This window comes from Vulpes lagopus, chromosome 3, assembly GCF_018345385.1.
Source record: "Vulpes lagopus strain Blue_001 chromosome 3, ASM1834538v1, whole genome shotgun sequence".
NCBI classification, from domain to species: domain Eukaryota; kingdom Metazoa; phylum Chordata; class Mammalia; order Carnivora; family Canidae; genus Vulpes; species Vulpes lagopus.
The window spans coordinates 35,458,419-35,742,622 of record NC_054826.1 but is presented as its reverse complement, the minus strand read 5'-3'; the positions used below and the strand labels follow the sequence as shown (position 1 = coordinate 35,742,622).

General features: G+C 44.4%; 4 protein-coding genes across 7 annotated transcripts; 2 read left to right on the top strand and 2 right to left on the bottom strand.

The window, feature by feature from the left end:
- Nucleotides 1-34,009: 34,009 nt before the first annotated feature.
- Nucleotides 34,010-117,770, top strand: ADAM19 (ADAM metallopeptidase domain 19). Its single transcript, XM_041749179.1, has 23 exons — nt 34,010-34,199; nt 37,099-37,184; nt 41,529-41,599; nt 66,464-66,542; nt 72,310-72,386; nt 80,937-81,129; nt 81,780-81,845; nt 86,780-86,851; nt 91,367-91,533; nt 93,456-93,540; nt 94,239-94,378; nt 96,097-96,274; nt 99,390-99,479; nt 102,134-102,329; nt 103,634-103,742; nt 105,018-105,222; nt 105,828-105,905; nt 106,018-106,126; nt 107,270-107,414; nt 107,848-107,932; nt 108,214-108,438; nt 113,308-113,460; nt 114,265-117,770. The coding sequence occupies exons 1-23, from the start codon at nt 34,133-34,135 to the stop codon at nt 114,316-114,318; spliced, it is 2,730 nt and encodes a 909-aa protein (XP_041605113.1). The 5' UTR covers nt 34,010-34,132; the 3' UTR covers nt 114,319-117,770.
- A 1,823-nt stretch (nt 117,771-119,593) lies between these two features.
- On the bottom strand, nt 119,594-132,440 carry NIPAL4 (NIPA like domain containing 4). The gene is made up of 6 exons (XM_041747312.1): nt 132,310-132,440; nt 129,031-129,270; nt 126,127-126,183; nt 124,856-124,946; nt 122,741-122,901; nt 119,594-121,913 (listed from the first exon to the last, which is right to left on the bottom strand). The coding sequence occupies exons 1-6, from the start codon at nt 132,344-132,346 to the stop codon at nt 121,285-121,287; spliced, it is 1,215 nt and encodes a 404-aa protein (XP_041603246.1). The 5' UTR covers nt 132,347-132,440; the 3' UTR covers nt 119,594-121,284.
- A 21,651-nt stretch (nt 132,441-154,091) lies between these two features.
- On the bottom strand, nt 154,092-278,651 carry CYFIP2 (cytoplasmic FMR1 interacting protein 2). Of its 4 annotated transcripts, none has more exons than XM_041749174.1 (32): nt 278,504-278,651; nt 260,054-260,193; nt 258,445-258,534; nt 253,204-253,281; nt 251,599-251,700; nt 247,637-247,818; nt 245,694-245,790; nt 244,055-244,183; nt 241,540-241,644; nt 239,354-239,445; nt 237,417-237,534; nt 234,757-234,876; nt 234,093-234,218; nt 230,266-230,432; nt 229,419-229,566; nt 227,118-227,192; nt 226,057-226,210; nt 224,875-225,031; nt 224,238-224,334; nt 220,944-221,020; nt 218,041-218,149; nt 215,887-216,006; nt 209,985-210,184; nt 208,092-208,179; nt 192,790-192,933; nt 191,388-191,478; nt 190,170-190,300; nt 166,907-166,979; nt 166,342-166,436; nt 160,703-160,941; nt 159,258-159,405; nt 154,092-156,881 (listed from the first exon to the last, which is right to left on the bottom strand). In XM_041749174.1, the coding sequence occupies exons 1-32, from the start codon at nt 278,544-278,546 to the stop codon at nt 156,714-156,716; spliced, it is 3,903 nt and encodes a 1,300-aa protein (XP_041605108.1). In that variant the 5' UTR covers nt 278,547-278,651; the 3' UTR covers nt 154,092-156,713. The 4 variants fall into 4 exon arrangements, with proteins under 4 accessions (XP_041605108.1, XP_041605110.1, XP_041605109.1 ...); XM_041749176.1 differs by lacking the exon at nt 278,504-278,651 and adding an exon at nt 278,149-278,265 and having other exon boundaries at nt 260,054-260,188; XM_041749175.1 differs by lacking the exon at nt 278,504-278,651 and adding an exon at nt 278,149-278,260.
- Nucleotides 201,492-207,956, top strand: FNDC9 (fibronectin type III domain containing 9). Its single transcript, XM_041749178.1, has 2 exons — nt 201,492-203,318; nt 205,354-207,956. Exon 2 carries the CDS (start codon nt 205,361-205,363, stop codon nt 206,072-206,074), a length of 714 nt encoding a protein of 237 aa, XP_041605112.1. The 5' UTR covers nt 201,492-203,318; nt 205,354-205,360; the 3' UTR covers nt 206,075-207,956.
- Nucleotides 278,652-284,204: the final 5,553 nt, after the last annotated feature.

Sequence of the window (284,204 nt, the reverse complement as noted above, 5' to 3'; positions counted from 1 at the left end):
ACATTTTCATCTTTTTTGGATTTCTTTTTCCACTTGGTATGCATTGTTCTACTTTTGTTATAATTAAATAAACATAGATAAAATTGTTTTTGTTGGATGTTTTCTGTTTGGGGGATAGAAATAAGCAAAACGAGAACTGTTCAAATAAAGATAGTTTCCATTCGACGGGCAGATATTTATTTTTACTTAATAGTCTCCAGAATTGCATAGATCCTATTAGTTTACATGAGACTTAAAATTGTATCAAAAAAAAATTGTATCAACAAAGATGTTGTGCACATATTCTGATGCTGTTTCCAAACTCTTTACACATGTTGTACATGTGACTTAAGCACTCCCTCAAATGGAAGAGCTCTTCCAGATTTGGTTCAAGCAGCTGTCTCTAAAACCACGGAGTTCACATAAGAGCACGTGGAATTTATTTCATTCACAATGAGCAATAAAAATCCTTCTTGTGGGCAGCCTGGGTGGCTCAGCGGTTTAGTGCTGCCTTCCGCCCCTGGTGTGATCCTGGAGTCCCAGGATGGAGTCCCACGTCCGGCTCCCTGCATGGAGCCTGCTTCTCCCTCTGCCTGTGTCTCTGCCTCTCTCTCTCTCTCTCTCTCTCTCTCTCTGTGTGTGTGTGTGTCTCATGAGTAAATAAAATCTTAAAAAAAAATTCTCTTCTGCTCTCCTTTAAAAAAAAAAATCCTTCTTATGATGTGTCCTCATGGTAAGTGTCCACTATGGATGGAGAGAACCTGTTTAGAATAGGATCAGGACCACCAGAATTGAGATCGTGATAGAAGAGATCTACACAGCACCTGAACTGAGGATCAGAAATAGCTACAAACCAGTACACTTTTCCCTCAATGATCTGTATAATTTATGCAAATTGAGAATTGGTTACTTAAAACTGCTTAGAAATTTTCTCTGGAAACCTAAGCTTCCAACTTCCTCCTTTACTAAGTCTGTATTTGTTCCTTTAAAAAAGGTTATTCATACATTTCATCAGCCGTATACTTAATTGTATGTAATATTTCCTCTTCCCAATAAAAATTTTATTTTCATCTTTTATATTCTTTTATTACTCCGTGCAATGTCATTTCAATGTGGTTAAAGAGCAATATTTGAATTTCTTTATGGAGAGAGCAAACGTGTAACCTCATGTTGGAACTAAAGCAACATCTGGTTGTCTTCACAATTGATGTTTACATCATGAAGAAAAAATGTGTGTGGCAGTTTGACCCATTTTATCCCATCTCATTTTAATAACACCATGGTGATTAAACTAGGTTTTGAGGACAGACTTTATTCTTACAGACAAATTGGTTGGGAAAATCCCGTTGTAAGGCAGCACAACGTTACAGAGCATAGTTTAGTGTTTCCTAACTACCTATCTTCAGGCTAGCCCTGCACCACCAACCAATTCCTTCCTTCCTTCTACTTAATGCTGTTGAGGATGGGCAACAGTGCTGGGATCACAAGTCAAGAGTTTCAGATTCTATACAGATCCACAGTATAATTTGGGCTGGAAAATATGGGTAGCTCTTAGGTAGAAAAGAAACCCAATTGCAAATAAGCATGCCTAGCTACAAATGCCCATATCTGCTCATTTATAGCTCTTTAAATCACAGTTGGCTTTAACTAGAAATCTACAGACTAAACAAAGCCCTGCCCCCTTGGCATTAATTCATCTGCCTCTCCAAGTCATCAGAGTAAAATTCTCTGAGCTTGAAGTCACAAGAACTTTCTAATAGGTTTCATTACCTTGTTTGTTCTTCTTGTAAATCAGAGGTAATATTTGTAATAAGAGTAGCCTTCTTTAAAAGTGTATGGAATTGTCAATATGTTTTAAATGTCAAACTTTTCTATGCTTTGAACAAAGCTTCTCTAATTACAAATTAAGAAAAACTGTTTTCAGTGAAAATAAAACAAAAATAAATTTAATCCCAGTTTTCAAGGAGTTTAGTTATCAAATTTAGAAAGGCAAGAGCACTGTTTCTCTAAATATGTTAGTTGGAACTCAAACATTTTAGATATTCTGACAATATTTAAGTTTGGGAAACACATGCTATTCCCCCTCCCTCGTGGAGTGTGAATGCCCATTATCATTGTAAAGGTTCTCAAAAGTCTTACAGTAAAGAATCATGTTTAACAATTATCTCAGTGCTACCCAAACGTACTGGCTTGAGACTCCCTTTTTTTCCTTTTAACAATGTCTACTAATATCTCACAGAATCCACTTTGGAAAATGCTACAATTATAGCTGGTAGCTTTGGTTTTGAGTTGTTGACTTCATGTATGGTTTCCTGCACAGATCACCTTAAATCCTTTATTGAAAGAAGGCAGTGGCTAAATAAACTTTTTTTTTTTTTTGCCCTAAGTATCTGATAATTTAAAAGAGTGAAGACCTGAAACTTTTAGTTGTAAGTTGCTTTTCTCTACTAAACTGGCTTTTTAATGGAAGTTGATATCGTATCCAAGAATTCAAGTGGGCAAATGTGCTAAATTCCCATACAAGTATATTTTCCACAGTGTAAACCAGCTGTCAGTAGGATTGGATTATTCCTGAGCCAAGAGTGAAAGTTGTAGTTTGGAAGTGAAGTTGAAATGAAATTCTGGGGATTCTATGAACTACTTGCAATATTTCAAAATAGTATAATTTTGATGTGGGCAGGGTAATTCTGAAAAATTTCTGGTCTACATTTTAGAACAGACTGCTAAGGCACATCATATTTTTAGCTTTCTGAATCATTTAAACTTTTTGAATTTTAGAAAAATTCCAAAGGCATGGTAATAAAATCAGCTTCCTAAAAACAAGTGTATAAGGAGTTACATTCTATCTAATTCTACTTGATGAAAAATTCCACATCCTCTAAACAGATATGTACCCTTTGTCTCTACAGTCTGCATTCTGACTACTTGACTCAACCTTACCTGTCTCCCTTCTGATGAGTTTAACATACACAAATCTTAGTAAACTTTTCACTAGTTGGGTGATAAATGCTTATAGGGAGGTTCTATTTGCTAGGTTCTATTTGCTAGAGTTCTATTTGCTAGACCCTTATATCTCTGGCTCCTTTCCTGAAACCACTTCAGAGAAATGTTTTATTTCTAAAAATAATGAACAGCATCTTACATGTCTTCTTTTTCAAAGGAATATCTTCAAAAAAGCTAAGTGTTTGCCTGTGTTCCCTGAGACACTGTCTGTGGAGGCTGACAAACCCAGCCTGGAGAATGTCTTTTCAGCTATACCTAATTATATAGGTCATAGGCAATGGAAAGGTTAAGGTGATGAACAGTCCCAGTTTGTCTAGTATTGTGGGGTTGGGAGACCCAGAACTTGGGATTTTCAATGCTAAAACCAAAAATGTCCTAAGACCAAAAAAAATCCTGGGATTTTCAATGCTAAAACCAAAAATGTCACCCAATTGAATAAAATGAGTATAGAATCATCCAGAGGGCTGGCTTATGCAGACTGTCCTATTCTAATCTAGAGTTTGAAATTCTGACGCTTCTCTCACAAAGGCAGAGCATAGTCCAACTTCTGTCAGATTTAATAGAAAGGTGTGGGGAGAGGGTAAATTCCAGGATGTGTAGGGACTGTAAGAGAAACTGGAGATGTGTACCTATTAATACCTGTGTTGTTTTAATCAGACACCTTCACATTTACTTGGAAGACTAAAAGAGAAGCAACCAATGCTGTACTTTTTAGTGATGTCTCATTTTATAATCCAGATAGGGAAAGAATTTTTGTTAATATGGATGGGGTCTTTGTTTTAAGCTTTCTTCGTTTTTTAAAAGATTTTATTTATTCAAGAGAGGCAGAGACATAGGCAGAGGCAGAAGCAGGCTCCGTGCAGTAACGATGTGGGACTCAATGCCCCCACTCCGGAATCATGCCCTGAGCAGAAGGCAGATGCTCAACCACTGAGCCACTCAGGCTTCCCTATTTTAAACTTTCTTGATGTTTTCCCCAGCAAAGGTAGAGGAATATTGGCCATAGTCTTTAGCCCAACACAAAACATGAGCTACTTTGGCACAGATAATATCTCAACTGTCTTTTTTTTTTTTTTTTTTTTTTAGGTATCTCTGAAACACTAGCTAGGACAGTGTTTTTTTCAAATGTGGTCAGTGTGCCACTTCCTGCAAAATGATCTAGGATGCTTGTTTAAAATGCAGCCATTCCTCAGAAGTATAGAATCACAGTCTCTCTGGCTAGAATCCAGAAATCTGCACTTTTAATAAGCTCCTCAGATAATTCTTAAGCACACCTACCTATGACAGCAAGTAAAGCTTGTGAGACTTATTTCAAATTGTATCTGCTATAAAAGTAATATAACTACACTGGTTTTCAGAAAAGAAAAACCTTTCATCTGCCCAATAATTGTTTTGTTTTATGATATTCTTTCTAATATTTGTCCACATACACATTTTTTTTCACATAATTATAATCACAATGCATGCACTCACTATTGTGCACTTGCTCAATATTTTATCATGAGCTGTTTTTCATGCTCTATGACTTTATAATTGATTATCTTTCATGTTTGCACAATATTGCTTCAGGCAGATGTGCCATAATTAACCACATGAAAGAGTTAGGATTGTAGTTTTTTCTAAATTGGTTTCAGTAATTTGTCCTAGTAATTTCAATGATGCAATTTCAAAGTGAGCTCTCTTACAAACCAGAAGGAGTGGGGGTACCTTTGAGCAGCCATTATTTCAGTGACATGAGGGTTAGTGACATTTTAGAGGTCATTTTAGAACTGAGCACTGAATGGCCAGGATAGGTAGGCTCATTCAAGGTGGACTTCGGGTAACAGTATGAAGGATGACGAACAGAGCATGTGGAAAGAAAAGTGTGGCATGGTGTCCCATGCTGCTGAAGGAGACACACCAGTCCCCTTTTCTTGTCTGCTTTGTAACTTACCCTGCCTAATGGCTAATCATTCTTCATATCTCAGCTTAGAGATCTTTCAGTGGTAACCCAGTGCTTTCCTTTTCTTTTCTGGTAATAGAACTCTCTATTTTTAGCTATGTTTCATTTCTTGAAGCAAGGCGTGGTCAAGTACCTAAGTTCTGGACTATAAGATGTCAAAGGAATTTTCATGTGCAATTTGAGGGTATGCAGAACATACCCTTAAATGGAGAGGTTATGCTCTCCTTTGCTCTCTTGTCCTTCTTGCTGGTTGGAATACAGAAATGAGGACTGGAATCTGAGCAATCATCTTAGACCCTATAGGTCTCATGCTGACAATGATAGCAAGAGAGGAATCTAAGACGCCATGCCAGCACAGGGTTACTTTCCTCAAGATCTTTATATGACAGAAAAATACATTTCAATCTAGTTTAATCCACTATAATTTTGTGTTTTCTGTCATGTGCAGTTGCACCAAATTCTAACTTACCCAGGATTCTTCCCTTCCATAAAGTTTTCCCTAACCCTCAAAGACTAAATTGTTCCTGCTTTATATTCTATCCCACAGCACCTTTGTTCATATCTCCTGCTAGATTCTAAACTCCTTGAGAACCAATGGGGGCAAATATCCTAGAAACTAGAAACACAAACATATGGTAGCCAGCAGAGTAACAGACGCAGCCTCAGTGACTAGTGGAATTCATAGACTGGATGGCAAGGGTGCTTCACATCTTGCCATCAGGCAGACAGCAGGATTGCTCATAAAAATCTTTATAAAAAAAAAAAAAAGAAGAAGAACTTAAAAGAAAACATCCTAGACACCTCCGGAATTTGAACATTTGAAGATGGCAACTGGGAACTGTATCTTTTAAAGTCCTCCCCCGCCCCCAGGTGATTCCAAAGCCTACCAGGCAATGGTGTTGACAAAGAGGCATTTGGATATCCTGTAGGACAGTACCAGGATTTTCCTCCCACCAACAGTCTGTTTCCTTTCTTCTTCATGTCACTTAAGAGCCAATAGCTTAATGTCTTTCCAAGCTCAAGCTTACTATAAATGCTGAATTCTCTTTGAGAATGGCTCCCAACTCATGGATAAAAGGCTGGAGATTGAACAGGAGAGTTTTTATATCAATAATAAATATAAGCATGGAAACAATTTTATTTTTTTCCAAAGCAATTATCACCATCTGCAACTATCTTGTTTGTTTTCTTGTTCATTTTTCTCTTCGCGGGCCCCTGCTGTGAGAAGCTTCAGGCAAATAGAAACATTGTCTTTCTTTCTTGATTTATGATCTCTGATGCCCAGCACTCTGCCTTGCAATGTATTACATTCTCAGAAAGTATTTGTTGAATTAATTAAATATTATCTACACTTTGTTGAGCACCTTCTGTGTGCCACTGTATCTGGTATCTTTTTTAAAAATTTTTATTTATTTATGATAGTCATCACACACAGGGAGAGAGAGAGAGAGAGAGAGAGGGGCAGAGACATAGGCAGAGGGAGAAGCAGGCTCCATGCTCCGGGAGCCCGACGTGGGATTCGATCCCGGGTCTCCAGGATTGCGCTCTGGGCCAAAGGCAGGCGCCACACCGCTGCGCCACCCAGGGATCCCCTGTATCTGGTATCTTATATGATTATCTCACTTAATCCTCATGAGAAGCTTGTAGATAGGTGTTATTATCTTTATTTAATCAGTGAAGAATCTGGAAACTTAGAGTAGTGAAGTGACTTATCCAAGGCAACCCAACAAGTTAGCAAAAGAGTTGACAGTTGAACTCAAGTCTCTCTGCCTTTAAACTCAGCACTCTGACTGCTTCACCATGTTGCCCTTGCTGACAAACAATTCCGCAGTAGAATCTACTTCAACTGGAAATTGCAGATGGATGGAATTTTCTTCCACCAGATATAGAAGGCTGAGCTAGCTTAGGGTAAAAAAAAAAAAAAAAAAAAAAAAACGTGAAAGGAAACTGCAAGATTAAAGAGGTCATCTACTCATCCCTAATTTTGTCACTACCTTCCAGAGCACAATGAGGGCCTTCCACATTTTCCCTCTTGAGAATACCACTCCCTACCTATTCTTTTGGGGACCGTTTGCAGCCATGTGTCTGCAATCACAGTAGTGCATTGGAGGCAATATTGGGTTCTGGGTCTGTTGTGCTATTCAGCAGGACAGTCAAGGATTTTTCCTTGGACACAGTGGTACAACTGTGCTTCCCCCATCAAAAATGATTCTCTAAGAAGTGACTTTGGAGCTGCCCGTGGCCATGCTTTCTCTCTCTGGGGTAAGGCTCATCTCTGGTAAGAGCAAATGACACCAACACAGAAGGAGAGTCAGGAAGACAGAGAATCCAGACACTGAGTCTTTGGTTCCATTCACCACAGAGCCAGTTAGCTAATTCAAGCATATTTCTCCCTACGGAGGTAGGTTTTTACTTCTTGCATCTTTTCTGGACAAACACAAGGGCATACCAAAAAGGCCCCTTCATGTGGTACAAGAAACCAGTCAACATCTTGAAACTCAGTGAATACTCTTCACAATGTACTTTTTTTTTTTTTTTTTTAACCTCTAGTGATGCTGTATAGAATAGTGTTTAAGACTCACTATCAGTTTTGGAATCAGACGTAATGAGAAAAGAGTCCTGCTCCTTCACCCTGGAACTGTGTGATGTTGGGCAAGTAACTTTACCTCTCTGAACCTGTTTTCTGAACAATGAGAACAATAATTATACATACCTCATGGAATTTTTTGGAGGACTGATGATTATACACAATGTTGTGGGCATATTGTGAGCAGTAGTTGTGTCCTGATGTTTCCCTGTTGTGTTTTTAGCTTGTGTTTTTATTTTTTATTTATTTATTTATTTTTAAAGATTTTATTTATTTATTCATGAGAATACACAAAGCGGAGGAGAGAGGCAGAGACACAGGCAGAGGGAGAAGCAGGCTCCATGCAGGGAGCCCGATATGGGATTCGTTCCTGGGTCTCCAGGATCAGGCCCTGGGCTATAGGCGGCGCTAAACCACTGAGCCACCAGGGCTGCCCTAGCTTGTGTTTTTAACACACAGCATCGCCCTCCCCACTTTTTATAGTGTCACTGAGACGCCTCCACATTGCTAGAACAAGACCAATCCTGAGAAAATGATTGGGAGGGAAATAAGTTTGTCTTACTCCAGTGTCTACCTGTACCAGTGTTGAAAGACACAAGGTGAAAAAACAGACCCAGAGAACAGCCATTGACTTGTCTCAGATCAAGCAGTGCCTCTTTGTTGGAAAAGCAGAATTGATGTCTGCCAGGGACTTTGTACAGGCAGAGACATAGAATTGTACAGACATAGAATTATAAACTGTTAATTATGAAGTATTCAGACATTTTCTTAAAATGCCTTATTATAAAGTCAAAGTTTCTTTGTTCTAAATTTCTTTTCACAATAAATTTTACTCTTCGCATGAATTAGGAAAACACAGAAAAGCCCCAAATTCTGTCTTTGCAGAAGCATTATCCTTCCATAACTTTTTCTGTGAAAATTTGGTTATGCATATATTTTTCTCTAATTGTAAATAGATTTATTGTTATTTTCTGTTTAGAAGAGTAATAATGATTATTAGAAAAATCCATAGTAGTGAACACCATAAAAAGGCATAAATTACTGTAATCCAGTCACTCATAATTAATCATAGGTCATTAATCATTTTGGTTCATATATTTCTGCATATTTTTTCATGTGTATACCCACACAGTTACAAAAACCAGATCATCATGGAACTTAAGATATAAGCCCCTTGTAGACTCTTTCTTTTTATGTAATATGTCATAAACACTTTTCTGTGACACTAGATTTTCCTCTACATGATGCTTTCTAAAACTTTTTATTATAACTTCAAACTGTACAAAAATAGCATAGACATTATAATAAACTTCCTGTACCTATTATGCACATTCAACAATTACCAATTGTATACTCCATACTCCTTTTACGCAACGGATTTTTTAAAAAGCAAATTGCAAAAATTATTTTATCCACAAATATTTCAGTATATATATCTAAAAGATTAGGACTCTTTTTTTTTTTAAGATTTATTTGAAAGAGAGAGAGAGAGCATGAGTGGAAGGGGCAGGAGGGAGAGAATCTGAAGCAGACTTCTCGCTGAGCGCAGAGCCCAACGTGGGGGTTCATCTCAGAACCCTGAGATCACAACCTGAGCCAAAACCAAGATGGACGCTCAACCAACTGTGCTACCCAGAAGTGGGTAGAAATGCTTAATATGAATAGAGTTGATAGGAGGCCACTGATTCTGGAAACTGACCTCTGCCTCCCTGAGAGGAACACTAAAGTCAGCCTTTGTAACAGTCCTGCCTTGTTTAGCTTATCAAATCTGGATGGAGCAAAAGCCCCAGCATTCTACCCACTTCATCAGAAACAAGTCTGAACAAGCCAGGCACTGTCCATCAGATATTCAGGCATTCTGACAGTTCAGTTCTGACCACAAGCCAAATGTAAATCGAGAATGCCAAGTCATCCATCATGCGTTAGCCACGTGTGAGGTTAATGCCCCATCTTTTAGAAGCACACAAAGGGCCATTTGAGAAGGAAAGTCCCACCAGCTCCAACTGAAACACATAGCCCACATTTGGATCATCTTTCTGAACAGCATCTTGGTTTGGAAGGCACAGCTGTTGCTGAGATCCCTCAATATAGCCTGCTGTTCTCTGTGGAAGCTAGGGTAGATTAGTGTGATTAACTTGAGATGTAGTAAAGTCCTCCAGCCTGCCCTCTCCTCTAAATAGCCAATCTGCTGGCAGCCAAATGCTGATGTTTGCCAAATTATCCATGTCTGCCTGCTAGTGGGAAAAGCTGGGTGGTGGTTGAACTCATCGTATGCCTTTAGGAACATCAGCACCCCTCTCAGGAGCTTGGTTCCACTAAATCAGGGCAGGAACAGGCTCTATTTCATACTGGAAAGTCCCCTCAGGAACGAGCACTTCTGATCCCAGGAGGGTGGATGATTGACAGAAGTGGCCTTCTCTGACTCAACTCCCAGAGGTGTGGCTCTTAGAGAATTTGATGAAAAATGAGATGTGGACTAAGGACAAAGCCAGAGTCAGGTTTATGCCTCTAACAGCTGTGGCTTTCAAATTGCTTCAGATTGAAGAAGTTGAAACAACAGCTGCAGATTCATTCCTTGTTCTTGGGATAGGAGGTGATGGGTGCAAAATACAGTGGAGACACAAAGGCCATGACAACTTTTATCTTCAGTAAACACCAAACTATGTCTTGGGCTCTGTAAAATAAGATGGAAAATGAATACACGGCATTAGATAGACCCCACCCCTGTGACTGTCCAAATTCAGATTAATATTTTTACTGGAAGATGCCCTAGGCTCATAGAATTCTAAGAAAACTTCGCGTTTTCTAGTCCACATATAGGAACTGCGTGGCCCTCCTGTCATTCCTCATGCTTATGTCCATGACAGACATTGTTAGGCACAGAGCTCTCGCCTGCTTTCAAACATTCATTCTCATCACAGATGTGGTCCAAGCTCTCTCTAGCAGTTAAAGCAGAGCTGACACTCACGATAAAGATCATTTGCCATCCCTGATCTAGCCCAACTCATACATTTTATACATGGAAAACTGATGGCCAGAGAGGGGCAGAAGCTACCCAAAGTCACACAGTCTATCAGTGTTATTTGTAGAAAGCTAACTAAAGGGCCTAGAATTCTTTGAAACGTCAAGCAAAAAATAGGCCACTGCTTACTTAACTATTGTGCTATATTTGTTCTCTCTCTTTTCTAGATTCATCAAAATGTTTCTCTAAATTTTGAGGGCTTTTTTTTTCTAATAGAAAAGCAATATATCTCTATAAAAATACAAATAAACAAAACCAAAAAACCCACTCAAAAGCAGCACCCATACATAAAACTATTGTGTAAAGTCATAGTCTATAGACCTTTTTTTACAGGTATGTTTACATTTACCCACTTATCTATATTTTTATACGAGAGTAAATTAAGTTTTATTTTTTAGAGGGCCTGGTCACAAGAAATTCCTAATGAAAGCAATGCTTCAGGTCATACCCTCGATTGGACCTATATTGTACACACTGTTTTGTGACCTGATTTGAGTAAATGTTCATCAATTTTGATGAACTTCTGTTGTTAGACATTTAGACTCTCACCAGTTTCTTACTACTCTATTATGTACTCTAAATCTTTGCTCACAAGTTTAATTGTTTTCTTAAGGGCAAACAAATTTTAAAGGCTTTTGACACACATGGATAAATTGCTCTCCAATAAACCTGGAAGCAAGAGGCCAGCAGTGTCTCTGAAGTACCTGCTTTTTTTTTCAGCAGTTTCACCAACACAAGATGTCATTACTATTTTTCTTTTATTCTCTCATCAGCATGCTTTGTATATCAAGAAAGAGTGTAGAATGTCCAAAGGTAAGGCCATACTTTTGCAGATGCCAGAATGAGAGGCATGACTAAACAATAACAATGAACTCACATTTATTGCAAATTTACCAAGTGTCAGGCATCAGGCATTAACTTAGAGGGTTGACAACAACCCATCTTGTGGAGGTGTTCAGGAGGGTTAAGCAACTTGCCCAATGTTCCATGAGACAAAGCTTGGTTAAGTCTGACCTGCGTACCACCAACCCCTCAGCCATGCCGCCTCCACAGGGTCACTACAAGTAAATATTTGTACGGTAGTTGATTGTTTTCCTCTGGTAGGGCAGACCTGAGCACTCCAGAAGGGAGCAGCCATAAAAATAGGCTAAAAATGCAATCTTAGTTCTCCTAGTCAGTCCTGACCAGAATAGCCCCAATGGACTTCAGCAATGTTTCAACTGGGTTTGAGGGTACGACCTGAGGTAGTATTTTTGTTAAGGATTTCTTATGACTGAGAACTCTAAGAAGGAAACTTGAATTATCCCATATAAAAATACAGCCACCCAAGATTACCAGTGGCATTTCCTTTTTATAGTGTTTGGTGCTAATAATAGCCTCATACTGCTCAATCCAACTTTCCAGCTTTTTAAAAGAACAGTACTTACAAGAATGTCTGAATACTTGTGACTGGTGGGGTTTATTCCATCCAATGTTTCCTGTGTTTTTTCTGGAGAAAGCAAAGGGCTTGGGAGTTGGTGGCTGTGTACAGTCTCTGTGCTGCCACAGGGATCTGGTGAGGGAACCTTGGTCACCAAGCAAGAGCCGGAGAGAGAGGCTCGTAAGGAAGCAAGGCAGGGATGAAAGGTTAGAAGAGGACAGAGGTATGAGGGTTTTTATGGAGAACTCAGAACAAGTCAGATTATCTGTCTTAGGTTCCAGGGAGCTTTTCCCAGTAGGAAAAATGGGCTGCTTTTTCCATGTTGTTGTTCACTGGACAGTCTTGTTCCTGTCCTGCCAGCACTTGGTGTCTGATAGGACCCGAAAAGGGTTGCAATCCCTCTAAGAGCATGGAAGGTCTTGGCAAAGCAGAGAGTGACTTTATGAACCAAAATATTCTCTGAAGGTTTCCAGCTCTTGTTTACTTCAGTCTTCCACAGCATGTCTACAGGTGGAGGCCCTCTCCCTTCCACAGCACCTGCAGAACAAGTCACTGTGTTTCAAGGCTCTCTCTTTTTGAAAAAATTATTTTTTGGAGGTATAATTTACATCTAATAATATACACTCATTTTATTTATTTTTTTTAATTTTTTATTTATTTATGATAGTCACAGAGAGAGAGAGAGAGAGAGAGGCAGAGACATAGGCAGAGGGAGAAGCAGGCTCCATGCACCGGGAGCCTGATGTGGGATTCGATCCCGGTTCTCCAGGATCACGCCCTGGGCCAAAGGCAGGCGCCAAACCGCTGCGCCACCCAGGGATCCCTATACACTCATTTTAAGGGCACATACATCTCAATAAATTTTGATGGATGTGGTCACCTGTACAACCACCACCACAATCAAGATAAAACACTCTTATCACCTCAAAAACATTCTTATCTGCTCCTCCCAGCCAGTGCCCCGCCTCCACCCCCACTCTAAGCTACCATGGGTCCACTTTCCATCACTGCAACTTAGTTTTGCCATTTCCAGAATTTCACATAAATTGAGTCAGAGAATATGTACTATCTTGGTCACGACTTCCTTCAGTAGGCATAAAATGTTTGAGATTCATCAGTGTTATTGCATGTATCAACAGTTCTTTTGCAATGGTGAGTAATATACTATTGCATGGATATACCTCAATCTGTCTAGCCATTTGAGTTTGCTTCTTTTGATTATCATGAATGAAGGTGCTATACACATTCACGTAAAAATTTTTCTGTGGGTATGTACATTCATTTCTCTTGGGCAAATATCTAGGAGTAGAATTTCTGGGTCGTGGGATAAGTATTTGTTTAACTTAATAAAAACTTGCCAAACTGTTTTCCAAAATGGAATATCTAAAAGTTCCAGTTGCTTCACACCCTCATCAATGTTTGATATTGTCAGTCTCTTTAAGTTTAGTCATTCTCAGTGGTATCAAATAGCATTTCATAGTGGTTTCATTTGCATTTCCCTTCTAACTCATCATGTTGAATATCTTTTCATGTGCTTGTTGGCCATTTGTATATCACCTTTTTCAAAGGGTCTATTCAAATCTTCTGTCCGTTTTTCTTTAATTGAATCACCTTCTCTATTGACTTTTCAAAGTTCTTTTTATATTCTGGTTACAAGGCCATTATTGGATATTTGCTTTGCAAATATTTTCTCCCACATTGTGGCGTGCCACTTGAGTATCTTAATAGTGTCTTTCAAAGTGCAGAGTGTTTTGTATGGTGAAGTCTAATTTATCAGTTTTTCCTTATATGGTTTAAATAAATTTAAACCATATATGGTTTAAATTTAAACCATATATGGTTTTCTTTAAAAAATTATTTATTTATTTTAAAGACTTTATTTAATTGAAAGAGAGAGAGTACATCCACAGGGTGAGGGGCAGAGGGAGAAGCAGACTCTCCACTAAGCAGAGACCCCCATGTGGGGCTCAATTCTAGGCTCTAGGATCATGACCTGAGCCAAAGGCAGACGCTTAACTGACTGAGCTACCCAGGTGCCCCATGGTTTAAACTTTTGTGTCCTGTCCATAAAGTCTTTGCCCACCTCCTTACACTTCGTTTGTACTCAGTATAAGTTGTAGGAGGAACTGTGCTTTCCTAAGGGGCAGAGATTGTGTTTGCTCTTCTTTGCATTCTCCCCTGTACCTAGATTGTACTGGCTACACACACTAGGTATGTAGCTCAATGGTAATGTGATTTCATTTAGTGGGACAAGAATTTATCTAAGTTTTTCTTGTAATCAGTCATGTTTCCAGTCTTTTATCTCTCTCTCCACAGAGATCTCATGGGTTCTGAACCACCTTTGATGACCAATCCATGACTTCCACATCCTCCCCTCTGCCTGGCTTGCCTCAATCCACCTGTTTCCAGCATCTTCACCCTCAAAAATTTTTAAATCACTTTTATTGGTGGTATCCTAATCAAAAGTCTTTGGGTTGCAGATGCATAAACTCAGTCAAGTTAATTCAAGTAGAAAACAGTGTTTGTTGAAAGGCTACGGGGCAATCACACAAGTGAGGGGTGCGGGAAACAGGTGAGCTTGGAGGATAGCTTGCTTGACTTGAGTGACCAAGGAGAGCCCCATAAGCATTTGAAATCAAGTCTGCCTATGTTTGAAAAGGTTAACATGGTGTGAGAAGTCTTCCTGTAAATGAAACAGTGCGCATAAAGGCAGAAAGATAGAAATGTGCTAGTTATTCTCAAATACTCCTTGGCACTATGGTTATTTGGGAGTCCAATTCATCTTCCCAACTGAATTCTGAATATGAACTTGATATTATATTTCTTCATATTACTTTAGAACAAAATAATAATAGAGTTTACCATCACCACCACCATCACCATCATCATCATCACCACCACGAGAACTATTGATTTAACAATTATGTGCTAGGTACTGTATTAAATGCTTTTCCATATTTTTTTTTCTAATCCTCAAATTGCCTTTGGAATTTTATAGCTGAGGAATTTGAGGCTCGGGGAAGGAGTGTTCTTTAACTTGACCAGAGTGATTACTTAAAAGACACAGACAAGGGAAAGACACATCCAGCCAGATTTGCCTGTTCTCAAAGTCCCTTAATCTTGAAGCTTAAGGCCTCTTAAGAATATGGTTTCAACTCTTGACTTGCTTGTTGAATGAAAAAGGCTGCCTGTGATCAGTGTTGGAAATCCTCCCCCCACCCAACCCCCTCCCAGGCGTCTACAACTATTAAGGTGTTAGTGCAGCCCAGAACTAAAGATCTTTAATGATGACTTTGTCCATCAGGAAGGTTTCTGTCTCTTTGAAAAAGACAGAAAATCATTATTTCTTCTGACAAGCCCTTCTTCAAATGGAATCTTAATCCTCAAGCCTGCAGGAATCTTGACACTAGGAGGAAGTCATTGCTTAGCCACAGTTGGCACTGCTAATCTTTGGGCAAACTGATTCTTTTAAAGTTGTTTCCTTGACTTGGGTTTCTATGTAGAGAACTTGGTTACAGAGAACACATAGGAAGGGCTTTGCAACTGATACTGATCAATAAGCTTCAAGAGGCAGGGAGGAAATGATGGGCATAAGTGGCCCCTGGTGACCCTCCTTGAAGCAGATACACTTTTAAGATATCTATAAGAGTGGCTTTTTAAACCCAGGCCCCTATTCAGAGAAAAAGATTATCTTGTGCATGTGTTGCTCTCTCTTTGAAATGGAATCGTTGGGCCAGCAAAGGAAACCCTCTCATCTCCATTCTCTGAATCATAATCCCTATATACTATTGAAATTAGTCACAGTCTGTAAAACAGGAAGTGGAGCTATAGAGAAGGACCCTGGCCCAGGAAGTAGTATGAATCACTCCAGTGTGGTGCACTGGGTACCACCCATTGTTGGCATTAAATCCCAACTCTGCCCTGCTCTCAGCATCTCCACCCGCTGCCTGCTCTGGTGATTTGTCTAACACACAGTCTAATAAACATAGCTCTGAGTTTGTTGCTAAGACCAGCTGTTTGCATCCATGTAACTTTTTGTATAGTTACAAATTATAATGCAAGGCATTTTGATTTATCAATCTGCCTATCCATTCATTCAGTGAAAATGAACTTGGTAATAATAGTAATTTATGCACCCACCACGGGACATGACATTGTGGCATTGTGCTAGACATAGAAGCTATGATGCTTGCAATCATGGTCACTGCCATCATGGAATTGGTAGTCCAGAGCAGTGGTGTTTTGTTTTGTTTAAACAATTCAGTGAAATTCAATTGAATTGTAATATAAAAGGTATTTCTTACTGAAGATTATAGTTGAAAACATTGAGACAAACTGGTTTAGTGGAGGTTATTGTCAAAGATTCCTCTGACTATCCTCCTCACAGTCACTGGAGAGTTGATGGGGTCTCATGAAGGAGACAGAAAATATTATTACTATTGTTGCTTGTAATAGTATCCGTCAGGCATTGTATCTTGCAGGGAAAACAAAGGTTATCAAATACATCTGTCCTTGCCTTCATCAAATACATCTGTCCTTGCCTTCAATCGTTTTGGGGATTACCCTCAGGATGGAGGCACTCAACATCTTTGTTTGGTACACCAGCCACTTCTGGATGATCTGGTTTCTATCTCTCAGTTTCCCTTTACATCATTTATACCACTTCCCGCCATCCTTCTCAAATTCCCTCCTGACCCCAGCTGCCTGAAAATACCTCCTCACTTTTGAACACTCAGCTTAATGTGTCACTCTGTGCCTTTGCTTCTTGTTTCGTCTTTCACAGTCACATCTCCTTTTTTCTTCTGGTTATGGCATCCTCTTTCCTTTGGGAAGTCCTCCCTCTCCCCCACCACCACCGCTACCACACTGGATGTGGCGCTGGTGATAGGCAGGGCTCCTAGGGTGGGCTCATGATCCAGACCTAGAACTCCATGTTCTGGATACTGCAATTGGTCCAAGGATGGTATACAACCCAAGCAAGGCCAGTCACAGTTTGTGAACCTTTTATCTTAAGATAGTTCAGGTTGGGTCTCCAAATGGTCATGACTATACAATGTCTAACTTTATAGCATCCTTATTTGTCTACAGCACATCTCCTACCATACTGTAAATTCCCTCAAGGCAGGGACTGTTCTTTGATTTTAAAAATATGCATGTGCATGAATTTGTATGTGTATAAAAGTAGTATATTCTCTTTGTAGGAAAGTGGTGGGCAATTTGCTGTAGAAAAACTTTTAAATACACAAAAAGGTTGTTAAGCACTTGTAATCTTCCCTCTCCCAAAGATATATTTTTAAGGATTATTTATTTCTTTATTTTAGAGAGAGAGAGAGAGAACACATAAGCAGGGAGGGACAGCGAGGAGGGTGAGGGAGAAAGAATCTGAAGCAGACTCTGTACAGAGTGTGGAGCCCGATGTGGAGCTTGATCCATGACCCTGATATCATGACTTTTTAAAATATTTTATTTATTTATTCATGAGAGGCACAGAGAGAGATGCATAGACATAGGCAGAGGGAGAAGCAGGCTCCTTGCAGGGACCCTGATGTGGGACTTGATACCTGGACCCGGGACCATGCCCTGAGCCAAAGGCAGATGCTCAACCGCTGAGCCACCCAGGCATCCCTGATATCATGACTTGAACCGAAACCAAGAGTCAGATGCTTAACTGATTGAGCTACTCAGGGGCCCCTCCAAAAGACATTTTAACAGTCTTTTTATAATGCAGATACACACAAAACTCACATTTTACACAAGTAGAATATAATTGAACATATGACTATAACTTTTCACATAAGTGATATATTGTGAAAACTTTCCCATGTAATTAGCTATTTTTCCTTATGATTTTTCTTGGCTATCAATTATTCTAGATGGAAAATTTATCATGGCCTATTCATCAAAACTCTTTTTGGAAATTTAGGTGGTTTCTACTTCCCATTACTATAAAAAATTCAGTGTCTGGTTTACACCAAAGATGATACTGTGAAGAATGGTCTTTTCATTGAAAGATCCTGGTCAATGAGATATCCATTTGACCAGTGTACAGGTTATCTATTGCTTTAACAATATTACCACAAACTTGCACTTTAATACAATGTAATATGTTATCTCAAAGTTTCTGTAGACAAGGGTTCAGGCATGGCATAACCAGTATCTCACCAAGCTGCAATCGAGGTGTTAGGGTTGCAGTATTGTTGGAGGTTCAACTGGTGAAGGATCTGCAATCAAATTCATATGGTTATTGGCAGAATGCAATTCCTTGCAGGTTGCCAAAATGAGAGCTTTGTTTTGTTTTGTTTTTTTAAGATTTATTTATTTATTTTAGAGTGTGGTGGGGGGAGGTTTAGAAGGGGAGAGAGAACCTCAGGCAGACTCCCCACTGAGTGTGGAGCCTAAAGCAGGTCTTAATCCCATGACCCTGAGATCATGACCAGGGCCAAAATCAAGAGTTGGATGCTTAACCAACTGACCCACCCAGACTCCTGGAGACCCTCAGTGATCTGCTGACTCTTGGCTTGAGGCTACCCTCAACCTCTTTGTTGCATGCCTCTTTCCATGGAGTAGCTCAGAGAGAGACTCCTGGTCTAGTTGGGTGTTACACTTATAAGTACCGTAATTATGTACATGTAACCACATACAGCCTGTCACCTTTTCTAAATTTTATGAGTTAGAAACAACTCACAGGTCCTACCTACACTCAGGGGAAGGGATCACACAAGAACATAAGCACCAGTGTGGGAATCATAGAGACTGCCCTAGACTCTGCCTCAGTGAGTTTCTCAGACTTTCTTGATACCTGGCACCTATAATGTCTTGGTAACATTTTTTCATGGCACCTCTAGCCCAGAAGAAACACCTAACAATTTTTTTTTAGTAAGTAGTTATATCCAATTTCATAAATATTTATATCCTAACAATTTAGTAATCATTTGAAAAAATAGTACATATAATTTGAAAGAAAAAATAGTACTTTATTTTATTTTTAAGCAACCACAATATTTACTAATGGATTTATACTTCTGTCGGGCACTGTAGGGCTTATTGGGTCTTCGAATCTTATTGAGTGCCATTATTCACACCTCCTGATTTCAAAGAGTATTTACTTTTGACACAGCAACTTCAAAAAACCCAGCTTTGCAAAAATATCATGTCATTGAAGAGAATGTAGTACAATTTAATGTTGGAACTGTGAACTACTCCAAATTAATAGTTTGTGTAGTATCCAACAGATGTCACTGTGCTTCTCTCAAAAAATGTAAAAATAATCTCATGACACCCTGTGAATTTACTATGGCTACCAAGGGTGACTTGGTACATAGTTTGGGAACCATGGCCATATGGAAAAAATTTTTTTGACCTTGACTTCATACCATAAACAATATCAATTTCTGATAGATTGAAGATCTAAAGGTAAAATGAAAATAGTAAAGCTTTCAGAGGAAGAATGTTTTTTCTTATCCTGGAGTGGTATACAATCTCTTGAATAGGATTCAAAAAGTACTAAACATAAAAAATTGATAAATTCAACAATATTAATATAAGAATTTATTTTCAAAAGTGAGTGAAAAGGCACCTTATAAAGGGGAAGAAGGTGTTTGCATACATATATCTGACCAATGGCTTACAGCCAGGATGTTTAAAGAACTGCAAACTGAGAAGAAAAAGACTACTCAGTAGAAAGATGGGAAATAGACATGAACAGACTCCAGAAAAGAGGTTATACATTGGCCAGTAATTGTAGGAAGAAGTTTTAGTCATTAATCATCAAGAAATAAAAATTGAAACCATACCTCAATACCAACACACCCACCAGATGGCTAAAAAATTTTTAAAGTTTTATAAAGGACGTGAAGAAACCAGAACTCTTTTACAAAGTTGGTCGGGGTATAAACAGGTGCAGTCATTTTGTTAAACTGTGTAGTACTATCTACTAAAGTGGATCATATACAATGACCCAGCATTGTCACTCCTGGGTATATACCCCAAAGAAATGCAGATGTATCTTAACCAAAATTTGTACACAACAACCCAGTTTATAACAGTCTTAGTCTGGAAACTACCCAAATGTCCATAAATAGCAGAAGAGATGAATAACTTGTGGTAAATTCCAATAATGGACTACTATACAGAATAAGCAACTTATCACTGCATAAACAACATGATGGCATCTCACAAACATAGTGTTAAGCAAAAGAAGCCAGGACATCCCAATCTTCTTTCTTCTCCCCCACTCCCCACAATGTAAACTGCTTAACTGTGTGATTCCATTGATATAAAGTGCAAAAAGAGTAAAATTAATCTATATTGTTAAAAGTCAGGCTAATAGTTCCTCTTTGTGGGAAGGGGATCTGTGAGTAGAAATTGGGCTTCTGGAGTGCTGGTCATGTCTTCTTTCTGGATCTAGGTACCAATCACATGGCTGTATTTAGGTTGTGAAAATAGTTGAGTGGTATACGTGTGCTCAATACATGCATGTATGTTGTACATCAATACAAAGTTGAAAAAAATGTTGCTGTGAATATCCTTATAGCTATATTTTTACAGATATACCTGTTTTTTCTCTTTTGACTAAATTCCTAGAAGTGGGACTGCTAAATCAAATGGTTTGGACATTTTTTACAACTTACAATATATGTTGCCAACTTGTCAGGGCTGCTTTTATTTATCTTTGTCTCCCTGTGCCTAGCATCATGTCACTGACTGACATTTGAATAGGTGAACAGACGAATAAATGAGGGCCTTCCTTCAATTCCTTGAATGAGTCAGGCCTAAGACCAGGTCCTGTTTGTTCTGCCCGGAAATCTCATCCCCCTGTACTTAATACTGCTGACTCTCAGCTTTAAAAAAACTCAACTGAGAGCCTTTCTCAACCATGCTGTCTGAAGTATTCCTCCTCTTATTCTGTCTTATCTCCTCTTGTTTACAAATCCCAACGCAAAATTATTATATTTGATTTATTTGTGTAGTTGCTTGCTTATTACCATCCTCCCACTGGACTCTAAGTACCACAAAGATAGGAATGACATATATCTTGCCCACTATTTTATCCCAGCATCTACCTAGCACAATGCCTAGGAAGGAGAAGGCTTTTATGTTAATGAGACATTTTCAGCCGCAAGGGTGGCTCAGATGGACTCAGACTTAAACAAAAAAATTGTTTTGGCTCATTTAATTGAGAAATTCAAGGAGTAGGTTTTCTTCAGATATGCCTGGATCCACAGGTTCAAATAATATTATTAGAAACTTTGTCTCTTTCTATTTCTCACCACTATTTGACCTCATTTTTAGGCAGGTTCTTTCCTGATACAGTAGCAAGAGAACTACCCACACAGCCCCCAGGTTACATTGCTATCTCAGAAAAAAGGAAGCAACTTTTTGATAGAGCTGTCAAGAGTCTTGGGGTGGATGCTCATTGTTCCAGCTAAGGGCCATAATCAGTACTGAGCCAAGCATAGTGAGTATGGGGATGGAGCTCTACACCCAGTTTCCTTGACTGTCTCTGAATGGGTGGATGGGTGGGAGAGGAGGCTCTACCCCATCCAAACCAGAAATGCAGATGTGGCCAGGTACAAGACCACCTGGCACTAACTTACTTGCCTAACTCCCAGTCCTACTTACCACTTGATCAGCTGCAAGGATTCAGCTCTCTCCCTGGGTGTATGCAGCCGTTAACCTAAACCAAGCAGCTGAGACGTACAAGTAATTGAGCTATTTTCCAGCTAAATGGGGCCAGCTAAAATTAAGTGCTTCCCTGAACCTTGATTGCCATTTTTATTCAGGCAATATATTGGCATTCTCTGAATACCTTTGCCCTTTACAATTTACTTGGGAGTTAGGTAGAGGTCTGCTCTTTGTAAATAGGGGTGGAGTTCATATATAACTTTTTCCTCCTTCCCAGTCCTTATCCTAAACTAAGTCTTCATATATAGTTTTCTTGATCTGTTTAAATCTCATGTCCCCACCCCTCTGTTTTATCCACCTCCTTCACCCACTTCAATCAGATCAACCTAAAGTTGACTGAACTAAGTGACAAATAGGAATTTTCTCATTGGTATGCAGAGGTACATCAGATACATAAACTCACTGGCAGCCTTAGTATTCATTGCCTTGCAGACTCATCACTTTAGACTTCCAATTTGGCTCCTTTTTCAGGGTTTGTCCATGACCTTGAGGAAGTCAATTCCCTCTTTCTGGACCTTGGTAGCTCTAGCTATAAAATGAAATAATTACCTTGTCTACTGAATAAGATGGTTTCTGAAGTGCCCTCTCAGATCTCTGATCCCAGAATTACCTTTCTCCCTCCTTAGCAACCTGGAGATGAGAAGGTTAACATTAAATGTGAGTTGGCTGTGGGACCAGCCACATGATTTGTGGATTCCCATACACAATGTCCAAAAATTATTAAGGATTTCAAGATAGTAACAGCAAAGTATTAAGTCAAGTATGGGGCTCTTCTGAGAGCAGGGTCCTGTGCAACTGCCTGGGTCCCACTTCTGTGAAGCTAGTATGGATCCCTGAATTAATTAGATAGGATTAACCAGCTATGCTGATGCCCTTCCTCAAAATTTTGCATTTAACCTCCACCATCTTTTGCAGGGATAGTAAAATCAAATATCTGTAGAATAAATGAGTGATGTGGCCTGGTGATGGTGGTGACTGACAAAATGGAGAACAAATATTATCTCTAAAAGGAGCAGCTAATATTGTCTGCCAATGTGAGGCTATAATACTGTCACCATGTGAGGATTTAGTCTTACTATTGTCCAAACTTTTAATGTTTCTTTTTTTTAATTTTATTTATGATAGTCACAAAAAGAGAGAGAGAGAGAGAGAGAGAGGCAGAGACACAGGCAGAGGGAGAAGCAGGCTCCATGCACCGGGAGCCCGATGTGGGATTCGATCCCGGGTCTCTAGGATCGTGCCCTGGGCCAAAGGCAGGCGCCAAACCACTGCACCACCCAGGGATCCCAAACTTTTAATGTTTCAAAAGAAATCAGGATTAGAATTAAAAAAGAAAAACTTCTGAGTTTGTTTTTAAACATTGTAACTGTTGAGAAAAATTATCTAAAATTTGTCAATGAGGCAAAAGGATAATGGCTATTCCTTTTAATGGCATCCAAGAGCAGTGGTTCTCAAAGTGTGCTTTCTAATCAACAGTATCAGCATCACCTGAGAATAAAGCATTAGCATATAAATACTTATATATAAGTAATATGAATAAAAGCAATGATACAAGGGACAGAAGGAGTAATTGAGATTATTTTGTTATTATAAGGTACTCACACTACCTCTGATGTAGTACAGTATTGAGAGTGGACTTGTATTAACTGTAAATGAATCCTGCAAAATATAGAGTAACCACTAAAAAGGTTTTAAAAAAAAGACGTATAATCAGTATACTAAGAAAATGGAGTCATAATAAGATGTTCAAAAAACCCCACAAAAGGCAGCAAAAGAGTGGAAGGCAAAAATAAGAACAAAGAACAAGGACAACAAATAGAAAACAAGAACAAATATGATAGATATCAATCCAGCTATATCAATAAGCTCCTGGAATATCATAGTCTAAATGAACCAACTAAAAAAAGATAGATTGTCAGAGTGAATTAAAAGACTTAATTATGTGTTGTATACAAGAAACCTGCTTTAAATATAAAGACATGTATAACTTAAAAGTTAATGGATGCAGAAAAATATACCATGCCAAACACACTTCAAATGAAAATCGGAGCAGCTATATTAAGTTCAGAGAGAGCAGATATCAAAGCAAAGAAAGTTATCAGGGATAAAGTAGAGCATTACATAATGATGAAGGGGTCAATGTTCCAAGAAGACATAACAATTCTTAACGTGTCTATGCCTAACAATAGAGCATCAAACTATGTGGGGCAAAAATTAATAGAATTTCAAAGAGAAATAGATGAACCACTATCATAGTTGGAGACTTCACCACCCCTCTATCACAAATGGACAGTCTGCAGACGGAAAATCAGTAAGGATAGTTTAACTCAACAATACTATCAATCAAGTGGATATAATTGACATCTATAGATTAGTTCATCCAGCAATAGCAGAATACATATTTTCCTCAAGATCACATAGAACATTCTTCCTTATAGACCACATTCAGAGCCATAAAACATACTTTAACAGATTAAAAAGAATAGAAATCATACTATATCAATTCTCAGACCACAGTGGAATTAAACTAGAAAGCAATAACAAAAGGATAAATGGAAAATTTCCAAATACATGGAGATTAAACAGTACATTTCTAAATAACACATGGGTCAAAGAAGAAGTCTCAAAAAAAATTTAAGACTATTTTGGGTTAAATGAAAATGAAAAACAGCTCATCAAATTTGTGAGATACAGTGAACATAGTGCTTAAATGGAAATTTATTGAACATGTATATTAAAGGAAAAAGATCTTAAAAATATTTTAATTAAGGATTATTTATCATTAATTAATAACTTATTAATTAAGGATTTATTATTAAATTAGGATTATAATTATGAAACTATAAAAAGAAGAGCAAATTAAATCTAAAGTAAGCTCAAGAAAATAAATAATAAAACTGGAGCAGAAGTCGATTAAATTGAAAACAAGACATCAATATAGAGAATCAATTAAACCAAAAGCTGGTTCTTTGAAAAGATCAATAAATTGATAAGCATCTATCCAGGTTAACTATGAAAAGAAGACAGAAGACAGATTACTAATATCAGAAATGAAAGAGGGGACATCAGTACAGATCCTATTTATATTAAAAAGATAACAAAGGAATACTACGAACAACTCTACACCCATGCATTTGGTAACCTAGATGAAATGGAACAGTTCCTTGAAAGACCCAATTTGCCAAAACTGTCTTGATTAGTGTTTTGCACCTTATCCTTTGTAACATCATACTAGAAGTTCTAGCTAATGCAATAAGAAAAGAAAATAAAAGATGTACAGATTGGCAAGGAAGAAATAAAATTGTTTTCATTTGGAGATAATATAATCATCTATGTAAAAGATCTGAAAGATTGACCAAAAAAAAGCTTCCGGAACCAATAGGTAATTTTTACAAGATTGCAAGATATACAAGGTTAATATACAAAGTCAATCACTTTCCTATATACTAGCAATGAACAAGTGGAATTTGAAATTAAAAATGCAACATCCTCTTATTAGCACCCTCCAAAATGAAATACTTAGGCATAAGTTTAACAAAACATGTACAAGATCCATATAAGGAAAACTATAACTTTGGTGAATGCAATCAAAGAAGAACTAAATAAATGGAGAGACATTCCATATTCATGGGTAGGAAGATTCACTATTGTTGAGATATCAGTTCTTCCCAACTTAATCTATAGATTCAGTGCAATTCTTATCAAAATCTCAGCTTGTTATGGATATTAACAAAGTCATTCTAAAGTTTACATAAGGAGGCAAAAAAACCAGAATAGCCAACACAATATTGAAGGAGAACAACACTGGACCCTACTCAACTTCAAGACTTACTTTAAAGCGACACTAATCAAGACAATGTGGTATTGGCAACAGAATAGACAAATAGACCAATGGAGCAGAATAAAGTTCCCAGAATAAAGTTCCCAGAAATAGACCCACATAAATATAGTCAACTATTCTTTGACAAAGGAGCGAAGTGCAATACAATGGAGTAAAGATTTTTCCTTTCCACAAGTGACACTGGAACAACTGGACAACCACATACAAAAAAAAAAAAAAAAAAAAAAGGAATTTAGATAAAGTCCCTACATTCTTCACAAAAATTAGCTAAAAATGGATATGTAAACACAAAACTATAAAATTCCTGGAGGATAATATAGGAGGAAACATAAAAGACCTTGGGTATACCATGACTTTTTAGATATAACACCAAAGGCACAATCTATGAAAAAAGATAATTGGTAAACTGGACCTCATTGAAATGAGAAACTTCTGCTCTGTGAAAAATAGTGTCATTAGAATGGAAAGATAAGCAACAGACTGGGAGAAAATATTTGCGAAAGATATTTGGTAAAGCACTGTTATCCAAAGTATGCAAAAAAACACTTAAAATTCAACAATAAGATAATAAACAGCTTGATTTAAAAATGGGCCAAAAATTTTAACTGACACCTCATCAAAGAAGATATACAGATGGCTAATGAAAATACTTTTGATATCGTATTTTGTTAGGAGATTGCAAATTAAAATGAGATACCACTACATGTGTATTAGAATGGCTGAAATCCAAAACACTGACAACAGTGTGGAGCAACAGGAACTCTCATTCATTACTGGGGAGAATGCAAAATGGTACAGCCACTTTAAAAGACAGTTTGACAGTATCTTACAAAACTAACATACTCTTATTTTTTTATTTATTTTTATTTTTAAAAGTAAACACACTCAACATACAACTTAACAATCATACTCCTGGGTATTAACTCAAATGAATTGAAAATTTATGTCCACATAAAAACCTGCACATGATATATATAGCATATTTATTCATAATTGCCCAAGCTGGGAAGCAACCAAGATCTCCTCCAGGTAAATAAACTGTGGTATATTAAAACAATGGAATATTATTCAGCGATAAAAAGAAAGAAGCTATCAAGCTATGAAAAGACATGGAGGAACCTTAACTAGATAGTGCCAAGTTAAAGAAGCCAGTCTGAAAAGGCCACACATTCCACCTATTTGACACTCCAGAAAAGGAAAAACTAGGGAAACAGTAAAAAGATCAGTAACTTGCAGTTTGGGGTTTAGGAAGAGAGATGAATGATTTTTAAGGCAATAAAACTACTCTGTGTGACATATATAATGGTGGATACACATCATTACCCATTTGCCAAAACCCAAGGAGTGTATAACACCAAAGTGGACCCTAATGTAAACTATGTACTTTGGGTGATGATGATGTATCAGTGTAGGCTCATTACATCAATCATAACAAATCTACTACTCTGTGGGTGGGGGATGTCAATAGTGGTGTAGGTTGTGCATATGTGGGGAAGCAGAGTAGAATGAATTCTTTATACTTTGTTCAATTTTGTTGTGAACCTAAAACATCTCTAAAAAAATAAAATTAATTTGAAAAATATATTTCCTGTAGGGTCCTGTGGAAGCAAACAAGTATCAAAGCCTGTTTCCTGGCTGCTCTGCCAGCTGTGGAGGCACCACCCTGTGCTTCTGATAATGGCCTGAATTCAGCCCAATTTCCAGAGTGACAAGGAGAAGAGGAGAAAAAAGGCAATTTGGCCAGGAGTCTGAAGCTGGGGTTCCCTGTAAACTTGGCATGAGAGATCCCACAGACATCCCAGGCAACTTCCCCTCCTCAAGCATCAGTGTGCTCATCTGTAATAATACCAGAATAGCATAGTGGTTTCAGACCATAGTGGCTTCAGTGGCTCTGAAGCTCCTCATATTTCAGTCTGAATTTGGGCTTTGTCTCCAACCTAGCAGGTGCATGAACATGCACGCATTGCCACCTAACTCTAGCCTCAAAGTAGGAATATCAGTAGTACCTATGGTGGAGAGTTGTCCTAAGGATAAAATGTGATAATGCACTGGGCTCATTGTAAGCCTTATGCAATCAATTATAACTATTATTATTAGGTGGGCCTTATGCAATCAATTATAGCTATTATTATTAGGTGGACATATCACATTGCCAAAGTTGGACCCTTTCTGACCTATAAAATCAACAATTCCATATGGTTTGACCTTCTATCTCTTATGGGACTGTTATGGGCACTAAATGAGATAATATAGGCACTGGGCTTGCTACCATTTGAAGTGTTCAATACATGATATAGTGATTTTTTTTTAAGATTTTATTTATTCGAGAGAGAGAGAGCACACGTGTAGGGTGGGGGAAGGAGAGGTAGAGGGAAAGGGAGAAACAGACTCAGGGCTTGATCCCAGGACCCCCAGATCATGACCTGAGCCAAAGGCAGACACTTAACAAACTGAGCCACCCAGGTGCCCCAATAGTTATTATTATTCTTATTATCCACAATCCTGGGGATGGTACCACCAGGTGAGAAATCAAAGGACCCAAGACACACATCAAGAAACTTGATCATCCTCTGTAACTGTCCTTTCATTTATTTTTCAGTTGCTACTCCCATCTCTCTTTTCCCTCACCTTCTCCTCCCCTAATTATTATAGTGGAGACCTTGTCTTAGAAATCTTTGTATTTGTAGATTCTAGCAAATGCTAGGTACATAGTAAGTGTTCAAGAAATGCTGTTGAATGAGTGATTCCAAGAGCTTTATGGGTTCCACAGGGGTTGGGGGATTTGCTTCTCCTATGGATTAGTGGGCCCAAAAAATAGATTGAAGACTAGAATCTTGAACATAACCAAGAGACCTGAGTAAAAGACCTCTTTAGGCTTTAGTTTTTTCTGTCAGAACGGGTCCAATAATCCTGACCTTGCTCCATCATAGAGTATTTGAGTTACAAGAGTGTTGCTGGGAAACTCCACATCTATTAGAGTGGCTAAAATGAAAAGAACTGATGATGATACCAAGTTCTGATGAGGATGCAGAACAACTGAAACTCTCATATATTGCTGGTGGGAATGCAAAACTGCACAACCACTTTAAAAAATACTTTTTGTAGCTTCTCATGAAGTGAAACATACATTTGACCACAAGACCTACAGCAAGCTCACTCCTAATTATTTATCCCAGAGAAATGAAAACTCATGTTCACACAAAACTTGAATATTTATAGTGACTTTACTCATAATCATCAAAAACTGGAAACATCCAAAATCCTTCCACTGGTGAATGGATAAAATCACTATGGTACATCCACACAATGGAATGCTACTGAATAATAAAAACGTGATACCTACTGATACATGCAACAACATGGACTAATCTTAAATACATTTTATTGAATGAAAGAAGTCAGACTCAAAAAAAAAAAAAGAAAAGAAAGAAAGAAAGAAGCCAGACTCGAGCTGAAATCTGTATGGTTCCATTTATATAACATTCTGGAAAAAGCAGTGCTATAGGGACATAAAGCAGATCAGAGTTTGCTAATGGTTGGGAGTGACAGGAAACAGGAGGGAAGTGTTTGGGGTGATATTGATTGTGGAAGTGGTTATTTGTTAAAACTCATAGTCGTGTAAACTTAAAAAATGGAGAACGTTAATGTATGTAAATTATAGTCAAATAAACCAGACTTAACAAAAGAATTAGTTGCTGGGAAAATGGTTTTATTTATTTATTTATTTATTTATTTATTTATTTATTTATTTATATTGGAGTTCGATTTGCCAACATATAGCATAATACCCAGTGCTCATCCTGTCAAGTGCCCCTCTCAGTGCCTGTCACCCAGTCACCCCATCCCCCTGCCCAACTCCCCTTCCACTACCCTTTGTTCGTTTCCCAGAGTTAGGAGTCTCTCATGGTTTGTCACCCTCTCTGATATGGGAAAATGGTTTATAAAGCACAGTTACCACTGGGCCAACATTATTACCATTGTAAGGGCCAATGAGGACAATTCTCCTCAGAGCAATTTGGGAGTGCACTGAGCCAGAATGAAGTAATAATTATCAATTATTTAATTTATACTTTAATTAAACATTTATTGTGCCTTCCAAATGCTGGGGGGATGAGAGAAGAGTCACGTGCACCTCCTATTCACAAAAGGCTCACAATGTAGTGGGAGTGGGGTAAGAAAAAGAAAATTAGGGATCCCTGGGTGGCGCAGCGGTTTAGCGCCTGCCTTTGGCCCAGGGCGCGATCCTGGAGACCCAGGATCGAATCCCACGTCGGGCTCCCGGTGCATGGAGCCTGCTTCTCCCTCTGCCTATGTCTCTGCCTCTCTCTCTCTCTCTGTGACTATCATAAATAAATAAAAAAAAAATTAAAAGAAAATTATAGTATAACATGATCATTACCTTTGATAATAACTGAAGAATCAGTATATAATTAGACTCTTCACACATTACACAATTAAAAGGACAAGCTAAGCATTATGAATACACTCCTCACCCCTTACTTAATAGCAGTGGGATGAGGATAATAAAAGCTAGCGTTTATTGACTGCTTACTTTGTTTTATTCTAAGCACCCATTTAAGCCTTACAAAAACCCTGAGTTAGGAGCCATCATAGGTGAGTTTATTTGCCCATGGTCTCTCAGCCGAAAGGATAGCAAATGGATTTAAACCTTGGTATGACGGCCACCTCCTAACCATGACAGTATACTGTAGCTAGAGAGGAAGAGCGACCTGGACCACCTAGACTACCAAAATTGAAAATTGGCAACCGGTTGTTCTAACTCTGCCTTAGTTTGCCTAACATCAGAGGACAGAGTCAAGCACGCAAAAATCTCTGTGTAAGACACCAAGTTAAACCATTATTCCTCTTATGATCCTTTTCTGTACTTACATTTACCCACCCACCCCTATTACTAAAGTAATATGTAATTATTATAAAAAAAATGGAAGAGGCAAAAAAAAAAAAAAAAGACAAACAAAACCCAAGAAATCAAATTAAACAAAAAAAATCTTTATCCATCCATAGTCTCACCACCCAGCGGTAAATACTGCTAGTATTTTGGCACATTTCCTTCTAGTCTTTTAAAAAAAAATGTCTTTTATTTATATAGCTGAGATCAGACCAATTTTGGACTTTTTTTTTTTTTTTTTTTTGCTTAACATCAGAGCATGAACTCTTCATAAACATTATTTTAAGTGGATGCATAATAATCCATCACATAGATATTCTACAATTAATTAACTGTTCCTTCACTGTTGGATATTTAGGTCATTTCCAATATTTTCACTATTATAAATAAAACTATTATTAACATTCTAGTTCATAAATCTTACAGATTATTTTTTTAGGATAGTTTCCCAGAAATGTAATTACTAGGCTAAATGTCAAGAATATTTTAAAGATTACATAGAGATGTAGTATTCTTTAAAAACAACAAACACATTCTTTACAAACAAATGGAAAGGTTTCTAAGGGGTCAAAAGTTGTTTGTATGTTTGTTTCTGCGTATAAGTATGGAGGGGGGCGGATGAGAGAACTGGGAACTTTCTCACTACTCGGTCAGTGTGGCTAACCTGACTTCTTCTCTTGTGAGCTACTGCCCAATTTTCAGGGGCACATGCTGATTAAATATTGATCACTGAGTGCGACCAAATGGAAGCAAATTTCGTGTATGGAGTTTGTATTCCTTTTGCAAGTATATTGTCCACAGAATCAGAAAGACTCAACACTTGCGTTTTTCACAGGCAGAGAGCCCTTTCACTGCCATTATCTCAACAGCTTTTCATAGCTCCTGAGTGAAATGGGTTGGGACAGCCATTAACATTCCCAGGTCATTGGTTAGAAACTCAGACCCAGGAAGAAGTGACTTACCCAAAGTCACAGAGCTAGTTGGAGAGAGCTGGGACTAGAGTTTTAGTCTCATGGCTCTAAGGCAAAAGTTCCTGTTATGGACTGAATTATGTCTTCCTCCCATTTGTAGCACCCCCCCCCCATCCATATGTTGAAGAAGCCCTAACCTGCAGTGTCACTATATTTGAAGACGGCTTATAAGGAGGTAAAAAAGATTAAATTAAGTACTAGGATGGGGCCTTGCTCTGATAGGATTAGTGTCCTTACAAGAAGAAGAAGACCAGAGCGCTCTCCCTGCACATACACAGAGAACAGACCACAGGAAGACGCAGCAGAAGGCAGCTATCTACAAGCCAGGAAGAGAGGCCTCACCAGAAATCGACCCTGCCAACGCCATGAGCTTAGACAGCCTCCAGAACTGTGAGAAAATAAATTTCTGTCATTTAAGTCACCCCGTTTGTGTTATTGTGTTATGGCAGCCCTAGCAGACTAATATAGATTTTGGTACTAAGAAGTTGGGGAGGGGGGAGCTATTGCTATAACAAATGCCTAAAAATGTGGAAGTGTCTTTGGAACTGGGTAATAGTTAGAAGCTGGATAAGCTTTGGGGTACATGCTAGAAGAAACACCTAGGTTGCCTTGAAGGGATTGTTGATAGGAATCATATGTTCTGGTGAGGGCTGAGGAATAAAAGAAGAGCTGTTAAAGGAAGAATCTATTATTAGGGTGCCTGGGTGGCACAGTTGGTTAAGTATCTGACTCTTGGTTTCAGCTCAGGGTGTGATCTCAGCATTCTGGGATCAAGCCCCACATCGGGCTCTACACCCTACAGAGAGTCTGCTTGAAATTCTCTCTCCCCCCTCCACCCCCAGGCCTCCTCATGCTGTCTCTCTCTCTCTCTCTCTCTCTCTCTCAGATAAGTCAATGAAATTTATTTTTAAAGAAAGCATCTATTATTTTAGAGAAGACACACATCATCATGGACAGAATGTTGGTAGAACTATGAAGTTTAAGGTGATTCTGATGAGGCCTCACCCAGAGCATGGAAATGGAAACTGGCAGAAAGGTGATCCTAGTCGTAAAGTGGCAAAGAACTTGTCTGTTTTGTGGAAAGTAGAAATTGCAAGTGATGAACTTGGATATTTAGCTAAAGAGATTTCTAAGCAAAGTGTTTAAGGTGTGGCCTTGTTTCTCTTTGTGGTTTATAACAAAACATGAGATGAGAGGGATAAATGGAGGGGAGTGCCAAGCAAAAAGGAACCAGAGTTTGAAGATTTGGAAAATTCTCAGCCCATCCATGTTGCAAAAACCAAAAATATGTGTTCTAGGGAGGGCGCCAAGGGTATGCCTGGCCAACTACTCTATAAGGAGGTCACCCATGCAGTTCATCAACCATCTCAGCAGAAACTAGGAATAGAGATGGGTTGTATCAGCAGGGACACTTTCAGTTTGGACCAAAGGGAACAGAGAAGGGGTAAAATAAAGGAAAGCTGTTGGACTTCTGGGATTCTACAGGACAGGACACTCAAGCTATTGGTGTCTTGTGCTTCCCAATACGCAGTATTTTGTTGAGTTGTGCAAACTTGGGTTTGATGATGCTCAGTGAGAGGAACAGATGACAAGACATCTGAGGCTTGGTTTCTAGAGCCAGCCTTGGCTTTGCCAAAACTTGCTAAGGGATCTTAGGCAAGCCACTTCTCCCTGATTATCAGTTATCCATCTGCAAAATAAGGTGTGCTGCATCAGGCTCTGGAGTTAGACAGATGTGGGCTTGAATCTAGACTGACATTAGTTGCATGACCTTGCACAAACTACTTAGCCCCTTAGGTTTGGTTTTCTCGTGCATTACTGGGCTAATTAAGAGATGATGTATGCAGAGTCCCCGGCACATTTTAAAGGACAATAAAGTAGTTCATTTCCTAGACTGATTGATTGATTATGTTAATGTATGCAAAGCACAGAGGCCAGTTTCTGGCACTTAGTAAGGGCTGTATTGGTCTTAGTTACCATTTTTTTTTCTTATTCTAACAGATAGTAAGTCCTCAGTAAGTGAGCTCCTTATTATTGCTTTCAGGCCTCAGTGGCCCTCATTTCCCTCCAAAGCCCTAAATCCCACCTATACCTAATTCCGTCCCCGCCCCGCACCCTCCGCTCCCAGGATAGCCGGGGTCTTTCCCGTCCTAGTACTTTCGTCTACTCGGTTTCTGGGCCTGGTGCTCCATTTCTCTTCCTCCGGAGCTCAGATGTCTTCCCCACTGGGAATCCTCTCTCCACCGCCCTCCTCCTCCCCGTCAGAGGGTCAGAGGACCGGCTCCTTGATTTGTGTCCTGCTAAGAAAACAACTCCACGCAGCGGGCGCTCAGTTCTTTGTGCCTCCGAGAGCAGCGCCTCCGGGGCACGGTGCGGGGCGGGTCGCCTCTGGGTGTCACCCCGGGCGCCTAGCGCGGTGCGGGGCACGGGAAACAGCCCCGCCCCCGCCCCGAGCGGTCCGCGGCAGCCCCCGGCGGCCCCCGGAGGCCCCGGGAGCCCGCGCCCCGGCCCCCCAGGCCCGCCCACCGCGAAGCCGGCCCCGCGGCGGGCGCGCTCTCCGCTCGCGGCTCCCCGGGGTCCCGGCCCCTCCCGCGCTCCTCCCCCCGCGGCGGGCCCTGCGGAGCCGAGCGAGGGCGGAGCGTCGCGGTAGATGGCCGGGAGCCGGGCGGGGAGGCGCTGGGCGGGCAGCGGGCTCCAGACGCGCCGCCGCGGGGCCGGGGGCTGGCATGGCCGCGTGCTAGGGGCGGCGGAGCGCGCGAGGGGCCGCGGCCACCATGCCCCGGGGCGCGGGCGCCGTCCGGCTCTGCCTGCTGGCGCTCGCCCTGCCCGCGTGGACCACAAGTAAGTGGCGGGGCGCGGCGGGGCGCGGGGGGCGCGGCGGGGGGATGCGGCGGGGGGCGCGGCGGGGCGCGGGGGGCGCGGCGGGGGGATGCGGCGGGGGGCGCGGCGGGGCGCGGGGGGCGCGGCGGGGGGATGCGGCGGGGGGCGCGGCGGGGGGCGCGGCGGGGGATGCGGCGGGGGGTGCGGCGGGGGGATGCGGCGGGGGGCGCGGCGGGGGGCGCGGCGGGGGATGCGGCGGGGGGTGCGGCGGGGGGATGCGGGGGGGCGCGGGGGGCGCGGCGGGGGGCGCGGCGGGGGGTGCGGCCCGGGGACCTGGGAGGCGCCCCCGCCCCCCGGCGGAGCTGCCTCCCCGCGGGCCCCCCGCCCGGGAGCCGCGGCTTTGTCCCCACGGGGTGCGCCCCGGAGACCCGGAGACCCCGAGCAGGCCCCTCCCTGGCTCGCCCCCCTCTCCTGTCTCTTTCTCTAGTTTTCCTGCCTTTTTTTTTTTGGCTTCTTTTCCCGCTGCTTTCCCGGTCTCTCCTCTTTTCTTAGTCTTTGTGTGTGTGTGTTCCTATAAATACGGTGATAAAATCGGAACCAGACCGTACGTACAGCTGTGCGCCTCGCATTCTCCGCTTGGCGCGAGGAGCCCACATCGTTGCATTCCCCCAAAAGACACGGTTTAATGACTGTGGATCACAGCAAGAGATCGCAGAAGTGTGATCTTCAAAAAGTTAAAGACATGACTCCCATGGATATAGGATGAATGGGTGGCAAAGATTCCTTCAATTCATTAATGAGGCGGTGAGGAGGATGGTGAAGCCGGTTCAAAGCACCGGAGGAAGGGGTGGTACAGGCATCAGAGAAAACGTTGAAGCCATGTGCTGGGACAGATACACAAGCGGTCAGTGCCCCCTTGGGTCAACCAACCATCATTCTTAGTCCTCTTTCCGCCATACTCAAGTCATTTGCATCTCTACCAGTCAAAGATCTACAGCTGACATATAACTTCACAGACTATGGTCTTTTAATTCGTTGTGAATTAAAGTCAAACCAAGGTGCATTCCCCTAGAAAAATTTGATGATCTATGGGAGGGCCTCTTAAACAATGCTTCAGTATGACATTGAAAGGACATCCTGCTTGCTTTTTGCCTCATTTGCAAGTTTTGAACAATTTTTCTTAAGCTGTACTGTCTTCCTCTACTCTTTAGCCTCGCTTTTAGTATTTTTTTTGTGCGATCATAAAGATAATTTCATTCTTTAAACATTCCATGAACCATCATATAATTCTTTTTCGTTGCCAAAAATCTAGACTTATCAGAGCCACCAGAGTAGGGATATGCTTCCCTTGGTTTCCCCATGAATAGCAAGCACCTAGTACTTGGTAGATAGTTAAGCATTCAGAAAACACGTTACAAATAAATGAATGCATTGCTTCCGGTTTTTACCAGTATGATGAAACTAATGCTTGTCTAATGAGATCATTTTTTTCAGATACATTTTGATTGAGAATACATTATATCAGTAATCTGAAAGGAACATCAATCACCCATAATCCTGCCACTCTACCAGAACAACTGGGGCCATCTTTCATACCACTCATTGTATTCTATATGATCGATGTGGTTGGTTTGGAAAGAATAGATTTTGGAGTCCTCACTCGCACCCTAGGAGTCCTATGGACTTGGCCTATTCTTGTGGAGACTAATTTATCTAGGTCTTGGGGAATTACCATTTTATTAAGGTTACCTGCAAGAAAGTGCTTATAGTCTGCAGTGCCTAGAACAAGTCTTACCTCAAACAGGTTTCAGTTCACCTTTCTTGAAAAATAGAAATCCTGCTACTTGTCTTGTTTTGAGGATAAAGGGAAACCAAGCGGTGGTAAGTGATTTGTAAAGTAGGAAGTGATCTACAAATGGAAACTTGCCATTAGGCATCTTGAGGTAATGTGATGATGCTCTGTGGATCTGGGAGCAGTTTCATGGTGACTCTCCGTAGTACTGCTGTGAGATAAGCAGGCAGGTATCATTGTCTTCATATTACAGATGAACAAACTGAAGCTCTGTGGGAGTAACCCATGGGCCTGACTTCCAGAACATACCCAGAATCCGACCACTTCATTCCTCTCTACTGAGCTCATTTCAGTCTGAGCCACCATCATCTCTCACCAGGTCCCCAGCCTCGCCTTCTTGCTTCTATTCTCACTTGCACTCCCTCCTCCACTGTACCCCCCTCCTCCACCATCTCCACCCAGCTGGCAGAATGATCTTTTAAAAACTGAATACAGCTCATATTGCTCTGTGTCTAAACCCTCCAGTGCCTCCCAAGTCTATTTATAATAAAATCCAGACACTTTCCATGGCCTCTGTGATATCAGATGTATGGCTGTCTTGCTGACCACATCTCCTACCAGCTTCCCTGCTCATTTACTAGATTCTCGTTACCTCTTCCTTCTGCTTGTTCCTTAAATGGGCCAAGTCCACTTGTGCTCAGGCAGGACGATTGCACTTGCTAGTCCTTCTCCCTGGGGCATTCTTCCCCCAGACCTTTTCACGACTGCCTTCTGGTCTCTCAGGTCTCAAATGCCATCGTTGCTAATCATCCTGTCTAAAATAGGCACCTCCTCTTCTTGGTTTCTTTATTCCATGACCCTACTGGACTGTTTGAGAATATTTGTGTATTGGGCATCTCCCATCTGTAGAAAGTAAACTGTGAGGAGGACAGAGACTTTGTTATCCTTGTTTTCCAGTATGGCCAACAACTAGCAGAGTGCCTGACCCATAGTAAGTGCCAAGAGCCTGGCATCCAGCAGGTTTTCTGATGACCCAATAGGGGTTTTTCTCCATTTGACAGTGGATGCCTAGCTTAGCTAGGGTGCAGAGCTCTGGAATTCCAATGGTTGTGCATCCTGTATTGGCAGGAGGAAATGGGGAAGGCAGCCCGCTGCTCCAGCATGAACGAATAATACCTCAGTGGAAGACTGCAGAAAGCCCCACGAAAGAAAAGGTAAGACACAAAATATCTCATTTTCGGAGGCAGGAGCCAACAAGCTCATTCTGGGAGGTGTGGGGCCACCTTCTCTACTTTCCTGGAAGCCCAGGAAAGTTCTGGTAGTTCTGTTTCTGGCCTACTCTATCCTCTCTGTGCATTGGTTTTGAAAATCCCAGATGGGATTTTCCTTCATCATGTGACAAACTTTTAGAAAACTTCCAGATGCTATTAGTTGAGGAAATGAAAATTATTAATGCTGACACAAGCTAAGTGCAAATGTGTGTCACAAAAATCACTAGCTCTCAAATGGAATTGATTAAATATTGTCACTGTTATTTTTGCTCTATATAATACATGCTTCACTTTATTGATGAAATAATGTACTTGGAGAGAAAAATAATAATAATTCAAGCTATTTTTAAGAGGCAGGGAGGGATCTAGTACCAAGGAATATATCTTATAATGCAATAGGCTTCTTGGGCCATGACACCAGCAAAATGCACGGGTTTTAATCAAGGGGAGGGAACAAGACAGAAAGTATTATCCTGTCATGCAAAGAGGACCTGTACAACTAGGATATTCTTTGTGGTTCTGGTCTTTATAGTTCAAGTGAGTCGTGAAAGAGCTAGAAAGGAAGACATGATTGCTGTGTGCCAGCTATGGGACCTTCTACTTTCTGAAGTTCAGATTCCTTATTTATAAAATAGAGCTTAGAGAGGATAGGAAGAAAGAGGACTGGGGAGAGGGGATAGTTAATAAGGTCCTTTGGGGCTCAAAGGGTCCATGATTTATTGGGCAGCATATAAAAGCAAGATTATAGTAGGAGAGAGTGGAGAAAGAGCTGTGTCAGGAAAGATTTCAGACTCTGTGGCTTATGATTTTGGAAAGGAGGGAGACATGCCTGGAATCCTTGAGGTTATGGCTAGAGTAGTACAGATATGTCCAAAAATGCTTCAATTTGAATTTCTTAAGGGAACTTCCAGCAAAAAATTTAGGAGAAATGAAAGTAACATTTTATCCTAAAGACAACAAGAGCACAGAATTCATTTCATCAAAAAGTAGGAAGGCTGAAAATAGCTTCAGGAAAAATCTAGACAGATTGATGGATGGCCATCCTAGAGCAGGTTATTTTTAAAAAAATTAGGGTCTTGGATAGTCCAACATATCCATTATTACTCAAGGAATGGATCCGATAGTTTCTGTAGAGGTTCTTTGTTCTTTCCAGATGTGGGATGCCCGGCATCCTCAGGAAGGGCTGAGAAACAAAGTGGAGCTCCAATTCCTGTCTTTATTCCTAGCCGTGGTCTGCCCAGAATCTGGGTCATTGTAGTCGGTAGGAATACTGAGCACACTGCCTAGTGCCGTAAGTATCTGTTGAATGAACGAACGAATGAATGTCAGAGAGAGATAGTAGAAGTTAGGTTTCACGCAGGCCTCTTATTCTCATTTATGTAATTAATCTATTTATCAAACATTAATTGAATGCTCACCGTATACTAAATATTATACTAGATCTTAAGGGGGATGCACATACGCGGGACAGATTTCTGATACCCTGTGGAGCTGGTAACCTATCTAATCTACCCCAAACCTTGCCCTGTGGGATGTATAAACAGCGGGTCAGGCCGCTGCCTTCTTAGGAGAAGTGATGTTGCCCCTTCCTAGCACAGAGTGGAGCTGCAAGGGAAAGCTGAGTAAGGCTGGACAGGGAAGTGCCTAGATCTTGGTAGAGCTGTTTCATTGTTGTGCTTGAAGTGTCCTGGAAACAGGGAGCAGCATATTTTAAGTATCAGGGTCTGAGCATCTTCCACACCAGAGAGAAATATTTTTAGATTACCCACTTATAAATATTTGTACTCATGTTGCAGCTTGTGTCTTTCTGGAGGAGAGGTGGCAGTGCTTTGGTGTGTGTCAACTTTCCTTTCTTGTGTGGGCTGTCACGTTGCCATCCACTCCTTGAATGAGGGAATTGCTCTGTCACTGTGTGCTTTTCCTCAAATGCCCACTTGGGACTATGTCCCTGGGCAGGGTCCTTGCTCTGGAACATCCCAGAGTAAAGTAGCAAGGGTTCAGCAACCATGGTAGGTGTTATCAGAGCTGAATCAGGACATCAGAAACAGACATGTGGATCCCTTAGTGAAAGTTATTGGGCAAACAACCACCTAACTTCCTCTCCTCATGGTTTTGAAATGTCCCTTTTTAAGAGAAGTCAGTAGGATGAATTAGTACAAAAAATAGTGAAGAACACAGTTGCCCAAGCTTCCTGGATCAAAACGTTCAGATCTCATTGGAGCCCTTGGTAGCCTGAATGTCTCAGGGATGCCCAGTGCCCAGGACCCTAATGGGAAGTGTATCTGGAGCCAAATAAAAGGATTGCGCTTGGAAGAGGAAGGCCCCCAACCAGAGGTGGCAAAGCAGTGGGCCCACTTTCTCCAATGCAGTAACTAAGCTTCGGAGTCAATCTTAAAGGGATAGATGCCCCACTGTAGTGAGAGCTTCTGTGGACTGAAAAAGACTTAAAGAGTTTATCAGTTCCTTGGTTCCACGTTAGAGAACATGGATCTAAAACACACTATTGATCCTGTTTTTAATATGTTTAAATATGCAAACATCTCATTTCAAATAAATAATTTTTCCCTTCGAAATAAGTTCAACCATCTTAAGTTGAATTGTTGAAGCATGGAAGTAAGTTTATTATGACTTGGATTTTTAATTTCTTTGAAATTTCGCTCAATAATAAGATAAAAAGAGATGAAAAGTCCATTACTTAGAATATAAAGGCAATTCTAAAAACATGGAAAAATACACAAAGAAAAGAAAATTAACCCAGCATCTTACTGCTGAGAGGTCACTAGGGTAACGTTTGGATTTATTTTTTTCCATGAAAGTTTTTAAATAAAACATACGGTGTTGTTTTGAGCCTTTGTGTGGTGAATAATTATCATGTATACTTTCTTGACAGATTAAAAATTATTTGAAGTCATCATTTTTAATGATGGTTGAATATTTTGTCACATGATTGATCATCATTTATTTAACTATTCTCATATTTTTGGACATTCAAGTTGTATTTCACTAGTCATTATTACAAGTAATGAGCATCCCTATGTATAAACCTTTGCCCATGCTTCCATTTGTTCTCTTTAGATAGAGTTTTATATTACTGAGTCAGAGGGTCTACGCATTTAAAAACTCTTAGTCCATCTGTCAACTTATTTTCTAGTGCTTTGATAGCAATTTAAATTTTTACTGGTAGGATATGAGAGTGCCTATTTTTCAGTATTGCTCTACTGCATTGTGGTTTATGGGTTTTAAAAAATATTTGTCACTGTAAAAGTTATCTTTAAAAAATTTTGTTTTCTTGGTGGGGAGCAGGTACCAGTGATGTTGAACATGTTTTTCATGTGTATTGATCATCGTATGATATCTTAAGTGATCTCTTCTGGGTGTATTGCTCATTTGGTCATCTGTAAGCTTTTCTTATATGTAAAATGTATCTTCTTTTGGACCTTTAAAACTTTATTTATTTTTTTAAGTTTATTTTTTTATTTGAAAGAGAGAAAGAGAGAGAGGGAGAGCATGAGCCAGGAAGAGGGGAGGAGGCAGAGGGGGACACAGACTCCCCGTCGAGCAGGGAGCCCCATGCGAGGTTCAATCCCAGGACCCCAGGATCATGACCTGAGCCAAAGGCACACACTTAACCCACTGAGCCAGCCAGGTGCCCCAGACCTATGAAACTTTAGTTAGAGGTTCTTCTAGGTGTCTCCTCTGAAATGGTTGGGGATATCCAAACTGGGAGCCAAAATGAAATAAAATAAGAACTTACTATGAAGAGGGTTCTCCTGGTATCTTAGATAACAGCCAACATGCAACAGGAGTTTTCTGTGTGCAGGAACTATGACAAATCACTGACATTTACTGTGTCACTTTATCCCTACAAGATTCCCATAAAGCTGACTGTTACTATCTCTATTTTATAAATGAGCAAATTGAGCTGTAGGAAGGTTCAGTAACATGTGCAGGCTCACACAGCCACAGACAGCACTTGAGTCCAGAACTGACCACACAGAAAATTTATTGTTGAAGATCTTGTTGTCGAGTGTTTGCCAGACCTACAAGAAAGCACTTATATCACATTTTAGCTTCTTTTCTCTGTGTTTGAGGACAAGGCAGATGGGGGAGGGGAACTGGGTCCTTTGGGGATTGAAGTCATTTCATGTTTGGGCTGGAAATGCAATTGACCCTTTCTCGTTCACTTCCTGTGGATCAATGTCAGAGCACTGTGCTATATCCTATGCCTGTCCCTGGAGCCTCGTCCCCTGCTTTAAGGAACTGACATTCTTTTGTTGTTGCTTCTAGCATCCACTCAAAGCTGAACTCAGGATAACAGCCGAAGGGCAAGAGCTGATCCTGGACTTGGAAAAGAATGAGTAAGTGGACTCCTCCTTTGTCTCCAATGAAACAATTCACTTCCCTGTCAATGCAGGATGCAGGTGCCACTGTTTTGGAAGGACACAGTTTGTAAAGTGACCCAAGCTCTTAATCTGTGCTTCCTTTGCGGGGAGAGTCTTGCAAAGACAGCATATCCACAGTCTCTTGACTTGCTGTGAAATTTCTGGACCATTTAACGTCTTTCTTGAATTTCCTCTGGCTGTATTTCCGGGGCCTCCACTAGTTCACTGCAGGCAAACAGGGGTGTGTGTGTGTGTGTGTGTGTGTGTGTGTGTGTGGTGTGATGAAGGGAGGGGCGGACTGGGGGACTTTGGCAGCTGACTTACTAGCTCCAGCAAGGCGCATGGCAGGAAGTGAAGGAGATTAGAGGAAAATAGCAGAAAGCAGAGGGGCAGGGTGGAGTGTTGTGGGATTTAGCGCCTCAAAAGCGGGCTGCTCCATCTGTTCCGGGTCAGCTAAGTCTCAGATTCAGCCAATAAGGGCATGGTCAGGAGTCCCCCGGCTGCATCAGGCTGATTCTTCCATCTTCTTAACCTCATTCATCCTGGGTGGCTGCCTGGCTCAGGAATACTTCCACATTGATTTGCCATCAAGCACAGTTGTATCTTGATTCATGTTATTGAGCAGGTGAATAGACATAATGCATGGCCGCTCCTCACGATCTGCTTGGCCGTGGGAGAGCTCTCCTTACTTGGCTGGGGGATGCTGAGGCCTCTGGTATTTTCCCACTAACTGGTTCTGCCTCACTACCCTCGCAGATAAGGCTGCATGGTTCAGAAACTGCATGCCTCCTCTTGGCAGCCTCTAGAGTCCCCTGGAAGCAGATGAGTAATCAGACGCATCACTGCCAAGAAAGGGATGGATAGGGACCTTCCCGTATCTGGAAGGATGGGAATGGCTGCTAAGCTTGGGTGGAAAGCAAGAATATAAATTTTTCCAAATTTGGGCTTTTGGATACTTGCAAAGAAGTTTTGGAAGTGTGGTCAAAGTATGTCTTAAGCAGCATGGACCATAAAGGGCTTCATCTGCATCTCTCCAGGAGAGATGCCTCCAGTATATGGTAGCCTCCAGGAAGCTGGAAAGATGGGCATCTCAATCATTTTTGCTACTTTCCTCCTAACAGTGAAACCACCCCAAGAATGGGATCCTTTTGTCCCATTTCCCTGGGACAGACTTGGCTGGCTATGTCCCCAGAGGGGTTAGACCCTACCTGCTTGGGATTTCTCCTTGTGTTGTAAAATTCCTCTGGTCCTGCAGAGACCCTTAGAGGGTTTCTTCTTATTGGTCTCTCAGGAACCTGTTTTAGTTTCCCATGGCCCCAGCCTTGTAGCTCCGATCTGAATGTGCCATCACCACCTGAGCTGAATCCATCCTATTTGGTCTCAGGTGGTCCATTTGACCCTTAAGCTTCCTCTGGGTGCTCCAAGTGATGGGTGGGTGGGTGGGTGGCTGAGGGGTGTCATGGGTAAATGGGATCCCAGGACTCATCCTTCCCTCATGTTTTGGAACCTGTGCAAGAGGCCATAGGAAGTTAGAACAGGAAGCTGTCTTAGAAAACACTAGGTATGACAATCTTCTGTGTGGTTGTAGAAACTGAATCAGAGAGAGTTAGGCAGGCAGCTATCTAAGATCACACAGCCAGTAAACAAGAGATGTGAGAGACTAGGATCATTTATGTTCTTGGCTTGGGTCTGGAGGCACAGAAATTCAGGATCAGCTCACTAGCTGTGTAATCTGGGGCACATTGCTGCAAATTGTGGAAGCTCAGCATCCTCATCTATAAAATGAGAATAGTACTAATTTCATAGGGTGGTCGTGTGCGAGGCAGCGTGCACAGGTGCTTACAGCGCGTATAGTGAGTGATCCACTACCGTGGTGACTTTGATTGTCCCACCTGAGAGCTTCCAGAGGAGAGCCCTCGTGCAGTTCTCTTGTCTGCTGCTCCAGGCAGCTCTTTCGTCTCCCAGTGAGCTGCGGGATGCTGGATGTGGTTCCTGGCTTCCTTGAGTTGGCAGAAGGCAGGAGACTTGACAAAAATGGAAGCAGCAGAGCCAAGCAATATGACCTCATCAGGTATCCCTGGGGGACGGCTTCCTGCTATTTTCGTCCAAACTGGGCTTTTTGTTTTTGAACACGTGTTAGCAAGCGGAACTTGAACTGCACACGACTTCCTATTGTGTTTATTTCCCAAAACCTTCTCATTCATGGTGCTTGTGAGTCCGGATTCAAATCTGCTCGGGGGATGGGGGGGGGGGGAAGGGGAGGGATGCTTTTCTGATTTTTCAAATTGCCGTTGTTAAAGTTTTTGTAATCCCATGTTATTTCAAGGGAAGCTAGGCCCTGTGCCAGGTGCCTTCTCAAGCTCTGGTTCTTAATTTCCTCAACGGATTTATACATCGTTATTCATCTGTTATGCATCTGTAGCATTGTTGGCAGCAGTGTCACTACTGGGGACATGGCTGTGACTAGAACAGTTCTGCCCTTATGGAGCTTATATTCTCATGGCAGGAACAGTAGACGGATAAGCAAGTGAACTGTCGAACGTCCAGAGACAAGCACTGTGGAGGAAACCAAGTAGGGGGCAAAGGGAGGGGTCTGAAGGGAGGTGCTTTTCAGAATGGTGGTCAGGAAAGGCCTTGGTGGTGAATTGATACTGGAGTCAAGACCTGAAGGAGGTGAGGAAGTGAGCCACGTGGATGGCTAAGAGACGGCAACTCCAAGGAGAAGAAACAGCAAGTGCAAAGCTCCTGATAGGTTATGAAGTTTGCCTTTCCTCGCTGCCCTTCCCCTACCCCCCACCACATTTCCCCATATATGGGATTCTCAGGCCTCTCAGGGCAAGGGTTTCTGGGACTGTGAGGGAAGGGAGAGAACATTTCTAATTTACTTTTCATCATCCCGAGGTGTCTGGCCTTCTCCCATCAAGTCAAAGCCCACGTGCTAATGCATGGCCCAAAATAGCAGTGAGCAGGCATTTAATGGAATTCGCACATAGAGAGATTGCCAAGAATGGTGAGGATGGAAGAGCAGGAGGATGGGCCAGGAGAACGGGCATGTAGTAAATGGGCCTTCAGCTCAGGAGGCAGACACCCCAGGTTATCTTAATTCAATAGTGTGACAGCTGGCAGCCTTTTCCTGCTGTGAAGCAACTCAGAATAAATGGATGGCATTCCCATGGGAGACGCATGCCCTTCATTGAGTGCAGGTGAAAAGGAGTGGTATTGTGGGGCTCATCTCAATGTGGCTTTCATGTGTGACAGTCCTAGGTTCAGATCCTGGCTCTGCCACTTACTAGCTGTATGTTCTCTTAAGTCTTGGTTTTCCTTATCTGGAATATAACGATAGCCCATACCATGAGCCATGCGGAGGATGAAGTGAGATGGCATGTGGAAAGCCAGCACGCTGCCTGGGTTATATTCCATACTCAGTAACTGGCAGCTACTGTTATGTCTTGTTCACGATTTTTTAACTGCAAAAGTAATACATGCTCATTGTAAAACATGTAGCAATACCAAAATATGATAAGTAAAAGAGTGAAAGTCTCCTCCCTTCAAGGAGAATCCATTGTCAACAGTTTGGTGGGCATACTCTGGACCTCTTCTACGTGTGTGAGAACACACACATAGATACTCATAGACACAATTGACAGAAGCTCATGTACGTGACTCTTGTAGGGGAGGGAGGAGCAAAAGTGAGATTATACTATATATATTGTTCCATACTTGTTTTTTAAGACTCAACTGTATGTCTGAAGGTAGTATCTTACTCTGATAAAAGTGTTTATTATGTTGCTGTACATTTAGTCACACACATACACGTAATTTGCAAATGTAGGTGCACAGCTGTTATTAGGACGGCCTTATTTGTGATTGAGGCAGTGTGGTATGTGGAGAAAGTACTGAGCTCAGAGACAGGTGATATAGAAGTGATCAACAAGCTAACCTGGGTTTCCTGGGTCTCAACTTTCTCATCTATAAAATTGGGATTTTGTCCCCATTGGGCTCTAAGAGCTTTTTCTTGCACTGCCTATCTAAAGGATGTGGTGTAAGTAGAAAAATGGAAAAGAACTCCCTACCTCAGGAAGTTTGCTCTCCAGTTATAGAGACCTCCTTGAAAATAAGGCACTGGGATAAAGGCAAGTGCCTCAAAACCATAGACCTTGAAGTTGAGGATGAACTGCTAGCTCAGGACTCACCATTTAGGCAACATAAACACGGGAAGGGAAATGACAGGGAAGAAATTATAGGCTGCTATTTCCACAGCCCACAAATTTGAGGCATAAATCCATAATATTTTTTTAGCATGTAATTTTCCCCATGCCCTGAGGACTGCCTCATCAACCCAAAAGCTACACTGGACAAAAATTTGTTTGCTGAAATCAAATGGAATCTTCCTTAGCTGTAAAGCATCTAGAGAGATGAACACCTCCAGGAAATGTAGGGTCTGGCTCACTCCCTTCTCGTTTCTGTACTTTTTCCCAAGGAGGGCCCATTGAACTGTTCAATCAGCCTGCTGGGTGCTCATTGGGCTACATTACTTGAGGACAAGATCACTAGGTTACAAGGTCACATTCAAAGGCACACAAGCAGCTCAACCAGTGGGCACTCTGCCCAGAGGACCTTTGGCCATGCACTTTTCTCTGCTGGTCTCTTGAGCACATTCTGGAACTCTTAATTTCCTCGGCATTCTGTCCTTCCTTGAGTCCAAATGATGATAAGATTCAGATTTTGGCTTGGGAAAGAGAGAGCTATCGTTCAGTCTCACCCGATTTGTTGTGCTCCAGCCCAGCTAGCTAAAGGGAGATCCTGTTTGCATGTGTCTAACTAATAAGAGTGGACATTTGTTTTCTTGTGTGTGTATGCCTACCTCCAGGACTCATAGACAACAGAGTTTGGTCCTTTAGAGGCTCAGTGATTGTCGTGACCACCATTACTTTTGACGTTAATCTCTCCTCCTCTCTAATTTCTTATTAGTCCTTCAGAGAGGTCCCTGAGAAGGAGACTGCTCTTGTTGTCCTGGAAATCAGGCGACAACCTGGAAAATCAACAGTCATTCAATGCTAATGGAGTGATCTAGTGCCCTAATTTTCTCCTTTTTCCCTCAACTCTTTGAATTGTATAGTACTGGAGGACTGGAGAAGGAGAGAATTAGCAGGCAGGAAAGGAGTTTTTTTCTAGCAAGAGACAGGCTGGGTTAGTTACCACCTCCTAGTGCTGCACTTTCCCAGGAAGCCTGGTAGAAATATGTAGCTGATCCAGAGCATAATCCTGAATACACCCAAGCCATGGCGCTCTCTGCCACCTCCACCTTCCCAGCTTCCTCTTGAGTTGGGAGTAGACTTTACATCTTATCTAGGATAAGGACAGCTCTGTTTGACCCTCTCTTGTCAGGAGCTTCATTTGTTGTTAGCAAAATTCAATTTCCTGGATCAAAGAGAGGCTTAAGAAAGGCTTAGATGCTATCCCAATGCTCTTGGTAAACCATGCTTCACTGAGTTGCATTTAAATGAGTCAACAGACATATGGGTTACATTTCACTTAAAATACACATGGCTTAAGAAATTAGAGGATATCATTCTTTAACCAAGTATTTGGCAGACCTAAAGTATTCAAAATGTTTTTCCAAACTCGGCACGCAGCTGGGCTCCCCATTCCCTGCAGCAGAGATAGTATAACCCAAGGAGCCGGTGCCGAGGAAATGGTTGAGTGGATGGGTGGGGACACCAGAATTTGATGAGAGCCACCTGTGGGTGTCCGAAATTTTCTTCAAAGACTTTCTCAAGCATCAGGAACTGAATTAACCCTGCCATGTTGACTCTGAGGCAGCAAATGCATAAGCGGTTACAAATTCCAAGCACTGTGCTAGACACCTTGCCCCAGAGACACCTCATGGTCCTGTCTGAGATGTAGTTTCCAATGTAGCCTTGTAGACCGAGATTGATTTCATCTACTGTTTCCACGTTGTCCAGAAACCCTGGAGTTGCAGACCAAATGGACTGCCAGCCAATCTGATGTGATCTTTTTGCAAGCCAAATTCTTGCATAAGTAGGGTCTTTATTATTTCTAAATCACTGGAGATGTGATATTTCTATCATAGGAGCCCTTGCATAAGTTGAGTTTCAGTAATTAAGAGTGCTGATCTGAAGGGATGCACCTATACAGTGGACAGAAGAGAGTATCAGGGAGTGTCTGAAATTGAAATAACCTAGATGTGTTGATTTTGAAGGCCGTGAGCACATAAACTCGAAGCACCATTATCCATAGAGTAGAACAGGCTCAGGCTTTGGTGCCAGAGCCTCAGTTCCAGGCACTGACACTTCCTGGTTAGGTGGCCTTTGGGAAGTCACTGGCCTTCTGAATATTTCTTCCATCTGTATTCATAATAACACTTGTTCCTTAGTGAGCATGTACTGAGAGCCAGTTACTATGCAGAGGCACTTTGCATACTGTTTTATGTAATCCTCATGGCAACCCTTGGAAGGAGGTATTACCGTTATTCACATTTTGTAAATGAGGAAACTCAAGTGTAAGGAGTTTAAGTAATTAACCCAATGTCGGACAGAGCCAGGAGTCAAACTCAGATCTGTTTCTTACTATATTCTCCACATGCATAGAAAATAAATAGTAATACCTTCATTGCAGGGTGGGCTGGGTTGAAAACTGAGACATGGGAATATGCTACCTTATATGGCAAAAGAAGAGTTTTGTAAGTATGATTAAGTTAAGGATCTTGAGGAGGGAAGATTATCCTGAGTTATCTAGGTGGTTCCTCAGTTAAATCACAAATATATGTTAAAAGGGAGGCAGTGTGACTTGATCATAGACAGGAGAAGGCAGTATGACCATGGAGGCAGAGACCGGAGTGATGTGACCACAAGCCATGGAATGCAGGCAGCTGTTGGGAGCGGGAGGCAAGGAATGGCATCTCTCAGCAGGAGTGCAGTCCTGCTAACACCTTGATTTTGGCTTAGTAAAATTGTCATTCTTCTGGCCTCCAGAACCGAGAGAGACTAATTTCCTGTTGTTTAAAGCCATAGGTTTATGGTAATAAATAGCAATCACAGGGAACAAAAACAGAGGGCTCTGAGGTTTTGTGGTAATGTATTAGGAGGTGCTCAGTACAATGCCCAGCATATAACAATAGATTTCAATACACACTAACTTTTATTAATGCAAAATCAAGAACAAATGTTTTCTGAAGGGTCTTGGTAATCCATAGCATTGCATGTGACCCCTGTGACTGTCTTTAAGCATGAAGTAACAAGAGAAAAACATAGTGAGAAACAGTGTGTGGTTGTTGCTTATCAGGGTTTCCTTTTCTTTCTTTTTTTTTTTTTTTTAAGATTTTATTTATTTATTCATGAGAGAGAGAGAGAGAGGCAGAGAACACAGGCAGAGGGAGAAGCAGGCTCCATGCAGGGAGCCTGATGTGGGACTCGATCCCGGGACTCCAGGATCATGCCCTCTGCCAAAGGCAGGCGCTAAACCGCTGTGCCACCCAGGGATCCCCTTATCAGGGTTTCCTAAGTTCTGGTCATGTTCTCTGGTGCTCAGTCTGCCTTCAGATGACATTGTTCTGAGGAATGATGGTCAGATATTAATAATGATATCAACAATCATGTTAATTATAGCTATTACCATGTAGAAGATGCCTACAGAGCAGACACTGTTCTGAGGTCTCTAGGTGGTTCATCTAAGTGAATCCTCACAACTCTGAGGTGGAGGTACCTGTATTGGCCTTATTCAGCAGACATGGACCGTGAGCAATGTGAGTTGCTCAAGGGCCTCTGGGTGGGAAGAGAAGAGCCAGGATGTGGAGCTAGATCTGTTTGACTCCAAAACCCAGGTTCTGTATGTGGCTTCTCAGATGCCTTTTCCTTGCTCAGTATACTCTGTCTTTGTTAGAACTAGCATTATCCCCAGTCTACCCTCCCTCTTTCCTTTCCTTCTAACTCTCCTAGGACCTGATTAGGATCTGGATTTCAGTTTACAGTAGTAGTGTCATCCAGGTGGATCTGGATTCAGAATCTGGCTCCTCGCACCCACTGGGGATGTAACCTTTGGCAAGTTTCTTCACCTTTGTGAATCTGCTTCCTCATACACTTGATAGGGCTAATAATAGTGGCCACCCTGCTGGGTGTTGTGTGAACTCGATAACGTAATGCTCCTAAAGAACGTACACTGTGCCTGGTGCACCACAAAGTGCAATAAATAGTCACTATTATTTGTGTTTTGCAGGATCGGAAAAACAGTTAAGAATGAAGTAAGAGGGAATTCCCCTGTGTTGGTTTCCAAATGTAATTTGGAAGGGTTGATCTTAAAACCCATTGCCACTGAGAGGAAATTCACTCCTACTCTCCAGCCATGGCACGTTTGACCTCACTGTATCTCCCAAATACAGCTTTGCAGGGTTCTCCAGCCAGCCAGACTGTACCTCTTTTCTGTGCCGGGCCGCTCCCTTGGCAAGGCCCTGAACTGTCCGATAAGGAGGTCAGGATTCCGGCTCTATCTCCTTCCAGGGATCCACAGCCAGGGCTGCGTATGTAGCCAGGAAGGATGTCCACGGTTTTCTTTTGTCTCAAGCTTATTTCTCCTGGCGGCCCTTCAGCAGGAGCACGGGGTAAAATGAATGGGAGGAAGCTGTCAGTTGGCCTTAGACGGACCCTTGTCAGAGCAAAGGGAAGCAGCGCACTTGGAGGAAGTCAGGGGTTGATTCTTGAACTTGAGGATCCCTTCACCATCAGGTTGTTTACCTTAAGATAATGATAGCCGGCATCCAGTGTGTGAGCATTTACCCTGAACCTACTATTTTATATAGGTTTGGGTTTTTTTTAACTCTGTAAATTTCCATGTAAACTTACTCAAATGGGGTTATACTATATCCTCAGTTTTATGCATGTTTTTTCACGTGGAGATATAGCATGGACAAGCATCACATTGTTTTCAAAATTTTACATGAGAAATGTTTGGAGTGTTTGAAAAATTTGTTAATAAGATTCTAGAAAAAATTACACAAGTATAAGAGTTTCATAGTAAACGAGATTATACTTTATATGCTACTCTGTAATTTGCTTTTTTATTATTTATCTTCAATATCTTTCCACGTTAGCATATTTATGGGTCTGTCTCATTCTTTTTAATGGTCACATAGGATTCCACTAAATGGATGGATCAAAATTTAGTAATTTCCCTATTAGTGGAGAATTAAGTTTCCAGTTTCTTGCTATTACAAATCCTGCTGCAGTAATCAGCTGACACATTATCTTTAAGAACATTTGCAAGCATTTCTGTGGGCTTGATACTTACAGATAAAGTTGCAAGGTCACTTAGCATATATGTTTAAAACGGTTTCAGTTTTTATCAGCTGTACCTCTTACTCCACAGCTTCTGCCCCCAAGGGCTGTACCATTTTACAGTCATACAGCAGAATGTGAGAGCATATGATAGACACATTTCCATGTAAATTGATCAGGTGATTTTTTTTATGTGACAATTTTTAATGGCTGTATGATATTACATTTTATGTGCATGCTGTAATTAACTTGGAAAATTTCCTATAATGAAAAATTATCAAATGCATGCAGAGGTAGAATAAAATAATGAATCCCTATATACCCATCATCCAGATTCAGTAATAATAAAGATGCCATGATTAATGTAATTACTCCATATTGATGGACATTCAAGGTATTTCTTTTCCTCCTCCTCCTCCTCCTCCTCCTCCTCCTCCTCCTCCTCCTCCTCCTCCTCCTCCTCTTCTTCTTCTTCTTCTTCTTCTTCTTCTTCTTCTTCTTCTTCTCATTTTTAACAGTGTTGAAGTGAACACTCATATTCTTTGGAAGGTACTTCTAGAGGATCACCTTCTAGGTTTCAATCACTGCATCAGGGTACTTCATGTGGAACACACGGATAAAGGTGCTTTGCCTTTGGCTTTTTTCTAAGTTACATCCTCAAGCCTTTGTGGAGCGAACTTGTTTTCACACACTGATGGGTTGATATTTTTAAAAAAGATTTTATTTATTTATTCATGAGAGACACAGAGAGAAAGACAGAGACACAGGCAGTCCTCGCAGGGAGCCTGATGTGGGACTCGATCCCCATCCCGGGATCACGCCCTGAGCCAAAGGCAGATGCTCAACTGGTAAGCCACCCAGGTGTCCTGATGGGTTGATTTTTGAGCTTGGATACACACTCTTGAAGCCCAACTTTCCTGCCATTTTTAAAAACAGCTTTATTGATCTATAACTCATATACCATAAAGTTTATCCACTTAAAATATTCAATTGAATGTTTTATAGAGTTGTGTAACCCCACATGTTCTAGTTTTTGAATATTTCATCACTCCAAAAAAGAAACCATTAGCAGTTTTATGGATTGAATGTGTCCTCCAAATTCATATGTGAAGTTCTAACCCCCAGGATCTCAGAATGACCTTATCTGAAAATAGAATCATTGTGAATTTAATCAGTTAAGATGAGATCATACTGGATTAAGGTGGGCCCCTAATCCAACATGACTGGTGTTCTTATAAAAAGGGGAAATTTGGCCACAGACATGCACATAGTGAGAACATTGTGTGAAGATTAGATCATGCTGCCAAAAGCCAAGGAATACCAGAAGCTGGAAGAGAGGCCTGGAGCAGATCCTTCCCTGGTATTTTCAGAGGAAGCATGGCTCAGCCAACCCCTTGATCTTAAACTTCTAGCCTCTAGAACTGTGAGATAACAAATCTGTTTTTTAAACTATTCAGTTTGTGATACTTTGTGAATGCAGGCCTAGCAAACTAATGTGAGTAGGCACACCTCATTCTCCCACACCCCCATCGGCAATAAGCAACCACTAATCTACTTCTGTTTCTACAGATTTGCCTATTTTAGATATTTCATATAAAAGAGATTATACAACATTTGTTTGTGTGGGTGTGTGTCTTCTTCATTTAGCTTAATGTTTGTGAGTTGTATCCATATTGAATAGCAGGGATTAGTACTTCTTTCCTTATTGTTATATTATCGTTACGTTGTAGGGATATACCACATTTTGTTTCTTCATTCATCAGTTGATGGATCTCCTGCCTTCTAAACTAGAGCTAACTTGTCTCCATTCCACAAGGTTGATTTCAGCAAATGTTGATTGAGCACGCGTTTGTAAAATCTTAAACTATGTGTGGTAGGGAGTAGATGCAAACACACCATCCTTGCCCTCTGGCAGTCTGCTGTCTCTGAGAGAGAAAACATAAAGCAGCATAGTTCAAGGCAGATTACAAATGTAATAATAGAGTTGAAAGTAAGGTGCTGAGAAGGCAGGTGCAAATAGAGACTTTCTGACTGGGGAGGTAGAGAAAGCTTCCCTAAGGACAGTTACTTGGAACTCTGTCTTACAGAAGCAAAGAGGGGAGGTTATTATTTTTTTTTGTCTTTCTTATTGAAGTATAATTGCCATACAATATCCTATTAGTTTCAAGGGTACATGATTTGATATTTTTATACATTACAAAATGATCCCCATGCTATTACAATATTGTTGACTATATTCCCTATGTTGTGCATGACATCCCCATGACTTATTTATTTTATAATTGGAAGTTTATACCTCTTAATCTCCTTCACCTATTCCAAGCTTCCCCTCCTCCAATAACCAACAATTTGTTTCCATTTTTCATTTGTTTTCATTTTTAGATTCGACATATAAGTGAAGTCACAAGGAATCTGTCTTTCTGTGTTTGACTTATTTCACTTAGCATTTTACCTTCTAGGTTCATCCAAAAGAGGGGAGGCTTTGGATGAGGGAGGGAGGAGAGGTGAGTGGAAGAATGAGAAAGGAATGCAAACTGAGAAATTAATATGTAAATATTTGGTCTGGATCAAGAGGAACCAAAGCTGTACTGCTAATAATCTCTTAGGAATTCAGTATTCCAACTAGCCAAATCATTTTAATTCAGCAGGGTGTTATGTAGGGAATAGGGAAGGGGCTTATTTTCCTTCCACATCTTGTTACCCAAGATTTCAGTGCCTTAAGCTCAATTTTTTAGTTTCTTATTTTTGACTTTGAGTTGGGCTCTCTCCCCTCAGGTAAAACCATATGATCAAGGAGGTAGGTGGGGTACTTCTAGGAAAGATACTTGAGGTACACTCTAGAGCTAGACTGTATTTTTTTTACACATCAAATGAGAAGAAGCTCTTTCCTCCTACCTCCCCATTGAAGGAAATTCGGGCTGAGTCCAGTAGATAGAGGATACCTAGTGGATGGAGCCATGGACTGCAAGAGGCTGAGCATAAGGCAAAAGCAGCTTCTTCACAATTTAGGGGTGGGGGGTAGGGGGGGAAGCCTCCTGAGAAGTGGGGCGTGGCGGGTGGGCTGCAGATGGATGGATGGATGGATATATTTTTAGACTTGGGAGATGTGTGGAAATCCTACCTTCAAGACTTCTGTTTTCTCCCTAGCTTCCAGGATGTGTCTAGGCCCTTCCTCTAGACTCTCTAGAGGTTGGAGGATGTTTCTACTCCTCAACCTTTGTGCTTAGGCAATGGAGCATGATTATCCCAAGAAAAATCTAAGAGAGGAGGAGGTCAATACTAGAGCCTCTGGACTGGTTCTATCCTGAGAATGAAACTGCATTAAAAAACAACAACAACAACAACAAAAAAAAAAACCCACCTGCATTTATGTTTCACCCAGGAAATATTTTGATTTTAAGAAAATGAGCTTCCTCTTTCTCTGTGTAGAACTTAGTGGTATACACAGACCTTTAGCTGACACCTTGAATACTAAATAAATAGGCCTTTGGGCACAATGGGGCAAGTTGTAGGTCTTGCTCAAACTAAGCTGAGGGCAGACATTGGGTCAGAATCCTTGGCTTTTTCTTTTTTTCTTAAGTGGGCTCCATGCCAACATAGACTTCAATTCATGACCCTGAGATCAAGAGTTGCATGCTTTACCAGCTGAGCCAACCAGGTGACCTGAATCATTGGCTTTTCTGTTGAGAGTCTCTGTTGTACTGGGCTTGAGCTCTGGACCACTCCTTGTGAACTCTTAGCTTCTTGTCTTTCGTTCCTCCTCTTCCTTCATTCAACAAATATTATGAGTGCCAACCATGTGGTGGGTGTTGGGCTAAGTCATGGGTGTTCCCAGGAGAGCAGTGGCAAGCAAAACACAGTCTGTGCCATTAAGGGGCTCATAGCTTAGTGGAAGAGTCGGAGAATTAAACTACTAGGGAACAATGTAGGGCTATCATGGAGGAAGTAGAGAGCGCTATGTGGCCTGGGGAAGGGGAACCTACCTTGGGTTAGGGATAAGGGAAGGCTTCTAAGAGGAAGTGAAGTAAGGAAGAAGTCTGGTGGTAGGGGGAGGGGGGTGATAGAGTCGGCATATTCCAGCTGCACAAGGAAGAAACAAAGGCCCAACCGCAAGAGGAACATGTGGAGATGAAAGGGAGTTCTTTGTGGTTAGAGCAGAGAGTGAAGAGGGCAGAAAGAAATGACAAAGAAAGGGGTTGGCCAAGTAGACAAGGGTGAATCCTTGAAGGGCCTCAAAGGCTCCTTAAAGAGATTGGCTGTTTATCTTGAGGGCAACAGGGAGCTGATGAAGAATATTTTGAAAGTCAGGTGGTAATAGCATCCAAAATGCATTTGAGAAGGACTACTTCAACTGAAGTGTAGGGTGGATTGGAAGAGGCAAGACTAATGCAGTTCTAAGACCCATTCAAAAGTTTTATTATAATCTGAGTGAGAAATGATGGTGGTCGAATTTAGAGAGGAGGTAGCAGATATGGAGAGGCGATAGACGCATTGCAGAGATGTTTACAGGATGGAATCACGGAGACTAGGAGATGGGTTGACCATGGGCTGAGGGAAGGGGTGGACGCAAGGGCCAGTCTGAGTTTTCTGTGTGAGTAGGTAGTGAGTGGGTCAGGGCTGCCAGTCCCTGGGCTTGCCCTTAGCTTGGGGTGGGACCTCAGACAAGCCACTTCTCTTTTCAGATCTTTAGTTTTCTCATTAGATGAAGATAATAATCCCCAGTCATCAACTTTGCAGGATCATGGTAGGGATCCACAGACAAAATCTATGTATAAAGTAGTGTCCTACTCTCTTTCCTTGGCCCTAAAAGGCCAGGCGGAAGCAAAGTCTGTCCTTACCCTGCTTATCTCTGTAATTTGGGCTTTTACATAGTTTTCTCTCCTTATCTGCAATTCTAAGGACTTAATCTCCCAGGAACTGGTGAGCCCTCACTGGGGGCCTCTCTGGAGGTTCTCAAACCAGCTTTTGTTGAAAACAATGATATCATTGAGTGGGTGGAGCTGGGCCAGGCTTTCTGCAGCCAGTTTAAGGAGAAATGGGGTCTTTATGACTTCTGTACTTATGGCTCTTTCCCAGTCCCTTCCATAGCTCCCATGTACCCCACTGCCCCCTTTCCTGCTTTCTCCCCAGAGGTTACAGATTTGCGGAAAACTGACAGACTCCACATTTTCTCCTCTTGCATCAGTCTCCCTGGGGAGAGGTCCAGATGGGACAAGAGGCTATAATGACTGCATTATATCAGGCATGGTTTCTTTTTCCAAGCGCCCCTCCTCCCCTGAAAGGAAAGACAAGTCATGGAAAGGGATTCCTCTGGAAGGAGACTGGAACACTAGGGAAAGAGGTGATATAAGTGTTGGAAAAGATATCAGGCTTCTTGTATCCTAGAAGTGCTTTATCTCTTCTTGCTGCTAAATTTGAGGCTTGGGGAAGAGAGCAAAGATTAAACTAGCCTTTCAGTTATGTGGTGGTGAGAATACAGCTGGGGAAAGCAGATCAGTAATGTTGAGTAAGGACCCTTAGTTCCTATTCTCTACTTCACTCTTCCTCTCTGTCCCCAACACACACACACTCTCACGCACATGTGGGTGCACACACACATAAACACTGATGCGCAAGCACCCTTTCTCCGTAGCTGTGGAGGCAGCTTGTTAGGGGTACTTGGAAGTTGGTTGCCTGACTGGTTTGCAGCAATTCTAGGAAGGAAGGAAGATGGGCTGATTTAACAGTGACTTGGCCTCTTTGGGCTTATGCAGCATCTTTCCCAAAGAACAATAAATCTCTAGAGAAATGACAGGACAGAGGAAAACAGGCTTCCAAAGAAGGTAAAGTGTGGGAAGGTAAATATATCGGAGACCAATGGGAGACAAAGACTAGTCAGTAAAAGTTGTGTAGATTCCTCTGGAGCCTTCTCTGGGCCGATAGGGTCTGAAGTTGTATCTGGTGATTAACTTTTGTCCTTCCTGGTAGAGAGGAGGGAAAATTTTGAAAGTTTTGAAAGTTTTGTCCTACTTTTAGGCAAATAGGGAGAGGGCAGAGAGCACTTCTTTTTTTTTTTTTTTTTTTTTTTGTATCTGCTTCTCCGTTGCCTTTGGTGCAAAATAATCCTTATGCTAAAGTGGCATCTTTGGGGGTGTCAGATTCAGCCTCCTCTGATCTTCATGATGGGAGATGCACATGCTGGGTGGAGGGCAGAAAAACTATGCTTGCTTCACTCACATCTCCTACCATCCTAGCACATTGCCTGGCACAACACTGGCCTCAATCAATATTCATGGAATGAGTCAATGGGTTTACAGATGCAGAGTGTGAGGCTCGGAAGAGACACTGCAGCTTGGCTGCTGACCCAGAACAAATACATGATGAATTCAAGCCAGGAGGAATTAGGACTTCCTGATGCCATATGCCCCACAGTTTGTACTGTATGATGCTGCTTAATAAGCAGTTATTGATGAGATTGCACAAACATCCTTCCTCTCTGCCTTCTAGGAGTATCTGGATGGCCTAACTCTTGGATTATCTACCAGTGACATTTAGCTTACTTTTGCTTATTTAGATTGATGGGTTTAGAAGCAAAATATAACTGTGTGATGTTGGGCAAGTTGCTTTTGCTCTTTTTCAAATTCTTCTATAAAAGTTGGATTGAGGAGAAATATTGGACACAGAGGGCAGCATATAAAGATGCTTTTGTTGCAGCCATCTCTGCATTTTATATGCTGATCCCCCCCCACCCCTCAAGAAAACTTTATGGAAACGATAAAGGACAAATAGAATATGTTGAAAAGCAACTGCATTTTTTTGAGCTCAGTTCAGAACTATGGCTGTAAAAGGACAAATCTAAGAATTTATAGGCAGGTTTGTCTCTTCAGGTGCCACCACTAGAGTGACTCTGCTTCAGCCATTTTCATCAGATGTCACCCTCCGTGGAATTCGGTGAAATAAGATCTGATTGTCTTGGCCTCTCACTACTAACTCCAGGTGCCTGAAGTCAGTATGCAGTGAGAAGGGAATGCTTGTCTAAATGCAAATTGGGGCATTCTTCTGTCAAGAAGGTGGCAGGGATGCGGGAGGCTGGGACAATCATTGTCCACCACGATCTAGGAGGGCTTTCCAACATCTGACTCTCTTGACTGCAACAGCTGTGATTTGTGCTCTAGGATGCTGAGAAACATGGGGCAAGGTTTATCAAAGTTACTGGGATATTTAATCAGGACCTAATAGGGACCAAGCACTTACATTTAGGGCAGGTTTGTTCGTGGTCTTCACCCACCTGCTTATTGTTTGCTTGCTTTTTTCTTAGGATGGTTCACTTATTCCCCTCTTTTCTCGCATATTCTCAAAGGCCCAGTGATCTTAGAGGTTCCTTTTCTTCATTTCCCCTTTGTCTTATTCACAAACTCTATCTCTACAATATGCCTGTTGCCTCTTGCTTTGGCCCTTCCCTTGAGATTGATCTGTTAAACAAGCACAATGGTTATTTATCAAAATCTGGCTGTTTGGGGCAGGCCAGGTGGCTCAGCGGTTTAGCACTGCCTTCAGCCCAGGGTGTGATCCTGGAGACCTGGGATGGAGTCCCACATCAGGCTCCCTGCATGGATGGAGCCTCCTTCTCCCTCTGCCTGTGTCTCTGCCTCTCTGTGTCTCTCAGGAATAAATAAATAAAGTCTTAAAAAAAGAAATCTGGCTGTTAGGCTGCTATCAGGCAGTGTTTCTGTTTTTTTAAATGTTTTCTAAGAAATGAAGATAGGACCCCATTTCCTTCAACTGTTCTTTTTCTTCTTCTGTTTTTCCCCCCCTTTAACTGTTCTTATCCAGTTCCAATAAGTACTCATAATGGGCTCAACAAATGTGTAAACTTTTGGGTGAGCCATTTTGAGGTTCCTTACCTCAGGTCCCTGACAATTAAGCTCCCTGATCCCAGGAAATCAGCCCTATTTGCACAGAAAAGTTACTCATTTTTGTGGAGTGAGCCAAGAGGGAGGCATGAAGAGGATTAAATAAAGACCTTGCTGGTCAAGTGAGTAAACAGTGTTCATCCAAACATCCTTTGGTATATAAAAAGGAAAACATAGGACCAGGAGCTGGTCGGAAAGATGCCAGGTCTTGTGTGGACTGGGAGAAGATGTAATGGGAAGCGGTTGGTGAAAAGAGTGTTGATTTAATACATTGTTTGGAAACTTCCTTAATAAAAGGTTAAAGAAAACATGTTATGTAGCTTTGGCCTTTTGCCAGGATTGTGGGTGGCGCCATCTTGCTTCAAAGTGTTACTTCTGGGGCTGGTCCTCTGGCCAGAATGATACTTATTCAAGAAAGTCCTGGGATAGGAGGAGATCCCCACTCTATAGATTAAGAATGATGTTTAAAGTTCCGCCTTCCTTGGCCTTTCTGTTCCCTCAAAAAGGAATGCCTCTGCCTGTGGGCCCCTGGACTTGTCAGCCCTTATTTGGCTTTAGGGCCATGCCTTTGGCATGTTGGTTTGTTTCCATTCCTCCAGAGTCAGAGATGGAATGAGCACTGGTTTGGAAATCTTGGTTCTGAAACAGCTGTCTCTTCTCTCCTTTACTTTCTCCTTCTTCGAAAACAAAAGAAAACAAAACAATACTTACTGAATTTGTTATTTTGTCCCAAATATGGGTGAACCTTGGCCACTACATTAGAACAGCACTCTCTGCTTTTCAGTAACCCTTCCAATGTCTGCCTGTCCTGAACTATTTCCATTTGATAGAAAGGGAGACTGAGGCCAAGTAGCTTATGATTGGCATAATGTCCTCTAGCTGGTTAAAAAATATTAATACCCAGGGGTGCCTGGGTGGCTCAGTCAGTTGAGCATCTGATCTTAATCTCAGCTCAGATCCTCATCTCAGGGTTCTCCGTATAAGCCCTGAGTAGGGAGCCCACTTAAAAAAAAGTGTGAAGCCTACTTAAAAAAAAAATTAAGATCCATAAAGAGAGAGACTAGTATTATGAACCCTCAGATGCCCATTATCTGGATTTTCCAATTATCAAGATTTTGACACACGTGCACCTAGCTATTTCTGGAGAAAATGATAACAGTGATTTGCAGAACACAAATATTTTATGCTTTACAAAGGGTTATTTCACAATTGTTGATTTTACTTGACAAAATTCTATAGACTTTTGACAGCAACCCTATGAAGTGGTTTCCAAAATTCTTTCCATTTTATAGATGAGAAAACAGGCACAGAGAGATTAACTGCCTCGCCTAAGCTCATCAGAAGTGGAAATGCCAGAGCTAGTGTTTGAATGTTATTTTTTTAAAAGATTTTATTTATTCATGAGAGACACAGAGAGAGAGGCAGAGACACAGGCAGAGGAAGAAGCAGGCTCCATGCAAGGAGCCCAATGTGGGACTCGATCCCAGATCCCAGGATCATGCCCTGAGCCAGAGGCAGACACTCAACTACTGAGCCACCCAGGTGTCCTGTGTTTGAATGTTATCTTCTCATTTGATCCTTTCAATGATGCTGTGAGATAGTAATTATTACTCTGTTATTTTTGGTCTAGGACATGGAGGTGATTTAGGTGGCTCAAGTGAAAAGAAATAGTTCTCATGCAAATACTAGTGAGCACTTGTCAAAGTTCGGTTTATCTCATTTATGGGGGAACCAGGAAGATGATAGAACTGGTTTTAAAGGTGGATAAGGGAAACGTGTATGTATGCATGAATTTTTTTTAATAGTGAAAAAATGAATGTTGAGATAAGATTGCGAAGTTAGATCATTTTAGGGGAAATGAAACCGTAACTTTTGTAGTTATGTTCTCTACTGGGTAGAAATCATTTGCATCTCTGTTGTACCTCATTAGCGTTTTACAAGTTAACATCTTATTTTACAGGGATGTACAGGAGCTGCCTTAATTAATTATAACCTTTCAAAGCTACATCTCTCCCTCCCCCCAATGGAGTCTGAAGACCCCCAGCCTGCCCTCTCAGAGCCTACCATTCCTTGGTAATCTTGTACAAAATTGAATCTTTGGCCTTGTTTCTAGGGTTTGAAAGGACAGTCATCTAGAAAGTAGTGCAGCTGGTACTCAAACCGAAGTTTTCTGAGCCTAGAATTTCCCTCTGTGCTGCACAGATGTCATCCTCAGGTTTGGGAGGGTGATTAGGAGACTAGAAATGGGAAAAAGAATTTAAGATGTTAACATTGATCCAGTGGAGTAGGAGAATTCTCAGAGCCTGAAAATGCATCACCTGGAAAAACTATTAAAAATACAGATTTCTCAGTCCTTCTCTAGAGAATATAAGTCTCAGTGGGGCTGGGTGGGGCCTGGGATTTTATACTTTTTCAGCGTTTCCGGGTGTTCTGCAGTTAATGGTCTAAGTTCCGTGATGATGGCAGTGAGAATATGAGGGAGAAATGACAGAGTTTGCATTATCATCAACACGGGTGGGCAGGGTGAAGATCCCCCAGGGAAAATAAGAGGGGCCATCACCAGTGTTTAAGTGCCAGGATACTCTTGAAAGACCTAGATGGAGCAAGCCTTGGGGGAAGGAAGCCTTTGTGTTAGTAAAAATAGCCACTGTGGGATGAGCTAAGTAATGTTGACTTGTGCTGAGCATAGCTACATAGGTTGTTTTTCAAGGTAGTTAGGAAATTGTTATCACTTTGTCTTCTCTTGGCTGCTTATCTAAAGCAGAGGAAGGAGGGCTGAGCTCAGAGAAGATGTTTTGCAGATTTGTTTGAGCTCTTTGGCTTCTCTCCCCAGAGGGAGTTTTAGAGATTGAAGTTTAGAGAGGCGTTTGAAATTTGTCTGATAGTAAATAATCCGTGAAAGGATCGTTCTGGTTTCTAATGTACCAAGTCTTAGGCTAAAGGGTCAGGGCTGTTTCAGACTGCTGTGTGCATTTGGGGCGCCCTGGGTGCGTGTACACACAGGGCCCAGGCAGTCACAGGCAACTCTATTGTCTTTCCCTGGAGAGCAAGATTATGACTAGTATTTGGAGGGCAGCTTATTTTCCTAGGTGGAATTCAGAAGATGCAGGTTTTGCTGGAGCACTTTGGGGTCTGAGCGACCTGGGTTTTGCCCAGTGTGAGCATTTCCATGTTGGCTGCTGTTAGCATTGGGATACTGTCTCTGCCTGCTGTGGGCTTGTGAGCCTGCGGTGTGTGTATGGCTCCAGGGAGCATTTCATAGAAACTGCTTTTCCATCAAAGCCAGAAAAAGGAGGGGGTGGGGTGGGAAATCTTGGACAGTCTTCCTCTCTTCCTGGACTCACATCACTCACAACTTGTTTCCTGAAAATCCTAATACACTCCAGTGCTGAGAGATGGCTTCCTGCTGATCTGCTGAGCCAGCCCCTTGTCAGGGAGGAGATGAGAACAAGATGTGGCTAAAGAAGGGATGGGTGGGCCAAGCTGGGCTGCTCAGTGGCACTGTGGCCTTGTCCCTGAGTCTGGAGAGCACTGCCAGGGTACCACACGGACACACAGGCATAGAAGGGCCTGGCTTAGGCAGTGGGAAGGATTTGAAAGTGGTTTTTGTCTACCAGTAAAATTGCATGAATGGTGATGATGAAACATGACCCTTCCTTTTGCTTCTTAAAAAAAAAAAAAAAGGACCTTCCTGGCCAACATCTGCAACCCTATTTGGGGAAAGGGTTGTTGTTTCAAAAAACTAGCTTTGAAGTTCATATAGATTTATCCTCTTTCTCCTACCATGTGCCTTGCTTGTCCATATTTTCTCTTCACATCTAACATATATGCACATATGCACATCTAACAGCTCATGACATTTTTGTGACATCCCATGTGTCCTCAAGGCCACTATCATTACCATCAAATTGTGGTTTGGACTACTGGTTCCTGGAAGTGCTTTATTTTGATGCTTCCACTTTCTAAGAGAAGCAGAGCAGAAAAGTGCTTAAAAAGTATGGTTAGGGGGAAGAGCTGGGGTTCTGAAACCTGGCCCTGACATTGTGCTGGGAGAACTTGAATAAGTCAAATGTCTGAGTTTCCAGTGTCCTCAACTACACAGTGGGAAAAGGATTGGGACCTCCTCATAGGTGTGTTGTACATAGGTGTGTTAAATGGTTTAACACTTAAATATGTGTGAACTGTTTTGATGGAACTTTTTGGGTTTTCATGTACAGAATGGTCCAGGATGTGGTAGAGGCAGGAAGGTGATGGGGGCTTAGGGACACTTTGATGTTCTGAAGTGGGTCTACATTAAAAGTATTCTAAGACCTTGTGGTCTAAGTGTTTCTGCATCAAAATCACTTAGAGAGTTAATTACGATGGGTAACCATCCATCAGGCCTCAACCCTAGAGTTTCTGTCTGCCCCAATATATCTGGGATGAGGCCCAAAATCTATATTTTTAACTAATTCCTAGGTGATGCTGATGCTGCTGGTCCTGAAATGGTAGTTAGCTAGAAGAGGAAGCAGATTGTTCCAGGTTGATTCAGAAGACAGAATGAGACCAGTGAGTGCCAGTGACAGAGAGGTAGATTTGACTCAATGTAAGAACGTTCCCTAACTACTATATGTCTTCTGAAATGGAGTGGGTGGTCTCATAAGCTCCCTGTCACTGGAGATGTCCAATACTGAATGGCCATCTGTCAGATTCCTACACAAGGTAGAAGCTTCGTTCATTCATTCATTCATCCATTCATTCATTCATTCATCCAATTATTCACAGAATAAACATGTACTGCCTGCCCGGGAGGTCCTGGGAGGTAGAGAGAAACCTTGAACAAAACACCTGTGCCCTTGCTCTCAGGGAGCCCACAGTCTAATGAGTTTGGCTAAATTATTACTAAAGTCCCTTTAACACTAGGCTCTGACAGTCCTATGGTGATGGTGTCAGATCCTCTGAATAAGAAACTACTGAAAGATGGTTATCCTTCTGGAGACATGGCCAGGGATTGCCAAGGATGTAGACCTCTAAGGTTCAATCTGGAGTGTTCTCTGGAACATATCGGAGCATCTTGGAGCATCTGAATGTCAATGAATGAGTGATTTTTACCCCCTAAGACTCAAAAAGAGGCTAAGAATGTATTTGCCAGGAGCTCATTTCCTGTGGGAAAATTCAGATCTCCCACTGGCACTGGGATAGACCATTAAACTCTGAACCCATGACTAGTTGTCCATAATGCTGTCTGTGAAAGCAGATCCAGGAAATGGGGCTGCAGGAATCAGCTAATTGCTTTTTCATCTCTGTCAAGTGATAAGCTGGAGCATTCATGGTTGGGGAGAGTTGAGGGAAATAGGTAGATTCCAACTGTTTTTCTGCATTCTTCCATCATAATCCCTGGTGAAAACAATGACAATGAGCTCACTCTGTGCCAGGCCTGGTGTTAAGCTATGTTTGTGCACTTTGTCCTTATACTCTTAATATAGCCCTATCAGGTAGGCATATCATCCTCACATTTACAGAAGTAGAAACAAAAGTTCAGAGAGGTAAAGCAGCTCACTCATGGCCATAGAGACAGTAGATGTCAGAGCTGGAATTGAAACTTCATTCTCTTAGACTCCAGATCATGCTCCAAGCTCCTCGTGTTGGACAATTCATTCATTCACTCATATTCAAAAACTACTTAAGTCCTTCTTTCATTAAATAAGTGTTAAGCACTGGTAGATACTGTTGAACAAAACCGCTTGGCCTTGGTCCTCTGGGGGCTTACCATTTATCTCCCTCAGACAAATGGGTGACTCCTTCTTGGATCCTTGGCTTGTTAGATGCTAAGGAGAAAGACATAGGGCTGGGAGACAGAACCTGCCAAATGAGCTATGGACCCAAAATTCCCATGTGAGTGAGAGTTTCTCTACACAAACGGGGTTTTGTACTTTGCTTTATTTTTACTTTTTTTTTGTTGTTGTTGAGTTTCTTTTCTTCTTGTCCAATCCTGGATATTGAAGAGCTTGACATAGTATAAGAGACAATTATTATGACATGTACCTTCTGGCTGCACTCTGGGAGTGGGGGGGTGGATCTGAAAGTCGGGAGTTCCAGAACTTACAGCTGGAAGTGGCTCTGGAGACCCTCTTCAGTTGACCCTGTCTTGCTGGGAAATATCACCTCTTCCAAAACCAGGGTGGTCTCTGCAGATTCCTTTGTCTCCCCCTGTGCTGGCCTCAGTCTCTATTTTCTTCTTTTTAAAAGCAGTTTCAAATTAGGTTTTCAGTTTTCAAAATAAATACACGGTAATTATTTTTTTTTAAATCAACCAATTTTCAGAAGTATGCAACTTATATTGTGAACATCCACAGTCTCCTGAGGTAATCACGATTAACAGTGGACGCTCGCTTCTCTAGTTGTTTTCTTTTTTTTAAAATATTTTATTTTATTTTAATTTTTATTTATTTATGATAGTCACACAGAGAGAGAGAGAGAGGCAGAGACATAGGCAGAGGGAGAAGCAGGCTCCATGCACCGGGAGCCCGACATGGGATTCGATCCCGGGTCTCCAGGATCGCGCCCTGGGCCAAAGGCAAGCGCCAAACCATTGCGCCACCCAGGGATCCCTCTCTAGTTGTTTTCAATGCCTACACTGGTGTGTACTGTTACTAGTTTTTATTAAAAGGGATTTTTAAAATATATTTTTTCCTGAAATTTAGTTTTTTTTAAATCTAACTCCATTTTTAGACATTTTTTTTTTCCATGTTAGTACATATAGATCTACTTAATTCTTTTGTTAGTTGCCCAGTTTCTCTTCTTTTTGCCCCTGGACCTCAACTCTCTATAGATGCATTTTGCTTTTAACATGGCTGAGCTAGTTGAAACATCCACTTGGCTCTTTTTTCTTTTAACTTTTAGAGAAGTTCTAGGAACCTTGTTTGGTGCTGTCTTGCCTTTGGTGAGCGATTCTTAACCTCAGCCTCAAGGGGTCTGTGGCAAGAGAGAAATCAATGTCCAATTTTAGAAGAGAAAAGAAAAAAGAAGAATTTATTGTAAGGGTAACACACAGAGCTACCAGGTCTCAGAAAATCTGAACCAGTAGGTCTCAGAAAAGGCAGGCAAAGGTGGCGCCAGGAATCCATGCAGCTGGAACAAAGGAACAGATGAATTGCTCCCATCTGCTTGGTTTTTGTGACGTCATTCCATTGGCTTTAGCCTGGGTCATGGGCTGCCCTTGGGCAGGGCCAGGTAGGACACCTTGATTAATAATCTCACCAAAACATGCAACAGGAAAGAGGGTTTCTCTTAAAGAAAAATTGGCGTATTGATACTGGAAGTTGGTGGATGCAGTGCTAACATTACCAACGTAGGTACAAAATAGAGTCCATAGACCCTGGGAAATTTTGAATATGTGTTTGCATGTGTATATTCCTAGGACCCAGAAAAAGTTCCGACCACTGCTTTACTTTTGTTTACTTCATCTGGCTGTGTCCAAACTAAGTGATGAGCCCACTGAGTACAAAATTAATCAACTTCCTCCTGCCTTTCTTTTTTGTTCCCTTATGGTGGCTTATTTTCTTCTGCACAGAGATGCTTGGGTGGTTCTTCCTTGATCATTTAATGACTGGCTTCTGTTTCCAGGATGGTGGAGGCCATTATCTAAAGAGACAAATGTCTGTGTTTATTCTTTGCAGGCACCTTTTTGCTCCAGCCTACACAGAAACCCATTATACTCCGAATGGCAACCCTCAAACCACTATGCTGAAATCTGAGGTAAGTTCAGGTTAACAAGATCTATCAAGCAGCTGGCCAAGCCTGGTCCTACCTCTGGCAAGTAAGGAAATGCATGGTGGAGACAGTCCCTCCTCTGAAAGGTTGTTTGCTCTGACCCAAGACCAATGGCGTGAGCAGGAGAAGCCTTATGTGAATTTGTTTCATGAGGGCACTCTCTCCTATGTGGGCTAAAATGCTCAAACAATATTTTAGGTAATCACATCTGATTAAAATTGGTATAAATCATTACGAAGCATACATTTCCCTTGTTGTATGTTAATCATCCACATATTAACAAAAGTTTAAGTAAAAGAAGTGATTTACTGGTAATTTCACTGTTTCACTTAATTAGGTGTTTAATTGATCCTTTGCCATATGGACATATGACATTTTATATTCTTCCTTTTTAATGTGCTTTTAGGTTATGTAGACTTTCTTGTTTTGCTTCCATCTTCATATTGGATATTTTTTCACTCAAAGGTGTTTTTGAGTATGGATATTTGCACAAAGATTTATCATTTTAAAAATGGTCTTTCAGGGGCACCTGGGTGGCTCAGTTGGTTAAGTGTCCAACTCTTGATTGACCTGATAGCTCAGGTTATGATCTCAGGGTCATGAGACTCATGAGGCTCCATGCTCAGCTTTACTTGTCCCTCTCTCTCCTCCTGTTTGCGCGTGCGTGTGTGTGCGCACTTACACACACACACATACACACACACACAAACTCTCTCTCACTCTCTCAAGTAAATAAATAAAATCTTTTTTAAAAATAGTCTTTCAAATGGCTTGTCAGATGGATACATTTTAGTTTGCTTCACCACACCCCACTGGTGGCATTTAAGGTAGTGAATTGTACCCATTTTATGGTTTGCTAACTTTTCCTGTGGTAGGATCTGTTAGCATTCGTGGGATCAAAGCAGTGGTTCTCAGCTAGGAGTGATTTCGTTTAAATCATTTCTTTTACTTAAATTGTTATTAACGTGGGTAACTAGCATGATGCAAAAAAATATGTTTCATGATGATTTATGTCAATTTTAATCAGATGCAGTTACCCTAAAATATTCTATTTCTTTGTTTGGCCATTTTAGCCAGTGAAGGAGGGGACACTTGTCAGTGTCTGGAGAGAGTTTTGACTGTCACAACTGGGAAGTGGATGCTACTGGCATCTAGTGGGTAGAAGCCAGGGATGCTGCTAAGTGTCCTACAATGCATAAGGCAGCCCCTCCACAGCAGAGAATTACTTGGCCTCAAATGTCAGCAGTGCGCAAGATGAGACACTCTGGAATAGGGTGATCCTTCTCAGACCATGCAGATGAGATGGGGGTGAAGAAGGGCAGGTGGACTCCAGCAGGAGCAGCAGTAGTCTTCTGCCTGTGGGGCAGGACATCATGGGCTTCTGTGGCATGCAGATGTGGAGTGTTGTGTAGAGGACAGCAGGAGAGGTCCCTCTGCCTCAGTGCTCCTCTGGCAGCTTCTCATGGAATCTGTGCATCTTTAAACTGTCCCTGTTACAGTGCGGATGTCCAAAAGACAATGACAGCCACTGTCCATCAGTAAAAGCTCAGATTAGTTTTTCAGGTCAGCCTTGAATGGGGAAATGGACACAGGACAGCTCCAGTTTGATAGATCTAAGAAGTCGGGAGCATAGTAATCATGTAGCTGAGGAGCTGTGTTGGATCAATGCTATCTTCTTTACCAAGACTTTTCTGGATGGGGGAGGAGTTGGCAGTGTGGCCAGGACCCACGGCAGGCAAGTTGGCTGTGTCTTCTCATCCCCAGGGAGGCTCTCCAGCTGTGGCTGCACCCCTTCATTCGTGCCCCTTGGTCGAAATTTCTTCCATCACGGAGACCTCTGTTCTCTGCCTTCAGAGAGGCAGGGAGGGGGCAGGCATGCCTTGAAAGCCCCAGGACCTCACAAAGCACCATCCTCTGAGTTTGGCTCCTGCACTTCTCTATGCACAGTCAAGTGTGCCATGAGCTCATACTTCCTACTGTGAAAGCCCCCTTGGGTGGCCCCCTCGGGCCGAGAAGCTGAGAAGGAATGCGATGACTTCATGACTGTTCATTTACTTGTTCTTTGTGCTCTCAGAGTTAGCCAGAGATGCTGTAAGGGCCTTTCAGAAACAAAGGAGTGGAAGAGGATGTCCCCTCAACCCCAGAATGCCCCTCCTTCCTAGCTGAAGGTCTTATTGGTATCCTAGCTGAAGTATGGGACAACCCATTATTTTCTTACATCCCCTCCTCTTGGACTCTTACAAAGCCCCCACCCAGCCTCATGGAGCTCCTACTCAGCTTTCTTATCTGGGAGCTGAGGACTTCAAAGAGAAACGAGAATAGAATAAACTATTTGGCTGTGCCTGACCCAGACATCGAGGGCTGCGACCCATGACCAGCCTTGGCCTGGGGTACTGGGAGCTCTGGGAACCTCATCAAACTCATCCACTGGGCCTGGAGGAGTTACAGATTTGGGGTCTGAAGCCAGGGCTGTAGGCTTGGCTTTAACTAGCTATGTGACCTTAACCAACCCTTTTGACCACACTGGTGTTGAGTTTCTTCATCAGAAAATTGGGTATGCTAAGATCTGACTCTCAGAGCTATAGAAGGGTAAGATGAATCACCGATTTTATGGGAATTTATAAACATTTCTCCCAGCACATTTTACTCATGAGGAAATTGAGAGGAGAAGAGACAAAGTAACATGTTTGTGTTCAGATAGCCAGTAAGTGACAAGGCTTAGACTAGAACCAAGTCCCTGCTGGCGCTAGAAGAGAGTAGGGCTGTGGCGAATTAAGTTCTGCACACTTTGCTGGGGCTGCTTCTGCTAGGAGAGGCTGTCGAGTCTAGAGTCAGGCTGCTGTGGTTCAGGTCTCCACCTGGCTGTGTGACACTGTGAGTGACTTGAAACCTCTCCCACCTTTAATTTCACCTTTTTAAATACGGGAGTAATAATACCTACCTCATAAAGCTGTAAGGTTGTCAGAATTCAAGGAAAAATATCTACATCAGTTTTTTTATCCAGTAGTAAGGGCTGGGTAGACATTACCCTTCATTGTAGCAGAGAAAGGCAGGTATCATTAGCACCCGTGGTGACGTGTGTAAAAGCCCTGGGTCAATTTAAAGCATGTTACTAAAGTCCGTTGTTATGCTATGTCAGAGAGCAGTGAGGGAGCCCTGTCAGCATCAGTCCAAAGATGGGAAGAGGTACAGGGATTCTTCATGCCCATCCCTGGATTTGGATCACTGAAACTAGCTGACCTTCATTTCTGAACTTTTTGACTCTCTGCCATTCTGACATCTGCGAACCCCATTTACCCTGTACAGGCCTGGCCCCCTCCTCCACCTGTGAATGATCCTGGGTTGTAGAGTTCATGGCCCCATGGCTGAGTTCTAAGGATCAGTTCAGAACCGGGGTGTTTGATGATGTGTCTCCAAGTCTTGGAATCTGGGAGGAGGGGAGAAACCACATGACATGCTGGCATTCCAAAGTAAATGGGATCCTGGCTGGAAGAAGGGTTTTGCTTGCCTCACTTTCCTTCCTAGGTGGGCACAAGTGACTTTCCTCTGTGCTCCTCTGAAGGTCCAGATCTGGCTTGTTTGAAGTTTGATACAACGAGAGGGGTTGCTGCTTGTCCCTCCTCCTGACTCCCTGAGCTTGAATGGGTGGAGGAGCCGAACCACATTGCTGGTCAGCTGTCCATTGAGAGTGTATGCAGGTCGTCACCAGGAGAAAGGGCACCAGTGGTCTGGGGACTGACTCTGAGCTGAGTGATGGCCTGGCCTATATCCTCTGATCTGGCTGCGTGGCACAGCTGCATAGGACACAGAATTGGTATGGAACGACTGGGGATTCAGCCACTTGGTGGGCTTCCAGCTCCCTGGAGGCCACATTCTGCCTTTGACAAGGAGAATTTAATGGCTATATCATGATCACTAAGTTTTATTGCTGGCCACTCTGGGCCAGGTACCCTGCTCTAGGTCCTTGATGCATATAGTATTCTCACAACCATAGAGACTGAAGACACTGAGGGTCTGAGAGAGGCTGTGGAACTGTTTCCATCACTGGCAGGTGTGGGAGCTTGCGTTTAAATCTGGCCTGGCTATGCCAAAATACCTGAATTTGATTATCAGACCATACTCCTACCTAGAGCTGGGCAGGAGGTGGAGCCTGAGAATACAGTCGAATGGGTTTGCTGTCTCCTGGGTCCCCTCCCTGCTGGCTGAGGATTGGGGAACAACTGTGAGCAAGCGTGGTCCTAGTGATGGATCACTTGGACTGTTCCATAGGCAGATGCCTGAAAATTCTGATTGGACCCACTTGGGTGTTGAGGGGAAAGACAAAGCTCCCGTGTCTGCAACTGCATGGCTCATACCCTCCTGAACACCTTTGCAGAACCTGACTCTGCCCTGAGGATTATACCATCTGTCTCTTCTGAGCAGCTGATCTCTCTTGAACTATTCAGGAAGAAGTTTATAGTAACGGGTCCCTTGTCATCACCCCTCTGTGTGTCGGGGACAGTCCTGGGCTGTGCCCTCCAGTCTGGTTTGTGCTTCAGTGCTCCCAGCTGCGTCCCAATTGGCCTCTTAGATGCACTGGCTCTCCTACTTATAAAACACTCTGCTGGTGCCTCCAACTTTTATTTCAAGCCCCACTTCACAGTTTGTAATTAAATCTTTGTATGAGTTTTTAATTAAGATTGGTTCTCACAAGACGCCAAGTCCCAGGAAGGCTGGAGCTGGGTCTGTTCGCTCCTCGTTGTGTCTCCCAGGCCCAGCCGGGAGCCTGGCACGCAGCGGTGCTCGGCGGCTGGTTGTAGTCCCCAGGAGTCCAGCCAGGTCGGGGAGACCAGATGGCCATGAGACACGCGCCAATGAGAGAACAGGATCAGAACTCCATGGATGCAAGTGCCAAGTCAGGCCTGATCCAGACACGCAGGGACTCGGGGGAGGTGGGGGTGAGGGGCAGCTCTGTTTCCTGGGGCTGCTGTCACAAAGCACCATGAACATGGGGGAGAGTGGGTGTAAAACCGGGTTCCAGAGGCTGGGAGTCCAAAATCAAGGTGTCATCAGGGCCAGGCTTCCTCCCTAGTCTCCAGGGAAGGATGCTTCCTTGACTCTTCCAGTTTTCAGTGGCACCTGGCAGTCTAGTGCTCCCTGGCTTGTAGCTGCATCCTCCAAATCTCTGCCGCTATCTGCAGATGGTCTCTCCTCTCTCTCTCTCTCTCTCTCTCTCTCTCTCTCTCTCTCTCTCTCTCCCCCTCTCTCTCCCCTCTCCGTATTTTCTAAGGACACCAGTCCAGGATGACTTCATTTTAATTTAATGACATCTGTAAAGACGCTCTTCCAAATAAGATCGCATTCTGAGGTTCTGAGAGGACGCGCATTTCAACTCTGGAGGGGGTCACAGAGGTCACAGAGGTGACTCTAGCGGGGAGGCAGTCTCTTCAGAAGTCAGCGTTTCCTGGGGCCATGTGTCATGGCAAGAGCTGTGAAATGGTCATGAAGTCCCAGCTCCTCTGACAAGCAGGGAAAGCTTCAGCAAGGGAGACCTTTCTGCTTCTCTGAATCTTGGTTTCTTCATCTGTCCACTGGGGATGGTGACATCTGCTTTGTCCCACCTCCCAGGACTATTAAGAGGATCAAATAAAATGGTGGCTTGGAAAGCTCTTTGCAGTTAGGATGTATACAATCATCCCTGGACTTCATGGGACATTAACACTGCCATGCTCATCAGTGTCCTTTCATCTGACCACCCTTTTCTCCCTGCTAGGAACACTGCTTTTATCACGGGACGGTGAGGAAGGCAGAACAGTCCAGTGTGGCGCTCAGCACCTGCCGGGGAATGAGGTAAGGGACCCTGACAGTGCTGGGGGGCACCTGGCACTCTCCCCAGGCATGGCATTTTTAGGACAGGCAGGGCTGGCCTTAGGCAGAGACCTTGAGAAGCTGTCCATTGAGAGTGTATTCAAGCCAATTCTAAGAAGGGATGAGCTTGGGAGAGACAAGGGAAATCCTAGAAAAACCATAATTCACTGGAATTGAGCTTTTTCTTGAGGAACTTTGTTTTGTTATGAAAAAATAGGTATGGTAAAACCAGCAGATCAGGAGATGACTGACTGCCATTGAAAAAAATAGTTGGTTGTACTCAAGATCCCAAGAAGAGGGGGCACACCACATAGGGAAGCATAGGGGGCAGTCAGGGGGCAGGTTGTAGGGAGTGAGGGAGTGTGGGCAAGAGTCTTTGCTGTAATTTCTATGGGAAGAAACAGGCAAGGCAGGGCAAGCAGGCTTAAGATTGTTAAGTTGAATAATTCAGTGGGATCTGGGGCATATGGGCTGTTTTTGGTCATCTAGCACCTTACCCTGGGGTGACCAGGGCAGGAAGACTGGCCAAGAGGGTGAGGGCCTGCATTTGAAAGTTGTTTGCCATCCCTAAGAATTGGCAAATCCTGAGAAGGGCAAGGCCTTGGCTGTCAAAACATCAGAATATAGGAAGTACAAGACATGGTTTATACCCTTGAAATGAGCGTGAGCGCTTATTCTCACTTCTCCTTTGCTCTTCTCTGGTAGAAGTACTTGGTGGGCAGTTAGTGAAAAGAGGAGAAAGGAAGGGAAAGGAGAAGCAAGGTAATTTTCAGGAAGGTCCAACTAGGTGGCACAATGGAAAGAAAGTGGCTCTTGGTTCTCTGAACCAAACTCCCTGAGTTTGAGCCAGTATCAGTTGACCAGCTGGGTGACCTTGGGCCTCAGTAGTCTCATGTGGAACATGTGAATAAGAGGTAAAGATCCCTAGTATCATGAGGATTGGATGTGTTAATAGATCTTTAATGTTTAGAGCTGGCTGGCCTATAGTAGCACTCAACAACCTCCCAGCACCTTGCTTCCTAGGTGTGGCCAGCGGAAGGACAGCATCAGCATCACCTGAGAGGTTGTTCAAAATGCAGTTTCTCAGGTCTCATCTAGAATGACTGGATCATAATCTGCGTTCTACCAAGATCCCTGGGGATTCCTATGCACATTAGTTTGTACCTGAGAATACCTGTTTCTTAAGGATATGCATCTGATCTCAAATATCTGTTTCTCTCCTCCAGCCATGCTAGTGCTTTGCATGTAGTAGGATCTCTACATGTATGATGAAGTCATAAATTTCATTTAATTAGACTCTTCCCACTCTCTCTTTCTTTTGAAAAAGATGATGATCTGAAAAACCTGCATTCTCATTACCAAGATTAATTGCTGGGTATTAATTGCCTATACTATGTGGCACCTACACCCAGTGTGTTGATGAAATGGCCCTACAGTATGGGGAAAAAAAAAGGACAAAAAGGCTATGATTTGTAGCATCTGCTGGTAAGAATACTCACCATGACCAATTTAAAGCTGTCAACATGACGTTACTGAAGGCAGAATTGGGAGGTATGCACGTGACAGGCTCCCACAAGTCAGTAGGAAGTGTCTCCATTGTGTACCCTTCCTCTCTGTTGGTCAATTGATTCCATGACTCTTTTTTTCCTTCAGCAAATCAATATGGGGTGCCTCCTTTGTGCCCATGCCCTACAAAGGTTGAGAAAAGATGGGCATTGAAAAGTAATTTTCTGAGCCCTTGGTTTCCTCTTCTGTAGAACGGGCATTGATGATAGGCGCAGTAGAGAATGTTAAATTCTGTGTTAACTACTGCATTTTACAGACACACGGGATTATGATCATTTTATAACAATGAAGCCACACTAAACTTAACCCAGGCCCACATGTAAGTGGAAGGTCCCTCCTGCTGCAAATCGCATGTGTTTGTTTATAAACTAGGCCATGTTTCCTCTGTAAGGCTTTATGTGCATCTGCCGGAGGGAATTAGGCAGGAAACAAGCTTTGGCTGGGAGACCGTGACAGTGGCTCCAAATCCCTGGCTCAGATGACCTGGTTGAACCAAGCCAATTGGTCTCCCTGTGGTGTTTACAGGCTGAGCCACCACCACCTGCAGTCTGCAAGTAAACAATGTCTATCCCAAGAAGGAAGAAATGAACAGGCAGGTGCGGCTTGCTTCTCTCTGCCTCTTCCCCTGTGTCCGTGGTCTGGAGCAGTGGGAACTTGGCTTGGCCTCTCACAAATCATTCCCACAGCCTAGTTGACAGGGGGAAACCGGGTGAGCCGTCCACATGTTTCTGTTTTGCATGCTTCCTTCTGGTGTAGTCCCCCGTCTTACTTTCCCAGCCTTCTCACTATACCCCTTAAGAACTTAAGGGTATCTGTGGGCCCGACTGGTTTAAGAACCAGAGCCGTATGCCAGATGTCTCATTCGGACCCCAGAGGAGGAGCAGCTACAGCAGCAGCAGACTGCAAACCTGTGTGACTCTCAAGTGCCTCCCCAAGGCTCATAAAGCCATGGCCCCATGCAAGAATCTCCATAGTGATTGTGCTTCTCTCCTGGGAACATGTTCCTTGTGACTGGAGAAAACAGGTAGGGTTTATACCAAATGGAAGCTTCAGGCTGTTAATAAAAATAGAGGAGTTCCTCTGAGTTTCCAGTTTGTTCCTGGGCCCCCTCTTCTCTCCAAAGCAGTATTTGGGTGACTTTAATTGAAGTAGTAATACATGATCATAATAAAAATGAATTCAAACAGTATAAAAGAGAGGGTACAGTGAAAGATAGGTTTCTTTCTCATCCAGGATTTCCAGATTCCCCCCTCCCCCACCAGAGGCAGCCATTGTTACCAGTTTCTTGTTTATTCTTTTAGAAATATTTCTTGTGAAAGGAGAACGTTGATAGGTAATATAGTGTTTTATAACTGTATTTGGGCTGATACAAGTCAGAATTGCACAGCATCAATGGATACTTATAAAATACACCAGTACAAAGATGTGGCAAATCATTTCACTGTGGATGTTGTGCGCCAAGGCCCTTCATGCCTGTCTGATCAACAACTCATCCTCTAAATGTCTGCCTGACCTCTTGCATGCTACAAATGCTTTGCAAAGTAATACAAATTATCAATGTAAGAAGGAAAGGTTATTTGTGAAGGAATCTAGACAGTACTGGAATGAAGTGAACCCTAAGTGAACCTGTGGGTCCTAGCACACCCTGTGTGTATATATGTGTGTGTATGTGTCCTTAGCTCACTCTTTGCCAGCAAGAGAGGTACTGATTGCAATAAAACGTTATTTGTACCTCATTGGTAAGTTGTTTATTTTTAAAGAAAATGCTTATTAAAAATTATCGCATAACTAGTATGTTAAACGTTCAAATAGTCCACAAGTGTCAAGTTAAAAGAAATGAAAGTTCCTTAACCCCTCCCACCATTCCAACCAATTGCATTCCCCATTCTCCATCACGGTTGGAGAATACATAACTGAAAGACATAACTGTGTGTATACAGGGTGTTTCTTAATCCAAATAAGATTATCCTATACATAACATTCTGTAATTTTTTTTCTAAATTAACATTATGTCTTAGGCACATATAAGTGTATCTCATTCTTTGAATGGCTGCAAAGTATCTTATGTATGTATGTCTGGCAAGTTTAATTACACAGAAAGTCTTTCCAGGATATCCAATAAATTATCTTATAGCAGCTCTGTCCTCAAAACTCTGAGGCCCACCCTTACTGTGGTTATACTTTACTCCAGGTCCCAGGACTCATATCTGTGAGAGAGGGCTGGAAAGAGAACATGAGATTGAAAATGAATGCAAGAGAACGTGTAAGAATGTGTGCATGATGGCCTGGAAGGCACTCAGAATTTAGAACCAAGGGACCTAAGTCTGAGACCTCGCTCCACACCTCCCAGCTGTGTGGTCTTTGAACTTCGCCTTCCTCAAATCATTTTCTCCTTGTCTTTGCCTTTGGCTAGACTGGCATCTCCTGTGGGCTTTTTTTTTCTTTTCCTGTGGGCCTTATTCAGTTTTACAGATGGTGTTCATGGTGCAAGGGCTGTGAGTGGGCGGTGGGGGTGGGGGCTGGTGTTAGGGCCCCACTGGGGAATAAGGAGCCGGTTCACCAGAAGACTGGGATCTGCTCCCAGCTGTAACATTAACTCACTGGGTGACCTTGCGAGTTCCTTTTTCTCTGGGCTTTGGTTCCTCTCATCTGAAAAATAAAGTAGATCAGATCACTCGAAGGACTATTCAGTGTTGGAAGTTCTGTGCTGCAGAGAGTGCACGGTCTCAGGGAGGTGGGCACCTGGGGCAGAAGGAGGTGGCTCATATACCCGCAGCAGTCCATCCCCGCCCCGTCTGCTGTTTTGCCAGGGAGGGGCATGGCCTTCCCCTTTGAATACCTGGCCTTCCTTCTGAAGAACGTATAATAAACACTGCCTCTGTGTCAGGCACAGAGTAAGCCCTCGCAGGGTGGTACCGCTAAGTCATGACAGGTGTAGATTCTAGAGTCAAACCACTCTTGGTGTAAAACCTAGTTCTGTGGTGTTGGTTTTCTTGCCTATACAGTGGGAACAGCTGTGACCTCATTGGTGGATTTATAGTAGGTGATGAGTGTGGTCCTTAAGAGAGGGAACTCTTTCAAATCGTGTTGCATCCCCAGTGCCTAAAACAGTTCTTGGCACATAGTAGTTTCCATATATATGGGTTGAATGACTACTGAATGGCTCCCTTACTTCAGTCAGTTATAGCCACAGTGCGAGCTGGCCAGCATTATTGACTTGGCACAATGCTAGGAGACGCAGAGCCAGAATTCAGGCCCAGCTGTGTCTCCCTCCCCAGCTTACCCTCCCCACTTGTGCCTTGCCACCCCATCCCTTAGGGAGCCGGTCACCTCTGCACCTCCTTCCTTCTGTGATGCCTTTCATGTTCCCAGTACCTCCTTCTCCCTCCTTCTCATTGGATGCAGATTGGGGTGGGGATGGGGAGCAGTGAGGGGAGGGAAGGAAGGGTAACAGGGTGTTTACCTCTTAGGGCAGCCAATGTAGGGACGTGGGATGTGTCCCCGTAGGTTTAGCTCTGAACGGACACATTCCTAGGAAGTACTTCTTGCCTCGGTCCTTCAAGGGTGCATTTGGATAAGTCCCATGGTCATTCAGGAGTTAAACATGAATCATCTCCTCCCTGCCTGTCCTGCCCTGCCAGGGTTCCTCTGTATAATTTCATTTATATCAGGCTCTTAACAATGAGCAATAGGATGGAGAGTGGAATAGAGAATAGCGTGGGAGGTTCCAGCCACCCAGCCTCCTGGACTCCCCTCCCGTGCCCCCTGGCTAAGCTCTGCCAGTGCTTACATTTAGCAAATTAGATCAACTGAGGCTCCTGGGAAGATAAATGACCCGTGGGTGCTCAGGGGAGAGCAGCCAGCAGGATTTGGGGGTGGAGATAGGGAAGCCTTTGGGAATTAGATTCTAAGAAATCCATCCCCTTCTCCCCGACTGTTGTTGTCTAAAGCTGGTGCTCACTGTAAAGTGCTGGGGCTTGTGCCAGCTTCTCCTCCAAGCCAGATAGTCTGGGAGGATGGCCACGGTGCCATGGGGCAGATTACCAGGGACCACAGTAGGGGGACGGGCGGGAAGCAGCCATGAGTCCTATTGCCAGAAGGACCTTCAGTGTCCTCCTGAGCCTGTGCTTCTCCAAGTAGAATCTTCCCACTCTCTGAAGCAGAATTGTCTGGGGCTTTGTGAAAAGACAGGCTCCTGCCACCACGCCTGGGCTCCAGGCCAAACTTCCTGAGTATTACTGTGCAGGGAATTACCGCAGGACTGTTTACAGCGCAGATGCTCCAGCCTACGATATCTGAGTCTCCTACATTTGTATTTTTAATATGCTCCATAGAATATTCTAATAGGTAGCTCTGGGAGTTTGACCCATCAGTTTGGAACTCACTGATGGACAGCCCAGAGTCTGGACCTCAAACCTTGGGCTCCAGATACCCGGCAGACTTTGTTATTTAATCTCTCCAGGGCCCAGTTTCCTCATCTATGAAGTGGGACTTCTGATGGTGCCTAGTAACACTGATGAAAAAAGAAAGACGATTGTAAGCACAGTGCCTGGCCTGCGGTTAACTCTCAAAAAAATGGCATCCAACAATGAAAAGTAGGCTAACAGCCTCCTTCGTCTTATCTCCCAGCAGACTGATATCTTACTTAGGACAGGCCAATCCCACCCCCGGGGAGAGGTACTGGTGCCTGTCACTTGTAACCATCTGTAGATGGGGGCTATCTTTCTGACCCACTCTCCAGGGCTGTTGTGACAGAGGCAGTGTGAGATCATGGTTAAGGCTGTGGGATCTGGAACCAGACTGCTTGGGTTCTTGCTACCTGTGTGACTTTGGGTGGTCAGTTTATTAACCTCACCTCACTTTAGTGTTCTTATTTGTACAATAGGGATAATGTTTCTAAGGATCAGAAATGTTGGTGTGAAGAAGAAAATACTCAGCATAGTGGCTGGACCATAGCGAAGCTTCTTTATAGCCACCATGATCCCTATTGTTCACCATGTACTAAGCTTTGGCTTTATCTCTGTTCTGTTTGACCCAGAAGCTTATTCAAGGGAAGCCTGGAACTTTCCACTCACTGGGTGTTATCTTCACAGCCACAACCTGATGGGCACAAAACCATCCTCTGACTTGCTATCAGGCCCTCTGTTTCCAATGTTTGGAGGCATTGGGGGAAACTGAGGTCATGGGAGGGGCCTTGGTCAGGCGAGATGAGAAGAAAGCTTGGGAACAGGATGCCCACAGTGGCTCTCCCCTCTGCCCTTTCCTGTCTGGACTCGAGAGCGGATGTGACCTTTGCTCTTAGCCCCACTCCCACCCTCAGCTGTTCAGGGAGCACCTTGGGTGTCGGGCTGAGGGGCTGGTCCCAGATTGCTGCGTCAGCCTGGGTGAGGCAACCGGGAAGTCGTCAGGCTCCCTGGCACCAGAGTGAGGTCAGCCAGGGATGGATTCCAGGAAGGTTGCTGCTGATCACAAACTGGCGCTATCTCTCCCACAAGCATCACAGGCTCTTCCCAAAGGGCAGAGCCTGGGTGGGGATTTGAGGGGGGAGGGGTGGAGGTGGAAGCTGGGACAGCCAGACAGAGGTCTTGCCGGTTTGGAGTGACAAAGCCTGACTTGGAGATACTTTAGCTTTTGAACTCTCTGGACAGACGAGGGCCTCAGGTTTGGGATCCCATGACATGCTGCTGGTGCCCTCAGACTCGTTACTGGGCTTCTTCCTCCCCCAGAGCCCTGACTCAGTGCATTCCCTTGCTATAGTATTCATCTTACTGTATCAAGGATGGCAGATACCTGCTACATGGGCCTGTACTCACCAGGGATTATTTGCGATCGTGATCGATAACAGGTCATAGCACTCTTTCCTCAGAAGCTGCATTGATGGAGTGCTCCCAGGCAGCTGTATCCAGTCCATCCGTGTTGGGGGCGATGAATTCTTTTTGCTGTCTCTGTTATATATTCTAGTGATTTATTCCCAGGTTCAGAGTGTAAGCTTCAGAGGGGCAGGCCCTTTGTCTATCCTGTTCACTTCTCCATGCTCATCAACTAGTTCTTCTATGTGCATGGCACATAGAAGGAGCTCAGGAAATACTTATAGAATGAATGACCATCCTCCAATGAAGCTGTGACTTACTTGAGGACAGGGATTATGTCTAGATCACATCTAGTACAGATTAAGAGTTCAGTGAGTGAAAGAATGTAATGAATGAACACATGTCCTTATTCTGAGTTCAGTGCTTGTATCTATAACTGGGAGCCAAGAGTAGTCACATGTTCTTGGTTGTGGATGTTGCTTCACTAAAAGACGGCCTCGTTGAGGCTAGTAGGAGTGCCATAGGTGATGCCTCTGGCTTTGGTTTCTATACACAAAAATATTTTCATTTAATCATCTGGAATCCTGTTAAATTAGTAAATTATCATTTGCGTTTACACAGGGGAAACTGAGGCTTGGAGTGTTTTGTTTTTTTTTTAAGAAGTGCATTGAAGACCATTTGACAGCTTACTGTTGGAGTGAGGACCAAAACGTGGGTTTCCTCACCCCCAGGCCAGTGTTTATTTTCCAGTTTACAGACCATCTTTTTATGAACCTATAAGTTGCAACTTTTGATTTGTCTCATGTGGTGCTTGAGTTTGGGAGGCTTTTTGGAATCCTGGTCTTACCATCCTTTGTATTATTAACTGCCCCTGGTGGGCCTTTTTAGAAGCTTTGAGCTTCTTAATTAATAAGCTTTTAGTATCTGAAATTGTGTACCACCTTTCATATACACATGCATATTTCTCTGGAGGGAAAGTCTGAGTTTGCATCAGAATCTCACCAAAAGAGACCCCATACTATACATGACCCCATAGTAAAGAAACAGTGATCAAAACCAACCACGTCATTTTGCATATGGAGAAACCGAGGCCTGAGCAAGAGACTTTTCCAGGACTATAGTCTTTGACCAGAGATTCTGTTTCTCCCATTGACAGAGGACTGATTACGGTGAGCAGTAACCTCAGCTACATCATCGAGCCCCTCCCCGACAGCGAGGGCCACCACCTTATTTACAGATCTGAACATCTCAAGCTGCCCCTGGGGAACTGTGGGTTCAAGTACTCCAAGTCCATCACTGGGGACAGGGTCCTACCTTCTATGAACCAGACCAAGAAACGACCTCGCAGGGTGAGTCTCAGTGCAAGAGCCAACCTGGTGGTATGCTTGTCCCCTCAGATGTCCTTACTTTGGATCCAGGAGTATTCCTAAATTAAAGGAGATGGACAGGAGGGAGGAAATAACCTTTCTTTTTAATTCTAAGTTCTTATCTTTTTCACTGCTATGTGAGATACCCTTGTATTGGATGGAATAATTGCCTTTGGGAAAAACTTTTGGGAAAAAACACTATGACATTTATAATACTCTGAGATGCTGATTTCAGAAACTTTAAAATGTGAGAAAAAAAATAACCATGCCTTCCCTTTTGGAATAGCCACTTAACCATATGCACAAAACGCATGTATTTATGTATACTGAAAATAGAGGTATGTGGTTTAAATGCTTTTTGGGAACTTGATTGTCAGCATGTTCCCTCACAGTATGTTGGCCTGTGAACTAGCCACCCCAGCTTATTGTTTTTTGAGTATAAAGGACTTGACTCATAGTCCCCGAGCAGCCCCATCGATAACCAAGATGATGGCCTGAAGGTGTAGTGAGGGTAATGGTAACTATAGCCAGCATGGTCTCTAATGCCAAGTGTAAAGTCAGTAAGGAGAGCCATTATTAACTAGCATGCCCACCATTTCTACAGCTCTGATCTGCTTATATCTCTTTCTTAGATGAAAAGGGAAGATTTACACTCCATGAAGTATGTGGAGCTTTACCTCGTGGCTGATTATGCAGAGGTAAGGGGGAGCCAATGGGTTTTAGTGGAAAAGCTACTCTCTTGATAGCTGCCATTCCAGGCTTCCAGCCACTTTGGGCGAAATGCTGAAACATTCATCTTTCTCCAGTTGATCATGTGATTTTGGCCTTAAACCTGACCAAGGGCTCTTTTGGCTATTTTTTAAATAGTTGAGGAAAAAAAAAAAAAAAAAACGAGAAAAATCTCTTCAGGCTCAATACATTAATCAGATAGAAAATCAGGGCAACTAGTGTTATTTGGATTAACATTTCTTAAACTGAGTCTGAGACCTTTTGGTTAGGGTGTATATTCTTAGGGAGTCCATAAATTCTCTATAGAAATTTCAAAAAATTTTTTTGCAAAGATAATAAGTATATTCTCAGTCATCTGATTGAATACAATTTTTGTTCCCATGGATGGATCCATTTTATAATCATGTGGGTGCCAAGTGAGAACCAAATGGTCCTCAAAGTATCAGCACCCGGGAACTTGTGAAATGCAAATTCTTGAACCCCATCCCAGATCTGCTAAATCCTAATCTGTGCAGCTGAGGTCCCGGAATCCATATTTTAACAAGCCCTCTGGGTGATTCTGGACACAGGCAAGTTTGAAAACTACTGACCTAAGGAATAGCTGTCTGCCCTTTAATTCTATATTTCTCAAATCAGGTGAGGTTCTCACTGACTGGCCTTGGCTTCTGAGATTTGATGAACTCTCATCCCTCTCACTCTTTCATTTCATTTATTTATCAACAGTATCTTGATTTTCTCTTATGTGTCAAGCACAGTACTTGGCCCCAGGAGATTAAGATAGACCTGCCCCTGATACCAAAGTTTATAAAAGTGGCACAAAAACTCAAGTGTGGTGACTGCCAAGATTGATCTCTATAGAGAATTAGAGCAAAGGTCATGAAAGGTCTGACATGACTTTAGGAATTGGGGAAAGCTCCAAGATGATGATGTTGAAGTTGACACCCAAAGAATGGGATCAGGCTCCAGAGCCCATATTTGCCTAAACTAGCCGTATTTCACATCCAGTTCTCACTTCATATAGTGACCTAATCACAACTAAGCACATCTGGGCAGGGAAAGTCACGATGAGCTGAGCACTCGACATGGTCTAACGCTGCCACCTCACCTGGGGTCCCCTAGGACGGAATTCTTCACAGCTCCACCTGTCTCATGCCCCATCCAGATGATGCAGCTCTTTCCAGGGAGCTTTACCTCCCCAAGGTGGCCTTACCTAGTCCACGGTCCCAAAACACAGATCGTGGAGCAGTGCAGGGCATGGAAAGAACACTAGGCTGCGTGCTGGAAGAGCTGCCTTTGAGAGCGTTAGTATGCAGCAGCACGTGGCCTTGAGCTACCTTAAAGGACAAGGAGTCCTTAACTGGGCAGAAAAGTGGAGGTGAAGGGCATTTCAGGCCAAGGGAGCATCATGTTCTGCTTTGAGAAGAATTTAGCTTTGTAACTGATGTAGGTATTGGTTTCTCCAGCAACCTTTCCTTTTTTTTTTTTTTTTTCCTTTTGTTTTCCTTTCCAAAGACTGGTGTGCCTGTAGGATGGGGGAGTGGTGTGGGGAGCAAAATCTAAAGCTGATTTAAAAGCCGAGGTGCCGTGGTCATGGGGAGAGGTAACAACACTGGCCCCTGCCCGGCAGGACTGCTTTGTGGTGAGAGGGCTGCTGGAAAAAAGGCTGAGTTCCTCTGACTCCAGGACATTTTTCCATTTGAGCTTTTGTTAGATGATCTAAGATCATCTCATGCAGTGGTCTTGAAACTTTTTTTTTTTAGCCACAGAATCTTTTGTTCAGATAAAGCTCCTGAGACCCCCACAGTTAAGTATATAGAAACCCCACTGCTCTAATGTAAAGGTTGGGTGATCCTCCTCTTCGGCCCTGCACTCTCCCGAGTGCAATCTTGCTGCAGGGTTCTAAGACTGGATGGGTGTGAAATTCTGGAAACTGAAGAATTGGGGGTGGGTTAGGGATTGGGCATCTTCAATATCATGACCTTCAGGGCCACAGCAAACCCCCAAGAGGAAGAGTGGCTCTCAAGGGGCCTCTAGGATTATGGTGTGGTTTAGGGCCATCTTCCTGTTCCAGAGGAGAGAGCCTCCAGCACCAGTCCCATAGACATTGCTGACAGGGCGTGATTCGTGCAGCCTGTGGATCAGGAATGTGCTCATTTCTCAGGGTTCTGGGCTTTGAATGATTCACTGCTGGGGGATGTAATCAGCCAGGCTGGGTTTGCAGGCTCACAAATCCTCACCTCCCCACACCCCCTCTCCCTGACTTTCTCTCCCAGTGGCCTCTCATCCTCTGCAAGCAGATATGTATTCCTGACAATTAATTAATCTAAGAGGTTGGGAAGAGAGAGAAGGGGAGGACTGCCTTATCTGTGATTTATTACCTGGTGCTGAGATAGGCCAGGCTCCATCTCTGGGCTCTGAACCCGGTGCAGGGAGCAGAGCCGCCCGGAGAGTGAGTCATTACAGTAAAAATGACCAAGTAGGTGCTCACTCCCTGAGCCTAGGTGGGAGAGCCTGGGCCAGTCCTCTGTTTATTCATTACTCAGGTGAAATGGGAAATCTAGGCAGGGAAGGAGCAAGATAGGATGTTGTAGGAGGATATAGGATAGTTGTAAAAACAGGCACGCAGAGTGCTGATACGTTCCAGAAAGAACGTGGGGTGGCTGGCAAAGCCCAGGTGATATTCCTCGTTTTACTTCCTGTGTCACCCTAGAAAGTATAAGGTTGATAGAGTTCTTTCTTTCGATCAGGGTCTGCAAACTATATTTAGCCTCCGGCCAAAGCCAGCCCACCACATGTATTTGTAAATAGAGTTGTACTGGAACAAATGCTTCCTGCTGTGTGTATTGTCCATGGCTGCTTTGAGCTGCAGTGGCAGAGTGAGCAGAGGTGACACAGTATGTCTACAAAGCCTCAAATATTTACAATCTGGCCATTTATAGAAAGTTTGCTACCCCTGCTGGAGGCTCCTCTGGACAACATGGTATATTGTCCATCAACAACAGTGGTATTATCAGGCAGTTGTTTAAAGATAGGATTAATATATTTGGAAAACAGTGAAATCTGACTCTGATGTTCTAATAAATATTCAATAAATGTTGCAACACTTTCTCTGCAGTGAGACCAATTTAGAAATGGGATGACTCTGTTAAGAGAAACTTTAGGATTCACAAGTCATAGGTCCAAGTCTTGGGCTTTGCATTGAATTGAACTCTAGAAAGCAAGGGTGGAGTGAGACGATCCACAGTTCTGACAAGTGACAGTTCTGAGGAGGCCCCGGGAAAGTCCAAAAGCAATGGAAGAATAGAAGTGGCTGTTTTCTCCCCTGTATCATGGCCAGGACACACCCTCATTCCAACACATATCTCAACATGTATTACCTGGCTGTTTTTTTTTGTTTTTTTTTTAATATTCTTGCTTGGATGTTTTTGTGGGATGGGGTGGAGGAGTGATGTGAAGGGTTGGAATTGAAGTAACATATATACTGTGCACTAGGAAGTCAGATAGGTACCCGGATTCTCTCTAACAATGGCCGCATACAGGACATGCCCATCATTTGCAAATTTAGGTTGCAATTGTAGCAGATTTTAGCTTTACACTGTGAAGCTTTCTTTCATCATTGCAGCTGAAAGGGAACTGTTCCTTTTCAGGCAAGAATGATAAATATGATGCTATATACTGAAAAGTCTCCTTACCGGTACCCATGGCAGACATTTGTAATTGAGCCCAGCACTCTTTCCTGCTGAACCCCACACAGTCTCAGAATTCTTCTCACTGTAGAAAGCACTGCCAATCAATCTGAGTGACATGCCAGACGAAGCCTGTTTGCCACAGTCTTAGGGTCCTGATTGCCAGCACCATGTTTGTCATTGGCGTGGCCTCCCATTGCAGTTATTTATGTGTCCATTTTAATTGTGTATGCCTTAAATACAGAATTTGTTGTTGTTATTTCTGGCTCTCTCTTTTTTTAAAGATTATTTTAGAGAGAAGATAGAGCAAGCAGGGGGAGGGGGAGGGAGAGAGAGAATCCCAAGCAGACTCCTTGCTGAGCGCAGAGCCTGATGTGGGGCTTGATCTCACAATCCTGAGATCATGACCTTGAGTGGGAACCAAGAGTTGGAAGCTTAACCAACTGAGCCACCCAGGTGCCCCTCTCTTTCTGTTTTAATGTAAGGTCCTCTAGGCCAGTACCAGGATCTCACATACTAGTGCCAGGCATAATGCCTCGCACATGGTGATTTGATCAATGTTGATCAGTCGCATTTAGGGAGGCCTCATGAGCTCCCTGTAATGATGGCTTCATGATGGAGTGATGGCCAAAGCAAGGACCAGATTGGTCCCACTTCTAAGCCCCAGTAAGAATTTGCAGGACACCTGATAATTTGGAGGACAGGAGAACAGGTTTGACTTCAAGGACTAAAGGAAGAGACCTCAATTTACTGTACGACTATTATATGCCTACTGTGTGCCTGAGACTGAGCTGACAGCTGAAGATACCAAGATGAATGTGACCCAGGTTCTGCCCTCCCTGAGCTGACACTGTGGAGGGTGGGTATGTGAGGGGAGAAGAAATTGTATAAAAATTACTGCTTTAAGGGCAGCCCAGGTGGTTCAGTGGTTTAGCGCCGCCTTTAGCCCAGGGTCTGATCCTGAAGACCCGGGATGGAGTCCCACATCAGGTTCCCTGCATGGAGCCTAATTCTCCCTCTGCCTGTGTCTCTGCCTCTCTCTCTCTCTCTCTCTCTCATGAATAAATAAATAAAATCTTTAAAAACTAATAAAAGTAAAAATAACTGCTTATAGAAGATTGGAGACAACAAAAGCTAATTGAAAGATAAGAAATGGGTCACAGGAGGGTCCAGGAAGGGGTTCTGGGGCCTCACCTAGCTCTGCTTGCTCCATTCAGTTTCAGAAGAATCGACGAGACCAGGACGCCACCAAACACAAGCTCATGGAGATCGCCAATTACGTTGATAAGGTGAGACCAGGTGTGTACTTTGTGGGAAAGGTGCCAGCACCTTAGAGGGGCCACAGGACAGGAGATCACATGGCACCTCAGCTGCCTCATGGATTGCTTACCCCCCACAGTTTCTGAGAGGCAATAGCAGTGGCATAGAGGCTTAGGGTAGTCATGACAAAGCCCTCAACTATGTGACCTTAGCCAGGTAAGTTGTCTTCTTTGGGTTGCAGTTTTGTTTTATTATGTTTTTAATTTACAAAGCAGAGGGGCTGGCTTAAATCAATGGCTTCAATGGTTTTGTTTTCTTGGTGGAACCCTTCTTTTAAATGAAATCTTATGCCAGTGTCTAATATAAAAGTCAGGTAATGACAAACTCTCTAAACTAAAGCAGGGGTGAGGATCCAGAGTGCTATCCTCTTGCTCCTTCTCCTCACCCTTGCCAGTGGCTTCCAGGGAACCTAGGACATGGAAGAGCCCAGTTTAAGAATGCTTTAAGGTTCTCTAAGGTTCCTTCCAGGTAAAAAGCTCAACACTTTTTAGAAAGCTTACACTGTGGTTTCTTTCATCATTGCAGCTGAAAGGGATCTATTCCTTTTCAGGCAAGAATGATAAATATGAGGCTACATACTGAAAAGTCTCCTTACCGGTACCCATGGCAGACATTTGTAATTGAGCCCAGCACCCTTTCCTGCTGAACCCCACACAGTCTCAGAATTCTTCTCACTGTAGAAAGCACTGCCAGTCAATCTGAGTGACATGCCACTGAAGATGGTATCTTCTGCTCATGTGACCACATTTTCTGACTTAGGGGAAGATTGGGGTAGGTCAGCATGGGAAAGATACAGAGCCTTAAAAGTTGAATGGGGTTGTTTTGGGCCAATCTGTATAGTCTCCATCTGTAAAATGGTTCTAAAATTAGTTATCTCTTAGAAAGACTGTGTGAATAGCTAACTTTCCCAGATCAGGACCTTTTAAACATGCCCTTAGGAAATACCCAAATTGTTGAATTTTACTAGAACAGGCTGGTCTAGGACTTGGAAATACTTTGCTTATATGAAAAGGGGTATTTTTTATACTACAAAATGCAGTAGAATAGATAACCTTAAATTATAGTACTCTCTTGATAGGCCAGTAGTAAATGGTTTTTAAAAGTTAGATTTTAATGTTTGGGGTCACGGGTCTCTTTGAGAATCTGAAAACAGGGATACCTGGGTGGCTCAGCGATGGGCGTCTGCCTTCAGCTCAGGGCGTGATCCCGGGATCGGGGATTGAGTCCCACATCGGGCTCCTTGTGGGATGCCTGCTTCTCCTGTGCCTGTGTCTCTGCCTCTCTCTCTCTGCCTCTCATGAATAAATAAATAAAATCTTAAAAAGAGAGAGAGAGAGAATCTGAAAACATTGTACAATTTCAGGGCACTCAGAGCACTTTTGATTCTTAACTCTAGGCCTATTAGGGATTCATGGATCCCAGATCTAAAGAGGAATTATTTTTTTCAAAACAGAAGATAAAGAAGAGAATTTAAATTTTTTGCTGGATTTACCAGCAAACTTGGTAGTGTTCTGAAGTCATCAGATGGGAGAGTTAATGGTCTGTGTTTTTGTTTTGCCTTAGATGGCTCTGGAAACACTGGTCAGTGTTCAGTGGCAGGTGAAAGTCAAACATCAGCATTTCCTGGAAGGAAGGCCTCCAGGGACACAGCTCAGTTGTCTTTCTAGCTCTTAGTTCATTCAACAATAACATTTAAATGATCCTACATCCCAAACACTCAACATCTGGGAAAACAGAAAAAGCTTGTTTCCTGGGGGGTATGTATACAGGAGGCAGACCCCGTTCTCACCATGTGACATCTATTGTTCTGGAGACCCAGCAGGTGGCAGACTTGGCTGGGCCTCCCCATTGTGAACTCTCCAGCTGGTCTGGGTGGTAGAACCAAGAGTGCCTATGAAAAATGGAAGCGAGAAGATACCATGGCCTGGCCCGTATTTGAAGCCCCTAGCCTTGCCTGGCTGGTCCCTTCTGGAGAGCAGTCTGAGTTTTCTTCTGAGCAGCTGATTTTAGTCACCCTGGCTAGGGTGAAGGAAGGCAAACCCAACTTCTCTGAGGCTTGCTGATCCAGCAACTTGTAAAACTGGAAGGAGCGGCACTAATTTGCTGAATCATGAACCCAATCCAAAATGTTTTCCCTTAACTGTGGAAAAGCCAAGTTTTACGTCCTTAAAAGCTCCCTCAGGCAGCAAGTTCAAACCCTTTATTCTCTGTAATGATTGACCTGGCACAAAACGGGAAAATGACTTTCCTTTGAAATCAACTGCTATTTCACTGAATCTGGAGCCCATCTTACACCACAACTTCTGGGGGGCAAGATGAGTCTCTGGATGTGTAATAGGCCGGCACTGAAGCAGTGAGGGTCTTGAGTGGCTCTGGGGTCTGATCTGATAATCTGGGCCTTAATCCTGGCTCCACCATCCTCCTGCTAAGACTTTGGGCAAGTTACTGAACTTTTCTAAGCTTCCGTGCTTGGGACATAGAATGTGCTTGATAAACATTGATGTTACGATTGTTGTTTTTAGCAGCTGCAGTACCTGCCAGTTTTGGATTTAAGATGGTATCTTCTGCTCATGTGACCTAGATTTGCGTGCATTTTTTTTTTTTCCAGAGTCACTGCCTCAGTAATCTCTAGGGTAGGCCAGTCAAAGAATCCTTTGAACCTATGCCTTCCAGTGGTACTTAGCTTTTTCTTTCTTTTAAAGATTGTATTTATTTATTTATTTATGAGAGACACAGAGAGAGAGGCAGAGGCACAGGCAGAGGGAGAAGAAATTTTTTTTTATCATATTTGATAGCAGCTTTTTTTATTGGTTACAAAACCTAAGCCCATATACAAAATTAGGAACACATTTAGATGCCTCTTTTGAAAGAACGTTTTAGTCTTTTTTAACTGAGTTTAAAAAAAATAAAAACAATGCAATTTTTCAACACTGTTCTGAAAACTTAAAAGTGCAGCAATATACTTAGTTTCCTTTGTCTACGAAATGGTGCAATTCCAATTCCAAACTGATAAGGTCACAACAAATTGAATCAAGCAAATGCACACATATGTCTGCACTACTTGATGCTAATGTTCACTTATGTTGTTAGTTCACACTTAAAACACAAGAGGAAATAGGAATCGGCACAGTAGAGGCCCAATTTAATCTCAATGTGTGCAAAATTTAAAAGGTAACTGTAAGGAGTATGGAGAGTCCAGAAGAAACTAACCTGGAAGGGGTACAATTCACAATATCAAGAAGATTTGGACTTTAAGGGTTTCACCGAAGTTTTAGCTTTGACTTTGTTATTCCTACTTTTAGTGAACACCACACAGTTTCAAAAATTTCGACTACAGTGTCTGAACAGGATGCAGTTACCATATGAAGCTTTAACTCAAAATTTGGATAAAGAAAAAAAGGCACAATGAACTTCAACTCAATTTTATGTGCACAAAAGTTGAAAAATCCAAGCCACCTTAAAGAGAAATTGATTCTAAAATTTATAAAACCTATAAATAATCAGAGGCCAAACCACTATATTAAAACAGATTCTCTAGCAAGTAAAAATCTTGCAGTTTAAACATATGCTTGTATCCATTTCAGATATAAGACAAAACTCACTCTTTAAAGTGGCTCCACCTTGGCAGATACATATATTTGTAATGGGACTCATCCCAGGATCCTGAGAACACACCCTGAGCTGAAGACGGATGCTCAACCACTGAGCCACCCAGATGCCCCCAGTAGTACTTTGCTTTAAAGAAAACGCTCTTCCTGTTTATATGTGCACGAGGTGAAACACACCACATCACAAACACCAGGTGTAGCTCTACTCTGAAGGAACCTGGGAGTCAGGTCTCATTTACAGAATTTCAGGATCTCTGGTTTGGACAGAACTCTAAACGGTATCTGGGACCTTCACAGTCTCATGCTGGCCACCTGTTTGTGGCCTTTGTGACAAAGCCCAAACACCTCCAGTGACAGGAAAGGAAACTTTCAAGAATAAGTGTATCTAGCTACTTGTATATCATGTATACCCATTTACTCCAAAATGAGTGGGAGACCTCACACAAAAATGCATCTCTGTACAATTTGGTATCTTCATACAGCGAAATACCATTTAGCAATACAAATAATGACAGACATAGACCATGAGATGGATGAATCTCAAAAATATGCTAAGTGAAGGAAGCCAGAAACAAAGACTACATATTCTGTAATTCTGGCAATTCTGGTTATAGGAAATGCCTAAACCTCCATCTCAGGCTTCTTTCCCCTAAGCTTAATGACCCATCTCTGGCACCAGAACGTTGTGTATCTTTCTCAGCATCTCACTGATTCCTTCTGAAAAACGTGAACAGCAGCCCCTGTTGCCTCCATGCCCTTGGAGGAATGTATAGGAGAGAAATCCGGCCCCTGCTCCAAGTGCTGAGGCTAGGGAGGGGCATATAAATCTCCTGGTGTTGACAGATGATGCTGTGGCATTCGTGTGTGCTTTTTCAGTTTTACCGATCCTTGAACATCCGGATTGCCCTCGTGGGCTTGGAAGTATGGACTCATGGGAATATGTGTGAAGTTTCCGAGAACCCCTACTCTACTCTATGGTCATTTCTCAGTTGGAGGCGCAAGCTGCTCACCCAGAAGAACCATGACAATGCACAGTTAATCACGTAAGTGGCCTCTTTCCATGTGCGTTTCCTTGGGCCTGGCTGCACAGCCCCTGCCTGCAGTGTGGGTGCTGTGCTGTCCACTGCCCTCCCCCAGTGCTGAGAGTGGGTGGTACTAGCCATCCTGCCTCTCTGGTCTAAATAATCACTTACTTCTCAGATGTGTGCTCTGCCCCCAGTACACCCAGGAAAATATCAAAACCCTAAGAGTCTTAACAACCCCAAGAAGTGTTTATGATCTAGGTGAGAAAATTAGACTTAGGCAATGTTCAGCTGAACCTCTGAAACAGTTGGGTGTATATCGGGAAGTGACTGACTGTTGGGGGCTGCCTTCAAACAGACTTTCTAGGGGGCTCATTTGGGTCTTCCTGGTGCTTTATTTTAATAGGCATGGTAATTTCCCAAAGCAGTAGCAGAAGAGAGGCTTCCTTAGGTTGCCCTTCACGTTGTTCCTGGGGGCTCAGGGCTGAGACCCTGAACCGGTTCCAGTGGCAGATAGTGTAGGAACCGTGCGTTTGGTGGGAGGGAGACATTGGGGGGTGGGGGGTGTTGTGCTGGAATTTCTTCAGTCCTGGAGAGAAATGAACAGATAGTGTCGAGAATCATGGTGGCACATGAGGCCCCTCCAGGGGAGGGCTGAACATTTGATGTTTTTAGTGTTGACTTCCAACGGTATTCTGAGACAGTTGTAGCAAAAGGCACAGACATAGTAAGGCTATTTTCCTTTTGCTCCCTAAAAATATCTCTCTGAATCCATAATCATTTGTTCACTCTTTAAAAGAAATGGGGAAATAACTGTACCCAAACTCTGGCTGTGGTTATTTCACAATGGAACCTTCACCTAGGAAGTTTTTGGGTTTTGCTTGAATTTGCAAAGCTTGGTTGGTGTCCTGCTTTGGGCAAGACCTTGAATCCAGGTGTCCAGTAGGACTTCCTCAGGGCCATGTCTAAGTTTATAAGATAACCTGTGGGGCTTCATAGAGATTTGCATATGTTTTATGTGTTCTTTTGCAGATTTTTTTTTCTCTAAAGAACAATCTGCCTTCAATTCAGCAAACATTTATTGAGTGCCCCCTATGTGTCAGATTCTATGCTAAGTTCTGGTGACACCCAAATAAATAAGGTCATCTTGGCTCTCAAACATCTCATGGTCTAGATGAGAAGATAAACATAGACATATGAAAGCACCACATAATGAATTTCCATGTGGAGCCTTTAAGTAAATTCCATGTTTGTGGCATGCCTGAGAATACTGGTGTTTTATTCATTCCCTCTCCCCTGTCCTGGATGGATACAGCTGAGAGAGGGATGCATTGTACTGGAGGAATGTAGCTGGCTGTTGGCAGATTTGCCTCACAATTGCAAAACAGAGGCAGAAACAGCTCATCTTTGCACCCAGCTGCACTTTGTGAGGCTCCTGATGGGACACATCTGTTTCCTTGGCCCCAGGGTGATGAGGAAATGAAGCATCAGCCCCCACAGCTGCTGCCCAATCCCCCCCACCGCATCCCCATACACATACCATAGAGCCAGGGATATGGCAATGGGACCCTGGCAGCTGACAGAAGTGCTCATGAGTCATATTAGCATCAGGACCTGTGCCACTCTTTCCTCAGCTCCTCCCCCTGACCTTTTCCTCTGCAGCAGGAATGGGATGCAGCTTTGTGAGCCCTGCCCATTTCCTTCCAGGGAATGGGGCTCTGGGCATATTGTGGGAAGAAGTGACCTTTTGCTCCCTCCATTTCTCTGAAGCAGTGAGAGAGTAGGTGAGAGGAAGTGAGAGGTGTGGTGACCTGGAAGTTGTCCAACTGGCCTAGAATACCGGGGTTTCTCTCCTTGGGAATGATCTGGCAATGTCAGCAGGGCCAAGGAACGCCATGAGGGCTGTCCACTCCTGAGTGACCTTCTCTTGTTCCTTCCTGCAGGGGCATGTCTTTCCATGGCACCACCATTGGGCTGGCCCCCCTCATGGCCATGTGCTCCGTGTACCAGTCTGGAGGAGTCAACATGGTGAGTCTCAGCCAATATGTTGATTCCACAGAAGGCAGAAAACTGCCTCATGGGACAGGAGGTCATCTTGTGGAAAAAAATGTTTATATTTATTATTGCGGGGGAGAAAAAAAAGCTTGACATCAAGTAGGGCAGTTGTTTAAAATGAAGTCATTAAGTTCTAAGAGATGGAGGTACCCAGGGGTGAATTTTCATTTTTTTATAGTTCATCCCCAATTTTCAAGCTCAGGAGAACCCTGGAAGTGATTACATTATATCTAGTGATGTCAGCTAGGTTTCTTGTGTTCCAAACCAGGGGCTGGAGAACATACAGTAGATAATAGAGATAAAAATTATTTTTTAATCCTCAGTTTTGTGTTTTTATGCATGTTATTATGAAACAATTGCTTGTCTCAAAGTCATGGTTAGGAAATTACTGCCTTCTTTTGAAATTCTCTCTGGCTTGGTGGGACTGTTTTGACTATCCATTTCTAACCTGTGAAGTAGATGAAGGCCTGCTTTCCATCTGTTTGTCCCCCCCTTTATCTACCCTATATTCATCCACAGAGGTAGCATGACAGTTAAAGCACAGGCTTTCATCACCAAGCCTGATGTGCTGTTCATGGAATCAGTGGACAGCTATGAGGCCTGGCTAAGAAAAGACAGAAACAGGGAGTAGGGAGAGCTGCCCTCTTGACCCTAACTCTCTCCTTGGGCAGGACCACTCTGAGAATGCCATTGGTGTGGCTGCCACCATGGCCCATGAGATGGGCCACAACTTCGGCATGAGCCACGATTCTGCGGAATGCTGCTCAGCCAGCGCGGCTGATGGCGGGTGCATCATGGCAGCTGCCACTGGGTGAGTCAAGCACCATGACAAGGAGAGCAGAACATTTGAGGACAGTACAACCCAAGTGTTCCTCCCAGTTGGCCCTAGGAGCCTCTGTTATACCTCTTGCAGGGGCCATGGAGGGAAATGCAGTTGACAACAAAGAAATTGAAAGAGAACTAAAAAAGCAAATGTGTGCAAGGAACATTAGGTTTGTAGCAGGTACTTTGGTGCTGGTGGAACCCTAGATATACTTGATTTCTGTCATAGAGTCCTCAGCTATAAAATTGGCCTGACCACATGTTTCTTTTTCATTTCTTGAATTTTTGAAGAGGACCTACGTTGAATAGCCCCAACCCTTCAGTCTCTCCGTCCCAAGGGAGTTTGGTCAGTGCTGATTAAAGATTCTGATGTAGCCTACCCAACAAGGAAAAGGAAGGGGAGCATCCATGCCTGCATAGTGACCCCTCCAGGAATTTACAGGTTGCATTTACCATGAGGATAAGAACAAGCCAGCTACATCTCCCTGTATTTGTGAGGATTTTTTTTTTAACCAGAGCCTTTGAAAGAGAAACAGCCACAACTCTTAATATTTAGTATCTGGACTCATACAGCAGAGAACATTGGGTTCTCCCAAGACCTGAGTTGCTCTTTTGAAGGCATCATGCTGGGAGTTTGTGTTCCCTTTACCCCAGACCATTAGAGCCTACTTATGGTTCTTAGGGAATGGTATTTCAGTGTCTTTAAGAGGAAATGCACTTTTCTTGGAGTTCCATCATCCGGTGTTTTCCATTGCTTCTTGGCTGTGACATACAAAGGATGATGTTGACGTGCAGGATACAGCTCCATGGGTCACGTTCAAATCCCTAAGAGCTTACCATGAAGTCCATCCCTTTCTCTCTCAATCTTTTTTTTTTTTCTCTCTCAATCTAAAAAGCATATTTATAGTCCTGTGGTTGAGAGTTATATTAATTACTACACAATTTTGTTTTTAAACTAGCTGCAAATATAAACTACTAAAGTAGTTTAAAAATTGTTGGCCACAAATTCCTGGTGACAGAGCTGACAACTGAAGGGGAACCTCCAGTGTATAACTTTTAGTTGGTTTAGAACAGGATAACTCTTCCTTTATAGACCCAAATTGTGGTACTGACCTGCTGCTAGAGAATGTATGACTTCTGATTCTTTTTTTCCAATAGCAGGACCCAGGACCTTTCATAATCTGGTGATGAAACTATGCATTTGTGAATTGCTGGTTGAGTTTGGAGTGCTGCCTGCATCCTTAGAATAGAGGTCATAAGATCACTGGCCCAATGAAAAAATTAAACCCATGATCTTGGCTTTTTTTTGGCTTGGTCTTCAGTTCCAAGAAAATCTCCATCTGATAAAAGCTTCAAGAAAAGTTTGGGTTGGCTAGTATTTTATTCAGCTCTAAGACTCAGGAAACCTATTGTAACATATTCATAACCCTTTATTTATTGCAACCCCTTCCTACAAAGGGAAGAAACTGCTGCTTCTGATTCTCAGACACCTCCTTGCAGAGTGAGGGGAAAAAAGAACATTATGGGGTGGTTAGAAAGAATTGTAAGAGAATGTATCAGCGATGTTCTAAGAGGACAGAATGTGTGTGCGTGAGACGGTGGGGGTTTGAGTCTAGGTGGAATCAGCATCATAGGCAGCAGGATTAAGACTATTCTGGCTGCTTGCTGCTCAGATTCCCAATCAACTCCAGCCTTATTCTCTGCCAGGCATCCCTTTCCAAGAGTGTTCAATGGATGCAACAGGAAGGAGCTGGACAGGTATCTGCAGTCAGGCGGTGGGATGTGTCTCTCCAACATGCCAGACACCAGGACGCTGTATGGAGGCCGGAGGTGTGGGAACGGTTACCTGGAAGATGGGGAAGAATGTGACTGTGGGGAGGAAGAGGTAAGGTGGCATGGTAGTGCCAGGGAAGAAGGGAAGATTGTGCACTGGTTTCAAATCTTAAAGACAAAGAGAATGCAACCGAACACTTCTGAGTCTTAGGCATTTCCCACATTCACTGGGCTATTAAAGACCCCGTCACCAAACGGATGTGGACCATTTTTGCAGACCCTCTCAGTTTTAGGTTGGCACTGTTGGTGTCCAGGTCAGGGTGGGATTCTCCTTGTGAGTGTCTGGTCTAACCAAAGCCTATAATCTCCTCCCCAGGGCAGTTATAGATGGCCTTCCTTGTCCTCCAGCTCCACTGATTTTTTTTTTTTCAATGCCACACAGCTGGATATATGAACTTGAACCTGGGCCCTAAGGATGCTTAAAATAATAAGCTTATGCTACTTGGCCTAGAGAAGAGATGATTGAAAGAGGATGTAGGAAATACTGTTAGGTCTGGAAAGGGCTGCTGCAGGAAGAAGGAACAGAACTGTTTGTGTGCAAGCTGTTTCCTCCTTCTCTTCAGAATGAGTGGTGGGCATGCAGCATGGTGCTGTCATTTTTGACAGATGTGTGTTATTTTTTGCAAAAAAGCAGAACTGGATAGTTTCATGTCTATTTTCTGGAGGATGAGATATGCACGTTAACATATGCAAAACAGTAAATCGTGGAAGGGGAGGCTGAGGGTGTGTGTAAGACTATTTGATTTTATAACCTTCCCTATGGTTTGATTTTTGTTTTTTAGTTTTGCATGGTTTTTGTGACAGAGAGAGAGAGAGAGAGAGAGCACAGAGGTGGAGCTTGGTGAGAGGGAGAGAGAGTATCTTAAGCGGACTCCACACTCAGTGCACAGCCTGACTCGGGGCTCAATCTCACGACACTGAGATCATGACCTGAACCAAAGTCAAAGTCAGATGCTCAACTGACTGAGCAACCAAGTGCCCCTGATTTTTGTCTTTAATGTCAGCACATAACTTTCTTTCATAATAAAACAGAAACTAGTTAGAGGCTCTGCCATCCCCACCACCATGAGTTCAGAGAGATCAGTCTAGGTCCATCAGAAAGGAGGGAGTTGTCCGTCTTACCATGGAGGGTCTAGTGGAGTTGAGGAGCAATCCACAAGTGGGCTCAGCCAGTTGGCTTATGTTCAGCACATATTTACTGAGTGTGGGGCACTATGTTGGGTGCTAGGGATAGGATGGATAGCAAAAATAGACATGGTTCCTGTCCTTGTGGAGCATATCATCTACTGGGGGAAACACATTGACCAAATAATTACAAAAGTATATGAGTATGATCTGTGGTAAAGGTTTAGGAAGGCCAGTGATATTGTGCTGTGAGCATTTGCAGTATGAGAGGAGCTACTCTACTCAGGTGGGAGTGTGACTTCTGATCCCATATGCAAAGGCTAAGTTAGGAGTTACTGAGGAGCACAAGAAGAGAAAGCACATTTCAGCGAGAGGAGGAACTATGCCCTGAAGTGGGGAGGAACACGGTCTGCCTGGAGCCTGGGATAGTGGGAGACTAATGGAAGGAAAATATCCTTTTCCTTCTCTTAGGGGAAACAAGTGGATGAGCATCATAGTCAGGCACGTAATGTGCCCCTCCAACACACTAGACCTGGACAGTTAGGGTTATGATATGGTTCATTAGCATGGGACAGTCCCCAAGCAGACATGGCTTGAATTCAGGTACAGCATTTGCTGGGTGTGTACCTTGACCAGCATAGGACTTATCTGAGCTCCATTTCCCCATCTGTGAAATGGGAATAATCCTGCCTCACAAGGCTGTGATGGACCTATGCATGGAGCCTGCCTGGCGCATTGTCAAGAAATGGTTTGGGATAGATAGGCCTATGAATATAGTAGGGGTGTGATAAGGAAACTTGGGGTCATTGGGGTGTCTCATCATCTTTTAGAGATTTTGTTTATTTATTTGAGAGAAAATGAGCAAGAAAGGGAGAGAAAGAAAGCAAGAACATGAGTGGGGGAACAACAAAGAGACAGAAGCAGACTCCTCACCGAGCAGGGAGTTTGATGCAGGGCTTGGTCCCAGGACCCTGGGATCATGACCTGAGCTGAAGGCAGAAGTTTAACCGACTGGACCATCCAGGTGCCCCTCATCGTCTTTTAAATTTCATGCTGTACATCAGCAAATCAGGACCCATAAGGCAATAAGGAAGAGAGGAGAGCATGGAACCCCTAAAGACCTTCTGTTTCAGAAAGGTCCAAGCCAGTGAAGAGTGAGGAAGAGCAGCCGATGGGGAGAGCAGTCTAAGGAACTGTGTTCAGTTGGGAGGCTCACCCAACTGTGTTGGGTGGCTCAGTCAGTTGAGCATCTACCTTCAGCTAATTAGGTTATGATCTGTGGTAAAGGTTTAGGAAGGCCATGGCTCAGGCCATGATCTCAAGGTCCTGGGATCAAGTCCTGCATCAGACTCCCTGCTGGACGGGGAGCCTGCTTCTCCCTTTCCCTCTGCCTGCTGCTCTGCCTGCTTGTGTGTTCTCCTTCTCTGTCAAATAAATAAATAAAATCTTTAAAACAAAAAACTGTGTTCAGACCTTCTGGCAGCATAGCCTTTGCTTTTGATGGCCTTTTCTTATGGGATAAGAGGCCTGGGGCTGTGAGGGCAAGAAGGGCAGCAGTAGAAGACAGAGTCTCTGGACGTTCTATTGGGAATGAGAAAAATAAATCCCAGAATTCCTATATAGTATAATATTATGCTAAAAATCGTGTTTTGGAAGAACACAGGACTGCGGGGGCAAATGTACATATATTACATTAAAAAGCAGTATGGATACTATCATTTTATAAATTAAATATGTATCTATATGTGAAGAGGACAATGTCTGGGTAAATATTCACACTCAAAATGTAGTTGTGTCTGTGTTGTGATGTTGCTGGCAATTGTGCATTTATGTATTTTTGGTGATAAATATACATTACCTTCATTATAAACCTATAAAACAAAATGTTTGGTAAAGATTTTCTAGGGAGCCTGGGCCCCAAGGGCATGTGGGGCAGGGCTGGGGAAATGTGGGATGTGGATGAAGGGCTTCACTCCACCCCAACTCCTGTCTCCCTGCTCTGCTGCCCCAGAGGCTCATGGACATTCCCTCTGCTTCTGCAGGAATGTAATAACCCGTGCTGCAATGCCTCCAACTGCACCCTGAGAGAAGGGGCGGAATGTGCCCATGGTGCCTGCTGTCACCAGTGTAAGGTAAGAGGCCCTTTGCCCACCCCGCCCCGCAGAGCCCCAGCATTCTGACCTGACAGCCCAGTGTTCTGCTGGGGGCTGATGGTCAGGATTCAGCCTCCATCCCAGGGAAGTGATGGCATCAAAGTTTCAGAAACATGGATCTGGGCTGGCCCCTGTGATGAAGTTTACTATTTTCTATACCATGCCTCCCTGGCTTCAAATCATCCCAGAGGGCTGTGCGTACTGGAAGATGGAAGACTTAAAAAAAAAAAAAAAAGGTATTCAGAGAGAGTAGGCTTGATTTTATTTGGAGCTCATAATAATCATCATAAAAATTTTGGTTAATATTAATGGACTTAGTAGATGGCAGGCACTATGCAGGAAATTTTATATATATTGTCTCATTCAAGCCTCACAAAAGTCCCATGAAATGTATATTAATATCCTCAATTTAAGATAAGTAAACTGCAGTTCAGAGGGGATAAGTGGCTTATCCCAGGTCACACAGCAAGAGGGGGCTGAACCACATTTTTCTACCCCCGGAGCCTACACTCCTGATGTTGTGGAAAATACTGCTACTAATCTTACTATATCTTTATAGTCTCTTATCTATAATTCTGAAATTCAGAAAATTCTAAAAACTGGGAAAAAAGTTTCTTAACTCTTCTGGTAGCAAATTTTACCTGAATTGACATAATTATGGTCTTTAAAACACACACACACACACACACACACACACACACACACACTTAAAGTGAATATTTCTATTTTGTTGTAGAAAAATTAATGTGTTTGATAATAAAGTATAATCCCAGGTCTTGCTGGGGGGGGTCATACAATAAATATACCTATATAACATATGAATGTATTTACACACCTGTGTGTATGTATACATGTGTGACGTCTGCTTTCTGAAACTTGAAAAGTTGGAGCCCATTGGCCCCAAAGTTTTGGATGGGAATTGTGGACCTGCGCTTCTACCTAGCACTTGCTGAGTGAGTGCTCATTACGAGCTAGGTAACTGTTGAAGTGCTCTATTTGAATACAGCCCTTGTAACAATCCCTTGAGAAAGTTATTATCCCATTTATTCCGTGCCATCCCAGAGAGATTCAATAGCTGCCCCAGGCTCCACTGCTGGTTAAGAAGCTAGGATCTGAACCCAGGCATGCTGGCTCCAGGTGTGTCCTCTCTACCTCTATCCTCCTTCGTGATAGAGATGTGTCCTGAGTCTTCCTCCTCCACACAGGGCCACCCTGGCAACAAGAGGCTCGCTCTATCTATCTATATATCTATCTATCTATCTAAAAATTTTTTTATTTATTCGTGAGAGATGCAGAGAGAGAGGCAGATACATAGGCAGAGGGAGAAGCAGGCTCCCTATAGGGAGCCTGATGCAGGACTCAATCCCAGGACCCCGGGAACATGACCTGAGCCAAAGGCAGATGCTCAACCACTGAGCCACCCAAGCGCCCCTACTCCATGCTTTTAGCAAGCTGCTCAGCATGGCCTGTTCTCTGCCTTCTCTCCTAGGAAAGCCCTGCGGGTGGTGTGGGGGTCACCTGGGAGAAGAGAGGAGGAGGGCACTGTTCTCAGATGTAGCTTTTCTTACAGCTGAGGCCTGGGGAAACTCACCATTTGATTTGACTCTAGGGTTGACTTGGCATCTCCTCATGGAGTTGTGTTGGTTGGTTGGAGGAGGGAGTCCTTTGAGGCTTGGACCATGGCCTGAGAATAAGCATGGACAATGTCCACTCAGTTCAAGTCTCAGAAAGGATTTTCTGGAGAGAAGTGTGTGCAGAAACATGAAGCTTGGAGTTTGAGACCTTCAGTTCAAGCCCTGGTAGTGCACTTTGGGGCAGCATAGTAACCATCTTAGTGTAGGTTCCTTATTTGTAAAATGGGGTGGTCAGAGACACTGACCGCTCAGTGAGACTGGAAGATTCAAATGGCATACTTAGTCTTTATCACTGCCATGGCTGTGCTATTGATCAGGTTATTTGGTTACTTTATCTCCAGAAAGAGGCAAACAACAGCATCTGCCTCATGGATATTGTGAAGCTCACATGGGATCAATATGTGTAACTTAGTCCAGTGCTTGGCTCAGTAATGGGAAAATATTATTGCTAAAATGCTTTGTAAATTCAGAGGTGATGTGTGACTACTAGTTTACACACATTTGTGTGTATATATTAGGGGGCCTGGCTCTTCCACCACTTACTGACCACCAGACTTTTGGGACCTTGCTTAACCTCCTCTGCCTCAGGTCTCATCATCTGTAAAACAGGGATAATTATATTACCTAGGACTCTCATGAAAAGTGAATGAGGTAATATTTGTACCAGGCACTAAAGTGGGGGCTTCACAAAAGTAGCCATGATTACTAAAACACTTTGTAAACTGTAAATTGTTGCGTAAATTGTTGCATAAATATTATTCTTACTTCTTCAAACTGCTGAGAAGAGGAAACATTTGTGAAAAAACACCTTGAAAACCTCTAAGTCATTATTCATATTAGAAGGCTGATGATGGTTAAAGTTAATGAGGTCATGCCAAAGACGGTCTCTGGAACAATGGAAATGGGAAAACTCTCACAAGAGTGATGCTCACAAGTTCTTTGCTGGAAGAATTGAGGGCATTCGAGACATTGACTGTTTTTCCCGTCTGGTTCATTCAGCTGCTGGCCCCTGGGACCCTGTGCCGTGAGCAGGCACGGCAGTGTGACCTCCCAGAATTCTGCACGGGCAAGTCTCCCCATTGCCCCACCAACTTCTACCAGATGGATGGCACCCCCTGTGAGGGTGGCCAGGCCTACTGCTACAATGGCATGTGCCTCACCTACCAGGAACAGTGCCAGCAGCTCTGGGGTCCTGGTAAGGCACCTCCTACAGAATGGCCCTCCTCCCACCCCACTACTTCCAAGCCAGCCCTCCACTCCGTCAGGCCCTCAACGTATAGCTTAGATCCTTGGCTTCAACAAGGCCTCTCTAGATACTCCCTGTCTCCTTCCCCTTGACTCAGAGTAGACTTTCAGAGAGAGAGAGAGAGACAGTGAACAGTGTCCTTCCCAAGGTCCTTGATGTTTTAAATTCCCAGAGTGGGTGAATAGAGAATAATCATCCAGCAGAAAGATGGGCAGAGCATAGGAACAGAAAAGGAAATTCAGATGGCCCTAGGCTGTGAGAAAATATTTAACCTCACTCATATTAAGTGGAAGCAAGTGATAACTACTACGAGATAGGATTTCTCATATGTCAGACTGGCAAAGACCGAAAAGTTAATATAATAATACCATAACTATGATGGTAAGAGTGGTGATAATGTAGCGTGGAGAATGTGGGGAAACACAGAGTGCAGCCTTTCTGGAAAGCAATTTGAAGATACCAAATTTATATGAATTTCTCTTTGGGCCCCTCTATTCCACTACTTACGAGTGTATCCTATCCGGGTATTTGTGCACGTATGTGAAGGTAGATTTATAAAGATTTCCACGGCAGCAGTGTTAGTGATAGCAATAGCAACCCATATATCCTTCAGTAGGACGGATTAAATTAATCCTGGTTACACCCATGTAGTGGAACACTCTGCAGCTGAATAAAAGAAGGAGGCAACTCTGTGTGTACTGAATAAAAACACCTCCTACAATAAGCGCAAAGTGCAAGCTGCAGAACAGTGAATAGAATTACTGCCATTCTTTATTAGATTATCTCTAGAAGAGATACAAGAATTGTGTCTAGAAGATAGAGAGATACAATTACCTTTAGAAGATACATTGCTAATTGTGATTGCTTCTTCAGGTTGTGGGGAAGTAGGAACTGGAATGGCTACTTAGAAAAATAAAGGCATATTTCATTTCTTTAAAATTTTGTGCATGTATTACCTATTTTATAATCTGAAATAAGACAGAGCTTTTTCTTTACAGAGAAGGTAAACACACAAACATCTCACAGACATAATACTTCAGTAAGGTATAAAGAACTGGTATATACCCTTTTTCTATGAGCAGGGTTTGATGAGAAGTTGAGGGTACCCAAAACAGTACAGAAAGAAAAAGCTGAACATTCCCTCCCCAAAAAAATCCTTAATTTTTTACCAAGGGCTAGCTTTGTACTTTGGGGGGCTTCTGAGTTCTACAAAAGTTGGCTAATGTGCTGACAAATGTTTCTTGCTCACCTAGGAGCCCGGCCTGCTCCTGATCTCTGCTTTGAGAAGGTGAATGTGGCCGGAGATACCTTTGGAAACTGTGGGAAAGACATGAATGGGGAACACAAGAAATGCAACATGAGGTAATAACCGCAGGGCCAACCCTGTAAGATTAAGGGTGACCGAGCAATTTCTGCTCTGTCCTCACTCCTGCCCAGCTCAGCAGCATGGGCCTTTAAATAAATTGTCAGAGTCAGTCATGAATTTCAGGCCCATTGTGGGACAATGTACAGTCTAAGGAAGTCAAAGGGAGAGCGTGGATGAAAGCTGGTCAGACTTCTCTTGGGACCTTACAGTCGGGTAGGGAATCAGCTCTCTTGGGTCATTTTTGTGGGATGCTAATTGTACCCTTATCTGAGTAACCTGTCACTCATTCATTCATTCATTTCAACCAACCATTCCCGCAGCCATCCATCTATTCATCCACCCATCCACCCATCTACTATCTGTTGAGGGTTTGCTATGTGCCAAATACTATGCTGAGTACGTGGAACTTTTCATTACAATACATATAACAAAGCTGTGGAGAAGCCACCCAACTTGGTCTTACTAGATCAAGGTCTTACTTAATAGGTCAGCCTTTCCTTAGTGGGTCCCAAGGTAAGTTACACCTAAATTGAGATCTGGAGAAATGACCTAGTTGAACAGAATGGGCAATGGGCAACTCCTGCGGGTACACAGGAGATGAGTAGAGAGAAACGGGTGGTAGGAGGAGCTGGTAGCAGTTTATATAGTTAATGCACAATGTGGGGGTGCATTGGAGAGGCAACGGCTGAGAAATGAGCCTGGATAGTTGAGCAAGCACCATCAGATCATGAAAAGCCTTGAATGCATGACTAGGACAGTTTGGACTTTGGCTTGAGAGGAGTTTGGAAATTAGACTCCAGTGGGGGCAAGACTGGAAGCAGGGAGATCAGTTCTCTGGTGTCCAGGTAAAATAGGATGGCGATGTGATTCAGGGTTAATATACATGAGGGAGGATGGACAGGACTCCAAAATCACTGGAACCCAGGAGTGAGGGAGAATGGGTGAGTTGGGGATGACACCAGGCTTCTGGCTGCAGCATCTGGGTGCATGGGGTTGGATGGAGCATAAGGGGGCAGGTTGCTCAGGTCAGGCAGTTGTCCTTGCAGTAAAGAGGACTTCTCAAGGCCTGTTCTCTGGCCTGTACTACCCGGGGACAAGGATCTTATTTCCTATCCTTAGTGTAAGTTCACATGAGATCTCTCGTGCTGGGTCCCTAGAGCTCCCCTATCCAAGCCTGCACTCCTAGTCAAGAAAGACTGAAGCTCTTCTGAGCCCTGGCTCTTCCCTTGCCTCTGATTCCACTCCCTACCCTCCCTCTCTATCGGGCTCAGAGATGCCAAGTGTGGGAAGATCCAGTGTCAGAGTTCTGAGGCCCGGCCCCTGGAGTCCAACGCAGTGCCCATTGATACCACCATCATCTTGAATGGGAGGCAGATCCGATGCCGAGGTACCCATGTCTACCGTGGTCCCGAGGAAGAGGGTGACATGCTGGACCCAGGCCTGGTGATGACTGGAACCAAGTGTGGCTACAACCACGTGAGTCCCTGCCCCACTCAGGGGAGAGGAGAGAGAATAAGAAATGTGAGCTCTGGAGGGAAGATGCCCAGGCTCAAATCCCACCTTCCTGGCTTCTCCAAGCCTCAGTGGCTTCCTTTGTAAAGCATGTTAGTAATAGCATGACCCACCCCCTAGAATTGTCATAAGGATTAAATGAGATAATCCCTGGAAACTGCTTAGAGGGGCTAGCTATTATCACTTCTGTCTTCATTGTGAATTATTATATGGTTTAAGAAATGGCCTAGACTCTAGTCCAAAAGCATGGGGGAAATAAGGGCAACTATCTCAAAGTTAACTGAGAACAAAATTATAAAAAAAAAAAAATGTGCAGCCTTAGTGTAAGACATGGCACAGAGTCGACTGCTATCACCGTCATTAATATATTTGTTATTTTCTCTATGATCACAAAAATAATACCTGAATGTAGCTAACTATCATCCTGTCCTGGCCTTTTGGCCATAAATAACTGGAAGTGAGTCACATTTTTGAGTCTTCTCTATTCCAAGTGTGAAAACTCCAGCTTCCTGATTGCCAACCAGTGTCCCTGCTGTTGGACTGACACTTTGGTTTCCTCCCCACTGCAGATTTGCTTCGAGGGGCAGTGCAGGAACACCTCGTTCTTCGAAACAGAAGGCTGTGGGAAGAAGTGCAATGGCCATGGGGTGCGTGTGCCCGGGGTCCTGGGGCTTCTCTGCACTGATGCCTGTGAGGGCAGGTCCGTGGGAGGCCGGAGTGCTCTGGGGTGCTGACATCCGTGCCCCTCCCTCCCTCCAGGTCTGCAACAACAACCAGAACTGCCACTGCTTCCAGGGCTGGGCCCCGCCCTTCTGCAACACGCCCGGCCAGGGGGGCAGCATCGACAGTGGACCCATGCCCTCCGACAGTGAGTGCCAGGCTTGCTCGTGGCCTCTGCCCACTTTTGTGAGGGGGGGCAGGTGGCATGTCGTAGAGAGGGAACGGGTCAGCCCCATTATCCTGATTTTGTAGATGAGGAAACAAAAAGGAGGAACCAAGTGGGAGAGGGGTGAGGCTGACAGGCTGGGGGCAGGTGGCGCTTCTCAGTTGCTTTTTCTCTTACCATGTCTACTGAGAGGGTCTGACACTGCTTGGGTGAGAGAGATGAAGAGAGAACACAGGTTATTGAATAATTTCATCCAGTTTTGGACAGTGGGCTGGTGATGGGTCCTTCTCAGCCACATAAAAAGAATCATGAGCCTGGGGCACATTATAATAGTTCAGAATCCCTGGATGAACGAAGCTTAAAATGGAGAAATAGACCTGTGAAAAAATTTAGTTTTTAGTGTAAATCACAGATATTCTAGCCCTTTGGTTCCCAAACTCTTTCTTTTCCTTCATTCTTTTCCTTTCCTTTCCTTTCCTTTCCTTTCCTTTCCTTTCCTTTCCTTTCCTTTCCTTTCCTTTCCTTTCCTTTCCTTTTTTTTTCTTTCTTTCTTCTTTTTCTTTCATAGCAAAGTACTTGTACTTGAATGAAATCTTTTGGAGAAGAAATCCCAATAGAGAAAACAGATAAAGTAGTGTGTCCCTGGTGTATATATATTTTGTATGCTTAAAAGTATAATCTATGAGAATGCTGAGGTGGCTTTGCTGAAACCAAATATGAAGTTGTGGGTTACTGGTGAGGCTTCTAGTCTTAGAACAGTCTTAGTCTTTCAGCATTTTGGGTTGGTCGCTTTGTGTCCAGAAAAACCATATTCAGGCTAAAAACTAGCGGTAAGTAATAATAGAACTTGAGCTCATTGCCTCAAAAAGGACTCTTCAATTAAGCAGAAGTGGCTAGAGAAGCTTCATTACGAGGTCTGAACAAAGCAAGTTGACATGACTGTTTAAGCTAGTATTAGTGGATACCCAGTGGTACATGCATGTGTTTCATTATACTTCTTAACTTAAATAATACATATTAAATGCAATCAAATATCTGAAGAAGAATCAGGAATACAGTGTTTGAACAACACTGCTGTGGCCCAAACAGCTTCTAAATTTCTCACTTGGGTTCTGTTTCTGGAAGGTGTTGGTCCTATGATAGCTGGAGTGTTCACGGCCGTATTTGTGCTGGCAGTCCTTATGCTGATATACTACTGCTGTAAACAGAACAACAAACTGGGCCAACTCAAGCCCTTGGCGCTCCCTTCCAAACTGAGGCAACAGTTCAGGTATGATGGGGGTATGATGGGGTGCCATGAAGGACTGGGGTCCACTTGTGGGTCATAAAGCTTTCCGTAAGCAGAACTTGATAACAACAAAACCAAAACAAAACAAAACCTGGTGGCAGTGAGTCTAATGCAGAGAAGGCAAATGAGCCGGCCATACTGCCATCTTCCCCCCAGTGATTCATTCCTTTGGATCCTGGGGATGAGTAGTTTCCGAGTCCCCTATTAAATTACACTTGTTCTGGGGAGGACTTTAAATCCCACGTCTTTCTGGGTCTATGCCTGATGGGAATCAGTGGCTAGCTGGTGACACCCTTGTTTCTGATGACTTGGCAGAGATTTAGCTGCTTGCTGGTCATGCTGGGCCAGAGGGAACTCAGACCCAGACCCTTTCTGAACTTTCCCCCTCTGCCCTCTCCCCCATCCTTGTTACTAGCTGTCCCTTCAGGGTGTCTCAGAACAGTGGAACTGGCCACGCCAACCCAACATTTAAGTTGCAGACGCCCCAGGGCAAGCGAAAGGTAAGGGCTTCGCACCATTGAACTTTGTTGCTTTTCGGTTATCCCTCAGAACCCTGCTGGATTTTCCTAGGAGCTTCTGTGGGCCTCTGGGATTGGTAATAAAAGCCACTTTCTTGGCTCAAGAGAGATTCTATTGGTTCTGACTTAAAGATTGCACCTGACCTCTGGGAACCTGGGGATTTGGCCTCTGTCATCTCAGTGACACACACAAGGACACCTCTGAGTTTTTCAGTATATTGAGGATCCCTGTTTCTCAGGCATTTCTTGTCTTATGCATATAGGTGACCAACACCCCCGAAACCCCACGGAAGCCCTCCCAGCCTCCTCCTCGGCCCCCTCCAGACTATCTGCACGGCGGGTCGCCACCTGCACCACTGCCAGCTCACCTCAGCAGAGCTGCTAGGAATTCCCCAGGGGCAGGGCCCCAAGTAGAGAGGAGGGAGTCGTCCAGGAGGCCACCTCCCAGCCGGCCAGTGCCCCCTGCACCAAATTGCATCCTCTCCCAGGTAAGTGGATTCTCGGCAGCCCTGGACCAGGGGCAGTGTTTTTACAGGCGCCGGCAATGGAGAATGACTGTGCAGATGGAGCTCTGAGTCCAGAGTGGACCACATTCCCTGCATTCTGCTAAATGCAGGGAATGCGCAGAAGGGGAGATGGTGAGCATGGAGAAATTTACTCCCAGGGAGCCCCCAAACTACAGAGGCTTTCCTTCTTGGTTGACCTATTATATGATAGGCCACTTACCTCCCTCCTGCCCCCAGTGAACTTCTTTCAGTTCCTGTGCTCTTTTTCTCTCCTCGAGGTCTCTGCAAATGCTTTGTCTTCTGCTTGGTACATTCTTCCCTCCTTTTGCAGGGCCAGCTCCTATTGATCCTCAGATCGCCTCCTAGATGCCACTTCCCCCAGAAGCCCTCCCTGACTGCCACACCTGACTCGGTGCCCCTGTACTTCTCTCATCATAGAACTTATCCCACCAAATTGCTCCTTCCACTGATCAGGAAGTCTTCCTGGGGGAAACTAACTCAAGGGCAGGTTAAGGGGCAGGGGCCCCCGGGAGGTGTGAGTTGCGCCGCCAGCAGCCTGTTCGTCTGGCCTGTCTATGCTCTGATGGCTCCCACTGTATCTTCTTGCGGAGTTTCCCGCAGCATAGACACACATGTTTCCTGGGCAGTGGCCAGGCATAATACCTTCCAGAGCCGTCCTGTGTCTTCTGGGTGTGAAGGGTCCTCTGAAGTGGGGCAAAGGACGTGCTTATTTTCCTCCTGGAACTGCTTTCCTTGGGCATGGAGAAGGGCTCCACTGGGGCCCCAGTTGACCCCGTGGGGTTGGCACCAGCTTGGGGAGGGTCTCTGGGACATGGGGCAATGTCCTGGTGTGGCAGGGCTGAGAGACTTAGGTTTGGTTCTCCAGTGAGGTGGAGTTGCCACTCCCATTTTTCTCATCTGAGGCAAGGGTGGGATGGAGAATGGCCATGCAGGAAGGGGGCAGGGAAGACTGGCAGTGAGACTGGATGGGGGACCAGGGAAAAGAGCAAGAGGGCAGAAATGAGGAGAGGGGGCAGAGGGTGTATTAGCCAGCCTGGGAGGCCCTGAGTCCCTCTGACCCCCCTGACCGGGGGCTTAAACACAATACTTTCCCACAGTCCTGGAGGCTAGAATCCAAGACCAGGGTTGGTCTCTTCTGGCTTGCAGATGTGGCCACTTTTCTCCCATGTCTTCTGACAGTGCTTCCTTTGTGCCCAGTGTATCTGTGTTCAGATTCGTTCTTCTCATGATGCCCGTCAGACTGAATAAGGACCAACCCTCATGGCTTCATTTTAACTTAATTACCTCATTTAATTCCCCATCTCCAAATATAGTCACATTCCGAGGTCCTGGGGCTTAGGGCTGCTACATTGGAATTTGTGGGTGGAAGAGCTAGGATCTCAACCTAGGTCTGACTCCAAACCCTCTACCACACTGTGAGCCAGCTCCTGGAGTAGGCCCTGGGGTTCCCCGAGCTGAAGGAGACACAACTCTGTCTTGGGGGGCATTCATAGTCCAGATCTCAGCTCCACCACTTGCTAGCTCGGTGACTGGACCACCCTGGGGAGGTGGTGTAGCTTTGTAACCCCTTCTATTCTCTACAGATATGTAGGAGCTTCTACTCCCTACTGGGAAGTGGTGAGCAAAGCACATGCCAGCTTTGCGTGACAGGGCTCACATCCTGCTGGGCAAGAGACTCTGTTATGTGTAGTTACAGTGGTGATCAGTGCTATGAAGGAGAGGTTCGGGGTTCTCAGAGAGTTATGGGGGGACTTGACCTACTCTGGGAAATCTAGGAAGGCTTCCCTGACATTTAAGCTGAGAGCTGAGGGATGAGTAGGAGTTAGCAGGCTGTAAGGGGTGGAGAGGAGAGAGTTTTCCTGGTCCAAGGACATATGCTGGTAGGGAGCTCCCTGGGACCCAAGGAGTTATGAGATGAGGCTGGAGAATCAGGAGGGCCTGCATTCCTTGGGAAGGGCACACTGGTGGGGCATGGTGACATGATCCACTTTTCTATTTACGAGGATTGCTCTTTGGGCTCACTTTAGGCAGGAGTGGGAGGGACCCACAGATGCTTCTGGGGCTGTTAATCTTTCATGCCCTGGGTAGGGATTACGTAGGTGTGTTCACTCTGTGATTATTCATCTAGTTGTATATTTGTGATTCACAGTTTTATATGTATATTACACTTCAACTTTAAAAAAAAGGTTTAAAAAAACTGTAAGGTTCACTCTAGCAGTAGTGTGACTCACTGATCAGAGGGGCTGACATACCAGTCAGAAGGTTTAAGTGCCACCCAGAGGAGAGATGATGGTAGTCTGGAGCAGGGGGTGGCAGGAGTGCTGGATTGAAGCTGATGGGAAATGTGTAGGAGAGAAAATAGATGGGGAACAGTTACCGATGCCCCCAGCGTCTGGTCTGTGCAGCTTGACTGATGGAGGTGCCACCCCCCGAGTGAGGAAGGGAGCAGTGGGCCAGAGCGGCACAGGGACTGTTTCTGCCTCTGGGAAACAGGGCTGGCTGAGGCCCCCAGTAGAGCCCAGCTGGGGCCCTGCAATATTGCCTGTGGCAGGAAGCTGCTCCAGAAGGCCTGGTATTGCTGTGCCGTGCCCATAAGGCTCCTGCCCAGATACCCACCCCCACCCCCCACCCCCCGATTGCTCATTTTGCACAGCAAGGAGCTAGAGGACACAGCATTTCTCCACAGCAACCTGACATCTGCTCCCAGCTGTTGCTTCCCCCAGAAAGTCTCTGTCCTGGCCTCCAGCAGCCACTGCCATTTGGCAGCTGTCTGGGCTAGAACATTATGGGATTGCGTTGTCCTTTGGGGAAGGGATAGAGTTGGAGAGCATGGCTTTCTGGTCACAAGAATCTGTTATTCTTCTGTTCTTTGACCAATAGTTTCTGCTCTCAGTTTTCTGACGGCTGAGAAGCTTCTTTCCAGAAATCCCACTTCTCTGATTTGCTCCTGCCCTCTCTGTATGCTCGCCTTTTGGCCATTGTTAGGCCTGCTAGTGACCTCAGGAAGAGGGACAATCAAGGGCTGCAAGCACTGGAACTCCCAGGGCCCGGAGTTGGCTTCTGCCTCACACCTCACCATCTTAGGGATCTGTGAGGGGTGGCATGGGCCATTCTTTGCCCTGTAAAAAAAATAAAAAGTTATTTTGGTCACAGAAATACATATTTGAAGAATTTTGAGTAGCTCAGAAATTTATTTGTAAAAGACTTTTTATTTATTCATTTGAGAGAAGAGAGAACATGAGGTGGAGGGAGCAGCAGAAAGAGAGGGAGAAGCAGATTCCTCACTGAGCAGGGAGCCCGACTTGGGGCTGGATCCCAGGGCCCCAGAACCATGACCTGAGTCAAAGGCAGACATTTAACCCACTGAGCTACACCCAGGGCCCCCCTCAGAAATTTATTTATTCAGCTAATATATGTTGAGTGTTTACTGTATACTAGGCACTGTTCTGAAAGCTTGAGCTGTATCAGTGAACCAAACAGACAAGGACCTCTGCCCCTGCTTCTGGTCTTGTGGGGGGTGGAGAGGTAGAAAAGAAGAAACAAGTAAGTTGTACAGTATTTTGGAAGAAGGAAAGTGATATATATACCTGCCCCCTTCCAAAAAAAAAAGTAGATTGGGATTAAAGGGTCTGAAAGTGCTGAATGCCAGGGTGGGGGGTGTTGTAATTTTAAGTAAGGTGGTCAGGGAAGACCTTATTGAGAAGGTGACAAAACAAATATAAAAGCACAAAGGGAAGAATCCCGTTAATGGCACCACCCACAGAAAACGAACACAGAAAATGTGGTTTCTTCTTTAAAAAAATTTTTTTTTTACTTACTCAAATAATACACATATATGCTCTTGTTAAAAAAGTTGAATGCAGGGCTCAAGTTGAATATGGGGCTCCTGGGTGGCTCAGTTAGTTAAGTGTCTGCCTTTAGCTCAACTCATGGTCTCATGAGTCCTGGGATCGAGCCCCATGTCAGGCTTCCTGCTCAGTGGGGAGTCTGCTTCTCCCTCGCCCCCTGTGTGTGTGTGTGCATGTGCACATGTGCACGCGCACTCTCTTTTCCCAAATAAATAAATATTTTTTTAAAAAGTTGAATGTTCCCCTGGATGACCCCCTCCCCACTCACACCCCATCCCTAACCTCTGTTATCTATTTGGTCCGTATCCTTTCTGACTTTCTTCTGTGCGTTTACATTTATGGAGTGGGGGCTGGGGGTGAGAATAGGAGGGCACACATGTTGACTTACTGTACATAAACCATCCTCCACAACTTGTACGTCAGCTCTCAATGACTCTCAATCATCATTCCACCTGAGCCTGTATTTTTATTCTTTATTCTTTTATTCTTTTGTTTATTTATTTTAAATGGTCCCACTTTATTCTTTTAAATAAAAGAATAAATTCTTTAAAATGAATAAAAAGAATTCTTTAAAATGGTCCCACTTTATTCTTTTAAAATTCCACCTCAATTGTCACTATATTAACTGTACTAACTTGCCTATTGATGGAAATTTTGGTTGTTGGTAATTCCTTTGGCTGTCACAAACAGGGTTGCAAGGAACATCCTTGCAATTTTATTTTTGTGCACCTATGCAAATAGTAGGAGGTAGAATTATCAGATTGGAGAATGACCCATTTCTAATTTTAACAGATAATGCCAACTTGCTCTCCAAAAAAGCTTTTTCCTGAACATGTAAACGTGTATGCACATAATTTGTTTTTAAATAGGACCCTACAGTATTTCCCTTTGGTCATCTGATTTTGATCATAATATGTTGGGACCATTTTCTTTCAAATAGGCCCCTCTGGCCTTTGAGTGAGGTTTGTGGTTTTCTCCTCAGGATTTCTCCAGGCCGCGGCCACCGCAGAAAGCACTCCCGGCTAACCCGGTGCCAGGGCGCAAGAGCCTCCCCAGGCCAGGTGGCACCTCCATCCTGCAGCCCACTGCCACCACTCCTCTGCAGCCCCGGCCTCTGGGAGCACCTGTCCCAAAGGTGAGTCCATGGAAGCCATCAAGGTATAAACTAGGACCAGAGGGCTCCAGGAGGCAAGAATGTGGTTGAGAAAACAGATTCGTGCTTCTTTTTGCAGGGGTGAATTTCTAGAACAAAAATCAAAGACAAAAGCTTAGTGTTTCTTAGTGCCTGCATGACTATCCCTGAAGTTAGGGTTAGAGTTTTTTGGTTTCGTATGAAAGGTGATACCTAGGAGCCCAAACAATGGTGCCTGAACGATGGTGGCTTCCATCGTTCTTCCATAGATCTACAACTGACTCACTGAATCGCTCTGAGCAAATCACTCTGGAGTCTCGATTTCCTTCTCTGGAAAGAGACAGCAAGAAGCAGCAATGGCCAGCCCCGTCAGGCTGCTGTGAAGGTCAAAAACTTTATATAAACTGCTGACCTGGGTAGTCTATTTACAAATGGCCCCTCTTTTTTTTTTCCCCCCAAATGGCCCCTCTTCTTACCTCTTCCCTGGGGCTCACGTTCTCAGGCTGCCAGTCCGGCAGTCAGGGCAGAGGGAGGAGGCAAGGAAGCTGGCCAACCGCCCTCGGTTCCCATCAGGCCTGCGAAATCCATGGGCTGAGCTGTAGTTTGGGTTGAGGCCACCACCTTGCCTCTCACTAGAGAGCTGATAGTCTGGACGCACAGACAGGGTGACAGACCTCCACAGGGAGCCATTCTTAGGTAACAGTCTGTCTATCCTCCTGACCCTGTCAAAAGCAAGAGGATGGCTCCCATTGACTCCACTGGTCATCATTTACCTGATCTCTCATTCTCTTCTCTTTCTTCCCACAGTTTCCTGAATACAGACCACAGAGGGCTGGGGGGATGATTGGCTCGAAGATATAGACCCCTCTAAAGAAGCTTCTGCCCTTCCTTGAGGACTCTGAAACCCCCAGAGGATCCGTGGCCATGGAATCCAGAACAAGCATGTTTGGCCACCTCCAAGTCCTTCCTCCGTGCTTTCCCTCCTCCCAGAACGACCGCATCTCTGAAAATCTCCATCTTGACTCAGTGCCTCCTTGGCTTCCCTGGAGGCCCAGAGAGACTACTACCCAATGGCATCATAGTGTTTTGTGCAATATACTGCCCCGGGGAAGAGAGGGGAGAGCACAGAAGAGAATGAATGGCAGCTTCTCCTCCAACCTCCCTTCGGCTGGCCTGTCACCTCCCAGGTGTCAGTGGGGATGGTTTGGGCTGTCAAAGCTGGTAAACCCAACTGGGAAAGGTCCTGCTCAGCCCTTCAGCCCAGGACTTAGCTTGGAGAAGCCATCCATTCATGTCCTCTGGTGGAGGGTATGCATGAGAGCTTGCCATTGCCTCTGTCTTCCTCGAAGGTCCCAAGCTAGACAGAGGGTGGATACTTACTCATCCTTTTTAGCTCTGTGATTGAGAGGGGTCAAACCAGCCTCCATGGTGGCCCTGCCCGGGGCTCGGTTGACTTTACCACTCCTGGCTCTGTGGCCACATGTGAACAAAAGAAGTCCCCTCCCCTTCCCTCCCCCCAAGCCCCCACCTCCCCTGATTCACACGGGTCCCCCTGACTCTGACAGGTACTATTTGTGGGCAGTATAGACAGCAGAGGGAGCACCAGGCTTGGGCCTCCTCTGAGCCAATGCCAAAGGTTGCGGCTCTCAATGGAATCATTCTTGGTTGCCTTTTGTTTTCTTCTCTTTCCAAGTGTGCTCGGCACTTTTGGTTTCTCCTTCAGAAATTTCTTCTTCCCCGCTCAGACCTACCTAATGTGTGGTGCTGCAGTGAGTAGGTCTTCAGCGGTCCCAGCCTCCTGAGTCCTGGTGCTTGTGACGTACATGTGAGGATCCTGCTTCAAGGATTGGCCACTGGATATCCCATGTGGTTCTCAAGAGCATCCACTGGCCATGGCTGGGAGTCGAAGCTTTATTTGCCATTGTGTTTTGTGACCTCCGTAGAGTGACGGTCTTACCCCCTACTCCCTGATGGAAATCTAAGTAAGGTCCTCAGGGGTGGCAGCAAAGAGGGCAGAACCCCAGCCTGTTCCTAGGTCTGGTCACTGATTTTAGGCACGATTGTTGCCTTCTGAGCAGGGAGCTGACCTGTCTCTAGAGATCTGTAGAGAAGCAGCAGTCAACAGTCTTGATGGAACAGTCTGAGCTGGGGCCACGAGGCTCTTTATCATCCACTTCCTTGTGTTCTTTCTTCTGGTCACTGCCCTCATCTGACCTTTACAGAAAGAACTTGGAGCAGTTTGGGAAATGCCACTCCAGTGGGTATTACCACCTGGTAATAGAGTTCTTTGGTTTCATATGAAGGCTATGGAGCAGGGAAGAAAGGCTATGTGGTGCTCTGCTCAATTGGACAACTTATCACTGGAGATGTTCTCTGGTGATGGTCTCCCACCCCCAGAAGGGTGCTGTGCTGTCTCCACCTCCTGTAGTGAGCCGTTGTTCACTCTTGAAAACCTCAAGGAAGAAGCTTGAGCTCTCACTCCCAACCACCAACCCAGGGCCCCCTTACAGTTCTCTGCACACAACGGGTGCTCAGTAGATGTTCTCGGGTTTTAGACTAGTAGGTGATTTAGGATATGCCTCCAGGGACACACATGGGGTGGATTTTGAAAGATCTCAGGAAAATGAGGCTCTCTTTTCCCTCAGGTAGTCTGATAATCCTGCCTCTGTCTGCCAGACATGGGCCCTGGTTGATCCCCATAACCAGTTTCCACCTTCCTTGCTACCTGATTAGGTCAGGGGACAGCCTTCCATATAATTGTGCTACTCCAAACGCCCCAGGCCTTAAGGTCGGGTTCCAGAATAATAAAGGTGAAAACACTCTAGGAAAAAACAAATCACTCTTATGCCCACATGCATGCCTCACAGACGTTCCTGTGGTATGTCCCATACATCAGGAGGTGGAAGGCTCAGAAGTGAAAATGCCACAGCCCTTCTGGCTGCAGGAGCCTTTTGAACTTGAAATCCACCCTCCCCACACCCATGCCAGAAAAAGCCCTGGGTTATAGTTCCTTGTTTTTTTGTTTTTATTTTCTGTTATTTTAATAGCACCTCCATCCCATAAAATTGTACTGTGAACTGGAAGAAGGTTGAATTTTTAAAATCTGATGGAGACTTTTGGCAGCCGGTTCTATTTATTGTCTCACTTCTGGCTGCGCTCAGGGACCAGGAGTCGCCATATTGGCAGGCCGGAGAGGCTGCCCGGGAGCAGGAGCGACCACCAAGCACTCCCCTTTTCTCTCCTGTGCCCAAGTGCTGCTTGAGGTGACAAATAAAAGCAAAACGGCCTTAAGAGGGACTTTATTGGAAAAGATTACTGCAAGGTGGCGGAAAGGGAATTTGTAGTTAGGGCAGGGGCTCTAGGCAGAAGGCTCAGGTGAGCTCCCACAAGATCTGCGAGCATCTCAAAGCTCAGAAAGGAGAGGCCTTTCCTTTAACAGGTGGAGCAAACCTCGCCAGAGAGAACCGCATCTGGGGTGTCCTTGAGCTCAGCCTCCCTGGAAAGGGGCTGCTGCGGTGGGGTCCTGTGCAGACTCAGGCTGAGTGGGGGGCCAAGTTCAGAATTGGGTGGGGAGGAGAGGAGCCCGGCTAGAGCTGGGTGGAGGGAACCAGCACTTTGTTCAGATGGACAAAGGAGCTAGCACCTCCATTCCCCCTGTCTCAGAATTTTATCCCCGGTGCCTGGCTCCAGGTTGTGACTACCTGCCTGCCATGAGGTCCTTTTAGCCTTGCTTACTTCTCCCTGTAAAGACCCTTTTCTGCCCCAGCTCTGAGATGCTTGCAGATCTTACAGGATTGTGGGAGCCCCTGCTGCATACTGCAGTAGCCCCTTGCTATCTCTTGCAATATAGTCCTTTTGAATAAAACCTTCCCTTACCTATGTCCAAATTTGTTCTTATTTGGCCAAGGTTATGGAAGACTCGCATATTTTAAATTGGGGACCAGTTCTCAAGTTACGATTGTGTTGAATATGTGTATAACCGCTCTGCTGAACACCCAAGGGAATGCCAACTGGAAAGGTGCCCCATCCTTAGGGAAGCTTGCTAAGAGGGGTTCTGCAGAATCCAAGCCAGTGTCCCCAAAGTCACCCTTCTGTGCATCCTCTCACACCATCCACTGTGTGTACGTACGTGTCTGGGATCTAGGGCAATGTGAATTTTCTTTTTCTTTGGAGATTGTTCACGGAAAACAGATCCTCTTCTCTCTTGTCCACCTATTAATTGTTTACAATATTTGTACATCTATGCAAAATACTTGAATGGGCCATGGTGCCTTTTTTCCTTGTTTGTATTTAATTAAAATAAATTGTCATTTGAAATGTCTGGTTTGGCAGTTATTTTTGTTTGTTTTAATCTCCCACTGCTCAGCCTGGATGGGATCCATCCCATGAGGACTCCTCAGAAGAGTTCCCACCAAAGACTGGCAGCCTGCCTGTCAGGCCATAGTGGAAGACCTGAAGCCACAGAAAAGCCCTGGGTTTTCCCGTGACCAGTCAAGGTGGGGTGTTTGTCTTTGTACCTGGACATAGGCTGGTCTAGTTTAGTTAGGTCTTGGATCATGAAAGGCATGAATGATCCTGGGATTCTCTGCTATCAGAGAACCCAGGTGGAAAGGGCTACACTCTCATGTTTAGGAGACAGACGAGATCCTGTGTTCGCTTCCTCATCTTCTTGTTAAGTAACATGCACTTCTGAGTGGGGAGAGACGTGCTCAAGGTCTGTCGGGCTGGGTGGGCAGGTGCACAGCCACGGTTAGGATTGGGTAGGCTTTCTGACTCCAGAGCCCTGTGTGATAATAGCTCACGCCTATTAGTGCCTTCCAGTCCACAATAGGACCCCACCCTCCTCTCATTTGATCCCCTCTATTTTGAGGTTCTCTAATTGGGAATCATAATAACCATGAGAGGAGGTAACATTTACCCAGTACTTAACATATGCTGGCATTGTATGCTACTTTCTTTATGTGAGTGATCAATCGTCACCTAAGCCCTGAGAAGTCTTTGGTATCTGACTTTTTCTAACTTCTCAGGGGTTCTCAGGGGTTTTGCTGAAGGGTATCAAAGGCATCAAACACAAATGCTTTGACCATAAAAATGCCTGCTCATGAAACTAGCCCCTACCCAAACACCCTTCATTTAAACTAGCCACTGTGTCTACCCTGCCAGCCAGTCTCTGGGCTGACAGTCCTTGATTGGTCAGCAACATATCACACAAAGCCTGGTCGGACAGACCTGGATCCAATCACAGCTCTGCTGCTTACTAGATGCGTGAGAGTGGATGAATTCCAGAACCCTGAGCCTCTTTTCACTACACAGTGGGAATACCTACCTCAAAAGTGTTGTGCTCATCGGTGAAATATTCCACATGAAAGCATCCACCTGTGCCTGGCACAAGCAAGTGCTCAGAAACTGCTGACTATGTGAGTTTTAGTGTGGTTCTGCTGCACGTGCCAGGGTTTTATTAAGATCTGCTCTGGATTGAGAGCTGGCCACCAAGAGAATTTGGGCAAAGAAGGACTATAGGAACAGTATTGTTCCATATTCAATAAATGTTTTTATGAGTGCCAACTATGTGTTGGGCATTGAGAATAGCAGCAAATAAAGACCAACTCCCATGGGGCTTATAACCAGACAGGGAAAACAGCACAGATCACAAGAAAAGAAAAGAAAGTAATGCCAGACTTAGTTTAGTCCTTTGGAGAGACATGTTGACTGGTGGTTCAGACTATAGGCTTAGAGCCAGAGAGCAACTTTGATTCTTCCTGGCTGTGTCACCTTGGGTGATTACTTAACCTCCCTGAAACCCTTTCTGCATATATAAAATGGAGATTAAAAATGTATCTACCTTGGGGATTTGTGAGGACTTAAAGAATTCACAGGAAGCTCTAAGTACTGTGCCTGGCTCCCAGTACGGGGCCCAGGCATTGACCAGGGATGAGTATCTTCAACTGATATTCCCAAAACAGCCTTTCCCACTGCAGTGAGGGTGTGGCTGTGAACACTACCATAAGGACTCTCTTGGCAGCCGCATCCCTCCAGAGATCAGGGACCAACCCCCCAGCACCAGACAAACCAGTTTAATTGTTCCATGTCCAAGGAAGGCCAAGACACAAGTATCAAGTAAACATGCTCAGAGGTCTTTATTCTTGACCCTGCAGGCCACACTCTCGGGGCCCTTAGATTACTGCCATTCTCAAGATCCAACATGTTGCATTGATTTTAGTTACACACAGAAATACACATTCATTAAAAACCAGGGATTTGAGGCTGGAGGTGCAAGAAGCCAGCCTGTCAGTCAGCTGGGCCTTTGGAGCATCAAGGCCAGCAAGAGTCTGGCCCAGGTTTGGCAAGAGTCGCCCAGGTTAGGGCGTGGAACACAGTTTTGGGGTTATAAGGGGAGGCTCTGCACCCACTTGGGGGCTGAGGACCAAGCCTTCCCTCTTTATAGATACACTGGCTCTCTTCCTTCCCTTCCAATGGTGTGTCTACCAACTCCCCTATCCTGGAGCCAGAAAGAAGGCAGGAAAGAAATCATCTTTCTCCAGCTGCTCTTGTTTTTTGAATGCTTCTGGCCAATGTGAGGAGACTAAAGACAGTCCCCAAAACAGATGGTGTTGGAGCAGTCACGACCTGCTGTTTCCCAGGGTGTTGCGGCAATCTGATCAACAGCCAGAACTCCCCCCACGCCAAGCTTACACCCCACTTGGTCACTGAAGTTCAGAGCTGATCCTACTGCTCAAGCCTCTAAGGCCGTTACAGTCCAGAAACTACCCAGAGCCCTTACCACCTGGGTTCTTGGTTGGGCACCAGAGTAAACACAGAAGCCAGCCCCAGGTTTCTAGAGGCCTATGGCTGCTTTCTGCCAAATCCTGACTCGGCTCCTGCTTCTCGCCATCTCCCCAGATCCTATTTTGGTTTACTCCTTGAGGAAAAGGAAAGTTCATTCTGCCAAATTCTAGCTTGACAGCCAGACTACTTTTAAAAGCAATGAAAATGCTGTTCTCTTTCCAGAGAAATGAAACACTGGGTTGGACCAGCAGAGCATGGCTGTGGAGTATCTTGTGTTGTGTTCTTGTCATTTCGTTTTGAGTCCTAAGGTAATTGCCTGAATGTCCCAATGACGACTCCTTAGGATATAGAGAGAGACGGAGGGAGGTGGGGGATGGGAGTGGAGTGGACAAAAACTAAGGTGGTGACCTCCAGGCTGGAGCGCTCGGGGAACGGGGCTGGTAGAAATGTTCCCTGAGACATCAGGTGGTTTTCACAGTAAGAAGGTCAGCTGAGGTCATGCTTTTGTCTCCAAAGAGGAAGTGGCAAAAGCAGCAAGACGTCCCACATTAATTGTTGGCTCTGGATGGGGAGGCATGATGAATTGCTCTCTGGGCCTCTGGGAGTGGGAAGCAGCTGCAGTTCATCCTTGGGCCGAGGAAGGGGATTCAGTCTCAGGAGAACTAGTGCTAGGGATTTCCTGACAACCAGCATGGCAGGGAAGTTCTTGGCCTGTGCTACATTCAACGGGTCAAATTCTCTCTTCTTCTCAACAACACGAAGATGGCGCTGAGGAAACAAGTGGGAAGGGAGGTCCAGGGGACCTGCTGGCACCAACAGAAAGTAGGGTATTTGGTCACTGAGGCTGTATCCATGAAGTTCTGCCGCCACCACTCACTGGGTAGGGATTTTCCTTCTGGAAACAGTGATGAGGTATAAATGAACATCTCAAGAGAAGAGAGCCCATTGGTAACAGTTGTGGTGAAAATGACCAGGTGCCTCTGAACTTGAGAGGTCAGGCTGTACCGTAGAGCTCATCTCCTCACTCATGTATTCCAAGCCTTAAGAATGGATTATAAATACTTTGGGCTTCTCTTCTGGTGATGGGGTGCTGGAAAGTTCTATATTATCCACAAGGACATTCTTGTCTTCTAGTCGAATGACGGTGGGCTCAGGGGTGGGAGATGGGGTTGGGTTTTTGTGCATGTGGGGCAAGCTGGTCTGGCTGATGTCCAGGTCTTTAAAAGCATGAAGCATGAACACACCCAGAATGATGGTGACAAAGCCAGAGAGGGTGCCCACAATGTCCACTGCAGACATGCTGTACCATTCCTTGAAGAGGATGATGGAGGAGGTAACCACCACCGTGGTGAAGAAGACATAGTAGATGGGGAACACCAAGGAGGTATTAAAAATGTCTAGCGCCCTGTTGAGGAAGTTGACCTGAGTGCTGAGAGAAAGTGCCAGGATGAGGGACAGAATGTAGGGGAGAGGGTGCCGCACAACTGGCATCCCCTGGAAGAAGTTCTTTATGGTGATGCCCAGACCCTTGACAGCGGACACGGAGAAGGCCCCGATCACAGAGCAGATGATGATGTAAACGAGGATATTCCTTTGTCCATAGCGCGGGGCGATGACAAAGATGAGGATGAGGCACAGCACCAGCAGAAGCACAGCAAACACGATGTACCCTTCAGGAGGGGTGGAAAATAGATAATTGGAGCTGTAGAGGATGCAGGTAGTTTCTAGAGCCCTCCACCCACAGTAATGGGATATTAGCACTAAGGGTTTGGGCTCTGAAGTCAGACAGACCCGAGTTCCAGTCCCACGTGACAACTTCTTAATAATTCGGGCAGGGATTAATTACACCACAAGACTTCCATTTCCTCATTTGTAAAACAGGGCTAATAAGAGGACCTTCCTCATAGATCTTTTTTGGGGGGATTAAATGAGATAATGCACGCTACAAGACTATGTCGTCCCCCTGCTCATCCCCAGTGTGATGGTGTTTGGACAGAGGCCCTTGGAAGGTGATTTAGGTCATGAGGGGGCGCCCCCATGAATGGGGTTAGTGTCCCTATAAAAGGGACCCCAGAGAGCTCCCCCACCCCTTCTACCATGTGAGGACACTGAGAGAAGATGGCCATTTGTGAACCAAATCTACCAGGGCCTTGATCTTGGACTTCCTGGCCTCTAGAACTGTAAGAAGGAAAATTCTGTTGTTTATAAGCCACCTAGTCTATGGTACTCTGTTATAGCAGCCTGAACAGGCCAGGACAAGGCACAGAATGTATTTAGAACCACGCCTGGCCCATAATAAACACACGATAAATGGCATCAATCAATACACAGCAGGCTGGGAAGCCTGTGAGCTAACCCTAGGACCAGCCCCCCCACCTCTCCTTCATGGGCTTTCTTCTCCTCCTGGTGGCAATACCTGGCATGGTCAGCACGCAGCTAGGCCTTCCCTGTGGCTCATCCCCCAGTGCCTGCCAGCTCACAGGGCCTTGGAGCCTACCTGTGTCTTTCATCTTGGCAGCCATCTCAACTACGGTGGCGACCTTCTCTTCCTCAGGGGCGTGTATCACCATCACTGTGCTGCCAGCCACACAGATCACACAGCCCAGCTTCCCCAGCAGATTCAGACTCTCTCCCAGGAAGTAGGAGGACAGGATGGCACTGCATGTGGAAATGGGAGAGAGGGATTAGCAGCCGTGCCTGCCCCAGTGTCCTGAAGGGGAAAGGGGGCTGAGCAAGCATTCATGGAGAAGAACAGGTCAGGACTCACTACACCCCTCCTCAAAGTGTTTGGAATAGAAACTTAATGATGGGAGGGTTCCAGTGTGTGCCGGAGGAATCGACATACATGTGGACTTCTTTCATTTTAGAGACAAAAAGCCTCCCTAAATAGAAGAGTCAGAAAAGCCCTTCAAGGCATTCTTGTCTAACTTCCCACCCGATGAGCACATCTTCCCTTAACATTATGAACAGATTGCTGTCAGGCTTGGCTTGTATACCTCTGATGGCAAGCAACTCACCCCTTCCCAAGGCAAGTGAATCTATTGTAGGCTTATTCTGGTCATCAAAAATATGACAACTTCTACTCATTATCCTATTCCTATTCCTTGAGTCATACAGAACACATTGATTCCTTCTTCCATTTGTATCCAATAATATAAACAACTATAATGACAATTATAGGCACTACGTCTTGGGCATGTATTATGTACTAGGTATTATGCTACAAATTTTCTGCTTATTATATTTCATTAACATTCCACAACTCTTTGAGAAGTAAAATATACTATCCCCATTTTATAAATGAGAAAACTGAATCTTGTAGAAGTTAACATAACTTGGCAAGGTTATACAACAGGTGAGTTGCAGGGCCAGGATTTTAGCTGAATTTCTAATTATAAAGCCTATGGGTTTTCTTCTATACCTCATTGAAGAGAATTCCTATGACTTCCCTGAGTTTTCTCTTTTCTGGCCCGAACACCTCCAGTTTCTTGCTAGTGATACCATTTTCATTCTCCTCACATTCTCAGATGAGGTGGCAGAGGTAGGGGAAGAAGGGAGGCAAATCGGGCAGGACAAGTATGCTCACAGGGCAGGTTTCTGTTTCTTTATAAAGGGAACATTAGCTTAGGGTAAAAAGCATTTGGCTGATCCAGGACTGAATTACTCCCCCAAAATTCTTGTTTAAGGTATCGAGAGAGAGGGGATTGATGTCCAAGCTCCTTTGACTGTCTTCCATCTCTCCTCTAAAACTACCACAAACATTTGCATTCAAGAGAGTCTGGGGACATTAGCCCAGGCTGAGGTCACACGATGGAGGATTTCCTACCTCTCCCAACTTCCTGGGAGTGGGGATTTGTACATTAATCAGATATGTGATAGTGGTATCACAGCTTCATCAGCCAACTGTGTAATGTGAGTCATGGTTCTGTTTGGTTTTGATTGTGTAAATGTTACAAAATTGTGATCAAGAGGATAAAACAAAACAGGGAACTATGGGGGCTGGGTATGGTTGGCTGCAATATACCTAGGCTCCCAGGTTAAGCCAATAATCACAGCCAGCTTCAAATGGGGCTCCAAGACCCCCACAGAGTAACTATGCTCATAGTTCAAGAAGAATGGGGCAATGGGAAGCATACTTGAAGCAATGCCTTCAGGTAGGTGTTATTAGCATCCCCACTGAGCATATGGGGAAGTTGAGGCTTAGAGTAGTGAAGTGACTGGCCCATGGTAATATAGATACTAAGTGGCAGAGCTTAAGGTTAGAACTCAGGGAGCACTGGTCTCCAGCTCATGCTTCTCAACTTGCATGTTGTGTCCACTGAGACACCAAAAGACTGACATGAGACATTCAACATGGTGGCAGTGGAAGCCCTTCCAACCAGCTTGGGCTTGGTCTGCCCCGCTATTTGCCAGTCATTTGAGGGGATGCTAGAACAGGTGGCTGCAAACAATCCAAGGATCAGGGGCTCTGACCAGCACGGTGCCTCTCTCTGGGAGCTAGGACCAACTCAGGTCCCTGGTTGCAAGTGGCAGTTGACCCCACTTGCAGATCTAGCCCTCAACAAACTGAATATAGGAAGGAGGCAGAGACAGCGTGAGAGGTGACAACAACCTTATGAGGACACTCAGTGCTCCCAAAGGCGTGACGACTGTTGCAGGAGCAAATGCATAGGCCCCAAAGTTGGCGACTTCACCAGCAGCCACTAGGAAATAAAGAGAGAAAACAGGCTAGCGTGGTTTCAATGAACCATCTGCAGCCCAAATTAACCTGGGCAGAGACAGCATCATTCAGTGATCAACCGTTCACAGAATCCCAGGCCAGCATTCCCTCAAGTCTTGATCCTTACTCTTTCCCCCTAGTGAATCTGGTCAGAAGGTCAGGTCCAGACCAGCCTGATCAAATCCTTCCATTTTAAAGATTGGTGAGTGAGACCTAGTGTCCAAGGTCACATGACAAGTTTGTGGAAGGATGCCTTCTTATTCTTGAGGCATCCTGGCTTCTAGTTCAGGTCACAGTTGAGTGTACCTTGGGGACTGCCAATGTTTGGTCTGGATCTATAAGTTCTAGAAAGTGTTAATTGCCAAATAAAGAAACATTTAGTTACTGATTCTCCAAGTAGCAGTTGGTCATGAGCCATCTGTCGCAGAGGAACTGTGTCTAGCCTAGACCGGTGGGCAGGTGGTAAGAAAGTATAACATTCCCAAGTAGCCGAATTCTCCACCTTTGAGTTTCCAGTTTGCAGACTCCTCCTACAAGTGCATTTCCTGTCTCTGTTGTAGAGAATGACCTGGGTGTGCCCTTTGAAAGTAGAAGATGAATGTGATAGCCTTGGCTAGGACTGGGACCTGACTTATAAACAGAAAGCTGGCTAAATTTCCATTCACAAGAATTAGGGTTTTGAAAGCCAGACAGGATGGGTGGAAAGCCAGGGAAATGTGTGAATGTGAAAATTTAAGGAAACCATAAGTGGCAGACCAGCCAGGTTCTAAGTGAGCCAACACATTGCCTGTGGAATGGGAAAACTGGCTGAGGAGACCGAGCCTCTACCATGTAGAAGTCCAACAGACTCCAACCGGCAGTGATGACTCTCTCCATGTCAAGGGAAGTTGAGAAATTACACCTTTATCATTGGCAGCTCTCTACAAACCCCGCTGGGAATACGTGTTTCCTGGCTGAAGGACTGACCAACTTTGGGTGGAGAATGTGATCTGATATATACAGAAAATGCTCTGCCTGCAAAGATGCCAAGGATTTCCCCCTTGAGAATCTGGGCCTCAGATTCACACTTTGTGCAATGAAGACAGAAAAAACCCATCCACCTCTCCTTTCATCTCCACCTCTACCCTCAATGGGTCAGTGTCGTTAGGAAAGAACCCACTTACTGGTGAGGAATCCAGCCCACCACATCGCATCCTTCAGGTAGCCATACCCTCCGTCCACTGTAGAAAAGAATGGACACAAAGTTAGAGCTTGGCCATGCTTTCTCAGGCACCTTTCCTATGTCTACCTTCACTCCCTAATCTCGGAGGGTTCAATACATGTTCACTGTGGTTAGTCCTCTGGGCTTGCCTCTGGGTCCCTTCCTGGGTGAATTTATCCATTCTCAAAGTTTTAAATACCATCTTTACATGAGTGTCCTTATTTCATATATGTATACTGAGCCTTTCGATGTACATCCGATTGCTTACTTGACATCTCCTGGATCTCTCACAGGCATCCCAAACTCTGTCCTAAATAGAACTCTTGATTCTAAATGCTCCCCATCTACCAAATGAAACTCAGTAAGTGGCACCTCTATGTACCTTGTTGCTTAAGCCAGAAACCAGGAAACTACCCTTGACTCTCCTACTCCTCTACCTTCTGAATTCCATCCATCCTGTTGATTCCCTCTCCAAAGAGATCTCACATGTGTCCACTCCACTACAATCTCGCCACCCCGATTCCAAGGCACAACCACCTCTGGCCCATTGTGAGGCAATAGCCTCCTATGGTTCATCTGGTTACACTCTCATCATCCCTTTATAACCCATTTCCTCATAGCAACCAATGGTCTCTTAAGAATGTAAATCATATTGTTACTCCTCAGTTTGTAGCAGGCCAATGGCTTCCAAATACTCTTGGAATAAAGACCAAAATCCTCAACAAGCCAGTTCATAGTTTTGACCCTGTTCATGTTTCCAAAGGCATCTCTTGCCATACTTGTCATTACTATCTAGCCACTCAGGCTTTCTTTTAGTTCCTCCAAAATGATGAGCTCTTTTTGGCCTTAGGACCCTTGCATGTGCTTTTCTGTGTTGGGAAAAGTCTTCTTAACAATATTTACTTCTATCTACACTCTCTACGGGACTTTGCTCGAATGTTGCTTCCCCTGAAATGCCCTCCCTGACTCCCTATCTCTGTTATTTCCCCCTTGGGATTCTCTTTCATCACACCCAAATCTTCTCCTTCATGACACTCATTTATAATTTGAGTTAATGTATTTATTTTCTGGCATTTCTCCCACTAAAATGGAGGCAGTATGAGGCCTGGAATTGTGTTTGCTTGGTTCACATGGTAGACTTTCAAACACTTGTCCAGAGGTAAAGGACAGAGCAGAAAAGACCATTGATCTTGACTTCCTCCCCGCTCCTCCCAGCTCTCCACTTAGAGGGCACCTGGCTCTAGAGCTGGGTATCCAACTGTCTGCTTGGCCCTCCACTTAGATTAACAGTAGTGCCGATACTCGTGCTGACTCTGTCCCAAGCCTCTTGGTAAACATACTACCTATCTTCTCAATAATCCTAATGGCTGGAACTGCTCAGAACCCCATTTTACAGATGAGGAGACTGAGACACTTCCCCTGTCCAGGATCACATCACCAGGAATTAAAGAGCTGGAATTGGAACCTGGGGAGTGTGCTTCCAAAGCAGTGTCCCACAGAACACTAAACTGAACACGTCCCAACTTGAACCATCATCTTCCCATAAACCTGCTCGTCCTGAATTCTTCATCTCTGAAAACAGCACCCTCATCTCCCCAGTTGCTCAAGTGAGAAAGCTGAGTCAGTCTCGCCTCTGTCTCTACCCTCCCCTTGGAGCCAGTCAACACCAAGCCCAGTAAGTTCTACCTTCGAAGGCTATCTCTGGACTCCCCACTGTCTCCGTTCCCGCTGCAACTCCCCTGGCCCAAGTTCTGCTGTCTCTCTTCCCTAACTGGTCTCCTAGGTGCCAGTCTTGTCCCCTAATCCATTGCCCACCCAGCAACCAGGAATCTTTTCAGATCCTAAATTGAACTATGTCTTTCTCCTGTGTAAAACCTTTGTCACTTACAATTGTACCCAAACCCTGTGGCGTAGCTCCTAAGACCCTTCGAGATCTGGCCCCTCCCCCAACTCTTTCCACTGCCCTGTGCTCCAACCAGCCTGAACTCTTTCAGCTTCACTCATGCTCTCTCACCTCTGGGCCTTTGCACATGCTGTTCTTTCTGCCTGGAACACCACATCTTCCTCTTTTCCCCTTCATCTTGCCATCTCATTGTTTAAGTCCCACCTTCCAGATCATCTCTTATAGAAAAGCTCCCCTAACCTTCCAAGCCTGGGCATTACATGCACTCCAAATATTCCCAAAGTGTTCTGTATTTTCCCCATGATAGACAGCACATCACACATTCTGGAACAATTGCCTGTTGACTCTCCTACATGATCAATGCCGCCATGGGACACTGTGTCCCCAGGTCCAGCATGGACCTGGCATACAACAGGTATATGGTAAATGATAATTAAATGAACAAATTCTTTTACATGATTCCTTTTCTTCAGAATGGGTTCATAGATATATACCTTATTTCCAAACAAACAAATCCCTTGTGGACAGTGACTCAATAATTCTTTTGTAGCCTGTAAGGGGGCTCCATCTGAGAGGCTGTGAGGGCACACTGGTGTGTGACAATGTCCTGGTCAGAGGTGTTTGCATTCCCATTTTGCAGGAAAGTTGGGGCTTGCCTATAATGACACAGCTTGTAAGAAAAAGAACGGGACTAGATCTGGGGTTTCTGATTCTTAGCCCTGAGACTTTTCCTCATCTGTACCCCCAATTAACTGATCTTAAAGTTCTCCAGAAATGTTGGATTTTAAAAGAAGGTCTCCTGTTGGTGGATTGGATTCCCAGTGAGGTTGACAAGGAGCCTTTTGTGACCATGTAGGCCAGGCTCTCCAGCTCCCCCAGAGGCCCCCTGTAAAGGAGGTTCATGGAGCTGGCTGGGGGCTCAGCCGCCTACACCCCATGCCCACCTTCCCTGCCAGGACCTACCAGCCCGCGTGGCCCCGGAGGCCACCAGTCGCTGAAGGCCTTTCTTCTTGAGGATGACGCTGCTGCCAATGAGGAAGCTGGACAAGAAGGCCAGGCCCAGGCCAATGTAGAAGCTATAGTTCTCCCTGAACCTCTCCTTCCAGGTGTGAGAGGTGACATTGCTGGGCACCGGGGGGCTGAGGTCACCGACGATCTGGCACAGGACTTGTTGGGAGGAGCAGTATAGGCTGATCAGGGAACCTGGATGGGAAGACCATGATAAGAGAGTCATGCTGGGGGCATCTGCATGCTTGCAAAATATTGGAATTGGCTAGTGTTTCAGATCCCATACTTTAGTAGCAGTGGGCCTCTGTCTGCACAATGGGCCTCAGCCCAACAATAACAGAGATTCACGGGGTGCTTACCCCAGGCTAGGGGTTTCATTTGCATGAACTCATCCAATTTTTATAACCATCTGTCAGATAAGTGCCATCTTGAATTCTCATTTCATAGATGAGACATAGAGGTCATGAAAGGTCAGGCACCTTGCCTAAGAACACAGACTGTCTGACTCCAGAACTCCAGCACATAACCACTAAGGTGTACCGATGCTCCACACACCAAGAAGGCTCCTCCAAGTTCTCAGGCATCACCGGATCCAACCTCCCACATTCTCAGGAATCCCCTCCCAGCCCCTGGACCTCCAACAGCTCAGGATCACACAGGGATTTTCCCCTCCAAGAGGCCTCTTCACTTCCATATCCCTACCTCCAGCCTTAGTGGACACTCCTGACGTTAACATGAAGGAGTGAGGCTAGAGAGCCCACAGCCCCTTCCAGGCCTGAAGATAACTAAATATAAGCAGACTGTTGGTTAGAACTGACCATTTCCGGGTTTTATTCTAAGATCTCTGGTGCCCATGGTCTGTGGCTGGGGCCTCCTTGAAGCCTCAGAGGGATCGGTGTCCCTATGACACCATGTAGAATCTTCTTTAGTTTGCTTTCCAAGTCCTAGAGATCCTGAGAGTCAGAATCAGCCCTCATGCCCCAGAACCTGCCAACCCTTGCTGGCTCTTCTGGCACAAACACCAAGGACCATAGGACAGACTTGGGTCTGAGGGGCAGATCCTCAGCCAGAGGAGTTAAGTGGCTCAAGTTCAGTAAAGCACCATAAAGCACAGCCAATTATCCCCCATAGCCAGGACTCACATGATCCTCTACTCTCAGGCTTTCCATGAGCATTTCTGTCATGGAAATGGCACAGTGATCATGTGCAGGGTTTTAGTTGAAGAAACTGGGGCCCTAGTACATTTGGTGAGCTGAACAAGACTGCACTGGTGGCAAACGGGAAGCCAAACTGTTCCCAAGTCCATGTGATGCTAAAGGCCTGCTCTTCACTGCTACACACAACCCACGGAGCAGGCAGCAAGGGTGGGGGTGGGGTGGGTGGTTCATCTGGCCTCTTGGGGGTTGTTACAAATTCTGAATTCATTACCAACATTTAAAATCGGATTTTCCACGAAAACTCAGCTTTTGAGCTGCCTCCATTGACCTTATCAAGTTCACCTTCCCAGAGCCAACAACTGATTGCAGCTGAGAGTGGTTGCTGCCTGAGGACAGGCTCTTTGAAATTCCCCCAAAGTCCATACCTGGGTCCCTTCATCCATTTTGGTGATGTGCTCAGCCCCTGTAGGCATTTGAGTTTGTGAAAACCTTCTGATTTTTCTCAAACTGTGGGTCACAAAACTATAGGCTCCTGTGCCAGGGATGTATGCCTGGGCCAGGCACTTCTCCTCAGACCAGTTAGAACTACAGGCCACTACAGCACTAGGTGTGCCCCAAAGTCCATGGTCATGCAGCTCTGGCACTGGCGTATCTGGATCAGAGAGTGGCATCTTGGTGGAACAGAGTCAGGGCAATGTTGACCTTTCTTCTATGGCACAGAAGCTCAGAACGATGGTGCTGGGAGAATCCCGAGAAGACAGCCTGCCTAACTCTCTTACTTGCGGGCAGGAGAACTGAGGCCCTGAGAAGGGGAAGGACTTCTTTGAGTCTCACAAAAACCCAGGAGCAGAGCTGGACCTGGAACCCACCAGGGGCCATCCATGTGTCTTTTGCAATGGGAGATGCCTCTTCCTGACACCTGTGTCACAATCAAGAAAGGGTAAGACAAAAAGCCATTGCCAACCCTAATCAGATTTGGTCTGACCTCTCACAGCTGTTCTTCAGTTCAGACAGTCGAGTCTGGGGAGTTCCCTGAACTCAGGAAATGAGCCAGAGCTAGGACATGGGCCAAGGAAGGTGACTCCCAAGAGGAAGGCCAATCCCATTCCCACCCCCTTCACCTGCCATCCTGAAGGTGCATCTCCAGAGGTGGAGCCAAACAGTGAGCTTGCCTGTTTTGGGGATGCCTGAGGCACCCAAGGGCACAGCACCCTCCCCTGAATTGAGTTTTCCCATGAAGACAAAAAGAAAAGGAGAGCCGGATGGTGGCCAAAGAAAATCCAATTCCGAGGAGGATGCTCATTAGACAAATGGGTGTTGGGCCTGGTGAGCCCCACTCCTGTTCCAGAATATGCGAGGACCAGGGCATGAATTCTTCCCCAGGGGAAGGTGAGGCTGAAAATGGACTGCATTGTTGGACACCAAAGCCAGCCAACACCCAGAGAGCCGGCTTTGAACACTTCACTAGAGAAAAGAAGTTCGAGAAACCAGGCTACCTGATCAGCCGCTCGATTTTAAGAGGGAGTAGCCAAGTGGAGACGTACCAAGAGAAAGCACAGCGGTAGGGGCACGGGGTTTAGAGTCCGATCTAGTTTTATGTTCCACTTCCCCCACTGGAGGAGCTTGAGCAAATCATCAGGCTTTTCAGAACCCCGGTTTCTCTCTCTCCAGAAAGGAGGCAGCAAGGTAACAATACCCACCTGCCCTCTAGAGTTAAGGGTTCAGTGAGACAATGTAGGTGAAGGGCCCAGCCTACCCCCGGTGCCTGGTAGGAATCCCTCCAGTAAAGCTCGGGTCCTTGCTTATCCGGGGTGCGTGGCTCTGGGGTGGTGAGGCTCTGCGCCCCCTCCCTCATCTTTGGCGGGCCCCGGGCAGCAGCCGGACCTGGGCAGGTGCTTGAACCTGCAGCAACTGCACAGAAGGAAGAGCCGGGGAGCCCCCGCCGGCTGCCCCGCCCCCCTCCGCGCTGTCCCCCTCCCGCGCCATCCCCCTCAGCTGCCGGCTCCAGGTGGGGGGAAGGGGCCGGAACCCCGCTCCTCGCCGGGACCCGCCCGCCCCGCCGCGCCCCCGCACGCACCGTTCTGGCAGCTGGCGTTGCCCGCCGGCCGCTCCATGGGCCCTGCGCGCCGCCCCCCGCGCCGCCGCCTGCGCCCCTGCGCCCCGGCTCCCGGCTCCCGGCTCCCGGCTCCCGGCTCCCGAGCAGGTGCCCGCGACTCGCCCCGCGTGCGAGAAGCTGCCGGGTCGGCCCCAGGGGTGGAGAGAATGACGCGCCCCGGAGGGGACGGTCCCCGGGGAGGAGTCACCCCGCGTCCTGGGCGACTCCCCGGGCCGGGGCCCCCGCGCTCGAGATGCCCGCAGAGGGGCGCGCGGCTCCGGGGTGCGGAGGCTGCGGGGCTCCCGGCGCCGCCCCTCCGCCTCGAGGGACTGCACCGGCTGCGCGGGTCACAGGGCTGCGTCCCGAGGTGGCGGAGGGGGCACTGCCTGGCCGAGGCGCAGCGGGCACGTGGGGCCGACTGCAGCGCTGGTGGGGCAGGGGGTCCGGCCCCTGGTGTTTTCCCGCCTGCCTGCCCTCCTGGCCTCCTACTTCCCTGCCTGCCCGCCCTGTTCATTCATTCAACGTAGATCTGATGTGTGCTGGACGCCAGTGCACAACAGACACTTAGTGAGTAGGCGCTGAATAAACGGCCGGTACCTGTATGCGCAATGAGTGGATGACAGAAGTTTGGCACATTGAACGAGAGAAGTAAATTTCTCCTTCCAAGCGATTGGAGACCCAAAGGAGTCAGATATACTCTCTGTCCCTGGAGAACCTTATATATTAATGAGAAAAACAAAATAGGATCTACTATCTAGAAGCTGGTGTCTTCCAAATCACCCTGAAAAAAACTAGTTATGGAAAGTATAGTTACTACTATGGGTAATAGTAAAAATAAATTAGGGAAACACTGTGTCGGACCTTAAAAACACTTGTAGTGCTTACTATAGGCCAGGTGCCGTGATTAGTGCTGAAAAAATCCCTGTTCATTTAATCCTCAGGACAACCGTGTGCAGAACGTATTTTTCATTATTTACAGAAAGGAAACTAAGGCGCAGTGTGATCAAGTAACTTACTGGGTTTCCCAGCTAGGAAGTGGAAGAGTGAAGAGCAAGAGAATGTTCCCAGTGGCCACACGAATAGGCCCAGTATTTTAGACTGAAATACACTCCTGCTCCTGAGTAGTGAAGACATAGGACCACCAAGGAAACAGTGGCCAGTTCCGGCAATGGTGGTCACCACCTCCTGGAGGAGGTAGCTTTTAAAAATAATTACTTATGGAGTCTTCACTATGGGACAGACCCTGTACTAAAACCTATACAGACATTATATCATTTGAGCCTCCTACGAGGTAGGGACCATTACTCTCTCCATGGTACAGATGGGGAAAAATGTACTTTAAGAAAACCTTTTGGGGACACCTAGGTGGCTCAGTGGTTGAGCATCTACCTTTGGCTCAGGGCATGATTCCGTGATCCGGAATAGAGTCCCATATCGGGCACGTTGTGGGAAGCCTGCTTCTCCCTCTGCCTGTGCCTCTGCCTGTGCCTCTCTCTCTTTCTCTCTCTCTCTGTCTTTCATGAATAAATAAAATCTAAAACAAACAAACAAACAAACAAAAAAACAACCTTTTGGTTATAAAACAACTTTAGATTCACAAAGGAGTTACAGAAAGTTTCCATAGACCTGTCACTAGATTCCCTTAATGTTAACATTTAGTACAGGAATAGAAAAAACCAATATTACTCTGAGAAACTTCCCCCCGAGGTGCCAGCTAGCGAAGGAACTAGGAGTTAACAGGTTCTGCCCCCAGCCCATCCTCCCTGCCATCCTTCTCCAGCCTCAACTCATGGCCTTCTGGCTGGGACACAAAAGATAGGTTCTCCCAGCATGCAGCTCCCCCTCACTTTCTGGGTGACTTTAAACAAATCACTCTCCAGGAGAAACATTTTCCTCATTTGTCCTCTCGTGTGTGTGTGTGTGTGTGTGTGTGAGAGAGAGAGAGAGAGAGAGAGAGAGAGAGAGAGAGAGACCATGGGGTTGGGGGCAAGATAGGTAAGGTAGCGGGAAAGGGAATCACAGATATTACTAACATTCCACATCCAAGTTCATGGGGACATAATGCACCCAGATCTACCCCTTACTTTGGAGGGATGTGGCGCACCAGAGTTCACAGGAAGTGAGTACCTCCAAGTCCTGTATGAATTGGAACACAGAGAAGCCAGAAACTGGGTGATCAGAAATGATAGTTCATTATAGAAGCATCCATGCTACCTGAGAAGGTGGACTGGACAAGATAATTTAATTGGTCTTTTCTTTCTCCTGAGTATTTCTGCTGCTTGGGTCTAATACATGCCACAAAACATGTCCATCTCTGAGGCTGGTGGAAGTACCAACCGCAAACACTCACTACCTTCAGTCTCTGAGTTTGTTCCAAGGACATAGAACAAAAGATTTGTGGTCTTTCTTTCTGGCCTGGGCTTTTTTAATCATAAGCACAAGAGAGGATGTTTAGATTATAGTCACATCGTGACAGAGCTGAGGCCAGATCTTGAGAGACAAATATACATCTTTCTTTCTTTCTTTCTTTCTTTCTTTCTTTCTTTCTTTCTTTCTTTCTTTCTTTCTTTCTTTCTTTCTTTCTTTCTCTCTGATTTTATTTGAGAGAGAGAGAGAAAGAAGAGAGAGAGAACACAAGCAGGGGAGAGGGGCAGAGGGAGAGGACGAAGCAGACTCCTGCTCAGTAGGGGGCCCAATGCGAGGCTTGATCCAGGACCCTGAGATCATGACCTAAGCCGAAGTCAGACACTTAACTGCCTAAGCCACCCAGGTGCCCCCACCTGTGTTCTTTAATATATATATTTGTGGATGGGTTTGTGATTTGTGGAGCTGCTAAATTTTAGGGTCCCGGGCATGGGGTCCCTTGCCCGGGGCTAAGGGCAGTACTGAGTTCACCCTGTGCTTTGAGGCAAGGCTTTTCGGAGTTAGGTGAGTTTCATGTTTTAGGGCAGGGAGCTGAGGTGGAGGGAGCTGGGATCTACTGGAGGGCCTTCCACACCCTCTGGGCCTCAGGCTCCCCATTTGTTCTAGAAGGAGGCGGGGCTTCCCCAGGGCTGGTGGCATCAGCATCCAGAGAGTGAGGATATAATGAGCCCCATTGAACCGCAGTCTCCTCGCCTGCTGTCCTGACAAAGCCCTTTTCTCCCAGAGCCACAATAGCACTGTCAGGCAGGTAGCAGGGCCTGCAGCATTGTCTCCCCAGAGAAGAACAACAGGGTTCACTGTCCATCCCAGGCTCGTCTACGAGGGGAGGGCGGTGACTTTGGAAGGGTCTGACCAGCCAGAGACAGATGGGCTCTGTCCTCAGCCAGCCAGGCTCTGGTGAGCCAGTTATTCCCCATGAACAGGAAAAAACTAATTTTCCAAAACCCAAATTCCTAAAACTTTGGTCCTTCTAAGTGCACGTCCAAATGCTTTATGTTACAGAACAGCCCTACCCAATACGGTAGCCACCAGCTCCACGTGACCATGGAGAATGTGGAAAGAGGCTACTGTGAACTATGCTAAGCACTGTTAATATTTTGGGCCACATAATTGTTTGTTGTGGGGGGCTGTCTTATGCACTGCAGGATTTTAAAAAATTATTTATTTATTTATTCATGAAAGACAGAGAAAAAGAGGCAGAGACATAGGCAGAAGGAGAAGCAGGCTCCATACAGGGAGCCTAATGCAGAACTCGATTCCAAACCCCAGGATCACGACCTGAGCTGAAGGCAGATGCTCAACCGCTGAGCCACCCAGGCCTCCCTGAACAGTGAGATTCTTGTCAGTATTCCTGGTTCCATGCCAGTAGCACACACTGCCTCCCATTCCTAGGCTCCCCTGATTGTGACAACCAAAAGCATCCCAGATAATTGCCAAAATCTTCCCCAGGTTGTAACGCACCCAGATTTCAAAGACTTAATAAGATAAAAAATATAAACTATTAATAACGTTTTATTATTGATCACATGCTGAAATAATATTTTGGATACTGTGGTTTAAATAAAATATATTATCAAAATTAATTTTCTCTACTTCTTTTTGTAAAGTGGCTACAAAATGATGGAAAATTACATAGTGGCTCACATTATATTTCTATTGGACATTGTTATTTATAGAGGACTTGTTATGTGTTACATGCTTATAAGTTATACGCATATATGTATATGCATGCTCATGCAATCTTTCAGCAATCCTGGGAAGCAGGTTTTATTATTATCCCCATTTTCCAGATGAGGAATGAGGTGCAGTGAGGTCACCAAGCCTGTAAGTCAAGAAGCCAAGAATCAAACGCAAATACCCTTTTAATACTACACAGACTGAATGTTCTAGGTCTAGTAACATGCCATGAGACTTGAGTAGGTCACTTCCCCTCCTGGCATCTTACCCCACGTAAAAGGGCTAGACAAGATGCAGCTTGTGGTCCTTTCCAACCCTGCAGAGCTGGTCTTCTGGGCAGGGTGGGGAAGGACAGATGGCTATCACCTCCCTCACACTGACCTGGAATCATGGGAATCTTGACTGTTGGCATGCAGAGGCTGGCCAACTCCTCTTCTTTAGGTGGGTCCCCAGGATGGCTGCTGTTCTCATAAAAAGCTTTACTGTCACCAGAAACAATACTTGGAATGGCCACAGGTGCACTCAGACTGGCTCTAAGAAGAGCACCATGCCCAGGGATGAGTCCACATGCAGCTGGCATCAATAATGATTATTAAAACAACACACTGTTACTGACTGCGTCCTCTGTGTGCTAAGCACCTTGCAGGCATTGGCTCACGTGATCATTGCAATCCTGTACTCTGGTACCATTTTAGGTCCCATTTACAGATAACGGAACTAAGGTTCCGAAAGGTAAAGTGACTTTACCAAGATCACGCACAATGGTAAAGACAACACTTCAAGCTGGACTTGCAGATTCCCAGAACAGCTCTCTTAACTAAGGAGCTGGTTTGCAGAGGTCAGACGCTTCTTCCCAGACCTCTTGCTGGCCCTGCTCTGTATGGGTAGCTGGGAAGACTGGGACCATCCTTACAACCTTCAGAGTTAGAGCTGAACTAATCAACTCTCTTAGTCTGCAGAAGGGGAAACTGAGGCCACAAGAGGGAAAAGGTCATGCCCAACATCTCTGCTACTTTGTGGCAGAATCAGAACCTTACTGATAATCACTCCAACCCTAATCCAGCACTTTTATCTCCCACGATGCTTTGTTTATGCGCAGAAAAGCTCGACCATAGGGCAAAAAATGAGAGTTATTATTTTTCGGCCACTTTTTAAGGATGAGCCAGTGCACTAAGGACTTCATACACACTGTCCCATTTACTCTTCACAGTAAGACTCTTGAGTCAGGTGCTGCTATGATGCCCATTTTAGAGATGAGAAAACTGAGACTCAGAAAGGCAAAGTAACTTGTCAGGAATCAAACAGTGCAGCCAAGATGAAATCCAGCAGGCTGATTCTAGAGCCATTTCTTGATTGCAATCCTCAGGCTGATCACACTGCATTTAGGGGATCCCTTATCAGAGGATCTGCCCACAAGTGGAAGAAGTTTCAAATTCCTACAGAGGGCAGAGCTCGCTGCGAGAAATCTATGGGGAAGTGCAGCATTGTTTGGCCTTGGTGTGGATGTGCGGAGAGTGTAATGCACTTAATTCATGGAAAAGATCTTCAGATCCTATGGAAAACCAGCTATCGTTAACATAACAATACTGAGATGAACTACTGCTGCACAACCTCTATGTTTCAGGTTCTTTGCATGTATGAACTCTGATCCTCATGGTAGTCGTACAAGGCAATGGAGTACCCTAGTTTTACAGCTAGCTGATGACGGTGAGAGTCCGGGAGGTCTGGTGACTTGCTCAAAGTCACACAGATAATAAGTCGCTAAGCCGGGATTCCCTACCTTTTGCTTGTCTGAGTCATTACTGGGGCTGGTGACTCAAGGTGAGGGGCCCTGGGGAGCATAGTGATGCCCTGCTCCTGCACCTGTTTGGTGCTTAGCATTTGTTCTGTGGGAACAGGGAGGACAAGGGCACCATGTGCTCGGTGGCCACAGGGAGGACTGCTTTTAAAGCGGGAAGAGTCAATTTGAGAAAGGACAAACTTAGGCTCTGTTTTTCCTTTTGGGTTTAATCAATTAACCCATCTTAGACTTTGATATCTGAGAGGTTGGTATTAAATGGTCAGAGAATGTGAGCTTCCAGTCCTCATTCTGGGACCACTCATATACTGGGACCAGAGGCAGGTCTTTCTCATCGGGGCCTCAGTTTCCCCAATATGTGCAATGAAAAGGAAGGACTAGATAGTGGTTTTTAAAGCCTTTTTTTTCTTAATGAGATGGAGGTAGGTACCAAACATTTTTTTTTTCCAAGGAGAAAGCTAAATGGAAGGACAACCTACAAATGTTTAAGAGGTGCTTCTTTCATTGATATGGGGCAGGAGCCTAGAACCTTGTCACCTTGGCCTCCATGTTATCCCCTGCTGCCCCCTCCCCTGCAGCAGCCACTGAGCCATCTCCCATCCATGCTAGGACTTGGAAAATCCTAGGTTGATACTGGGGGGCCTGTGTGGCCCCCTGAGCACACAATGCTTGTATCAGCCATTCTTCTTATGAGATGCTCCCCTAGAACTGGTTTGGGGCTCAGAAGAATAGCCAGAGACTTTACTGCATGGAGAGACTCTTGAAGGGATGCCTGTGTGCACAGGACCTTAATTCTCCAGGCCAACTTGTAAGGGTCCTGAGACACAGTCACCTTGTGGCCAAGTGGGTCTGAACTCTCCTGCAGGTGGTATAGTCTGAGTCCCTGTGGGAGGTTCCCACGCACTCTAGAGTGGCATTCCGTGTGAGAGGGCTGTAGCAGTATGGGGAGGGTGATGTGTTTTACTTGCCAGCCTGTGAAGAGCTCAGCCTCCTTCAGGGCTTCTGGGGAGGAAGAGCAGTTTGAGTTGTGTGTGGGTCTCACCTCCACCACACACAATGGCTGTGTGGCCTTGAGCAAGTTACTTACCTTTCCTGGGTCTCAGCTCCCTTATCTGTAAAACAAAGATAATGATGATGGTAATGATAATCATAAAGTTACCTCGTGCTGAATACCTACTCTGTGTAGATTCTGTGTAAGTGCTTTGCATTTATTACAACACAGCAAATCCTCACGTTAACCTTATGAGGCAGGTGTTGTAGTATCCATTTTACAGATGTGGAAGTGAGGCACAGAGAAGATATGTGGTTTGCACAAGGCATACAGCTACAATTATTAAATGGTAGGCAAAGTTTTGTTTTTCTGACTCCAAAGCCAACATTTTCATCTGCAACATTATCTTGACTTCTTAAATTAAACCTGCCCCAAAAGGCTGTTTTGGGAATCACAAAAGACAACCTATGTCATAATCACAGAGCTGGCACATAGTATGTGCTCAGGAAATGGGTTCTGGTTCCTCATCTCCTGCTAAATGTCTGAAAGGTCCCCTACAAGCCTGAAGGAGTTGGTGAAAGTCTGTCTACAGGTCCCTTTCTTCCCAGCAAGTGAAAGTAGGGAAATGGAAGAGAAATCTATCTGGTCTCAGGAAAAATTGCTTTTCTCCTACAAAAACCTTCTTTAATGAGTGTTTCCCAAACTGTGATCCTGAGACATCATTCCACATTGTCCCATGTTCAATAAAGTTTGGGAAATGCTGCATTCTCAGCTGTCCTCTGTGAGATGCTCACAGCATATTAGCATGTTAAAGACACTGAGACGTCCTGCCTGTAAAGTAAAGAATCCTGCTCAATGTAGTTTGACCCAGAGTGTTCCAAACCCTGCTCATCATGGAATTCCCATGCCTCACCCCTATTAATATCCTATTAACATAATACCTATTAACATCCTATTCTAAAGAACATTCTTGGGAGGGAAGCTGATTCTCTTCCATTCATGCAGATAAAGTAACTAAAGGCCAGAGAGCTTATGTGGATAATCCACAGTCATAGAGCTATAAGGATAGAAGCTTTGTTCTCAAACTCACCACTGAGACACACGCAGGGTAGAGCAGTGGTTAAAAGCAGGAACCTGGAATCGGATGGACTGGACTTATATCCTGCCTCTGCCATTCCCTAGCCAAGTGTCCTTGAGCAGGTCACTTAACCTTCCTGGGCCTCAATTTCCTCATCAGTCACATAGGGACAATACGGTGTACACCTCATCAGGCAAACTGGGGGATTCAGTGAGTTAATACAAGAAAAGTGTTCAGGATAGCATCTGGCATAAAATAGTTAATTGTCACTGTTCCTACTAGAGTTTGCATAAAATGAAGTTTACCCAAGTGTCCATGGCACTGTCCGTGAGTCCGAGGTGTGGATGCTACTTTAGAGAGTCTGCTGCTGGCAGCCAGGACTCACCGGGGCCTTGCTGGAGGGAGGCCAGGGATTGCTGGCAGCTCTCAGGAGCCCCTCGTCCAGCCACAGTTCCCAGAAGGTGTGTGTGGAGGGGTGCCCTACACGCCTTCCCCTGGGGCCAGGCCTCTCGGTGCTGCCAGACCCAACAGTCTCCCCAAATCTGCCTTCTCTCCCTGTCTCTTGTCTGAGCTCAGAGGAATCCTTGCTGGAATTGTCACTTTGCAAAGCTAAGACACGTTCAGGAAGGAAAGCTGGGGTAAGCAGTAAGCTTTGTGCAAGAGACGCTGGCTTTTGAGCCAGATGGTTCTTTAGAGTCAGGCTCCAACACTTTCTAGTTTTGTGATTTTAGCTAAATCACTTAACTTCTCTCAGTCTCAGTTTCTGTTTGTAATATGGAGATAATCATGGTACCAAGTTTCTAACTTTCCTGTGAAAGTTAGTTGTGTATTATTATACTCAAGTAATAATAACTAAGATCTCATAGGTGCTTACTATGTATCAGTTCTAGCAGCCTGGGATAGCCAATGCCATAATAGACAAGATCCTGTTCTTATGGGGCTTACATTCTAGAAGGGGTAGCCATGCTACAAACAAGCAAACAACTAAATAAAAAATAAATCAGAGTATAATAATTAATATAGAGAAAATAAAATAGAGTAAGGACAGAGAATGACTGGCAAAATGGTTGGGGAAGGCCTCACAGAGGTGGTGATATTTAAACTGAGATCTGATTGATTGACAAGGAGTGAACCATTAAAAAAATCTGGGGGAAGAGCCTTCCAGACAAAGGGAACAGCTAGTGCAAAGGCCCTGAGGTGCAAGCAAACTTGGTTTGTTTGAGGAGCAGAAGGAAAAACCTTTTGATGGGGGAGGTACAACATAAAATCATCTGCTCCTAGTATAGACCCAAGAGCAATAAAAACACAAAAACTGGTCCCACAAAAACTTGTGCACAAATGTTCATATCAGCATTATTCACAGTGTCCAAAAGGTGGAAACACCACAAATGTTCATCAACTGATAAATGGACAAAGTTTGGCACATTCATTCAATGGAGTATTACTTGGCCATAACGAGGAATGAGGTCCTAATACATGCTACAACATGCATGAACTTTGAAAACATTATGCTCAGTGAAAGAGGTCAGACATAAAAGGCCACATATTATATGAAGGGTCCAGAGTAGGTAAATCTATAGAAACAAAAAGTAGATTAATGGTTGGGGCTGGGGTGGGGGCGGGGGAGAGGGGGAGCGTGGAAATGTGGAGTGATTGCTAAAGGGTATGGGGTTTCCTTTGGGGGTGATTAAAACGTTCTAGAATTAGATAATGGTGATTGTTGGACAACTTTGTGAATATATGAGAAACCGCTAAATTGTACACTTGTAAAGGATGAACTTTATGGTAAGTGGATTGTATCTCGAGTTTTTAAAAAATCGGAGTTCTAGACAGGGGCCAGCTTAGAAGTTATGCTTAGGAGTTTAGGGTGGATATTACTGCGAGGCGCATTACTACAGAAGAGGGTCCTAACACACACATACACACACACACACACACACACACACACACAGCACACAGCTGGCCCAGGGCCACACGGCTACAAAGTGGCCAAGCTATGATTCACACCTTCGCTGTCTGGTTCAAACCCCATTCTTGATGTAGAGCTTGTGTACAGCCCAGGGCCTGGTGTACATCCAACAAGCCTCCATACAGGCACGTGATGAATATATTTAGGAGCTGGGGTTTCAGTTTCCATATTCCTCCCCTCAGGGCTTCTTTCTCATGCCGCCTTCCTTCTCTGAGATGCACTCTCCCACCTGTCTCGTTCCAGGAGAAAGGCCCTTGAGCAGAGTCTGCCCCCCGCCCCCACCTGGGGGGCAGAGCCACTGCAGTGGGCGCCCAAGCCTCCTCCTCTGCTGCTGTCAAGGCCAACACAGTCACACTGGAAATTCTGGTTTGTGAGCAGGGACTGGATGAGGAGCCCCAAAGGAATCCAGAGCGTGGGTTAAGGTTTCTTCACCCCTTGTCAGGTGGCAGAGGGGGCTAGGCCGCCCCTCCACCGAGGACCTCTGCCCCGTGGGGGTGCGGGGGAGGGGGAGGGGGCGTGGGCGGAGCCACGTCTGGATTGGCTGCAGACCAGGCGCTGGGCCCATTAAAAAGCCACACCTTTTTTTTTTCAGTTGAGCTGAGGATGAACTGGTGATAATTATCTGCATTTCGCCCTGCAAACAAAAATGTAGATGTTTGTTTTGCGACTAGTTCAATAAATATGTTTGTGCCTCTCCATCTCGAGTCCTGCCTTCCCAGGAAGCCTGGTCTGTGTGGAGTGGTCTGACCTATAGTCACACCCTAGCAGAATCAGGAGTGAGTGGCCCTCATTTTAGAAAAGGGCCTAACTGGTGATTTTTACCTTTTTTTTTTAGGGGCCCTCACATCCCTTTAAGAATCTGACAAAGATTATGAACCCTTGCCCCAGAAAGATGCACCCACCTATCTGTACATCCTCCTCACTGAATTTCAGGGGAGTCAGGTTAATAACCCTTGGATTTTGGCCAAAGGGGGGAAGAAGTCCTAAAATTCTGAACGTGTATTTCTATTGAGGCAGCACTTCATAAAGAATAGTGAAGGCTGAGAGTGATCTCTATGGTATCTGAATGGCAGCTTCAACAGTTGCATACACATGTAAAAATCCACTGATACTTTACTCTTAACATGGTTAAGTTAAGCCTTGAAGCTGCCTTCTCTGGTTAAGTCAATCTTACTAATAATCGAAACTATAAGTCATTGAGTGCTAATCCCTGTGGTGCACGTAACATACCTAACTTAAAGTCTCACGTCAAAGAAAAGCATATTATCACCATTTCACACAGAGGTTTCACTGAGTTTAAGACCAAGACCATGAAGCTGGTTAGTGGTAGCACCGGAATGCAACCCCAGGCCTAAGTGACACCAAGGCTCCACAACTGTATACTAACTTTCTTCTTTTCTTGGCTCCAGTAGCAGCGGCGGGGTGGGGGGGGGGGCGATGGGAGCTGAAGTTACAGGAAGAAGAGATACTTGCTCTCCCTCATGCCTGCTTATTAGAGTTTCCTAAAGATGACCTCAGAGCTGTGACCCTGCTCCCACCTCTTTTTTCCTCAAACTGCTGAATTTCAGTTGAAATGATGGGGCTTTTTTTTAAAGATTTTTTTTAAGTAATCTCTACACCCAACATGGGGCTTGAACTTATAACCCCAAGATCAAGAGTTGCATGCTCTACCCACTGAACCAGCCAGGCATCCCTACCTCTAAATGTATGGTTTTCAAATTATAAAACTTATAATAATTTTTAATTAAAAAATTGCAGTTCAGAAGGGTATAAAGTGAAGGATAAAAGTCCACTGGCTATTCTGTAGTCAAGAGACAGTCACCAACACTAACAGATTCTTTAAGATCTATCCAGAAATTATGCACACATACCCACAGAAGTGTACATTCTTTTTAAAGATGGGATCACATTATACAGATTGCACTTCAAGTTGCTTTTTTTACCTTACAAGGTATTTTGCAGACTTTTTCATATTAGTATATATGAAGATAGTTTATTATATTTAGAATGTTGCTTTTTAGAATATCCCAATGTACGAATATTTCCTACTTATTTAATTACAGTTCTACTGATTATCAGTAGGACAGGTTGTTTTCTGGTTTTAATATTGTGAACTCTGCTATAATGGACATTCTTGAACATATCTTTATACATGTGGTAGTTATACCCATAGGAGAAATTCTGGAAGTGAAATTTCTGAGATAAAGGGTTTGCTTATTTAAAATGTTTCCTCTCAATGGGTTTGTAGTAGGCTGAATATTAATTAGCACCCCCTCCCCATATCCATGTCCTAATCTCTGGAATTTGGGAATTTACTACCTCACATCATAAAAGCGATTTTGTAGATGTGATTAAGAATCTTGGGGTAGGGATCCCTGGGTGGTGCAGCGGTTTAGCGCCTGCCTTTGGCCCAGGGCGCAATCCTGGAGACCCGGGATCGAATCCCACGTCGGGCTCCCGGTGCATGGAACCTGCTTCTCCCTCTGCCTATGTCTCTGCCTCTCTCTCTATCTCTCTCTGTGTGACTATCATAAAAAAAAAAAAAAATCTTGGAGTAGGAAGCCATCTGGGTGGCTCAGCAGTTAAGTGTCTACCTTCGGCTCAGGGCATGATCCTGGGGTCCTGGCATGGAATTCCACATCAGCCTTCCTCTGGGGAGCCTGCTTCTCCCTCTGCCTATGTCTCTGCCTCTTTCTCTGTGTCTCTCATGAATAAATAAATAAAATCTTAAAAAAAAAAAAAAAAGAATCTTGGAGTGGGATGATTATCTTGGATTATCTGGGTGGGTCCAATTAAATTACTAGGGTCCTTTTAAGAGAGTGCAGGAGGTTTAGAGCCAGAGGAGAAAGTCACTTGAGAAGGGAAGGAGAGGCTGAAGGGACATGACTATGAGGCACAACCTCCAGAAACAGCAAGAGGCAAGGAACCGATGGTTCTCTGCAGACTCCAGGAGGAATCAGCTCTGCTGACATCTTGATTTTTAGCCTAGTGACTAAGTTGGAAGACTTTGGTCTTTTGATGTCCATAATTGTAAGGCAACAAATTTGGATTGCTTGAGGCCATTAAATTGGCAGTCATTTGTTAAAGCAGCAATAAACAGGAGACCAGTACAGGGCTGCATCCTCTTTAGACCAGAAGTTGTTAACTTGTCTAGATTCCTTTGGGAATATGAGGCTATCCATGAAGCACCCTCTCTGAAGTAGAAAAAGATGCACCTATATGTGTGTCTACTATTTCAGAGAAACCATGGACCCCCAAAGCTCGTTCCCAGACCTCCTAAGGTTAGAGCTGTCCTTTCAGGGCCTCAGCTTTCTTTTCCTTTCCCCATTTCCCAAAGGTAGGCTGAGATTCATGTCTGTGGTTTGAGAAATATCAGATTGTTGGGAGGAGTCCCTAGAGGTCATGTGGGGTACTGTACTCATTTTAAAGATGGAGAAAAAGAGTCCTGAGGTAGAAAAACTAGGACTTGGGATGCCTGGGTGGCTCAGCGGTTAAGCATCTGCCTTTATTATTTTTTTTATTATTATTTTTTAAATAATAAATTTATTTAAGCATCTGCCTTTAGCTCAGGGCATGATCCTGGAGATCCAGGATCGAGTCCCGCATTGGGCTTCCTGCATGAAGCCTACTTCTCCCTCTGCCTGTGTCTCTGCCTCTCTCTCTCTCTGTGTCTCTCATGAATAATAAATAAAATCTTTAAAAAAAAATTAAAAAAAAAAAAGAAAAGAAAAACTAGGACTAGATCCAGATCTCACAGTTCCTGATCCCAAGTACTCTTTGGCTTGAATACCCTTTGTCTTCAAGGAAGGAGGAATATGGGATGCATTCCTGGGCTCAGCTGGGGTGTTGGAAACACCTCAAATTATAGATGAGGAAAATTTTCTTAACTGAGCAAACACAGGCAGTAAAGGCCTCCCACAGGCTGGTCTTCCCCTCTGTTGGAGTAGGAAGTGGTCACATAGAAGACCCCTTCAGGGACCACTGGCTGCAGGCTCCAGGTCCTGTGAATTAATCCTGAGCTTCTCTTCAGAGCTCAAGGGCCTTTCCAAAAAGGGCTGGGATGGGGAAATAGGCCTTGCCTTCTCCCCTTTGGTTTTTAGGAATAACTCAATCTGACTTCCTGGCTTTCTAATTTCTGGGGCAGTACCCTCCAAGTGGTTTCCTCTCTCTCCTCTAGACCTCTTGATTCTTGACTCTGTTGGAAAATAGCCTTGGATTGAATGGGGAGAAGGAGTAATGAGCTCTTCTATGATATGCTTTGAACTTCCCTAGGGAATCTGAAGGGGAAACCCAGGTTGGAAAGAAGGAAATAGGACCCTTGGCTGCAGAGGGGAAAACAAATGATCCTGGCTGACTGAACCCTCTTTTCTTTTCTTTTTTTTTAATTTTTTTTAAATTTTTATTTATGATAGTCACACAGAGAGAGAGAGAGAGAGAGAGAGAGAGGCAGAGGCAGAGGGAGAAGCAGGCTCCATGCACCGGGAGCCCGACGTGGGATTCGATCCCGGGTCTCCAGGATTGCGCCCTGGGCCAAAGGCAGGCACCAAACCTCTACACCACCCAGGGATCCCTGAACCCTCTTTTCTGAATCAGTTCCAGTCATTGAGCACTGACAATGTGCCAGGCCCTGTGCTAACATGATTTGCAGCAGTCTCCCCTTAACCACAGGGATTATGTTTCAAGACCCCCAGTGGACTCCTGAAACTGTCACTGAACTATATATATATATATAATGTTTTTTCTTACATACATACTTAAAAATGTTTAATTGGGATCCCTGGGTGGCGCAGTGGTTTGGCGCTTGCCTTTGGCCCAGGGCGCGATCCTGGAGACCCGGGATCGAATCCCACGTCAGGCTCCCGGTGCATGGAGCCTGCTTCTCCCTCTGCCTATGTCTCTGCCTCTCTCTCTCTCTCTCTGTGACTATCATAAATAAATAAATAAAAATTAAAAAAAATGTTTAATTTATAAATTAAACAGTAAGAGATTAACAACAATAGCAATACACCATCATAATGTGAATGGGGTCCCTCAAAATGTCTTCTTGTATTGTACTCCCTCTTCTTGTGATGGTGTGAGATGATAAAATGCCTACGTGATGAGATGAAGTGAGGTGAATGGTGTAGTGTCATGTGGTGTAGTACTAGGCTACTACTGACAACACACCAGAAAGAGGTTCATTTGCTTCCAGATCACAGTGGACCATGGGTCACTGAAACAGAAAATGAAATGACAGAAAAGGGGGGATACTGTGATATTATTCTATTCTCTCAACCCCAGAAATAGGAATTATCACTGTTACTATTCTTATTATAAGGAACCTAATATTCAGAGAGATAGAGAACTTGCTAGTCCCTTGCAGAGTTGAGTTTTCAAAAACCAAGTTTTTAATCACTCTCTTTCATCTCTATTCTTGGCCGAGAAGGGTCCCAAGAGGGAGAAAATCACTCCCAACAGCTCCCAGCAGGTTGTGTCTGCGCACTGTCCCCCAGCTGCACGCCCAGCCACTACTCCTGTCCGTGTCCTGTCCTCCCTCTCCTAGCTCACCTGCACAGTCCTCCCTACACCCCTGTAGGGTAAAACCATGATGCCTACCGTCCACACCAGACAATTAGTCCTTTTTTCTCTTCTCTTTTATGATGGCTGCTGTTTTGAGGCAGGCTAACTTGTTGACCCAACCACACAGCAAGCTTTCTGAGGGAGCAGGGGAATGGAGTCAGTCAGCAGACACAGATGGAACACTCTCGATGTGTCTGGCGCCTGCCGTGAAAAGCTCGGGCGCTAGGATGGTGCGCAAGACACCTGCCATCCCCGTACTCATGGATTGTACTCATCAAATGGTCACAGTGCACCGTGGACCACAGTTTTGATAAATGACCAGAGCATCAAGTAGGGGATGCACAGAGTATTTCCCAGAGCGACTGGGACTAGGTTTCCAGGAGGAAGGGCATTTGAAGTGAGGCTTGATGGGGGGCACTTGGCGGGATGAGCACTGGGTGTTATGCTAGATGTTGGCAAATTGAACGCCAATAAAAAAATTTTTTTTTAAAAAATGAAGTGAGGCTTGAAGGAGGACAAAAATGCTTAGTCTGTGAGGACAGGGAGGTTGGGGGGGGGGGGGCGGGCAAGCATTCCTGGCAGGCCCGGGCAACGTGGGCACCTGCAGGGGGCCAGGGACAGCCTGGGTCCAGGATGAATTGGAGAGGCCAGTGATGGGGCTGTTCACCTTCCCCTGTTTTCGGAGTCGGGTCCTCAGGTACAACAGGGGGACGCAGATTACACGAGCCTGCTCGAGCCGCGGGGGCGGGCCGGGCTGTGCTGCCGAGGCCCTTGCAGCCCCAGGGGGAGCAGCGAGCCTCCTCCAGCTCCCGCCTGCATCCCGGCCACAAAGTGGTGTAAGAAAAGCCCCAACCAGGAGGCTCTTTGATTTCCCATTTTCCCGTTGATCTGCAACTCCAGAAGGCAGAAATCCCTGGGCTTTATTCTGACTAATGAAGGCGGAGCTTAGTATTTTTAGCTCCGATAGCATCTCCCAGCATATTTTCCCAGGGAAGCCCCGCTCGCCCCATCCTGCCGGAAGCTCTGGGCCAGCGGGGGGCGCGCATCTGGGAAGGCGAGCGGGCTGGAAGGGAGCCCCCCAGGGGATCCGGGTAAATCAAACCAGATGGGGGGGAACTGCCCGGGGGGGTGGCTGGTTCCTCGCCTCCTTGCCTAGAGGGGAGCAAATGGGTCTCGGTCCCTTTCCCCCTTCTGGCTTTACTCACACTAGCGCAGCTGGAGGCAGTCAGAGCCCTCCAACCCTCTGCAGGGACTGGGTCAAAGGTACCAAGTATCGTATGTGTCGACATCAAAGTTCTACAGCACACTATTAAATGGTTAGAAAATATGCTGTCTTCCTGACAAAGAAATATACCTTTATAACACAAAAGAAGGTACAGATCAGGTTGTGGGTTTTATAGGATTGGGAGCTGGGAAAAACACCAGAGGACTGAATTATTATTGCATATTCTTGGACGTTCTGTTGTTGGGCCGGTGGTGTGGGGATGAAAAAACAAAACTATAAATCGAACTCCTAAATTAATATGCATTTATACTATACATTTTATCTTTCTTGCCTTCATTTTAGTAACATTGTATGCTATAATCCAGACCTCCCAGCCTCTGGCTTTCTGGAGATACAATTGAAATAAAAATTGTATATATTTAAGGTGTACAATGAGATGTGTGGATACATGTGTTCACTGTGAAATGATCATCACAACTAAGTTAATTAACGCACCCATCACCTCACATGTCACCTTTCCATTATCCACGGGGTGAGAACATAAATAAAATCTTAAGAAAAAAAAAGAAAGAAAAAGAAAGAAAGAAAGAAAGAAAGAAAGAAAGAAAGAAAGAAAGAAAGAAAGAAGAAAGAAAGATTTTATTCTTATTCTTATTTCTTAAGATTTTATTTATTTATTCATGAGAGACAGAGAGAGAGAGAGGCAGAGACAGGCAGATGGAGAAGCTGGCCCCATGCAGGGAGCCTGACGTGGGACTCGATCCCGGGGCCCCAGGATCACACCCTGGGCCTAAGACAGCACTAAACCGCTGAGCCACCTGGGCTGCCCAGAAGTTTTCTTTATACCATTTGTGCCCTATTGTCCGTTAGACCAGATCAGATAACCTTTCTTGAGTCACTGTAACTCTTTGGTTTTCATTAATTTTAGTTTGAAGAAATTCTGCTCTGGTAAGAGGATGGCACCTGAAATTGTCAATAGGATTTTTTAAGCACTACTTAGATTAAAAAATAAGCAAGGTATTTTACCGATCACATTCAACTACTGTAATGGGGTCACATATAATAACAGAAAATATTACAAAATATTTTCATTTTATTATACAAATACCCCTTACAATATCATTTTCACTGTCTCTTTGCAGCATCTGGAGCATATAGTATTTCTTGTTTTTTCAACTTTTTCAATTCTGGGATTGATAAGGAAACCTCCCTAAAAGTGGCCAGTGGATTCCCTTGTTCTGATCTTCCTCAGGACAATACTTTGACCATGATGGCCAAACAATAGTTTGTAAACAAGTTAGTTTGGCATTACTTGCATATGAATCTTCTTTGTCATGCAAAATATTTTTTTGTTTCACTGTTTCGATTTCTATTTCATTAGAATGGCATTTTTGTGGCATACGTCACATGCATTTTCATTTGAGGAAAGCCAATTTCTGTAAAATCTGTAAAAATATTTGCGCCCCCTTGAAGCAAATTAGACAAACCTAGATGACTTTGATTTTTTTTGGTAATGTCAATAATAGTAAGCAATAATGCAGACCAAATGACTATAGTGTAAATTCAAAATGAATTTTATTTTCTCATAAGACCACTGCTCACTTTTTTGAGGATGTTCTGTGTCTTTATTTAAATTTTCGGTTCAGTTATTTTATCCTATCTAAACTAAATCTACTTACTTGAACAGCATTTTGTCAGCGGTTCTATTGAGTGTCTGAAAGTGGTTATAATGTGAAATGGTTATAATGTGATATGTGTTTCATCAAACATTCTTTGAACAACAGCTCCATAAACTGTTGTAGGTAATTTTTAAAAAGGGGACATCGTTAGAGGCACAGTTGTAACCTATGTTGCCTAGTAACAAATTCAAGCTGCATGCATTCTGTGGCACAAAAACACTCCTGGATTTTTGGTTAAAATTGCCATTCTCGTAGGCTTGCCCTCTTTCCTCACCTGTATGCCTCTACAGCTCAAGCTTCCATGCCTCCCAAGCAGAATGCATCCCTGGGGCCAGTGGCAGCACAGTGCACAAAACCTTCACTACACTTGGAGGTCACTGCAATCAAGGACATGACCTAAAAATCAGGGTGAAGCTTCTACTGGGGCCTGAACAGCATCGGTCACAGGGTGGATGTTTAGGATCATAGGCTACCGAGCCAGCACCAAGCATCGGATTTTGAGGGACGCAGATGCACTACGCTACTTCACACATGCATTGTTTTGCAGACTGTGACTGACATTCAGGGCCTGGTAAAGTGTAGGGTTAGGGGCAGGAGCAGGTTTAATCTGATATAAGCCGGTCAGGGCCTCTTCTTGGCCAACATTTGATTTTGGAAAATTCTTTCTCTTCAGTCTTTTGGTGCCTGCATCTCCTTGTGTCCAGATGCTCATTTTTCAAGTTTAGGCAGAAATGGAACCTCTTGGGCACCTGAGTGGCTCAGTGGTTGAGCATCTGCCTTTGGCTTGGGTCATGATCCCGGGATCCTGAGATCGAGTCCCATATCAGGCTCCCTATGGGGAGCCTGGTTTTCCCTCTGTGTCTCTGCCTCTCTGTGTGTCTCTCATGAATAAATAAATAAAATCTTAAAAAAAAAAATAAATGGAACCTCTTCCCTGAAGTCCTCCCTGATATGGCCCTCACTCTATCTTACCCCAACTGGAAGAACACGCTTTCCTCTGATCTTGAGAGACACCTAGTGTGACTGTCTCTTGGGATCCCTTTAGGATAGAGGTGCTGCAAAGCATATTGTTATATGCTTAGTGGTTAAGACCTTGGATTTGGATCCAGACTTACTGGACTTTGAATTCTAGCTCCTTTCCTTACCCTCTATGAGATCTGTGCCTCAGAATTTGGCACAGGAAATGGGAGTAAATAGCAGTACCTACTTCCTACAATTTGTGACATTTAAGTGAATAAAGAATTTAAAGCATTTTTTTCTGATGCCTGGCATAAGGAAGCTCAATAATTGCTAGTGATCATTAGAATTGTCATATTCTCTCCATCACATTCTTATTCACGATATGGTTTTATTCCTTCTAGAACTCCAGGAGTTCCTTTAAGTCTGTGACTATGATCAGTTTTTAATCATACAGAGTCTTGCAAATAGTATTCAAGATGTGTTCTCAAAGCAATGGTATCCCAACCTTCAAACAAGTCCAGGGCCCCCAGAGACAGAGGCTTTTTCAGACCTAGACTTTCTCTTCCCAAGTGTTATGAATTGCGTCCCCCACTCCAGAACTCCTGTGTTAAAATCCTAGCCCCCAGTACCTCCAAATGGGACTGTATTCAGAGACAAAAACCTTTATTTAACAAGGTAGGTTAGGCAAAATGAGGCCATTTGAATGTATCTGAATGTAATACGTCTGGTGTCCTGCTAAGGAGAGGAAATCAGGACCCAGACACAGCCAGAGGGAAGACCGTGGGAAGACAAAGGGAGAAGATGGCATTTAAAAGCCAAGGAGAAAAAAAAAAAAAAAAAAAAGCCAAGGAGAGACTCTTAGAAGAAACCAACCCTGATGTTACCTTGGTCCTGGATTTCTAGCCTCCAGAAAGTAAATTTCCGTTGTTTAAACCATGGGGTCTGTGCTATTTTGTTATGGCAGCCTTAGCACATGAATATGTTTTGCTGCCCAATTCTCTCCCATTGTGAAAATGTTTCCCCTTTCCATCTGAAATCCTTCAATATTTTGCCAGGTCCCTGCTTCCCAGATTGTGCCCAGGCGTTATGACTGCCTGCAAATCAGTGGTCCTTCTCCTCTGGGAGTCTTATTGTTGTTATTTGTATATATCTAACATGGATTTCTATGTTCTTAGGCCAGTATTTTTCAAAGCATGTTCTAGGAGAGGGTCACTAGTGTTGCAGAGAAAGGTGTTCCCGAAGTCATGGCCACTAGGCAATGTGGTGCTATTCTAGGCTGATTAGGTGCCGCAGGACTCACAACACTGGAGATCTTCAAGAAGGGAAAGAGTGTGAGGTGTTCCCCAAATCCACATGGCCACAGAACCCCCTTTTCACTGAGCATCTCTCAGGACTATACCAATTGCATTCCATCTACACCAGCTCAAATATACAACCCATAATGATGAGATTCCTTGGAAGGTGGTGACACATGGCTGAAAAAGATTGCAAATTTGTGAGTCAGGCCCCTCAAAGTACCCCACTGGGACATTATCGGGAATCGGGATAGTAAAGCTGGAGGGGACCTCAGATTATTTTGTCCAAGTTGAAAAAGAGGGAACCAACGCCCTAAGAGATTAGAGGGCTGCCCAAGGCCAGAGCCAAAGGGGAGTCATAATGCCCTAGGACTCATCTTTAGGAAAGTTGCTGCTCCATTAAATATGAGACTCCAAGTACTGGTGTTGGTTTTAAACTCAACCTTCTAGTGTTCTGGTGTCACCCTTTCTGATGAGGGGGAGAGGTACCTTCAGCCTGGGAACTCCCCTGTCACCATGCTGGGCTTTTTCCCGATACCAGGCTCTGCTCTATCTTACTCACCCAAAACCCTGAAAAATCCAGTGGCCCTAAGTCTAGGTTCGGGGTCTGGCCTGGCTGATCAGTTCATGCCAGCATGAGAGAAAAAACTCAGGCTTTGAAACTGGGTTCAAATCAGGACTGTCACTTAGTAACTGTGCGGAAACACACTGCAGAGCCTCTCTCTCCAAGGTGGGATCTATAACACACAGAGTGGCTGCGGCTGATTCGAAGAAATGGAGGGATGGGTTTTAGCACGGTGCCTGAACACATCAGGTCTTGTTAAATATTAGTTCCCATCTTTCCTCTGAAACAAGGGATTATTCAGTGAGACTATGAAATCCTGAAGAGCAGGAACTACCAGCCTGTATCTTGTCCAGTGTAAGTCAGTTGATAAAGGTCATGCCCCCAGGAGAAAGCAAAACAAGCCATTAGTTTAGGATGCACTGACCTGCTTCCTATTCCCTATCTCCTTCCATTCTCTTTTGGGATGTTTCCTTAGTCACAAGTGTTCATGTGACCTTCCACAGATCCATGAGCCCTGGAATAAGACCAGGAATCAGGGCCAAGATGCTGGTTTGGAAGCAGTTTTAATGGAGATGGAAATGTTTATCAACTCAACACAGATACCCCAAAATACAAAGCAAAATATCATCTTCAGCTGCATAGCAAATATGGTTTAAGAATTTAACATCATTATTTGATCACAAGCGTAAATAGAAGTCACCATAAATAAATGTAAATTCATTGTACAAAAATCCCCAACAACTCTTAATACAAATATGGTACATTTGACAGTTTCTGAAACAATTTTTTTTAAAACTTTTTAAAACCTAAGATTTTTTTTCCTGGTTCTTAGACACACACAAAAAATCAAATCAAAAGGTGGCAGGAATATCAGAGAGGAAAGAATATTAAACCTGTTTGGTATTCATAAATAAATGCTGCCAGCGAGTGAGGGAAATGAAATGTCTCTCCTTAAAGTGAAGACCTCAGTTTACCAGGGTCCAATCTCCTGAAGATAATAGGATTCTACCGAGGGGGTTAGACTCAGGTTTACGAATGCAGGACCTAGGGGCTGGCTGTTGAAAAAGCAATCCCATCAAACGGATGATCCAAATCTCCACAAAAGCAATGGTCAAGGATTTGGAATAATCTCTAGGATTTAATAGTTGGTCGCCTATCTGAAATACCCACTGTCCCCAGACAGGAGTGAAGATTCAGAACACTGGTGCTTAGAGACTTTAATGTGGTTTTGGAAGGCATGTTTGACCACGTGGCATAGCCTCTCCCTTTCGCCTTTGGGACACATCTATGCTCATCAAGAGGAAAAAAAAAATCAGAATAAGATAAGTGGCAAGTCCAGACAGGAGGCTGCCAGTTTCCACCCTGGACGGTAGTTTTCCTACCCTACAAATATCTTCTTTCATGGCTCAGAGGGAATTCAAAGTCCAAGGTGGGGAGTGAAGAGACCCTCTATGGCAGTGGTCCTCAGATTTCCATGTGCAACACAACAACTGAGAACGCTTGTGGGAAGTTCAGATCTCCCTGCTACTCTCAGAGATGCAAACTTAATTGGTTTGGGGTCAGGCCCAGAAATCCAATGTGCTCGTCTCAGGACATCCTGATGTAGGCTCTTGGAGCACACTTGGTGAGCCCCACCTGTCTCCTCCCCGGTAAGCAGAGTGTATCACACAACCCTCTTGCTATGGACTGTTTTTGCTCTTTCCATGGGGTTAAAATGGGCCATCTGACTAATGGTTATCATTTCCATTTATCTGCCCTGAGGGAGGGGATCAGTGCCGTTCTATTTTTCTCTCCTTTCTTTGCCTACCTGGGTTGGGGGAGAGATATTAAATGTCTCACTTTATATTTTCTTACAAGCTCAGGGTCACAGGCTCCCTTTGAAGAAGAGATGCTCTGTAATGAGACATTCTGCAAAGACTTTTGGTTCAGAGAAATCGAAGTAGGTATGCCCCTGTGAGCAATGCCACATGCCTCAAAATCTAAGTTAAGGAACACTAAGGACGTTGAGAGCAAAGAGATAAAACATCCCAAGGATCTTTCAGCTTCTAGGACGATGAAAGTCCCGATTCACCAACACAGGATTCCTTTTCTGGGAGTGTATCCTGGTATTAAACACTCATTGACAAGTGTTACTTATATTCCTTACCTCCCTGACCCCAATATGCTTTGGGCTTCTGTTGAAATAACCTCTTAATAATTTCTTTCTCGTGGGAGTTTGCCTTGATGAGAGTCTGTGCAGAGAAGTGGTCCCTAATTTGGTCACCGGCTAGTGCTGAGGGCAGTACAGCTGAACCATTTGGTGCTGCATTCCCAGTGTCCAGCTACTCACGGTATTTGCTTGATGAATAAAGGAACCACTTCCTCATCAAGCTGAGATGGTCTAAGAGCTTTTTGTTCGGGGTTAGGGAATTCCTGGCTATGTCAATAAATACTGCTTCTGTACAGCAGGCCTGACCATCTTCCTACCCTAATTCCACTCAGTGAGATACAGCCGTGAATGCATTTCTGAGTTCTCCCTTGGAGCACCCTGAGAGGGGAGTGTGGTTTGGGGAGTTCATGGAAGGCCCAGAGCCAATACCATCTATCACGGTGCCAGTACCAGGAACCTTGTCTTTTGTCTTCCGTGGCTCTTAGCGTCTGGTCCACGAGTACTGTTGGTTGTAAGGGGCCAGAGGAGGGGAAGAAGCCAAGAAGTGGGGACACGCCTGTCAGGTCAGACTGATATCTTGAGGTATAGCCATGCTCTTGTCTTCAGCACTAAGACTTCCCTCCTGAGGTCACATGTGGGCACCAAGTAGGAGGTTATCATCTGGGAGGAGGTCTTGAGAAGCAACCATGGATGGGGGGGCAGGGCTGTGAGATGAAGAAGGGGTGAAACTAGGGCTCTTAACACAGCTGAGGGAAAAAAGAAAAGAAAAAGCACATACTGCCCTGTTTCTTTTCATTTTTTTTTCATTTACGCTATGGAAAAACCACCATGGAGATGTCATGGGAGAGCATGCACAGGCCCAGCCCTTGGGAGGTGTAGATGTGTTTGGGGAGGTTCTTGTTTGCTTCCAGGCTTATCCCATGTGCTGTCCAGTCAGACCCTGCTGCAGGCTGGCCATGGCTTCCTCTCTCCTGCTGCTTCTTCTCCTCCAGGTGAAGGATCTGCAGGACCTTCCACCTAGCAGGTGGTGGCCAGGGACTGGTGGATGGGTGGCTGGAAGCAACGCACATGCTCTACGGTGGAGCTGTCCGTCTCCACGGATTTCATGTACTTGTTCAGGATGGCAAAAACCTCATTGTTCAAGATCTGGTACTTCCTAATTCTGTCGGCCATCTTCTTCAGGGGCTGCAGATAGACAGGGATGTGCAGGTTAGGGGCAGGAGGAGGGGACAGAGAAATAAAAAGCAAGAGCAAGAGAATTCAGTGAGGTTGGGGTCCAGGGTCCTGATGCTTCAGTGATGAGGATACGCTCTTGCTTACAGACCTTCTGTGGGTTTCCAGAGCTTAGCAATCAAATGTTAACTTGGCTATAAAACCTTTTGTCAGTTTCAAAATTTACTACAAGGCTACAATAATCAAAATAATATGGCACTGGCATGAAGACAGCTACAGCAAGCTGATCCCTCTTGTCTGGAATATCCTCCCCACCCTGCACCCCATATTTTGCCTGGTTTATTGGCTGCTGGTCATTCTGGACTCAGTCCAAACATTTATGATCAATGGAATAGACAGCACAGAAATAAACTCTTCCATATATGGGCAAATGATGTTTAACAAGGGTGAACAAGGGTGCCAAAACCGTTCAACGGAGAAAGGACGGTGTTCTTAATAAACGGTGCTGGGAAAACTGGGTATCCACATGCAAAAGAATGAAGCTGGATCCTTACTTTATATAATATACAATATAAAAAAACAAACTTCAAGGTGGTTTAAAGACCTAAACATAGGATCTAAAACTATAAAACTCTTAGAAGAAAACAGAGAAAAATCTTCATGACATTGAATTTGGCAATGATTTCTTAGACGTGACACATAAGTAATAAAAGAAAACACAAACCACATCAAAATTGAAGACTCATCTGCATCAAAGGACACTATTAACAGAGTGAAAGGACAATCCCACAGAATGGGTGAAAATATCTGCAACTCAAATATTAAATAAGTGATTAATATCCAGAATATATAAAGAATTCTAGAACTCAACAATAACAACAAAACAATCCAATTAAAAAGCAAACAAAGGACTTGAATGGACATTTCTCCAAAGAAAACAAACAGCCAATAAGCATGTGAAAAGACGTTCAACATCACTAAATCATTAGTGAAATGGGAATTGAAATCAGAATGAGCTATGACTTCATATCCATTATGATGGCTATTATCAAAAACTCCAGAGAACACCAAATGCTAGGAGGGAGGTGGAAACACTGGAACTCTTATGCATTGCTGGTGGGAATGTAAAATGGTGCAGCCACTACTGAAAACAGTATGGCAGTTCCCCAAACATTAAAAATAGAATTGGCGTGTAATCCAGCAATTCCACTTGTAGGGAGATACCCAAAAGTACTGAGAGCAGGGGCTTGAACAAATATCTGTACACTCATGATCTCAGGAGCATATTCACAATAGCCAAAAAGGGGAAGCAACTCAGGTGTTCATTGATGGATGAGTGGATAAACAAAATGTGGTGTATACATACAATGGAACATTATTCAGCCTTCAAAAGGAAGAAAACTCTGATACAAGCTACAGCATAGTGGACCTTGAACACATGATGCTAAGTGAAATAAGCCAGTCATGAAAGGGTAAATACTGTATGACTCCTCTAGATGAGGGACCTCGAGTCGTCAAATCCTAGACATGGAAGGTGGAGGTTAGGGTTAGGTGGTTACCAGAGGTTGGGGAGGGGAGACTGGGGGTTCGTGTTTGGTGGGTGTAGTGTTTCACAGTTTGGGAAGCTGAGAAAGTTTTGGAGGTGAATAGTGGTGATGGCTGCATGACCGTGTGAGTGAACCTAATGCCACCACGCTGTACACTTAACGTTGGTTCAAATGCTTAGATATAGTTTACCATAATGGCCAAAGAACCCCTTTATGAGGAGGCTTCTGCTTCCTCCTCCTTTCGGCTGGTCCTAGGGACCCAACTTTTTGTTCCAGCCATACATCTTCATGTCTCTGGGCCTATGCTACAGCAAGCTGATCCCTCTTGTCTGGAATATCCTCCCCACCCTGCACCCCATATTTTGCCTGGTTTATTGGCTGCTGGTCATTCTGGACTCAGTCCAAACATTGTCTCCATGGGAGGCCTTCTCTGACCACCCGTTGCCTCAGCTCAGTTTAGACAGCCCTTTTCAATTGCCCCTACAGCAGCCCCGCTTACCCTATGATGACGCTTCTCCCATCCCTGTACCGGCACAACTTCCTTGTTCAGTGACAGTCTGTGTGGCTGCAGTGCCAGCATCAGCAGTCTGGCTGGCACAAGGTAGGGGTAATTCAGGTCTGGAGCCTGGCCCGGCCCTGCAGGGTGACCTGATTTATCCCAGCAGGTTATGAGCAAGTGACTCATGGCTTCCTATGAGAAGGTCCCCGACTGCTGAGCATCTTTGTACCTACCTGTGGTGTGGGGACTTGGCCTCCATAAGCAGTTCGCCCTCCTTCGCAGATGAAAGCCTGCTTGTCAGGCCTGGCCCCACTCCCCAGGCCCCAGCCCTTAGCTGCTTACCACATTCTTAATGACCTCATCCTTCCCATCTTGCCTCTGTACTTTTAGCAGGTGGTAACAGAAGTCAAACAGGTCAAAGCGACGCTGTTGTCCCAGCAGGACAATGATGGAACAGCCAGCCCAGTTCAAACCGTCACCAAAACATTGCCTGGGAGTGAGGAGAGAAAGCAGTTGGAATGAAGGGCAGGGGAGGGTGGGGGAAGATCCTCATCTTGGGCCAGGAGTATAGATAGTGAGCCAGCCAGTCCTTGGGTCAATCCTCTCAATCTGTAAAGTGGGTGCAAGGTAAGACGTGAGCATACATTTGCTTTGATCCAGGGACTATGGATATATTACAAGTCTCTCTAACCACAGAGAGGTGCCAGCCTGTCGGCCACTGATGCTGTATACACTTGGAGGGAAAAAATTCAACCAGTCCTTGAGATTTCTGTGGCTGATTCGAATTTGGATGAGAATCTGTCTCGCCTCTATAAGGGAGCCAGAGGAATGCTTGTGAAGTGAAGGACCCTTTTAAACCTGCAGACCAAGCGGCCTGTGGAGGTTGAGTGGGCAGGGATGGGCGTGCTGTGCGGGTGAGCAACTGCTGCTGGGCCGTGGGGGCTGCGAGTCCTCTGGGTCTGGGAAGCTTAGCCTGCGTGCCGCAAGACCTCGACAGCATCCTGGGCAGGTCCAGAGGCTGCGGGGTCATCTCTCTGCTGTTTTTCTTATCCTCGAGCAGCAGCTGCAGCCCCCTAGGCAGGCTTCCCTGCTTCCCCATCACTTTGGCTAGAAGCGCAGGCCCAGCAGCTGTTCTGGAAACAGTTTGTCCAGCCCAGCCCAGCCCAGCCCAGTCCCAACAGCACTTCCTCAGGGAAGCCTTCTCTGGCCTTACTCGCTCATTCTCAGGGGCTCTTGGCTCCTGGAGCAGAGACCTTGTCTGCCTTCTTTATTGCACTACTCTTGATGGGTAGCTGGGTGAGGGAAGGAAGAACTGCAATCTGCTTCTGTCTTTTCTGATGACAAGATTGGGTTCCTTTAGAAGGTTTCTTGGTTTTCAAGAGTAGAGGCCTCACGAGCCAGACTAGTATGAGCAGTTAGGGCATGACGCTCTCCTGAGGAGGCACTTGTTGCTTTTCCTGGAATGTCCTCACCTCCTCTCTAAGAGCTGAATCCCAGACAATGTTCAAGGCTCAGTTCTACTATGTCACTTACATTCCAATAACCCACTCAGCTCTCTTCTCAGGCACCTGTTGCCCTTCCTGCCTTTGCTGTATGAGGCCAGGAACCATCTACTTTTGCTCAGCACTGGTATCTGTCTGGCACCTGGCACACAGTATGTATTCAATAAATAGTTGTCAGACAATCTGTCCCTGATCACTTTTCTGGTTGAGCTCTGGTAGCTTGGTGACTCTTGGTTGGGGGAGACATGGAAGCTGGGTGGTGACTCGCCATTCGAGGGTACTCACTCAGCCGTGAACTCGTTGGTCCCCACCGGAATGCAGTAGACGAACTGCATGGCGCTCCAGAGCCGGTGGAACTCCACACACTCATCGACGTGCATGACTCCATTGGTGGGCGGTGGGCCCCGCCAGATGGGGTCCTGCAGGTAGCTCCGAATGCGTGTCAGGATGACCTCAAACATGGATAGGCCACAGCACAACCGCTCTTTGGTCAGCAGGTCACCCTCCCGAGCGATGGCGATTTGCTGGGAACAGAGAAGTACATAAATCTTCTATCCTCACCCCAGACCCCATCTTCCACCTCTCACCAGAGATTCCCATACCCTAGGGCTGGCTGTACCTGGACATCTCACCCAGAGCTGGGCACTAACTTTGTAGGTCCTAGTGCAGTAGCAGGGAGTCTTGTGATAAGACTTACTTGTGGTAAGTAAAATCTAGGAGCCATCAGGGAGGAAGAGTCAAACTAAAAAAAATCCCAGTCTACCACATAATGAAATGCTATGTATCCACTGAAAAGATTGAGTCGTTCACACTTACTGAGAGTGTGTATAATACATCAGGCCCTGCTCTGAGCTATTTATTCCTCATACCAACCCCAGGAAATACATGCCATTGGCATCCCCATTTTACTGATAAAGAAACTGAGGTTCAGAGTGGCAGCCAACGAGTGGTAAAAGCTGGGATTTACATCCTGACAGTCTAGATCTATGAGTTAAATTGTTAAGTGAATATAAAGCAAGTTTCAGAAAAGGATGTATGCTATAATCCTATTAAAAACATCAACAACAACCAGGAATGGGATCATACCCAAAAGACTTGCCATACATCAAAAACTTGGCACTGCCCAACCACCCAAGAAGGAGGACACAGTCGATTAACTTAATGTCCAAAAGGGAAAAATAAACCAGTTGCTCAGCATAAATAAAAGTATTCCTGCAAAGAAAACAAAATAAAACAAAAAACAAAAAACAAAAACCCCATCAACAACATGTCATCCACAGGCAAACAAACAAAACTATATGTGGTGTGTGTGTGTGTGTGTGTGTGTGTGTGTGTGTGTGTGTATAAACTAGTTTAGAAGGAAATGTCAACTGTGGAACAGATGGGCTTGGAGAAGCAGGCAAGATTTTCACTTTTTACTTTAAATATTCCTGTACAGTTGAATGTTCTACAATAAGCATATGTTAGTCTTTTAAATTTTGCCACTGATTTTACAGGATCATTTCCTCCCATTAGAAGTCCTCTGACCACTGTAAACTATCTCTATTAATAATTTAAACTGGCTTCACATCTGGGTCCTGGTTATTGCATAACTAATAATCAGCTCACTAGACAAGCACATCAAAACACATTACTGTCTGCATTATGAGTAAAAATGTCTGGGGGTGGAAGTCTCAAAACCATTTGCAAATAGTAGATAGATTTTAAAATTTTAGGTCAAAGTAAGGTCTCGAAAGCTAGGGACATGGCTAGAGGAGGCTGGCCTCTGAGACGGAGAGGCCCATAGGGCACTCATGGGGTCTGCTCTCCAGAGGGAAGTCTCTCCAGACAGCTCATTTTATAGAGTACCTGGAGGAAGCCTACCTGACTTCTCCCTGTAAGGTCCCACTCTGGAACCCCTACAAGGAGTACAACCTCTAAATTAATCCACAGGGGGAAATAAATCAGGAAACATAACCCTGGGGTGTGTTAGAAAAATGGGCCATGAGCTTAGTTGTCATGACAACCATAAACTGAAAGAAGTCTAGGACAAAAAATGTGAATTAGGGAAGACAACATGTGTTTCAAGCATGAAGGAGAGGGAACCCTGGATTCACGGTGACTCATCTTGATTCCGTAGGCAGAGAAAGCTCCTGAGCAGAGATGAGACCACTCGAGTTGCCACAGTTGGCTAGAAATAGGTCTTAAAAAAAAAATCCTGTACCTAGTACTTGATTCTGTTCTTACATTAGGCAACACTTTACGCTGGTATTTGGACCCTGAAAGGGCTCTCCACTCAGAGAGTGCCTGGTACAGAGAAGATGGTCAGTAGATAAATAAAGGACCCATATTTGCTCTCAAGTCATGAATATTCTTCATAAATTAACACAGAGACTTCTGGTTTACTAATTAATCTCCTGTGCATCTAGTTAGTCTGAATCAATCCCCAGGGCCTGACAACCATGGTGGGAACTAAAAATTAGCAATGGGGTTTTGCTAGATTTATAAATCTACAGACAGACTTTGAACTCTGGTGACCAACCAAAAGGGCCCCTGATGGAAAACATTTAGGGGCTTTGCCCTTTCCTCAGAAAATCATTCACCCTTCAGTTTCTCCTGAGAACTGTAAAAGTAACACACAGTCACTTGGGTAAATATGGAAAACCACTTTCAAAGAAGTCATAAGAAAATAAAAATCTCCCATAAACCCCATTACCTAGGAATCAGGTTATCTTAAAATACAGATCTGTGATTTGTGTTAATGTGTGTGTGTGTGTGTGTGTGTCTATATTTAATAGAATTTGGATCATATGGTCTATCTTGCTTTTTTTTCTCTTTAGATAGCAGCAGGTTACAAAACCATTTCCTTCAATATTTTCAGTAACATAATTTTTTAATGGTTACTAAAATGGCCACTGATCGATCACCATTTATTGAGTCTTCTACTCTTACTGGTTATTTTAAAGTGTATATAAGTTTCATTATTAGAGACAATTCTTAAGCAACCATCCTTATACATAACACTTGTCTCTGATTATTTTCTTAGGATAAAATCCCAGGAGTAGGACTCCACAGTGGAAGTGGGCACATATTTTAAAAGGCTTTTGCAACATAGTAGCCAACTAGTCCAAAAGAAAGCTGCTCAAGTCTGCTCCTTGTACACTTTCGCTGTTGGCATTTATACTTTTTAGGGTGTCAGTTTTCTTCCATGTCCTTTTTCTTATGGGTGTGTCTATCCTTTTTGGCTTGCTTTGAAAAAGCGTATTAATGACTATTTGCAGCAAAGGCCACCACTTTGAGACTTGGTGTTATGTACATATATATATTGTGTGTGTTTCACATAAATCTCATCCATTTCTTTTCTATTCTACTCAGCGGGGGGGATTTTTCTTCTTCTGCCATTCTTCTCTGAGTTAACAAGGGAATAGAAAAAACATTGTGAAAATAAATGTGGAAATAAATTTCTGCACAGAATACTCTGATTACATTTAGTACCGTTTGGAGGAGAATGATACCTTGATAATCCTTTATGTAATACTTTGTGTTTTTTAAAAGTCTTTTACTTGTCCTTGTTTATCATAACATTCATGAAAGGCAGCTTCTTTTTTTAAATTTTTTTAAGATTCCATTTATTTATTCATGAGAGACACACAGAGAGAGAGAGTCTCTGCCACTCTCTCTCTCTCTCTATCTCTGCAGAGGCAGAGGAAGAAGTAGGCTACCTGTGGGGAGCCGGATCTGGGGTCTCCAGGATCACACCCTGGGTTGAAGGCAGGTGCTCAGCTGCTGAGCCACCCAGGCATCCCTCATAAAAGGCAGCTTAATGAAGGCCGCAAAGCAGGTGTTAGCCCATTTCAAAGGTGGGGAGACAAAGGCTGAGACATTGTCTAACACCAGATTATGCATTGGTTCAAGTGGGAAGCTGGGATGAGGCTCACTGCTTTCCACGATAGCACCTTAGCATGTCCCAGAAATAAATGCAAACAGTGCAACACCATTAAAACCTCCTGACTTTAAACATTTATTTGTCAAAATCTCCTCATCACAGACTTAGCTATTATGTGAGTCTCCTGAATCCCAGCTAGCTTGGAAGGTAATATTTCATTAGCTTTTCTTTGATCTCTGGGACGGCTAAATTTTGGGCTATTCCTTTGAGGGCCTTAGAAAACTGGCACTTCCTCTCCAGCAGAATGTCTAGGCTTTTGTTTGTTAAAGATTCGGCATTTGACAAATGGAGATTTCTATCAGTCCCAAGGAAATGGTGTTCACCAGAACAGGGAAGGAATTCACAGTCTTCTAAGTGGAAACACATGCCAAACCCTGGGTGCGAGAGGCCAGATTCTTGTAGGATGACACCAATAACAGAGCAGACACATTTATATGTCGCTTGCTGGCTTGGGGGATTTCTCCCTAAAAGGAAATCTTTAGAGGACTCCTCTGTTCAGCCTCTCAAGGCCAAAAAAGAAAATGTGTGTACTCCGCAGGATCTGAATTCTCCCTGTGGTGACTCAAAGAACCCAAATGCCACTGAACATTTAGTCACCATTTCCAGTAGGAGGTGGGTGGCACGCAGGTGGTCTGGCGAGGGTTGCTCATCAGCGTGACACCTGAGCAGATTGGGTCCTGCGATGTGCTCCAGATACTTGCCCTGATTTTTGAGAGAAGAGGCTGCCTTCTGCCCCCTGCTGAGGGTGTGAGTCCTTCAGACTCCTCAGCTTTTGTGATAAGAACAGAGAGGATCCCTGGAATGCAAGTCCAAGTGAAGATCTGAATCCTAAACCTTTTAAAAAGTTGGCAAAGGTGAATAAAACAGACCACCCCAGCTTGTCTCACCAGGATGCCCCAGTTCTCCTCCTTCAGAATTCCTCCCCCAGCCTCTCTCCAATGTGCCAGTTACTCAAATCAGTTTGAAAGGAGCCAGCACATGCTTTTGTTGCCTCCCTCCTCTCTTCTCTTCTTTCCTGACTCCTGCCACAGTCTCTGAGTTCTCTGAGGCAGGAGTCCTGCTCCACTCATCTCCATGTTCACAGCAACTGGTACTGGTTTGGAAAAGTTAATTTTATTTTCAAAGATTTTATTTTTATGTAATATACACCCAATGTGTGGCTCGAACTCATGACCTTGAGATCAAGAGTCACACACTCGAATGACTCAGACAGCCAGGCACCTCTGTAAAACTTCATTTTAATTACAGAATTAACTTATGAGCTTATTTGTTTTTGAAAATATTAGAACATTACAGATAAAGCTGAGGTCTCCTGAGGTCATCATTCTATCTCTGTCTCTTTCATCTCTCTTCAGAGAGTGTCGCCATTACGGACCATGAGTATGTCATGTTTTAGGAAAAGTTTCACTGAAAGGTTTTTGTTGTGTGCTTTCTTCCCCTGACCACGCACTTATGATCTGTCCACACTGTCACACCTAGATCTCATCTTTCCTCTTCATTATTATGTAGCCAGTAGTCAGCATTCAGATAACTTTAAAACCTGCTATTTAGTCAAATAACAACCTCTACTGGTTGTTTCTGTTTTTTTTTTTTTTTTATTTTAACAAACAATGCTATAGTAAACATCTGTGTTCCCATAAATGTTTTTCTAGCAAAGATATCCAGAAGTGAACTGCTGGTATTTGGGGTGTGTGGGGTTTTAATTCTCAGAGAGGACTTAGTAGAATTCCCAATACCTAACAGGAGCATATTAGATACTTGTCTGACTTCCTTGTTTCTTGGAATAATAGTTGATACAGGTGAGAAGAAAGAACTCAGGCCTGAGAAACAGCAAATCTCATTCCAGACGTGACCCTGCCACTAACAGGCTTTGTAGACATTCTTCCCCACTGTCTCTCTGGGCCTCAGTTTCCCTGCCTGTAAAATGAGGGGGTTGGGCCGAATGCTTTCCCTCGAAAGTTCCTTTTGGTTCTCAGAGTCTGTGATGGAAGGATCATACCTGAGGGGTCCCCAACCGCTCTATCAGTGGGACCAGGTGAAGCGGGGCATACTTGGCTTCCAGGCGTTTCATGCGGACCTCCAGACGCTCCCCTTCTGCAAAAGGAGCAGCAGAGCAGAAAATGAGATTCAGGGTGCCCTGGGGGAACTGAGGAAGGAAAAACTCTGAGAGGACCGGTGATGGATCTGTGTCCAAAACATGCATGGACTGTGTAGAACTGTTCTCCTTCATTCTCAAGTGTGATCAGAACTCATTATAAGGAAAAACATTCTGTTTTCTCTGTCCAGTGATAGATTATATATACCTTGTGGGGTGGTGAGTTCCTCATCATTCAAAAGAGTTAAACCAAGGCTAGGCAGGAATGCACTAGGGATGATCTAGAAGCACCAAGAAACAAGGCTTGGAGTATCACTTCCAATTCTGCAATTCTGTGAATACTGAATAGCTGCCCAAAGCTTTATTTAACCTTTTGCCTTTCTGACTGCAGGTCTGAGTTTATTGGGATTAAGCAAGCATGAAGTTCAAATGCAAGTTGGCTATGTAGCTGTTGTTAGTGGTTTCTTACCTTTGATGTAGACTCTAGGTAAGATATTCTGGAAGGGTGCAGCATGAAGCAAATCACAGACTTCCTCCTGAGACTGCAAACAGAGATAGAAGAAAGAAAGGGAAAACAAATCACATTTTAAACCACAAAGAATTTTCACTTCTAAAACCTTGAGCGTGAGCACCGCAGTCAGCCAGGGTTCAAATTTTGGCTCTTCCTCTTATTAGCTATGGCACCTTAGGAAAGTTGCCTAATCTCTTTGAGCCTATTTATTTACCTGCAAAATGAGGGCCAGAACAGTACTTATTTAAGGAGTTTTTGTAAGGATTGAGTGAGAAAATGAGTAACCGTATAGCATAGTCCCTGGCACGTCATGAGTGTGCAATACATTTTCATTATAATCTTATAAGGAATTTGTTGAGGATTTCAAATGAGTGACAGAGGAAATGATGGGCCCCAGACTCTTTGTCTGGTTGGTTGTGAGGCTTGTAGGCTCAAAGCAGGTGGTGGGTCAATCTGCCAATCCACTGATGCAGATGATTCTGTGAAAAGCCTGTGTCTGTTTGGTTTTCTCCACACCAGACACCAGCTAGTGAGAAGAGAGAAACTAGAACCCAGGACAGATATGTTTTGATGGTGACTTGTTATGCATAGAAGTGAGCTTTAAGACAGCTTAAAAAAGAGGGGAAAGTCTGGGGAGGACAGACATGTAAGAGATGGTTTAATGGGCTTGCTGTCCCGGGATCAGTTTATGAACACTGGATTTCAGAACAGAAGACAGGGTAAGGGGACCTAGAGAAGCCACCCTCCATGGCTCATGGTTTCTCTTCTTTAAACTGCAGGGATTTGGATTAGGTAAGATCCAGGCTTCATTCAACTCTGGCACTCCTGGATCCTAAGCATGTGAGAAAATCAGGATTGTGAGTGCTCTTGGCTTTCCTCACCCAGGCATGGGTGGAATATGCCATCCTAGAAATCTGGAAGGCTGGCTGCTCAAGAGGGGAACCCCAAAACTCCTTTTATATTCTAGGTCAGTCCTTGAAATGAGGCTAGCAGAGGAAAGACAAGTGAACCCTTCGAAGGGACTGACCTGAGTGTAATTCTCAGTTTTTTAGCCAGAAGTGAAAATTTCCCTCTTTCTTAATTAAACTATTTCTCTCATAACCACTAAATCAAATAACCTAGTACTGATAGTTCTCAACTCAGGTCCTTGGATTCATCATATAATCTAAAATTTGGCTTATTGGTCATTCAGGCTACTCTTTAATTTACTAATTAACATTGTTTGACTTTTCAATGATGAACCAGCCTTGCATTCTGGGAATAAACCTCACTTGGTTGTGATGCATTATCCTTTTTATACATTGCTGGATTTTATTTGCTTATTTTAACTCTATATTCACGAGGGACACTGATTTGCTGTTTTCTTCTTAAATGCCTTTGATTTTGGCATTAGGATAATGCTGACCTTCTAAGACAAATTGGGAAGAAATCCCTTCTTTTCTGTATTCCGGAAGCAACTGTGCAGAATTGGATATCCAACTGTGCAGAATTGGGCACTTGAGTGCTCCAAGTCTAGAATTGGGGTTGGCGAAAGGACCCATGTCCTTGATAAAATTTCTTTAATAGACACATGACCATTCAGGTTACCATTTTTTTCTTGAGTAAGTATTGGGGGTTTGTATGTATCAAGGACATGGCTCCTTTCACCAATCCCATGCTCCAGATTGGATATCTAACTCCTTGCTGGATATCACTGCTTGGATATTCCACACCTCAACATTTCCAAAGCTGACCTCTTCCCTTTCTCCCTGGGGTTCCTCTGCTCCCAGAATGACATGATCATCTCCTTATCTGCCCAAGCCTAAAATCTGGGGCTCATTTTCTCTCTCTTCTTCACTTTCCAAGACCATTAAGTCCTCATATCTTTTGCTTCTTTCTATGTTCCTTCCCACTGACCACCACAATGCTCCGAACTCCTTAAGCACGAGGTGCTGTCTCTAGTTTTGCCTCTTCTCCCTACTGAGTATAACAGTTTCTCAATAACTGATTAATGAATGCATATTTGTTATCTCATATTTTCTTAGATGAATAAATTTGTTTAGCCACATAACCAACCTCCAAGTATGAGAATATCATTACATACACTCACCCAACAGATATTGGTTGAATGCCTGGCACTGTTCTAGGCTTTGCAGATATGATGTTGAACAAGTTAGACTAGATCTTTGCCCTCATGGAATTTATGTTCTGGTTGATAGAGACAGATAAAAACAAGCAAACAAATCAGAAAATTTCAGATAGTGATAAAAGAAAATAGGGTAAGAGTCTAGAGAGTGACTGGGCATGGGGAATGGACTGCTTGAGGAAGGGTGGTTAGGGAAAATCTTTCTGAGGGAGAGATATTTGAAAGAAGATGGAATGAAGTGAGAGAGCCAGCCATGCAGATATGAGGTAAGAGCATTCCAGTACAAAGGCCCTGGGGCAGAAAGTAAGCTGGACCATAGAGATACCATGCTGGGAATCACAGGAGTGCTATGAAGTCTGGATTTTTCTGAAGTGCGATGAGGAACTATGTAGGTATTCTCAGCAGAGGATTGGTTACAATAGTTTCAACTGCCAAATTTTCCTCTTTCTTCTTCTCTTCCAAAAATTTCAGTTGCTCCTACAAATGTCTTCTTACTAGAAAAGTTGCTCGTTGCATGAACTATCAGCTTTCTCTTTTAATAATGAAATAAAATTGACCTTGGGTACCACCTCAGGGGATGGAGGAGAGGAATGTTCTGGGTCCTCTACAACAGGAGCAATGTTATTGCTTTACTCATTTTACATGATGAGCTTCTCCTTCAGATTTCTTTGGGAGGGACAAGAGTGTTCCATTTATCCCTCTCTATACATCCCCCTGTCCTCCAGTTAGCAACTATAGGATCAGAGGTGCTTTGGGGCAAGTGGAGGCTTCCTTGTGGCATGCTTCCTGTGTGCTCTCTACCTCTTAATGCAATTTGCTAATGAAGGTGAGGAAAGACAGAAGGGTGTGTTTCCTATTAGAGGTGGGAAAGTGTCTGCCTGAAAGGTCCCAAAGGCTGAGCTATGTGGTCATTTGCATAGTGAGGTGGCTACACACCTCACAGCACCTTTTGGGGAAGGTATCTATTTGGCATTCCTTAGATGAGGCCATTGCAACTAATTAAAATGTCCGGTTTAGGAGACATAAAGTCTTATGTCAGGGAGGCAAACAAGCCTCCATTGTGGGTATCCATGCTAACGGTCAACTTCCTCCTTATCTAATATCTATCTTAAAGGATCCACACTTGGACTTCCACTGTGCCCCCAGAACCCTTGGCCTGTGAAGCGCCCTGAGTATGGGTTTCTTCTCCATTCACTCCTGGTTCCTTCTGCTCCAGCCATAACAGCTTTTGTTATTTGAATGCCCTATCTGTGCACCCATCATAGAGTTTTTTTTACCTTCTCTCTGGAATGCTCCCTAACCTATCTTTTGCCCACACTCTCTTTGCTCCGTAAATTCCCACTCTCCTTTCAGATCTTAATTCAACCATCATTCCTTCAAAGGAGACCTTTTTAACCCCCTCAAGAAAGGGGGGTCTGAGCCTGGGCACATTCTTTTGTCATGTGTCCTCAAAGAATCAAGTTCTTTTCCTTTCAACACCTGAACTCAATTTATTTTATACTTTATACTTGCCTACCCATGACTGTTTGATTAATGTCTACCTCCCCCTACTGGAATTTAACCTTCATGAAGGTAGGGACAATGTCTTATTCTGACTGTATTTTATTCCCAATAGTTAGCACAGTGTCTCATAGATAGCAAATGCTCAGTAAGCACGTGCAAAAAAAGCTAAATGTTGGGACGCCTGGGTGGCTCAGTGGTTGAGTGTCTGCCTTTGGCTCAGGGCATGATCTTGGAGTCCCAGGATCGAGTCTCACATTGGGCTTCCTGCATGGAGCCTGCTTCTCCCTCTGCCTGCCTCTCTCTGTATCTTTTATGAATGAATAAATAAAATCTTTAAAAAAAAAGCTGAATGTCTGCAGCGTATAAGGGAACTAAAACTTAGGACAGAATCTCTCCTACTTGGGGTGTGGGCCCATATTATGCAGGCCTGCATGTTTCCTTTTATTACTAAGGAAAGTATTTTCTCTTCAGTTTTACTGATTACTCTGTATAAATTATATGAAGCATTAATGTGTGGTGGGATTTTCAGGTGTCCTTAATTTTCTATCCCTCTCTCTTTATGTTTTTTCTTACTTGTATATATTTACTGAATTTTTAAAAAAAGATTTTATTTATTTTTTCATGAGAGACACATAGAGAGAGGTACAGACAGCAGAGGGAGAAGAAGCTCCCTGAAAGGAGCCTTATATGGGATTAGATCCCAGGACCCCAGGATCACAACCTGAGCCAAAGGCAGATGCTCAACCAATGAGCCACCCAAGTGCCCTACCTAATGAATTTTCTATATTGAACATATATTACTTAAATTAATTTGAAAAACCTCTGGAAGTACCTACTTTTTACCTTTAAAATATGGAGCTTTGAGGGTTTTGGACTGGAATTAGAAGGAAGGAAATGAAATCCTAGCATGCCACTTGATCTAGCAAGGAATAACATCTGCACAAACTTAACAATGTATATAGTATATATTTTTGTTTTGTTTTCTTTAAGCTACATTTAAGGACAGGTTACAGATGCAGAAGAAAATACAAGGGTTACAAAAATACGGCTTTGACCATATAATAGTAAAAGTGAAGCTGACGCGAGGTAAGAGGTGGAAGTGTTAGAAATGGAAGTTGCGTGTGTGTGTGTGTGTGTGTGTGTGTGTGTGTGTTAATTTCCTCATCTTGCACAGAAAGGAGTCAAGATACTAAATAATGTTACTAAAAGAAGCAATGGCGGTATAAGCATATTATCTCTGATTCCAAAGGAAGCAACAGAAGTAATAAGTAACATAATCAAATATTAAAGAGGAAGAGAGAGGAGAGATTTAAATCAACTAAAAATCTCATCTTTCCAACTAGGCAGTATAAGTATTGTCTAGAGTTGCCAATTAAGAAATAGAAGCTATCCTATTATTAAGCAGCATTATGGTGAGAACAACGAGAAGAACCAGAAATAGAAATGATTACAACAAGTTGCCTTGGGGACTGGGATACAGGTGGGGAGAGGTGCAGCAGAGCCACGAATGATGTTTCTCATCATAAACTCATTTGTATTATTTGATTTATCATGTGCAATTAAGAACAATTTAAATGGAACGAAATGAAGAGGTTGGATTAAATGGTCTCTAAGGGTCTTTCCCTAGAACTGAGAATCTATATCAACACGTTTGCTTTGTTCTTCAGGGAACGAAAGGCAATGAGCATTTACTGAACACTAACTATGTGCCAGGTGCTTTGTACCCGTCATCTGCTTAGATGACTTTAGAATATCCTATGAGGTAGCTCTTACGATCTCCCTCCAACACACCAGGACATTGAGACTCTCAGGGAGGTGACATTTCCTATATAGGTCCACATGGCAATAAAGAAGCAGTAGGGCTGACAGGGTTAAGAGCAAGAGCCACTTTCCTTTGACACCCATTGCTTCTCCATGGCAACCCATGCAGCCAAAGCCTGAGGAAATGTGGAATATTTTCCCCCCTCATTATACATGCACATGATGAAAAAAAAGTATAGTTATCAAAAATAAAAACAGGAGATTGGTTAGAATCTCATCACCTGAGAAACTTTTTAGCCTCACATCTGATAGGATCACATCATTTGTTGCTTTATTTACTGGGCTTTTAGTCACAGCTACTAACATTCTTGAAACTTACAAAATTCTGACACACACACACACACACACAAATATGCATTTTGAAGTATGAAGAGTCTTGAGCTATCTTCTAGCTGATAAAACACGGAGTTACTAAAACTACTCTTCTGCAACCCCCAGACATAACCTCTATTCTGGATTTGTGTAAATAATTTCTTTGCAGGCCACTCATTTTTTAAGGTCTGCTGGTTGGAAACCAAGGTAAATAATAACTGGATCGCTCAGGGTAATTTACACCTATAAATTCCTTCTTTCCCCACCCTCCTAACCTCCATGCATCCTCATCCATCCCTCAGAGCCCCACTCAAGCTTCACCTCCTAGGTCGTCTTCTAAGACCCTCCAGTCTACAGTGGTTTTCTTTTTAAAAACTTAGCAAAATCCTTATTCACTCAGGCCCCATAAGCTGTCTGTAGGTTGAGCTAATCTAGCCCCAGACCAGGGCCCTAAAGTCTGTGGTTCTGATGAAGAATCAGAGCAGTGTCTCATATCCTATGATACCACTGATTGAGAGAGAGTCTTCTTGGAGGGACCAGTTATATGCAAGACCCACATTTGCTCTGACATGAGAGGACAACAAAAAGAATATACAGAGCATGGGTATAATATTATCTAAAGACCAAGCAAGATCTGAACACCTTCATTCTGGCTAGGATATAGTCAGCACAGAAAAGAAAGAAGTCATTCATTCATTCATTCAACAAATAATAGGCATCTATTATACACAAGTCTCTCTGCAAGGGGTGGAGACACGACAGTGTGGGGGGACAGACCTGATGCATGGTACTTGTCAAGGTGATGAGGAAAACAAGTAAATGGAAAATTGTGGCAAGTGCTAGAGCTGGGCCATGCATGGGGCTATGGCAATGCATAAGAGGATGATAGGGAAGGCTCTTCAGAGAAGGGAATACTAAGCTGAGACCTGAACCAGGAGTAAGTGTTGGACAGTTGAGGAAGAACACTTCCTGCAAAGGCCAAAGAGTGACAGGGGCCACGGTGGGTGAAGGGCTGACCACTGAATTAGAAGCTTTCCATGCTGGAGGAAGATGGTATGAGCTGAGGGAGAAGGGGAATCAGGAGGCATACGGGGAAAGATCTTAGAAGCCTTGCTCAGGCATCTGAATGCCACCTTGCTGGTTTCCATCAGGGAAATCTGCAGTTTCACCTTCTGTCTGTAAAACAGAAAGGATTGGGGTAGGGGAGTGTGTGTGAAAAGAGGTGTTGGGATAGTCTAAGCAAGAGAGAGTAGGGAGTGGTGGCAAAGGAGACAGAGAGGAAGGAGCAGACATCGGAGACCTGATGACAGATGGGATACAGGAGCAGAGAGGGAAATGACACCCATGACCACTTGCTCACAGGGTCCAAGGACACAGTGGGTTTGCAGGCAGCAGGAAGTTGAGATCAGATCTGGGTAAGGGGATTTTCTGAGGTCTGTGCACGTTCAAGAGAAGACATCTAACAGGCAACTAGAGGTATGGTGTGGGGCCCCAGAATCTGAGGGGTAAATCCGAACTTGGGAATCATCAGCATGAAGATGAAAACTGACTCCAAGAGGGGCTAATACACCAGTATGAGGGTAGGCATGGGTGGGCATTTCTCAAAGTGACCAGACCCTTACACATACTTCAGCTCTTCTGACTTCAAAGAAAGAGAGGGTGCAAAGAGATCAAGGTGAGACTGATAAATTCTGGACACTTCCATGTCTACCAACACACTATGTGATGAGAGAGGACAGGCCATCTTGCAAACCAGGTGTGGGGAGGAAGGCTACTCCTACTACACACTTGGTGCTGCCTCTTTCTTCCTTCCTTCACTTCACCAAACATCCACTGAGCGCTAGTGGTCTGAGACCCAACCTCAAGGCACAGAGGTAAGGATGGTGTCCTCTACAGGGTAGAGAGGGGCCTGGATGCTGCAGGAAACACAATGCCAGGTAAGACCAGAAAAATTAGATTTGAATAAAGTTTCCAAAGTAGTGGGGGAAGACAGCCCAGGACACCTGTGCCTGGGAAATAAAACAAAGGACTCTGAAGACTGGGAAGAAGGACAGTGACATCAAGTTCCTTGTGGAGAGCAGGCATTTGATAAGGTATGTGCTAAACTGGAGCTGGAGGGGAGGAGATGGTAAGGGCTTTGGGATGGCTGGAGAAAATGGGCCAGGTCCTGAACTACAGGAAAGGTGCAACCACAGACAGAGGAGAGATAAGATCAAAATCAATGTGAAGCAGGAAATCATCTGCTGGGGCTTGTGAGGGAGGGGTGGACTGAAAAGGCTGCAGGCAGTCAGGAGCCAGGCTCTCCATCTTGGGGACTTGTCAGAAAGGCCCAGCTGAAACCTCCTTGCTCTGGGAAGAGAAAAGGGCCTGCCTATGAGGCTGTGACTTTACATTCATCACTTCACTTAACACAAAGACTATGAAGTAGGAATAGGTTTCTCTGCAATCTGGAAGTAGACCGTTCCTAATGAAACCTTTCCTAATCCCAAATGGCATACAGCAAAGAAGTAATGACACTTATTTTACATGGAAAAAAATTCTGAACATTCCCAAACCCCAAAAACAACCTCTCTCAGGCTTCTCTGATACCTCACAACACATCTTTAAGGGATGCGCAGAATAGAGATGAAGCACGGATAAAGCACAGCTTAAAGCTCCGGCAGCTTGATGCTGAGATGCTAAGTGGAGTCCCCAGGAAGGGGTTTGGTGCAGCCACTCATGTGCTGCCTCTAGACGGACTTGCTGCAAAGCAACAGCTGAGTGTGGTTCTTGCTTTCCACCTTTTTTTCCTGAAAGCAACATCCCCTTTGGATTTCTGTGGTTCGTGAAAACAGGTACCACCATAAGGTCTTTCGTGAAAGCAAAGGGGCAGAATGCAAACTTCAAAAAGCAGGGGATACTTACACTTAGCCCCAGCATTTTGGGGTGTGGAATCTACGGCTGAGAGGATTTCATCACTCTTTTGGAGTCTCATAGCTATTACGTACAGAGGCAAAGCTTGAACCCAGGATGTCTGAGTCCTGAGATATTCCTTTCCAGGAGAGCACCTGGGAGTCAAGCTGATATCAGGCTGAAACAAACTGATGTAACTTGGCCTGGCCTTTTCCTTTGGCTCCTGATGCATTTCTGGGCTTATTCTGTGCAAGGTCTACAGATTTAGTGACACTCTTTCTTTAACTGTAAGGCGCTGTGTATTCTTCTGGATATGTGCAGAGTATAAGTAAAAGACCTGAGATCTCTCAGAATTTTCTTGCTGACCTGGGCCTGGCTACTGGGCCTCCTTCCTAAACCAACCTTACCCTGTTCTTTCATTCTGCTCTACTGCTGAGTTATATAGCCTTGAATGAGACAGATCTTTCTTCAGAGGGACAAAGGCAGGTCAAGAACAAGTGCCTGCAGCAAGTTTCAAAACGGGAATGCTTTTTTTTTTTTTTTTTTTAAGTTGCAAGTGGCCAGTTAGAACCTACTGGGTGGTAAATGTCCTTACCATCTGAGTTTCCCTTGCTCATCATTAGATCCAGTGGACCCTGTCCCGCATCCCCTAGGACACATCTCCTTCCCAACCACTGGACTACACACCCCAAATGCGAAGGCCTGGTCTTGATGTGGCCAATGCAATAGCAAAGATCCCAGGGAATGACATTCATCGCAAATCACTTGGAATGAGAAATGAGCAAATTCATGGACTGGAAAAAAATGGAATTAAGCCTGAGCTTCAATTAGAACAAAGACTCATGGTCCTCCTTGAATCATGCTGCCTTGAAGCAGAAATAGCTGACTGGTTAATAATACCCAGTTCATGTCCTATGGTTTGCCATATTTATTTTTTAATATTTTTATTTATTTATGATAGTCACAGAGAGAGAGAGAGAGGCAGAGACATAGGCAGAGGGACAAGCAGGCTCCATGCACTGGGAGCCCGACGTGGGATTTGATCCCAGGTCTCCAGGATAGCACCCTGGGCCAAAGGCAGGCGCTAAACCTCTGCGCCACCCAGGGATCCCGGTTTGCCATATTGTTATATTGGACTTTGCATCTGACCAAGAGGAAGCGGGCATTTCAGCAGCCTCCTAGATACCAAAGCATGACAGATTCTAGGGCCTACAATATACGACGGCTAGGCAGTTTTGGGGGGTGGGGGGTGTCTCAGGCCACTTTACTTTCACTGGGAGATAATACCATCTTGTCAGGGTTTGTGTTTATTTTGGGGGGGAGGGGTTAATGATTTCCAGCAGAGATGACAAAAAAGAATCACCTAGGATTGCTATGAATGGTTTAAGAAGAGAGAATACTGTCTACTCATCCTAGGGAAGGCCAAGTATACTACAGACACCAGAGACTGACTGTTTATAATGATCATTTTCTAGCAGATGTATTTTGTTCTTTAAACATCAATATTTTTATTTGAGAGAGAGAGAGAGAATGAGCAAGGGGAAGGACAGAGGGAGAAGCAGACTCCCTGCTGAGTAGGGAGCCCGATGTGGGGCTCCATCTCAGGACCCTGAGATGAGGACCTGAACTGAAGGCCATACTTAACCAATTGAGCCACCTGGGTACGCCTCAAACATTAATATTTCTAAAAATTTTTAAAAAGATTTTATTTCAGAGAGCGAGCGAGCACATGCACTAGCATGAGTGGGGAAAGAGGCAGAGGGAGAAGCAGACTCTGCTGAGCAGGGAGCCCCACAAGGGGCTCAATCCCAGGACCCTGGGATCACGACCTGAACCAAAGGCACATGCTTAATGGACTGAGCCACTCAGGTGTCCCAAAAATCAATATATTATGATAACATTTCAAAAGAAAGAAGTGAAACATCTTGAGGAAGGAGACCTTTTCATGATTTACCTGCAGGCAACATATATGCAAGCAGTGGTCCAGGGGTCCTCTCCCAATAATCCATGACTTAGGCAGTGGTTGCTTTCGGAAAGGATTCTGACAACATATTCAGGCTCAGCAGGATTGATTTTTAATGTCTGCCTTGGGCTAGCATAGGGACAATGGCACTTAAGTCACAAATTTGTTATTCTTGACCTCTAAAAACCACCACCAGCACCACCACCACCATTTTAGTTACTTATGTGTGCTAACTGACCTGATATTTGTCATTTTCTTCTGGAAATGCATCAAATACTTAATTTAGGCGAGGACTGTCCCCTGAAACTATTAATTTGGCAGATATTCCTCCTGGCTTTACTAAGATACAATTGACATGTTAATACCATGTAACTTTAAGGTGTACAATGTGATGATTTCTTAAAAAGGTTTTATTTATTTCAGCGAGAGAGTGACAGCAAGAGCAGGAGCAGGATGAAGGGGAGGGTGAAGGGGAGGGAAGGGGAAGAAGCAGGTTCCCACTGAGCAGGGAGCCTGATGTGAAACTTGATCCCAGGACCCTGGGATCTTGACCTGAGCTGGAGGCAGATGCCTGACTGATGGAGTCACCCAGGCGCCCCTGTGATGATTTGATGGTTGTGAAATGGTTACCACCACACATCTTTCACCATCTTTCACAATTACCATTTTTGTTGTGGTTGTGGTGGGGCGATTATTTAAGATCTACTTCCTCAATGGTTTTCAAGTATACAGCACTTGTATATTCTGAATTAGAATTAGAATTAGTATTGTTAACTCTTGTCACCATGCCTGGACCTTACATCACAGCGGGTATGTTTTTAAAGTTGTTACTCTAGCCCCTTTCTTTTTGTTGCTCAAGTATTTACAGTCATTTTTGGAAAAAAAGAAAAAAGAAAAATGCAGATGTATTTTTTTTTAAGGAAGAAATTTATAATCCTACCACCTGGGGGGTCATCACTGATAACCTTTTGGGGTTTATCCTGCCAGGTTCTTCTACACGTATAACATTTAAGTATGTATTTTAAAATAGTGGGGTATAAAACACCTACTCTTTTGTAATCTCTTTTCATCACTTAGCATATACTATCAGCATCTTCCTATGTGCAGTACAGAGTTTCTCATTTAATGTGTGTCTCTGTCTTTGTTTTGGCCTGGAGGAGTCTTGTTTTCCCCACATCCTTTCCTGAGTGACCATCTTACTTACTCATATTATTTGATAAATGATTTCCCACTAAACTACTGGCTCTCACAGCATTATCTTTTTCAAACGCATCTCAGCAGACTTTGTATTTTAGTGAGGCTTTTTTAAAAAAGATTTTATTTATTCATGAGAGACACAGAGAGGCAGAGGCATAGGCAGAAGAAGCAGCTTCTCCTTAGGGAGCCCAACATGGGACTCGAGCCCCGGACCTGGGATTGTGCCCTGAGCTGAAGGCAGATGCCACCCAGGCATCTCTAGTGAAGCTCTTAAAGATCAGATAACAACAACAAAAAAAATAAAGATCAGATAACATTTCAAATCAAAAGTCTCTAACAGGAGGATTTCAAACACTGTTGGAAATGGGAAGAGATGCTTTGGTTTGGGGGTGATGGTGAGAGTCCTCCTGGTACCCCTTGAATTATAACACCAAGGAAGTAAATGTCAATAGGCATTACGGTAGAAACCAAGAAGGTAGGATTCGGCTATACCCTGACGAAGACCTCCCATGTACCTTGGTTTCCTTATTTGTACACTGACCTTCTGGGTCTGATGTGGCTAGACTGTACACAAGGGAGAGGGTATATAATAAGAGATGAATGAGGTTGGAGGAAGAGTCATGGCTGAATTTTCTGGGCCCCTGCGTCAAAGCTGGGGGCCAGAACTTTAAGTACAATGAGAAGCCATCTGTCAGTTTTAACCAGGAAAGTAACATGATCTAATTTATAATTGTCTGAAAGTGCTTTTGCTGCTAAATGGAAAATCAGCTCTGCCATTTTATTCCTCAATGCTTTAAAATTCCATCCTCAACAAGAAGGGTAAGGCAGTGACCCTCAAATAAGCTGGGTCTGAGACATTTCTCTTAAATTGCACACAGGGAGAAGGCATTATTGCTTTCTTTTCTCTAAAGGACCCTGAAAGTAGAGGGAAAGCCTCCCCACCACCGCCTATAGGAAGAGGCCAGCTGACAGTGGCATTCTGGGTATTCTCTTAGGGCCATTCACAAATCCCATATGGTCTCTTTCTAATTTGGACTGGACAGCTTTCCCGACTTCATCTGCCTTTCCATGATTCTACACTGGTATTTCCTACTTATAAATCAAATAGATGGGTAGCATGAGAGTCGTGGCTGAGTTCAGCACTAGCAGATGCCTCTATAAATTAAAAAAAATGAGGTCAGAAGTAGCTCCTAAGCATACGTTATCAAGAATAAATCTCACCAACTAGCAGAACTAGCTGGAAAAAACAAAAAGCCTCATAACTTTTCTTCCTCCTTACACACTGTGACCTTGTCTGCTTAGTGATCTATTTTCTTCTTAACTTTCCAGATCCCATAATGAAGTTTCCTTTCTCCCATCTTGTGAAAAATACTGAACATATAAAATTTTAGAAAGAACAATGCACATCCTTATACTCCTGACATAGTCACAAAAACCCTTTCTTATACCATTTCTGCCTTGATTCCAAATGTTTTACTGAATCGCTGAAGGCAAGTTGAAGTCATTGCATTACTCAGTTTTAAATACTTCAGCATGCAACTCCTAAACCCAAGATTATCCTCCTATGTGACCTCAGTATTATGAGTGCCTACATTAAAAAAAATTTTTAATATCATTTAAGATACAGTTGATACTAAAATGTCCTTAGTTGCCTTTAAAACGTTCCTCTTATAGCCTTTTTTTTTGGAACCAGCATTCAACTATAATGATTTTTCTAAAGTGTGAAAAAAGCATGATTGTTCTACACAAAAGGACTTCCATGAATTTCTTGTTCGGGACCTGCTTTGTGTTCCTGCTTCTGCATGGGGTTCTCTCTGGCAGGAGCTTGAGAGCGACCAGTGCGATTATGTCACTTTTGCACTTACCAAGTGCCACACTAACGCCTGTTACTCCTACTGCTTAGGACAACTACTGACACCTCATGGTTATGAGAGCAATGATCATTAGATGATTAATAAGAAACAAAACCTACTATGAAATTGCCCTATCAACAGAGCAAGTAAAAGTGAAGAGGTTTTGGAATCAGGACACAAAAATCTTTTATTTTAAGGGACCCTCATAAAAATTCTTCAAGGGAGGAGTATTTTATTTTTTGTATTAGCTTCAGTTTTGAGATTTTCCTTTGCTATGTTACTTAAAACTCCGGGACCATGAGGGATTTTTTTTTTCCTTTTCAGTTTTTTTGGGGAAGTACTTTTAACTACTGATTTAAGTTTTCTTTTAAATTTTTTTTTTATTTTTTAAGTAAACTCTTTGCCCAACATGAGGCTTGAACTCACGACCCTGAGATCAAGAGTCGCATGCTCCAATGACTGAGCCAGCTAGGAACCCCTGACCATGAGGGAGTTCCATCAAATACCACAAAACTTCACGTTCTCAACTCACTCAGCCTGAGGCTAACTGAGGACTTGGTTTCTCTTGTGTAAAAGATACCATACAGATTCAGGACACACATTTAGGAAAAACAGTGTCAATGTGATCCTACACAGATCGGATTCACATTCAACAGCATTAAACATTACCTTTAGGCTCCATGTCTGGGTGGAAAAACTATGTATTAGTTTTGGCCCATCTCCTAAAGGGAATCGTGAAACTAAACTCAAAACAGTATTTTCCTAACATTCTAAGTTTTGAGGCAACCAAAAAACAGTAACACTAACACTAATATTTTATGTTTTTGTCCTTGTCAAGTGAGGGTGCAGAAATGAGCTGGGAACTGGAGGCTCTCAGAAAACTCCGGTTTTCTGGTGGGAAGAGTGTGTGTGTGTTTGGGGGTGGGGTACAGGGCCTAACCAGAGCCCAGCATTCTAAACATTCCCTTATATGGATACGCATAGATGGCTTGTGAAGTGTTTCCTGCATGCTGATGTTAAGCCCCAAAGATCAGGGCCTGTGAAGCAGGCAACAAATTAGGCTTCCCACAGCCAGCTCTGTACAGCAAATATGAGCTACAGCTTCCACCCCTGGTCTGGGATTCCAGGTGCAGTGGAAAGCTCAACTGTGATATATTCCATCTGCTCCTGTTCCGTGGGGCCCTCACTTCCAGGAGCTCTTTGTAAACCTGGCCAAATACATCAGTAACCTTATCTGGTTCTGTGTATCTGCGTGTGTGTGTGTGGTCTTTTCCCCGCCAATCTCCGCCTCACTTGAATAATGCTGTATATTACCATGTCTCACCTCTGCTCTTTCCGCTCCCCTCTGAATTGTCAAGGGGAAAAATAATTCTTACTCTGGATCAGAATCATGTCTGGTCAGCTGGGAAAGATCTACAGCCAAGAAACAGGCTTAGAACGTAGCTCAGCCCCCTCCCCTTTGAGCACATCAATGTCTTCCAAGGCTGGCACTTCCTAAAAGGTGGGAATTGGGGATGCAGGGAAATGATATTTAACAACAGTGAGTCACGGTGAGGAAGTTATTTCCTTCTCAGTTTCTGACAACTTTAATGAGAAAGTCTCCATTTGGATCCAACACATCTTATCACCTCTCTAACATTTGCTAATCTCCATTTTTAACAGAGAGAGCAGCCCTTACACTCAATGGCCTGTGCTGGTAGCAGCTGGAATTACATGAGTTTGGTTAATTTTAATTGAATTTGTTTTTTTGGTTGCTTTCTAATGATGGCAAGAGTTAATGATTTTTTTTTTAATGGAAGTTTCCTTTTAAAATAAATTTAAGTTAAAAAGTCAATTTAAATACAACTGTTTTATAAACAAGAGGACTAGTGGTCTGTAGATATGGCAAGAATTAATTATGACAACACATCAATGAGTAATCTCTGGAAATGCTGGCTAAGAAGATTCCTTCTAGATCAGGGGTTCTCCACCCTGGCTGTACCCTGGAATCGAGTGTGGAGCTTCTGGCCTGGCATTTTAGTCAGGGCCTCCTTGGAGCAGGATGAAGTACAGACACGGGATATTTAAAGAGCTTTCTGAGCAACTGTACTAAGCAGCTGCAGGTGGGACTACTACACCACCTCCTGGATGTTTGCAGATGTCCCATTTTCCAACAACATGCAGGAGAGCAAGCTGCACTGTGACTCCTGAGCCCTCAGCTTCTAGGCATCCTATCCAATGGGGTATCCTCACAGAAAAGTCTTTAGTGCAGAACTGGATGACTGAGGCTCTGATCTCTTGGCAATTACTGGCAAGGTTAATGAAACAAACACGGCATGTTTCAAGGATTGGGGTGGCTTTGGATGAAGGTAATTGACAGTCTCTGCCTCAAATGGAATGGTGCTATCTTGAAAGACTTTGGAGGATAAACAGGGATGTTTCTACTTGTCACCTAGAATTGAGCTAAAATGTCCCTCCCCTCACCATTTAGCCCATAAAGAGACTTGTGTTAGGTGCAGAGGATACAAAAATGACCCTCATGCGGAAATTTGTCCTATCATCCCCTCCTACCTGTTTCCACTGTTTTATACCCGTATCACTCTGTGGTTGTGGATCTTGGCTGGTGGTCTCCAAACTTTTTGGACCACACGCTTTTCATCAGTAAAATTTTGAGCAAACATCCCAGTTGACATGTATTTACTTGATCAACTCTGGATAGCTATCATTTAACAGTGTGTTAATACACAGGACGGCTTAGTTTCTTTCTTAATTTTTGAGTAAGTAAAGAGTTAAAAGCTAGGAGATCATCCTGCCTATCCCCTGGACAGCTAACCTTCTATGCTGCAGACTGAAGGTGTTGACTGTGAAGCGTGCCATTAGGGAAGGGATCATGTCCAATGACCTCTGAGTCCTGGAGTCCCACACACCACCTGGCCCATGGGGGTATGTCTACAGAAGCTGTGATTCTCATCTGTCAGACCATGTTTCCTAGGTACCTGACATGGTGATGAAGCTAGCAGGTTTGTTTTTCAGATTGGGACATATGTAAAAGAATGTAAAATACTTAAACACTATAAAGTCTTAGGTACCTGGGTGGCAAAGTCAGTTGAGTGTTTGACTCATGGTTTTGGCTCAGGTTGTGATCTCATAGGTCATGAAATCGAGCCCCTAGTTGGGCTCTGCACTCAGTAGGGAGTCAGCATGAGATTCTCTCTCCCTCTCCCTCTTCCCTCCCTCCCACTCTCACTCTCTTTCTCTCTCAAATTAATAAATCTTAAAAACTAAAACAAAAAACAAAAAAGAAACTATAAAACCATGTAGAGGACAGGGATTACTGTGAGTTGAGGTGACCCCTTTCCACAAAGCCTGGCTCATTGTTCACTTATTGCACCATTGGGCTCTGAGTCTGCGTTGGAAGATACACTGTTTGCAGATGGGCCAAGAGGTACTCTTAGTTGTGCCTGGGTGTAGGATGTACCTCCTAAGTAGCTAGAGGGATGTTTTGTCAGGGTGATGGGAAAAATTACCCTAAATCAAGGATAGGTGGGAATATAGAGCAAAGGACTGAGATGGACACTAACGGGTGGGCTTTTGCTTCTTTACTTCCCATGCATCAAGATGGTCTACATTTGTTAATGTGTGAATACTTCCTCTTAAGGAAAAGGAAGCAAAAATATTTATTGCACTAAAGCCAAACAATAATTTAGAGTGTAAAATAAAAAATGGGAGACCCCTATCTCCTGCTCTCATCACATCCCACACAGGTAACCACTCTTCCTATCTTGGTGAATGTTACTTTTATAACTAAACAAAGTAAAAATCTATGAAAAAATTATTAATATGCTGGAACATAAAGACATCTGCAAGGATATCCTTTGGAATGTGAACAGTGGCTATCTTAGCGTGGCAATGTGGTTTTTGTTTTCTTTTTTCTGTGTCTCTGGATTTTCCAGCCATGACTTTCTTTCAGTTATGCAATAAGAAAAACAAAATTAAAGGAAAGGACTATAAAATGGAAGCAGGAGATAGAAGGGTCAGACGTGGAGCTGGAACTAAAACAAAAACAAAAACCAACAACGCAATTTGCAAGGCTCTGTAGAGCAGCCCTCTGTCCCTGAGTATGCTAACTCTAAGGATCTTGGGTTCTTTTTTTTTTTTTTTTTTTTTTGAGGATCTTGGGTTCTCACCCCAACTCCCGCACTAGCTGTAACCCTGGGAAAGTCATCTCCCTCTAGGGGCCTTGGCTTCCTAGCTGCAAAATGTGGGATTGCACTAGATCAGTGGTTCTCAACAGGGGGAGGTTTTGTCCTCTACAGGAATAATAGGCAATATCTGGAGACTTTTTTGGTTGTCACAACTGGGGACGGTGCTACTAACATCTAGAGAGAAGGTAGAGTCCAGGGGTGCTGCTCAACGTCTTACAATGCACAGGACAGGTCCCGAGAGCAAAGGGTTATCTGGCCCAAACTGCCAGCAGTGCCAAGGTGGTGAAACCTGCCCTGGATGGCATTTGGTTCTGTGCATTTAGAACTGGACTCTCCTCGCCTCCTGTACAAGAAGCGATGGTTTCATGGCTGCCCAAACTCTGACTGTGGCCCACCCAACTCTAAGGAGGACAGGAGAAATAAACAACAGGGCCCAGGGCAGGGAACACTCTACAGTCCTGGATGGAAGGTCCCGCCATAAAAGGCAGACAGGCAGACAGACAAGCTGTCTTCCTCCCAGGGATGGGCCCTCGCTCACTCACGTGAACAAACAGGGCCCTCTTCTGGTGTGTGTCGGCATAACGAACAATGGGCTGATGGTTCCAAAACTATGCAAAATTTGAGCAAAAACTTGGCGACTGTGGAATATTTCCCTGATGACCATCTTATGATTTCTCAGGGCAGGAGATGCTAGAGGAAATACTAGTTGTTAATAAGAGAATTTCCTTTAAAAAACATAACAGAACTTATAAATAGATACCTGACAAATGCTGATTCATTTCAGACTAGACTCAACAAATATTTAAGAGGCTACCACGGCTAGACCCTTTGTGTGCACGCTTGATCAGTGACGCACACGGCCCCACCACCGTAGAGCGGGGAGAAGAAGGTCTCTTCCCTGGGACAACCAGGGAAGAAAGGAAACTGGATTTCTACCTCCCACTAGATACACACAGCAATTCCAAGTGGAGAACAGACTTAAAGGTCTGTTAAGCCTCAAAATGCTAAACTGTAAAACACTTAGAAGAGAACACATCTTCATGACTTTAGATAGGAAAGTTATTTTTTTAAAAAAAGTTATTTTTTTAAACAAGCTACAAAAGCACCAACCACAGACAGGGAAAGAATGATAACTATATCAAGTCTCAAGAACTTCTGTTCATCAAAACACATACCACGGAAATATACTGATGATTCATGTATCCACAATATATCAATAATATATATGGATAAATAAGGAAAAGATGACCTGATTTTAAAACAGGCAAAAATATCGAACAGCCTTTCACAAAAGAGGCTGTCCAAATGGCAGTGCCGTCTGGAAAGGGGCCCAGCATCCGTGGTCATCATGGAAATCAAAACGATAACGAGATATCATGACGCATCCACCAGAATGGCTATGATGGAAAAAACAGACAAAGACAGTGTTCGTGAGGATGTGAAGAAATGAAGACTCTTCTACACTGCTGAATGAGTGAACAAATTGGCACAATCACTTTGTAAAACTGTTCGGTATTATCTATCCACACACTGACTGAGCCATTTTACCACACGGTAAGTAAATCTAATAAAAATGAGAGCATAGATCCACCAAAAGAAACGTATAAGAACATTCATGGCATCTTCATTCATAATAGCATCACTCTGTAAACACCCACCCACAGTAACATGAATGATTCAATTAATCCATACAGTGGCGATACTGCATATTCCATGTTTTACTCTATTTACGTCAGACCTTAATTAAAAACACCAAGCAAACAACCTGATTGACAGATATAGAGGTTCCTATACTAACACGCACCTTGAATTTTGAGAAGTATCTGCAAGCACCTAACCTAAAGAGAATAAAAAAAAATACCTTTGAAAAGGTAATCAATCTTTTCAATTTATATTCCCTCTACCTACAAATTAATGATCTATTAATAATCTCAGTTTTAAAATAAAAAGGCAAGTCACAGAAGGATAGGTATTTGTAGCAAAAATTGCAATACAGAACCTACAACGAGGAACTCTGCAAATCTATTAGAGAAAGACAACACGAGATAAATGGGCAGAAGACTTCTTATTTGTACTTTCCAGTTTTTCTGTTATTATTAATCTATAATTATTATGTCCTACTAGTTTTTGAATTAATTTTCAGTTCAAACATAATGCATGAAAATAATTTTCCTACAAAATATTAGACATTCCAGATAAAATGAAAGCCCCTGTCGACCCCCGATTCTAGTTTCTTCTCCAATACCTAGAAAAATGAACTATCTGGTATCCTTGGTATCCTTTTTTCCCCCTAGATCTTTGTTTTCAATACAGTGTTATTTTTGTGGGTTTTATTTTTAGTTTATTTTATACATATGGCATCATAATGTGTTTTGTCCAGCAATTTGTTCTTTTTTCACTTAGTAATCTTTCAACATTTTCTATGTGGGTATATACAAAGCTACTTGAGCATCTTGTCCTTTCTCACTGCTTCAGAGTCCTCCATAAGAACAGATGTAGCACTGTTTAAATAGTCCTTCCTCTGTGGATGGCCATTAAAGCCCCTCCATTCCTTCCTTCCTTCTTCCCTTCCTTTCTTTTTTTGCTACTAGTACCCCTCTTTAATTAGAATGGTCTAGATGTCATTCCTCATTCTAACTCAAAAAGCATCGTCTTGGCTTGTGGATCTCCCCAGTTGTGAACTGAAACCATGGTGCACCGCTTTGTGGAGCCCTGCTCCTCGCTATGTTGGCCTCTGCCAGGACTGGAATCAGTGCTGAGAACCCCTGCTCTCCTCCTTCCACCTTTGCTGTTGATGGGCTGTGAGTCCTCCCGAGAGGACCCTCTCTGGTTCCTGTTTCCTTATGTGTGAATAGAGGGAGCGGGAACATAACCATTAAGGCCTCTGTCAGCACTGAAGGTCTTTGGTCCTGAGCATCCTCTTGTCTTCACTGATATATGCAAGTGACCACCCTGGCAGGTGTGCCTGGGAAAAAAAATTTTCCTTTCCTTGTAGCCCCCTCAATAAATAGTCCACTTCTTGGGGTATGTGCAGGAGAAGCTTAACTGGTGCTCTCAGCTCTCGGATCACAGCTCCTTATGAAAGAAGGTGCTCACAGGAAACATGCAGGCACCAAGATTTCTGGGGCCAACCCTCCCCCACCTCCACTCGTTCCAGTGCCCCTGGAGCCTCTCCTCGTATCCTGCAGCCCTGAACAGAGCAGTGTTTCCTACCCATCTTGTTCCTGTGACTTCGGAAGGCTAAGTTGCCATGGCAACTCAGGCCACTGAACCATGTTCAAAACCTGTTACCATAAAGAGGAACACTTAGCTGTCTCGAGAGTCTATTTAAAGGGGAACAGAGAGGCAATTACTCCTTATGGAGGGAAAGCAAAACTGTGTGCATTTCTGAGTCTTTCCGTGGGGGCAGGGTCCGAGAGAGCAGATGGGACATGTCCCTTGTAGAGGTGGGGACCGTGGGCAGGCAGTGAACCTGCTCACTCATACGGAAAACGAGAAGCAGGACTCTCTGGGGTTCTTATTCTGAGCATCTCCTCTTGCTTCACCTCCTCCCCTCTCCATGTGCCTCCTGCCTCCAGGATGACCCCTGGCCTGCGCAGCTGCACACAGCCTCAGTCTGCTTACGGTTGGTGCCTCTCCCAAGGCTGAAAGGGCCTTTCACAGAAGTCAAATCCAACCCCTTCACTCTCCACCTCAGGAAACTCCAAAGGCTACCTGTCCAGCATGCGGCTAACCTGCCCAGGACCGCGGCTACCCACCTAGGACCCTGGCTACCTGCCCAGGATGGGGCTACCTGCCCAGGACCACAGCTACCTGCTGCTCCCTCCTCAGCTACTAGCTTGTTCCCTTTGTCTCTCTGCTCCAGCTCATTCCAGGGTTCTTTCCCCTTGTTTGTTTGTTTTTTAAAGATTTTATTCATTCATGAGAGACACAGAGAAAGAGGCAGAGACACAGGCAGAGGGAGAAGCAGGCTCCATGCAGGGAGCCTGATGTGGGACTCAATCCCAGAACCTCGGGATCACGCCCTGAGCCAAAGGCAGACGCTCAACCACTGAGCCACCCAGGTGTCCCATTCTTTCCCTTTCTTAAAGACATCCAGTTCCACCATCTCCAAAATCAGCTTGTCCCTCCCGACACTCATCACTCTATCCTATTTTCCTTTTTATTCATTTATAGCACGTACCACCCTCAGTATGCCCAGTCTTTGCTTGTTTACTTCTCCAGTCATCTGCCTCTCTGGAGTAAGAATGGTAATAATTTGTCTCCCTTACCCGAGGCCATTCACCCATAACCTAGAGCTGCAGTAGTCAACAGGCGGGTGCTCAATCCCCTTGTGCTGGATGAGTTCATGGATGCTGAAAGATCTTCCCACTGCCTCCTGAGGATTATGCCTCTCCCTATCCTTCTAGTGTTCCCCTGCTCCCCTGCACAGTTAACCCATGGCTGGAGGGCTGTGGAACCCCCACATGGAGGGGAAAAGGCAGAAGAGAGCATTGGGGAGAACGAGGGGAAGGCAGCCTCTGGGACTCAGGCAGGAGGGAGGCCAGATGAGCGGTCGGGCAGCTAAAGGGTGCGCTGGGTCTGTGTGGTCCTGGGAGGTGGGAGTATGGCGAGGCAAGCCTCTGCCCATCATGATAACCATGACCAGTTATTTAGTTTTTCCTGTATGTGCTTTCCAAGCTTTGCCTCCTTTCAGCCTCTAAACTACCCTGTGGGTTAGAATGGCTGCTTCATAATAAATGAAGAGAGCATTGTATGCTCTTCCCTCACCCTGGACTGTCACTCCTGGTTCTTCACCAGATCAATCCCTGGTCATTCTCCCGGTCACGTCCTCAGGGAAGTCCTCCCTCTCCCCCAGCACCACACTAGGTACTGTTTAATGTTCCCACGAAACCATGCACGCCCCCCTTATAGCACTTGCTGTAACGTAAACACAGCATTTCTGTGTAAATACTTATTCAATATAAATCTCCCTGCTACTTACTGTCCAGGACCTGAGGCTGGGACTGGCCACAGCTATGTCCCCCAGTGCAGTGCCTGGGCTGTGGCAGCCAAGCAGTTATTGTTTAATGAGTGGATGGAATACTAAGCTTCGATGGGTGGCCAAGATCCTGCAGCTAGTGAAGGTGGGGCTGGGACAGGAACCCAGGCCCTGGCTTTAGAAAGAATGCCTGTGTTCCTCCCAGGGTTCAAATGGTCGGAGCTGCTGAAGGCAGAATGGAGATGCAGTGCGTGCCCAGTGCTGGAAGAGCACGAGTCTATGCTGCAGGGCCTCTGGGCAGGATGCAGTAGAAGGGCCTCAAGTATCTGGCTGGGGCAGGGGTCCCTTCCAGCCTGGAGATGCTCCAATTGCTTTGGGCTCACGACTCACCAGAGCTTGCTCTATGAGCAGGCAAAACAGGATGGCATTGCCCACCTCCCTCAGGCTCTGGAACACGTCTGTCTTGAGCTCTGCATACTCAATGATGTCCTTCAGCTGGTGGTGAAAGAACTCCAGGATTCCTGGGGGATGAAGGCAGAGTTAGTAGGGAAACTGACCCTGCTTGGGAAGTACTGACTGAGCAACAGTCCCAGATCTGAGCGGGAGAGTGAAAAACCAAGCTCACATCTCTCTCTATGTGGGCCAGGGGTGAGAGTTCTTTCAGGGCTCAGTACTACAGAAAGGAGGCTGGCCAAATCCTTTTTTGGAATAAAACAAACATATACAAATACAGTATCCCTGGATCTCTCCTAGTCCCTCCAAAAAGTTGTCTGAATTCTTGATAATGCCAGGAATGAACATTTATAAGCATTAGGCATTGTGCTAAGCACTTTTCTACAGCTTTTCACTTAACACTCATAACAATATCATGAACTGGGCACTATTACTCTTATTTTCAGATAAGGCTCAGAGAGGGTAAGTGGCATGCCCACAGTCACACAGCTGGAAAGTGGGCAGCTGGGATTGAAAACCAGAGCTTTTGAGTGCAAGCCCCTTTTCTTCTGAATCACACACACTCAACACCTGACAGCTTGATTTTTAGGAAAAAACACCAGGTTCCAAACTCATAGCCCCCATCTTTTCCCATTCTTCAGTCCCCAGATTCAGTCTCTGAGCCATTCATTTTTAGGGAAGGAAAGAATGATTTCTCTGCCCAGAGGCAGAGTGGCAAAAACTCCTGTTTCCTGACTCACCCTGGAAATGTCACTTATACCACCACCTGCAACGCCTTATACTACCGCCTCCCACAAATGGGCAGAGGGAGGAAGGGATCCTAGAGGTGCTAAGTTAGAAAAGACATTTACAAGCAACCTCACAAATGCTCTCACAACTGCTATCTTCCCTAGCTCCCCAGTAGGCCCGTGAGGCATTCCAGCATGCATCCTTTATCTTCCCTGGGCAAAATGGTACTATTGCCCAGAGGGATTAAAAATGGGTCAAGTCCACCTAGCTAACAGTGGAGTTAGGGCACTGGGTCCGTGTCCATCTGTTGGCATGTTAGGGAAGCCAACATTCCTGGGGAGATGGTGGGGCTCTGCCGCCCACCATGGGATGGGCCTAGATTATCTTCTTATCACCACCCTCTGCCTCCTGGGCCCCATTGCCCACCTGGAGAGCCATATTCATGTCGGGGTAAGCGGCATATCTTGGGCATCACCTCGATCAGTGTTTTCACGTACTGGAGAATGGTTCCTTGGAGCTGACAAAAGAAAAGAGCAGCATGACTGAACGATCCACCGTTGCTATATATGTACAGCTCTGGACTGAATAATGGGCTACTGAGGTACACAGGGTTCTGCTGCTGCCTGTGGGCAAGTGTCATAGACTGAATGTTTGTGCCCCCTCCCAATTCATATACTGAAACCCCACCCCACAATGTGCTGGTGTGGAGATGGGGCCTCTGGGAGGTAATTACGTCATGAGAATAGAGCCTCATGATGGGATTCCTGCCCTTGCAAGAAGAGACAAGAGAGGTGAGGACACAGGGAGAAGGCAGGCATCTGTACCCCCCATCCACTCCATGCTGGCACTGTGATCTTGGACTGTCAAAGGACTATGAAAAAATCAACATTTGTTGCTGGAGCCACCCAGTATGTGTTATTTTGTTATAGCAGCTTGAGCTGCATGAGACAGTGAGGCACTGTTCCTTGGGAGGAGAGTAGGTCCCCTCCTAAAGGTGGTGCACGGCCCCATTCTCAGAAAAATACATATACAGAAAAATGGGCCTTTATGAGACAAAAAGGGAGCTGTCTCAGTAGCACTCCAGGCTGTACAGACTTTCAGAAGGGCAATTTCTAGGCATGGGGTCTTTCCAGGGCTGCTTCCATAAGATCCAGGGCTGAAATGTCATGGGCCAAGGGGCTGTGGAGACTGAGACACATTAGCCAAATTTAAACACAGAAAATACATAGCACATTTATCCCTCCTGTGTCCGAGGCAGACACCCATAATCCATTACATTACTTCAGAGGCCTGGAGTTAGCAGGTGAATGCTGTTTCCTATTTCTGGCAAGGTTATTCATTATTTCATTTACTTTTTTTTTGTCAACTCCACATTTCAGGAAAATCTGGTTTAAATGTTTCAGCTTTGCTTCAGCAGTGTCATGGAGAACTAAATAAAGGTTCAGATGATCATACTTGGGATGGATATAGAATTCTCTTGAGGCCAGTGCAGTATTTGCAAGTGTTGAGCAGTAAACCCCAAGGGAAGAAGCATGGTGATTGATTAGAGATGTCTGCCGTGAGCACAGGGTAGGGAAATGGTGGCACATATGTCATGGATTTGTGATGCTCTAATTGGAAAACACTGCACGGGAGGAGAGTATGAACAGTAATTAGTAGGCCTTAAAGGTAAAAAAATGAGAGGCAAAGCCCCAAGATCAGAAGTACACAGAAATGTTACAGAGCTTTAGGTAGGAGGAACCCAGGCATAAGGGCCCAGGATTTCTAGAGTGATTCCTCTGCACAGAGCTCAAGGCATGACCCAGGCCTCACTGAGGCCCTTCCTTACCAAGCTCTTGACAATCTTCAGCAGTTCCTCCATGACCACTGCGATGCCCTGGTAACCCAGGAGTCTGCAGATGGTCTTGAAGTGGGGGGGCCCCACAAAGTTCCTATAGGAGCTGTAGATGTGGCTGTAGGCAATGTTGAGAGGCTGGAAAACAGAGGTTGTGGCAAAATAAGAGACAGGGAGGTAAGTGGGTGCTGGCATGAGTCCTGGTGGGGGACGAAAGCCTGATATCTGCAATCTCTCACTGGGAACCCCTGTGAATATGTTTGCAAGAAGACGATCACTGAGAGAGGTGTGGCCAGTGACCGCAGGATGGCGCGAAAGCCACTCCATGAACAGCAGTTCCCCAGCAGAAGAGGAGAAAGAGCTTCCAGGCAAGTATCTTTTTTACAGGCACTCCTGCCACCCACAAAACAGGACTTTGACAAATTGAGGCATGGGGTGGTGGTAAAACAGATGATTCTGTTTTTTCTAGAGACATCTTTGTTACTAGAAACTGGCTGGAAGAACCATGTGGGAACTCAGTAGCTGACTTAATACTGTCTCTTACTGTTTCTTGTCTCCATTTATTACAGGGCAGGGTCCCAAGAACGCACAGGCCTGGGAGTCAGGAGACCTGTGCTGAGTGCATGCGAATCACCAATGCTCTTCTGAGCCTCAGTTTCTTCATCTATGAAATGAGGGTGTTGGATTAAATCAGGGGTTTCATAACCTTTCAAGTAGCAGTCCAAACAAAAGGTGTCATGGAAGCTGCTATGTGAAACAGACAAGAGCAGTTGCTCCATTTGGCTGCTCTTTGGGGGCCACCACCATTGTCCTCTAGACTCCATGAGACACCTTCACTGATTTCGTGGAATTTGCTTAAGATATTTTTCTGTCTGGGAATACGTGACTAAAATATAGGGCCCCAATTTGGTCTCACTCAGTCAGTGAGACGGTAAAGTTATGGTTGACTTCATTTTTGAAATGCTGCTATTTATGGAAGACCTCATGCCAGGCTTTGTGAAGCCCTCCATGTGTATACTCGTTCAATCCTCACAACAAACACATGCATACAGACAATTCCTGGCCCCATTTCGCAGATGAGGGGACTGAGGTTCAGGGTGTTAAGTAGCTTGCTCAAGGTCACACAGTCCTTAGGTAACTGAGCCCTGACCTGAATCCAGAGAGGTCTGATTCCAAAGCCCACGTTCTTCCCCTCTATATGTAATGGTGGACTTTGGAGGCTGAATTCTATTAGAAACCATATCCAGTTTTTTAGATAAGGTGTCACTTCAAAACTTAGTTCTGACTATAGTATCCTATCTGGAATTGTAAAAATCTACATGGAACATGCAAATATGTAAAGACCACAGCTGATATTTTATTAGCTGAAATTTTCTATTAGTTGGCTAATTAGAAATTCTATTAAATAGGAACTGTAATGATGCTTTTGGAGGACTGTAAGGTTCTCAACTCCCTTTGGAGCCATTGAAGGAAGACTTAATTATGTTCAGTCTAGGCTTTGCAGTAAGTATGTTCTACTATATATGAATTCTAAACTTTACGAAAAAAGCATCACATTTATAGTACTCTCTAATAACACGGATACATGAAGAACACAATTAGAGGACCCAGTAGTAAGAATTTGTGAGGAATCAGAATACCCCTGCATCCAGCTCGTTTGGTAAGGTAATGCCTACATATGGTAAGGCTTGGAATGTGAGGAGCAGTACTCTGCACTCAACACTGATGGGCTGTCACAGTAAATTCTACTTAACCTAAGGGAGGAATGTCTTTATGTAGTCACTAGAGATTTCTACATGTTATGAGGCAAGAAAGGCTTATGTCGGGCAGGAAATATGTAAGATTGAAAACATGATGTTTGCCGAAGTCAATGTTCAAGAAATCATGGAAGTATACGTATGGATTGTTGAGTTTGATTTAGCCGAAAATGAAACCAGGCTGGGCCGTATAATTTTCTGTATATGAAAGTGAACTGTTTTAGTGTCTCTGGAATAGTCCACCTATCAAACAGGGCTGGGACAGGGTGAGGTGAGGGAGACGCTCATTCTCCTAAGTGAGTGCATTTTAGCTCTGGTCCTGTTAAAAAGGCCCTATTCTGTATTCTCCTGTTTCCAGTACTAGGGATGAGGAGTATACAGTAAACACCAAACAAACCATGGCTGACCTCTGGTTGGAGAAGGAGATTGATGAGAAAGGGGCAGGAGAAAATTGTCTAGGTAAGAGAAATGCCCTACTTGCTGCTTGGGTTGTTTACTACACAGCTGTATACACTTGTCAAAACTCATGAAACTGTATGTACATTTATGATCTGTGTATGTTATGGACAGAATAGTTGTTTACTCTCAAAATTCATTTGTTGAAATCCTAACCCCTGTTGTGATGGTGTTAAGAGTGGGACCTTTGGGAGGTAATTAAAGTCATGATGATGGAATCCTCATGAATGGGATTAGTGCCCTTGTAAGAAGACAAATGAAGGCTTGTTCTTTTTTCCTCTACCATGTGGGATACAGCGAGAAGGCTCTCTGCAGAACATCAAGTGGGTCCATGCCAGATGCTTGATCTGCCAACACCATGGGTTCAGACTTCCCAGCCTCTAGGCAATATATAAATGTTGTTTAAGCTACCCAATCTATGATATTCTTGTTATAGTAGCCTGAACTGATTAAGACTGCATCTTACTGTATGTGATTATAACTCAGTATAAAAGTAAGTTAAAAAACCTACTGGGCTATACCATAGCCTAATTTACTTCCCAACATTTATTTTCAAAGATTAAAAAACAAATCCATGATTTGGATTTTCTCCTGAAAAGGGCTGCAGCTCAAGCCTGCATGGGAACAAGAGAATGATGACCTGGCTGTGCTAAGGGCATGTGACAGAGCTTAGTGACTTGTAGAACTACCTTCTCATCTCCCCACCCACACCAGGCACTCTGGACTTCTTCTCTGAACCCCCAGTAAAGCTGTGAGCATTTCTCCTTCATCCATTCTCAAATATCCTATGAAAGGAATTTCTGAGCAACAGGGAGCTTTCAAATGGATATCCCTGAAGGACACAAAAGCAATCAACTACATTTTTTTTTTTTTTTGGATGTTTTTGTCTTGCTTTGATTCTAGGGGTTGGATTCTGAGGTGGGTATTCCTGAGTTTAAATCCTAGGTCCACAAATTTACTAACTAGATGATTCTGAGCAAAGTACTTAAGCTCTCTAGGCCATGGTTTCTCCTAAGGTAATAATATGAACTCCAATAGGGTTGTTGGAAGTTTGTTTGTTTGTTTGTTTGTTTGTTTGTTTATTTATTTATTTATTTATTTAATTATTGTTATTTTAAGTAGGTTCCATGCCCAGCATGGGCATGAATTCATGACCCTGACATTAAGACCAGAGCAGAGATCAAAAGTTAGATGCTTAACCAATTGAGCCACCCAGGCGCCCCTGGCTGTTGGAAGTTTAAATGAGATAACATACATAAAACACTATGCGTGGGGCCTGGCACACTGGAAGCACTCGCTCCAATAACCACCATTAATATTACTTTGATAATTTGCTAAGTAAAGACTAAAACAATACCACTTCTTGGTCAAATGTCCTGCAGCAGCTCTGGCTACAGTCACGATTCTCTGAATGTGGAGAGGGGAGTGCACATGTTGGATACATTTTTATAAAACCCACCGTATGTCCCACGTGGGGGTGTGACAGAGGTCACAGTTGGACTAGCTGATAGAACACATCAAAAAAGCAGATTTTGTTCAATACTGATTATGTTATAAAATGGTGTCCAACATCAGACTGTGTTGGGTAGAGGCCCTCACAGCTATAAGCGCCCCAGTGGAGGCTGAGAAACAGTGTTGCTAGAAGGGAGATCTCCCTGCACTCATTGGGTAGATGTGCTTACTCTCCCTGCAGAGCGCTCTGCTGCAGTGCTGTCTTCCTGGGCACTTCTCCAAGGCAGTCTTAACCTTCGCTCCTACCCAAGTACCACGTTTCCTTCACACTCTTGGCAAGTGCAAATTAAAATACGTTCAGGTAGATGGAAACTGTTCAGTAGCTTCCCCAGTTCTAGGCAGAGAAGGAGAATAATTTTGGGATTATTTTACCACACACAGCAGTGTAAAGAATTCCTCTCACAGACTGGGTAGCGCACATAAGAGGCCCCTTGTTGCCATTCCTGTATCATCAGTCTTGGATCCTGGTCTAGACCAAAAATTTAGGCCTTAGTTGATGGCCCAAGCTCAGGAAGGATCAGTGTGAAATGAGCAGAATTCAAGTCCTCCTAAGTGAATAAGCTCCCCTTACTCCCCTCACCCCCAAAATACACCACACCCATGCAAGAGGAAACACACACACACACATGCATGCTGCAAAGTGCATGCACACACACCCCCGGAGGGCACCCATCTGACCTGCTGGCTCAATAGGAGGCTGGGCCCTATTGAGAAAATGTGGGAATATGGGAGCCTGGCCATTTTCTGAGGTTTAGCAAAGAAAAACAGGAAGGCAATATGACTTAAGACATCGGAAACTTGCTACACATCTCTTATACTAAACCAATCCTGCTGACTCAGGTAACAGTCAACTGGCCTGCCTTAGAAACTAATTATGTACCCTATTTAAGATATCTCACTTAAAATCAAGCTTGTTTCAAAATACTGCAACACTGCACAAAATAGCTAACTTTATGAGATCTCAATAAACAATCCGGATTCAGAAATTAGGGCCATATTCTTAATATGTGACATAGATGTGCATATATATATATATATATATATATATATATATATATATATATATATTTTTTTTTTTTTTTTTTAAGGCAGGGCAGTATTTTAAGGAGAGAAAATAAAGTGAGTTTTATCTGGCAGATTCTGGGCCCTGTAATATTATTTTACAGACTTAAAAAAAAACTGTGGTAATATATGCATAACATAAAAGTTACTATTTTTTATCATTTTTAAGCATTGCATATGGACTTTTAAGTCCTAAGGCCTCTACCTCTAACAATAAACACAGCCAGCCCCTCTAAACAATGAGGCCTATTTATCTGGCAAACTGAATTTGCAAGCAATTTGCATCTCTGCTTTCTGGAATCACAATCCCTGTTTTTCAGATTTCAAGAGGTATTAAATGGTTTCTAATTTCCTATGTTAGTTACAATTTCTCTAATGTTCCTTGAGCAACCAGAATCCCATCAGCCCAGGGACACAAACATGGCTCCCTAATTCAAGTTGAATTCAGGCTACAGCTCAACTCTCTGAAATCCCCACAAGGCAAGAGAGATTGAGAGATGAATAAAACTGCAATGCAGTCTTTGTTAGGAGAGCCTACGGGCTAAGATGGGTTAAAGGACTGATAAATCCTGAGTTACAGGTTCAAGGGCATCAGTAGGGCTTGCTGATGTTCCTGTCTGTCCCTTCTTGATATGTAGAGAGCTGTAGGCTAGGTCTCCAACATCTGGGGTCCATTTGGGCTTCTCAGCTCAGAGGTTGAAAAATCCAAGGGAGTTGCTGTAGAGACCTCAAGAATTGATGCTCCTCTCTTTCTTGTCTCATGAATAAAGACAAGAGGAGAAAAGGAACCAGACTTCCCATTCAGCAGTATGATACCCATGCTGTAATACTCAGAGATGCTAAAATTTTTGGAAGAAACCAATGTCAACCCTTTTTAAATAACCTGTACTCATATGATTATACACAAGTGGATAATGCTTCTCTGCTTGTGAATAATTCTTTCGTAACTACCCAGGCATATTGGTTTTCTGTGGCAGCTACAACAAATGACCACAAATCTGGTAAACCAGAAGAAATATATTCTCTCATAGTTCTACAATCATAACCCAAAATCAGTTTGAGCTAAGATCAAGGCGTCAATGAGGCCACACCTCCTCCAGAGGCCTGAGAGAAGAATGGATATTTTGCCTCTTCCAGCTTCTGGAGGCTGTCAGCATTCCTGTATTGTGGCCAGCTCCCACCCATCTCCTGAGATTTGGGTTCTTCCTCCATATGTAGGCAACTTCCCTCTGCCTCCCTCTTAAAAGAACACTTGTGATAACATTTAGGACCCATCCTGTTAATCTTCTCATCTCTTGGTCCTTCACTTACTCACATCTACAAAGCCCCTTTTTTTCAAATAAAGTAGTATTTCCGTGTTATAGGATTAGGACCTGATATCTCGGTGGGGGGTGGTCATTACCAATCTCCTACATCAGGTAAGGCAAGGTACAATCACCCCCATTTAGTAGAGGAGGAAGCTAAATGAAATGAAACGCAGGATATTTCACCATGTGTTTAGCAATTGCCAAAATAACAAAATTCTTCACAACTAGTGGATCAGTAATGTTGTATAGCTGGGGAGTGGTGCCATGCAGACCTGAGAGCAGGGGTGGCCACAGCAAAGCCAGTGACACTGCTGGTGACGTTGTCAGTGGGCCTGAGGCAGACTCACCTGGGCAAGCCACGGTGGGAAGTGCTGATAGCAAGGGATGGATGCAGAGGAGATGTGCTCAGCTAGATGCAGCAGAGCACTGGGCCCTAGATCTTACGGATGGTGAATTCATGGAGAAAGCGTTTCAAGAGTATGATAAATTTCCCTGAGGAAATTTCCCTGAGGTCAAATCATGGGGCGTCATTTAGCTAGTGATGACCACACAAACACAAGGTCCCACCAGCAATTTCTAGAGACTAAAAAGTTACTGGGACATTACTGGCATAATTTAAGGGCTGATTTGTGTGATAACCTATGTCACCTGGAAGGCAGCTTTATGATCTATTCTATAGAACTCACTTTACTGGGATCCCTGGGTATCTCAGCGGTTTAGCACCTGCCTTTGGCCCAAGGCCTGATCCTGGAGACCTGGGATCGAGTCCCACATGGGGGCTCCTTGCATGGAGCCTGCTTCTCCCTCTGCCTGTGTCTCTGCCTCTCTCTCTCTGTGTCTCTCATGAATAAATAAATAAAAACTTAAAAAAAAAAAAGAACTCACTTTACTTAGAGAATAACACATTTAAAATTTAGGCTCATAGACTAATTTCAATGACTGGACCAGTTGTGAAATGCTTTTGTTTGTTTTGTTTTTACATTTAGTATCACCTCTAACCCTCTTGGTCAGGGGTACATGGACTCTAGACTCACGAGCAGGGAGAGGAAACAGTCGCTGAATGTGCTTCTTCAGATGTATTTGATGGTTTCCCTGCTTTTGGTGGCTGCATCCAGGTGGTTGGATGTTCTCTTTGAGGTCTTTTAGTTCCTTGTCTGTTCCTGTCATTCTGGAATCCACTGAACTGTGAAGTCCTGTCTCTACTTCTCCAGAGAAGCAGAGCAAAGGTAAGTGTTCCTGTTGACTACTGTGAACCGAGGAGGAGTAGTACATCAGGGAGGCAGTCCAGGAGTCCCAGCTCTAGGGACTACCGACCAGGAGATGGCACAGCTTGGCCAAACCTCGCTTCATGATGATGGTCAAGTTAACTAACCCCTGTAAACCTCAGTTCCTCCTTTTGCACAATGGTAGTAAGAAGTTGACCTCAAAGACTTGTTGCCTTGATAAAGTGACAAAGCACATGTAAAATGCACCAAAACATTCTCAGTGGTTATTTCTGAGTTGTACAGGTTTGAAGGTTGCCTTTGGGCTTTTCTGTATTCTTTAGTTTATGTATAATGAGCATACTGTTATTATTATTATTTTTTTAATAAAGCTGTTTCAAGAAAGAACAAAAAGCAAGGAAGGAAGCATCATGTAGGGTGCAAACCTTGCTCATTACAGCCCCTGGATCAAGCTACAGTCAACTCAGGAGATGGCTCTGGCCCACTGACCCTTTCTTCTAAAGAAGAGCAGCTGTTCCCAGGCCCAGCTTGCAGAGATAGGCTCATCTCATGCCCCAACACTAGAAGACAGGGATTCTTGATACTCCCATCTTATAAGAAGGGATCTGTCAAGGCTACATAGGCAGGATTTGAACCCAGCCTTGGGTTTTAGGGCCTGCACTCTGAACAACTACCTTCTCCTGCGAGCCAGTCAGCTCTGGGACCCAGGAATGCCCGGGGAATGGCCTCACCTTGTCCCTCTGCTGCCACCTTCAGGAACGGCACAGGGACCCCACTCTGGTTGATTTCCTCTGGCTGTAATCTAATAACCATGTGAGCCAATCAGAGCCCTCCTGGGCTGCCAACTGAAGAGGCTATGACTTGGACTTAGACTTAGATGGACTTGGACTTGGACTTGGATGCAGACAGGAGGGTCCTCCCTGAAGGTGGAAAAAGTGTGGGTTTGGCTGAGATGTGATCTCCTGAGGAAAGTTCCCCCAGAAGATCTCATGCACCGAGGGCTGCCCTGGCTCCTCCGGGTGCAGCCAGGGGACGGTGAGGGCCCAAAAGGGGCAGGACGCATCCAGGACTGCAAGTTGGGGACTGGTTTCCACTCCTGGCTTTGTCACTAATCAGTCATATGGCCTGAGGAATGCCATCCTTCCTCTCAGGCTCTGTGAAACAGGAAGGCTTCTAGGCCCCACTCACATTCTCTCAGTGTCTCAGCTTCTCAAATAAAGAGCTTGGTGTTAAAATTGGCATCTAGGAGCATTAAAAATAAATTCCCATTTTCTGTGGCAAAGGCTTGGGTTCTATCCTGTCACTCCACAGGCCTCCTAAGTCTGGTATTTTTATTTCTCTCAAAATAAACTTTTCAAAAGGTACCTGCAAACTACCACACTGGCCTTTCTGGGGAGAGGACACTTTCATGTTCTGCAGGGAGTCGCCATTAGCACACATTACAGCAGAGTTTAGACAGGCCCCTGGGAAGACCTAATGCCATGGGAAAGCCACAGAGCAAGTGTCTAATCAAGGGACATCCTGAGACTCCAAGACTCACAGAGACCCTTGGCCGGGGGAGGGTCTGTGACTCACCAGGAAACTCTACATAACTTTTTGATTATCACTCATGTGAATCACAAGGAGACTTCCATGGGTTCACCTCAATACTTTGGCCAGGAACCAAGAAGAGAAAAAAACCTGACTTTTAAAAGCACATAATTTGTGTAAAATAATTCAGATCTAAATCTGTCTGGGCTGGAGCTGCTACAACAAATCTCCACACACTTGGTCAAGGCTTAAGATGACAGAACTTCATTCTCTTTATATTTCAGACATGCTCTGTGATTTGCCCCAGGAGAGGGATGGCAACAAATTCTTTCAAGGTTGAGGGGACCTGAAAGGGGTGGAATCTCAGAGGCAGATATACCTTTGTGGGAAATGGAAGCAGAATCAGGATTCTTCAAAGAAAAGGAACTTTGGGGATCATCCAATCCAGGAATAGTAAAAAGTTTCCATTTCTGGTGTCAACCCCAAGTGATGGATTGGTAAGCAGTTTCTTGGGATGCTTATGTTTCTGAGACCAGCTGAAAGGGGTGCCCTATCAGTTTTCCAAAGCCATTGTAACAAATTAGCATAAATATGGTGTCTTCATATTGTACTATCTCACAGTTCTGGAGGCTGGAGGCCTGAACTCAAGGTGCTGGCAGGGCCACTCTCCCTCTGAGTGCTCTAAGGGAGACTCCTTCGCATCTTCCAGCTCTGGGTGGTGCCTGGTTCTCCTTAGTTATGACAGCATCCTTCCAACCTCTGCCTCTGTCTTTACATGACTTCTTCTTTTAGTGTCCCTCTGCATGTAAATCTCCCTCTCCTTTCTCTTATAAAGATACCAGTCATTGGATTTAGGGCTCCACTTAAATCTAGGATGATGTCATTTCAAGAGCCTTAACTAATTAAGTCTATAAAGACCCTATTTCCGAGTAAGGTCACACTCTGAGGTTCTGGGTAGTCCAGAATTTTGGTGGGACACTCAAATCAACCCAGCACAAATGCTGTGATGGTTCAGCAAGCCTGACCTGGGTGGTACTCCTGCTTTCCATCTGTCATCTCCATCTAGCCCAAGTCTGTAGCTTTACAGATGATGGAATTGAGGCCCAGAGGATAAAAAGCTCTTGACCACTGTCATGTGACTAGAAAATGCCACAGGAGATAAAAATGAAGAAAGAAGATGATGTAGAGGTGGGATGGCTTGGGATAAAATTACTATTTTAATTGTAGGATAACTGAGAAGGGCGTCTTTGCATTTGGCCATTGTCCAAAGAGGGTCTAGATGGGGCAAAAAATGATCACCAGCCAATTAGAGAGAAAATTTGGCAGCCTTGGAAGAATCAGTCCCATTCTGAGGATCGGTTTGCCGGAGACTGTTTGCCTTTTTTTTGGCCAAAGGAATGAGAGCTCCTCTCAGTGGGCAAAAGCCTTTCCAGACTGGTCCCTGAAAGCATCGTGCGTACAGATGCCTGCTGGTTGCCATGGTGAATGATGCTGATCTGAAGAAATGAATAATGTGAGCGTTGGGGGCGACAGTGGGATTACTCAGACAGTGGCGAGAGAGGCATCAAGGAGAGCCCAGAGCAGAGGAGGCGAGAAGGCTCCATTCCTTCAGCTTTGGTCCACTCTGTCTCTGCCTCTGCAGACTGCGTTCTAACCAGACCCACCGCGAGCATCAGGTAAGGGACATACATGGCTCTTCTTGGAAATGGAAATGGTTTTTCCTTTCACACTCTTCTTGGAGGAGGGCCAGGCAATGGTAATATGAATAGCTAAAAATAGGGGGAATTTAGAAACAGAAGCAGAGAAAGAAAAGCAAATAAGGAAGCTTGATCTGGTCCCAAAAGCTGAGGATGCTGCTACAGTGTCTTGCCAGAAAGCTCTTTAAAATGTCTGCTGTAGAGAACTCAGTCTGCAGAGCCAGCCAGCAGCAGATGCAAAGCAAACAGAACAAAAAATTCATGACAATAAAACGGGATTCCTGATCACCCCTGATGGAAGGGTTGTACAAAGGCCATTGCCTCTTATTATAAGTAATGAATTAAAACTCTTTTCATTGTGGTCAGAAGCGTTTACAAGGATGTGTGGGGTGGTGTGGGTGGGGGAGGTCATGAGAAAGGACAATGACGAAGGGAACGTAAACGTCTCCTTTGCAATGACCTTCCCGGGAGGGATCTGAGCACACCTGTCTTGTCTCTTTTATTATTCACTATGTTTCTGGGAAGAAATTTCCAACCAAACAGAAGGGAACTATTCCCCTTCCTGAACATGTCAGTGCACTGTCATCCTTAGAGAAGAAAAACCAGGATTGAAAAAAATCGCTCAGTGATCTCTCTGCAACCCACCTCCTCTAGGAACACAGGCATGAAAATAGAAGGTCAGAGGGAAGCAGGAAGGGGAGAGAGCAGCTTGTGATAGAAATCAGTTTGGCTTCACATCCAATTCAGGTTCAGATCTGGTTGATGGGTTTTTACTGGGTCATTAAAATCTAAAACGAAGGCTTCTGTATTACACATGAGACAGGAAGGGCAGAGAACAGGGCTGGGTGAGACCCGTATGTGAACATACACAGGTTGAATGAATATGGCTGTCCCTGAATTTTAAATCAGGGGAAATTCACTGGAGAGGAAGCTCTCTGTCTCTCAAAGAGATAACATTTAAGAGAAACTAAAAAGCTTGAAGATGGTGCTCTCTTATCAAAGTGGGAGGGCTGGTAGTCTAAAGAGGGCTCATTTGATTTGTGGAAAAACAGCAACTAGGTCTTAGTACCAGCACCTCATTTTGCAATAATGTTCTATAACTAAACCCAGAAGCCTTGCATTTGGAAATCTAGCAGTTAAGTGGCTTTGAGTCTACTTACTAGCCAAGTGACCTCAGATTGCTCATCTGTAAAATGGGGATCTAGCTCAGAGGGTGTGATGAAGATTAAAGGGAATGTATTGCAGTATGTGAGCATCTAGCATGACACATACGAGATGTGACACAGCCACCACTCACTAACTGTTGTTGATTAGTATCATTATTAACACTCATAGTACCAGAGACATTAAATAGTAGCAGCTATGCTGGCATTAGGAGCTGACTGTCTTGACCTATACAACTGATTTTCTGGGTACCTTTGGCTTTGAACAAACAAACAGAGAAACAAAACATGAGCAGAGGGTTTGGGGAGAAATCAGCTGCCAAGAAGTGATGACGCAAATCTCCTCTTTCATGGGCAACAGAACCGGGAGGCTAAAAAGCAGTGGGCAGAATGTTCTAGATGGCTGAGCACTTGGAGCAGAAGCAGAAGGTCCAGAAGGGATACTGTAGGGGATATAATTGTCTGACTTGGAGGGAACAGAGCTGTGGTGACTAATATGGGCATGTGGTCTGATTTCTTTTACTGCCTTTTTTCGTTTTTTAAAGGGTTGGAAACAATGTTGTACCTAAAGGATCTGAGCTAGGGCAGGATGAACCTGGGGGATATGGGCGCACCTTTCTCAGGCCTGAAGGCCACAGGCTTTGATATGAGACAGCCCCGATTTGAACTTTTGTTCTGTTATTTCTTAGCTACGCCTTTGCTGAGTAATGTAACCTCTTGACCTCCACTTCTTTGTAAAACAGGGGCAATGTCAGTCCCCATCTTGAATGTTCACTAAATGGTGGTTATGAATATTGCAACTAAATACTTAAACAAGGGGATGTCATTTTTCACTTTGATTCTGGTTCTAGAATCAGGATGAACATCGAGGTTGGGAACGTTTCTTATACAGGAGCCATCATTTCCTGGTCATCCTCAGAGCCCTGCTTGGAGGACTATTACCATATTATGTACAGGCCCAACTGGAACAGCATCTTCTCCGGCTATCTTCGCTACAGCTTCCATCACGAGGAGAAAGTGCCTCGAACAATCAGTTCTGTGGTGCTGGAACACCTCGCCCCTTCTACTCTCTACTTCCTGTGTATCAGCTGCAAGAAGGCTGCCTTCCCCTATAGGCACTACTGCACCATGTTCCATACCCTGGATAAGAGCCCACTGGCTGCTGGAAGTTCCTTAGTAGACCCCCAAATCTCCCTGTGGGTGTTGATGGCCATTCTGCTGGCTTGCTTCACAGCCGTCTTAGCTTTCATTTGCCTCCAGTTCTGGTGCATCCGTTGTCATGAGCCTCGATGGTCCTACAGAGCCGGCCACATGGAGGAAGCCAATGGGTTGGTGCGATGGCCAGAGGAGGCCCCGGCTCTTGGTCAGAGAGAGGAAGACCTGCAGGGGCTCCCCCTGGTGGAAATGCCACGCAAGAACTCTGGAGCTGAAGCCGAACCAGAAGCTGAAGGTGAAGCCGACCAGGATGATGCAGCTGACGAGGACGCCGCCAATCAGGATGCCCCTGATGTGGGTGCCTTACTGAGGGGCGGTGGCGATCATCCTGCCATACTGCCTCATTTTAGGGAGTGAGAGGTAGTATGGAGGAGGCAACCTATACTGTGTAGCTTAAAGCCCTCCATATAGTAGATATTTGGTAAAAATGTGTCTCTAGACTACTCATTGGCCTCCCCTCAACTGTCTGTGCTCTTGTGGATCATCCTGGTTGGATGAATGTCCTGTGACAAAGCTTCTCAAGCTAAAAAGCATATACCCCCAAGGTATGCCAAAGGAGAAACATGGCATCTCTTAGGAGTATCCATTTAGGGGAGCCCAGTTAGGAACTAAAAACATTACTTTAACGTTAAAACAAACATGAATATATCATGGCAAAGAAAGCAAAATTTGCATGGCTTAAATAAAATACAATACTTCGAGGAAACTTTTGAGTTGAAGATGGGCTCTGCAGGTTATGCTTCCAATCAGCTGAGGCAGATGTCTAGTCTCCTCTGCTCTTGGGGAAGGGGGTTATTTTGGAAAGGTTGAGAAGCCTTGCTCTAGAGTGTTTTCCAGCTTTCAGGCAACCACATACCACCTCATACCCCACCTCCATTTTGTTTAAACCATAGACTATCTTTACTATTATTAACAATATTTTTCTTTAAATGGACTCATTTTTAAAACTTAAACTTACTTTAAAAGATAGGCTTATATGACTCCATAAATTAAAACCAGCACCTTCCTGCTCTAAGTAGTAGCGACACAGGAATAAATATAATAAAAACAAAATCATATTAAGTTTGACTTAGATCCTATTGCTTACTAAAAACTCTGAACTTAAGGTCTGCTCTCTTAGCTTTGACAAAAAGGAAAATGGGAAAGCAGAAGGTATTGAAGGCATATTAGCATCAACGTAAAAATGTGTCTTTCTCCAATTATAATTACAAGGCTTGAAAGAGATTTGAAAAGGGAGGTGTTGTTCTTACTTTGTGAGTCAGTGTTTTTCAGTGACACATCTGTGAATTATTCAAAATGCTGGCTCTGAGTGTCCTGTGATTTGAGAAAGTTGCCTTGAGCAGACTGGTTGTCCTGGACCAGAGGACACCTGCACTGTCCCAGCATCAACCTAAGACCTTCTAAGCCCAGCAATAGGCCCAAGTGGTGGGAGCTCACTGATTCACCACACTTCCCAATCTTGGGCTCCCCAACCTTTTCTCATATGTATTCAGTCAGTTCTTCAAAGTGTATCTGTGCTTACTTTTTGAAAATCGGGTCAAAGGTGGCCATTTCTAGTCCATCACAAAGAAAAATGTTGGTTTTGTTATTGTTGGCAAGTTTTACTCTTGCAGTGGCATTCTTCCCTTTCAAACCCACAGGGTAAGAAAGGCATCTCCTACATACATCACATGCTGGTGAGACTTTGTGAACACTGCCCCCGTCCCCACCATGGGTGTAGAAATTTGTGGAGGGTAATGATGTCTGCTTTAATCTCTGATATATCCCTAGCATGCAGAATCTAGCCCAATGTCTGGCCTACTGTGGGCGCTTAATAAATGTCTGTTTAATGAATGACAAAGGACTGAAAGTCTAGAACAGGGCTCCCTCTGGGAGGCCTGGTTAGTGTCAGGATGCGTATTATGAACAAAGCAGCAAAGAGATGGGAGAAGACCTGCTTCTTGACTCTAGCTCCAAAAATCTGGGATTTCTTTCAAAACTCCACCTTCCCAATTGCTTCCTGTCTGCAAATTCCTCACCTTTCTGGAACCCAAATCCCAGAATCACAGGACCATTTTGCAGTGAATCAACTGAGCAACAGGAGACAGGATGAAGACGAGAAGCCCCACATACCTACTTTTCCGCTCACCTCAGTGCAGTTGCCCCCAAACAATTCCCACCCAGGAACCACTCCCCTACCAGGTCTGCACTCACCCTCACCCTTGCTAGTTGTGCACAAATAAAGATGAATATACTCGCAGTTGTTTCTGCCTGGATCTCACTGCTGCCTCTCTAATCTCCATACCATTTTACTTTTCTGATTTGGGGAACACTTTTCCTATTTGCTTTTGTTGACGAGTCCTCTTAGGAATAGGACGCAGGCAAGACTACTCACCTTGGATCCATAGAGGTAATAAGGCTGAACGTTGGCGGGTTTATCTCTTTGCGGTTCTTGGGTGAAAGGAATGGCAGTTCGAACAAAACTAGTAGAGGAATAGAGAGGGGGCAGGAATTAACCAGGTCCTAGGGCATTCTTCATGGGACGCAACCTAGCCAGAGCCCTTCCTGACCAGGTACAAGCAAACTGTTTCTAGGTGGTTGTCTATAAAGATACTAAACTCTTATCATACACTCCCATTCATTTACCTACTGTCTCCCTTCCCTAATGGGAAAACTGTAGTCCAGATTCTCAAGCTAGACTCTGGGCTATGGCTGCTCACGAGAATAGTAGGCAACCAAGTGACAATTGGCTGGGCCTGAAAATGGCCTTCTTTGGGGCTCCAGATCCTTCCCTCCACCCCCAGTTTGGCTTCTTACAAGCAGGGTTCCACAAGCTCTTTCTATAAAGGCCCAGATAGGAAGTATTCCCAGCTTTGCAAGCCAGATGGTCTCTGTCACCATTACTCAGCTCTGCCGATAGTGTGAAAGCACCCATAAACAATTGTAGATGAATGAGCATGGCTGGGTTCCAATAAAACTTTACGAATTTCAAATGATTTTCACTTGTCATCAAACTATAATTCTTCTTTGGATTTTTTCCCCCAACCATTCAAAAATGTCAATAGCATTCTTTGTGTATGGGTTATATAGAAACAGTTGGCAACAAGATGTGGCTTGTGGGCGATAGCTTGCAGACCTCTGCTCAAGAGGATTAAAAGTCCCAAATCTTTACAGAACCAGAAGCCTGTCTTGCTAAGTGTGTGGATTCATGTTCATCTGTGGTTTCCTCCCAGACCCTTCAATTCATTCAACACATACTTATTTAATACTGGCTGTAAGCCAGGCTCTGAGGGTACAGAGAGGACCTGTAAACACATACATGTTTGTATAACCTAACGGACTTGTTTTGTGCATGAATACATCTCCCCTCTTCTGTCAGGTTTTGAACCTCTGTGATGATAAGGGATAAGGTCTTCTCCTCACCTTGGTGCTCGATACAGGGCTGTGTACACCTTGCAGGAGATATATGCCGCTTCATCACACATACATGTGCTTATTCTGCATGAATGTATTCGTGTATATGGATGTCCTCATAAAAGCACCATCTGAGGGACACCTGGATGGCTCAGTGGTTGAGCATCTGCCTTCAGCTCAGGGCATGATCCTGGGGTCTGGGGATTGAGTCCCACATCGGGCTCTCTGAAAGGCGCCTGCATCTCCCTCTGCTTGTGTCTCTGCCTCATCTGTGTGTGTGTGTGTGTCTCTCATGAATAAATAAATAAATATTTTTTAAAAAAGTACCATCTGATCATAAAGCACCATGCTTAATCCTATCTTGGCCTGTGGAGTAGTGCACAGCGCGGCTCCTGCTTCCTCCCAGGTCCTATATTATCTTTCATGGCACCATTCCCCGTCCCATCTGTTACACCCTCACTGAGCTCTCCACTCCTTGGAGATTTTGCCTGGGATATTCTTCTCCCATCTCTTCACTTTTTTTATTCCTACTCATCCTTCACATCTCTACTCAAGCATGACTTCTCAGAGGAGGAAGCCTCTCTTGAGGTTCCCGTCACTTCCCAGGCTGGATCAGGTGGTGGTGTTTTCTCGCTCATGACTGGGGTTTTCCTCCATCTCCAAATTCACTCTTTCTAACAGTACATTTATCAGGGGGCTGTCGGATTGCCTGCGTTGTCCTCTAGCCTGAAGGCTGGAAGAGGCAGACTTGCTCACCGTGGCAGCCCCGGCTCTGCACAGAGCCTGCAGCCAGGAGGGACTGACTACTGCGGGAAGGACCCGCTTCCCCGGCCCGCAGCCCATGCCCGCGCCCTTCGCCCAGGGACTCCCTTACCGGTTGGTGGACCCATTGTAGCAGTAGTTGGGGAGGAAGTCGAAGTTCAGCTCCCAGAAGACGTGGAGGGTGATGCGGCCGTAGGGGGCAGACACATTGTGATTGGCCTCCCGGAACATGGCGTCGAAGCTGTCCAGGGTCATGTGCTTACACAGCAGCCGGTGCGTGAGCCGGTTGATCTCCAGCAGCCACTCCAGCTCCTGCCAGAGAGAGCCCACGGCCGCTGAGGGTGTATACGCACACTTCACACGCACACTTTCATCTGACGGCCCCCCTTCGTGCGGGGGAGAGGCCCTCACACAACCTCCCGCCCTTCTTCAGAGGACGAGTTCCCAGCCTGGGCCCAGGGAAGCTGCACGGGCCGGCTCTGGGAAGGCTCCACAGACCGGGGGCAAACCCGGTCAGTACCCCCTTGGGTGGAAAGCATGCCTGCTTGCTTTCCAGTCTCCGTATCGGGGAGGAAGAAGCCTGCGTCTCAGCGCTACAGGTAAACAAAAGGAGGGTGTGCCAGCCTACCACCAGAGGCTGGATCTCTACCGATCAGAAGTAAGGGCTACCGTTTGCTAAGTACTTCCTGTTAGCTCAGACCACATGAAACTACTGATTTTCTAGCTTAAATACCATCAGGTATTAGTAGTTTCAGGTGATTCAGTGTATTATACGCCAAACAGTATCCTAAGCACTTTATGTGTCTTAACTCATTTAATGTTCAAAAACCCCTATAAGGTCACCGTTACAGTTGTCCTTACTTTATGCCTAGAGAAACTGAGGTTTTGAGAAGTTCAATCACTTGACTCCAAATTCAGGAAGTTGGGCTCTGATGTCCATATTCTTAACCACTATATACTGTAGAAATTTTACAAATAGCCGGGGACAGAATGCCCCCTCCTTTGGATTCCTCGTGTGTCTTCCACTCAAGGGCTGGGCACATGTTGGCAAAGGTGCAGTTGAAAGCCATGGACCAAGGACTCACGTAAGGGTGGGCCCTGACTGCTTGAAACCCTACCTTTGGGCAGAGAATGGGAGCAAAGTGGCCAATACACAGACACAACAGGTCACTGCATTTGCTGGCAAGTAAAAGGAGACTGAAACCCTTTGGGCTGGCTCTCGTCCTTAGTGCTGCTATAAAAAAGGATCAAAGCACAGTCTTGTGCAGAGAGAGAGGGTATGCCTCTTCGTAATGCTCTAGGACGCTCCCGTATTATTGTGGTTAAGCCTTCTTTTGAGATGGGTATGATAGCCTCTGTCTTATAGAGGGGACAAATGAGGCTCAGAGAGTGAAGTGATTTGCCCAAGGTCACACAGGGAATACAGAACTTGGTTTAGTGTGTGATCCTGGGCCTCTAGGACATGGCTTCCTGGAATAAAGGAGCAATCTGCTAAGAAATCACTTTGAAAAGTAATGATAGTTTGACAATATAAAGACTCAAGGAACACTGGCAAGGGCAGGTCACCAGAGGGTGGCCAGGAGGCAGGACAGCTTTAGGGGCTAGGATTTGGAGCTCAGGTTGGTCACAGGATGCAGCCTCACACCACTGAATCGATCTTATTCTCATCAGCCACAAGGTGTCCCTAAGGCTGGCTGGGGTCCAGAGTGTGGCCAGGTGGAGGCCCCAGACCATGCTTCCAATTTTGGAGCTCTGTCTTTCTGCAACTGAGATTCTATGGCTCTAAATTGGGGGTGTGGAATTGGATCGGAGCTTGCAAACTTAAATGGCTGTATAGGCCAGCCCAGCTCAGGGAAGAGGGACAGGCAGGAGGAGAGATTCCTGAGGCTGGGGTGCCTGTGGCAAAATGTCCGTCTGGACAGGGTAGTCTGATACTCAACTCCATATAGTTGTGCTGCCTCCTCAAAATGGGCTCAGTGATGATAGACCTCATCATCTTTCAAAAGAAGGTCAAAATCTGGATTTTAATTCTGGAATGACAGCTGGAAGAATCAGTTTCCAATCACTGTGCACCATGAAGTTAATGAAGGGCAGAAACACAGAACCACCTCTCTGCTTCTGTCTCTTAGGGCCTAGCCAGCTGGACTATTAATTTTGTTCCCATTCATTTAGGATGAGTATAAATAAATAAATAAATAAATAAATAAATAAATAAAATAAATGGAGTAAGCACCAATGATTTTATTTCTAAGCTCATCAAGTCCCTCAGCACACTGAGGTGCCATGTTACCAGGAAGATAATTGCAAATGAAAAACTTGGGGATAATTTCTGTTCTAATGTTCTGCGATTTTAACAGTCTCCGAATGTGTGGCGGTGTTTACAAGGGAGACCAAAGGAGAGAGTTCTCAGCGCTGCTGATGTGGGGCTGCTGGAAATGTAGGCCCACCTCTTCCGCCATGCAAAAGTAGCAAGGTTTTTGTTATGTAACCCAAGCCCTGTTTTGGCATCAGCCATGTTCTCCTGGCCTTTAAATCATAGAGGGCACTTGGCTCTAGGATGCAGAGCTCAGTGCAGCAGGCTTGGTGGTTTAAAAGGCCACGTGAGTGGTGCAGGTGTCTCTGAGAGGGTCTCGGTTTTCTATAGTAAAGCTGGTTTACGGAGGGCAACGTAGAGAAGCAGAGCTGGGGAAATAAAACTCCTAATGGGGCAAATGGAGAGGAAAGAGCTCTTGGATGGGAACCAGAAAACCTGAGTATCGGCCACCGTGGACTGCTGACTAGCTCTGTGGTCCCAGGTAGGAAGGAAGAATGGGGGTCTCGAAGTTGGGTGCAGTGAAGTGTGGAAGGCCATACAGGGGAATGAAGTACCGCAGTGAGGCTGGTGACAAGCTGAGGAGAGCAGAGCCCGGCTGATGGGATAGTCTAATCATTTCTAGACAATTGTTGCCATCTGGAAAGGCTGGTGTGATGTTGCCAAAGCTTCTGCAGTTTTATTCAAATTCTTCCAAATGTTAAATGTTGGCTCAAAATTTCAAATGTGCTCTGTAGCCTAAACAAAACACAGCCTGCAAGCTGCCAGCCCTCAAATTCAGCATAGGATCTCTCCGAGAGTCTATTTGCTCAACTGTGTAGGATGAGGATGGCTGACTTAAGAAATCTCTGCCACCCGCCCAGCTTGGCATTGAGCCGCCTTCTCATCTCAGAACAGAGCTTCTAAGGTGGAAGGATGGGCTGAATGGAGCAGATTCCTCAGGATGTTTCTCACAAGAGGCAGACCTTTTCAGCCAAGGCCAGTAGGGGCCTCCTGACCCCATAGGAGGGAGCATCCCTGGGGTCTCCTCTTCATGGGCTTTATAGGGAGTGGCCACTCTCCTGGGGGCTGCTGGCTCACCTGATAAACACCAGCTTTCACTGCTTGTTTTGACTTTGTTCTCAGCTAACAGAACATTCAGTGCCTTTGAAGGGATGGGAAGAGGCCATGGACACCCACACACACCCCAAACCAGTTTTCCCATGAGATACGTTCATTCATTACTGGATAACCAGAAGATACAGATAAACAACAAAGATGAAAACAAAAAAAATCCCACCACTTGGAGATAATCACTGCTAACATTCTGGCATAAATATTATTTATTTCCTTTCCTTTCCTTACCATTTATTTCTTTCTTTTCTTTCTTTCTTTTTTTTTTTTTTTTTTTAAGAAAAGTCTATTTCTTAAAATAGATCTCCCAGAAGAACACGTGCTATATTATAGTTTCCTAAAGCAACTGACCCAGGACTTAGGTGGGCAGTTGGGGGCAAGTCTCCATAGGAAATGCTGCTAAAAATTCACCCTGAGAATGTCTCATTGTAGCTCCAAATTTCTATGCTTCTCTCATTCTCTTTTTTTCGTCATCTTTTTATTAAGTACAAGGAACTATGCAAAGCTCTTCTTAGGCAGTAAAGAGTCATCCTTAAAAAATGCTATCCTGTAAATTCTAATATTCCTCTATCATGTAGATGGGCAAACGGGCTTATACACATTAAGCAACTTGCCAATATTGCCAGCTAGTAAGTAGCAGGGCCAGGACTGGGACCCCAGGTCTTTCTGACTCTAGAGTCCTTGTCCCTAGTCACTTTTAAAAACCATTCTGTCCACTTAAAAAAAAAAAGCTTTTATTTTGAAATAATTACTTTTCTGTAAGTGAAAAAGCAGAATTCCTGCATATCCTTGACCCAATTTCCCTAATGTTAACATCTTATATAACCATAACATAATCATTAAATGCAGGAAATTAACATTGGTCCAATTCTAAGTAACTGAATGACACACTTATTCAGCTGTCACCAGATTCTCCAAGAGGCTCCTTTTTTCTGTTCTGTGTTTCCATTTGGAATCTCACTTTACTTTTAGTTGTCATATCTTCTTAATCTTTTTTTCAATCACTAACATTTTTCAGTCTTTGTCTTTTATGCTCTGATGCTTTTGAAAAGTATTGTTCGCATTTGTTTTTTTTGAATGCCATTTGATTGGGGTTTATCTGATATTTTCTCATGATCAGATTGAGAATATGCATTTCGGCAATAATATCACAGAAGATACATAGCAGGGGTTAATGAATAAATATTATTACCAGTGACATTAAGCTTTGATGCTTGGTTAAGATGGTGTCCCCATTGTAAAGTTACTAATCTTCCCTTTGGAAGATTAGTAAATATCTTGAAGGAGATAGTTTGAGATGATGCAAGAATTCTGCTTCTTAGTTTTTTTTTTAATTTCTTAGTAGTTTAAAAAATTGTGGCCAAATATATATAACATAAAACTTACTACTGTAACCATTGTTAAATGTATAGTTCTGTGGCATTTAGTACGTTCACATTACTGTGTAACCATCACTACCATCCATCTCCAGAACTTAATTTCCCTCAACCGTAACTCCTTACTCATTAAGTGCCAATTCCCTAAGTCCCTGGTAATCACCATCCCACTTTCTTGTCTCTATGAACGTGACTGTTCTAGAGACCTCATGGTAAGAGGAACCATAAAATATTCTTCTCAAAGGTCTGCCTACTAATTTTAGCATCCTTTGGTAGATTTTGCCCACAATGGTCATGTGGCATTCTGATGGTGACTTTCTATTTCTTGAATTCCTTCTACTCATCTGCTTTTTTTTTTTTTTTACTCATCTGCTTTTGAAAGCATTAAAGTCTTCCTTTGATTCACTTCAGGACTGGTAGATCAAGTTCATCCTAATTCTTGGAGAGGAAGACTTAGCAGAGAGTAACTCAAATTGCCGTTTAATAGAAGGGAACAGGACTATTCCATACTTGTGCATCAGGATCAAGACACAGTTTGCAGGTCCCAGTCAAAATGGAAATGTGGGGACCCGGGGATCCCTGGGTGGCTCAGCGGTTTGGCGCCTGCCTTTGGCCCAGGGCGCGATCCTGGAGTCCCAGGATCAAGTCCCACGTTAGGCTCCCGGCATGGAGCCTGCTTCTCCCTCCTCCTGTGTCTCTGCCTCTCTCTCTCTCTCTCTATCATAAATAAATAAATAAATAAATAAATAAATAAATAAATAAATAAATCTTAAGAAAAAAAATAAAGTATTAAAAAAAAAGGAAATGTGGGACCCTTGTTAAAAAGTTATTAAGAATTTCAAGATGGCAAGAGCAGAGCATTAAACCAAGCAGAGTCCTTCTGGGCCCTATACTACTGCACACCCATGATGCCCGCCCTGTTGTGCAACCGTCTCTAACTTCTCAGGACCACCCCTATACTTGTTCACCTGTGTAGAAGCCCAAAGGACAAGCAATTGTGCCTAGTTTTGGCCATCTCAGAGATCTCAGGGCAATCAGGAGATAAGATCATTTCATTCTTTTTAAGTCTTTTTTTTCTCTTGCTCTAATCAAGTTGGGAAAGAGACTCCCTGCTTCTCTTTAACTAGCTCAGTACTAGGCTAGCAACACCTCAAATTAGGCTTCAAGTCTAAGGAATCCCAGACCAGAACTCTCACAGGCCCCCAGTTTCTTACCACAATGGAAGTCAGGTCCTCACTCTCAAAGCGGCTGATGGCCTGGTCCAAGGATTTATACATGGCGGCAGAGATGCGCTGGGTAATGAGTCTGTTCAAGTCAATTGATCTACCCAACAACTGCATGGAAGAGACAGAGAGAAAATTTACTTAAGGTTCTCACAGGTACATGACAACTAAATGCAATGTACTGATAGGAAATGGGATTAAAAGCATAAAGGACATTACGAGGACAAATGGGAACTCTATGCAGAAAACAGTATTGTTAAATTTCCTGAATTTGGTTATTCTATTTTGATTATGAGAGAATGTCTTCTTAGGAGATACATGCTGAGGTATTCATTGGTAAAATGTCATGACATCTGCAACTTACTCTCAAATGGCTGAGAGAAAGTAAATATATTTAAAATGTATATATTTTAATGTTATATATATGTATTTTATGTTATTTACATACTTATTTACGATTTATGTACTTATTATTTGTATACTATTTACTATATTTGCTGTATTTATAGTATATATACTATATACTACTCATACATTTATATACTATTTATGTACTTTTTACATGTGTGTTTATATATTTATACACATATATGTGTATTTACATGTATATAAATACACACACATTCATATACTGCACTTTTCTAGGTGCCCAAAGATTATTCTTAACTATTTTTTTAATGTATTTGCAAGAGAGAAAAATATGTATGTAAGAAAGTGAAGCAACTAGTAAAAAATAGTAACAAGAATATGCCTCTAGAATATATATATATATGTTCATTGTGTTATTTTTTCAACTTTCCTGTAAGTTTGAAATATATAAAAATTTGAGGAAAAATATAATTCACCCAGACCATAGGAAAAGGCTCAGCATAGGCTTGGGGCACCCCATGCAATGCTGACATCCTAAATTTAGTTATGAGGTCTTTCCCACATGAGTCCTGTGCCCCACTTCAGTCACCAGAGAAGGGCAGCTCCCTAGCAGGCCTCCTGTGTGCCTTTATTGGGATCAGCACAGAAGCACAAGAATTAAGGGCTGATTACAAGATGGAAAACAGAACTTACACTAATTTCCATTGGGGCACACACACGTGGGCATTATCACAGATGCTATGCAAATAACAATAAACATTTACTGAGTACCTGCTATGTGCACTGTGCTTTGCTAGGCACCCAAGGGTTATTCTTAACAATTTTACTTTTCTTCTATTTCTCTTTTGGGAGATTTTTCTACCAACTAAGACCCCTGGCAGCCACCTTGTACACACATCAAGCCTTCGGTGTTGAAAGTCCTGTAGCTAATTCTGGCCACATCAGTAACTGATTGCTGTAATTTCCTGAGAGGCCAGAAGAAGAGCACTGAATTCCTGCTGTTGGCAGAGGTGAAGATGTTCTTTTTTCTCTCCTAATTCTCCATTTCCCCTTGATTTCTCACAGCAGTGAAAATGTCCAGGGTAAGCCTTTCCTCTTCATTGGGGCACTTCTCAGCCATGTCCCTTCCCCTGGGTGGGTCTTGCCCACAAACACCGTGGCCCACCTACTAAACATAGAGGTCATGGCATAAAGGCTGTGCCACCACAGCTTGGCCCATAGTGGGGCGTAGGAGTTGGGCAGCTGCAGCATCTTGTATTTTGCCTGCCTGGCTCATGTTAACATTTTTAAGCATGGATATGTTTCTGAGCTCCTGGCAGCATTTATTTCCTCTCCATCTGGGGTCAAATGTGAATAGAAACCAACTCCATAGCAACAAACTGTAATTTCTAGCGTGGGTTTAGCTGACACGCTCCATTTCAAAGCACGAAGCAGCCTGCCTTCACTTAGATCAGCATTTGGGCCCCACTCAAGAACAAATTTACTCATTTCTTAGCAGCAATCCTGATGGAAGGGAGTGAGCCATGGCTATGACAAGAGAACCAAGGCTTTGGTGACCACAACCTCTGAGAGATGAGCTGCAAGGGGGACTGAGAAGCCCAGAACCTGAACCACAGGATGCCAACACCTCTTTACTGCCTGTAAGATTCTAAGGCTGTGCTATACCCATGCTCAGAAGGAGGGTGGAGAGTATGCAGTCCTGATCTCCAATCTCCCCACTAACTTCACGGCTACCTTCTAGCCCAATCCACCTCCCTCTGGCTTTCTTTGCCATACCTGGACATGTCTCTGTTTCAGCAGCGTTTCGTAGCGGTTGGATGGTGGGTATGGGATGATGACTCCGTAATTCTTACATTCAGCCCTAAAGCGTTTATCCAACAGGACGCTGCAAGGGATAGAAGTTACATAAATCCAGTAAACACGACCATGGATGGTTTTTTATCTCCCAGCCATATCTATTTCAGACCAGAGGATCTGCTCAGGAAGCGCTAGCTGATGTATTTTGAATATAGCTGTTTTCAGCTTTTTAGCCACATAAGCTCAACATGAAGCACAATTTCTAAGTTAAAGACAAGCAACACAGAAGTTGAGCCATTTTCCTCTTTTATTCATTTACCAAAAAAGCAATTGAGTGCATGCTTGCCATGTCCCAGGGAACATTCTGGTACTGGGGACACGAAGTTCCTGTCCCCATGGAACTGACTTCTAATGAAGAGAGATTGGTAACTAAATAAACAAAGGAATAAAATAATTTCAGGTGAGAGAAAATAATGCACCATATTTAGGGCTTATCAGGGACACACACACCTGTACATGGTCACTTTTAATCTCAAGACACCTTCTGAGTTAGATGTACTACTATTACTTTTCACACCAAGTTACATGTTGCAGAGTAATAGTGCTCTGAAGATGATAAAACAGGATCATTTGGTGCTAGGAGGTCAGGGAAAGCCTCTCTAAAGCAATTTTGCTGGATGGGCACCTACATGCTAAAAATGTTAAGATCTGGGGGGAAGAGTGTTTCTGGCAGAGGAAAAGAAAGCTGGTTAGGATGGATAAAGGACAGGGCATGCTGGGAGCATAAATTTATAAAGTTAACCTAGGGGCTAGATCATGTGGGATGACATCAGCCACAGTAAAGAAATTAGCTGTTTTCTAGATGTCACTGGCAGCCACTGCCAGTGGCTTTAGGTAGGCAAATGACATAACATAATCTACATTTTGCAACAGAGAGAACAGCCACTAGCTCTACAGGAGCCCACCAGCCACCTGCAATGTGGTGGGTCCAAGCTGAAATGTGCTAGAAGTATAAAGTACACACTAGATTTTGAACACTTAAGAATAAACAAGAAAACTGTCTCTTTAATAATTTTTTATATTGATTTCATGTCAAAACTGTATTTTAGATATACTGGATTATATAAAATATATGATTCAAATTCATTTCACCTGTTTTTCTTTCTTTTTAAAAATATAGCTACTAAAAAATTTAAAATGACACTTGTGGCTCACATTTGTGGTTACACTATATTCCTAATGGACAGCACTGACCTACATACATCATCATTCTTCTCCTCCTGTGTTTTCTTGGACTCTCTCAACATCTCTCAAACTCCCCCAGCCTCCCATATATTTGGAAACCACTGATCTTACAGGGGGTAGTATAGATTAAGGGGTATTTTTCAGATAAGAATATTCTGTAAACTAAATTATATGAAGGACCCAAGGGTTTGACAAGTCTGAGTTTGTGTAGATAGCATATTTGAAATGAAAATGATCTCGGGGCAGCCCAGGGGGCTCAGCGGTTTGGTACCTGCCTTCAGCCCAGGGCCTGATCCTGGAGACTGGGATCGAGTCTCACATTGGGCTCCCTGCATGGAGCCTACTTCTCCCACTGCCTGTCTCTCTCTCTCTCTCTCTCTCTCTCTCTCTGTGTGTCACTGTTACAACTGCATCATATTCAACCCAGACACTTACTAAGTGACTACTCTGTGAAAGGCTATGTAATCTGTGCTTTCCCTGAAAGTACATGCTTTGTGTACTTCCCATCATCAAGAACTATTCACTTCATTTAATGCACATTCTGTGTTAACAGAAACTGGTGCGTTCTGCACGTCAACTCCTATTTGAAATATGTCAAGGCAACTCTAGCTGTCAAAAGCAAAATGAAGCAAATTCTCTTCATAGAAATAAAAATAATTTATGACACTTAAGTCATTATTCTTGACATTATTGGTTTGTACATCTGGATTTCCAAAAAGAAGGGAGATATTTATTTTGAGGTTTTTCTTGACCAGTACTGCTATGGGTTCTTGAAAGCCAGGAATTTACTAAATCAACACATACTGGCAATACCAACGAGCCTCCAATACTTAATATGTCTCTTACTGGACTTCTTCACTGCTCTCCTATGTGGCCTTTATATACCCATTCTTGCTCACCACCAATCCATTCCCCACATTTTTGTTTAGGACAGATTTTTAAGAATAAGATTTGAAACAGGTTCCCGTTATACTTTTGAAATCCCAAGGTATTCTATTCCTCCTAGGTAGATGTCTACAAGCCTCATCCCCTGAGCCCTGACTATCTCTCCAGCTTTATCATGTAACTTGCCTCCTCTTGTGGCCTGTGGACGAGGCATTTACATGTACTAATTCACATTAATTGTCTCAACTGCCCTATGGAGTAGGCATGCTGTCAATACAATACTTCTACTTCAGGGATTTTGCACAAGCACATCTTTTGCCTGCAATTTCCCGTCTCATCCTTTACTTAGTTTTACTTAATGCCTATCAGCTTCAGATAAGAATGCCAATGTTACTTTCTCGGGATAGCCTTTCCAGTTCCTCACCTGAAAGACTAGTTCAGGTTTAACCATCATAGATTCACATATTCCCATGAACTTTTCCTTTGTGGGGAGCATGCAACCTCCCTTATCACTGTGCTTTCATCAGTTTTTACTATAGTCTGTTATCCCTACTAGTCTGTAAGTTCCATGAGGTACAGCACCAAATATGCCTATTTCCTTTCTCCTACATTTCAGCACCCAGTCCAGGCCCAGGTAATCACTCAGATTTCCTTAGGGGCTGAAGAAGAAGAGAGGTTTCACAACAGGCAACTATGTCTTACAGAGAGCAGTCTAAGAACATTTGTTCCTTACAGCCCTGGGATTCTCATACCTGCCAGCCATGGCTTTGTAGTAGGCAAAGATCTGGTCCGCCAGCTTGTAGACGAACTGGTCAAAGCACAAGTTCACCTGTGAAAGGGAAGCAGGAATGTCAGCGCTGTGCGTCTAGCTTTATCACAGAAGCATAGGGAAATTGCAAGGGGCATCTGGGCTGTATTGTGTGTTGTAAGGCAAGATACTTTGAATAGCAAAAAAAAAGAAGATTCTGTGGCTAAGTTAAGAAGTTTGGTCCCTTGCCCTCAAGGTCCTTAGTTAGGTACAGAGAAGGCAAAGTTCAAAAAGCTGTTGAGGAACTGGCCTCTGCTTAGGTCCCCTCCTTGCAGTTCCAAGGTGGGAAGGCAAGATAGATCTTTATATCCTGCAATTACTCACATCAGCCCACCCATCCTCTTCCCTGCTAGACTTTCTCGTCTTTTCCTTTCACTTTATTTGTTACTTGCTTGACAAACGAAGAAATTGATGGTCCTCGGAAATTGAAAAATATCTTTTTTTCAAACTTTGCTTGAAAACCTTTGTCTCTTAATGAATATGGGCTCAATTTGCCATCTCTGTGTCTGTCTCATCACACATCGGTGGCAGATTGAGATGCTCAGGTGAGAAGTTCATGTCTGACACAGGATCAAAACCAAACCCTCCATTGATGGCAAGAAATAGCCAAGGGTGGGACCTTAATGAGATGGGGCTGCGGGTGGTAGCAGAGCACCATGTGACTTCAAAGAGAACAGAGCATAATTAGGGGACTGATCTTCTAGTCTTCCTTCACCAAATTCTCAGTTCCATAAAGCTAACTCTTTATCTGAAGAGCTTCTGTATCTCTTACTTTATACCCTAGATGTTATCTTGAACATAAAACACAGAGCTGTGTGCAGTTTTGCCCTCAACTGCAGGTACCCAAGGCCTCTGCTCTGGACTTTATGCTTCAAGGGTCCCACCAGGTCTTCTTCCAGTTGAAGAACCTACAGGGCTAAGGTAGAGGTGCCTACCCATACCCTAAGCTCTCCTTCTAGAACCAGTCTTTACTATCCTTGTCCCAAAAGCCCAAGCCCCTTCCAGACCTGTCTGTAGTTTTCCCTGGTATTGTCCCTGAATGTGGACTGCATAGCAGGTGTATGCACCCCTAGGGTTGAGGGTTAGCTAAGGGGCCATTGTTTGTGGGCAGTGGTGGCAGACAAAGCTTGGGTATCTACACACATGCACATGAGGCTCTTTGTAGTACAGAATAGTCTTCAGATGGGAAGAGAAAGGGGACAGCCCACAAGCTGGGGGTGTGTGTGTCTCAATTTGTACTTTGGCCCCATGCTCTCAAATGTTACCCAGGGCCTGGCTGTATGCTTTCTTCATATTTAAGAATCTCACTTGGCCACATGACACTCTAGAATTCTTTTGTTTTCAACCTGTTGGAGAACACAACTATACAGGATCTTGTCAGAGCATGGGGTTGTCAAAGTTAAGATGCAACCAGTTCATTTGTCTCCTGGAATCTCTCTTCCCAAGTTTGTGCTCAGGAGAAGAGATCTGGGTTGGGTTCCATTAAGGTTTTCAACTCCCAAAGAAACTGGAGGGTAGAGAAAGCAAACAGTACCTCTCCTAGATTTTCTTTGAAATACATAAACAGTCAAACTAAGTTGTTGGTGGTGTCAATCCTAAAACACTCATGTCTTTCCTTTATAAACAAGAATGTTTTATATTTCTATGATATTTTTACCTAATTGGCCTCATTCTGTGTTTATATAGCCCCATGCAGTTAAGGAAGAACCCAGACTATCATTCCATTTCCCAGGAGGCAAAACTTAGAAATTTCAGTAGCCATCACTACTATTGGCCTCATCCTTCCATGTGGCAGGATTGTACTTCCTTGCGCCTCTCCATAAAGGCGATACAGTCATGTGACTTGCTTTGACCAATGACATGTGTCATTTACAGGTGGAAGTTTTGAAGTACCAGTAACACTTCCTCCTGCCATGGCAATTAGTGAATGTTCCATGTGGGTCCTGACTCGCAGACTACATGGACCAGAGCCCCCAACCAACCCATAACAGAGAAATAAACCTTTGTTTTCAAGGTACTAAGAATTTGTAATTATTTGTTACTGCAGCATAACCTAGCTTATCCTGACCATTACAGAAATAAAGCCATTGAGTGACTAATAATAAACAGCTTAATAGTTGAGATAAAGGTTACTTCAGTCCTACCACTACTACCAAGTGACTCTTTACACTGAGTGACCTTGGCATTATGATAACTGACCACTTTAAGTCTAAGACTAATCTGTAAAACAGATTAATAGTATATACCTCTTTAAATTGCTGTAAAGGTTATTTAAAAAGTTGTTTTAAAAGCAAATGGTGAATATATAATAACTGATAGGTGATATTGCTGTTATTATTATTAACAAAGTGTTCCAACCATAAAAGATTCATTAGAATATTAATATTACCCATGCAGTTTTACCATCTGTTATCCCTTAATATATCTGAAAAAGAAAGACCATCACCTTGGTCTGGGTCCTTTTTGATGATCATGATTTGTTAAGATCACTCTCCATATAGTGAATACTATTATAATAGCATTGTACGGGGACAGATGGTAGCTACATCTCTGGTGAGCACAGTTATGACATACAGAATTGTAGAATCACTGTGTTGTACACCTGAAACTAATATAACATTGGGCATCAACTATACTGCAACTTTTTTTTTAGAAGTCATAAAAAGAAATTGTTCTCCAGAACAAGTCACTGATCCCACATTGCTATGGTCTGAATATGTGTGTCCCCCAAAATTCATATGTTGAGATCCTAACCCCCAAAAGTGATTAGGCTGTGGGGCCTTTGGGAAGTGATTAGGTCATGAAAGTAGACCCTTCGTGAATGGGATTAGGGGTAAGAGAGAAACTAGGGGCACCTGGGTAGCTCAGTCAGTTAAGCTTTTTGATTTTGGCTCAGGTCATGATCTCAGGGTCGTGGGATCAAGCCCCCGAGTCTGGCTTTTTTTTTTTTCCCCTCTCTCTCTCAAATAAAATCTTAAAAAAAAATTCTAAAAAGACCACAGAGAGCTCCCTTATCCCTTCCACTATGCATACAATGAAAAGTCTGTGACCCAGAAGGGTGCCCTGATCTAGACATCTAGCCTCTACAACAGTATTTTTTATAAGCCAGTCTGTGGATTTTTGGTATAGCAGCCTGAATGGACTAAGACAGCCCACTTTGTGCCAAAAGCTACAGATTTAAAAAGTCCACATTGTTGGAATAAGATTATAGGAACAAAAGGAGATGCGGGTCACTTGCCTCAGCTTCAATCTCATCATACAGGAACTGCTTTTTAAACTTGGTCAGAGCATAGTAGGCGCTGTCATTGTACAGGTCCAAAGGGTAGAGGACGTACCTGAAGAGAGAAAAGCAGAGACCAGCAGCTTACTAATCAATCTGAAAGCAAGTGGATTGGGAAATATGAAGGTTTGGGTGAAAACATGAATAAGCTTGGGGTTAATATGAGAGAGCCTTCCAGCATTCTGAGGTTTCCAAATTGCCTTCGGAATGCCTTACTTTACAGTCTGCCTATAGAAATCAGAAGTCCATGATGTTAATAAATACAAGGCCTGAAACAATTAGTCTGGGACCAAAAGAAATCAGGTGGCAGTTAAGGATATTAGCTTCGTGGTCCCCAGAGAGGACTATCTTCCAAGCATAGCTGCCTGACACTGACAGAGCTCAGGAAGGGCAGTAGGGCTGGTATAATCCTGAGCCTATCTGCAAGGCTGAGTCAAATCTGGTGTGACCTGATCCTTGGCATGAGCACTTTTCCTAGTGGGGCCACACTGCCTCATCTTGAAAGTTCTGGAAAGAACAGAGCTCCCTAGCAAACTGCCCTCCCTCCGCACCCTGGGAACCTCCTTGCTGACCCAATCCTGATCCTGCCTCTTACTCCATCATGGAAGGTTCTTTGGTTTCCAGGATATGGTCTGTTAGAATCCAGGGCATGGACATCTCAATTGGGAACTGGATTCGCCGGCCCATGGTTAACTCCAGGAAGAATTCTCGGAACCAGAGCTGAGAGAGGTCACAACATTGCTGCAGGGCTTCTGAAAGCATTAAGGAAAAAGCAGTGGGTTATACAGAAGAAGCGCCAAAAGATCTTTGTTCCTATTAACTTGGTTCTTATTGTTTTTGCTCTTTCTACCACTATACTGGAGTACAGCAGGTACTCATAAATATGACCTAATCAGTAGATCCTGCTCTCTTTTACCTGAAGGTCAGTCTAATATCTACTTAGAAAACAGCATCCGTTAGACTCACAGTAGCAGCCCCAGGGTGGAGGAGAGCAGTGACATTTTAAAGCTTTAGATGCAAAAAAAAAAAAAAAAAAAAAAAGCTTTAGATGCCCCCACAATCTCCATCATCCTCCTATAAGGCCAACCTGAAGACCCACAATCTTAGTGGAAAAAGTGTGCTTGCTATCCATAGTGTCAAGCCAGCTCCCCAAGTGCCCACTTTTCACTGCTCCTCATCCCCTTGTACATAGTAATTCTGGTTTTTATCCACTTAGAAGCCTTGAGGGGCCCTGGTCTGTGCTCTAATGGAGATGTCTGGATTCATTAAGGTTACTGTTCTAGTACCAACAAATGCATTACCACTCCTGTGTCTCTGGAGGCTGCTGTCCTTCCCCCTGCCCTGTCCCACCTGCAGAGGCGTCCTGCTAATGGGAGAACAGGATTGGGGGACACGGCTTGGGGTCCAGCTTGGAAGCCTCCTTTGCAATGAGCAACAAGACTAATCAGCACAGAGCTGCTGCTTAAAAGCTAAAGGCTGCCCAAATGCCTGTTGCATCTGTGGGTATGTTGCTGGATTTAATCCCCTTTACTAAGGACTTCATGACAAATAAACCACAAATGTCTACCAGACAAATTTAGCTGAGTCAGAATAGCTGAACTGAGCCTGGCCTTTCCAAGCCCACCAGAAAGTGTGCATTTTTTACCTCGGTGGCGAAACGTGCCCTTCTGGCCGATGACCACATTTCTTTGCAACTTTTGGTCCAACAGCCTTAGTGGGTCTGGGACCTGCCCCCACCCAACCGTCCTCTCCCCACTGCCTGGATAGCATGACTCACCACTGATATTGAGCAGGTGTGTGAAGAAGAAGGACTGTTTGTGGAAGTCCTCTATGGCGAGGACGATGGGTCCATCAAGGCTGCTCCTCAATGTCTTCTTGGAGCCACTCTTGTCTGCGATGAGCGATTCAAGCATGGTCCGCACCATGTACAGCTTGAAAGAGAAAGTAGGAGGAGAAGGTCAGGGGCTGGCCCCCTATCCTGGGGTAAAGGTTTCTTTGTGCTGTGTTTATATTTTTCTTTTTTTCTGCAGATGTCTGCTCTTAAAAAGCCCTTCTTAAGGAAGCACCAGTTTAGGGTTGGAGAAGTGAATTTCGAACATGTAAACCTTTATGAGGGAGAGTGGCCCGCCCAGAAAGGACATTTTTCCCAGGGCCTGTGGCATCCCTGGGTAGGAGGACCTGAAATAACAAGTCATTCAAGGCCCAAGTTTTTGCTGGCTCTGCTTGGCCAAGGGCGTGGGCATCAGAGGAGAACCTCAGTTCACATCACTCTGGAGTCACTCTCTGCTTTACTGGTTGGCTATGGTGGCACCCTGGACTTGGGTCTATGGCCAGGCACTGCTACTGTCTTGCTGTGTGACCTTGGGCAACAAAGTCCCACTCTGGGCCTCAGTTTTCTTATCTGCTAATACGAGGGGGTTGCACCAGATGCTTTCTCAAGCCAGTCCCTTTCAGCTCTAGCATTTTGAGGAATTGCGAAATGCAGTTTGATCAGAGCAAGCCCCCCACCCAGCCACCTCAAGCTTCAGACCCTTAGCACTTGGAATCCATTACCAAGGGATGGCGCCCTCTGGTGGCGCCAGCTGCATTGCACAGCCTACCGAAATCCTGGGTGGTAAGCGGGTGAAGATGGGTACTTACACAGGAGGTCTACTAGACAATCAACTCCCGCTTACAGAGGGCCTTAAGTGCAAAGGGTGCAAGTGCTAATCTAGATCTTTCCACATCATATGTCTTTGAATCTTAGGGCTGGAAGGGGCCTTGAGGAGCCAGGCTAGTCCATTCCTGCTGCCTCCTGGAGAAGTGTACCCCAACCAACCCAGCCAGGCGGTGTTATACCAGGGATCGGCAGCCTCTTCGGCCCTGTGTGCCACCAGTGGGGTGAAACAAAGCCCGCGGGGACCACTGGCAGGCCTAAGACATAGATAGGAGAAAAGAGGAGGGAATGGGAGGGCAGGAGAGACAGGGAAGAGGGAGAGAGAGAAGAGAGAGAGAAAGAGAAAAGCAAGAGGTATTGTATATGGTGGGAAAGCCGCCGCGACTGCTAGGGGCCACTTGCCGACCACCTCTCAGAAGCTCCAACCTCCCTCTGCCACCACGTCTGCCCTGGCTGCGTCTGGATCTCCTCCAGGACCATACCCACCATGTGCCTGGCACCTGGCCGGGCAGCGCAGCCACAGAGAGGAGGGGCACACCGCCCCTACCGCAGCATTTCCCTTGATGGTCAAAGAGCTACCATGGTGGCTGATTTATGGGACAGTCCACCCACTGCAACCCCATCGGTCGGCAGGCCTGATCATCCTTAAGAACTGAGAAGCACTGTTCTGATGATGGCCCTTGGAGCCACCAGGATTCTAATGATGGCCCTTGGAGCCATCCTTCCAGGAAAGGATTTATCAAGTACAATCCATGTGGTATTGACTTGATTTGTATCAAATTCTATTTGAAAATCCATTTTGTTAGTAAGAGGGGGGACCTCCTCTCCCACCTATGTCTATTGACATTTAAGTCATCAGATCAGTCAGCATCCCAGCTATGACAGAAGCCCCTGTCCACTGTGCTCTGCAGGCCCTAACAGAGCCCTGGGGCGGGAGTCAGGAGACCTGGGTTCTTGTCCCACCTCCACCTGTGACTCACCTTGTGACTTAGACAAGTCACTTCCCCTCTCTGGACCTCAGTTTCCCCATCTGTAAAGCAGGGAGGGCACTGGGACTAGCTTGTATCTAAGGGCTCTTCTGGCTCCGTTAGAGAGTCTACTCAATGCATTTGTACCACCTCACGTAATTGGAGGCTGACTTGTGGTCATGCTCCCCTCTCAGACCACCTGTATAGATACTCTTTCCACTCCTCTTGTTTCCTTCTCTCTCTCCCTCTCTGCCTGTTTGGCCCTTCCCCTCAGCCTCCTTTCTAGTGTCTTTCCTGCCTTGTCTGTGTCTCACTCACTTGAGTCTTGGGGCTTCCAGAAACACCTGAAAGCCCTGCTTGGTCCCTCCAGGGTATTCTAGGCTGGAAAGGTTCTTGACATTATACAGAAGTGTTTGTAGAAGCTTCCTTGGGATTTCCAAGACCAGCAAGATCAGTGCAAACTGGCCCACGGGCTGTGAAGCCAAGGGAAGTGACAGTGATGCTGCTGAGAACCCATCCTACCCCATCCCTCCTCCCCGTCCCCTGCCCAGACACAGACACAGACACATAGAAGGGGTAGGGGTGGGCCTCGGATGGCTCATCTCAGATGGTTCACATTCAGGACTGCAGAGCTGAGTCAGGCTGGAAGGTCATGTCAAAGGGGAGTTCCTGTAAGACCCCTGAAAGTTCGATAGACTCTCATGCTTTTTTCCAATACTTCAAAAAGCCTACCAGGAACTGCTTATCCTTAAGTTAGTGGCAAGGATTCAACCAAGATGCCCAGATTCTTTTCCTTTCTTTCTTTTTTTTTTTTTTTGGAATTTAATGACTACTTTGGATAAATCACAGGTGACCTCTTGTTCAGAAGCTTTGGTTAGCAACTCTGAATCTCTCTGATTACTAGACTTTCTCTAAGGGGTCAAGGGTTTTTGATACTTGTGCATTTGAGGAGATAATAATAATAATATTTTGTCAGTACCATGATCTCATTCAAAATTTTCACTTAATGGAGAAGATAATCAGAGTACAGAGAGATCAAGGTGCTTACCCAAGATCACACAGCACATCAGAGGCAGAACTTGTGAATTCCTAAGCTAGGACGTGCAGGGGAAGGGGCCAGGGTTCACTAAAGGGGGACAGGATAGATGCATATAGATTTGACTTTAAACTCTTCCTATACTTTGGAACCTATATTTCACAGGGCCAGGAGATAGCCAGTCCTGGTATTACCCCCATTTGCCAGATTAGACAACTGAGGCACAAAGAGACTGTGTAACGTGCCCGAGGTCACACAGGTTTCTAGGACTAGAATCCAGGTCTCCTGAATCTTAAGTTGGTAGTCCTCCCTCCTGTATTAAAACAAGATGGCAGAGTAAGACTAGTGCAGCTGCTGGACCCTGCCCCTCCTTCCTGAGGACCCCCAGCCCCATGGCCCCATGGTCCAGCCAGGATGAACTACCGTGGCCTGGCTGGCCTCTAGGTCAACCGAGCTAGCCTGTGCCCGGAACCACTTACCTGTGTGCTGGAGGGCCCCACAGCACGCCGGGGCACCTTGATGTCAAATCCACCCTTGGGATCCTTCTCCCCTCTCAAGCATGGGTCATTGGGGGGCTCTCGGCCCCCCTCCCAGTCACAGATGGTTTTTCGAATTGCCTGCAGGACACTGGGAAGGAAGAATTGATACTCAGACCAGGTTTTACCACTGGAAGGAGGCCCTGCAACTCCATTTCTAGAGTCCGTGAGGGCCCAGGACACCTTGTCTTAGAATTCCTGGGTGCTGGGGAAGTATGCCCATTCCTAGCCCCACCCCCAAGAGGTGCCGGCTTCCCAGGCTTGAGCCATGGTCCAGAAGTCTAACTTTCAACAAGTGCCACAGGCAATGCTGATGCCCACTGGCTAGTTTCCTTTCTCATTATAGGGGAGTATCAGGAGTCCAATTACATCTCTGTATGTTTGAAGTTTCAATAATAGCTTATATTTGTTGTATACTTACTCCATGCTGCTGTGTGCTTAGATCTACACACTGATTATCTCACCTTATCATCCTACCAGCCAATAAATGAAGTAAGTACCATTATATTCCACATTTTACATATGAGGAAAACTGAGGTTCAGAGAAAGTTACTTGGTCAAGTACACAAAGCTAGTAGGTGGATACAGGATTCCAACTCTTCCAGACTGGGGCTTAATTCATTTCAAATGCCAATCTACTAAGACAGCCTCCTAGAACTTGCTAGAAGAGTCTGTGTGTGTGCAGAGGCTGCGCTGGAAGCTGACTGAGCCAGGAACTTCCCCTGTGGTGTGCACTTAGCACCCTTGATTTTTTTATGTGACCCCTGGAAAGGGCCATCTGAAGACCCACCTGATAAGGACGTTCTTCTTCTTCCGCACTGCCTGTCTCAGGGGCTCACGCAAGGTCACCTGGGCAAAGTCCTGCAGGGCCGCGTAGATGGTGTTCCTGATGGCCTGGTTGAAGACGCTCTCCATCCTGCCCATGAGTACCTGCAGGCCCTTGATCATGGCGATCACCTGGCCAGGCACAGATTAAGGTCAGGCTCACCAGGCTTCAGCTTACCTATCCATCTAGTACCCTTCACTGCATTGCAGAGAGGGTGCTCTGCGAGATGCCCAGAAGCAAAAGGCCAGTGCTACTCAAAGTGCCAGTTCACTGCTAGGTAAGAAACACGTGCCAGGATGGAAATCAGCACTCTGCCTTCTTCATCAAGAAAAGTCCTGCTATAAGGCAAAGATATTAGCTACACTGAACAGTGGGCTTCATGACACAGCCAATTTTCATTCTGGCACGGTTTCCTATCTTGTTGCTGATTGATATCACACAGCAGTCAGTCCATGGAGCACATTTCATAGATCACTCTGACATCGAGAGGCCTCTCCATGTACCACACACCCACAGACTGTATCAAATAGAACTTTTTTACTATAAAATTTTCTATAGAAGTATAGGTTCCATAGTGTGGGAGGAGTTTAAAGTCAAATCTATATGCATCTACCCTGTCTTCCTTTAGTGAATCCTGACCCCTTCCCTTGCAGTGATGTCCTCGAATTTTTACAATCTTTGCTTTTGAAATAATTTGGTCATTTGCTGTTTAAGTCCCTAGAACTTTTTCCTAATGATGTAAAATCTCTGTAGAAGTCTTGGGTGAGGGAAAGCTTCTGCCCTTCCTTTTTCTGCTTCCCAGGCTACAGAGATGGGAGACAGGCATTTGTAGTGAGTGTATCCTGGCCTGCCCTGGAGCTCTCCTTTGAGACCTGTCTGCCTATAGGGACAGATCCCCTTCTGGGTTCCTTACTTCTCCTTGCAATCACCATTCCTTCTCTATCCTGAGGAACAGAGGCATGCATGTATCATTTGTTTCCCAGTTGGTAAATTTAATGGGATGGAGAAGGAATAAGAAGCTTTGGGTGGCCTTGGGTGGAAGTCACATCCTTAGTTTAGCTCACCTGTGACAAGCCTGACCCTTTGGCCCCTATCAGGCACGAGTGCTAATATTGGGAGTGATTCCGAATTCTGAGGGGACAGCACAATGCCACAGCAGCCTCCTGACAACCACCACACTTATCACACCCAACGTGATGTGCTAGACTTCTACCTCTGCATCAGACTCTAGGTGCTGAAGGGGTGAGGCCCAGCAATGTGCACACCCTAGGCCTACAGCCTGGGCCTGGAGTGGGCCGTCAGAAAATTTTTGTTGAAAAGGAATGAATAAAGTAATGAATGAGTTTAGATGCTAAGATTTTGTCTCCTCTAAACCTTAAAGGAATAAATAGAACATCTGAGGTTTGGGGAAACGGTGAGAACAGTTCTGGAGGTAAGGATTATATATATACCATAAGCATAGTGGTTCTGCTGGAGAGAAGCTTTAGTATAAAGAAATAATGGGACAGAAGTCTTAAGGGAATATTGCATCATGAAAACATCTAGGCTCCTGGCTAGAGATGTAACTAGGAAATAATGAGACAAAGGAAGAAACAGGTAATGGAGAGGTTTTAGAATAATTCCAAACACAGCAGAATATGCAGATTTGTTATACCTATAGGGAAATCTTTGCAACTTTGGGCTAGGCAGAGATTTCTTAGATAGAATACAAAAATCACAAACCAGAAAATAATTGGTAAGTTGAACTTTATCAAAATTAAAAACAGTCTTTCTTCAAAAAAGGTACCCCTAGAAAAATGAAAAGGCAAAGTCAACAAATAGAAAAAATATTTACAACATATATATGCTAGGGGCTTGTATCTACAATATATAAAAATTCTCACAATTCAATAATAAGACAGAAACCCAATTTAAAAAATGGGCAAAAGATTTCAGAAGACAACATTTCAGAATGGAAGATATATGAATGGCCAATAAGCACATGAAAAGATGCTCAATATCAGTAGTCTTTAGGGAAATGAAAATTAAAACCTCAATGAGATTTCACTAAATAGTCATTAGCATGACTAAAATTAAGAAAATTGGCAAAAGCAAGGACTATGAGGGTGTGGAACAATGGAACTCTCATCTACCACTGGTGGGAATATATAAGGGTACTTCCACATCGGAAAACCATTTGGCAGTTCCTTAAAAAGTTAAGTATTAACCTACAAGGTGACCATTCCAAGAGAAATAAAAACCTTTATCTATACAAAGACTTATACTCAAATCTTTAAAGCAACTTTATTTATACTGGCTCAAAGCTAGAAACAGCCCAAAGTTTATCAATAGTTGAATGGGTATACAAATTATAGCATTATATACATTGTATATCCATACAATGGAATTATACTCAATAATACAAAGAAACAAACTATTGATACACAAAACAATGTGGATAAAACTCAAAATTATGATGGTGACTGAAAGAAGCCAAACACACACACGAAAAATACAAACTAGACAAAACAATAGGAAATACAAATAGATCTACGGTGACAAAAAAAAGATCTATATCTATCTATATCTATATCTACATGTATATCTATATCTATATCTATATCTATATCTATATCTATATCTATATCTATATCTATCTATATATATCAGGCCCGTGGATGGTTGGATAGATAGCAAATGGTACAAAGTCTTTAAGGGGAGGTGGAAATGTTCTACATCTTTTTTTTTTTTAAAGGGGATGTATTGTGAATTTGTGTGTCATCCTTGTGGGATGTCCAGGCTAACCTCTGTACTGTTCCAATTTTAGTCTATGTGTTGCCAAAGGGAAAACAAAATGTTCTGTATCTTTGTGGTTTCATAGGTGTGTATATAACAGCCAAACTTTACATGCAACTTTAAATGGATACAGTTTATTGAATATAAATTATACCTCAAGAAAGATGATAAAAACACTATACTATCCTCATGAATGAATGTATGGCATGCATGACCCAAGAATAGAGTCTTATAAAAGGAACATTTAGAGAACAAGATGGAGATTCTGGACATTAAAAATATAATAGGGACAACAAAAAATACTAAGAGTAGAAAGTTGAACTTCAGGATATATCCCATAAGACAGTACAAAAATGAGTGATGGACAAAACAGAAAAGATAAAAACATGAGACACTAAATCCGGGGGATCCAACATCTGATAACTCATCTCCTCTTGGTTTCCACCCGTCATTCTTCGATCACTCATTAGCCTGGGCATTTTTCTTATCTCTTTTAGCCATTTGTCTGTCCTTGTTTCTGCTGTTGGCTTCCTTTTTCCCACTTTTCTAGTAGAGTAAATGCTACCCCCTTGGATTCTTAGGAACAGAGTGAGTTTCTAATCATTTTTGAATGGCAACTTTATTTTTTAAGATTTATTTATTTTAGAGAGAGAGAGCATAAAGGGAGAGGCAGAGGGAAAGGGAGAGAGAATTTCAAGCAGACTGCGCTGAGCGCAGAACCCAATATGGGGTTCGATCCCATGACCCAGAGATCATGACCTGAGTAGAAATCAAGAGTGGTTGGGTCACTTAAGTGACTGTGACACTCAGGTGCTCCTGAATGGCAACTTTTGACAAAGATTAAATCAGGCAGGGTGAGAACAGGGAAGTGTATGCATACAAGGATCATGGCTGCCATCTTGCTCAGAAGCATTGTTGGAATCACAAGGATCAACACCAGCAGCAGCCTGGGGTGGGATGGTAAGGAGTGGGGGGGGCGGTGGAGGGGTTGAGGAATGGAGGGAGTCAGTACCCACCTCGACGAAGGCAAACTTCTCTTCACTAGTGTAGTTGTAGCGCGTGGCTCTCTCATACTCTTCTGCAGTACCAGGGCAGTCCTTGTTGCAGAACTTGTCTGTGGGATGGACCAGCTTCCAAGAGTACTAGCGAGGGGGGGAAAACCCAAATGTCCATCAGCAGATGAGAGGGAAAAGCTAACATGGCGTGACCTTGTGTGTTGGGGGGTACTCCTCAGTTATAAAAGGGAATGAAGTTCTGATTCAGGCTATAACACGGATCATGATTCTTGAAGGCATGAAGTAAAGAAGTCAGACACAAATAACTACATATGATATGATTCTACTTAAGGGAAACATCCAGAACAGGGAAATTATAGAGACAGAAGACAGATTGCTTAGGGCTGTGGGGATAGGGAATGGGGGGGTGATGGCACAGGGTTTCTTTTGGAACTGATAAAAACATTCTAAATTTGACTGTCGCTGTACAATTCTGCGAATATGCTAAAAACCAACAAATCTGCATTTTAAATGAGTGAATGGTATAGTGTGAAAATTATATCTCAGTAAGGCTCTTAAAGGAAGAGTGCTGGGGAGAGGCAGAAGCAGACAAGAGTTCGCGTGAATGGAGGTCAGGCTGGAGAGGTCTGGGGAGGGGGAGGCCCTCTGCCTTCATGACACCTACCACCTCCATGACGTGCGCGCTCCACTTGGATAAAAGCTGCAGGCCCCGCAGGGCCAGGTCGAAGAGCTCACGGTACTCCTCGTCTGACTTCTGGCTGTCCAGCCCGGAGCCAGTCACCACCTGGGGAACATGAGCTGTCACCCTCACCATGTACATGCCTGGCACTTTTAGATGCTATCTGAATCCCCCACGAAGAATACAAAGGAGGTGCTAAAATTATATCCTCTTTGATAGATAAACCGAGGTTCAGACAAGTTCTTGGTTGAAGGCCACATGGGTCGTAAATGGTTGAGGGTTTAAACTCAGGTGGTGTGATACCACAGCCCCACTCACAACTACCCCAGCTATACTGCAGAGTTGTGGCTTTCAAATTTTTTAAATTGCAAATTATAGCTGTAGGACACACAACAAATTAACTCAGGAACACATACCTGTATGTATGTATGTATATATATATATATATATATATATATATATATATATATATATGAACCAACATTTTTCATGAATTAACTTTACTCATAATTTCTCTGATTGTCTATTCTATCTCATACAAAAATGCTAATCATAAGCCACTATATTAATTTCACAACTCATTAATTAGATGTCTCACCAATTGAAAAGTGCTGAAGATAAACACCTACTTGAATGTGTATTATTCCATAAGGCAATATGGATGTGTGCAAGTGCATATGCATAGATATGCATGCAATATGTATGCACACATGTACGCATACATACCTATACACGCATGCATGTATGCAGCGCATATGCGCATATATGTTTGCGTGCATACATGTATGTACCTGCATATATTTATATACATATCGAGTTAGCCCTTATTATTTGTGGGTTCTGGTACTGTGAATTTGCCTACTCACTACAATCTATTTGTAACCTTCAAGTCAATACTTCCAGTACCTTCACTGGTCATTCACAGGTACGTGCTGAGTGGTGAAAAATCTGAGTCCTGTCCCAGCTGAGGTTGAAGATGATGACCCTCTGCCTTCTTATTTCAGTAATCATGCTGTATACCTGTCCTTTTCATGGTTTATTTAATGCCTCGTTTTCCACATTTTTGAACTTTTTACTGGTGATTTCACTATTTAAAGTGGCCCCAAGTGTAGTGCTCAAGTTCTGTCTAGTGATGCTAACTGCAAGAAGGCTATGACATGCCTTAGGGAAAAAGCACAGGTTTTAGATAAGCTTTGTTTGGATGTTAAATTATAGTGCTGTTGCATGTGAGTTAATGTCAACGAATTAACAATATATATTATAAACATACATTACATAAGGGGACTTTAAATAGAAATACACAGAAAATGAGGTTATACATTGATCAGCATATGAAAATGTTGTGACTAAAGGTTCAAAGGAACTGAACTCTGTACTTCCTCTAGGAGCAATAGTTCAGCATTTGTTGATCTAGTGTTCGTGCCCACTTTATAGAATATAATTTCTGTGAATAATGAGAATTATCTGTGTATACACATGTATAACATATATAACTTAAAAAAAAAAACTTTAAGCCAAATTCATTGTTAGATCACACCAACACTTGACAAAGATGAAGGAGGCCCCAGCACTCAAATTATTCCCATAGCTTTAGTTTGATTGATTGTCACATATGGTCAAGAAAACCAAAGGTGTGGGCTTGACCTTGGTCTATGTCTTCTAGGAGACCTCCTAAGGATATGGGCCGCCTGTCTAATGACCACACCATGTGCACCTGTCTGACTGTCCTCATTTCAAATATGCAGCCCTTTGATCAAAGACATTTTCTGAGTTTGGGTTTGGAAAGCATGTGCATTATCACCGCCAGCCACATGATGGAACCAGTGAGCAAACGTGGGATAGTGCAGAGTCATCCAGGTTGGAATCCAGAGACCTATGTTTATCAAACCAATATGTAAATTTATTAGAAGGGTATATATGGGAAGAGTCCAGGAGGATATAGAAACCGAAGTATTAATCACAGTTGGTGCTGGTTGGTACAATTTTACATGATTGACTTCTCTGTATATTTGTATTTTTTCTGAGGTTTATGCATTGTCTATATTTCCATATTAAAAAAAAAAGAAAAGAAAAATTTGACACCAGTAAAATTGTAACTGGTGGGATTGCAAGAGATTTTATGGTCTTCTGTCCCTAATTGCATTTTCTGATGTGTTATAAGGATAATTTATTATTGTGTAGTTTTAAAATATTTAGTAAGTGCTTTGAGCATGACTGTTCAGAACTGTTTCTCTTGCCATCCAGGGTCAAAATGGCTGGGATTGTGTGCACATCAACCATTACTGGGCCACCATTATCTGCTGGGCAAGATGCATTTTCCATGCATCCTACTGTTTAATCTTCTCAATGAACCTTTCCAGATACTATTACCCCCATTTTACAGATGAGGAAACTAAGGCACAGAGATTGTGAATAACTCGTGAAGGTCAGTGGCAAAACCAGAATCAAATCCAGTTCTGTCTGACTCTAAAATCCATGCTCTTGGTCACTCTCCCCTCTTGGCCAGTCTGACCTCTTGCCTCCGATATGTACTGCCTCACTCCTGCTCTCCATCATCCCTGTGATTATTTCCTTCCTGGCTAGTCCTTGTCCCTTCACACCCTGAACCCCCCAGGCCTCCATCCTCGCAGCCAGAGCTAGCTTACCTCACTGTTGCTGTAGCGAGCGAGTTCGGAAATGAAGCGGATGTGGTCATCCCGGATCTGAACCATCTGCTCGCAGATGTTGTACTGGGGGCTGATGCTGCTCTGGGTACAGGTCCACCTGGGCAGAAAATCACAGTGTTGGAGCAGGTCCTGGCCTTACATACCTCAGCAGGATAGGCTCCTTCCACTCACTAGTTGCTCTTGGCGATCAGCCAAATGTGGCTGGCTCCCCTGGGTAGACCCAAGAGGTGTCACAGCCACCAGCTAGAGAGCCTGCCACAGGCCGACTGCAATAGCCTTTTTCCTCCTCTGAGACCCAATCACAGGCTTTTCCGGATACCTTATGTCCATGGTACTTACCAGTTCTATGAGCGAAGAGCCTCTCTAGGGCTACAAAGAGCTGAAAACCGAGTGAAGAAAAGGCAAGGTGGGTGACCTCCCCAAACCTGCGTACTGACTGTCAGCATTGGCGGCATCCTGTGGTTGAAACTGGCTGCTGGGGTGGGACCCGGGAAACTTACAGGGATCGTGCCTCTTTGTCAACAGTGATCTGGCAATGTGAGAGGACTCCATGGCAAGGGATGTGTTCTGAGAGGTACTGCTGGCAGGCTTTTCCTCTCTGTCCCTCCCTCTCTCTTTTGCCACTCCCTTCTCATTCCCCTTGCCTCTCTCCTTTCTCAACTCTTTGGAAAAAGATCATTGGGAAAACCATCCTGAAATGGAGAGTAAATCAAGGAATGAAAGTCTTCACTCTCCTTCCCCAAGAGAAAGAAGACTGCCCCCTCCACCCTCTTCTGTCATCTGGTGCTGGGTGACCCCAGAGACAGACTAAGCATTAGAACCAAACAAGGTGGATAAACATTTTGGGAAAAATTTCATATCTCAAAAGGATCTCCTTGAAGTGGCTCTCATAAGAATGCTTGGATTGGTGATAGATTTCTTCATGCCTTTCCTGTGGCATGACTCATATTTTGGGTTACTTGTACAGGGGGGACACAATCACTCAAACTCCTGACACCCCACCGTGGCCACATCACCACTCCCAACCAACTTTAGGTGGTCAAGGATGTACGCAGGAAATGTGAGGAAAGGAGTTCAGGAGTTCAGCATTCTCAGTTCCATGCTTTCCCTAGAGAACCTCCTCACATGCCAGCAGCCAGCAGGTTATGAAAAGACTAAATCAGCTTCCTTGGTGAGGCTCCCTTACAGGGTCTCAAGGCTGGTGGGGCTCGAGGACACTCCATTCACATATTTTTAAGGCACTAACCCTCACTTTTGACTAAAGGACAGTCAGCCACTCTCTGTTTGGAAAGGTCATATTCATTCAGCTTTGGGGAAGATGCAGACAGAAGGAACTTTATTAACAACCCCAGATATCAAAGGAGTGGCCAAGGCTGCGCCTAGATGTCACCCACCTGCCATGAGTCACTGACACCCCAGATCCTAGCACAAGTTACCTAGAACGGTGGTTTATAAAACAATCTAAGGCGAGGCTATTGACCCACTTTGCAGGTAGAACCATCAGGCCATATACGCAATGACATACTTACTGCATAGACATAAATCTGAGGAAAGAAGCAAGGTGATGAAGGATGCCATCTTGCTCCACCCGACCATGGAGGGCCAGCCAGTCCTCCCCCTTCTTGAGGGAAGGTGGGCTCCTGCCATCCCATTGTGGGCAGCATGGGTCAGCGCCGGGACGGAGAAGGGGCAGGGTTGTGCTCTGAACACTTTTGAACCCTGGCAGCAAAGGGCAGATACAAAAGAGCTCAGAGCACCCTCTGCTGTTCCCTTCTGGCCAGCTGGGTGCCAGTGTTGTGATGGAATCCACCTGCCCAGGGCTCTGGGGAGGGAGGAGGGGCTGAAGTGGCCCCTCGGCCCCCTGCCCGGGCTGGGCATCCTCGCGGGAGCCGAGAGACATTATGGCAGGCACTCACTTGGACTTGTTCTCTTCATAGTGAGCACTGGTCTTAATGTATCTGGCCAGCTCTATCTGCATGTCGCCGAAAAGGGGCACCACTTGCAGCTGCTGCAAAGGAAGCAAACACAAGGCGTGAGATGCTGAGAGAGGAGTGCGGGGGAGGGATGGCTGCCTTCTGCTGGGGAAAGCAGGCCTCTGTGTACCTCTGGGCCAACCCCTAGGTTCTTCTTCTGATCATGCTACTTTGTCACCTTGGCAACAGAAAGAGTCCCAGACAGTTGTACAGGTCCTCTCTTGCCTCCAGCCAACCCATGTTCCAGCAACTGAGCACAAGAAGGGCAAAGTGATTTGTCTAAGGTAACACAGCAGGCAGAATGGATGAAGGATGAGAATCAGATGGCCTGCCTCCCAGGGCAGGGTCCTTTCTGCTTTAATTTCCCTGGGATTCTAGGATCCTTGCTGCCATGAACTCTGGACTAGGAGTGGATACTTGGATGCTGCCGGCTGGGTGTGGCCTTCCTGAGAACTTTACAACGTAAAGCAATTGAAACCCTAACACTAAACGCTAAAGGGCAGACAGGTCCTAACTGAACACCAGGATAAATGGAGAGGAGGCTGGTATGTACTGCTGGCTTCTATGCACAAGTACCATATCAAACTCTTCAAAACCAGATATTTAGGACGGTGGTGGATCCATGTCATTCTGTACTTGTTAAGTCACACAGAATGTAGAACGCCAAGAGGGATTCCTCATGGAATCTATGGACTTTGGGTGATAATGATGTGTCAGTGTAGGTTTGATGATTGTAAAGAGTGTATCACTTTGGTAAGGGATTTTGATAGTGGGGGAGGCTCTGCATGGTGGAGGGCAGGGGAGTAAATGGGAAAACTGTGCACTTTCTGCTCGATTTTGCTGTGATTTCTGAACTGCTCTAAAAAATAGTCTATTAAACAAAAAAACAGTCTCTCAATCCATACAAATACTTTGTGAGGTCAATACTATTATCATCCCCATTTCACAGATAAAAAGAATGAAGTTTAGATAGCTCAAGTAATCTTCACACAAAATCAAACCCGATAGAAGTCAAGGAGCCAGGATGATAATCCAGGGCTCTGCCTCCCACTGAATCCTCAAGGAAACTCTATAAAGTAAATACTCTTTGCATTCACATTTTTCGGGCTGAGGAACTCCATTTCAGAAAGGTTTGGTGACTTTCCAGAGTCATCCCGCTGTTGAGTGGCAGAGCCAGACTAAAACCCAGGCCCGACCATGGCAAAGCTGTATTACTCAACTGCACCCCAATCTCATTCCTACTGACTGGGGGCAGAGACGGGTTTTACAAGGTCTCCTGAGATGAGCCCTGTTTTCATTTGGGGCAGCTCCAGAGAAAAGTGAAAGTTCCTGCCTTAAAAAGAAGCAAAGCCACAGGATGCCTTTGGTGATTTATTTCCCTCTTCACCTGGAAGAGTCAGTGGGACCCAGGCCCAGCCTAGTGTCCCCCATGCCACATGGGGGACTTTTAATGTTAAGCCTGGGTTTTCCATGTCTGACCTCTGAGACTCTACTCCAAGCCTGGAGTGCCTGATGCTAGTTAAACTGATATCATGGAATTCAATTCGAGGGCGGGAAATCTCTTCATGAAAACCTCAAAGGCTTAATTTAACACCAGGTTTTCTTTTTAAAAACCTGGGGCCAGAAGATCAAACCTCGGAGGCACTGCAAAGGTCTGAGTGTATAACGGACCATGATGAGGCATTGCGCCCAGAGGCAGGGGGCAAGTAGAGGGAGTCCTCAGTGGACCAGGAGAGGCTGTGACTTTGCAAATGAGAATCAATTTAAAATCCAGTCTTTAATCCTCCTGCTTCCGTGAGCTCTTATTCATATGGAAAATTAAAGCAGGCACTATCTTCTGGGATGCACCTCTTTCTTTAGATAGCAAGGAATTCAGGAAAGACAAAAAGTAATATGCAGAAAGAATCTTAAGGCCTCCCAGCGGAATCCTGAGACTTGGGAGCATGTCTGACTTCAATGGGGCAGCCTTCTACGGAGGGCATTTGGAGGTCCTATCATTCTACCCGCTTCCTCCTCTTGGGGACTTTAGAGCTGCAGCTCTGTCAACAAGCCCTGCTCCTGCAGATTTCTTCCCTTTCCTCAGAGAGACTGCCCTGCCGCCCGGCCCGGCCCCACCCTCAGGTACTGACCTTAAAGAATTTATCAATTTTGCTGAGGTTGATTCTCTTCTTGGCATCCAGTTTGTAAATGTTACTGACATTTCCATCCATCAGGTAGAGACCAAAACCCATTACCTAGAGCAAGAAAGTGCAGAGCACATCATGACCATTGGAAAAGTTTAAAAAACAACACAAAACAAAAAAAGGAGGTCTGTGCATGTGCACACACACATTTATGTCTTATAGTGACACGTTCTCTCTCAAAACCCACATGTCTTCAATTAAAGAAAGGAGACATAAATCTGATTTCAACTAAAAACTTGATTTCTGTGAAGAAATTCAGACCACCCTGTGTTGTAATGGTGGTCGCTTGTTGAGTCCTTACTATGCGTAGGGCTTTACCAGATATTCTCCTCAATTCTCACAACAATCTTATGAGTCAAGTCACACAGCTAACAGGTTGCAGAGACAGGGTCTGAAGCCAGATCGGACAAGAACATCCACACATTTAGATGCTTCCTGCGAGGAAGGGCTGAGCGCTGCTTGTTGCTGCATCCCTGGGGTCTAGCACATTACAGGCACTTGGGAATACCTGCTCAGTGTCGAATGAATGTGAAACTGTTGACTTCTTTCCCCAAGGAAGCTAAAACAATGCAGAGATTCCCAAGGAGCCACTGGTGACTTCATTCGGGAACATGTTTTTGTCTGACAATGCCATGTAAGTAGGTCAGGCTGACTCTGGATGTGCCAGTCCATTTAATAGCTTCTCGAATGCTGACATGTTTTGCTCCTTCTGTCAAATGCACAGCAAGGCTGAAGGGGGCCTGAACAGCTAGGCTGAAAGCAGCTTCCCTTGCTGAGAGCTGCTGTGACTGTGGGGAAGTCACATCTGACACGTAAGGGACTGGATTAGAAGACTATTGAGGTCGCATCCCTCTTAGCCCCATTCTGTCTCCTGCTCTGCAGGGTGGGCACCAGACTCTTCCACGTTAGGTGAGAGGTGCCCCTGGTGGCAATCTGAGTTCACTAAATGAGCTGCAAAACCAGGGAACAATCAATATTGAGACCCAGAGCCTGGGGGAAAGTGGTGGAGAGCTGAGGGCAAGAAGATGAAGTAGAGGAGTAGAGGGATTAAAAGCTAGTGAGAGAAAACCAGGGCCAGAGAATCTGCTGGCAGCATCTCAGAGAGCTTGGTGGGCTGGAATTTAGTGACCTGGTGTGTGACAGCAGCTGTTCTGGGCAGAGCTTTGGGACCTGCCCAGGCACAGCAAGGGGGTGAGAGAGACCACTAGGCTCTTGGAGACTCATCTGGATTTCTGATGGTACAGAGGAAGCCGGAGGGAACAAATCACTGAGACACCCCTTCCTACAGATATTGTCGAGGTGCTGTGGGAACAGAAAGAAGGGAACCCCAGCAGGGCTGGGACTCAGAACAGCAAGCCAGAGTGGCAAGGCAGAGAGGAGGAAAAATAAAACTACCAGGAGAACTCTGGAAGGGGAGGCTCTGGGGAAGAAAGACTGAACAGGGGCTATGCAGGGTGTCAGCAGAACATGCAGAAGGCTGCTCATCTCAGTGCTACTGCTGTCCAGAGAAATCAGAACCCAAGCAGCCAAAGGCCGAGTAATGGCGAAAGAAATACAAGCACATCCATATCACATTATTGAGTGGTTGCATAATATTCCCACTCCTCTTAATGAAATGGAATACAAATTACACACACATCATTTATGCATATAGCATATGCTAAAGAAGTATAAGCATAGAAAAACTGAAATATATCAAGATGCTAAAAGTGTTACTTACCTCTGGAGGAAAAGATGGGGAGACATTAAAATTTTTTGTGCTTTTCTATATATTCCAGATTTTCTACAATAAATATTACTTGGTAATTTAAAAATGAAATTTGCAAACCACTGGAACAAATGTGACTACTTTGTGACAGCAAAAGCTTGAAGATTTTGCTTTCCCTTTGAGTCAGCAATTTTCTCCTCTATGACATTTGACTTGGCAGGAGTATGTACACAAAAGTTGCGCTCTAAGAGTGTTCAACGCAATTTAGCAAACAAATATCCAATGACAGGGGATTTGTTTAGTAACAGTATCCATGCACAATGGGACACTCAGCAGCCATTAAAAATTACATTGTAGGGATCCCTGGGTGGCGCAGCGGTTTGGCGCCTGCCTTTGACCCAGGGCACGATCCTGGAGACCCGGGATCGAATCCCACGTCGGGCTCCTGGTGCATGGAGCCTGCTTCTCCCTCTGCCTATGTCTCTGCCTCTCTCTCTCTCTCTCTCTCTCTCTCTCTGTGTGTGACTATCATAAATAAAAAAAAAATTTTAAAAATTACATTGTAGAAATATCCTTAACAGCATCTGGAAAGGTGTATATGACATACGGAAGGAAAGAAAAAAGGACAAAAAATTATGTCCAGTAAGATCTGTATCAATGTTTAAGAAAAAATAAACATTAAAAAAAAGATTTTAAATAAGATGGAGGTGAAGGGGCTAGCCCAGGACCTGGGGTGTGTGACTGCAGTTATACCTTGAGGAGCATGTGCTTCTCACTGGGGGTCAGATACATCTTGTTCTCGTAGTAATCCACGCAGATGTTGACAATGTCTGCCAGCAGCTCCTCGTAGCCTGGGATCACTTCCAGTTGCTGATGGAGACACTGAACAGCAACGCCCCCCACTCCTGGTTAGCCCCTCTCCCTCCTCCCCACCCACACCACCACAGAAGGCCCACAGCTGATTGGCAGTGACACTGCACAGCCCCCTGACCATCCCAGGTGGAGGGAACCTGCATCCTCTCCTTAAAGTCCCCACGGTGGTTGGTGAGAGCTTCTGCAATCTCCCACGGCAGGCAACCTGCCCCCACTCTGAGCTCTCCATTTTATTTCCTGACAATTCTTACATTTAGCAAGGACTTTCTTGGGCTGAGCTGAAAAGCAGTTCAGCTTTACAGTAACAGGCCTGAGTAATCTAGGCTTAGCTTTGAGGGTATAGACTTAGCCATGATATCTCAGACGATGACAGAAATACCCAGCCCAGGGGAGGAGAGTGGGACCAGCAGTTGTGCCCCTCCTGGCAGGACACAGTGGTACAGAAGCATTTCCCATAAGAACAGAGTCTAAGAGCTCCATCTCAGGCCCTTTCTCTCAAAAGGGACAACCTGGGCCCCTGTGGAGGACACCGTGAAAGACACTGCTGGTGCTTTCCACAGACAACCTGGGGCTGGGACGTGGGGCTGAGTCTTGGAAAAGAAACATAGAGCCTCAACACTGGCAGCCTTGTGCAGTTAACCAAGAGCAGGAAGGGTCCAGTGAAGCCAGGAGCATCCCTGAGAGAGGTTTGAGCCTGAAATGTTTCCAAGATGCACGCCCCTCTCAGCTGGAGCCCAGCTCACATTCTTGCTGGTGCCTGTTTAGGCTGACCTGACAGGTTAGCAAGACGGGTTACATTAAGTCAGTCAGAGCAAAAGAGCCATAGCTGATGGGGGTGCCCAGCAAAGTGGTGGCAGTAACGATAGCTATGGCAGCTTATACTCTTACCACTCATCAGGCTCTGCTTACTAAGGGCTTTTGATATGATGTTTCATTTCTCACAACAGTCCTATGAGATGGACTCTTATTCTCAAAAATAACAGATCACACCACAGATGAGGAAACTGAGGCTTAGACCTTACTCAAGATCTCACAAGGGTCAATGGAGGGTCCAGGATTAGAAAACAAGGCTGTCAGGGCACCCGTGTGGCTCAGTGGTTGAGTGTCTGCCTTCAGCTCAGGTTGTGATCTTGGGGTCCTGGGACTGAGTTCCGCATCGGGCTCCCCACATGGAACCTGTTTCTCCCTCTGCCTCTCTATGTCTCTCATGAATAAATAAAATTCAAAAAAAAAAAAGAAATAAAATGAACAAGTCTGTCAAACTCCAGAACCCAGGCCCTCAATCCTCACTGCTGTGGGGGTAGCACATGGGCTGAGAAGGCTTTCAGGGAACCAAATCCGCAGGGGGTGAAAGGGTCATCTGTGGGTGGGGAGCGGACTTAGTCTGTTAATCCATAAGTGCAGGGAAGTGAGGATGTTAGATCTGGACTAAGCTCCCCTGCTTGTGGTCCCTCAATCTTCAGGCCCCTGCCTGTGTCCTGGGACACCAGGCCGAGATGAACAAGGACTCTGCCATCACCTGGGTGATCCTGTTGTGGTTGGCCAGGAACATGGAAAGGTTCTGTGACTCCTGGATAGACTGGGGGTCCGCCATCTTCCTCAGGAACTGCGCCGCCCTACACGGTGTTGCAGAGAGGAATGCTCAAGCAGAACCCGCCTAAGCCGGGCCTCACTGACTCCCGCTCCCACCTAACCCAGAGTCATCCCCCCCTCCCCCGGCCCCGAGGTTAAGGAGCTCACAATATCACAGATGACTCTAATATCAAAGGAGAGTGTATTCTGGAGTCATTTCCTTTGGGACCATATACACCTTGTACATTTAAGGATTCCTAAATTTAGGAGGCAGGAATACACTGAAGGCCCAAACCGGCAAGTTTAAGGGCAACGAGCATCCTATCAACAAGCCAGAGGTGGCAAGACAGAGCAAAATGGGCATCCCTGCGCCATGCTGTGAAACCTGCCGTGAAACCACACAGCGGTCATGGAGAAGAATCCCAGGCAGGATGTGTTGGTTTTGCATGGATTATGTTATTTACAGAAAGCCTCCAAGTTTCTAAAGCAAAGCACTGCATGGAAACAAAAGTCTATTTCACCCAATAGGGTTATAGGTGAAGGGTGATGGGTGTGGGGAGCACTCACAGGGCTCGATGGGGGAACACCACATCATCCTGGTCTGTCCCAGCCTAACCTGGTAGTGCTGCAGCCCATATCACAACTGACCACGAGAGCAGACAAGACACCCGCCTTGCTCACAGCCCTAGCTGTTCTGCATGGTGTGTCACTTATGACCACGATGCAAAGAGTGGCCAAAACTGGGGAGAAACACAGGGAGCAGCGGGGGGAGATGTAGGAGATATTATACCATGAGTTGTCTACGAAATCTTTGTGAAAGCTGCCATTTCTGCACCAGGCTGAGGAGGGGGCTCTGTCTATGGACACCCCCAGATTACACAGTTCACTTAGGATACAATTGTGGGAATAGGTCTGTTGCCTGCTTTTTCCAGTTTACCTTGGAGCCCCAAGAGGATGTGATTCAAGGAAGAGGGGGCCTCTTCATCAGTGACACAGAAAATCCCTCCCAAGATACATCTGCAGACACTGAGAGCTCATCTGAACATCAGCAACATATAGGAAAGATACCTGTTGCTTTCAAATGCCCCCTGCCACCTTCTAGGTGGTGGTATCCTAATTTCTGGAGCACGACAATCCCTCACACATTCTCAGTCCTTCTTTCTCGTAAGCTGACGTGGACCTCCAACTGACTCTGAGGGAAAGCACCTGTCCAACTGGAGCCTCCACTCCCCGCAGTTACCTGATGGAGGGTCCACACGGGACCCAAACCAGAGCAATGACAATCTGGGACTTTTGCAAAAGTTATTTCAAAGAAGCACCCTTTCTTTCTTTTGAAACTGGGGGTGCTGTGCTGGTCAGAGGGTAGCTTCTAGCTGCCGAGGCCACCACGGGGCATAGGCCTGCCTGAGAAGGAAGCTGCTATCAAGGGAGGTTGAGCCCAGAGGTAGGGGGAACCAGACCAACAGCATCTGAGTACCTGGATCCAGAAACAAGGAAACTTTTCAGTTTTGGGAGCCAATTGAGTTCCTTTTTAATATAAACAGTTTGAACTGGCTTTCTGAATATTGCAGGAAATGACTGATGTGACTGACCATTTTATGATTATCTTCCAGGTCCTATATTGCATGGGAAACTACTACTGCTCCACAGGTTAGGGAAAATGAGGATCTGACCCTACCTTGAGACAGAACATCTACAGAGACCCAGTTCTCCAAAGACTCAGCTCTGCATCTTATTTCTCAAACTGCAAAAGCTGGTAACAGGCCCAACCCTGCTCGTGCTGGGGAATGGCCAGCTTGGTTCTGGAGGAGGAGCGTGGCAGGACTATATCCTCTGCCTCCCCCAGGCTGGCTCTGCAGGACGAGGGGGGCGGGGTGAGGGCGCCCTGACCTCTTGTAGGCAGAGTGGTCATTCTTGACGCTGCACTTCATATTCTTCAGCTCATCCAAGACGGCAAACATGTTGATGAACTTGCCCAGCGTCAGAAGGTAGGCCTCGGAGACAAAGTCCTTCCTCCGCTCGGCATGGCACAGCCGCTTCACCTCACTGCAGAACCGCTCGATGGCCTTGCGCTGCAGGCAGAGGGGGCAGCAAGTAAGGCCAGGCAGCCCAGGAAGGGGGCTCACTGTGCTCTCTGTGGATAGCAGGGTCAAGTCTCCCTCCTCTGAGGCTCTAGTCAGAGTTTAGAGAAAGTCAAATCTGTCAGGTCATTCTCAGAGGAGTCCCTAAATCCAGGGCTCATTTCCAGAGGGTAGCCTGGAACCTGCAACTGAGTGAGTCATATCAATGAATTCATTCACCATGCCTTCACTCAAAAACCTTGTCTTATTCATTTTTGTGTCCCAGCACCTAGGACAGTGTCAGGTGCCAGACAAGAGTAGGGTAGGGACCACGAGTGAGAGAGACATTCAGAGAGAGAGGGTAATGTATCCAATAAATAGTATTTACTGAGCATCTACTATGTGCCAAAAATCATTCAAGATACTGGAGTAAAGTAGAGAACAAAACATAAAAGAAAAATTTTTACTCTAAGGGGCTTGTATATGAGGGAAGGCAGAAAACAAAACAAATGCTCTGTATTAGAATGTGATATGTACTATGGAGAAAAATAAAGCAGGAAAAATAAAGCAGAATAATAAAGGGGAATAGGGAGGGCAGGGGGAGCCATACACTTTAGTAGGAAGACCAGAGAAAAAATCATTCAGAGGTGATTTCTAGGAAAAGAGTTTGAAAGAAGAGAAGGAGAATGACAGGGATAACTGATAGAAGTGCATTCTGGACAGCATGAGTGGCCAGTGCAAAGGCCCTGGGGCAGGAGTGTGCCTGGCATGTCTGAAGGATGAGTAATAAACTAGTGGTTGAAGTGGAGTAAGCAAAAGAAAGAAACTGGAGGCAGAGAGGGACCCTTGAGGCCTTTGTGAGGGCTCAGGTTTCTACACTGAGTGAGTCAAGAATAATATGATCTGAATTGTATTTTAAAAGGGTCACATGGGGGATCCCTGGGTGGCTTGGTGGTTTAGCGCCTGCCTTTGGCCTGGGGCACGATCCTGGAGTCCCAGGATTGAGTCCCACATCGGGCTCCCGGCATGGAGCCTGCTTCTCCCTCCTCCTGTGTCTCTGCCTCTCTCTCTTTCTCTATCATGAATAAGTAAATTAAAAAAATCTTTTAAAAAATAATAAAAAATAAAAGGGTCACATGGGACACCTGGGTGGCTCAGCAGTTGAGCATCTGTCTTTGGCCCAGGGTATGATCCTGGAGTCCCAGGATTGAGTCCCACATCAGGCTTCCTGCATGGAGCCTGCTTCTCCCTCTGCCTATGTCTCTGCCTCTCTCTCTGTCTATCAAGAATAAATAAAATCCAAAGAAAAAAAAAAAGGTCACAGTAGCAGGCAAAGGTAAAAGGAGGAGGGAGAATAGTTAAGAGAAATGAAAATATGTCTACCCCAAAATGTATACATGAATATTCACAGGACCTTGTTCATAATAGCCTCAAAGTGGATATAATCTAAATGTCCATTAACACAAATATGTAAATAAAATATGGTAGATCCATATAGAAGATTAGTATTTGGTCATACATGTTGATACCTGCTACAATATGGATGGATCTTGAAAACAATATACTAAGTGAAAGAAGTCTGTCACCAAAGGTCACATATTATGTAATTCCATTTATATGCAGTGTCCAGAAGAGGCAAATCCATAAGACAGATTTAGTGGTTACCTAGAGCTGGAAGGGGGCAGGTGGAAGGTATGATGGGGTGATAGCTAAAGGGAATGGGATTTCTTTTTGGGGTGAGAATGTTCTACAACTGAGTGTGGTGGTGGATGTACAACTCTGTGAATATACTAATAAAAACTGTTCAATTGTCCAATTTAAATGGACAAATTGTATGGTATATGAATCATACCTCAAAAAAAATCTGTTGCCAAAAAGAGCAGCTGACAAATAACAAAAAAGGGCTAAAGTAGCAATTCTGAAAGAGACACAGAGAGAGGAGAAGGTGGAGGAAGAGGAAGAGGAGGATAACCAGGAGAAAGGAGAGAAATCACTCCTTGTATGTGAACTTTACTCCATGGACATGGAATACCCTGCCCAGCCAGTCATTCCTTCCTTCAAAGCCTAGACCAAGCCAGACTTTCTCCATCCAGAGTCTAAGTCCAATAAAACTTCTTGCAATGATGGAGATGCTCCACATCTGCACCGTCCAATATGGTAGCCACTACTGAGCATTTGAAATGGCCAGTGCCCTGGGGGACCTGGATTTTAAATTTTATTTAGTTTTAATGTAGATAGTCCCATATGGCTACTGGCCACTGTGCTGAACAGCATAGTTCTAGATTACATCGGATCCTCCTCTCAATGTTTCGTTGGAAGGCCCTTTGTTTCGCACTCAATGAGCCTCTGGATAGTTCTCTCTTGGGCCTGCCTTCCTAAAGACAGTAGGCTCCTAAGGGCAGGTCCATGATGCTAGTCACAGCAGCTGCCATTTATCAAACCTACTCTGTAACCAGGACTCTACTCGGCTCTTTACAAATAGACCTCATTTGTCCTCACCACAAACCAGAGATTAGGCAAGATTTCCAAGGTGAGAGAACCTTTGTCAACGCAAAGGTGTGAGACGTCACATAACTCCCCGGCACACAGGGACAATGGGGGGAAATCTTGAGTTTCCCTGCCTCAGACACCAGGCCATCTGCCCAGGGCTGCATGCATTTGCACCTTCCCCAGACATTCCCCATCTCCCATCCCCCGGGGGCCCGAGTAGAGCTGGGTGTGGGGTGGACATCTGGCCAGGGCTTGCAAGTCTATTTATGAAGCTCAGCTTTTCAGTGGACTGTGTGGAGGGCATAGAGCGAGTGCCATGACTCCCGCCCCAGGGTACAGACTGTTCTTGAAGTGTTCAACCTGCATTCCTGAACAGCATCCGACCTAACTATAATAATCAACCAATTTGCATTATTTTCTCTTTGCCATTCCTGCTTAACCAGCCTGCCCTCTAGCCTTCCATTGATAGAGGCCCCTCAGCTCTCTTTTCTCTTCTCCTCCTGACATGATTCCTCTTCCTGGCTTCCCAGCTGGCTTCCGTGCTGTCTCTTCTCCCCTCCCACCTTCCACATCTGTAACTGCCTCCCACCTCCCATCTGTTTCCCACACAGCAGCCAGAATGTTGCTGTAAAACCTCAAACCAGAACCCGTCACAAGAAACTGCCAGTGGCTTCTATGGTGTTCGAGTAAAATCCATATATTCTCTTCATGTCCTGCCTCCTGGCCTACAGTGCCCTAAAAGGTCAGGTCCTGTCTACCTCTCCCATGTCACTTTCAGTCCACCATCCCTTCTCACTGCAGCATCCCTGGCTTCTTCTATTTCTTAAACACATCCTGCTTCTTCAGGCCTCAGGACCTTTGCTTTTGCAGTTCCCTCTGCTTGAAATCCTCTTCATCTGATCGTCACACACCAGATGATTGTTACATACAGATTTCAGTGCAAATACCACTCCTGACAGGCCATCCCTAAAGCTGCACCATGTCACAGACACCCTCTACCCCAGAGTTTTGATTTTTAAATTTTATTTACTCACAGCACTTACTATACCCTGATTGTGGGTGGACTGTGTATTATTTACTGTCAGTCTCTCCTACCTGAAACACACTTGTGTACTCACTAGGATGTAAATCACATGGAGAGAGGGAGGCTTGTCTGTTTTGCTCACTAAGGGGTGTATCACGGGGGCACACAAAAAGCTCTTGCTCATTGGATAAATAACCTGGGTCAAAAATCCAGACCCCAGCAATCAGTGAGGTGTGGCCTCTCAAGTCTCCTGATCCAGATCCACCCTAACCCCTCACCTGAAAGTACATGAACTTCATGAGCTTGGTGACCTCTGGCTCTAGCACTTCCACTGTCTTCTCATAGATCTCCACCCGGTTGGGCTGCTCATTGCATTTCACCTGTGTGGGGAGAGGGGAGATGACACATCTTCCTTTATCAACGCAATTCTGGTTCACATCTATCATCTTATTAACGGGGCCCATTTGGCACTCTTGAAGGCACTTCGTTTAGGATGGTAAATGTGGTGGTCACCCTAGTAAGTGGGGGCTGGGGTAGCCCTGCCTGACGGGTCTGACCAGAGCAAAACTGCTCCCTAGACATTGGCTGCAGGAAAGAAACCAGTTAGTTCTGAGATCAGAACACTCCTCCTCTTCAATCTGTTCAGTACCCTGACCATGAGCTGTATACACATCTACCTTGATCTGCAAGGTCTCCCTCTTTCAGCCTTTTCAATGAAACTCCCAAGTGGGGCCCCACCAGCATCTGAGCAGAGAAAAATGTTCTAGCCATTTCTCTGCATGCACATGGGACAAGGCCCCTGGCCATACTTGGCCCCATCAAGAAACCCATTTTCTCTGCCCAGTAGTTTTCAACACATCAGAATCACATAGCAGACGTTTTCATAGCATGTGTACCCAACCCAAGACCTGATCAAGTGAAACTGAAGAGTGAGCAAAGGATAAGCACGGGGACATTCTTCACGCTATTGCTAAGAAATTCTTAAAATGGTAGCAATAAGGTAAATACCCACCAGTTAATGATTAAATGGATAAAATATGATGTACTCATACAATATCATCCTAAGGCTGCTAGAAGTAATGGGACAGATGGATGTGAAGTGACATGGAGACATTGCTACCATACACTGACAGGTGAAAAAAACTTGCAGGACATGAAGTGTAACTGAGTCCCATTCTTGTTAAACGAAACACAAAACAAAACAGTGTTTGTATGTCCATAAATAATACAGGCATAGAAAATCTGAAAGACTTCAAGGCAAACTGCTAATAAGTAGTCATCTCTGGGGGCTAAGATTAGGGGAAAAGAGGGATATAGTTTCTATTTACTTTGTACACCTGTGGTTTGTTAATTTTGTTATAATGGAACCCTGGAATTACATGATGATAATTATTGTAAATATAATATCTGCATGAGTCAACACAACAAAGTTACTAACAAGGAATCAAGTGGAAAAAAGCAATCGGCAGAACAATATAAATAAGCATACATTTGTAAATGATAATTTACAAATAATATTTGTAGGAACATTCAGGATATTCAAGGAAAAAGATTCCAGAGGAATATGCATCAAAGTATCCATAGTGATTATGCTTTGGTTGGAGGTGGGTCTGAGTGGTGGGGGTGAGAAGGTGGGAACATCTTGCCTTTCACCTTTTCTTTCTGCAGCGGTTTGGGTGTCATACAGGTAGTACATTTCGCTTTTGAAATAAATCAAACATATTTTTTTAAGTCGTCATCAGTTTTATGGGAAGCTCACTAAATATCTTGAAAAGCACCCTTGAATAACAGGCCCTGCTTCACTCACTCCCAGCCACCTGGAAAAGCTCAGCTCCCTGGATGAGGGTAAAGTGGAGGGTGGCACCCAGCAAGGACAGTCTCACCTGGGGAATGGCCCGGGAGCAGCTGCGCCAGGTGTACAGCATGACTGCATACTCGTGCCCTTCCTCCAGCATTTCATTCTGAAAAGCAAAACACACTCAGCAGGGAGAAATTACACTGGAGCCAGGCTTCTTCACGGCCCACCCCCAGATCAGATCCTCGTCACTCACAGTGGCCTGTGGACCAGCGGCATCAGAGGGACCTGGGAAGCTTACTAGAATCTCGGGCCCCTCCCTAGGCCTGGGGAATCAGATTCTGCATTTCAATAAAACTCCCAGGTGACTCAGATTCCCAGGTACACAATTAAGTTTGAGAAACCCAGGCTTAAATTAGGCTCCTCAGACACCCAAGGGCTCTACCAGCAGGCAACATTTTTCAAAGATTGGGCAGACAGCTTAGAAAAAGTAGGTTGATCTATTTGTTCCCATAGGAAGTTATCTCAGATATAGTGTGAGCAAGAAAATAAGCAATGAGAGGAATGGTACATACAGCAGGTAAGTTAAAAAACCAAACACAGAGTAATAATTATGAAAGTATATTGTCGTGTAATGAAAAATATTTTGGCACCATATGCACCAGGCTATGAAGAACAAGCTCTCTGTGGGACTGGATAAACATGGGCTTTTACTTTTCATGTCACAGAATACTAGGTTTGCCCTTTTATCAGAGCCCATGTTACAATTTCAGGAGCAAGAAAATGACTAAGATCAATTTTTAAAAATACAGCAGATGGCAAAACCAATAACAGCATGGAAAACGAATCTGAAAAATACAGTGATGACTCACCTCACCCTGCAAGTGCTAAGAGCCCTAAACTCGGGATCTAAATATCTGGGCTCAAATCCCAATGTTATCCCTTCTTAGGTCCTTTATCTTCAAGAAATCACTTAACCTAAAATTCTCCATTTAGTATCTGTGTAATGATGATGATGGTGACAACCTCCAAGAAGTTTATGAAAATTAAATCACACACACACACAGCAAACATACATCACACATCACACACATTCTAGGTGATCTGTAAAGGGAAGAGTATTATTAGGAAAAAGACAGTCTGGCAGAAACGTGCACACTTGATCACAGTGGTACTGTCCTAACACCAAGAAGTGGAAACTACCCAAATGGCCATTAACTGATGGGTGGATAAATACAATGCGGCCCAGCCACCCAAAGAAACAGCACTCATCAATAAGCACTTCAGCAGGCATGAAGTGCTGATACATGCCACAGCATGGATCAACTCTGAAAACATTCTGCTAGTCACAAAGGCCGCATGTTACATGATTCATTTAGATGAGATGGCTCAGAACAGACAGATCCATAGAAACACAGCAGATTAGTGTTTGCTAGGGGATAGGGAGAGACAGGAATTGGGAATGACTGGTAATGGGCTTGGGGTTTCGCTGTGGTGATGGCAATAAAAAGGTAGGGATTTTGTATGACACTGTAAATACATAAAAGAAACGCTGAATTATACCCTCTAAGTGGTGAATTTGATGCTGTGTGAAGTTTCCAAAAAAGCAATAAAAAAGAGTATCATTAGACCATGTGTCTTGTAAATGTATGTACTGATATAAAAATGAACCTTTACTAATTTTTTAAAAAAGATTTTATTTATTTATTCATGAGAGACAGAGAGAGATAGAGAGAGGCAGAGACATAGGCAGAGGGAGAAACAGGCTCCACACAGGGAGCCCGACATGGGACTCAATCCCAGGACTCTAGGATCATGCCCTGGGCCGAAGGCAGTTGCTAAACCACTGAGCCACCCAGGGATCCCCTAATTTTTTAATTCCACATATCACATCTACTTCATAGTATCTCCCTAGTGCAAGATCAGATTTAATTTGGAATCTATTACTTCTTACAGTTTTGCTTTCAACAGCAAATGTCAATAATGAGTCGTACTTTCAATTTTTAATTTGGAGTACTTTTAAAATCAGTAACAGATTGTCCTTGAGACCAGAGAGAACCAAGAACCTAGCCTGTGGGTCTCCTGCTGCTCCTGCTTCAGAAAAGATGTCAAAAGAGAGAAGTGACAGTAACAGAGGGAATGTGTGTCCACTTGTTAGCACCAAACAGCCCACCAGCAGGGTGAGATTTGGACTTTCACTCAATGAATGGTTTACTGAGTGCTCACAGGTCCCAGGCTGCAGGCTGTGTGCTGTGAGCAAGTGCAGCGAACAAGTATAGTGTAGATGCTGCCCAATGGATCGTTCAGGTGACCATCAACTTTGCTATATGCCTGGAGTGCAGAAGTCAGGACAGTGTGGCAGGAAGAGCCCTAAGTGCAGCCTCAGGAGATTGAAGTTCTGGTCATGGCTCTGCTTAGGCTCATCTTTTACCTTAAAAATGTCACCATTTTCTCATTTAGAGTTGGCCTGAATCACTGGATCACCCCTGATGCCCAGGCCATGCCCCACGAGAACTAAATCCTTATTTCCAGGTAGGGGCCCAGGCCTTGGTGTTTTTTAATGCTCTCAAAGCAAGTGCAGTGTACAAGCTCAAGAAAGGGCATGTGGACAAAGAGAGAGACACTATATATGTGTGTGCACAGAGAAACCCAAACCCAGGAAGTCTCTGAGAATCTTTGTCTCTGTGTCTTTGCTTCTGCTCGTTCCACCATCTAGTGTGCCCTCCCCACTTCATCTCTGACACATAAAATTCTAACTACAAGAGACAGCAGAATTGAGTGCAAAGAGATCAGGACTGGTAACCAAAAGCCTTGATTCCAAGTTCAACCCTATAATTTGTTAGTTTGTGGGATCATGAGTAACTTGCTTGTTCACTTCTCCAGGTCTCAGTTTTCTCATCTCTAAAATGGACATAATGATCCCTTTGTGAGTCACAGGGCTATTATAAGGCTCCAATGATATCTATGTGTGAGAATATCTTAGACATTTTAAATTATCATACAAACGGTTAAAATGTGTATCTGTATATATATAGCATACAAGGCCCTACTCAAAAGCCCCTTCTTTCAACAAACTTTCTCTGACCCTTAACTCTTCAAAAGCAGAGAGCTTTGAACTTTTACCTTGTCATTTACCTTTAACTTAATACATTTCTATTTGCCTACACAGAGTAATCTAGAGCACAGGTTTTATAGTCAGACAGACCTGCATTTGGCCAAGTCATTTGTCAGTGGCAGGGCTTGAGTAATTCACTAACTTTCTGAACTTTGGGTTTCCCTGTCTGTAAAATGGGAACCTATCTCACAGGGTTGAAATGAGAACTAATTCAAACAGTGCATTTAAAATATCTGATAGAGAATTTATGAATAGACATTTCTCCAAAGGCGATATCCAAATGGCCAATAAACACAAGGAAAGACACTCAATATCACTCATCATATCAGGGAAATGCACATCATAATCACAATGAGATGCCACCTCACACCTATCAGAATGGCTAAAATCAAAAGCATAAGAAATAACAAGTGTTGGTGAGGATGAGGAGAAAAGGAACCCTCTTGCACTGTTGCTAGGGATGCAAACTGGTACAGCTACTGTGGAAGACAGTTTGGAAGTTCCCCCCAATAATTAAAAATAGAACTATCATGTGATCCAGTAATCACCCTGTTAGATATTTACCCAAAGAATACAGAAACACTAATTTGAAAGGATATATGCACTTCTGTTTGTTGCGGCATTATCTACAATAGCCAAAATATGGACACAACCTACATGTCCATTGATAGATGAATAGATAAAGAAGATGTGGTATGTGTATGTGTGTATGTATATACACACATAGTATGTTTTATATATGTGTATATATGTAATACATATATTAAATATATATGTATATAATTACATATTATGTATATATGTATATAATAGATATGTATTTTATATGTGTATGTAATATATATATATTTACTATAGAATGGAATATCATGCAGCCACAAAAAGAATGAAATCTTGCCACTGCAGCAATACTGATGGACCTAGAGAGTATAATGTTAAGCAAAATAAGTCAGTCAGAGAAAGACAAACACCATATGATTTTACTCATATGTGGAAATTAAGAAATAAAACAAACACAGGGGGAAAAAAAAGACATACCAAAAAATAGACTCTTAACCACAGAGAACAAACTGATGGTTACAGGGAGGAGGTGGGCTGGGGAATAGGTGGAATGGCTGAAACAGGTGATGGGGATAAAGAGGATACTTAGAATGAGCATTGAGTTATGTACAGAACTGTTGAATCACTATATTGTACACCTGAAACTAATATAACACTGTATGTTAACTACATTGGAAAAAAATATATTTTTTAAATAAATAAAATACCTGCACAGAAAGTGTTCAATAAATGGAAAGTTTGTTCACTTGCCTCATTGAGAATCAAGACTGGCCACTATTTGTCCTTGTGTATCTCCCTCTCCTACATTTAGCACAGTCTCTGCAGGTACCAGGTATACAATATATATTGAATGAATGGGGCTAGGGATGGTAAGGCAAGGCTTTAGCATATAACTGATACAGTGAGAAAGGTCCAATGAGCTACAGGCAGAGCCTCTGAATGAGGGTTCTGAAATTCTTCAAATTCCAGGGCTACATGAGAATAAAAGCAATGGGGATGCCTGGGTGGCTCAGTGGTTAGGCGTCTGCCTTTGGCTCAGGTTGTGGTCCCAGAGACCTGGGATCAAGTCCCGCATTGGGCTCCCTGCATGAGGCCTGTTTCTCCCTCTGCCTATGTCTCTGCCTCTCTCTCTCTGCCTCTCTCATGAATAAATAGATAAAATCTTTAAAAAAAAAGAGAGAGAGAATAAAATCGATCAAAGCCCAAGAGGCAAGTGGAAAATGGATGATTCCTTACAGATAGGTCAGATACAGACCTATTAGACCATCGACCCCATTTGTGAATGATTTAGACCACGAACTTCCTTGGGTTAATAAGATGTTATTCTATAGCCACCATCTCTTCTTTTTGAGAAACCTTTTGCTTTTGTCAAGAGACAAATTTCCACATAGCCAGTAATCTATAAAGTATAAGACAAGGCAGGATTAAACTGCACATTAACCTGAAAAGCTACAGAAGTTCACGGATATAAATAATGGGATCCAGTGGGGCCCCACAGGCGAGCCAGAAGGCAGGGGAACAGTGTGCCCGAGGCATTGAGAGGGGGTGGGGCAGGACCTGAGAACCGGCTTACGGAGACCAGTCAGAGGCAGGCAGCTCTGGGAATAGCTGAGCACAAGCCCCTCCCATGCTGGCAGGATCACGGCGACTTACCATGCTGGAATGGACCGTAGCCTGCTCAATGTACCTTGCAATGCCTGTGACAAATGCATTCCTGTCCTCGAAGTTTGTGTCAAAGTTAGCCTGGAGGAATTAGAGGACAGAAATATTCGTTTGTTGGAAAATGAGTCCAAGGTGGCTGGGTGTCCAAAAACGAGTCCAAACCACTGCCAACAAATGCCACACGTCTCTGTGGAAACCTATCTCCACATTGTTCCTCTGATCTTCCCCCAAGAAACCCCACTCTGACTCACACTGGGCAGGCGCTGGCTAGATGGGGCCCGCGTCTGCTTTCCCAGGTTCACCCGGCAGAGCCTTGGAAGTACACGCTTAAACTATAGAAACCTAAAGAGCTGTTAAAAATTAAGGTGTGCATTATTTTCATCCAGAAATTGCAAAAATACTCACCTGAGGCTGCAGATACTTATGCATAAGGATGATAATTGCAGCATTTTTGGTGACAGCAAAAATTGGAAACCATCCAAATGTCCATTAACAGCAAAAGGCTAATAAATAAATAATAGCGTATCCATGCAAGGGACTTATAAGTACTATGTGGTGGTCAAAAATAAGGTGGTAGCACTGTAGTATTGCTATGGAAAAATACCCACAATAAACTTTAAGTTAAAAAAGCCAAATTATAGAGCAATATATATACTCTGCTTCCCTTTTGGTTAAACAATATATATCTATATCAATGTATAATATATATATCATATATATGGTAAAAAGGAGTATGTGTATGTATATTTAGACATAGTTACAGGGAAATTTTATTTTGTTATACTTTTCTGTATTGCCTGTAATAAAAAAGATATTTATGTAATCAAAAATTTAATGTGGGTTAGAAAATGTGAATAAGCCATTTTGTCACCTGAACCTTCAGGAATATGCTTAAATAAAATCTAACTACTGAATGAAATTACAAATATATTATGCATTCATATTTAGTTTCAGTTAGCAGGCCCAGAACCTACAAAAGGTCAAATATGGCTAAAAATTTCATATTAACTTATTCTTTCCCAATGTGGCATGCTCACCTGGCATGCCCGGATGAGGGGCTATCTATAAAGTGGACTCCAGCTACACTGCTGCCCTTCCCATCATGCCCTGAGGGGTGGTTGGGCGGGGGGGGGGGGCGTCATGGTTTTGAGCGATCTGATCATGGTTTATCATAAGCTCAGGCACAAGCAAACAATGGTGACTGGCATCCCTGAGCCATTAGCTGCTATGGGGAGCTGAAAGCTCTTCTCACATACATGAAGGAAAAGTAATTACCCAGGCAGGCTCTAGGGGTTTCTAAATTGTAATATTTAATTCATGAGATCAGAGCTCCCAGATCCTTGGTTGGTGCTGCAGCAAGAACAGCAGGGAAGGTATTTGAGGTCAGAGAGGATCAACAAGCCTTCCCTGGGGAGGACAAATAGCCCTGGTTTATGTTTACGAGCTAATCTATTCCTCATACTCAGCTCCACCAGGGCACGAGGGACTCCATCAGCTCAAGACCTTTCACCTTTTAGAGGCAGGCATCCCCCTTCTCTGTGCCTTCAGGGCAAACCCTCAGAAGGGATCTGGAACTCCCTGGTCCTCTGGAAGAACTGACCTGGTACATGATGGAGGAAGGTGGTGGCTCGATGCATGGCTGCTGGTCGGGGAGGGGCAGCTCTTCCAGCAGGTCCACGTTGGACAGGGCATCTTCCAGGGTGACGTGGGTGGTCATGGCTGCAGCTGCTGTCTTCTGCACTGAGGGAAAAGAATGTTAGGGGCCTCCAAATGTGTCTCAATATCTCCCAGAGAATGAAGGGGGCTTTACATGCATCGAGACCACTTCCATCTGCTGCGTCTTCACAAGGTGCTCACAACCTGTACCTGATATTTGAGGATCTCTTTACAGTTTAGGAAGTTTTTTTTTTTTTTAATGTCTATTATCTGGACTAAACTTCACCACCACCTTCTGTGATCAACACGGCAGGTGGTTTACAGAACTGATAAATGAAAAGGCTCCGAGCAGTTATATGACACCCATACAACCACAGTGACTAAGGGCAAAGGGCCTCAGATGTACCTGATGCTAGACAGGAGCCTCGGCCACCCCCAACTTCTGTTCTGCATGAGGATATGGATCAGTTCTACTCCTAAGTTACCAAACAGCACAAATATACATGATAGAAATAGCCACGATTATTGACTTGATTCTACTCCAAACTCAGTAAGCTGGAACTACAAGAATTCAGACTCCAACAAATTTAACCTTATTTGCAAAAATGGAAGAGCCATGGTCTTCCTTGGTCTGGAGATGCTTTGAGGCACACCAAGTAAATCAGTCCTAAATGGACATTTCTGTGTCCTGGACCCTGGCAGAGTGCAGTGGATTTGATGAGAGCTTCCCCTAGCAGTGAGGCTAAAGGGGATCTGAAGATGCACTTAACCCAACCCAAGCTAACTACTATTTTAAGAACTCAGCACCCAGCAAACAGAATACTCATTTTTTTAAAGCGTACATGAAACGTTGATTAAAAAAAAAGATCCTGATTTAGACCATAAAACAGGTTCTCACAAGTTCTCCCAAATATGACATCCTAGAAGTTACGTTCACAAATGACCATGCAACACAATTCAAAATCAATAATACAAATCACAGCCAAAAAACCTCCTATACCTATGAAAGTTTGCAAAAACATACTTCAAGGCTACTCACAGCTAAAAAGGAATTCAAATAGAAACTATGAAACACTTAAAATTGAAATAGCTGAAATAAATGTCTTAAACATATTTAGCAGAAAGTAAGAAAGTGAAACTAAATGAACCTAATTTTGACTCAAAAATCTTAAAAAGGAATAAAAAATCAACCCAAAGAAATGAAAATGCAAGGACTGATCATTACAAAAGCAGAAATAAATGAAGCAAAGTACAAAGCAAAGCAAAACAGAGTAAACTAGGTGAATAAAAGTCAAAAAACTGAGTTTAATAAGATTAACAATAATAACGAGCTGCCCCTTTAGCACATTTGAATAAGGAAACAAAGAGAAAGCCCACTTCTGATGGTCTGAGCACCCCTCTCTTCCCTTCCCCAAATCCCAGGCAAGCCTGAGATGGGCTTGCAGGCTAGAGTTTTGAAGTGTCAGAGAATGTGTCTTGATTGCTTGTCAGGAAATGAGGCATCTAAACCAGGGTAGAATAGGACCACCAACATGACAGCTGGATCTAGGGGCTGCAGAGTGTACCCAAGGGCATGCTGTCTCTAAACTAGTGTCTCCTGCAGGCTCATGGCTGGGAGGGCAGCTCGGGGCTGAGCAGCTAACTATGCTTCACACTTCATGGAGTCTCCTAACACACTTCCCTGTCAGGTACTGTGATGACAGCGAATGCCACGTCAAATGTGGGCATGAGGAGCTCAGAAGTGATTTCCCCTCTGTCTTCTGCAGGCATTTGACCTCATGGTGGTGGTTTCAGGTCCTCTCCATGCCTGTGCTTCTTCCTATTCTCTCCCCTGAATTCTACAGGGCATCCAGTTCTACAGCAAAACCATTTACCAATCAACACACAAAAAATTATCTTCTTTCTTACATTAATATTAAATTCATTTCATAGGAAGAACTAATAATTTTATAGAGTAGAGCATAATGATCTACAAGCTCCAAAGCCCTAATAACTCTTCATTAATTCTAATAATAAAAATAATAATAATAATATTTCTTTAGCCCCTATACTGCTAAGCACTCCACTATTTCTGGATTAACCTTGCATCAACCCATAGGTAGGTCCTATGATTATTCCCATTTTATAGAAGAGCCAACAGAAGCTCAAACTTAAGTAATTTCACAACATCAAGTGCTGGTAAGTGTCAGGCTGGGGTTGGAACCAAGGTGTCCAGTTCCAGATTTTGTGCTCCCTTTCACGTGCTCAGACTCATATTGCAAGACTGTGTGTTACTGACAGGAGGTCTGTCTCTACGCTAAATCTTTTCAAATGCTACACATCAGTGATTATTGGTCCTGCTTGTGCCAAAGAACTACAGGCACAGTTGTTGTTTTTTTAAGATTTAGTTATTTGTTTGAGAGGAGGGAGGGGCAGAGGGAGAAGGAGATAATCTTAAGGAGGTTCCCCACAGAGTACAGAGCCCTTCGTGGGGCTCAATTTTATGACCCCAAGATCATGATGTAGGCCAAAATCAAGAGCCGGATGCTTAATCCACTGAGACACTCAGGCATCTCCCACAGGCATAGCTTTTTAATAATAAAATGCCTGGGCTCCATCTCTAGGACCTTGGTAAGGATGTAAGATAGCATAAGGAAGGAAATCTGGTAATATCTAACAAACTTGTATATGCATTTTATTCTTTGACCCACAATCCCACTTCTAGGAAACTATCCCAAAGATAAATTGATAAAAATGCAAAAAGACATTTGCACAACGCTATTGACTGCAGCATCATCTGGAATAGCAGACAGAAGTTTGCAAAATGCAAACACCCCTTAACAGAAGATTGTGTGAATAAACTATGGTACAGCTGTACTGTGAAATACTAGGTAGCAGTAAAAAGGAATGAGGAATCTATCTATACACACAACCATGGGGTGATCTCCAGGATAAAGTTGTGTACAATACATTTATTTAAGAAAGGAGTGATGCGCGCGCGCACACACACACATTAAAAAACAAACAATGAAAGGATAAATCACCTAGTTTTAAAAACTGGCCACCTATGGGGAAGATAGGCTTGAGGGTGTAGAGATAGAGGCAAGAATTCTTTGGATATACTGTTTTGTAGATTTGACTTTGAAATCACATACTTTACATAATTATAAAATAAAATTTAAATTTAAAAAAGCAACCATCCCCCCAAAAAAGTAAGATAAAACAAATGAAGGTATATTTGTGTTAGTTGTTGGCATAACTACACAGAAAGAACCTATTCCAAGTGATTTTCACATTCAGAAATTTGATCCTACATTTCTGATGGGAGATACCCTAAGAACAATGAAGAGTTGCAAAAAAAAAAAAAACAAAAACAAAAACAAAAAACTCATGCTTTTTTTAGTAATTATATTGGTTAATTGTTGCAGTGCAAAGTAAAACAAATTAGTAATTGTGGAATACTCTATCATTCCTGGTGGTGTTGAGCACTGCCATTCTTGGTGAAAGGAGATATTAAACCAAGTAAACCAAATAGTCCTGAATAGGAAATTGGGTATTAGTAGGAAGTCATCATGTGTTCTGACTTTAAATATACCATAAGTATGTTTGTATGTATGTATATATGTGCATTTACTTCCTAGCTCTGTGCACTGAAAAGCCCAGGACGCAATGACCAACCCATGAGCAATGAATGAGTGCCTTTAGTGTCAAGCTGTGGTCTGAAAATAGCATTTCCCACTAAAAGGATCAGTATTTTGAAGAAACAGCTCGTCCCGGTCTGGGACAGAAAAAGTATAAGAAAGGCTTAGAGCAAGGTGTCACAGAAGAAAGCAAGGAAGCAGCTCTCTAACCATGACTCCTGGGGTGTGTGCAAGGGACCCAGGAGCCAACCTGAGGCAGCTTCCATTGGCCAACAAAGGGGACTGTGAGCACAGTTAGTATACCTCAATGAAGCAATATCAAATATGTTTAAATCCATGAAATAATAAAGACAATTAGACCTTGGTTTTGTTAACTTTTGTTTGTTTACTGCTGGAGGATACCTGTGAACCAAACTTTATGTTGAAAATAGGTACAAAAAAGGAAAAAAGCAAACATTTAACATACCTTTCCTATACAAACTGACCGCTGGATAACCAAATTGCAGAAGAGGGGATGTTTCTCTCTACAGATATAGGAGTTCTTTTTTCCCCCAGAAATATTGGCAACTAAAATATCCCCATTTTTCTAACCCTTAAAATGGATATAGGCACTGATTGTCAACCACTGCTGGCATCACTAAATGAATTACAATCAGATATTATGTGCCTCCTGACGGAAAAGCACATCATTACCTTATGAAGAATGCTGGACCCAAAGCAAAACACTTAAACCCAATCAAGCCTTTGACACTCATTCATAGGAAATGGAGGGGACACAAGAACACATTAAAATACACCACAGTGATGTAATTAGTAAAACATAATCTATGGGAAACTCTGCGGGATAAATGACTCAGTGTCTTCAATAAATAAATTCCATGGGGGAAAAAAGAGATGGAGGGGAAACTATAGCCAATAGGGGACTTGGCAGACGATCACAGTGCGTCACCTTGTTTGGATCCTCTTTCAAACAAAACCGTAAGAAGCCAACCATAAGAAAACAATCATAAAAAAATCGTTAATGAGGAGATAGGAAAATTTAATAGTGACTGGGTGTTTGATAATATTGAGGAAACAGTGCTATTATTTTTCAGATGTGATAACAATAACAAGGTTATATTTTAAAAGAGTTCTTATCTTCTAGAAACACTTACTAAAATATGGGTAAAATGATAGAGGAATTTGCTTCCAAATAATACTAGATGGGGAGAAAGTGAGTAACAGATGAATCAAAACTGGCTAGGAGTTAATAACTGTTAATGCTGTGTGATGCTTATAGTATTTTTTTCCACCCAATTTTATATATGTTTGAAAATGTTCAAGAAATCATCAGCTCAGTGTATATAGTATCAGCTTTTATCCACGTCCCCTTCCGTTACCTTCCATGACTCCCACTTGCCATGATCTTTCTTTTCACCTTCCTACAACCTGGGTTTCTTCTGGACTTCACAAGCTTCAGAACAATTCATCTACCAGAATAACCCTTCAGGTTTTTCCTTTAACACAATAATACCCCTGCACCTCCCTTGAAGAGAATCAATAAGTGAACAGCCTACAAGCCAGTAAATTAGGAGTCTTTATTTCTGTTAATGCAACCTTCCTTTTCTCCTTGTAAATGCAGCTTCTCTAATGGATTCCTGTGTTTGTTTGTAGATCATTCACTGCCTCAGGGAGAAGGAAATCAGACATTTTTAACTCAAGTGCTGTAAGTCACTGCCAACTCCACATCAATCAGAAAGAAAAAAAAAAACATTTTGGGCATTTTAAGCAGTATACATGAAAATAGGCACTTGTTTTCTGGCTCAAGTGTCCTGCCCATTTCACAATCTTCCAAATGAGAATAATTCCTCATATCCAGTCAATGAACATGTGGCCATTTTGCCACTTTGGAAAAGAAATTAATAAAAATATTGAACAATGAACAGTGCTCTGAGAGTGTCACTTACCAGGCACAGCTGCAGGCTGTCAGGGCAGGCACTGATGGCAAATTTAAATTCAACATCTTGCTAACAAGCTCAAACCCAGCAGCCTGGTTTCACCAAAAAGTAAGAACTCTGGGCTCCAAGGCAATCTGCTTCTGGCAAGGGCTTTAGGGGCACCGTGGCTCAGATGACTGAAGGACCCCGAGAAGAGGAGATGGGTCCCACAAACACCAGAAGGGTGCCAGGAAAACCTGGCTTTGGGGATGCAGGTTCTGACTAACCACACCCTAAAGGCTGCTACTATGTAAGCAAAAGATCTGCATTGTCATTTTCTATTTGACTTTCTGGAAGGAAAGGAAAAAAAGAGTAAGATCTTTTTACAGAAGTGGAATACCAAACAAAGTGTAACAGTTAAGCTTTAGCTATGGACTCAAATCTGTCATCTGTCACTAAGCTATATAACCATAAATAAGCATATTAACTTCTCAAGTCTCCGTTTCCTTACCTTTATGGGGGCAATAATTAATAATAGTCCCAGCCCTCAGTGATTTATTCTGAGGATTATATAACATTACAGAATGTGGAATGCTGCCCAATAGCAGGCACAGAGTAAGCCCTTGGGAAATGTTAGCAGCCGGGTGGCCTCTTTTCAACACAGTGAATGGATGAAGCAAACACTGCAACAGTTCTATTAAAAAAAAAAAAAAAAGGAGGGCATTACCATTATCTCAACTGTAGCATCTCAACTCTATAGGTCTTTCACATTGATTTCCTTAATCACAACCACCCTGCAGTTTCGAGAGAACAGGTGTTATTTTTGCTGTTTTTCTGAAGAGGGCATGGTGTTACTGAGAAGTGAAAACTTTCTTTCAAGGTCACGTGGTCAGCTGATGGCTGAGCTCAGCCAGAAAGGGGATATCTTGACTCCCAGTTCTTTGCCCTTTCTTCTGGACGACACCTACTTTTGTACCTTTATGAAAAGTACCAAGGACTTTACTTTTTTCCCCCTGTAGCTTGGCTGCTTTTTCCCTCATGAAGAACAACCCTCTGCCAACCTGAAAAGATTAGGTAACTATCACCTCTGGGTCCCACAAACATCAAGAGGCCAGGAAATATTTTCGCTGCCTGTAATCTCTCCAGCTAGAAAGCAATTAAATACATACCCAAATACATAATTTTAAAAATGATAAATATGACTATATTTATATATACAAATATTATATAAATAAATATGTAAACAAATATGTAAATATAAAAGGGAGGCTTAGACTGTCCCTCTTTAAAAAAAGTGTATTCTTGACTGAGCAAGGAAAAATCCAAAGAAGGAACCTGGAGTGCAGCCTGCTTTTCCATGTATACACTGGGCATGTTGGAGATTACACAGGGACCCAAGTTTGCTGTGACAGGATGTAGCTTCACAGGTCAGTATTTCCTCTGCAGCTGAGACCCTTCCACATGTCAGAGTCAGCATCTTCATAGGTGTGGGGGCCAAACAGGGACACAGTCACCCATATGCATCTTGCAGGACTTCCACAGATTGTACCAGAATGGACCCTGTGGCTTATCCTGAACAGGCTGGAAATGAAATGACCCAGTGGTCAAACCTTGTGGCTTCAAAACCCACTGTGGCCACTTGGCACTTCTTTTAATGTATCGCCTATCTGTAAAATAAAGCCAGAGGTTAGGTGCAGCCCCAGAGCTGACAGCAGCAAGCCTCACAGTGCTGCATGAAGAGGAGAGGCAGAGCCATGCGGGATGGAGAGGAACTAACTATATGGGCTTGGGAGTCTGGGCCACCAAGCACAGAAGCAGAACTCTACATACTTCAATGGCCTATAGAAGTATCATCACTAGCACAGGACACAGTAGAACCCACTGAAGGCTTCATACATTGCCAGAATGATCCTGGGGCTGAGGGAGCGGAGGATGAAGGGAATGTTACCTCCTTAAGGAGCCTTTCTGCCTCTCCTACCCTCTACCTGAATTCACTTCCTCCCCTGGCCCTCCTTAAACCCAGTGCGCCCCTACTTTCATGGCATCCAGAACGCTTTATTACATCTTTTACATTTTCTCTCCAGCTCTAAATGCCAGATTCCTTGAGGGCAGGAGCTGTGTCTAACTCCCACCCAGCTCCCAAGCACAGTATCAAGCACACATTCGTAGCTACGTAACGAATTATCCAATGAGTAGATGGCCAGTGAGCCCAAGACATCAAGAAATACATTGCTATGTCCAAGATACCAGGATTTTAAGATTGGGAGAGGAGGAAAAGGAGTATAAATAGCAAAAAAAACCTGTTTATGTTTTAGAAAGAACTCTATCAAAAAGGTTCAAATAGTTAACATGTGAGCACTTAAAGTGAACAGTTATCTCTGAAGTAAACGCACATCCTCCTCTCACGGTATGACTGGATTTCACTCATCTTTCAAGGTCTCTCCCCTCTGGGATCTGATTACTCCTTCCAATGTCGGTGAGGCTGGGAAATTGGAACCCTCAGACATTGCTGGTGGGAATGTAAAACAGTGCAGTAACTTATGAAGCAGTGTAGCAGTTACTCAAATTTTAAAGCACAGAGTAACCATGTGACCCAGCAAATCCTTGCTTGCTCAATAAAACCAAATCCACACAACATACAAAAAGGATTAGACATCATGACAAAGTGAGATACAGCCCAGGAATGTATGATTGCTTTAACAATAACATCCAAAAACCAATTAAAGCAATAAGCCATATCACGGAATAAAGGACAAATCCTACACGGCCATCTCAGTACATGCAAAAAGAGCATTTGACAAAATCTTATACTCATTCATGACAAAAACACTCAATAAACTAGGAATAGAAGGGAAGTCCCTCAACCTGATAATGAGCAGCTAAAACAAAACAAAACAAAACAAAACCCACACCCAATATCAGACTTAATGGTAAAAGACTGAATGTTTTCCTAAAATTAGGAAGAAGACAAGGATGTAAGCTCTCTCCATTTTTATTCAATGTTGTTTTAAGATTCTAGCCAGTGTCATTTGCCAAGAAAATGAAATAAAAGGTATCCATGTTAGAAAGGAAGGAGTCAAACTATCTCTACACACAGATGCTTAATCCTGTATGTAGAAAATCCTAATGAAACCCACTGAAAAGTATTAGAATGAACAAACATGTTCAGCAAGGTTGCAGGATAAAGGATTGACATATGAACATCAATTGTATCTCTATACATTAGCAACACACAATCAAAAAATGAAATCAGAAAAATATATTTACAACAGCATCACAAACAATACAATACTTAGGAATAAATTTGACAAGGAAAAAGCACAAAAAGGATACTGTGAAAACTATAAAACATTGTAAAAAATATTAAAGAAGGCACAAATAAATGGAAAGATACCCCATTTTCATGGCTTGGAAGACTTAATAATATTTTAAGATGGCAATTCTCCCCAAATTGATTCAGATCCAATGTGATCTGAATCAAAATCCCAGCTGGCATCTGTAACAGAAATTGATAAGCTATTTCTAAAATTCATATAGAAATTCAAAACAATCCCCCAAACCAACAAAACTGGAGGACGTTCACTTCAAAATTTCAAAACTTATTACAAAGCTACAGTAATCAAAACTGTGAAAAAATGTGTGGCATTGGTATAAGAATATGAAACAGAATTGAAAATCTAAAAATAAACCCTGATATTTAAGGTCAATTGATTTTTGACGAGGGTACCAAGTAAAAATTCAATGGGGAAAGAATACTTTTTTCAGCAAATGGTGTTGGGACAACTGGATATCCACATGCAAATGAATAAAGGTAAACTCTACCCCACACCACACAACAAATTAACTTAAAATGGATCAAAGACCTAAATGTAACAGCCAAAACAATAAAACTTTAGAAGAAAACACAAGAGTAAATCTTTGTGACTTTGGAATATGTAATGACATCAAAAGTACAAGCAGTGAAATAAAAAATAGATAAGCACCTATTTGATTTTACTAGCTTTTAATAGCGTCAAAATTAACTTGAAAATTTTTGTGCTTCAAAAAAAAAAAAATCATCAAGAAAGTGAAAAGACAATCCACAGGATCGGAGAGACTATCTGGAAGTCCTATATCTGCTATAGAATATAGAAAGAATTACTAAAATTCAATAACAGAAAAAGAATCCAATCTTTAAAATGGGCAAAGGACAGGAACAGACTTTGCTACAAAGAATATATACAAATGGACAATAAGCACATAAAAATTACTAATATCCTTAGCCATTAGGGAAATGCAAATCAAAATCACAGTGAGTTATCACTTCACATCCATTAGAACAGCTATAATCAAAAAGACAGATATAACCAATGTGGTAAGGATATGAAATTGGAACCCCTATATTCTGCTGGTAGGAATGTAAAACAGTTGCAGCAACTTTGAGAAACAGTTTGGCAGTCCCTGCAAATTTTAAACATAGAGTTATCATATGATGAAGCAATCCCATGCCTCAGTATAACCCCAAAAGAACTGACAACATATGTCCACACAAAAACATATACATGAATGTTCACAGCACCATTATTTGTAATAGCCAAAAAGTGAAAACAACTCCAATGTCCATCAGCTGATGAATGGGTAAATAAAATATGGTATGTCCACACTGTGAAATATTATTTAGCCACAAAAAGGAATGAGTCATAGTCACATCCTACAACATGGATGAACTTTGAAAATCTGCTAAGTGAAAGAAGGATAATATGCTTTTTAAAGGAAATATCCAGGGTAGGCAAATCAAGAGAGACATTAAGTAATTAGTGGTTGCCTAGGCTTGGGGTGGAGACTGGGGGAAATAGTGGTACTGCTAATGGGCATGAAGGTTCTTCTTTCTGGCATGATGAACATATTATAAAATTAGTCATGATGACGATTGCACAACTCTGTAAATACCCCATTACTGACCTATATGCTTTAAGTGGGTGACCTGCAGAGCGTATAAATAAATAAAGTCATTACCAAAAAAACGTGAGGGTTTGCATGAGTACTTGGGAAAACTTTGGGTATAACATAGGCAGGAGTGGTACAAAGAGAGAGGGAGCTAGAGAAGGAGGTGGGTGTGCTTGGGAACTATGATGCTACCCTGATGAGCAGAGACTGTACTGAAAAAAAAAATCACCCGAGGAAGTGGGGGAGAACCAGAGAGTAACAGACACATCCACAGGATCCCATGGAGCAGGGCCCAAACCTGCACCTCCACCTGCTCCCCACCCCCACCCCAGTTTTGTTGCCCTGCCATCTGTCAAGTCTGGGGCTGCCCCACCCTGGAGGGGAGACTGCTCACACAGCAACAGTCTCTGACACGGGGGATGGGCTTTGAGGTTTAGAATGAGAACGAGATGGGTGTGTAGTCCTCCTTCCACCTCCACCCTGAGCTCTCTTTCTGCAAGGAGGACATTGGGGCTGAGAGGCAAGACAGATCTGGGCAAGGTCTGCTGGCCAGTTAGGGGCAGAGCTGGGGTTAACACTGTAACTTCCTGGGAAGGTAAGAAGATCTAATACAGTAATAGATAGGACAGAGCTGTAAGAAAACAAAAACAAAAACAAAAACAGTAACATTAAATAGGTAGGCAGGAAGGGAGGGAGAAAATTCTACTTCTGCAATAAAACAAAAAAGCCATGAAGGAAAGGAGATAAATCAAAGGACACTGCCTAGCTCCTGTGACCATCATTTACACATCTTAATAATATAGATGCTTTAAACATGACTAAGGTTAAAACAGCTCTCCCTATATCAGGAGATGGGGACAGGGAGGGAGGCAGATGGTGTAAGAAAGCCAGGCCTTCTTCTATCACAGCAGGAAGTAAATAGACAATACATAGAACAGATAAATCAAGAAACGGCAGCGTAAGCATATCCTTTTGAGATGTGGAGACAAGTGCTGGAAGAAACAGTGAGTTAGAAGCGACAGCATCTAAGGGGAGGTGGGCACTGCTTGGTTGTTCTCATCACGCACCTTTCAGTACTCTTTGATCTTTTTAAAGCATGTATCGCTTTGATTGAAATTTTTATATTTACTTTCAAAGACAACAACCCAAGGCCTCCTTCCCAGCATTTCCAGGGACATCTAGCCAGTCCACAGCATGGTCTCCAGGTGGCCTTCGCTACCTAACTCCCTCGCTGTGGGGCTTCTGGGAAAAAGGCATCATCACCGGCGGCTTCTCTCCACACAAGGGACAGGAGGTCAGAGCAGAGAAGTCCATGTCTTGGGGCCTCTGGAGGAGGCCTACCCTCCTGGTTGTTTACAGCAAAGAAAAAGACCCTGGCAAGGTTAGAAACCTTGCCACTGCTCCTGCCAGCCAGTTCTACTCAGCTGCTTCCTGTGTTGTCAGGGCTGAGGGGGCCTTTCCGTTGATAACCCAACTGGGCAGATCCCATCCTCTTGCAGGCACCGGGGGTGGGGGTGAGGGGCACACGGTCAGGCCACGGAGGGTGGCCTGTCAATCTGCTCCCGCTGGGGCCTGTGACAAGCCACCATGTGAGGGGCACCAACGTGACCCATATCCGGAGATATGCTGCGTCTCAGAAGCACCTGCTAAAACTCAGGAAGGGAAGCCAGCTACGCTGCATCTGCTGTGGAAACAGAGTGAGACTGTAGGTTCAGCCCCCAGAGCAGAGCCTGCGGGCCTCAGTCTCACGGATGTGAAGCTGCAATCTGGTTGTGGCTCACTCTGAAAACTGACTTAGGCCCTGGAATCATATTTTCACTCATTCTAAAAAGGCCATTTCCCAGTCTGTAAAATATGGAAGCTGCCTGGGCAATGGTTCTCAACCACGATGTCAAAACTTCCATTGTGAAGGTTCTTGTGGGCAACTTTTACCAGTAATGGTTTATGTAGTGAGGTGTGCAAGCAATGTACTTTTTATTATGTCTTTGGGAAGGTTCCAACTGCTCCTGTGCTATCATTGCTTGCATGTGTATCTTTCCCTGTGTGGGAGAAAACGGGGGTGGAGTGGGGAGGGGACTGGCTGTGGGTGTGGTGTGTTGAGCTCATCAATATTGTCGATCATATTACTAAAAGAAAGAAAAAAGAGTGCAAACCCAAAAGCAACTAGTTAAGAATCACTGGACTTGAGACTATCTCAGGGCCCTTCCAACCGGAAAAAAAAAAAATATGACATGGACAGTAGATGGAGACTCCATGCAAAGGTCTTCTTTTAAGACCATAGTTCTCCAACGTGGATACCACACTGGCCAGGATGTTTGGAGTGCCATTACCTGCCCATGGACATTCCTGCCTTTGCTCCAACTCTCTCCACTCTCCAGTAGACTCTCCTCTCCCCTTCTTGAATCCTACCCTTAACCACTGTCAAGGCCCAATTCAAGATAGACCTCCTTCATAAAGGTCTGACCAAACTCCCCCAAACTTTCATTTCTCTGGATTCTAAAAGTGCACAAAGAGTCTACAATTTCCTACTGCATTATAAATTGATTTATATTTCACTAATTCTTTGGATCACCAAAAACAGGAATGGTCATCTTTTTTTTTCTTTTTAGATTGACTCATAGCCTTAGTACAGATCCGGGCACATGTTAGGCACATTTTATTTACTTAATAAGCACGATATGAACAACTTGCTGAATGCATAAGCCAATGGCCCAAAATGCATATCTTCTGGTAAAAAAGAAAGTTTTTAATTTAAAATATTGTGGTCCTCTAAGGCATCATATCTAAGTCAACCTTCCTACTATGAAGACTTTGAAGAGACTTCTTTAGAAAATTCTGTCATGTAGTTTCCACCTTAACCCATAAGACACAGGTCCTTATTTCTCTTTCCCACATGAAGGTATAACATACTTGAAGGCTGGTGACTGACCCCTAGTCCTGATTTCTTTTCTTGCCATTCACACCTTGCCAAAATCTGTCTTAAGGCATCACGATTTAAAAGCACACATTGACTATCTTTCTCAGGTATCCCTTCACTTAACACTGAGTTACTGAGTGTCTTCTATGAGGGTCAGCCCTACAGATTCTTTGGTCTCAGAAAAGTTAAACAATCCTCTCATTCATCCCCCAGTTGATTTCTTATTCCACCCACAGGGGCAGCTGTTCCAAACCTCCGGAAGTCTCCTGAACTCTCCTAACCAGTCCACCACCTTTACTTTCTGTGGAGGACCTCATCTCCTCCCTTATTTAGAAGACAGAGACCATACAACATGGACATACTAACCTCCCTCGATCCTACGAAAAGATTAAAGTCTGAGAACCACTGCTCTAAGATGACCTAATGATGATGCAAACACACAATCAAAAGGCCTATTGATGAAGTCATCACTGGGTCCTTCTTGGGTATCTCTCCAGAAGGTCATGTTTACTTTCCTTTCTCCTTGCACTATTTCTGAGTTGCTGGAAGTCTCTCAAAAATGCCACTTGGCCATAATGGTCCCTGTAAGAATTCTGAAAACAATTCCTTTCAAGAATCTTCCTCTGTTGCCAGGGCCCAAGAAGTATGGCTTGAATGGTCATCCTTTGAGGCACACCACACACAGCCCTTGGCATAATGGCCATGGCCAGGAAGCCAATATCCAAACTCTGCATCCTGGGAGGCGTCCCACACCCACCAACTGAAATCTGAAGTGTCTTTGTACAGACAAGGCCATCCAGGGGCCTTGACAGAATCTGGGAATCACAAAGTGCCTTTCAGTTTCCCTTTGGCTCAATGTTACAGAGAGGCCACAGATTTGTCTTCTTAAATTGACACACAATATATAATTAATAAATTGTTCCTTTAGGAATAAAGGGCAGTCATCCAAAAGAGCCACACATTCAGAAACCTCTTTCTCTTCCCTGTTTCCACGGCCTTTCTTCTAAGACTGGGATTTATAGACATTATCTCATCTGCAGGCTCCTGTGGCAACAGGTAGGTAACAAGCAGGGCAAGCTGCTTTCCCTGGGCTAATTTTTAAAGTCAGAGAGGTAGTGGAGGATTTAAAGGCACATGGCAAGTCAAGGATAAATCCTGTGTCCGAAGGCCACTGCTCTGCTCTGTCTGCCTGGGAAGTGAAGCATGCCCTTAACATTTTTGGCTGGTTGCAAAATGCTAAATGCACACAGGAGGAAAGTTCCTTCCTGACCTCTGTTTGTGTGTTGAAATGTGAGAACTACCTCTGGGCTTCTGCTCAGTATATTCCCTCCCCTTCTTTCTGCCTACTCAAGTTATACCCACCTTCAGTGAGCTACTCAAGAGCACTTCCGACCTGAAGCCCTTACTGATACTACATCTTACCACTCTTTTGGTTAACTTTTGCAGGTAAACCTGCAGGGGCTAGGTTTCTTGGTCACAGAGCCAACTCCCCTGGGAAAAGCAAAATCCAGGAAGCCTCTGGAGGTAGGGTTGGGAAGGGCTATGAGTTGACTACACACATGAACCGTATTCTTAATGATTATACAATTAATGCACTAAAACAATAAATATATAAATATAATAGCACTTCATTATGTGCTAGACATTCTGCTTAACATGTTCATGCATCCCTCATTCAATTAGAGCATCCAGTATTGAATACCAGCTCCTTCCCCACTACCACTGACCTCCCAGTCACTGCCCAGCAACATGCTCTACTACCAAGACAGGGTCTATCCTCTATGCCCTAGACATGGGTTTGCTCCTTAGAAGGACAAGACCAAAGGCCTGTTACAAAGACTCCAATGAGGTGACTGATGTCTTGTTTCGTCAACTACGAGTGAATAATTAATACTTGCTAGTAAAGAAATAGATGCATTGTTATGGTGGCCACATGGAGGCTACAAAAGGCCATTTTGTGAAGCTCTTGGTAGAACCCTGGGGCCAACAGCAGCCAAAAGAAACCTCTTTGAGAGTGTAGGCCGATTCTCAAATGTAGGGACTGGAGCCCTGTACTGTTTTCCAGGAGCGCTGTTTCCAATGCTAATTAGCTCACTGCCTATTCATCACCTCATTCAGCTTGCTGGTCAATGACAGCATCGGAGGCCCACTGAACACCCAAGAGGGCACAATTTATCAGAGGGTACATGTAGTGTTCTCCTGGGGCCCTTTTCCAGATTTTATTTTATTTTATTTTTAATGATATATATATATATTTTTTTAAATTTTATTTATTTATGATAGGCACAGAGAGAGAGAGAGAGAGAGAGAGAGAGAGAGAGGCAGGGACACAGGCAGAGGGAGAAGCAGGCTCCATGCACCGGGAGCCCGACGCAGAATTCGATCCCAGGTCCCCAGGGTCGCACCCTGGGCCAAAGGCAGGCGCTAAACCGCTGCGCCACCCAGGGATCCCCCCTTTTCCAGATTTTAAATTCATGCCTACTTCCTTCTCTGGGTCAGCCTCTGATTTGATTCGAGAAAAAGCTCTTGAACTCTCTTGGATCGTATACCCCCATTCTTGGCCTAATGGCTAAAGCAAGTTTTTCAGTTTCTACTTTCAGCAGAGACTAAACAAGGCAGGCTTGGGTGCCTACAGAACTGGTCAGAACTTACCAGGAAATATAATAACGAAGCTTAGTGAGCTGACAGCTAATGCCCCCCGCCAGAGGCTCAGTGTTCAGAACTAGGCAAAGCACTGGCTTTGTAAGCAACAACACACTCTTCTTGTGGCTCAGTAACTGGCCAGGCAGATGGCAGCCAGTACCACTGAATAACTCTCTATAGCAAAGTTTCACCTCCCCCAAGTGGATACTGGGTGCACCACAGATACCTTCCAGTGCCAGGAACCCCTGGACAGTTACACAGACACACACTCCAATGGCATTTCTGCCCCAGCAGCAAACATTGCTGACAGATGCTAGATACTGTCATTTCAGTGACTGTTCCCCAACATTGCTACCCAGTTCCCCATTCCCACTTCCAGTCTACTGCCTGAAATTCCACCATTAGAGATAGCAAATATGTTGACTTTGTTTTCCATTCAAATGCCTCCCAGCCTCTGTTTCCTTTCCAGTTAAACGACTTCTAAAGGACCTGCTCTGCATCGAATTTCAAATTCTTTTGTATTTAGCTCTTAAGGATAAACATGTTCACTGGCTCCTTTCTTGAAAATAATTTTTGACACAGGAGACTAGGGGAAGCACAGAACATGGAGCTGGAGCTGGAGCTGGGAGGCCTCAGGGAGAGTCACAGAGAAAACTGCCTCCAAGGCCTCTGCAATCCTGCCCAGGGATATGGACCTAGAATTTTGCCCTCCAACATCTGTGATCTCCAGGGTTACTGGCATGGCCTCCCACAGGGCCAGTGCCTAAGGGTAAGTAAGATAAGAAAACCTGCCCTAAGAGGGACACGGGTAGGAGTTAGAAAAGAGGAGTATGAGAACCAGCACTCTCTGATTTGTCCCTCACGCCCGCAGGACTGCCCCAGTCTCCTTACCCATGCCAGGAAGGCACAGGCACCTGAGAGCTAGCTGGGAAAGACCCTGCCACCTTCTTGTCCTGGCTGGAAGGGGAGCAGATGGCCCATCAGCTCTAGGTGAGTGCTTCGGCTCCACTGGAGACAGTAGGCAAGCAGAGGTCAAGGGCAGATTCCTGGAGCTGAGGAGGGCCAGGGCAGAGCCAGGGTCCTTTCCTGCCAGGGTCCCGCAGTACAGAGAACCGTCCTCCGGTCTGACCGTGACCATGCTTCCTGCCCCCGTCCCCACCCCCACCCCCACCTCTAAACACAGGCAACTCCCTTCTCTTCCTTTTCACCCCTCCATCGAGGGGGCGGGCTGTCCTGAAAAGCAGAAGCCACAGCAGACAGGTGGGCGATCTTCCCGATTTCTTCGGGGCTCAAGAAAAACCGAACCTTTTCCCCAGGACTCGGCGCACCCCTCCCCTTCCCCGGTCCTCCCCGCCCGCCGGCAGCCGGAGCAGAGGGATGCTAGCGAAGGCCAGCAGGCTTCCGAGCGGCCCCGCCAGCCTCCCCTCGCTCAAGCCCCCACCCCAATCGCCGCGGCCCCCGCCCCACCCAGGTCGCGTCCGGCGCAGGGCCCGGGGTTGGTGTCCCCGGCGGCCGCCAGGCGGGCCCACGCGCCTCTCGCTGGCCCTGGAGGAGGGGACGGGCCGAGGCGGCGGCGGCGGCGGCGGCGCTCCGCAATCCCTGGCTCCGGGGGTCGCCGCCGCTGGGCTCGCGGCCCCCGCAGGTGTCTCCCTGCTCGGGATCAGCGCCGCTCCGTCCCCGGCCCGCGGCTTCGGCCCAGGCCGCGCACCTGCTGCTGCCGCCGCCGCCGCCGCCGCCGCCGCCGCCGCCGCCGCCGCGCCCGAGCTGCGTCGCGTGTCCGCGCCTCCGCGCCCCGGGTCCGCGCCGCGGGGCCCGGGGTGGGCCGGGGCCGGGAGGGGCCGCGCGGGGCCTGCAGCCCTGGCCCCGGGGCTCCCGGCCCCCCCGCCGCGCCGAGCGCCCCCCCTCGGGCTGGGTGGAGGCGCCGGCCCCCCGCGCATCCTCGCGGCCGCACCGGCGTCCCCCGCAGCATCCCGGCGCCCAGGCCGGCGCCCAGGCCCGCGAGCGCCGCGCCGCTTACCTGCGTCGGCGGCAGGTCCAGGCGAGCGGCCCGAGGCTACCGGGCCCCGCGCCGGGGCGCAGGATGCTCTGCCCGCTCCGCCCGGCTCCGCTCGGCTCCCGCGGCCGCGGCGCTCGGCCCCGCCCCCGCCCCGCCCCGCCCCCCGCGCCCGCGCCCGGCTCCGCCCCCGCGCGGGGCCCGCCCTCCGCCGCCGCCGCCGCCGCCGCCGCCGCCGCCACACAAAGAGCAGGAAGTGGCTGCGGCGGGGGGCTCCGGGCGCCCGGACCTGCTGCGCGGCTCCCGCCCCGACGGCCGGCGGCCCGCGTGCGGGACGGAGGGGGCGCCCGCCCTCGGGTCTCGCTCGCGGGGAGCCCACCTGCCGCCGGAGGAGGGCGGCCCTGGGCTGCGCCGGGTCCCATCGATCCCACTCTATTTCCAGGCGCTCATTTATCCACCTAATATTTATCGAGCGGCTATTTTGTTCCGCGCCGCGTGCCAGAAGCTGAGTGTGCGCCGCTGTACTGCCCTTTCGGAGCTGATCATCCGCCAGGAGGGTGGGGCATACGCTAACCCGGCTGGCGCGCGCTGACGGCTGGAACCAGTTCCGGGAAGGAAAGAAACAGGGCAGAGTGGTGGGAAATACAGCCGAGCTGCGGAGGGGCAGGGGCAGGGGCAGGGGCAGGGGCAGGGCAGGGGCAGGGCAGGGGAGGGGGCCCCAACCCACTGCTTCTGGCCCCCAGGGCCGCCCCTCCGCCCGGGAATCCCTTCTCCGTTCCTGGAGCCAACCCCCGGACGGGCCATCTCTTAAGGAGGCTCGGCCTCGACTTCATGGAGGGAGACTTGCCTAATGGACAAAAGGGAAGATACAAGGCAACAGGAAGCCTTGTTCTGCGCTGAGGGCTGCTCAAAGGAACAGTTCTCCCTGAACTGCAGCCTCGTGGGCCCTCAGGTCCAACCTGGAGACCCCTACCCAAGCCACTTCAGCTCTGTTCCTGAGAAGCCACTGTGTCCATAACGTGAGGGGCAATGCTTGCCCTTCCTACTTCACAGGGTAAACACTGCAAAGCATTCGAGGCGTTTCAAAGTGTGTACAGATATCAAGTCCTGTTACAAGGGAAGCTTTCTGGAGTGTTTGCCCAGGGCCCACAAATTTATACTTAATCACTCAGCTATTCCTATGAGGGGCTAATTATGGAGGGGCCCTATTACTGGAGTCTCTGGCAAAGGACTTGAGGAATCTTTGCCCTCATGGATCTCACACCGCTTCCCAAACCCTCAGAATTCATGATCCTTTATGGTTTGATGTTACATCACTCACTCCAATTTAAATTGCTATTTCAGAAAGGATGACTTATATATATATATATACACACACACACACACACACACATTTCTTCCCTGTGAGAAAGCTGTGGAGGTGTTTGTGGAGGACGGCTTTAAAAACCGAACTGAGTTTCTCTTTTCTTGCTTGCTTGCTTGCTTGCTTGCTTTCATTCTCTTCCCCTTCCTTCCTTCCTTCCTTCCTTCCTTCCTTCCTTCCTTCCTTTTTTCCTTCCTTCCTTGTTTAATTTTTCATTTTCCACTGTGATCCTTAGTTTTTTGAGCGTCAGTGATTATGTAACAAGAGAGATTGGATCTTCATTCTAGAGGACATACTATGTTGGATGTTGTAGATTTCTGGAAGACACATTTCCCCTGCTACTCCTTCCTTGTCTTTTCACCTTTCAAGAACAAGTTGCTTAAGAGAAACAAAAAGACTATTGCATATATATTTGGTTAGATGTTAGGCAAGAATAATTCCATGACCCCTGATTTCCATTTGCTTATAAGGGGAAGCAGTATGGTGTCGTTCAAACCGCTGTGTTGGAAATCCAGAGGCTTGCCTTTTGGTCCCAGTTTTGCAAGTAAGTGATCCTAGGCAAGTCACTTCACCTGTTTCCCCATCTATACAGTGAAGTAAGTTGGATACATTCCCAAATCCTTCTACATGTAGAAAATCACATGAATTAAAGGGCATGCCCCTAACACACTTAAAGCACTTCACTAGCTCTCTATTGTTCTCAGTATGGAGCCCAAACTCCTTAACTAATGGCCCACAAGAGTCTTCATGATCTATCATCTACCTCTCCAGTCTCTTCTGCTATGAGCTAGCTCTCTATGCTTTTAGCTAAAAGCAATCTTTTAGTGTCCCAGATTTGCTGTGTCCTCTTGCATTTGGCCTTTACCTAAGCTGGACTTCTTGCTTGAAATGATCTATCCTCCTTCCCTCCCACTTTTGCACTTGCCCCCAATTCGCTGCCTAACCTCTATTTGTCCCTCTGGTGTCCACTTACCTGTCTGTTCCTTCAAGCTCCCTCCATGTCTGGAGAGACATATTAGGCTAGTGTTAGTTACCTAAGCTCCCCAGAGCCCCCTGGGCTTCCTCTATCATCCCTCTTGTTGTGCTGTGTTGTCACTGAGGACATACTTGCCTGCATACCATCATTAGAGCATAAAACCGAAGAGAGAGGGATGTGTCTTTCTTACTTCTCATTGCCTCCTCAGAGACTAGTACTTAATAAGAATTTGGTAAATATGAGTTGAATCAATAATCAAAAGTAAAATCTTAGTATACATGTTGCCAATGAAATGTGTAGCCATCTGTCTACTGCCTTCAGATATGCTTCATGTCCAACCCCCGGCTGCACCATCAGCAATGAGAGGACTGAAGCTATCAGGCAAAAATTGCTTTCCCACTTGTAAAGCTGTGGCCCACGCACTGTGGTTTCATGTGTGGCAACATTGCCTTGTTTTTAGAAAAGTCTCAGGTCACTTAGGACATCCAAGTCTCCATTTAAAATTCGCAGATTCTCCTTCATAGAAACCAGTACTAGGGTATCTGGAATGGGTATAAGGATTGGTTCTGGAGACAGAGAACATAAATATTAATGTTAACAATAATGGCTAAAATGTTTTAGAATCAATAATAATTGTTTTTAAAGTAGGCTCCTGGCCCAGTGTGGAGCCCCCACATGGGGCTGGAACTTACGGCCTTGAGATCAAGACCTGAGCTGAAGTCAAGAATCAGACACTTAACTGACTGAGGAACCCAAGTGCCCCTAGAATCACTAATAATTTTTTTTTTAAGATTTAATTAATTAATTTATTTGAGAGATAGAAAAAGGGAGAGAGTACAGGAGCACAAGCAGGGGGAGGGGCAGAGGAAGAGGGATTGAGAGAATCCCAAATTCAATCCGTGCTCAGTATGGAGCCTTGGGCAGGGCTCAATCTCAGGACCCAGAGGTCATGACCTGAGCTGAAATCAAGAGTCAGAGGCTAAACCCACTGAGCCACCCAGGTACCCCTCAATAATAAATTTTTAAAAGAAGGAGAAGGGTATGAGATGGAGAGAAACTGTAAATAATACAAAAGAAGTCACTAAGTGCAATGGGCTTGCTACTGCAGTAGGCTCACACACTGGTGCGTGTAGTTAGCAGGAAAAGAGAAACTTGATGGTTTGTTTTGCAATTTACGTTGTCCATAAGATAAGACCTGAGCACTTGCTCAAAATTGCCTCATTTTACAGATGAAAGAACTGGGGCCCAGAGAGGGGAAGAGTTGCCCAAGGCTGGTTGGACCCAGACCCAGGCCCTCTCATAGGAAACTGGATTGTCTATTTCCTTCTTTGAATATGGAATCATTTGTTAAAGCATATGTTTTAAACTAACATTTATGAAATGTTTATTTGGGGCCAGCCTCTATGCTAAGTACTATCTATCTATGGATCGGCTCATTTCATCCTTACGAAATCCTAAGAAACAGCCCTGTTATTTTATAAATGAAACATCGACAGTGGATTTGCTGCTGAAAGATTGCAGCCTCATCCTGGGCCATTTGGAAATGCATGTCTCCCCTTCACGCTGTCATTCTCTCATGTTGGTCATTTCTCACAACTTCTACAGAACTGGCCTCCCTTGAAGGTCAGATCTTTTACACATAACTTCATAGCAAAGAACATTTTATCCTTATTTAAACAAATTCTATATTCAATAATTTTAGATAAGAACTGTTAAGGAGGGTCGAGCATATTCTGAACAGGATCTGGAACACAGCAGTGTAGCCAAGGCCCAGGGGGTCCAGTGGTGCTGTGTTCTCAGAAGCTAGCATAATGAATCCTACAATCAGCTCCACAGAATGGTTGGGAGCATGGAATTTGGGGACAGATAGGTCTGGCTTCAAGCCCTCATCTGTCACTAATTGTGAGACTATGAATTCTTTCCCTAATTTACTAAGCCCTCTTCTCATCTGTAAAATTGATCATAATAATAGCTATCCCTTGAGTTCTTAGAAGGTTAAATGAAATAATAAATGTAATACATTAAGTGGAGTCATCATAAGTACTTAAAAATGGCTGTTTTTATTGTTATCATTATTATTATTAACACGGTTTGAATTTTGGTGTGACCTCTAGGAGGAATGCAGGACTTGGAAGGAGCTCTGAGTTCTAACCTCACCTTTGTTAAGTAGCTCTATGACCTCAGGCATGTTCTCTGTGTATCACTTCCCTTTTCTGTCTGGTCAGACCCATGCACTCCTGCTTTTATCCCAAAGCTGCTGAAAGATCCAACATCATCTGAGATGGGAAAATGCTTTGAGATATACAAAAAAGAAAAGCAAATGAATGTTTATATAGTTTGTCTCAGCTTATAGACACCCATGCCCCCATACGTGGTGTGGAGTAGTCTGAACAAAGTCCTGCTTCAACTCTGAGCATGAAGCCTCTTTTTTTGGCAGCACCTCTGTGGCTCTGAGATGCTGGCTGTGCGTGAGGAGCGAGTGCTGTGGTGCCTCTAGCCAGCCAGCTCTCACTTGCTGAGTTTCCCTTGGTATGTACCTTTTGCGGGATCCAACTGTATTAAATTACTTCAAACAGCCTAGAAAAATAAAGACAATTACAATGCCATTAAAAAAAAATGAGGGAGAACCTGGGTGGCTAGGTGGCTGAGCATCTGCCTTTGGCTCAGGTCATGATCCAGGGGTCCGGGAATCGAGTCCCGCATTGGGCTCCCCCTGGGGAGCCTGAACTCCCTCTGCCTATGTCTCTCCCTCTCTCTCTCTGCATCTCTCATGAATAAATAAATAAAATCTTTTTTTTTTATTTAAAGACTTATTTATTTATTCATGAGACAAAGAGAGAGAGAGAGAGAGAGAGAGAGAGAGAGAGAGGCAGAGACACAGGTAGAGCGAGAAGCAGGCTCCATGCAAGGAGCCCGACATGGGACTTGATCCTGGGTCTCCAAGATCATGCCCTGGGTGGAAGGAGGCGCTAAACTGCTGAGCCACCGGGCTGCCCCAAATAAATAAAATCTTTTAAAAAAAGTGAGACTTCAGGTTTTTCATCTTCCTTGGGTGCATCTCCCTGAAGAAGCAGGGACCTCTCCAATGTGATAATCCAGAGCAGTCACAGTAGAGGTATTCTTCTCAGAGACCTAAGCCACTGTGGAAACAAAGCCCCAGCAGGATTAAACAGCGTTGGAGTCCAAGAGGACAACTGTGCCATACTCAAAATCAGTCTGGAAAATGGAAAGGCACCAGAAACTCCTTCACAGCTCTAGATGGGTGTAGATGGGTGTGGGTAGAGGTGACCCTGGATGGTGAGGAATCACTATCCACTTGGCTCCTTCAGCTGATTGTCCTGTAACCTCGCTAGCACCTACTGCCTTTATCCTCAATATTCCCAAGTCCTAATTTAAAAATAATGCAAAGAGGAACACCTGGGTGGCTCAGTGGTTGAGCCTTGGCTTTTAGTTCAGGGCATGATCTCGGGGTCCAGGATTGAGTCCCCCACTGGGATCCTTGCAGGAGGCCTGCTTCTCCCTCTGCCTATGCCTCTGCCTCTCTCTCTCTGTCTCTCATGAATCAATCAATCTTAAAAAAAATAAGCCCAGGTATTTAAAAAAATAATGCAAGGGAAGAATGGGGAATATAATGTATTTTTCTTGTTTTATTCTGGTTTCTCTGCCTGAAATGTCCTTCCAAACCCCCTCTTCCTTGGGAGCTCCCATTTACCCTTCAGGACAGCTCAAACATCACTTCCT

Bases quoted from the DNA above. Each gene is read 5' to 3' on its own strand.
- ADAM19 (XM_041749179.1), top strand. From the start codon at position 34,133: ATGCCCCGGGGCGCGGGCGCCGTCCGGCTCTGCCTGCTGGCGCTCGCC. The intron at 34,200-37,098 runs GTAAGTGGCGGG...CTGTATTGGCAG, and splicing joins CCTGCCCGCGTGGACCACAA to GAGGAAATGGGGAAGGCAGC. The intron at 81,846-86,779 runs GTAAGGGGGAGC...TGCTCCATTCAG, and splicing joins TCGTGGCTGATTATGCAGAG to TTTCAGAAGAATCGACGAGA.
- NIPAL4 (XM_041747312.1), bottom strand. From the start codon at position 132,346: ATGGAGCGGCCGGCGGGCAACGCCAGCTGCCAGAACG. The intron at 126,184-129,030 runs GTAGGTCCTGGC...TCTTTTCTACAG, and splicing joins CTCCGGGGCCACGCGGGCTG to TGGACGGAGGGTATGGCTAC. The intron at 121,914-122,740 runs GTAGGCTCCAAG...CCCCTCCTGAAG, and splicing joins TGCCAAGATGAAAGACACAG to GGTACATCGTGTTTGCTGTG.
- FNDC9 (XM_041749178.1), top strand. From the start codon at position 205,361: ATGAACATCGAGGTTGGGAACGTTTCTTATACAGGAGCCATCATTTCC.
- CYFIP2 (XM_041749174.1), bottom strand. From the start codon at position 278,546: ATGGGACCCGGCGCAGCCCAGGGCCGCCCTCCTCCGGCGGCAG. The intron at 244,184-245,693 runs GTGATGGCAGAG...GTTGCTGTTCAG, and splicing joins ACCACAACAGGATCACCCAG to TGTCTCCATCAGCAACTGGA. The intron at 226,211-227,117 runs GTATAACACCGC...TTCTCTTTCAAG, and splicing joins GAAGAGGCTGCCGATCCCTG to CTGTACATGGTGCGGACCAT.